Genomic DNA, 243,793 nt, shown 5'->3' with positions numbered 1-243,793 from the left:
CAGCTGGCATTAAAAGTTGAAACTTATTTCACAAAGCGAGAAAATACAGGGCAACGTAAGCAGCTAATTCTATGTACGCTGCTTGACCATCCAGTGCAAAGAAACGGGATATTTTCAGTTCTATTGGAATTAGGGCTGGGCAAATGATATTCTCGTTCGAACGGGCCTGAGATTTCCCGATACACCGCAGCGCTGTTTATACTCTCGAGGTTGTACGAACAGTCACTTGACACTTGAATCGCGCAGTGCGAGTGCAAGGGAAACTCAAGAATCTTCGAACTAGTCCGCAACAATAAGCTATGATTCTGCTTAAAATCTGAAAAGTTTGTACAACACTTATCAAATTCCTATTGTGTTTGAACAAATTTACAATACGAGTTCGCTTACAGTACCGCTATGTATGGATGTACTAACATTTACGGTATGCCGATTTTTCAGTAAAGATAACAAAGACGAAAATGTTGTTCTCCAAAAAATACTACTTGACTGAACCCAGCATTACATTTTATTTGTTTATAGGAACCCGTAATGATGTATCAATTAGGTTGTAACTGAGCAATTCACTCTGCATTCACATATTACAGTAACAGACAAAAACGTTGCCAGATTTTAATCAGTTTGAATACAAGACAGAAACATTCTGACGAAACAATCGAGGAGGTTAATCAAGAATTAGAAGCCGAACAAACAAAATACGTCGTAATTAGGTGACTGTACTTTATCGCGAGAATGAATCATAGCGGCAGGACCTGTCTCGCAGGTAGTACCCCAAATGTAACTATATCGCGGGGTGAGTGAGAAAGCTCGAGAATTGGAGACGATCATGATTGCAATCTTTTGTTTATTTATTTGTTATTCATGGCCTCTACGCTACAAGATATTTCAGTCTTTTTTTTTTCAAAGCTATTTTTACTATAAAAATGCACTACGCATTAAAAACGCTAAGGCAGACCGTTCTGATACTACCAATAAACGCCACTAGATCGTAGGTAGGCCAGGGGTTGCTGACGGGACCCAAGATTTTCCAAACTGGGACGTAAACTTTTCGTAAAGTAGTTGGAATGTCTTGTTGAATAATTATCTTTGCCCTTATTTGACACTGTGTCCACTGTCCAGTATTTATGTCTATATGAAAGGGACGTGTCGAAGGTCTTTGCGCTTGCGGGTTTCACACATGTATTTTTCGATGTGACACGTAATTTTGTGTGCGTTTGAATTTCGTCGTGAAATATATTTAATAACATCCCAGGCCACTAGGCTATAGCTGTTGGACAGTGAGTGAAATAGTATGGAAGTAAATACACGTAAATAGTTTTTCCAGATGGCTTCACACATGAAAACTAGTTGTCGTTGTTACAGGAGCCCAGCGCTAGTTGTCAACAATGCCGCTATCTTGCAGATTTTATAAGGAAAAGTATCCGGAAGTGGAAGATGTTGTTATGGTTAATGTACGCAGTATTGCGGAAATGGGGGCGTACGTCCATTTATTGGAGTACAACAACATTGAAGGAATGATATTACTTTCAGAACTTTCCCGTCGTCGTATACGATCAATCAACAAACTGATCAGAGTTGGAAAAACGGAACCTGTTGTTGTAATCAGGGTCGACAAAGAAAAAGGTAATTTGATGATAATCTCAATTTCTTACACAAAACTAGATTCATGTGCTTACTTTAGTGTAGTACCATTAATGCTAGGATTTCTCCGATAGAATGTTGTGGTCCAGGATGTCTAAGGCTTGCTAGTGTTTATTGTCCACTGTCTCTAGGGAATGTTGGTTTTTTTTATTTTTTAAATAAAAAAGATCATAGATGGCACTAGTTTTCGATTTATTTTTCCTGAACCCATGCCGAATATCAGTGAAAATTTTGTTTCCGCCTACAAATTTCATTAAGCTATTTTATATTATAGGTAGTTGGTATGTATTTTTAAATATTTCGTTCTTCTTCCTTCGTTCGAAGTTACCACTTTAGTAGAATCATTAGACAGTCGAGAAATGTGCCTTTCAGAAGAAAGGAATTGATTATAGAAGAGGCACTGAAATGTCTACAGCAGCCTGTGTAGCTTTTTGATTTAATGTGGAACACTATAAATTCCTTAAGTAATTTTTCTTAAGGGGTTATGCAACATGAATGATTTAATCCCGAGTTGTTTCACAGATATAGATAAAAGAACAAGTGTGAAATTCGTTTTTCTGTTTGTTTCTACTACCTCTTTTGTCAATGACTATTTAATTGTTTATGATATCTGCATATAACATTGTGTTTGCTCCTGTATTTTTTTCATTGTCGATAGATGCTCTGCGTAGGGTATGTATATGGGGTGCCTTCACTAGCGAGGTATTACCAGTATGTTGAAGTCTAAGTTGCTCACTTCATCAGCATTGGTTGTTTTATTTCAATCAAGATGTTATCAGTGCTGTATTTTTGTTCATGTAACATGACATCTGGAAACTGTTTACAAGATTTGATAAACTTGTGAATGAATTTATCAGGAGGACAGATTATTCTATTGAACATATGTGGTTTCATACAAGCTGAGTTGAGAATGAGAGTGCTATCTCATCTGTCGGTGCAGAAGAATGTTGAGCATAGTTTTGTTTATTTTTTGTTTCTGTTCAGTTTATTTTGTACATTGGTGTGGGCATTTCACATTTACTTCTGTATAATTGTATTTCTTACCTGTCTGACATCGTTCAGTACTGTGAGGTAATATTGTACACTTTCTTGGGCAGTGAATGCCGCTCATGATATGGTCTGAAAGTTCAAAACATGTACTTTGTGGGTAATATAATGGTGAAAGTTATGTAGTAAATTGCCCCTTGCATTTTTCATAGATTATGTATGATGTATTTACCTATTATGCATCAAAACACTTGTCAGAAACTTGTCCATTATCTGATATACATTTTCTGAATTAACCTTTCCATTTTAGTTTTTATGAGGCAAAGCATATTAAGTGCATTTAAATGTAGCATGGACATAGACATTAGGATACAGTAGGCTAAAGTTTAATCTTACGTTGCAACATTTATTTGGCATTCACATTTGTTGGCTTCACCGACCCTCAACCAAATCGACACATTTCAACTTAACCGAGATGTCATGCTACACTACCAGTCAGTCAGTCACCACAACCAAGGTTCCAGGGAGGTCAAATATCATAATAGCCCCACAAGTTTTATTTTACATTCACATTCATTGGCACCCAAACAAATAGGCTTTTAACCTAACTTAAATCTTGCGCCACACTTCAGATCACCACCTCAACCAAAGTTTCGACACTACCACACACTAACCAGATATTTCAAACTTACAGTGTTCATTCATAGCAGCCATCTTGAGGATGTGAAGTTGAGACAATGTTTTGAACATTTCACGTTGGTAAATATGTTTCAACCATTATTATGTTAAGCTGCCTTTTCTGAATGAAAATATTCAGTAGATCATCTCCTGTTTCATAATTGCGCACATCTCTCGACTTCTTTAACAGAATAAATTTCATCGGTGTATTTTAGGTATCTGCTGGCAACTTATATAATATTCCAGTCCAGCACAGTGGTTTTCCTGTGCACATCCCACAGCACATCCCTCGTCCGCATACAACGGGCAAGCAAGGCTTTTCCTTTGTAGTCACCATGAGAATCACATTTTCTATTGTGTGGTCTTGTCACAGACATTTCATATCCTGTGCATGAAACACCTACATTATCTATCATGTGTCCCGCAGTTAGTGTGTAGGATTCTATGTATATATAACTAACTTGCATGTATCCAAGTGAACATTCAGTTCTTGTACATGCTAAACACACACCACCATGGCTTCAATACATGTTCAAATCTTTTCTGGCCATCCCAGTTTGTTTTCCATGATGACTCCTGTGTAGGGTGCTTTGATTTGTAGATTGTTTCCATAGATGATAGCAAATAAAAGAATAGTGAAGTCATGCTTGTAAATGGAATAGCTATTTCCACTGTTGTGTGGGTACTGCAGAACCACATGTGTATCAACTGAAGCCCCAAATAATGTGGAACAAAAAGCGTTATTCTTTCAATGCTTGCTGCCCCTGAAGATCTACTGTATTGCAAGTTCAAAAAGAAATACCTGCTCAGATATTGTTGACTGCAAATGTATCGTGAAGAGAGTGTCACCTTTCTCATCTTTTGTCACCTTTTTTAAAGATTGTCACCATTTTAAATTTTTGTTCCTTTTGTAACTTGTCTTGCACTTTTAGGAAGAAAGTGAGTTACTTACTTTTGTTTCCAATTTGCTGTATTCATGATCATTCCTTTAGCTTTTTGAAATGATCCAATCACAAATGTAGATAAAATCTAGCCAGAGTGGCTTTTGAAATTTGAGATAGATTTTTAGAGTGTTTTTTATTTTATTTTTATTTTGTGCAACTGTTACAAGGGTCAAATATTCCTCTGTTACAAATGCTTCAAGATTCTGATTTTGCTGTAGAAGCAAAACTGGTCCTGTGGAACAGTTCAGTTTTGAAATTAAACTGTTCCAGATGGAAAAATGCAAACCCCTTAGTGACTGGCCTAAAAAAAAGTTTTGTTTGAAAAGTAAAGTACCTGCAAGAGGGGGGGGGGGGGTCATTGAAGTAGTGAAATTGAATTATTTTGCAATGTGTGTTGTTCCTCTACTAACTCTACTAATTTGGAGACAGAAAGTTTTCGGGCAGTTTTTAACCTCTCACTTTCAGTGACACATAAGTGTAACTTTCAAATCAAATGTAGACCACATCAGCTACATTCAGAACGTTTAGATCAGACACAACCTTCAAGTATGGTACGTTCATGGACAGTAATAATAGTTCCTTCACAGTTGGACTATGAAATCAGTGATTCCGAATTACTCCATGGATTCATCAACTGATTTTTATAATGTTTTAAAGATGTTATTCCCTGATAGTGTTGCTGAATGTTTTTACGTTCATCTAGGAAAGTGATGTGCATAACTGATGGACTGACACTATATTTACAGTAACACACGTTAGAAGCAGCACATTCATCGTACTGCACATTGAGTTTTGATTAAACTACCAATGTTAAGGCAATTATGAACAACTATTACATTTTGGTCAGAGCATAAGTGTTGCATAACAATGTGTTACCTAAGAAATTTATTGGCAAAGCAGATGGAGAAATGTTAAATCAGAAATTATGGGAAGGACTTTCTGAAGCCGTCTTGTCCCTAAATAAATGACTTACGCTGGAATCAGATGGATCTTGACAACCGGAATAAATTAATAATTAGTTCTCTTTACCTTCCCCGCCCCCCTCCCCACCCACCCACCTCGTCTCTCTCTCTCTCTCTCTCTCTCTCTCTCTCTCTCTCTCTCTCTCTCTCTCTCTCTCTCTCTCTCTCTGACTCGGATGATACAGTTGCTGAACGACTCAAAGAAAACCTGAATCTCATATCAAGTATATACCCTGCTCGTATAATTATTCTCAGTCGTGACTTCAATCTATCCTCGATATTTTGCCAGAAATACATGCTTGAAGTCTGTGGTAGGCATAAAAAGAAATCTTAAATTGTTCTGGATCCTTTGTCAGAAAATTATTTTGAACAATTACTTCAGGAGTCCACTCGAAGTGTAAATGGTTGCAAAACCATACTTTACCTCTTTGCAACAAATAATTCTGAGCTAATGGAATGGGTAGCATCATGATGGATCAGGGATTAGTGAACACACAGTAATTGTAGCGAGACTAAATACTGTAACACTGAATCTCACCAAAAATAAATGCCACATACATCAATTTTTAAGAAAACGGACAAAAAAATTTCTTGGCGCCTTGTGTCGAGACAGTCTTCATTCCTTCCAATCGGATTATGTAAGTCTTGACCAAATTTGGTTTAAAGTCAGAGAAATACGTAGTATTGATGGCAGTTGAGAGATATATACCAAATAAACTAGTAAGAGATGGTGCTGATCGCACATGGTGCAGAAAACAGGTCGGAACACTGTTGAAGAAGTGACAAAAAAAGCATGCCAAATTTAAAAGAACACAACATCCCCAAGATAGGCAAAGTTTTACGGAAGCTCGAAATTTGGCCTGATCTTCAATGAGAGGTGGTTTTAATAGGTTCCATAATGAAACACTGTTTCGAAATCTGGCAGAAAATCCGAATAGGTTCTGCTTGTATGTAAAGTACAGCAGGGTCAAGCCACAATCAATACCTTCACTGTACAATAGAATGGCAATGTTACTTATGACAGTGCCACTAAAGCAAAACATTCAATAAGTTCACATAAAGCTTTCGATGTCACACCTTTTCTTCACGAGTTGTATGCAGAGATAGATACTTCGACCCGTTTTGGCTTGTGTTTTGAAGGTTTTTGCTTTGAGAAAAATTGTGAGTATTTCTGAAGTTCATTATAATGAATTATTTACATCTGGTAATCTGCTTCTTCTTAAATAACTAGGTGTTAGCAGGCAAGTAACTGAAGAGCTTGTTAACCTGGAAGAATGTGACAATTTGTGGTTTCTAAATGATGCCCAGAAACATAACACAGCAGCTTGCAAAGATTTGAGGGGAAGGACGTTCTTATCATGTGCACCACTGAAAAATTTTACATATTTAGACTCCAAAGTAAGAGTTAAAGAGAAGAAGCTACAGTGACATGTTAATGGTGGCAAAAATGATGCTGCTCAATTTGTAGCAAGATTACTTATCAGATGAGTGGAATGTTGTACAGTTTGAAAAAGATGATCTAACATTAGATAACAAAGGTATTGACATTTACTGGCACCCGCACATCTCAAAAAGAGACTGGTGTTAAAGTATCCATATGTTTTCACACTTGTTAAGGCTTCTTTTACATTTGCCCATGGAAATACACAGAGAGAAGATATTCATTTCAGTGCACACGTTAGGAGAAGACAAGGCAGCAGTGACCGAAAAGTTTTTAAACAGTGTTTTGACTGAGGGTTGCTTTGGGACAATACCCCCATTTTGGCCATTGTCTCACAACTCATTTGGTATAGACAGCAAACATGTGCAAATTATACTGCTTATAAGGAAGAATTAAAAAAAAAAACCATGAATGAGAAGAAAGCAAAAGAACAGCAAAACGAAAGACATCTTGAACAAGAGATTAAAAGATGAATAACAGGAAAAAATCAATTCACTGTAAACTGAAGAAGGGAAAAAAAATTGAAAGATGTTGAAATTGTGGGTGTGCCAATCGTGAAAGCAGAAGAAAGGAGTGAAATTTCAGGAATACATTTGTCTGTGTAACATGTGTACGTGATTAACATAGCAAGATCACAGGTTAATGTAAGTGCAAGATAAGCCATTGCAAATGTGAAATATTGACACCTTAATAACCGGTGTAACCGCCATGAATGCAAGTGTGCTAATGTGCGTGCAGTGCATTGTACAGGTGCTGGATATCAGTTTGTAGGATGGAGTTTCATGCCCGTTACACTTTTAGTCGATACAGAGGATGTTAATGCAGGTGTTGACAACACGAGTTGTCATCCGATGATGTCCCGTATATGTTCATTTGCAGACAGGTCTGGTGATAGAGCAGGCTGAGGCAACATGTTGTGTAGAACATCTTGGGTTACAGCAGTGGTGTGTGGGCAAGTGTTATCCTGTTGGAAAACACCCTCTAGAAAGCTGTTCAAGAATGGCTGCACAACACGCCGTGTCACCAAACTGATGTACGAATTTGCAGTTAGAGTGTGTGGGGTAACTACAAGAGTGTTCCTGGTGTCATACGATGTTGCACCCCAGACCATAGTTCCAGGTGTAGGTCCAGTGTGTGTAGCACACACAAAGGATAGTTGCAGGCCCTCAATTGGCTTTCTCCTAACCAACACTAAGGCAGAACCAGCTTTCATCAGAAAACACAACAGACCTCCACCCTGCCCTCCAATGAGCTGTCACTTGACACCACTTAAGTCACAGATGGCGGTGGTTTGGGGTCAGTGGAATGCTTGCTATAGGAGATCTGGCTGGCAGCTGTCCTTGAATAACCAATCTGTAATAGTTTGTTGTATCCATGTGATGCCAACTACTGCCCAGATTGCTGCTGCAGGTACAGTGTGATGCACCACATCAGTACGCGGAAAACAATGGTCTTCCCCCTCGACAGTGCCACATAACCATCTGGAGCCCGGTTTTCTTGTGACCACCACTGCCAGCGGTCATGTACAGTGGCTACATTCCTGCTAAGTCTTTCTATAATATTGCAAGGTGTTGATAGCATCTTTGTCACCTGAAAGACATTTGTGACGAATATTAACTCATTATGTCCAATATGAAAGGTGCCATTGCAGCATTTATTTAAAGCAAACCCGATTTGCATCATCATAGTGCCACTTACTAGGGCCACTCTGACACGACTGGTGTGAAAGCTGAATTGACATCACTTACCAAACTTTCATTTATGTTGCACAACTCCTTCTTGGTATTGTAATTTTTTTCCATCAGTGTATTTTGTTTAATTTTTTCCAGGATTGAAGTGTGGAATGTCATCAGTTTTTAAAATGTGATGTTGACTTTGTTTGTGAATTACAATTACCAAATGTTCAGTTACCAGTACTGAATTATCAATTTACCTGCACATATTAATACATTTGTATGAGGCAAAAACATGACCATACCCCATTAAAGATCATAATACAGAAATTTATTATGGTCTGAATCAGTTCATTTATACCATATATGTTTATTGAAATAATTTGTCACCTTTTAAACACTTTTATATACCATTTTAGCTCCTTTTCAATGTCTTTCTCAAATATTTTGTGATCTTTCTCACCATTTTTTAAGTGCCACCATGGCTCCAACTCTGTAATTGTTAAACATGAAATAAGTGTTTCATTTTCCTCAGAGCTAACATTGTCACCACTGGTGTAGCATCACTGTATTTTAAGCAATGGAAAATCCAGTGTGGAATGTAAAAATATTATGAATAGGAAAGTTGCTACTTGCCACATAGTGGAGATACTGAGTTACAGGTAGGCACAACAAAAAGACTTCCACAGATAAAGCTTTCGACCATTAAGGTGTGTGTGTGTGTGTGTGTGTGTGTGTGTGTGTGTGTAAGGGGGGGGGGTCTATTTTTGACAAAGGCCTTACTGGTCGAAAGCTTTATTTGTGACAGTCTTTTTGTTGTGCCTATCTGCGACTCAGCCTCTCTGCTATATGGTGAGTAACAACTTTCTTTTCATAATATTATCACTGTATTTTACATTTTTCCTTCCCTGTCAGTGGCCCAACAGGTTGAAGTATTATCTTAAAATCACGAACACAGTTATTAAACACAACACTATTAATAATCTTTATCTCTTCCACCATGCTCATACATGCATTGCACATAATATATTTATTATCCCAGTAGTGAACTACTTTCTAGGATTTCATCTTTGTTTATAAACAAACCAGCTGTGGTGACAATTGCTGACAGCAGCATGGCTATTTTGTTACTGGAACAACATGTGTGGTTTTGTGTCTTAAGTATGAATGAAATCACACACTTAGGAAGAGGCATGCACCTGTACCCATGCTTGTACATATGTGAGATACACATGCATGTGGTGACTAGGTGCAAGGCCCACGGGTGTAGGGAGGCCAGACGTCAGTCCCCCGTAGGAGGCTCCCGACTATCTTCTTGTCATTCGTCTGTTAACAACTACCTCAGCGTGAGCAACTTTCGGATCTGGCGACACTAAGAAGACTGCTACACTTTATGAACATCCACAGTTTCAACTTTCCATTGTTTTCCAGCAGCTACCACCTGAATGTGTCAGGCAGTTGTCTTTTTTGGAGTCATCAGCCTTCTGATTGGTTTGACACGGCTTGCTATGAATTTCCCTCCTGTGCCAACCCCTTCATCTCAGAGTAGCACTTGTCCTCAATTATCTGCTGGATATATTCCAATCTCTGTCTTCCTCTACAGTTTTTGCCCTCTACAGCTCCCTCTAGTACTATGGAAGTCAGTCCCTCATTTCATAACAGATGTCCTATCATCCTATCCCTTCTCATTTTCAGTGTTTTCCACATATTGCATTCCTCTCCGATTCTGTGCAGAATCTCCTCATTTCTTTCCTCTTATCAGTCCACCTAATTTTTAGCATTCATCTGTGGCACCACACCTCAAATGCTTCTATCCTCTTCTGTTCCAGTTTTCCCACAGTCCGTGTTTCATTACCATAAAATGCCTTGCTCCAAACGTATATTCTCAAAAATTTATTCCTCAGATTAAGGCCTTTGTTTGATACTAGTAGACTTCTCTTGGCCAGGAGTGTGGCCTTTTGCCAGTGCTGGTCTACTTTTAATGTCCTCCTTGCTCCATCCGTCATTGGTTATTTTGCTGCCTAGGTAGCAGAATTCCTTAATATCATCTGATTTGTGACCATCAATTCTGATGTTAAGTTCCTTGTTGTTCTCATTTCTGCTACTTCTCATTACTTTCATCTTTTCTTCAATCTGTTTTTCTCAATCCATATTCTTTACTCATTAGACTGTCCATTCCATTCAGCAGATCATGTAATTGTTCTTCACTTTCAATTAGGATAGCAATGTCATCAGTGAATCATATCATTGCTATCATTTCACCTTGAATTCTAATTCCAATCCTAAACCTTTCTTTTATGCCCATCATTGCTTCTTCGACGTACATATTGAACAGTAAGGGCGAAAGACTACATCCATATCTTACAAACATTTTTAGTCCGAGCATTTCATTCTTGGTCATCAACTCTTATTATTCCTTCTTGGTTCTGGTACATACCGTATTGTATATTACCAATCCATTATAGCTAACTCCTATTTTTCTCAGAATTTTGAACATCTTGCACCATTTTACATTGTCGAAAGCCTTCTCTAGGTTGACAAATCCTAATAACGTGTCTTGGTTTTTCCTTAGTCTTGTCTCCATCATCAATCACAACATCACAATTGCCTCTCTGCTGCCTTATCTTTCCTAAAGCCAAACTGATCGTCATCTAACACATCCTCAATTTTCTTTTCCATTCTTCTGTGTATTATTCTTATCAGCAACTTGGATGCATGAGCTGTTAAGCTGATTGTGCGATAATATTCGCACTTGTCTGCTCTTGCAGTCTTCGGAATCGTATGGATGATATTTTTCTGGAAGTCAGACTATATTGCCAGCCTCATACATTCTACACACCAATGTGAATAGTTGTTTGGTTACCACTTCCTCCAATGGTATTAGAATTTCCAATGGAATGCTATCGATCCCCTCTGCCTTATTTGATCTTCCTCCAGACCTCTCTTAAATTCTGAGTCTAATACTAGATCTCCTATCTATTCTAAATCGACTCCTGTTTCTTCTTCTACCACATCAGACAAATCTTCCCCCTCATAGAGGCCTTCACTGTACTATTTTCACCTGTCCGCTCTCTTTGCTGCATTTAACAATAGAATTCAGATTGCACTCTTAATATTTCCACACTTGCTTTTAATTTCACTGAAAGTTGCTTGTACTTCCTGTATGATGAGTCAGTCCTTGAGACTATCATTTCTTTTTCGAATTTCTTCACATTTTTCCTGCAGCCATTGTGTCGTAGCTTCCCTGTACTTCCCATTTATTTCATTCCTCAGCATCTTGTATTTCTTTATTCCGGAGTTTCCCGGAACATTTTTGTGCTTCCTCCTTTCATTGATCAATTGAAGTATTTCTTCTGTTACCTGTGGTTTCTTTGCTGTTACCTTTTTTGTACCAATATTTTTCTTTCCCGCTTCTGTTATTGCCCTTTTCAGAGTTGTGCATTCCCCTTCAGCTGTACTGCCTACTGGACTTTTCTTTATTGCTGTATCTACAGCCTTAGAGAACTTCAAGCGTATCTCATCATTCATTTTTATTTCCGTATCCCACTTTTTTTTTTTTTTCTAACTAATCTCTTAAAACTTCAGCCTACTCTTCATCAGTACTATATTGTAATCTGAGTCGATATCTGCTCCTGGGCACACTTTACAATCCAGAATCTGATGATGTAATCTAACTGAAATCTTCCCGTATCACCTGGCCTTTTCCAAGTATACTTCCTCCTCTTGTGATTCTTGAACAGAGTATTTGTTATTACTAGGTAAAATTTATCACAGAATGCAATTAATCTTTCTGCTCTCTCATTCCTTATCCCAAGCCCATATTATCCTGTAACCTTTTCTTTTATTCCTTCCCCCTCAACTGCATTCCAGTCCCTCATGACTTTTAGATTTTCATCTCCTCTTGTGAACTGTATTACCCATTCAATATCCTCATATACTTTCTTTATCTCTTTAGCTTGCGACTTTGGAATGTATACCTGAACTGTTGTCGTTGGTGTTGGTTTGCTGTTGACTTTGATAATAATAACCTTATCACAAACTGTTCACAGTAACACACTCTCTGCCCTACCACCTTACTCGTAATGAATCCTACTCTCATATACCATTTTCTGCTGCTGTTGATATTACTCTATACTCATCTGACCAGAAATCTTTGTCTTCTTTCCATTTCACTTCACTGACCACTGTTATATCTAGATTGAGCCTTTGCATTTTCCTTTTCAGATTTTATAGCTTCCCTACCACATTCAAGCTTCTGACATTCCATACCCCGATTCATAGAATGTTATCCTTTTGTTGATTATTCAATCTTTTTCTCATTGTCACTTCCCCTTTGGCAGTCCCCTCCTGGAGATCCAAATGGGGGACTATACTGGAATCTTTCGCCAATGGAGAGATTATCGTGACACACTTTTTCCATTACAGGCCATATGCCCCGTGGATACACATTGTGTGTCTTCAATGCAGTGGTTTCCATTGCCTTCTGCATCCTCATGCCATTAATCATTGCTGAGTCTTCCACCTTTAGAGGCAGTTTCCCACCCCAAGGGCAAGAAAGTGCCCTGAACCTCTGTCCGCTCCTCAGCCCTCTTTGACAAGGCTGTTGGCAGAATGAGGGTGACATCTTATGCTGGAAGTCATCGGCCACCAATGCTGTCTTAATGACATGGAATGCTCTGACGGCACGTAAGAGCTGTGTGTCCAACAGATACCATTGGAAACCAGTAGTGTCACATTTATTTAATATATAGTTGAAACATGGCATACAAATGTACTTGATTCCCATGCAGAACTATACTTAAAGTGGATAGTTTGATAAAAGACAATTATACAGCCTTCATTTAATTATTAAACATGGTAATTACTGAACATAACTGTTTCTTTTACACCCATAAATGCTAATTATTATCTGGAACAATTCATTATCCTTATACTGGATTACATCTATTGAGAACTGTTACTTTATTGCTACATTATTTTGGAACTTTCAGTAAATTATGTAATACTGTTTTGGTTTGTTGTACTGTCCTCACCAAGATAAAATGTTTTATTAATTGTTATAGAAAGCATTTTGTCATTATTCGGATATATCACGGTAGTTTTGAGCTTCCATCCAAAAAATCTTGCTGACCCCCACAGCACAGGAGAGTGGTGATTGAAAGATATTGAAGATGAGTAGAGAGCAGAGCCTGTCCTACCCTGCCTAGATCGAATAATGTTGTTCTCTCTCTCTCTCTCTCTCTCTCTCTCTCTCTCTCTCTCTCTCTCTCTGTGTGTGTGTGTGTGTGTGTGTGTGTGTGTGTGTGTGTGTGTGTGTGTGTGTGTGTTGGTTTTGTAGTTTCCTTGAGAAAATTTTCTTTTGTATTTGTTATTTATGTATTGCCGTACATCACAAATTGCTGTAATTATCTCTTGGATATCACACATGAAATAATTTCAGGTTACATTGATCTGAGCAAGCGACGTGTATCTCCAGAAGATGTTGAGAAATGTACTGAACGTTTCTCTAAGGCAAAAGCTGTGAATTCAATTCTTCGGCATGTCGCAGAGCTGTTGCAGTACGAAACAGATGAACAACTTGAAGAGCTGTATCAAAAGACTGCATGGCACTTTGAGGATAAACTGAAGAAGAAAGCATCTGCTTACGACTTCTTCAAACAAGCAGTACTGTGAGTTGCTTTTTGCTTAGTTCTTGATTTAATGTAATACTGTATTGTATCTATATCGTACTCAAGAATCTAACAACAAAAACAATCAATTTTTGACAAAATAATGTAATTGTATGGCTGAAAAATCTACTCGCCCATACAGTGGCAGAACACACACATAAAAGAGAGTTGCATTTAGTCACGCTTTTGCAGCCAGTGGCTCCTCCTTCAGGCAGAAGGGTTGAAGGGGAAGGTAGAGGGGTGAAGGAAAAGGACTGGAGAGGTCTAGGAAAAAGGGGGGGGGGGGGGGGTTTTCGGGATCCCCTTCAACTCTCCTTCCTGAAGAAGGAGCCATTGTGTCCGAAAGCTTGCGTTATTGCATTCCTCGTTTATGTGTGTGTTCTGCTGCTGCTTGGTGAGTAGATTTAAATTGCTCATGAATCTACATCTTCCCCATACAAATTAGTGAAATGTGTTCTAGATATGACACAGTGTGGTATTGAGAATTAAATGATTGTAGAGAGAATGAAGACAATATTACACACCAAAAGCCACTGTTTAAGTGAAGTTTACCTAACAGCTTTTACACCATTGCTTTGTATTGAGTTTAAGACGCTACCGCTCAAGGTATGGAAATGACTTGTTGCTTAATTGTAGAGCTCAATCAGTATGCCCTTTCTGCATTGAGCAACATATAGATCCCCTTATAGGCTCTGAGCACTATGGGACTTAACATCTGAGGTCATTAGTCCCCAGATCCCCTTATACATAGTGTTTCTGTCCCACAATACACTTTATTTACATTTTCAGTTAACCAACTAATGTGGTACCAATGTGCAGTACTGACCACTGGTGTTTACATTTTCAGTTAACCAACTAATGTGGCACCAATGTGCAGTACTAACCACTGGTGTTGTAACATCTTTAATGTTGTTCTGTCGATCCACAGTTGCTATTACAGGATGTATATGACCCGGGAGATTCAGGAAAAACCCGGGAAGTTTTTCATCCAGGAGAAACCCAGGGATTTTTTAGAATTCCGGGAATTTTTCATTGTTTTAGTTTTCTGTTAAATTTTTGTAATTTTGACTGGTAAGAACCGATACTCTAACAATGGATATTACTGTATCCTGCTACTACAGAATAATAACTTCTACAATAAAACATAAACGAGAGAAAAAAACGAAAATAACTTAAATTGCAAAATAAATGTGCCGTATACAACAATGACACACAGTGCTCATGCAAGCATCTGCCAACAGCAAAAGGTGTCAAAGGCTTTAGGAAGACTATGCAATGCTTCATAACAACAAATTGCCTCCTATGACCGTAAAGTCACAACTGTTTACATTAGATTCGTTTTAGCAGTTACGAGCGGGATCATTGCAGTTGAGTCGCTTTTGAATAGTACTCATAGATTCTCCCACTTCTTGCTACAGGAATGTTGCTGTTGACTGTGCAAGCAGTCGCAGCAAGCAGCTAGATGCTACCGGGAAAAGGGGCGCCAAATTCATATTCTTGAGGAAAACAAACTTGTTTCACAAAGCGCCTAACATCCAGCGCATGTTGGTCTCGATTGCTCATATGATTTTGAAACGCATCACTGTTGGTTTTTGAACACATTTTAAGTTGATTTCTGAATGACTCATAAGTTGATTTTTGAATGCGTGCATAGTGTATGTGATGTCTCTGTCAGGAGAATCCTCGTCACATCTAGAAATAAACTTTCTGCAGACAAAAGGGGACAGTGCTACATGAGCTGAGCGGAGTTAAGCCAAACGGATGAATGCCAATCGCTGCCCGATTATGTGGTTGATAGGGTTTGCGAATTATTAGCGAAATCCATTGATTCAGACTACCAGAATGGAAATAAACGACTAACAGGAATAACAGGCGAGAAAGATTACGTATTATCTTCTCAGTGTATCCAAGAAAATGAAATTTTGACAGAAAATTTTGGGCCAGATTGCTACTCTAGATAGGCCCACTTGTACAGTCCCCAGCTAGCAGCCACTTAAAGTTCTATTTTGGAAGTAACGCGGAAAAAGTGTTGTACGAACATGTAACAACGCCTAACAGGAGAATAATCGCGGGATAACTAAACCTGTGATTCTGGCAGGGTTAGTGAAGTTAATTGGCAAACAAATTTTGACAATGGCAGGAATAGCTACAGAATTGGTGGTGATAAGATTGTTTGTTAGAACGAGGAAGGAGAAGAAACGGGGACATCACACAAATTATTGAAGAGTAAGACGATTCCAAATTTATCTAAAAATTATGTAATAATACTTTTCGATCTCGTGCTTGAGAAACTGGTGCGTTTGAATGAAATGTGAAATTGTTTCCTAACAAAGATTTTTGCTTGCAGTAGGCCTTATAGGCATTTGGTATTGGTACTTCGTGAATTATATTATGTGTTGTTATAAAAATGACCATTTGTGCCAAACAGTCTCGTTTATTTGATGTGTGTTACAAAATTGCTGCAATATTAGAAAAGCCTATTTTGTTTTATCTAGCAGATAGTGACAAAACAGACTAATCAGATCGAGAAACTACACCAGTCTTTGATATATTTGTATTAACAGCTAGTATTAGATAACGACATTTCGATTTTTCCTGTTGCAAAATGTTTGACGAACTTTGATGAGGTAATAGATTCTTTTGCAGAAAGGAAAGCGCACCATGTAAAGCTGTAGCAAGATCAGAGAGGGGGGAAAAAATGATAGGAGCTAAAGTTTGAAGAAATGTGCACTTTCTTGCTTGTCTCTTGTCTTTATTGGTTTTATGTATCCTATATTTAATTTTATGTCACACAAAACAGCAAGTTATTGGCTGATAGGCAATAAAGAGTACGAATTTTCTGAAGAGTTCTTGTTCTCCTGGTAACAAATAATCCATCCCATCCGCTATTAATTAAAAAAAGAAAGAGAGAGAGAGAGAGAGAGAGAGAGAGAGAGAGAGAGAGAGAGAGACTGTCCTGAATATAGTTTGTTGGCATCCGTTACAAAATATACACATTTCATTTCCAAAGAGCGAAATAGAGTGATGTGCGATAGAAGAATGCTGTATGAAGAGGCGTGGCACTGCACTTTGGCACACTTAGGTCTAAATAACATGTCTTACATTTCTTTGAACGCATATGTTTTATGTTTCAGACTTTTCAGAAAGATGTGCACTACAAGACGAACATATTTTTGAAAATTAGGTTTTTTTCAGTATTGACCCGGTTAGCAAATATTGTAGATCTGCGGCTGATGCGCAGAGCAGTCTGCGTTATAAGGGGTAGTCTCCATGTGATCCGTGTTTACATTTAGTGGTTTTGCTGTTTCCCCTTCGTTTACTCTCACATCAAATGAAAACAGAACAGAGCTATCAAGTGAATTATAATACATTCACATAATTATGGAAGGCTTAAATACATTCTTAGTTTCAGATTTTATTTTATTTCCACCTTTCTGACAGTCAAGCATTAATCGCCTTGCAGAGCAATGAAGTTATTTTTGTCTGTTTTGACTTTTATTAACCTTTTCCACAGAGGCAGTCAATATACTTGGAAATGAAATGTTTAATTCCACAGTACTGGCTAGTTTCAACTGTTCGCTGCATTTCAGGTGCACGTTTTCATCTTTTAGTATTTATGGCATTATGCCATAGTAAAGAACCAAACATGATATAATACAGTACTAGTGCTCCAAGAAAATTCACATCCCGTATACCACACTGAAAAGCGTAATATCAGGCTGAGGTCTACTTCATTGGGAATCTGGACATACGAATGTGCACTTTAAGTACACACTTTGAATGGTCACGTTTTAGTATGGTCCACGAAATTCCGATGCTCTTGGAGTATCCTCTAATGACATATTAATGTTTTACATGTACAAACATACGGGCTCCTTACGTCATGGTAGCTGCACAAGCTCGGTGTCGCCTGTTATCTGCACTCTCTAGCAACTGCTGAAACGAACCTGTTTCTAAAAAGTAGCAGGAAAATATTGCGACTGGTAGTTTGAAAAGCATTACTTTCAAAGTAAATATCCTTTTATGTGCGAGAATATACCATGAATTTCTTAAATTACAGAGCGTTTGACTCTCATTTAAAAATCAACTCTTTGATGACGAGCCATTTGGAAGAATTTCGAACCCAGAAGATCAGACATTTATGTCATTATTAAAAATTTTACTGGCACATTTGTGTGATATATCTTAAAGTGTAAGATGCACAGAAAAGATCAACATTGTATGCAGAAGCTTAGTTTCACTTGCAGCTTATTAACCTTTGAGACCAGTGTTATATGTGAAAGCTTTGCTTTTCTTGTAGCAACACTATTTATATTAATTTAAACCATTAACTTCCCCTGTTTGTGTGTTCGTGCTACTTAACAGTGGTGTTGTTGTTGTCTGACTACATCACGCGTCCTACACTCTGAATATCCGCTATCATCGGCTGGCGAAATCACGTGACATGAGCTATGACTGGCTTACAAAAGTGCATCGCAATCTCGATTTCAATGATTCGGAAAGTAACATGTGGTGTTTGGTGAAATTCCAATGTATACTTTCGTAATACGAGAATACACAGCGTACATGTTGCTGCACTTCAAAGATACTTCCAAAACGTGTCTTTTTCCCCGAGTTTCGTTTTCTAAAGTGCCGAGAGGTTCTATGCCCGTGTATAAAACTGTAACCATTCAAAGGATTGATAAGTTTTGCAGTTTCGAGGGAAAATATACTGTCATCTAACACGGAAAAAGTGTGTTTTCACCCAGGACAAAGCGCATTTTTAACCGGGAAAAATTCAGGAATTTTTTTTTCCTTGTCCACGTATACACCCTGTTTTAATGTTGTATTAATGGTTTTTAGGTTAATACTGTCTGTCTGAAATGGAATAAAGGCAATATTTGTTTGTCCAGAAACATTCTGCCTCAATTTATTAAGTCATCACAGTGGCCTGAAATACGTATGCATTTTCAACTTACATATTCTGCTATTGTGCCTGGCAGTTGCAGTTACCTACATTTACAATAACAGGAAATGTAAAGTGAAAGTGCTACATACAAATGAAAATTATACATGGCTCTTCTATCTAAAAATCTTTAATATAACGTTACAAGATGTTCACCATCTGTTAAAGAAGCGAGACCATGGATTGTGGTACAAACTCTTTTACAATAACTAAGGATCAAGAAACTGAACCTGAAATCGATTCAACTTCCTCTGAGAGTCCTTGTGACATGTGCAACTACAGATGTTTACATTTGTGAATGTCTTTGGAAGAAGTAATTAGTTGTTAGGCATTTTGTTCTATATGCTGAATGACAACCATTGCTTCCAATGTTTTGTGGTTTTTGAGATGATAATTGTTCAGAATGGTGTGGTGTAAATGTTATGTGTACCACTTCATTCACATGGAATTTAGATCACTTTGTTGCTTGTAAAGGGTGGTCCTGCCAGCTGTGAAGTGTGATAATGAGAGGCATCTAAGAGAGTAAAGATCATGCTTGCACTGTAATCAGTGAATCTTTGAAGATTTTAAGAGACCTATATTTCTTTCTAAATTTCGTTCACTGTTTCTACATACATAATGCGACTAGATATGGGCTGAGTGGTTACATTTTTGTAATTGTTTCATTAACTTGTTGCCCAGATTTATGGAAAATTGTCATAATTGAACATGCTGTCTCTTTTCAAACTGCAATGAGAATCCTGTCTATAATTATTTAATTATTCTGAATCTGCCTGGCCATGATACTACATGGTGGAGTGACGTGAACACACTACACTCTTACAGAATATTCCCCACCACCACCACCACCACCACCACATCCACCCGCACCCACATAACATACAGAGTCATAGTTCCACAACAGTTTCACAATTGCATCGGAGTCAGTTTTTACTAGCACCAGTTGGAAAGTGCAGTCGGTGATCTCAGAACAGGGAACAACACTTCATCAGATGGTGATAAATATGACACTTTATTTAATAATTAAGAGTAAAACCTTTGTTGAACTATCATGATATATAACTTGGGTAGAAAGCAAATCCCTGTCAGATATACATGGCAAGAGTGCAGACAGTCATATAAATTTGTACTTTCTTCTTACACTATCTTTTTTTCTCTTCTTTCAGCTTACATATTTGATTCGCTTTAGAGATTTCTTCCGCCCAGCTGAGGGATTTCCTGTTATTTGAGGCCTGTAAATAGAAAAAATAAAGCTAATTAGGTTAGGATGGCAAGGTAAAATTTGTTTCATATGCTTGCATATGGAGTGAATAGCATCATTAATGTAACAATGCAAGTTCAGGTTGATAGACTGCTTTCCTCTTGGTAGTCGCGTAACATAGTTTCAGTGAAAAGATTCAGCATAATTCGTGTGACAGCATTGCTAGATATAAAGTTTTACAAAGTTGCCTCAAGCCACTTGTTCTCCTCAAGGTCATGCTGCCCCACTGTGTGCTATATGTGCCATACACTGCTTGCACACGAGTAAACTGAGTTCACCTTTAGAAGATTCTACGCTTGGCTGCTTGTTTCATGTAAGAGAATACCTTGCCATTTAAGGCAGACAGTAATTTTAACTCTTGAAGATGATGATAGGATATGCTCTAACACATTATCAAATAACTAACATTCCAGGTGGTGTCTTAGGCAGTACAAATCATACAGTAAGACAGAGATTGAAATATATAGAACAAATAATTGAAGATACGTGCTATGAGATAATGGGATTGTGGAATTTGTGTTGCAGGATACAATAATTTAATCAGAAGATTGGTAAGGAGCTATAGGCTTATAATTTTTGTTACACATTTAAGAAATTCTATTAATATTAGACTGTTGATAAACGGCAAGCATTATTACTGCTTAGCTATGGGGAAACTAAAGGAAAATTGTTATATGAGGACCGCCAGCATCAGTATAGTTCCTTGTGTTCGCTTATAACTAGTGTGCCTTGGGTTTAGTAGTGTGTCAATAAAACTAGTCTCGAGCATTTCATAGTGTGTTGAAACTAGTTTGCCTTAATATTTTCTTTTTGGTCTGTGCATAGCAAAACTAGTGCCAACAATATCAGGAATGCTTCAATAGTTTTGAACCTGATGATATTAAATTGTGACCTAATACAGTATTACTACATGTTGATATGAACATCTCTCTCTTCCCCTACCCCTCTTTGGGAACATACAAATGTAGGCAAACAATCGATAGCAAGATTTTAATTATTGTGAAATAAAAGTTGTAATAGTCTACTGATCATAAGCCCAAGTCCATAAAAATGTCAGCTTATTATGATACTGACCTAATACATAAACACAGTACATAGCTAATAAATTAGTCAGTAGTTCTTGGATTCTCAGTGTCTGTCAATAGTATTCACATAAATGCTCCTGTAATTCCTTTAGCAGTTATGCACATTCAGACAGTACTTACTTAACATGAGCATCGACTATATAGTCACTTAAGTTTACTGCAAAAGTAAGTCCTCATAAATCCAGTAACCAACTGAGGTCTTCTACAAGTTCAAGAACTCTTGATGTCGCAAATAAATTTTGGCAAGTGCTCAGTTTGAGTGTCACATGATTGTGAACAGGGAAAAATCTTATTTTTTGTTCCACACTCCCCATGTTGATCGTAGGCATTGACAACTGTTTCCAATTTAAGTAAGCAGCATCATGTATTGTCACAGTGAGTTTTGGGTCCTAGGCAATTTTCGCTTGAGCCTAGTTACTGAAACCAGCTGTGATAAATACATTTTTATGCAACCAGAGCCACTATTTATTTAAAATATAATATGATTGTTAATTAGGCCCATTATCAGGAAGCACATGTTAGAAAGGAGTAAAATTTTCCATTTCATTGCAACAGTGAAATATGAAGATGGCTCTCAATCTTAGAAATTCTGTTAAATTGATGTGTAAATATTAAAGGGGTAAATGATGACAGTATTAGAAACTTAATGTCATTGTAAACAAACAAAATTGTAGGAAGTTTATAGTGAGTACTCTTAAGATTTAGAGTTCTTTTAAGGGGGGTAGGACGTCAAACAGGCCGACTTGGAGCAGGAGAGGCACCACAGGACATTTTAATTTCCACTGTCTATACTTTTACAAATAAACTCATAAAAACTTTGTCAGCATGACCAGAAAGGATTCAGAATTCACACTCATAGGAGTGGAAATCGAAAACATAACAAAATAATTTTTTTTACATGTGAAATCCCTTGTCATCCCTTGCATGTGCCCGATCCCTTAATCGGGCAGGTAGGTTAGAAAATTTAAAAATGGAAATGGATAGGTTAAAGTTAGATATAGTGGGAATTAGTGAAGTTCGGTGGCAGGAGGAACAAGACTTTTGGTCAGGTGATTACAGGGTTATAAATACAAAATCAAATAGGGGTAATGCAGGAGTAGGTTTAATAATGAATAAAAAAATAGGAGTGCGGGTTAGCTACTACAAACAACATAGTGAACGCATTATTGTGGCCAAGATAGACACAAAGCCCATGCCTACTACAGTAGTACAAGTTTATATGCCAACTAGCTCTGCAGATGATGAAGAAATTGATGAAATGTATGACGAGATAAAAGAAATTATTCAGGTAGTGAAGGGAGACGAAAATTTAATAGTCATGGGTGACTGGAATTCGTCAGTAGGAAAAGGGAGAGAAGGAAACATAGTAGGTGAATATGGATTGGGGGGAAGAAATGAAAGAGGAAGCCGCCTTGTAGAATTTTGCACAGAGCATAACTTAATCATAGCTAACACTTGGTTCAAGAATCATGAAAGAAGGTTGTATACCTGGAAGAATCCTGGAGATACTAAAAGGTATCAGATAGATTACATAATGGTAAGACAGAGATTTAGGAACCAGCTTTTAAATTGTAAGACATTTCCAGGGGCAGATGTGGATTCTGACCACAATCTATTGGTTATGAACTGCAGATTGAAACTGAAGAAACTGCAAAAAGGCGGGAATTTAAGGAGATGGGACCTGGATAAACTGAAAGAACCAGAGGTTGTAGAGAGTTTCAGGGAGAGCATAAGGGAACAATTGACAGGAATGGGGGAAAGAAATACAGTAGAAGAAGAATGGGTAGCTTTGAGGGATGAAGTAGTGAAGGCAGCAGAGGATCAAGTAGGTAAAAAGACGAGGGCTAATAGAAATCCTTGGGTAACAGAAGAAATATTGAATTTAATTGACGAAAGGAGAAAATATAAAAATGCAGTAAATGAAGCAGGCAAAAAGGAATACAAACGTCTCAAAAATAAGATTGACAGGAAGTGCAAAATGGCTAAGCAGGGATGGCTAGAGGACAAATGTAAGGATGTAGAGGCTTATCTCACTAGGGGTAAGATAGATACTGCCTACAGGAAAATTAAAGAGACCTTTGGAGAAAAGAGAACGACTTGTATGAATATCAAGAACTCAGATGGCAAACCAGTTCTAAGCAAAGAAGGGAAGGTGGAAGGAGTATATAGAGGGTTTATACAAGGGCGATGTACTTGAGGACAATATTATGGAAATGGAAGAGGATGTTGATGACGAAGAAATGGGAGATAAGATACTGCGTGAAGAGTTTGACAGAGCACTGAAAGACCTGAGTCGAAACAAGGCCCTGGGAGTAGACAACATTCCATTAGAACTACTGATGGCCTTGGGAGAGCCAGTCATGACAAAACTCTACCATCTGGTGAGCAAGATGTATGAGACAGGCGAAATACCCACAGACTTCAAGAAGAATATAATAATTCCAATCCCAAAGAAAGCAGGTGTTGACAGATGTGAAAATTACCGAACTATCAGTTTAATAAGTCACAGCTGCAATGTACTAACGCGAATTCTTTACAGACGAATGGAAAAACTGGTAGAAGCGGACCTCGGGGAAGATCAGTTTGGATTCCGTAGAAATGTTGGAACACGTGAGGCAATACTAACCTTACGACTTATCTTAGAAGAAAGATTAAGAAAAGGCAAACCTACATTTCTAGCATTTGTAGACTTAGAGAAAGCTTTTGACAACGTTAACTGGAATACTCTCTTTCAAATTCTGAAGGTGGCAGGGGTAAAATACAGGGAGCGAAAGGCTATTTACAATTTGTACAGAAACCAGATGGCAGTTATACGAGTCGAGGGGCATGAAAGGGAAGCAGTGGTTAGGAAAGGAGTGAGACAGGGTTGTAGCCTCTCCCCGATGTTATTCAATCTGTATATTGAGCAAGCAGTAAAGGAAACAAAAGAAAAATTCGGAGTAGGTATTAAAATTCATGGAGAAGAAGTAAAAACTTTGAGGTTCGCCGATGACATTGTAATTCTGTCAGAGACAGCAAAGGACTTGGAAGAGCAGTTGAACGGAATGGACAGTGTCTTGAAAGGAGGATATAAGATGAACATCAACAAAAGCAAAACGAGGATAATGGAATTTAGTCAAATTAAATCGGGTGATGCTGAGGGGATTAGATTAGGAAATGAGACACTTAAAGTAGTAAAGGAGTTTTGCTATTTAGGTAGTAAAATAACTGATGATGGTCGAAGTAGAGAGGATATAAAATGTAGACTGGCAATGACAAGGAAATCGTTTCTGAAGAAGAGAAATTTGTTAACATCGAGTATAGATTTAAGTGTCAGGAAGTCGTTTCTGAAAGTATTTGTATGGAGTGTAGCCATGTATGGAAGTGAAACATGGACGATAACCAGTTTGGACAAGAAGAGAATAGAAGCTTTCGAAACGTGGTGCTACAGAAGAATGCTGAAGATAAGGTGGGTAGATCACGTAACCAATGAGGAGGTATTGAATAGGATTGGGGAGAAGAGAAGTTTGTGGCACAACTTGACTAGAAGAAGGGATCGGTTGGTAGGACATGTTTTGAGGCATCAAGGGATCACAAATTTAGCATTGGAGGGCAGCGTGGAGGGTAAAAATCGTAGAGGGAGACCAAGAGATGTATACACTAAGCAGATTCAGAAGGATGTAGGTTGCAGTAGGTACTGGGAGATGAAGAAGCTTGCACAGGATAGAGTAGCATGGAGAGCTGCATCAAACCAGTCTCAGGACTGAAGACCACAACCACAACAACAACAACAACAACAACAACAACAACAACATGTGAAATTTCACCATTGTTTTCACTTACTAATGGCAGTATTTGTTGCTATAGGTACACTTTTCTTCATAAGTAGAGAGATTCTTCGATGAATTTTGCACAGCGTACAAACCATACTTAAAGGTGTATTAAACTCTAGAATTTTCCGAATCTATTAAAAACTGTGGTAAAAATTGAGGTAATTAACTACAAAATTTGTGTTTTTTCTAAAGATGAAGTTTAAAATACAAGAGCTCATTTGTTTTTTTCATAAATTAAATAAATTCTAGAGTTTCATACACCTGTAAGTATGGTATGTACCCTGTGCAAAATTCATCGAGGAATCTCTTTAACTTCTGAAGAAAAGTGTACCTATAGCAACAAATGCAGCCATTTGTAAGTGGAAAAAAATGATGAAATTTCGGACGTAAAAAAAATTTATTTTGTTATGTTTTCGAACTTCCACTGTAATGAGTGTGAATCCTTCCTGGTGATGCTGACAGTTTTATGAACTTATTTGTAAAAATATAGACACTGGAAATTAATGACGTCCTACCCCCCTTACACAATTTTTAATTTATCAGTGAATCTGATAGTCATAGTTTAAAAACAGATTGTGTAGGTAGCATTGTTTGTTGGGGAATGTGTGGCTCAGTGGATTAGAGTTCCTTTTACAGCATTTCCATTACAAACAAGAATTAATCATGTTATTTTTCATGTTTACATCAGGGATCCATCAATACTGTTAGAATGCGGTCTAGATGAAAAAACGAAAGAAGTACTTCTAAACAACATCAAGAGGAAATTAACATCACAGGCAGTGAAGATTCGAGCAGATATTGAGGTTGCCTGTTACGGCTATGAAGGGATAGATGCAGTGAAAGCAGCCCTCCGAGCTGGATTGGCTTGTTCGACGGAAGAACTGCCAATAAAAATCAATCTTATTGCACCTCCGCTTTACGGTCAGACAATTTCTAATGACTTATTGTTACAATAGTGATAAATGGCAGTAATAAGTGTCTTTACAAGCTTTTTTAGATCTGTCAGTTACATTGAATATTTCTGTTTTGATCTACAGTTATGACAACATCAACACCTGAAAAGCAGGATGGTTTAAAAGCATTAAATAATGCAATCAACAAAATTGAAGATACTATAACAAATATGGGAGGAGTATTTGCAATTCAGATGGCTGTAAGTATTGCGACGTGTAAAACAGTATGCATTTACAAAATCTCTTATTTTTAATTCTTGAAGTCAGTCCCATGTTTACTGAAAAAGCTAATTCAGATATATTTTTGACAGGCTAAAGTAGTTACTGCATGCATTTGCAAAATTTCTTATTTTTAATTCTTGAAGTCAGTCCCATGTTTACTGAAAGAGCTAATTCAGATATATTTTTGACAGCCTAAAGTAGTTACTGCAACAGATGAAGCAGAATTGGCAAGACAGATGGAGCGTGCTGAGGCAGAAAATGCAGAAGTGGCAGGAGATGATGATGACGATGAGGAAGAGGGTCAAGTGTTCAGTGGTGAGGATGAAGAAGGTGGTGGTGATCAAGAAGGATCAGTTGAAGAAAATGGGAAAGCTGAAGAAGAATAACATATTGAAGCAACAAAAAGAAACATTTCTGCTCAATCTGAAGATTAATTATTTAAGTGAAGGGCGTTTTCTCCCTCCACGTTTGAGGAAAAATCTTTGTTGAAGTATTTAAGTCATGTTGTGATGTCTTTTGTAATTTAAATTTGAATAAAAATATGATTATGGATATTTCTCTTTTATTATTGCATGGCGGTGGCACAGAAAGTAATGCCACACTTTTTTTCCTTTTTCTCAGTCGACGACAATGTTGCGAATGTGGAATGTTAGGTCTGAATTCTGTGAAGTTCTTGAGTGCATGTGCAAGATTTGTTTCTTCCTAGAGCCAGGGTAGCTGCTGCAATGTTTCAAAATACTATCTGTAAGTGATGTATGTTATAAGCAGTGCATCATCATTAACTTTCTCACAGAGGGGAAAGAAACTGTAGGGAATATTCACAAATGTTTGTGTGTAGTCTATGGAGCATCTGCAATTGATGGGAGGACAGTTGGTTGCTGGATACAGATGGTGAGGCCATCGGAAGGCACTTTGATGGAGCTTGCAGTGAGCAGGGAAACCATCCACAGCTGTCAACTTCACGTGTTGCAGTAAGCTGATGTTCTCATTCATGACGATCAATGCATTATGACTCTGCAGTTGGCACTGCTGCTGTCAATCAGCAAGTGAAGTGTGGATGCAATTATCCTTACTCTTGGATATTCAATAGTGTATGCAAGATGGATTCCATGCTATGTTACAGTGGGACATAAATCTCACAGAAAAAACAAAACAATTTTTTCTGAGTTGTAACATTTTGAAACTGAGGGGAGGCCATCGCGCATCCTGGATTGTGACATGATGATGAACCTGGGGTTCAGCATTTTGACTTAGAAACAATAAGATAACCAAAGTAATGAAGTCATCTTCACTCTCCACAGTAGAAAAAATTCAATGTAGCTGCTTCTGCCAGTAAGATCATGACAACTGTGAGGGTGTGATGCCAAGAGACGGTACTGTCAATTTGAAGGCGTATGTGGTCACATTAACCACACTTACAAAAGATTTCCAGCAACTTTGGCACTATAACAGCCCACAGGATGTCTCTATTCAACATAACACTCAGCCTCACACAAGTTTGAGGACTTGTTAACACATCATGAAACAGGGTTGGACAGTTTTACCCTTTCTCCCTACAGCTCTGACCCAACTCCCTTGGACTTCCAAGTGTTCCGGGCACTGAAGGGTAGCATTTGTGGAAGATATTTTGAGGAGATGAGGTGGTGATTCGCACAGTGCAGAAATGGCTTAGTGACCAGAAGAGGAACTGGTACTGATATGGCACACATATTTGTGTATCGATGAAGGAATGCCACAGAACTGGAGTGAGCTTATGGAGAGAAATAGGGCGTGTAATAAACAACTGTTGAAGGAAAAAAAATGGAGCATTACTTCCTTGGTCCCTTCGTATTCTGAATTATAAATATTTGAAAATGAAAAAGAAAGTTTATTAGCAACAGGAATCATTCCTTAAGTGCTAAAGTGAGTGTGTGTGTGTGTGTGGGGGGGGGGGGGGAGGAGTGTCTGTTTCACTTATATATTTTAGCAGTCTTTTCATTGTGCCTGTCAGTGACACAACACTTCCTCTGTGTGGTGAGTAGTAATCTATCCTTCCTAAACTATTTTAATTCTATCCTAGATTTTCCCTTGTTCGAAAGACACATTTGATATTTTTTAGCAAAGAAAGGAAAACAAATGAAGGATGACAGTTTTGTTGAGTAAACAAATATGTTAATCAATTACAAACCTGAAATGTCAGCTACATAAATGCAGGTGCAAGTATTGGTACATGAAAGTCATTTAATGAAATTATGAATAAAGTTAATTTGAATAGCACCTGTGTATATCGCTAGCTGGTGAAAAGTAATGTACACAATGCTGAATTATGTCAACTATGAGGAACTTAAATAATAATAATAATAATAATAATAATATAATAAAGTGCTTTCAGTTGCACAGTCATAACAGAAGACTAGTTGGTGTTACATTATAAGTTCAGTGGTTAGGTTACACTTTGTATTTGAAGGAACAAATCCTAGTCTGGTGCTGGTGATCTAGGTTTCCCATAATTTTTCCTAATTAATACAATTTCTTCAGTTAGCTCACATTGAATTATTTTACTATCATTGTCTGCCTGATTTAGTGTCTCCTTTGTCGAATGATAAATCTCAATGGTAATACACCAACAATAGAGATAGATACATTAGGAAAGAAAGCAATATTACAACCCAATGGAATGTGGCTCAACTGAATCATCTCTGTATCACAGTAAAGGTGGGTTTACACCTGTGTTATTCTATTTAGAATTTGTGCTGGGTCTGCATCTCAATTTTCTTATAATTCATTATGATGCTGTGCTCTGCTGATATTTACCAAATGCACATCCCATTTTCTGTGAAATGTTTCATTCTCTCATAGTAATTTTACCCTCTCCATCAGCCTCCTTCAACTTCGAAGGGCAGATGAACATACAATTCAGTCATGACAATAAAGACAAGGTGTGATCCACCTATGCCATCGATTAAATTGTTTACTTAGTTGTCCTGAAAAGATAATATCATCATTTAACTGTGCTAGAGGGATCACATTTTACCCATCTGAACTCGTTGTGTATTTGACTTACTGCATTTTCTTGAATAGCTTAGTCAGTCTGCCCTCCTATCCTGCACACAAAAAATTGCAGGTAAGCAAGTCACTTACAATTAGTTTAAGGAATGCAAAACTAGTTAGTCCTTTTCTTGACCTTTTGTGATAAGTTACTGGTTGTAAGGGCTGTGAATTTATACAAAGGAGGAGATGTGCAACTTACACGCAAAAATATGTATACAGCACTGATATTAATGAAAAAGTGTTTGTTTGGAAAGATGCTGTTTATTACACAAAGTGGATGGTGTCATACATGTATTGTATATTGTATTTGGTGATTAATGTGTGACAAATGAGACCAGAAATGTGATCAACCGGAGCAGAAACCAATACCTTAACAACAGCTGACAAGCTCTCACACATTTTGCGTAGGTGGAAAAAAGGTCAAATCTATGCAGTTTCTTGGGTTAAGTACATTAGCCTGAATTTGTGTATTTACTTCAAATGTTAGTAGTACACTGAGATGACAAAAGTCATGGGATACCTCATTATTGTGTCTGACCTCCTGTTGCGGCATAGTGTAAAAACTTGATGTGGTATGGACTCGACAAGATGTTGGAAGTTCCATGCAAAAATATTGGGCCATGCTGCCTCTTTAGTTGTGCATGTTTGCAGAAATGTTGCCAGTGCAGGATTTTGTGCTTGGACTGACTTCTCGTTTATGCCACATAAATGTTTGACGGGATAGATTTCCGGTGATGTAGGTGACGGAATCATTTGTTCGAATTGTCCAGAATGTTCTTCAAACCACTCGTGAACAATTGCAGCCTGGGGACATGGCGCATTGTTATGGATAACTAAGTTCATAAATGGCTGCAAATGGTCTCCACGTAGCTGAACGTCCTTTTATTTCCAGAAGGCTTTGGCTGAAAGCTCAATGTGTAACGGTGTTTTCATTGTGCTGGCCTGCAACTCAATATGTCATCTTTCATTATGATAAGTAGCACTCTATCCTTTTCATAATTCTTAATGCAGTCCAACATTGGCCCACTGTTGCATCCAGGGCGAGGTTCAGGGCATTTCAGCAGATAAAATTCAACCTGGCATTCCTAATGGGCCAAAATCATTCGATGTAAAAGTAATTCTGAGATGATCTAGCAGATAATGTTAAGGTTGTTCAGAGGTGATTCTGCGTTATGCAGGTTGTCTCTCCTAAGAGTTACCAGGTGCATTTTCTCTAATATCTCACAGCATATTAGCAACACAACCGGAATCAACCCAAAGAAATACCGTTCACCATGTCTTTCACGTGATGCCCAGTGTCAATGGAAAGCGTCGGTTTGTTTCCCCGTTACAAAGAAAATTATTTTTGAAAGCAGAATTTTATATCCCCATTCGACAGAGTGGTCCCACCGTGCAGTATGATATTCATTTTATCAGTATTTGATATGTATTAACAGGACAACAAAGCATGAAGAATAACCAGTACTCCAAAAATGACAGCACTGCTTGGCCAATGCTGACTGCTGCCACTATGCAGCAGCACTGCTCAGTTGCTGCTGGAGCACTGGTTATTCTTCGTGTTTCACTGTATCTTTTATTACATATCACTTAACCAAATCTCACACTAGGCTAATTTGGAGACTTTATCGAATAGCTATATCAACTTCGCTTTACAAATAATTACCTTCTGCAAAGGGAACCAAATTTATGCTTCCTATCAACACTGGGCATAACATGAAAGATGTGATGAGTGTTTGGGCTGACTCCAGCTACATATTCCAAAAACAAAATTGCAAAGATTGGCCAAAACATCAGAGAAAATTCGGATGATGAATCTTAGGAGGGACACCTGGTATAATACACTATGTGATCAAAAGTATCCAGACACTCCCAAAAACATACATTTTTCATATTAGCTGCATTGTGCTGCCACCTACTGCCGGGTACTCCATATCAGCGATCTCAGTAGTCATTAGACATTGTGAGAGAGCAGAATGGGGTGCTCCGTGGAACTCACGGACTTCGAACGTGGCCAAGTGATTGGGTGTCACTTGTGTCATACGTCTATACGCGAAATTTCCACACTCCTAAGGATCCCTAGATCCACTGTTTCCAACGTGCGAGTGAAGTGGAAATGTGAAGGGACACGTCTGTTGACTGACAAGAGACCCCCGACAGTTGAAGAGGGCTCATAATGTGTAATAGGCAGACATCTATCCAGACCATCCCACAGGAATTCCAAACTGCCTCAAGATCCACTGCAAGTACTATGACAGGGGGGGGGGGGGGGGGGTGCGAAAACAGATTTCATGGTCGCGTGGCTGTTCATAAGGCACACATCACGCTGGTAAATGCCAAATGATGCCTCGCTTGGTGTAAGGATCGTAAACATTGGATGACTGAACAGTGGAAAAAACGTTGTGTGGAGTGATGAATCACGGTCCACAATGTGGCGATCCGATGGCAGGGTGTGGGTATGGCAAATGCCTGGTGAACGTCATTTGCCGGCATGTGTAGTGCCAACAGTAAAATTCGGAGATGGTGGTGTTACAGTGTGGTAGTGTTTTTCAAGGAGGGGGCTTCCCCTTGTTGTTTTGCATGGCAGTATCACAGCACAGGCCTACATTGATGTTTTAAGCACCTTCTTGCTTCCCACTGTCGAAGAGCAATTCGGGGATGGCAATTTCATCTTTCAACACGATCGAGCATCTGTTCATAATGCACACCTGTGGCAGAGTGTTTACACGACAATAACATCCCTGTAATGGACTGACCTGCATAGAGTCCTGACCTGAATCCTATAGAAGACCTTTGGGATGTTTTGGAATGCTGTCTTCGTGCCAGACCTCACCGACCAACATCGATACCTCTCCTCAGAGCAGCACTCTGTGAAGAATGGGCTGCCATTCCCCAAGAAACCTTCCAGCACCTGATTGAACGTATGCCTGCAAGAGGGGAAGCTGTCATCAAGGCTAAGGATGGGCCAACACCATATTGAATTTCAGCACTACCAATGGAGGGCACCACGAACTTGTAAGTCATTTTCAGCTAGGTGTCTGGATACCTTTGATCACATAGTGTATGTCGAGTGCCTGAAAACTAAAAGAAAAAGCTGAAGACGAGCAGGGGACTGACACTAAGTTCAAGGTCTGGCTCTGACACTCAGCATATATAAATGTAATTTTTTACACACAAATAAGAAAAAAGACCCATTACTATCTGATTATACCACTGGGAACAATAAGAACCATAAAAATATATGAATAACTGTAAGAAGCAACCTAAAGTAGAATCACCACATAAAACTAGTAAGAAAAATAAACGTCAGACTAAGATACCCTGGAAGTACCCCACAAAATGTAATTCAACCATGAAAGAGGAAGCTTAAAAATCCCTTGTACGACAGATTCTTCAATAACAGCTGTCACTTGGGGATTCAATTAGTAAGCACAAAAGTGTCACTGAAGTACAGAGGAAGTTGGTACGAGAAAAGTGTTGTGTATTATATGGAGGTTCACTTTTAAGACCAAAAGAAAATATTTTCCAAGGACAGTTAAGCAATGTATTACTGCCACCATATGCATGTTACAAAATGAATGTGATGAGAAAACCAAAGAAATTTGATCTTAAATGGAGGTTTACCAACAGTCGGCTTACTCGTGCACCATTTGCAGTTTGAGCAGGAAAGAGGTGTAAATCAGACGCACCCTCCACATTGTAACTTGGGTTGTGAAGTATAGTTGTAGATGTGCTCTGCATTTCTTACTAGGTCAACTTACTATGGATCCCCTGTACTTAAGCAATAATGCAGTATAGGTCATTTTCATAGACAAACTGATTTCCTGCGGACCCACCGGTAAATAAAAGCCAGCTGTTTCCCTTTCCAACAAATGAATTTGTGTGATTGTTTCTCTCAGACATTTGTATGATATCAGTGACTCAAGTTGTTCCTCATTCTGTAATTAATGGACATGACATTTTACATTCCATAAGGTGCATTACTTTATTCCTCTACAATAAGAGCCAGTTTAAAGTCATTGCACTAGGCTGACATATTTTGTCAGGGTACTGCTACAATTTTCATCAGTTTTGAATTGTAATTTGATTTGTTTTATCAGTGACATAGTTTACACTTTGGAAATACATTGGGTCCTTTTATTTCTAGGGTATATATGGCCCTCTCGTAAGTTCGGTGGGTTCCTTGCATTGCTGCTGAAGAGCAGTATAATCTCTGAATGCAATCATCTCTGGGTGGTCGAGGGTATATCAGATAAATCTGGCTGGTATTCTTGCAATCGTGCTAATGCCATTTGGCATTTTCAAACCTTCGTTTCCTGATGGATCTCAGGAGAAATGTGCACAGTAACTTAATTCTTCATCTAGATAAAGCCTTTCTCAAAACTAGTTACATGACAAGTAGGTAGATGTTTGCACTATGTTCCAAATTTGTCACTGATAACTTCAGCATACTGATCAATATGTCCCAATAACCCATTCAGATAATTTGAAGTAACGCTTCAACCTAGATAAGGAGCACCCTGTCAGATTAAAACTGTGTGTGCTGGACTGAGACTTGAACTATGTAGGAGAGCTTCTGTGAAATTTGGAAGGTAGGAGATGTACTGGCAGAATTGAAGCTGTGGGGACAGGTTGTGAGACATGCTTGGGTAGCTCAGTCGGTAGAGCACTTGTCCATAGGCAAAGGTCCAGAGTTCGAACCACGGTCCAGCACACAGTTTTAATCTGGCAGGAACTTTTGTATCAGTGCACACACTGCTGCAGAGTAAAGAGCTGGGACTGCGCACATTACTAAAATGCTATTTGTTGTGGCATATTAGTGTTTGACCGTTTTCCAACCTTGAACTCTGCTCTTATGTGGATAACACGTGTAATCACAGTCAGTCGAGTGAATGACTGTAGGTAAGCAGTTTACAACAGACAGGTTTCGTATTCTGCCAGAAAATGTTGTGTACAAAGTTTGTCAAAAAAGGAGTGTGACTGACTGATGCTGTAAGTTTGTGTAATAAACAAATATTTTCAGTAGTTGTTAGCTTCAATATGCGATCTGTTACTTTTGATTTTCTGTCACTTAGTACTGAGTTGTGATAACTACTGTTGTTTAGTTTTGGATTATTTGCCACAGTTAAGCTCAAGTTCACTGCATGAAACAAAAGCAGCAGTGCAACACCTGTAGCCATACTTTGACAGTTACACAGTATTTAATACTAACAAACTTTTTATCCTTTTCTTTTCGTGCCAACGTCTGCAACCCTCTTGCCTGGAATATTTCACATGTTAACTGCCACAAGGCTTCTGGAGGACACAGCACAGCCTTACTGCTATGGCAGCCAATCGCCTTATGGCAGTCAGTGTGTCAAAGAGTCACACAAAGACTGACTTTGATCACTAGGTGTCAATATCAACATGAATTAATAGGGTTTTTGGCATATGATCGGAATGTGTGTTGGTTACATTGATTTCTGTATCTGGGATTTATAAGCACTCATGTCTGAGATGAGATTGCTGAAGATTGTTAAACTTATATGTAATGTGTGTGTGTGTGTGTGTGTGTGTGTGTGGGGGGGGGGGGGGGGGGGGGAGATCAATGTGTTACGGGTAACCTTCAGATGCCAACTGTCACAGGAAAGTTGTTGGGACATCAGTACTATGACCCAGGTGAAAGATGAAAGATTATTGTGATTCATGAACTGAACTAACTTTGGCAACCAATATATCAGTGTGTCTTCCAAGAACCCTAAGTGAAATAATTGTCATTGATGTGGAATGAATCAAAAAGTTTTAAACATATTTTAATTTAAAAAGTAATAAATACTAAACTGAAAAATCATTTTACAATGTTTACTTACAATGACTGCCTTACTGCACTGAATTTGTACAAGTCAGATGGTACTAATACTCGCATTATTTGATATTATTAGTAATATGGTTCAAATGACTCTGAGCACTATGGGACTTCACTTCTGAGGTCATCAGTGCCCTAGAACTTAGAACTACTTAAACCTAAACACATCCATGCCTGAGGCAGGATTCAAACCTGCCACCATAGCGGTCGCGCAGTTCCAGACTCTAGCGCTATTAGTAATATACACACACCAGTTGGTTCTACTAAGAAATTCATCAATGGAGGAGGAGGACTTGGCCACCAGTAAACCTTTTAGGCTGAAACTGAACTTTATTGGTTGTTAAACGTTTTATGGCTGCTGGCAAGTTATTGAAAATGTGTTTTCCTGAATAATGGAGACCTTTTTGGACCAAAATAAGTTACCTTAAATCTTTGTGAAGATTATTTTTATTTCTAGTATTGATTCCAAGAACTGTGCTGTTTTTACGAAGAAATATATTTTCAATGAAAAATTTCATTACACAATAAATGTATTGGGAAGCAGTAGTTAATATCCCTAGTTTCCTAAACAGACCTCTGCAGGAAGTCCTTGAGTTCACACCACAAATAATTCTTGTTACATGTTTTTGGACCTGAAAAACTTTCACTTAGCTTGATGAGTTACCCTATAAAATAATCCCATGTGATGTAATGGAATGAAAGTAATTATAGTATGTTAGAATCTTCATTTTCATATCCCCTATATTGGACAACATTTGCACTGCAAATAGAGATTTGTTTAGGTACTTCAACTGTTCTGTGGTGTGCTCCTCCCAGTTGAATTAATAATTAAACAGTAATCCCAAAAATTTAACACTGTCCATTTCTTCTATCTATTTGCAATAATATTTTAGGTATATGATGGTGCGAAATCTCTTTACAAGTTCTGAACTGCATGTAGTGTGTTTTTACGAAAGAAATGGCTAGGAACCATTTATTAATGTCAATGAAAGTTTTATTAACTGATCTTTCCGAGACTACACTCTATTTGCTATTTATTGTAATGTTTATATCATCTGCAAACAAAACGAACTTGGTATCTGGTTAAGATTAAAACATGTACTGCACATGCACATGCGACCCCCCCCCCCACCACACACACACACACACACACACACACACACACACACACACACACACACACACACACACCTGCTCGCACAGCTGCACTCTCAGGCTGCTCAGGCCAAACTGAAATTCAAACTTGTTGAATGTGAACAACAATTTGTAGTGGAAATCCCAAATCCCAGGTCTGGTTCTGTTTCACTGATTCATTGATGATATCTTCATGATCTGTCCTCCAGCCCAGGGCATCCTAACCACATTCCTGAACAACCTCAACATCTGCCCTCCTCCTCCTGTCCACTTCACCTGGTCCTTAACATAGTGTCCCACATAATAGGATGTTGACCTCCTCCTCTCTGAGGACTCAGTCCACACCTCTATCCACATTAAATATACCAACCACAAAAAATATCTGCTTTTTGACAGTTGCCATCCCTTTCCCACCAAAAACTCCCTCCCATACAACTTAGCCACCTTGGGATGACATATCTGCAGTGACAGCAGCTCCCCTGCCCAGTATGCTTAGTATATCGCAAAGGCCTTCACAAGCGGGCATTATCCCCCAGATCTAGTCCACATACACATTTCCCGTGCTATATCCCCACACAGTGTGGGAAAGCTACTACAAACAGCATAGTGAACGCATTATTGTGGCCAAGATAGACACGAAGCCCACGCCTACAACAGTAGTACAAGTTTATATGCCAACTAGCTCTGCAGATGATGAAGAAATTGATGAAATGTATGATGAGATAAAAGAAATTATTCAGGTAGAGAAGGGAGACAAAAATTTAATAGTCATGGGTGAATGGAATTAGAGAGTAGGAAGAGCGAGAGAAGGAAACATAGTAGGTGAACATGGATTGGGGGTAAGAAATGAAAGAGGAAGCCGTCTGGTAGAATTTTGCACAGAGCATAACTTAATCATAGCTAACACTTGGTTCAAGAATCATGAAAGAAGGTTGTATACCTGGAAGAATCCTGGAGATACTAAAAGGTATCAGATAGATTACATAACGGTAAGACAGAGATTTAGGAACCAGGTTTTAAACTGTAAGACGTTTCCAGGGGCAGATGTGGACTCTGATCACAATCTATTGGTTATGAACTGTAGATTAAAACTGAAGAAACTGCAAAAAGGTGGGAATTGAAGGAGATGGGACCTAGATAAACTGACTAAACCAGAGGTTGTACAGAGTTTTAGGGACAGCATAAGGGAACAACTGACAGGAATGGGGGAAAGAAATACAGTAGAAGAAGAATGGGTAGCTTTGAGGGATGAAGTAGTGAATGCAGCAGAGGATCAAGTAGGCAAAAAGACGAGGGCTAGTAGAAATCCTTGAGTAACAGAAGAAATATTGAATTTAATTGATGAAAGGAGAAAATATAAAAATGCAGTAAATGAAGCAGGCAAAAAGGAATACAAACGTCTCAAAAATGAGATCAACAGGAAGTGCAAAATGGCTACGCAGGGATGCCTAGAGGACAAATGTAAGGATGTAGAGGTTTATCTCACTAGGGATAAGATAGATAATGCCTACAGGAAAATTGAAGAGACATTTGGATAAAAGAGAACCACTTGTATGAATATCAAGAGCTCAGATGGAAACCCAGTTCTAAGCACAGAAGGGAAAGCAGAAAGGTGGAAGGAGTACATAGAGGGTCTATACAAGGGCGATGTCCTTGAGGACAATATTATGGAAATGGAAGAAGATGAAGATGAAATGGGAGCTATGATACTGTGTGAAGAGTTTGACAGAACACTGAAAGACCTAAGTCGAAACAAGGCCCTGGGAGTAGACAACATTCCGTAGAACTACTGACAGCCTTGGGAGAGCCAGTCCTGACAAAACTCTACTGTCTGGTGAGCAAGATGTATGAGACAGGTGAAATACCCTCAGACTTCAAGAAGAATATAATAATTCCAATCCCAAAGGAAGCAGGTGTTGACAAATGTGAAAATTACTGAACTATCAGTTTAATAAGTCACAGCTGCAAAATACTAACGTGAATTCTTCACAGACGAATGGAAAAACTGGTAGAAGCCGACCTCGGGGAAGATCAGTTTGGATTCCGTAGAAATTTTGGAACACGTAAGGCAATACTGACCCTATGACTTATGTTAGAAAATTGATTAAAGAAAGGCAAACCTACCTTTCTAGCATTTGTAGACTCAGAGAAAGCTTTTGACAATGTTGACTGGAATACTCTCTTTCAAATTCTGAAGGTGGCAGGAGTAAAATACAGAGAGCGAAAGGCTATTTACAATTTGTACAGAAACCAGATGGCAGTTATAAGAGTTGAAGGGAATGAAAGGGAAGCAATGGTTAGAAAGGGAGTCAGACAGGGATGTAGCCTATCCCCAGTATTATTCCATGTGTATACTGAGCAAGCAGTGAAGGAAACAAAAGAAAAATTCGGAGTAGGTATAAAAATCCACGGAGAAGAAATAAAAGTTTTGAGGTTCACCGATGACATTGTAATTCTGAGAGAGACAGCAAAGGAATTGGAAGAGCAGTTGAACGGAATGGACAGTGTCTTGAAAGCAGGATGTAAGATGAACATCAACAAAAGCAAAACGAGGATAATGGGATGTAGTCGAATTAAGTCGGGTGATGCTGAGGGAATTAGATTAGGAAATGAGACACTTAAAGTAGTAAAGGAGTTTTGCTATTTGGGGAGCAAAATAACTGATGATGGTTGAAGTAGAGAGGATATAAAATGTAGACTTGCAATGGCAAGGAAAGCGTTTCTGAAGAAGAGAAATTTGTTAACATCGAGTATAGATCTAAGTGTCAGGAAGTTGTTTCTGAAAGTATTTGTATGGAGTGTATGGAAGTGAAACATGGACGATAAATAGTTTAAACAAGAAGAGAATAGAAGCTTTCGAAATGTGGTGCTACAGAAGAATGCTGAAGATTAGATCGGTAGATCACATAACTAATGAGGAGTTATTGAATAGGATTGGGGAGAAGAGGAGTTTGTGACACAACTTGACTAGAAGAAGGGATCGGTTGGTAGGACATGTTCTGAGGCATCAAGGGACCACCAATTTAGTATTGGAGGCCAGCATGGAGGGTAAAAATTGTAGAGGGAGACCAAGAGATGAATACACTAAGCAGATTCAGAAGAATGTAGGTTGCAGTAGGTAATGGGATACGAAGAAGCTTGCACAGGATATAGTAGCATGGGGAGCTGAATCAAACCAGTATCAGGACTGTAGACCTCAATAACAACAACTACATCCCCACACACTCCAAATCCTTCCACCACCCCAAGAACTCACTAAAAATGAGTGGCTGGTCATCACTCAATACCACCATGGATGGGAACAACTGAACCACATGCTTCATCAGGGCTATGATTATCTATTTCATGCCCTGCTATGAGGGACATCATACCCAAGATCCTTCCCACCCCTACTAATGTGGTGATCTGTCATCCACCAAAAAACTTAGTTTGTCCTTATGCCACTCCCAATCCCAACTCCTTGTCACAGGGATCATATCACTGTGAAAGACCCAGATGCAAGAACTGCCAAATCCACCTACCCAGAACTTCCAAATCCAGTCCTGTCACAGGCCTATCTTACCCCATCAGAGGCTGGGCCTCCTGTGAAAGCAGCCATGTTGTGTACCACCTCTGTTGTAACCATGCTCAGCTTTTTATTTTGGTATGGCTACCAACCATCTACTCACCAGGATGAATGGCCACCACCAAACTGTAGCTAAGAGGACAGTGAACCATTCTGTTGCACAACATGTATCTGAGCATAAATTATGCTTCACAGCCTGGTCGTCTGGAACCACCCGTCCACCACCAGCTTTTCTGAACTACACGTATGGGAGTTATAACACATTTTCCGCTCCCAATATCATCCCGGCCTCAACCCACAGTTACCTACTGTCTGTACATCGTTCACCCAACAGTTTCTGCCCCCTCCCCCTCTGTCCAATCATCCCTCCCAACTCACATCCCCTCATCCTCATTGTGCACTGTTCTCTGCCAGTGCACCCACCAATGTTTCCCCCTTCCCTGCTCCTCTCCTTTCTGCTCTTTAATTCCACCCCACCCCCCCTCCTCTTTCCCTACCGTCACCCAACACTGCAGTAGTCTTGTCTGCCACCTCTAGTCCCTGCATGTTCTGCCAGGTAGAGCACTGCTTCCTCTTCCCCCACATGTATCCTGGTATCCCTCCTGCTTCGCTGCTGCGTGTGGTGTGTGTGTGTGTGTGTGTGTGTGTGTGTGTGTGTGTGTGTGTGTGTGTTTTAGTAAGGCTTTGGCTAAAAGCTTAATGTGTAACAGTCTTTTCGTAGTACCTGTCTGCAGCCCAAAGTGTCATCTCTTTGGCGAGACGAAATCTGTCCTTTCTGTAATTGTTGATATTCCAACATGGACTTTCCATTGTTTAACTTAAAAGGATGTGATTTACACAATAAAATGCCTTTTACAGACAGAATAGCAAGACTATATTAAAATATACAACAAATATTCTCTGGGATTTTTCTTAAGTCTATATGTTAAACATATTCACATCTTGATGAGAACCTAGAAAGCTTGTATAAAGGGCTATAGAAACTGATAAACAGCAGAAAATCCCATTATACCATGACAATGGTGAATTTTAATGCAAAAGTGGGACAAATATACGTAAGAAGAAGCTGCCAGGTACATAGTCACGTTTACCTTCAACACATTCCTCAAGAGTAACATAAATAAAAAAAATGAATTTGATAACGACGAAATTAAACTAAAAGTGAAATTGACTCTATCTTATTAAACAACAGAGATATTGTACAGGATCTGATGATCACAAACCACTTCCCAACCTCCAGTAATCATACACTAGTTGGAGCATAGCAAGTATACGTGCATAGCTGGAAAGAAAGAATCTCATCAATCTGGAAATTAGAAGTGTAAATTATGAGGATTAAATTAAAACATGGAAGTATACCTGAATACATTAAGCAAAAAGTTCAGCATCTTGGAAAATGATTACATGGACAGAGGAGTAATGGATAATTACTGACAAATATGGAAAAAAATGAACAACGTCAACAAGAAGAACATAACAGATTATGTCGAATTAAACAAAACTAATAGTGTTCACAAGTGGATCTAAGAAGATACATTGGAAAATTGGGTGAAAAAAAAAAAAACAGTAAAATAATAGTAAAATGAAGAATCTCAAAGAAAACTGTACATGTATTACTTTTAATGTTCATTAGATGCAGAAAAAGATGGACACTTAATAATGACATTCTGACTGAGATGTATAACACCGTTAGTTGTGAAGAAAGGGAAGTACTGGAACATGGTGCTTTTTGAATAGCTATGATTATAGCTAGAGGAAAACTTAATACAAAAAGGGAACTAACAAGGTAGTTTCACAAAGTCTATGGAGAGAGGCAATTCCTCGAAACTAGAACATTTCTGTAATTGTTTCGCTAGGTGAGAAATTTAACAATGGAAACTCCAGGTACGAATATCAGCAGTGTACGAAAAGACAGATTACTTCTTACCATAAAGAAGACGCGTTAAGTTGCAGACAGGCATAATTAAAAGACGCTTACATGAAGAATGAGATGCTGGAGTTGGCGGTCATGTGTGCATGAGATATGCTTGCTTGTGGGTATGATCGATGTGTGTCTCTCTTTTGCTTACGAAGGCAGTGGCCGAAAGCTTTATGTAATTGTCTTTTAATTGTGCCTGTCTGCAACTTAACATGTCTTCTTTATGGTAAGGAGCAATCTGGCTTTTCCTACATTCTTGACAAGAAAATAAAGAGACAAGGCTACAGACCTGTCACGACCCCCTGCATAATGAACAAAATATACACTAATATTATCACTGACCACATAAAAAACATTAGATTTTTAAATAAGTAAAGGAAAGAGCAGGCTTTAGAGGAAGATGTAGTACAATGGATCATTTGCAAGTCTTGAATGAAATTACAAGGGTTTAGACAAGGATATATTATAATGGACCATTTAAAAAGTTGTGAATGAAATCACGGAAAGGAGCAATGAGTATCAATTACCACTGTGCCTTGGATATTTGGATTTTTAGAAAGTTTTTGACTCAGTTTCAACAAAATCTATACTGATTGATTCAACCTATTCATCAAAGTAGTGGGAAGTTCAAAACTGAAACAACAGCCACACAAGGAGATTCCATATCACCTAAACTATTCACAGGAGCCTAGAGGAAGCACCCATATCCCTAAATAAAGGAGGAGCATTAGTTAGTGGAACATATACATGATCCATCTTTGTTTTTTGTGAAGGCATTCTACTGTTTCCCTCCTGTTGTTGTTGTTGTTGTTGTTGTTGTGGTCTTCAGTCCTGAGACTGGTTTGATGCAGCTCTCCATGCTACTCTATCCTGTGCAAGCTTTTTCATCTCCCAGTACCTACTGCAACCTACATCCTTCTGAATCTGCTTAGTGTATTCATCTCTTGGTCTCCCCCTACGATTTTTACCCTCCACGCTGCCCTCCAATACTAAATTGGTGATCCCTTGATGCCTCAGAACATGTCCTACCAACCGATCCCTTCTTCTGGTCAAGTTGTGCCACAAACTTCTCTTCTCCCCAATCCTATTCAATACTTCCTCATTAGTTATGTGATCTACCCATCTAATCTTCAGCATTCTTCTGTAGCACCACATTTCGAAAGCTTCTATTCTCTTCTTGTCCAAACTATTTATTGTCCATGTTTCACTTCCATACATGGCTACACTCCATACGAATACTTTCAGAAATGACTTCCTGACACTTAAATCAATACTGGATGTTAACAAATTTCTCTTCTTCAGAAACGCTTTCCTTGCCATTGCCAGCCTACATTTTATATCCTCTCTACTTCGACCATCATCAGTTATTTTGCTCCCCAAATAGCAAAACTCCTTTACTACTTTAAGTGCCTCATTTCCTAATCTAATTCCCTCAGCATCACCCGACTTAATTAGACTACATTCCATTATCCTTGTTTTGCTTTTGTTGATGTTCATCTTATATCCTCCTTTCAAGACACTGTCCATTCCATTCAACTGCTCTTCCAAGTCCTTTGCTGTCTCTGACAGAATTACAATGTCATCCGCGAACCTCAAAGTTTTTATTTCTTCTCCATGAATTTTAATACCTACTCCGAATTTTTCTTTTGTTTCGTTTACTGCTTGCTCAATATACAGATTGAACAACATCGGGGACAGGCTACAACCCTGTACAGGGAGCGAAAGGCTATTTCCAATTTGTACAGAAACCAGATGGCAGTGTTTCCCTCCAATGCAGGTAAATTTCAATAACAATTGCCAGAACTTATCTTCTGAAATAGACAACACACACACATTCACACAACTGCAGCTCACACACACATAACCACTGTCTCTGGCTGCCGAGGCCAGAGTTAGGTGTTTCATAGTCCTTTTGTTGTGCCTGTCTGGGACTCTCTATCTCTGTTATATGCTGAGTAGCAATCTATACCTTTCACAATATTGTCAAAAAGGATGTATCCAGTGGACCTGTATGTGAAGCACTGTGCCTTGCACAGAAACCTATGCATCTCCTTGCCCTCCTTGACATCTTGTGAAGCACCTGAGTAGTTACACTTCTTCAACACTTTTGTGCAATTCTTCACTAGTCTTGTACTGACATTGAGCCACATGAGACATAAGAATTCCTCATAATGAGTTGTCGGGCATGGTAAGAACTGGGCTTTGCAGTGGCCGTTTCAATGGGGCTGGAAATGTTTCTGAATCACACCCAATGAAGCAGCTTTGGAATTGTTCTCAAGGAACTCCAACACATGAATGGCAAAGTGGGTGGAGTGCTCTTCACACATGTTCCATGATTCCATTGGCTTTGAGATGAAATATTAACCATGTTTGCAATATGTGATTTACATCCACTTGAAAAAAATATGGCCCAAACAGATATTGTGGTAACATTTCAGCCCATATAGTAATAGGACGCAGGTTTTTTTTCCAACTTTTGGAATTAATGGGGATTTCTTTAGACCACATTTCTCCTGTGTGAACTGTGACATATTACATATTTATTAGAAGATAACACTCTTAATTGAGATATAGTATTTGGAAATTGTGCTAACATGGAAAGCTGCAATTTGCTTTTCCACGATGTTGCCAGATTAGTTCACAAATATTGTCTAAATCATTTTATTTTCAATTTTTTAAATGTTGTCATGTATTGTTGACTGTGGTACCTAATGTTCAGCTGAGCTTTTGTGAATGGATTGCGCTCATGAAAACTAAGTGTTACAGGACATACACTCATCAGACGTATTTGGTTCCTTATCCTCTGGCCAAGTACTGCATGGCAGCTTAAGAAGTATGTATATCGATGCATGGATTGTCTCCTACAGTTTGCCACAACTGCACAATGGTGAATTTTAAATAAATTCATTGCAAATCATGTTCTCCAGAGAAACAACCATCATTTCACAACACATAAGCTGCAATAAAATATGCTGCATTCAGTTTGGTATAGATAATTCTGTTAATGTTGACAGTCAGCTATCACACAATACAGTAGTTGCACATCTAGCAAAGTAACATACACTAGATTTCAGGGACTGATGACAAATGGAAAGCTCCTTAGGAAGACACAGTCATGAGACCCAGCAGAAGGTGAATGCAGCCACCATGATTCATACACTAACATCACAGTAAATCTACTTGCTTATTAGGTATGAGATTGACAACACTAAATTGTTTAAAAGAACTAGCAGTATGCATTCAGTGAATGCATGACACAAGAATACCCTTCATGTTGTGAGCACATCCTTAATTAAAGTGCATCATCATACATACATTTTCATTTTCATTTTTTTACATTACTTTCAAAATAGTTGAAGATTATTAGCTACAAACTGCAGGTTTACGAACCCAAAACAAAGACTTTTCTTCCTGCAAACTCTTTCTGTACCTGCATGGGTATGTAAGGTCTGTCCACTTAACTGTGCTAAAGGAATGTTATTCATGGAAATAATATTCACCTATGAACAGTTTAGGCACACTTGATTGTGGTATTATAGCTGCAAATCATTAAAATTAATTGAAAAGTGCAAAAAACTATTGTTGCAAATTGATTGCTTGCCAGGCAATCTGACTTAAGTTTTGCATGGATTTTCAAATCCACGTTAGTCCTGGGATAGTTCCTAACAGCTGGTATGGCTGATACCCTCGCCTTTCCTTGTCCATTATTTAGAATTGTAAAATGAAGTAAATTCTTATGGTATGTGTTATTAGTACTATGATTTTTATTTTTATTCTTTAATTCCATAGTTCAAAATTTTACTGTATTTTTTTAAAATAAATTCTGGGCACATTATGGTATATATTCTATGAGCTTGTACCATTAATACACAGGTTGAACTGAATAAAAATACACTAACACATAATGTCATTTATATAATCATAACTAAATTTCTGCATTATTAATTTTGTCGTGTTGTCCGTAGTCAGATAATTTTCCTAGGCTCATCATACAGGATTGATCAAGATTGTCGAAGCAGAGTTTTGTTATTCTTCAATATTGTTGGATTGCTTTCATTTCCATTCATGAGTAGGCAGTTCACAATGAATAATCACTTTGTATCTATTGCTACTGATTTGCATTAAAACCTTGAATTATCATAACATCTCATTGTGTTGGAGAATGGCACAATTAATTCATGGAGTAACAGTGACAAAACAAGTGAACTTAAACAATGAAGCTCAAGCATCTGACAAGCAACACAACAACAACAACAACAAAGGTGTGGGCACCTCTGCCCACCCCCAGTTCCATGCACCCATAGATGGGGAGAGGGGGTGAGGGGTTACACACCTCAGCATGCACATGCAGTAGAGCTAGTTAACAACTGATTACAGAATAAGTGCAACAACTACTATTTTCTCTTATATTACTGTCTTTCTACCCTTGTTTTCAGAAGTAAGTGTGCACCTATACTTAGCTCCTATTTTGCTTGTAGTTCTGAGCTTTAGGTCAAATATTTGTATTTTCTTTCCACTCTTGATAACAGTTTTCTTTGTGTTCCCGACAGCGTCCACAATTTCATTGCAAAAATGAACCAAAATTGTTATGATACGTGGATGTTAATGCAGGATATGTTGCATGTGAAGTTGTTCTTTTGAGAAATCACAAAGCTGACCATTATATATGGATCGTAATATAGCTTGGAGTAGGAAAACCCGTGTGCATGTGTGTGTATGCGTCCGTGCATGACGCAGTACATGCTCAGTTTGGGGAAGGAAATTGGTGGTGTGCTTTTCAAAGGGACCAACCTGGCATTTGCCTTAAATGGTTTAGCAAAAATGTGGTAAATGCCAATCTCAGTGGCTGGACGTGGATTTGAACCACCATCCTCCCTAATGCGTGTCTATTGTACACCTTGCTTGTTTATAGGGTTTGCTGAATTAAATTGCTCCCAAGGTCCTTGTGTCACAAGTGGTGAATATTATGAAAAAAAATTGATTATCTTCCATGCTGATGTAGTTATTTGCTTCCCACAAGAGCCACTACTTAAGTTCCACAATGAATTCTGTTGTGTAGCAAAATGACCATAGACATTTGGTTAGGCAAACAAAATGACAAGATTATAATGCCACATGTATTCTATTGGTAGCATGTCACAACACCCCCACCTCCCGCTCTAGTAGATTCTGCAGTTTTTACAGTGTACTTCATATACAATTTAGAAGGAACTACTTCCAATGCAAGTCATTTGAAAAATAATGATTTTAGTTCCACAATGTTGCTGATAAAGGTACTATTGATCTGAAAGATATTTAAGTTCTCTGTTTTGTTTGTGTGCCTATCAATAACTCAGCACCTCCATTATTTGGTGAGTTCTACCCTCACTCCTTAAATTATTTATATTCTACCAAGGCCTTTCCATTACCATGTATGTAAGAAGTGTGGTAGTCTTCAGCTTTAAGGATTAGCAATTCATTCTGAATGTGGAAGGTGATACTGACAGTAACTAATGTCACCTGATGACAGAATAAGACAGTATACGAAGTGGGACAAGAAAGTAATGAGACTGATGTGAAAAAAAATGTTGCTTACGTGAAAAAAAATGTTGCTTACCATTTTAGTCAAGTTTAGTGTAGTCTCCTTCAAAGGAGTTCCCTTCTGATTGCACACACTTTTTCCAGCACTTCTGCCATTGATGGTAACATTTCTGGAACTCATCTTCTGTAATATCCTCCAAGACCCTCATCACAGCTTTTTGGACATCTTGTGTTGTTTAAATATGGTGTCCCTTGACTGCCTTTTTGACTCTTGGAAATAGAAAAAAGTCACATGGAGTGATATCAAGTGAATAAGGTGGCTGTGGTAGTACTGAAATTTGTTTTGAGATTAAAAATTGTATGGGATGCAGAATCCAATTATCAGCAATGTTGGCATGGACACGAAGAACTCTTTTACGAAGTCTTTCTAAAATTTCTTTGTAGTAATATTGGTTAACTGTTTGTCCAGGGGGCACCCACTCCGACTGATGCTCAGTTCTTCCGCAATCATTTTCACGGATAATCTTCGACCAGATCATACGAGTTCACGCACCCTGGCCAAGTTGACATCCATCCGTGAGGTTGATGGTCTTCATCTTCAACATTCGTTCTGCCTTCACTAAACATTTTTGCCAACGAAAAACTTGACCTCTTGGCATAACCTCCTCTCCAAAAGCCTTCTGAAGCTTACCGCAAGTTGTCGTCATGTTTTCACCAAATTCAACGCAAAAAGAAATGGCATACCATTGTGCAATATTATGCGGTTCCATTTCCATGACGAGAGACACAAACACGTGTTAACTTATTAGCACAACTCACGACTGAGCAGTTGCATCGATGTGCCGCTTGGACTAGAAACAGCTTATAGACCAAGGTCAAAGATATTGTGCCTACGCAAGCCTGCAGGGTTGACACATCTTGCAAAGAAAATATCAGTCTCATTACTTTATTGTTGCACCTCGTATAGGAAAGACCATTGCAGAAGCCAGCAGCTTAGTCATCCAGAAGTTTAGTCAACCAGCATACATGTTTGAAACACCGATTTTATAGTTGTTTTAGTGTTTCATACTGCCATGGGCTAACACTTCAAAGGATTTTTTTCCAAATTGACCCTGGCAGTGAAATCCTGCATGCTCTTCTCTACTGGTTTATATGGCATGTAATTATGTGTCAAACTGTGACAAAAGTTTACAGAGGTTATATATGTTATATTAAAGCTCATAAACTCTAACAAAAATCTTCCTCAATTGAAGGTAAGACTGACTGACCCCACTTTCTTTTTAAAACTGTTTGAAAGCTTTGGTTTCTATTGAGAAAATGACTTATGACCCAATGATTTTTGTTAATTCTGTCAACAGAGGATAATTGTGTATTTGGCAACTTACCTAGTGGCCAGTTATTTTTCTATGAAATGCAGAATTATTTCAGAAAGTGTTCCACTAATCATTTTGAACAAAGGATTTTTCTTGGTACTCTATCCCTCTCTGTCGTTTAACACCATAAGCGACTATGTCAAGTAATAGAAGGCGTTTCTCGAAGCCATTTTTGCAGCCCAAAAGCACTGCATTCCTTCTGTGGCCAACTGTATTCTCTTCTCTGTTCGGCCGCTGTTTTGCTCTTGCTCATCGTGGGAGCCCTTAAAGTTGTTGGTCAGTGATCTGTACTTTGATATATTAAAGATGTCCTGATCCAGCCTATTGCTCTACAGGTCCTTCGAAACTTTCTTGGAAGGACCTCAAGAGCATTTGTTGGTATATATAAAGTTCTACTTATTTTTGGGAAAGAAATCTCCTGATACATGACAATAGAGACAGTAATTATCACCAAGGTGTTGTCAGATTTTTTAAGTAGAGAAAGAACTGTGGTAATCTTTAATCTATTGTAGAACACCAACCTGTATGCATCCATATGAACAGTATATAAAAGTGGTTGTAATATGTTTGCTATTTTTTAAACATAATTTAATAGGCCATACAAATATATCAACATTGAACATTTTAGCTATGTAATAGGTAATACAAACTCAACGACAGCAACTTACAGCACTTGAAATATATACATTTTATCTTGGGATTTCTTGTAGGCCAACTCAAAGCTGCAGCTAGCCACAAATTTAAGTCCATTTCTCTGGACTCCACTGACAATTTACAATGACACTCTGGAACACGGGTCCCTTGAAAAATGGATATAAGGAAGAGTCTGAGGAATAGAATTAGGTTTGAGTCCCCAATTTGCCACAGACATTTGACAAGCTGAATACTCTGCTTAACATAGACATTTGATTCCTTCAGCTGTTATTTTCACTAACACTCCCTTTTCTAAGCATGCATATTTTATCATTTTTCATGAGGACTGTAATAAATTTTCAGATTTCTGTGGCTGCCATCACTTTCCTGGACTGCACATTTCTCTCCAGACATGAGCCATATATACCTGGGCTAAGTTTGATTGCCGTCATGCTATTTACAGTCTTAAATGCTTTTTAGAATTACATACAAACAGTGAGGAACCTAAGGTTGGAGGTTACCCAGGAATATATCCTTGACATCTCCAATTTCATATCTTGTCATTTAGAGGACTGATTAAAACATGTGCGGGTTTCACACCTTATGGAATTCTCAGAGCCAGAGGTCATGCAAAAGTTCTGCAAATCCATCCACTGACTTACGTGTTGCAATGTATCTAGCTTAATGTAATCCAACAGATAAAAAACCTACTCACCAAGTGGTGGAAGAAGAACATACATACAAAAAATATGGTGTACGCAAGCATTTGGAGCCAGGGGCTCTTTCTCCTGACAGAAGGGTTGAAGGGAAAGGAAGAGGGGCGAAGGAAAAGGACTGGTGAGGTTCAGGAAAAGGTGTGGACTTGGGAAAAGTCACCCAGAACCCTGGGTCAGGGGAGACTTATCACATGGGATGAGGAGGAAGAGAGTTTTCTTCTCATTCTGTCTGGTAAGGCTCCCCTGACCTGGGGTTCTGTGTGACTTTTCTGAACTCCACCGCTTTTTCCTCACCCCCCTTCCTTCCCCCTCAACCCTTATGCCAGGAGGAGGAGCCACTGGCTCTGAAAGCTCGCATACACCATATCTTTTATATGTGTGGTTTCCTGCCGCATTGGTGAGTAGAATTTTTATCTATCCAATTAATTATAATTTCAAAAATTTATTATTTTCATTGACTTATCTGGTCTGTGTTATAAAGTTAATTTCAGTCACACTTTCAAATCTGTTGATGTATTTTTTATGTTCTATTATTCCAATTTTTTTATCTTTTAGAATGGCTATTTCTTCCCCTCTCTTATCATTACACACTGGTTCCCTTTTTATAAGCCAAAAGTAAGGATATTATAATACATAAATACCACGCTGGGAGGAAACAGAGGAAGGCTGAGGAAAGTTAGAAAGGAGGGCCGGTCTTTCAGAACTCAATTCTGTTCACATGAGTTGGGATCCCCTCAGCCTGTTGTCTGAGTGACCTGCTTCTCCTTTCTAATCTTTCTCAATGCAGCCAACTTTCCCTATGAGGAAGGAACTAACAGTCTGGAATGCAAAGATTTTTATCTACTTTTTATATGTTTCTATATAATTTAGGAGTAAACAGGTACATAAATAAGACTGATAACTACACACACACGCACACACACACACACACACACACACACACACACACACACACACACCTCTACAGCTACATTTTCCCAGCCGCAGCCGAGTACACCATCTTGACTGGGGTACGGGATTGTGTCAGATAGAATGGATGAGTGGCACAAGGAGGTGGGAAGAGGGAGGGAGGATTGGGGAACAGCGAGTGACTGCTAGGAGGGAGACAGAAGGTGTGAGGGATAGGAATGTGTGAGGTAGCAGGAGCACAGGATAAGAATATGACGGATACGAATGTTATGCTCGAGTTCATGCAGCAGAAGATGGTAATGATGTGAAGGAGTAGACTATGAGACAGTGACAGAAAGAGGATGGAGATCTTGTGGCTACAGGGTGTGGATGCAGGATGAGTAAAGTTTGTGTCCTGGGACAGTGTGCTGGCAGACGTGAGGCAGGAGGCTATCAGAGACTCAGGCCTGGAGGATTGTGGGAATGAAGGATGTGTTGCAGGGACAACTCCCATCTCTGTAGTTCATAGACTCTGGTGTTATAGTATTGAGGGAAAGAGTCCAGTTGGCACAGGTTGTAATGCAGCCATCGGAATAGATGATGATGATGATGATAATGATGATATTTGTTTTGTGGGACACTCAACAACGTGGTCATCAGCGCCCGTACAAGGTCCCAATTTTTACACAGTCCATTTTCTTTTCACAATCCAATCTAGTCACTCTCACAAATGATGATCATGATGATGATGACGAAATGATGAGGACAACACAAACACCCAGTCCCCACGCAGGGAAAATCCCTAACCCAGCTGGAAATTGAACCCGGGAACCTGTGATCCAGAGGCAGCAATGCTAGCCCCTAGACCATGAGCTACAGACATTGGAATAGAGCATGTTGTTCTAAGCAGTGTGCTCTGTCACTGGATGGTCTTGACCACAGTTTGGTGAAATACATTAATGTCTGTGGAAAGCTGGTTGGTGGGTGGTTTTTTATCAGTCTTTGACTGGTTTATGCAGCCAACTAGGAATTCCTTGCCAGTGCGAACTTTTTCATCTCAATAGTATAACTTGCAATCTACATCCTCAACTATTTGCTAGCTGTATTCAAATCTCTGTCATCCACTACAGTTTTTTCACTCTACAGCTTCCTGCAGTACATGGAAGTTATTCCTTGTCAATGATTTCCACATATTCCTTTCCTCTCTGATTTTGTGCAGGACCTCCTCACTCCTTACCTTATCAGTCCACGTAATTTTCAACATTCTTCTCTAGCACCATATCTCAAATGATTTGATTCTCTTCTGTTCCTGTATTCCCACTTTCCACATTTCACTACCATACAATGCTGTGCTCCAAAAGTAAATTCTCAGAAATTTCTTCCTCAAATTACGGCCTATACTGGATACTAGTAGACTTCTCTTGGCCAGGAATGCCCTTTTTGCCAGTGCTAGTCTGCTTTTCACGCCCTCCGTGCTCTATCCATCATTGATTATTCTGCTGCCTAGGTAGCAGAATTCCTTAACTTCGTCCACTTGGTGGTTCCCAATTACAATCTTACATTTCTTGCTGTTCTCATTTCCATTATTTCTTATTACTTTTATCTTTCTTTGATTTACTCTCAGTCCATATTCTGTACTCATTAGACTTTTCATTCCATTCAACAGATCCTGTAATTCTTCTTCACTTTCACTCAAGATAGCAATTCTCATCGGTGAATTTTATTACTCATATCCTTTCACACTGAATTTTAATCCCACTCTTGAGCCTTTCTTTTTATTTCCATCACTGCTTCTTCGACACATAGATTGAACAGTAGGGGCAAAAGACTACATCTCTATTGTACACAATTTTTAATCTGAGCACTTTGTTCTTGGTCTTCAACTCTTATTGTTCCCTCTTGGTTCTTGTATATTACCCCTGTGGGCACCCTCCGTCAATCTGCTGTCATCAACTTCTCTGACGTACGATATTTATGTTGTTATCTACTGTATACGCCTCACTATTTGTTATATCTGTACCTCAGATGGAGCAGCCACAAACATCTTCACTGTAACAGTGACTAAATTTTGGGTTTTCATGATAATTAATGTTAAGTTTTTGCTCTGTCGATCACCATTCATTTGTTGCTGCGTTAACAAAGACACGATAGTTAATATCTTTGGATGCTACTTATTAATTACTAATACACACATAACTATGGAAATCACTTTAGTTTTTTTATTAACAACATTCAATAATAATTAAATGATCGTGGATGATTGCATTTCGTATAGAGGGAAAAGGAGGGTTGATCCTACAATTGCTCTCAGCAATTATGGCAAGTAAAATGACTGGTATTTTTATTGTTCATCACTCAAAGATATTATAGCAAGGACTATGATCCTTTACTATACCTTTACTATACTACAGTAAATTTTCTTGCAATTCAGCAAAAGTGCCCTGATCCCTTCCATAGTATATCACACAGAAATGCCTGCTATATCACATGCCGCAGCTACGCAGACTTATTCAGCACAGACAAGAGAACTAACAATACCCGTGCATGGTTTATACAGCAGAATTTAGAAACAAAAGTAGCCACGTTAAACTGTCTTTGATTTCCCTGAACCACTACTTTGCTGCGCGCATTATTCTGATGAGAGATTACACATTGATAATTTTAATTAAAACTTTTTTGATGCTATTTATTATTATCAATATTATTGATCACCTCTCCCCTATATGAAAATAAGCCTGATAATACTATAATTAATTAAAAGAATGGTTATATCCCACTTTTCCAGCATCTAACTTAATTTTCTCAGAATTTTGAACACCTTACACCATTTTATATTGCCAAATGCTTGTGACAGCCAGAGCGAGAGCACCAGCAGCAGCGAGTACTGTTTGTATAAAGCGTTTATTTTGCATTTTGTTTACGACCATCCACTAAGGAAGGGATTCTATTTGTGTTTATCTGCTCTGCATAGTAACTAACAGTTCTTGATAAAACTTTACGTAGTTTTCGTGTTAGATTTCTTAGTGTTTTCTTGATCGTTTAGAACAGAAAGCGCCCTAAAACCGTCTTTTGTTTGTTTCGCAGCCGTTAGCCACTAGTCACTTGAATCAGCAGTTGTCTTGTGACAGCCAGAGCGAGAGCACCAGCAGCAGCGAGTACTGTTTGTATAAAGCGTTTTTGTACTTATTTGCTGCGCTTAGCTTTTAAATAGTTTTTCTGGGAAAACCTAGCGTAGTTTTCGCGTCTCGTGTTTCAGTGAGTGTTTCTTGATTATCAGAGTAGCTCATCAGAAGATTATCTTGGGAATTTGTCACCGTATAGAGTAGGGTAAACATAGTCATGTGTAGGGACTGTGGTTGTTGTGAGCGGACGCAAGGAGAATTGGCCACTCTTCGGGGGCAGGTGGAGGCTTTGTCTGTTAGGCTCATCGAGCTCGAGGCGCAGGCGTCGGCTCGTAGTGGCGTTGGGGCAACTGTGGTGAGACCTATGCCTACTTCGGTGGCCTTGGAATCACATGGAACCCCTGATGTCGCTGCGTCTTCCGGCAGTGAGTATCTTACCGGTCAGCCATCACTCCAGGGTGAATGGCGGACAGTGGTGGGCTCGCGCGTGCCTGGCCGAAAGGCAAAGGTGGGATCTGGCCGCGTGGCAGCTGCCTTACCCCTTTCCAACAGGTACGGGGTGCTTCCTAGTGGTGATGACATCGTTTCCGAGCCACCACAGGATGCCTCGCCTGTTGGGCCAGTGGCCGATTCTCCGGCAAGGTCCCGACAGTCACAGAGGGCGGGCCTATTAGTTATAGGGAGCTCCAACGTTAGGCGGGTTATGGAGCCCCTCAGGAAAATAGCGGGTAGGTCGGGGAAGAATGCCAGTGTGCACTCAGTGTGCTTGCCGGGGGGTCTTGTCCGTAATGTGGAGGAGGCCCTTCCGGCAGCTATTGAACGCACTGGGTGTGACCGGCTGCAGATAGTAGCACATGTCGGAACGAATGACGCCTGCCGCTTGGGTTCTGAGGCCATCCTTGGTTTCTTCCGGCGGCTGGCTGATTTGGTGAAGACAACCAGCATCGCACGCGGAGTGCAAGCTGAGCTTAATATCTGCAGCATAGTGCCCAGAGTCGATCGCGGTCCTCTGGTTTGGAGCCGTGTGGAGGGTCTAAACCAGAGGCTCAGACGACTCTGCGACTATAATGGTTGCAAATTCATCGACCTCCGTTATTGGGTGGAGAACTGTAGGGCCCCCCTAGACAGGTCAGGCGTGCACTACACACCGGAAGCAGCTACTAGGGTAGCAGAGTACGTGTGCACACGGGGGTTTTTTAGGTTAGAGGGACCCCCCCTTGGGCGAAACGATAAAATACCTGACGGCTTACCAGAGAGGACATTATCATCGTTGATAAAGAACGTCCGTCCTCAGAGACCAAAAACAGGAAAAGTTAACGTAATATTGGTGAACTGCAGGAGTATCCAGGGCAAGGTTCCTGAATTAGTATCTCTTATTGAAGGAAATAGTGCGCATATAGTATTAGGAACGGAAAGTTGGTTAAAACCGGAAGTGAACAGTAACAAAATCCTAGACTCAGAATGGAATATATACCGCAAGGATAGGATAAACGCCAATGGTGGAGGAGTATTTATAGCAGTAAAGAATTCAATAATATCCAGTGAAGTTATTAGCGAATGCGAATGTGAAATAATCTGGGTTAAGTTAAGTATCAAAGGTGGGTCAGATATGATAGTCGGATGCTTCTATAGACCACCTGCATCAGCAACCGTAGTAGTTGAGCGCCTCAGAGAGAACCTGCAGAACGTCGTGAAGAAGTTTCGTGATCATACTATTGTAATAGGGGGAGACTTCAATCTACCAGGTATAGAATGGGATAGTCACACAATCAGAACTGGAGCCAGGGACAGAGACTCTTGTGACATTATCCTGACTGCCTTGTCCGAGAATTACTTCGAGCAGATAGTTAGAGAACCAACTCGTGAAGCTAACGTTTTAGGCCTCATAGCAACAAATAGACCGGAACTTTTCGACTCCGTGAATGTAGAAGAGGGTATCAGTGATCATAAGTCAGTGGTTGCATCAATGACTACAAGTGTAATAAGAAATGCCAAGAAAGGAAGGAAAATATATTTGCTTAACAAGAGTGATAGGGCACAAATCGTAGAATATCTGAGTGACCACCATCAAACGTTCATTTCTGAGGAAGAGGATGTGGAACAAAAATGGAAAAAATTCAGAACCATCGTCCAGTACGCCTTAGATAAGTTCGTACCGACTAAGGTCCAAAGCGAGGGGAAAGATCCACCGTGGTATAACAATCATGTACGAAAGGTACTACGGAAACAAAGAAAGCTTCATCATAGGTTTAAGAGTAGTCGAATCATAGCTGATAAGGAAAAGCTGAACGAAGCGAAAAAGAGCTCAACGAATTCGAACATAAAACATTGGCAAACAATCTAAACAAGAACCCTAAAAAGTTTTGGTCATATGTAAAATCGGTAAGCGGATCTAAATCCCCTATTCAGTCACTCGTTGACCACGATGGCACGAAACAGAGGACGACCGAAGAAAGGCAGAAATACTGAATTCAGTGTTCCGAAACTGTTTCACTGCGGAAAATCGTAACACGGTCCCTGACTTCAGCCATCGCACGGACGTCAAAATGGAAAATATTGAAATAAACGATATCAGAATTGAAAAACAACTGCTATCACTTAGTAGCGGAAAAGCATCCGGACCAGACGAGATACCCTTAAGATTCTACAGTGATTATGCTAAAGAACTTGCCCCCTTTCTATCAGCAATTTATCGTAGATCGCTGGAAGAACGTAAAGTACCTAGCGACTGGAAGAAAGCGCAGTTCGTTCCCATTTTCAAGAAGGGTCATAAATCAGATGCGAATAATTATAGGCCTATTTCGCTTACGTCAATCTGTTGTAGAATAATGGAACATGTTTTGTGTTCTCGTATTATGACGTTCTTAGATAATACAAATCTCCTTCATCATAACCAACATGGATTCCGCAAACAGAGATCATGTGAAACTCAGCTCGCCCTATTTGCCCAAGAAATTCACAGTGCCGTAGACACTGGCGAGCAGATTGATGCCGTATTCCTGGACTTCAGGAAGGCATTTGATACGGTTCCGCACTTACGTTTAGTGAAAAAAATATGAGCTTACGGAATATCGGACCAGGTTTGTGATTGGATTCAGGATTTCCTAGAAGAAAGAACACAACATGTCATTCTTAACGGTTCAAAATCTGCAGATGTAGAGGTAATTTCGGGAGTACCGCAGGGAAGCGTGATAGGACCTTTATTGTTTACAATATACATAAATGACTTAGTTGACAACATCGGTAGCTCCGTGAGGCTATTTGCAGATGACACGGTTGTGTACAAGAAAGTAGCAACATCAGAAGACTCGTACGTACTCCAGGAGGACCTGCAGAGGATTAATGCATGGTGCGACAGCTGGCAGCTTTCCCTAAACGTAGATAAATGTAATATAATGCGCATACATAGGGGCAGAAATCCATTTCAGTACGATTATGCCATAGGTGGTAAATCATTGGAAGCGGTAACGACCGTAAAATACTTAGGAGTTACTATCCGGAGCGATCTGAAGTGGAATGATCACATAAAACAAATAGTGGGAAAAGCAGGCGCCAGGTTGAGATTCATAGGAAGAATTCTAAGAAAATGTGACTCATCGACGAAAGAAGTAGCTTACAAAACGCTTGTTCGTCTGATTCTTGAGTATTGCTCATCAGTATGGGACCCTTACCAGGTTGGATTAATAGAAGAGATAGACATGATCCAGCGAAAAGCAGCGCGATTCGTCATGGGGACATTTAGTCAGCGCGAGAGCGTTACGGAGATGCTGAACAAGCTCCAGTGGCGGACACTTCAAGAAAGGCGTTACGCAATACGGAGAGGTTTATTATCGAAATTACGAGAGAGCACATTCCGGGAAGAGATGGGCAACATATTACTACCGCCCACATATATCTCGCGTAATGATCACAACGAAAAGATCCGAGAAATTAGAGCAAATACGGAGACTTACAAGCAGTCGTTCTTCCCACGCACAATTCGTGAATGGAACAGGGAAGGGGGGATCAGATAGTGGTACAATAAGTACCCTCCGCCACACACCGTAAGGTGGCTCGCGGAGTATAGATGTAGATGTAGATGTAGATGCTTTCTCCATGTCGACAACTCCTATGAGCATGTCATGATTTTTCTTCACTCTCGACATTAAATGCTGCACAGAAATTGAACCAGAGATGGTGTTGTGACAGTGCCACGACATTCAAAAGTGCCGCTACGCTAGTACGCGAACACGGCGATAGAGGCGCTCCGCAGCTCGGCCGAGCGCGGGAGCGCCACCTGGCTATGAACGGCGCCGGCCGCATGTCACGGCAAGGCAGTCGAATGACAGATACGGAGTTAGTAACATGTAACCCGCTAGTGTTTCTACTTTTGTATATCCACGCAATTTATTAGTGATTAAAGGTTATAACACTTTTTGGCGACGAGGTCAGATATTTTTTTCCTGCATTGTGGAATTGTGTGTTCGTGTCGGGGCAGACATGGAACAGCTTATGCAAGCGCTCATTGAACAACGAACACAGCTGATGGCTGCTATTCAGGCACAACAAACACAGCTGACGGCTGCTATTCAGGCGTTGTCGACGTCGCTTACTCATCGTCTGTCTTCCTCTTCTCCGCCTCTGTTCCCTCCTTATGACGAGGCCGCTGAAGACTGGGAGGATTATGAGAAGCGTTTGCGGCAACACTTCTTGGCTTTCGGCGTTGTCAACGCTCCTATGTGTAAGTCGTTATTTCTCTCTTGGATTTCCCCACGGATCTATCAGCTGCTATCTCAGTTAGCCCCTCTGCGGGAACCTGCCTCTCTGTCCTTCCAAGAAATGTGTGACTTATTGTCTAACTATTACCGAAAAAACACCCATGTCGTTGCCGCCCACGTGACGTTCTACCGGTGTCATAAACAGCCCCATCAATCTTACCGGGCTTGGGCGGCGGAACTACACGGTCTGAGTCGGAAATGTCAGTTTGTCACGGACACTCATCATGAGTCTTACGCTGATTCAATGGTTAGGGACGCTATTTTACGGCTTGCTCCTGATAAAGAAGTTCGGCAACGTGCCTTACAATTGCCAAACCCGTCGTTGTCAGAAGTTCTCAGCATCGCTCAATCGTTTGAAGTGTCTCACGCTGCTGGTGCGCAAATAGACGCGTGGTGTGATGTAGGCGCTGTACAATCCACTTTCGACACGGACAATTTGCCTGTTTCACAGGGAAACGACGATGTGGCGGCGGTGCACTCGCGTCAACAACGTCGCGTTGGGCCGCCACGCTCGCAGCGAAAACAGCAACCACAGAAGCAGGTTTGTTCCGCCCTTCCTTCTTGTCCACGTTGTTTCGTACAGCATGACAGAGCCGCGTGTCCAAAACGTTGGGCCACGTGTAATTCATGTAGGAAAAAAGGCCACATTGCTTCTGTGTGTCAGTCCCCTAAAGTTCCTATCGACGAGGACGAGGCATCGGACATGGATGTTAACTGTGTGCTTTCTCAAACAAATAAGTTGTTTGTTACTGTTCGTGTTCTGGATAAAGACATTCGCATGCAAGTGGACACTGGCTCTGCAGTAACTCTCATTAATTCTCGCACGTATTTGGAGTTGGGCTCCCCTCCCTTGTCTCCAGTTACACGAAATCTACGAACTTATAATAAGCAGAAAATTCCTATCGTTGGCCAGTTTGATGCTTCCACTGCCTACAAGTCTGTTGTTAGGCCCCTCACGTTTTATGTGGTGGATCATGCGGCCACTGAAAACCTGTTCGGTTATGATGCTTTCCAGTTGTTCGGGTTCTCCATTGATGATGATGTGCACCTCATATCAGAGGACATTCCATATCAACAGCTGGATGGCTTGTGTTCTGAATTCTCGTCCGTGTTCTCTGCTGGTCTGGGTCGTGCCAAGGATTTTGAAGCCCACATTACTCTTAAACCTACAGCTCGCCCTAAGTTTTTCCGGGCACACCCTATTCCAATGGCGTTGCGTGCACCTGTCAAAGCTGAGATGGACAGGTTAACAGCTTCGGGGATTCTCCTTCCTGTTACCTCCAGCGAATGGGCATCGCCCATCGTGGTGGTTTCTAAACCAAACGGGAGTCTGCGATTGTGTGGTGATTTTAAAGCCACTGTCAATGCTCAAAGCCTCATTGACACTTATCCTCTTCCCCGTCCTGAGGAGTTATTTCCCAAGCTCGCTGGGGGCCAGTTCTTTTCCAAACTTGACTTATCGGAGGCGTACCATCAGTTGCTGTTGGATGCATCTTCCAAGGAATTTCTCGTCATCAACACTCCTTGTGGGTTGTATCAGTACCAGCGGTTACCATTTGGCGTCGCTAGCGCGCCAGCCATTTTTCAGCGGTTTTTGGAACAGCTCACGGCTTCCATTCCCGGCTGCATCAACTACCTGGATGACATTGTTGTCACGGGGGCCTCCACTGAGGAGCACCTTCGCAATTTGCGTTCACTGTTTCGGGTTCTGCATTCAGCTGGGTTGAAGTGCAATCTGGATAAGTCACAGTTCTTCCAACCCTCCGTTGTGTATCTTTGTTTCCACTTGTCCCGTGAGGGTATACGTCCTCTACGACAGCACGTTGCGGCCATTACCGCTCTACCCCGGCCGTCTACGGTCAAAGAACTTCAGGCGTTTCTAGGCAAGGGTGCTTATTATCACAAATTCATTCCCTCCGCGGCGGCGGTGGCTCATCCTCTGCATCAGCTGTTACGCAAAAACGTTCCTTTCTGTTGATCCGCCGAGTGTGAACAGGCTTTTATCCGCCTGAAGGCTCATTTGCAGTCGGCGCCTTGTCTTGCCACATTCCGTCCGGGTCAGCACTTGGTTCTGGCGACTGATGCGTCACAGTATGGCCTAGGGGCTGTTCTCGCCCATCGGTATGAGGATGGGTCGGAACGACCCATCGCCTACGCTTGCAACACCCTCAATGATGCCCAACGGCGTTACTCTCAAATAGAAAAGGAGGCACTCGCTATCATTTATGCTCTAAAAAAGTTCAGCGTTTTTTGTATGGTTCTAAGTTTCACCTCATCACCGACCACAAGCCGCTGGTCTCTCTGTTCAGCCCCTCGGCGTCGCTTCCGGATAAGGCAGCTCACCGCCTGCAACGTTGGGCCTTATACTTGTCTCGTTTTCACTATGAGATTCACTATCGCCCCACGGCCCAGGACGCCAATGCTGACGCATTGTCGCGTTTGCCGATGGGCCCCGACCCGGTTTTCGATCGAGATGAACTACTCTGTTTCCACATTGATGAGGAAGAACGTCGTGCGGTCGAGGGTTTTCCACTTACAGGTTCGCAGGTCGCGTCGGCTACTGCGCGGGACCCGGTCCTGCGTCAGGTGATCGGATTTCTCGGACTAAGTCCCTGGCCCGCAGGCACGTTTATTGGCCCGGTATTGATTCGGACATCGCCCACATGGTCGCTGCGTGTGATCAGTGTGTTCAACAACTGGCTGCGCCTTGTCCTCTGCCCTCTCCGTGGCCTGATCCGGCGCAGCCGTGGGAACGGGTGCACGCCGACTTTGCCGGCCCCTTCCTCGGCACTTATTGGCTACTGTTGGTTGAAGCCTTCTCGAAGTTTCCGTTTGTTGTTCGATGTCCGTCGCCCACCACTGCGGCGATGACGCTGGCTTTGTCCAAAATCTTTGCGCTAGAAGGTCTTCCATCCACGATTGTCACAGACAATGGCCCTCAGTTCTCTTCGCAGGCCTTCCGTGATTTTTGTACTGGACAAGGGATTCATCATGTTACAGCACCGCCTTTCCATCCGCAATCGAATGGGGAGGTCGAGCGCCTTGTCCGCACTTTCAAAAGCCAAATGAAAAAATTCCTTAGTGACGCTCTGTTGCAATTTCTGAGTTCTTATCGCTTCACGCTTCTGGGTGATCGCAGCCCTGCTGAACTCTTGCATGGCCGGCAACCGCACACTCTACTGCACTTGCTTCACCCTGTCAGGCCTTGTACTGTGTCCCCTAGTGCGGGAAAATACCCCGTGGGGGCCGACGTGTGGGCACGGGGGTATGGATCTCGCCCTAAATGGATTTCAGGGGTGGTCCAGGCTCTTCGCGGCCGCCGGCTTTGTGAAATATGTACGGACGACGGCATGGTTGTTCGCCATTACGACCAGATGCGCCCACGAGTGGTGGCCATGCCGGTACCACCGCCCCTTCTTTCGTCTCCACCAGCCCGAGAAGCCAGTCCTCTCGCTGCTGCCGATCTTCCGGGCGTGTTGCTGCTGCCGCCGTCGCTACCGCTTCCGAGTATGCCGGCACCGGCCCCAGTCGCGACGCCGCCTTCTCCGGGCCCCATCTCACTGGAGCACACCCCCAGGTCCACGACAGCTATGGATGCTGCTCCGGAGTTTCCACCCATCATCTCGTCCAGGAGGCGCGTTCCACACGCAAGCTTCCGTCCTGGACATTTTCGACCATACTCTCATGTTTCTCGGGGCCTCCCAAGAGGCCATGGATGTCTCCGCACTGTCCATGTCTCCAAGGAACCAAGTGTTTTTTTTTTTCAAGGGGGGAAAAGTGTTGTGACAGTGCCACGACATTCAAAAGTGCCGCTACGCTAGTACGCGAACACGGCGATAGAGGTGCTCCGCAGCTCGGCCGAGCGCGGGAGCGCCACCTGGCTATGAACGGCGCCGGCCGCATGTCACGGCAAGGCAGTCGAATGACAGATACGGAGTTAGTAACATGTAACCCGCTAGTGTTTCTACTTTTGTATATCCACGCAATTTATTAGTGATTAAAGGTTATAACAGATGGTATATGATGACTGCTTTCAAAGGAGACCCTGCCTCTGATGGGTTAGGATAGGTCTGTGACGGGAATGAAGTAGGATGTCCTGGGTCATTGTACTGAATAGGTATTGTGCCTTGGTCTTTCAGAAAATAAGGCACACTGGGCAACGGGATGGAAGTGGGTGTGGCATAAGAAGGGACCAGGATATTACATAGATCAAATGGGCAGTGGAATATTACTTTGGGAAGGACTGTGGTAGGATGTTCTTTATTTCCAGGAATGATGATAATTAATTGAAGCCCTGGTGGAGGATATGGTTCAGTTGTTCTAGTACGGTTCAGTTAGTCTAGTTCAGAATAATATTGGGTGATGCAGGAGGTGCTCCCTTGTATCTGGTTATTGGGTGTAGTGGGAAGATTAGGGACGCATTAGGATTTGGCGCAGGAAATCTATCTGTGGGTTGGGTTTGTGGGGTGGTGAGAGCTTACTGGGCCAGAGAATTCGTGTGGAGTAACAGTATGAGAGTAATTTTTCAGTATGGAAGCGGTAACAGTTGCCAAACTACAGATATTGTTGATGGTTAGTGAGCTCAATATATGGAAAGAAATTTGGATGAAATTGAGTGTGAGTCGGTGGGATTGAAGAGTACTAGGTGCAGCAAATGGGAAAGGTGTCAAGGTTATGGAGGAACAAGGATAAGGTGTATTGGTCCTGGTTCCAGATCATGAAGATATCATCAGTGGACCTGAGCAAGACAAGGTGTTTGGGGTGGCTAGAAAGGTTTCCTCTACATGGCCTAAAAACAGGTTGGCGATTTGGGGGGGGGGGGGGGAGGGGAGGAGGACATGAAGGTACCTGCGACCATGCTGCGGATTTCTTAGAATATCTTCCCCCTCACCCCCTCAGAGGAGAAGTAGTTATGAGTAAAGTTGTAATTAGTTAGGCATTAAGCAGATGAGGTGGTGGGTTTATGAGTGGGAAGGACTTTGAGAGAGGCAGTGTTCGATAACTGCAAGCCCATGAAAATGGAATATGTAGGGAGGTGGGGTCAACAGTGACGAGTAGGAATCCATGTAGTAATAGGGTGCTGATGGCTGAAAGCTGGTGAAGGAAATGGTTCATATCTTTAATGTGGGAAGCTAGGCTAGCAGCAAATGGTTGGAGATACTGGTCAACAAGATCAGAGATTCTTTCAGTCTGAGCACAGAAATCAGTGACAATGGGACATCCAGGACTGTTGGGTTTATGAATTCTGGGAAGCATGTAGAAGGTGGGTATTTGAGGGTGAGGAAGGAGATGGATTCAGGGTAAAGATTTTGATATGGGCCTAATGATGTAAGCACAGATTAGAGGTTATGGAGGACTTCTGGAATGGGATCACTGTAGCAGGGCTTGTAGGTGCAGGAGTCAGACAGTTGGCAGATGACTTGTGACCAAAATCTGGCCCTTATATATCATCACAATAATAATGATAAAGGTACACATTGTTCGAAGTTCAATTTACAGAAAGTACAATTAAACCTTAACTCATTAATTAACTGAATACATCAAAAAATTACGTCTATATAACAGTTTCTTCTACTGCAAGAGTTAGGCCAAATTATTTGTTTAAATCACGAAATTAACAAATATCATTATGCAAACAATGCTTTTGAGAAAACTGTTAATTACTTTGGAATTAATTCAGGGCTTATCATTATGCAAACAATGATTTGACAAAACTGTTAATTACTTTGGAATTAATTCAGGGCTGGTTTTGCTAACATGTTTTCAAATAGGGCCAAATAGATACTTTAAGAATACAATTAGTTGTTCCTCCAAACGTTTATAATTAGTACAGAATTTATATTTGTTTATACACCAACAATAGAATTTAAGTTACGAAACAATTACTGATTTCTCCCTATAATGAAAGTATTAACTAGGAACAGTCTAAATAAATTAGAAACTAAATTACATACATAAAACTAAGCACAAAATTAGATCTGGTGTTATATTCTTTAAAACTGAGGGTCAACTTTCCTCTTTCATGAAAATGCAGATTAAAACTTACGTATGTTTATGGTACTTAGTTCAAACTGAAAAAACGAATTTAAGGAGGCAGATAGCAAAACAAGAGGGGAATTAAAATTATCCCAGCTTGCTTCATCACAAGGTGAAACATTTCCATTGCTCCACAGTCCAATTTCAAAGATCTCATGCCCACTTTGGATGTAACTGGCAATGTCATTGGGTGAATACAGGAACAAGTAGGTATTGTTTGTGGCAGACTCCCATTTTTAACAATGCATACTGAATGATACGCTCCAAAACACTTGTGCATGGATCGGCATTGTACCAGATCGCCACCTATTCTGCTTTACAGAGCAAGAAAGCCTATGAACTGTATGTTCTGTGATGAGAGAAGTGGACATCTAACACTTTGTCATACCTACTCGTGATTTCTCCACCTGTCGACCACTTTTCTTAGATGGTTGTAACAGTGGTATATGAGCAATTGATCCATTTCTATGATAATTGTAACAAGATTTCAGGCCATAACAATCTGTACTTTGTCAAAGTCACTTCTATTGGTGGACTTTCCCATTTGCAGTCCATATCTTGCTAGAATGCTTTCCCATTCATTTTTACTCTGCTTATATACTTACCTTACCATACTATGTGGCTACAACACCACCAGGCAACATTCAGTCTTGTAGGGACCAGTGGTCCTAATGTTTTGGCTTATGAAATGATGTGGCACAGTGGTTAATATAACAAACCCACATTGGTGAGAAGCAGAATTAAAATTCCAATTATGTTTCCTGAAGTTTACACATATAATTCTGGGTGCATCATAGTTAATATAATGAACTCACATTAAAATTCCAATTATGTTTCCTGGAGTTTACACAAATAATTCTGGGTGAATGCTGGGATGTTTGCTAAATGTTTCCACACCTTGTTCCCTTCTTCATTGTTTTCCAATCTGAGCCAACATCCTCAATATGGCATTAAACTCTAATCTTACATCCTTCTTCCTAGTCAAACAGCTTGAAAACTACAATTTTAGTTCACATCTACATCCACCAGTGAGCAAAGATATGTTAGTGTTTTTGTTTTAGGCAGAGAGTATATTCCTGTTTTAAGTTTTCAAAATATATGCCTATACCATCCAAACCAAGAGAAATGGGAGAGAGCAGTGAAGGAAAAAAGTAAAGGTGTACAAAGGTGACAGGTGTATGAGAAGAAAAGTCATTCTGAGTGGGAATAAAGTGACATCCAAATGTTTAATTTACTAGTATGAGTGGCATACAATAAGTAATGCAATACTTTTTTTTCCTTTCAGTTTTGTTGAAAAAATGCACAATTTGTTGTGGGACATGGTGGAATATTCCTGCCTTTGCCCCTATAGTTTCAAGGAGTTCTGATATGTAGTGGCACTACATGTATTTTTCAAAATGGCATCTGTAACAGACACACATTACTAGCGGAGAGCTGTCATTGAGTTTATTTTCGCAGAAAACCAGAGCATGTACTTGCAGAATTCCAACAGAAGTGTTGTCTGTGGCAAAGTCTCATGTTTAACAATGTGCACTGAATGGTACGCTCCAAAACACCTGTGCAAGAGTCAGCTTTGTATAATACCTGCCACAGATCACCACCTGTTCTGCTTTACAAGGCATGCAAGCCTATCATTCTAACAGATTTATGGTTTCTTTGTGCTGGAGGATAACTTCAGTAAACCTCAACATTACATCTGAAAGAAAGTATGCATTTCTGTTCTAATCAAAGATGCCATACAATCATTATAATTGTCATACCTAAGGTGCACCTCAGAGCTGAGTGGTTAGTGTAGCTAACTGCCATTCAGAGGGATTGCCGGTGAACAAAAGCACAATGAGTCACTGGGTGAGGTGCCTGTCATCATTGCAGCAAAATTGCACAAATCTGTCTGACCTACCACATGCCAGCCAGCTGCACACAGTCGTTGCTGTGAATCCTGCAGTGTTGGAACATGCAGACACTCATTCGAGGTGATCGATGGATCACTTTCAAACACCTCGTTGCTCAACTTGATATCTCTGTTGGTAGTCTTGACACACTCATCCAGCAGCTGGAGTACTCAGAGGGATGTGCACACACTGGATTCCTTGCCATATAACAGGAAACTGTATAGAGCAATGAAGGACCATCTGTGCAGAATTTCTTGCACATTAAAAGGCTGACCATGACAATTTTTTTGACAAACATTGTCACAAGTGACGAAACATGGGTTTATCACTTCAAACTGGGAACAAAACAGCAATCAATGGAGTCGCACCACACCTCCTTTCATTTGAAGAAAAAGTTCAAAGCCACACACTCAGCCAGTAAAGTCATTGTGACATTCTTCCCTGAAGAAATTATTCTGTTTGATGTCTTCCCTCGTGATACAATATCAGTCCTGATGTGTCTTCTTCTAAATGACAAAGCAAGGCCTCACACAAGTCGGCGCAGCCCAGTGGAACTCAAGAAAGATGACTGGACTGTTCTTCCTTATCTACCACACAGCCTAGATCTCGCACCTTGTGGATTTTATCTGTTTGGCCCAATGAAGAATGCACTACGTGGGAAGCAGTATGTGGATGACAGGAAGATTACTGATGAAGCAAGACATTGGCTCTGACATCGATCAGTAAAGTGGTACCACAGGGGCAGACAGGCCATCACAGTAAGGTGGTATGAGGGTATTGCACTGAGCAGAGATTAAGTTGACAAATGTGGTTTTGTAGCCAAAAGAGTGGGGAATAATATGGTGTACCAGAATCCTGAATAAAACTAACCTGCTCTCAGAAAAAAAAATGGTTCGCATTACATATGGTATGCCCCTCATACAAAGATGATTGTACAATTTATTTGTGTGCGGCCATGTTCTCCAGGTAATTACTCCAACATTGTCCAGGTTGGAATGAATAAACTTTTTCTAATAGGAGTTATCATTGTAACAGATTTAATGTCTTCTTTGAGCTGGAGGGTAACTTCAGAAAACTTCAACATTAAATTTGAAAGAATTGTACGCATTTCTTTTCTAATCAAAGATGCCTTACACTCATAACTGTTATATATAGGGTCTACCTCGTAGATGAGTGGTTAGTGCGACTGACTGCCATTTGGAGTTCTTAGATTCAGTTCCGAGCACTGACAGGGATTTTTACTTGGTGGAGGGGTGGGGGGGGGGGGGGGGGGGGATGAGTACACTCGGCCTCGTGATGCCAACTGAGCTACTTGATTGAACAGTACTGACACCACAAGCCAGCGGAGTTAACTTTTTTACGTAAATGATACAGTGCAGGATTTGTAAAGCAATCAACAACTATATATACTGTTTGTCAAACTTTTCCTAACAACTGAGCCCCTAGTTACAGACGGGCAAAAAATATCGATACATGTAAAAAAATCAATATTTTTCCATAATAATATCAATATATGGAAAATTTCAAGGCCAGGGCAAAATCAGATAACAGCTGAATTATGGAAGTATGCTAGCAAAACTGCAATTTTCTTACTCCAGAAACTTTCTGAGGAGATATGGAAGAAAGGAATCATTCCACAGGAATGGAAAATGGCCCTGATACATCCTCTTCACAAAAAAGGTCCTAAATCTGATCCCAACAACTGCAGACGGATTTCCCTAGTGCATGTGACCTACAAGATATTGTCCAGAGCTTTACTAGAAAGAGCAGAATCTCAGTTGGATTGCCAAACTGGGAAGTATCAAGCAGGGTTTAGGAAAAGAAGATCCTGCCCTGGACAGACCTTAAACCTCAGAAACATTTTAGTATATAAGAAGCAGAGGGCGAAACCATATACAGTGACTTTTGTAGACTTCCAAAAAGCTTATGATTCCATAGATAGAATGTTGTTCAATATTTTGGAGGAGTTTAGCTTGGACAGGAAAACTCTAAACATCATCAAGGAGACGCTCACAAATACATCCTCTAAAGTCAGATTCGTGGGTGAACTATTGGAACCTTTAGAGATCAGAACAGGGGTCCGACAAGAGGATGGTCTCTCACCCCAGCTGTTTAACTGCGCACTCAAAAAAGTTGTGCAGGAATGGAATGCAAAAACGAGAGGGGCAATAAGACTTGGACCAAGAAACAAAGGAATCACAATTACGTGTTTCTCATTTGCTGACGACATGGTGCTGCTTGTGTAAACATGGGAAGAAGATAAAGAACAAATTGCCAATTTACAAGGGCATGCAGGGAAGATAGGACTTAAGATTTCTTATAAAAAAGTGAAGATTGTGAGGAATATACTAGATACTCCTATGAGAATTAAAGGAGGAGCTCAAAAAATAGAGGTGGTTAGGAGTTTCAAGTACCTAGGGGAATGGACTGAATGGAACAACCTCGAAGGGAAAGCAAGAAGGACCAAAATGGAACTAGCTTTCCAGCAAACCAAAAACACACACAATAAGAAAGCCCTCGCTTGAAACACCAAAATAAAGCATTATAACGCAGTAATTAAGATGGAAGCACTCTATGCAGCATAGACACTAGTCATGGCGAAGAAAGGGCAAATGGAGAAATTGGAAACCAAGGAGAGGAAAATTTTGAGGAAGATCATGGGTCCCAAATTCCAAAATAACAAAGAAGTTATCTATAGAAATGAAGCCATCTATACAAAGTTGGAGAGACTCTCGGAAACCATGAGGAAAAGGAGGATTGATTTCTATGGACACATACTCCGAATGAATCCCAGTAGACTAACTAAACAAATCTTTGACTTCTTTTACAAAAAAAGGACCAAACCCAATCAGTTTAAAGAAGAAGAAAAGGATTTGAGAGGACTCCAGATTGCCGAAGTCATGTTAAAGAATGATACAGCCACGACCGTAACCAAAGACAAAACTAAGAGGTTCCAAGCTAAGATCAACGCCAGGAAACTGATTCAGATATCAGAGGACGAAAGAAAGAAGAGACCAGATAGAATGAAGAACTATTAGGAGAAAAAGAGAACACAAGCAACTAACAAGTGATTGATCTGGCGTACCCCAAAGATGGGTGATTTCTTGGGGGGGGGGGGGGGGGGGGGAGGAGAGAAATTGATATATATCGCTAATGTCTAAATTATGGATATATCGATTAAATATTGTGTGTTGAAAGTGATATTTTTTACTGTCCATCTTTTCTCGACTCATAGGCACTATAGTTCTCATTGGCAGATTTCTTGCCCATTCCAACTACTACCAATCTTTGAAATCCAACAGTAAATGTCCTACAATGGGCTTAATTTAATTTCATATTCACTATTACAAATGTGCACCAGATCTGAACTTGAATGTATAAGTACTGGATATCCATGAAAGTGTTACTTCTATGTGTCATTTCTACCATCGCAAATGATACTTATGAGATGCAAAACAAACACGTTTGGTGACAGCACTGTATGAGAATACTAAAAATTACCACACCCTGTTCCTTACCCCCTGAGTGCCTGGATCAAGAAAAGAGGACACACTGTAAAAGTGACATAGACTTGAAACAGAAGTCACACACACTTACTGCACTGGTATTTACTGGAAAATTGAGTCTTGTTGTCTGAAATGTTCCATGCACAGAACACATATCAGAAGTGTTTCACTCCTAAGACTTCTCTCGTGTTGGCAAAGGCCAACACATCAATATTTAAAAATAACGATATTTTTGACTTGATAATATCACTGTCTTTTATATATGTATGTCGATACAATACATATATATCGATATTTTTAATAATTTGCCCGTCCCTACCTCTATTCCTGAATCAGCAGAAGTTGATACTTGCATGTTGCTGCAGTTTCACAGAATGATAAACATGCAGCTTCTAGCTATCTGCACACACTTCACACCTTTTGTTTTGGGTGTAATTGTTTACATAATACTACAGTCACACTGAAGGTCATGAATGACCCACAATTACGAATATTAGTTTTTAATTTTTAGACAAAGCATTACATACCAGACATTTTTGTCAGTTTTCAATTTCTTTGCACACATTTTCCCATCATTCTGTACATCTGAAAATTTTCTTGTGGTAGAAGTCCATTCTGCCTGCCTGGATACACTGATGCATCACCTTCTGGGTGTTTGACAGCACTTCACAGCTGACAGTAGTCGTATGGTGCCAAATTGAGACTTTAAGGAGGTTACACAGTCCCCCTGCCCCCAAATGTTTTAATTTTCTCCACAGTGAAATGAGTAGTGTACGGCTGCATGGTATAGGGTTGCAGGATAATCTTCTTCCCAAAGCATTTGTCATGCAGTGCTTCAAAAATATTTTGCTGGCAGCATTTATGATCTGTCCTGGTTAAAGAAAATCAACCAGAAGATGATTACCATAACTTTCACAACAGATCACACTGTCCTTGTTTTCTTTTTTGATGGTGAATTCAAATGGTGCCATTCCATACTCTCACATTCTGTTTGAGGCTCATAATGACTTTCATAACTTTCCACAACACTCATAAAAACACTGTCTCCTTCATTCTGAAATAACTGAATACAGCTTTGAATAGTGGTTCTTTTCTGAACCTTATGTCCTTTGGCTCATAAATGAAGGGTGCAATGAGCACAAACTTTCTGATAGCCCAAACTTTGAATTATTTCTTGCACTACGCTACATTCTACTCTGAGGGTTTTTTGAAATTTGATTCACAATGAGACGTACAGCACTTGAAGTGTACTCATCAACTTTTCACTTGTCGCATACCATGAAGACTGTTCAAGTGGTAACCTGAACATATCTCCATATGCACACTGAAGTTGGAGATAAATTTCAGCAGCAGATTTTTTCCTCTTGAACAAGGTATTCAATAACAGCATGCTGTTGAAAATTTTGTGGTCACTTGAGAGAGGTGGTCATTCATTTAATTGCTGGAATAGCAGTTATAACAAAGGACTGACCATGACTTTCAGTATCATGCTGTACAGTCTCATGATAACACCAAACATGTCAGTACTTTTATATACAGTGTTTTTAACTTCTTGTCATTCAAAGGTCAAGAAAACCAGAAGAAAGGTAATCCATTCTGATTTCAGTCAGAGAACACTGACTTTATAGTGAACTTTCTTAAAATTATGAACTGTAAAGTGAGTTGAACAACTGTATTTGAAGAATATGTTGGGTTGAATTACACTACATTATTTTCTTGGCAGTGTCTTTATCTGGAAGACATGGCAGAACTACTGAAAAGTTGATACATTCAGTATGTTTACAGATAACGGAGATAGGTCAGTATTTAGATTGGAATGATCTGCACTTTGAAGATAGGGATGTCAGTGTGTAGTATGATTAATAGGAACAATGGAAAATGCATCTTGACAATAAAATAAAATCTGAAAACATCTCTGATTTATTTGTAATTGCTACATATTTCAAAAAATATATGCATTAACAATGTATTTTAACACTTAACAAAATATTTGTACTGTAAGGCACTATATTCATTTTATTAGTGCTATATACCAGTATTAAAACTGTGTAAGATCATCCTTTCTTAATTACCCTCCTACGAACTGCTAGCTTTCATACAATAAAACAATTTTAAAGCTTTATTGTCACACACTGCAGGTCTCTGCTAGTTTATTAATCGGCGCCTTGAAATCATTTGATCTTATAAGTGGTAACACTATATCCTGCCACTTAATTGTTAGCACAATTAATCAATTAAGATTAGCCTCAGCTTAACAACAACTTTTAGTTCTCAGAGTTAATGCAGAACTGTCTCAAACCAAATATCTCAAAGATTTGTTGTTGTAACATTATGTAACTGCATAGTAGATCTTTTGCCTTATTGATTACATTTCTACAAGCACACAAACTGCTGAGTAATAACTGCAATGTAGTATCAAAAATTAAACAGACTTTGGTCCGAAAGACAGCTAACTGTGAAACATTGCGCCATATGAATAAAAATTTCCTGTTCTATCACAAAGCGCTCATGCAAGATGACCACTGAAAACCTTTTCTGTTGGTAGCAACAGCAGAAACATAAATAACAGCCTGGAATATCATTAAAAAATTCTCAAATAATTCTACAGTGAAGTCACACAGTAATTATTTATAGTGAAAGCTCTGTTTTCTTTTATTTCATTTTTTCTCACCTTCAAATCAAAGAAACAGATCAGTGTCTTGTTGCAGTAAGACGACAAGAAGCTATTGATGTGACAAAATAAATAAAAATAATAAAAGTTTATTTGATAAAGTCTTCTTAAAGTTTAACACACTCTTATTCCCATTTCATGCAAAATGCAATACAGTGATATACAAATAAGAAACCCAATTTCAAATAAAATAAATATCCTGTTTTTCTGAAATCCAGAGTAGTATATTTGAGTCAATTTGTTGACAGTCCTGGGGACTTAGATGAAAAAACATCTCCATAAAACAACTTTTTACTCTCTTAAAATTTTTAATGAATGAGTAGCCACCTGAGAGTAAGACACTCCAAAGAATGAAGAAAGTTCTCACTGAATGCACCAACATTTAGTTCAATGATTTTAGTTGAATATAAAGGAAGAAAACAGCAAAGCACCATAGTGTGGTTCAGTGTAACATTTAAAAGTAACAGATTACAATACACCATGCAAAATCAGCATACTGTCAATTACTACAAACCAATACAAACACCATCTAATATCAGCCCATTATACACATATTAACAAAATTAAATAGTAAATGGTGATACTGAAATAATAAATGCCCTGCAAATTAATGCAAATGCAGTTGCATTTATATGACTATTGAGAAATCAATACTGTAGTTCATCAAATGGTGACACATGGATTTCAAATGATAAATACAATCTTGCATCATCCAGGATCATCTGCTCACTAGGGTGCATAAGCTCCACATGTACAGCCATTTGGAGATCTAAGACATACAAATGAGTCAACATTGGAAAGAATTTCTTTCTAAAAATTATTAAATTAATACTGGAAGGTTAGCAAGTCATTCAACATTGTCCTGAAAATGGAAAATATTTCAGGTGTTTTCCAAGCTTGTCTCTTTACTTATGACATGTAAAAGCCATGCTCTAATAAATTAACAACAATAACAAAAGAGGAAAAGGTGTAGCTTTTAGTAATAATTATTTTATTCTTTCATGGACATCACACAGATTTTTCTAGCATTCATTTTGTTATGCACCAAACTCATTTCTTCCACATTCACAAGAATGAATACTGGTGACGCACATAAGCCTAGAGCAGGGTCGGCCACAGTGTGCAAACCTTCACAAGTGCACAATGTGCTGCACACATGCGGTCCAAAACTCAGGCTGTCATAGCACTGTTCGGTACATCTTGGCTTTGCGTGGTCCTTCTCAATATAGCACAACATTTTATTCAGCAGTGGATGTGATACTTTCTTAAAGCATTTGGTGTGGCTTATTGTGGTTGACACAGTTTTCTTCAGTTAGGCAGAATAGAGGTGTAAGTGCTGTTTATCCTTTGCAATTTGTTTACGGTATAGAGGAAGTTCATAGCTCTGGTGGCTGTTAGCACAAAAAAGAGGCAATCCAATGATCTAACATTGCAATCCTTTAAACATGAATAGGAATCACAGAGGAGAAGTAAAGAACTCTCAGTATCTATTATGTAGTTGCATAATCAATGGATACCACAAATTTGCACCACGCACAAAGAAATCGAAGATTTAGTTGAAGTTGAAAGAGCTAAAAATTGTAATGAGCAGCAGGTGATTTGTATGTGAATTGTTGTTCTGTACATCAAGAAGTATTTCGTGTTAAATGTGCAGGCATAAACCATGTGACGGAATTAGTGAATAGTTAATTTTCTGTAGTCCCATGCATTATTACATCATCAGTTGCAATAGTTTTTGATAGAACTTAACGAAAAGTATGAACATGTTATACAGGGTAGCACAGATAAAAGGAGCCTGTGTAAGTGTGAAGGAAGTGCAGTGAAATTACAGAAGCAAAGAGCAAAGTGACCCCTGCAACATCAATACACAGCTGTACATGTCTAAACATATTCAGATACACTCGGTGTAAAGTTCAGATATCGATAGCAGCAACTTCACAGTTGATGACGTCTTTCAGTTCATGTACTGTGTGTGGATTTGTTTCATATACCTTGCTCTTCAAGTGCCCCCACAGGAAAAAATCAATAGTGTTAGACATGGCGAACATGGTGGTAATAAATGTTTCCTGACAGTTCGTTCCTCAGTGAAACCATCATGGAGTCATTCCATGGATACCTTAGACATGTGGCAAGTTGCCCCATCTTCCTGGAAGAAGCTGTATTGTCTTTCATAGTCAGTGAGTTGGCCACAAAATGTACCAAAAATTTCTATATTTGCAACCATGTTGAGGGTAGTGTCAAAAATATTGGTCCAATGATGCATATTCCTCTTACGCCACACCATACACTGACTTTTTCATCATGGAGCAGTTGCTGACATACAGTCTTAGGGTCTTCCACTGCCCAGTACTTTGTGTTCTGTGAAAAGATGAAATCATGCTTTATCATTCATGATGCAATGGAAGAGGTCTCATTGATGCTATTCAAAAGCCACGTGCAATAATCTACAAGTTTCTGACTGTCATCCTCCCGTAACTGTTGCACAACTGTCACACAATATAGCTTCACATCAAAACTTTTCAAAATCTGTGGGCAACTCTTCCAACTTACATGTGTCTGTAGGGCCAATTTATGTGCAGACATCTTTGAGCTCTGAACAGTTCTTCATTATATGTCCGCAAAAACTGCTGGTGTGCGAACAGAAGGAATTCTTTGTCATTTTACATTTTGCACAGATCTGTAGGTGCACCAATTCTCTTCACTGGTAGTCCTCTGTCTAGATACATGAGCCCAAAAATTTTAAGAGTTTCCTTAACTGAATCTGTTTTCACATATGCTTCCACAATTTCAACTCTTTCTTTTAGTGAGAAAGTCATTTAGCAGACAGCAGAGAGAAGTGTGAACTAAACTGAAATGCTCACAGAAGAATACTAACAGTAAATTATTGCATAAAACTGTCCATTGTTGTAGATGTTTACTCTATTTCAAAGTCGAAATACTGCATTTGGATTCAAAAGGGAGGTGGGCTACTTTTAACTGCATAACCCAGTATATTACTACACAGTTCGTTGGTTAAGTCAAAGGACATGCCTGGAATGTGTTTTTGATTTTAAGACCTGCTATTGCTGAATTTTTGAAGGATAAAGGAAAGGAAGAATGAAAATTAAAAGAGCAGGAATGGATTGCAGACCTTGCATTTTAAATAGAGTTGACTGCTGAAACTTCCTGGCAGATTAAAACTGTGTGCCCGACCGAGACTCGAACTCGGGACCTTTGCCTTTCGCGGGCAAGTGTAGGAGAGCTTCTGTAAAGTTTGGAAGGTAGGAGACGAGGTACTGGCAGAAGTAAAGCTGTGAGTACCGGGCGTGAGTCGTGCTTCGGTAGCTCAGTTGGTAGAGCACTTGCCCGCGAAAGGCAAAGGTCCCGAGTTCGAGTCTCGGTCGGGCACACAGTTTTAATCTGCCAGGAAGTTTCATATCAGCGCACACTCCACTGCAGAGTGAAAATTTCATTCTGGAAACATCCCCCAGGCTGTGGCTAAGCCATGTCTCCACAATATCCTTTCTTTCAGGAGTGCTAGTTCTGCAAGGTTCGCAGGAGAGCTTCTGTAAAGTTTGGAAGGTAGGAGACGAGGTACTGGCAGAAGTAAAGCTGTGAGTACTGGGCGTGAGTCGTGCTTCGGTAGCTCAGTTGGTAGAGCACTTGCCTGCGAAAGGCAAAGGTCCCGAGTTCGAGTCTCGGTCGGGCACACAGTTTTAATCTGCCAGGAAGTTTCATATCAGCGCACACTCCGCTGCAGAGTGAAAATCTCATTCTAGAGTTGACTGCTGACTGTCTCCAGTAAGACAGTGCAAGGTGAGAAGCAACTTATTTCTGACTTTTTGGCGAAAATGGATGCATGTAAAAAGAAAACTGCACTGTGGAAGGAAAACCCCTGACAAAGAACACTATCAATTTCCCTAAGCTCACTGGCTTTAAAGAAAAAACAAATTTTCAACAATTGATTGTGGCAATGAAAGAATTACAGGAATAACTTTTGTAAATGTCAGAGGATACAGCCATACATCTGTTTTGAGATGTTTTTGAGATCATTTGCCATTTTAGCTGAAAATATACCTGCGCGTCTGTAGATGGAACTGGTCGTTCTGCAGTGTTATTCCTGAGTAAAAGACAAATTATTTTTCACTAAAACTGTCCAGGTGTTCTATGTCGTTTACTTCAGGAAGAGTTTTCATGTGTCCATAATGAGGTTATAAATGTAATATCAATGTTTTGACCAATATACATATTTGAAAGGCTTTTTTGAAGTATAAAACTAAATAAGTCAGGATTATGAGGAAACCTGGGCAATAAAAAATCTGTGAAACTGTCTGCATCTGCCCATATGCTGACAGTTTATGCCACAAATACACTCTAAGACAAGAAAACCAATGGACCATGATGGATGGAAATCAATAGATGTGATGTACTTGTGAACAAATGATTATAGTTTCACAAAAATTGTATGATTTATGCAAGAGAAAGAACTTCACAAATTGAGCAAGTGAATAATGTGTTGGTCTGCCTCTGGCCCTTATGAAAGTAGTTATTCAGCTTGGTGTTGACTGATAAAGAGTTGCTGGAAGTCCTCCTGAGGGATATCATCCCAAATTCTGTCCAACTGACATGTTAGATCATCAAAATCCTGAGATGGTTGGAGGGCCCTGCCCACAATGCTCAGTTGGCGACAGATTCAGTGAGCTTGCTGGCCCAGGAAGGGTTTGGTAAATAAGAAGACAACAAGTAGAAATTCTCGCCTTGTGAAGGTGGGCATTATCTTGCTGAAATGTAAGCCCAGGATGGTTTGCCATCAGGGCTACAAAACTGGGCATAGAACATCATTGGTGTACCGCTGTGCTGTAAGGGTGCCGCGGCAGAGGGCTAAAGGGGTCATGCTATGAAAAGAAATGGGGCCCCAGACCACCACTCATGGTTGTCAGGCCAAATGGTAGGTGACAGTCAGCTGGTATCCCTGTGCTACCCGGGGAGTCTCCAGACATGTCTTCAGCCTGGAATGCTTCAGTGATGAGTTCTGCTTCGAACTGAACCCCAATGACCAGCAAAGACATGTCTGGACATGCCCCAGACAGTGGTGGCACACCTGTCTGGCTGTCCACTGCAATATGGCCTGACATCCAGGAGTGATGGCCTGGGGTGCCATTTCTTTTCATAACAAAACCCCTTTGGTCATCATCTGCAACAGTCTTACAGCATAGTGGTATGCTGACAATATTCAATGCCCTGTTTTGTTGCAATTCATGGCAAGCTATCCTGGGCTTACATTTTAGCAAGATAATGTCCGCTTTGCACACGGCGAGAGTTTCTACTGCTTGTCTTCATGCTTGCCAAACCTTCTTGGCCAGCATAGTTGCTGGATTTCTCCCCAACTGAGAACACCTGAAACATTACTGTGAGTACCCTCTAGCCAGCTTGTGATTTTGATGATCTAAGTGCCAGCTGGACAGAATTTGGCACAATACCATTCACGAGGGCATCCAACAAAAAATGTCAAGCCGAATAACTGCTTGAGTAAGGGACAGAGATGCACCAACACATTATTGACTAACTCAATTTGTGAAGCTCTTTCTCTTGAATAAATCATCCAATTTGTTTGTCTGTACATTACATCTACCAGTTTCCATTCGGATAATTCCTTTGTGCTGCAAAATTTCTTTTGTTTCTGATCTATGTCATTGAGAAAAATTAAATATGAAACAAAGCCCCATGCAGCACTTTCACAGTTTCCCCTCCCCTCTCCCTTGCCCTGCTCAGACAGCGTAACATGGCAGAGGGGGAAGTGTGCACTCAGATGAGAGAGATTCGCACACATTCAGTGAAAAAACAATGATGGCCGAGCCATTTTCAAAGCAACAAAGCAAATGTTATAAAGAAGCCATGAATGCAAAATCGATCAAGCAACTGTAAAAATTCAATAAGCCAATGCTGCATGAAATGTTATAAAAGTTTGACTGAGAAGTCCCTCAAAATTATACCTTCCAGTACTTAAGTACACTATTCTGCAAAATAGTCTATGGTTCCTGAAAATGTATGTGTCCTGCCCTATCTGTGTATGTTATCAAAATAAAGCCTTATCTGCAGTGAAATTATAAAAATAAAACAAAAAGACACATACATGTTTGTGTAGAATCTCCTCTACCATCAATTTTACAGATCAGTAATGAAACAAATTTATTTGTGAAATATGTAAGGAATCTTCGCATACAGTCATGAAAATTGTCTGTGTATTTTATATCTTAAACAGGAATTGAGTTTGAAGAAAGATATCATTCTACCTGGCTGTATTTTAAAATTGTACTTTATTACGCACTACTGGTTTTGAGCATTGCTTATTTTCAAGCGTGCAAAGCCACTGTGGTTTGAGATAACACATAATGAGATAATGCTTTTTGACAGCCATACTGCACACAATCACATATGGCAAACAATTTTTATTTCTCGAGGATGATGTATTCACATATGTTATACATACACTTGAAAATGAGCAATGTTTTAAACTGGCAGTCCTAAATAAAGTACAGTTTTAAAATACAGCCTACAGGAACAATGTCTTTCTTCAAATTTATCAAGACTCCCCTCCAGAAGAAATAGAGAAATGGCAAATTGGCCAAAGGCATACACTAACAAGGTATCAAAATAGTGTTTACAAAAACACTTATGACAGATCTACGAAACAAAGGTTTATGGAGTAGAGTTTTGTATTTTTTCATTCCTGGCTGCCCTTTATGTGCTGGCATAAGCTGTCACCAGCACATCAGTCTATCAGAAGAGAGCCCAAAGACAGATTCGCAAGCAATGAGCCGCCAACACCCTCTCGACTGCTAGTATTTAGATCGCCGCCGTGGACCGGAGTGTTGTCAGTCACAGCCAGCCAGCCCAGTCGCAGACAGAGTCAGTCGCAGTCAGCTCAGTTACTAGCTCAGTCACTATTCTAGTTGGTGTCTGTCAGGTCATGTCACTGGCTATGAGAGTGTAAAGTTTATAGTGAGACTTGTACTTCATCAGCATTGAGGCTAATGAGGACTATTATGGAAGAGCTTGTACAACAACAACTTGCATAAAGAGAAGTTTTGTTAATAAAGAACCCTGTTAATACATGTGTGCAGTTTTGTTGTAGAAAGAGGATACTGGCCACCAAACAACATCCTCTCCTTGCTTCTCATGGCATATGATGCTACAGTGTCAACAAGACTACACAAAAGTGGTGACGACGATAATTCTATGCAGAATGCAAGTTAATTAACTTGGCCACATATTTTGCTTGCGTCTCTTGTGTTTTAGCTTGCAGGGGTAGTCATTTTGCTAATTTGCTGTTGTGTTCTTGCATGTATTCCAGGAGGGGAGCTGCAGAAGCAATCAAATTTCTCTTTTCAGAGGCTTTGCTTGCTTTCTTGCTATAATGTATTTGTGTAAACCATGGTTATCCTGTTCCCTCCACCCCCTACCCCTGTGCCTCAGCCGCAGATGACTAATGTGATAGATCTAACAAAAGATTTTCATTTTCAGAATCAACAAATTGCTGCCTTACTGATGACAGTACCACAACTACTGCCTACACAAGCTGTGTCGCCTGCACAACCGCAAATGACCAGCCCAACAAGTGCTGCCAACCAGCATACTGAAGTTCCGGAAATTTAACGGCACAGAAGAGAAATAGCTTGAATACGTAAAGCAGTTCCAAGCACACTGTCACGTTCATTGTGTTCAAGGCACTGTATAGCTACAATACTTTCTTTCGATTGGGGGTCCCTATTGTTCAGGTTAATACAAAAACTATTTCCAATGGCATCTCCTGACAAAATCAGTGAGAACAAAGTAATTGCTGCATTAACTCAGTACTCTGACCAGCAAGTCCAAGTAGTTGCAGCCAGATATCAGTTTCTTCGTTTGCAGAAAAAGCCAGAACAGATGTACCATCAGTGGTACACAGAATTAATGGCATGTCTAGAAAGTGTATATCTAACTGTAGTTGTGGCAACTTTTACAATGATTTAATGATTAGGGATGCAATAACATTCAATGACCCAGATAGCAGAATATGGGAACTGATCTTAAAGTATTCTGATCCATCACTTCCTCAAGTATTGCACATCTTAGAGCAATATGATTTGGGTGTCATAGCAGCCAATAAGTTTGACCAGGCCCCGATTTGTTGGTTTGAGTAGCCCCTCTTCCGACCATCCCAAGCAGCCACAACAACAAGTGCGTACACAGCTGTGTGGACAGCCAAGTAGACATGTGAATCTAGTGAAGTCTTGCCCTGGATGTTTTGCTCGCCATAAAAGACAGGATTGCCCATCACGTGCCACAACGTGTTACACTTGTGGAAAAACAGGCCATGTCCAAGCAGTTTGTTTGCAACAGCACAAAAACACCAATTTTGCCTGCTCCCAGAAAAAAACAGGTTCCTGCACATGCAGTGAACTTTTTGTTTGCCAAACCTACAACAGGTTCTGACAAAAGTAATATTAAGGTTGTGCCTCTTTCTCGCCCTAGTGCTGTGCAACAATGTTCTAACAAACTATTTGTATCATTACTGGGCGTTGTGTGAACTTTCAGTTAGACACAGGTGCCTCAGTTACTTTGCTTAATCATGCCACGTGCGAACAGTTAGGCTCACCATGCCTTTTTAAATCTAGCAAGCACCTCACTGTTTACAATGGAGAGGACATACCTAAAATCAAGACACAGAGAGAACATTTTCGGTTTAGATGCCTATGATTTGTTTGGGCTTAGCATCCGTGTGAACGTACTTTCCATATCGGCTTTCACACCAAATGACAGTGTCTAGCTTGCTTAAAGAATTTCCTGAACTATTTTCAGAAGGAAGGGAAAAGCCAATAATTTTGTAGCACACGTTACACTGAAAGACAATGCACAGCCTAAGTTTTTTCAGGCCCACACTGTTCCAATTGGTTTAAGAGACAAAGTAGCCAGTGAATTGAAAGAATTGCAAGATTTGTTTTATATATATATATATATATATATATATATATATCACACACACACTTAGGACTGTTCAAGTATTTGTGTTTGTCCTTCGGCAGAGCTTCTGTACCCACCATTTTTCAACATTACTTGGAACAGCTGACTGCAAAGATGCCATTTTGCTCAAACTACTTTGATGATATGGTCATCTCAGGCTGTACACCAGAGGAGCACATCGCCAATTTGCACACCCTTTTTCAAGTATTGTCAGAAGCAGGACTCAAGCATCGTCTCGAAAAGCGTGACTTTTTTCAAACTGAACTACAGTACTTAAGTCATGTTATAAAGAGTCAGCGTGTGCACCTCCTCCAATCTTATTTGCTAGTAATCCGTGACCTGCCTGTTCCTTGAAATGTGTGTGAACTGCAGTCTGTACTAGGCACGATGACATACTACATTCGGTTCATATCGAATGCCGCTCAGATCGTGGCTTCATTGCATCGCTTGCATCATAAAAATGTACCTTTTGTGTGGACTAAAGATTGTCAAAATGCAGTTCGGAAACTCAAAAATGCCTTATTTAGTGACAGAAGTTTAGTGCATTTTGACCCTGCCAAGCCAGTAGTTTTGCAAGTTGACTCTTCTTCCTAGGGAATCGGTGCTGTGCTTTCGAACAGAATTGGTACACGAGACAGACCTATTGCTTTTGCCTCAAAGTGGTTAACTCAAACTCAGAGCAGTTATTCACATCCTGAAAAAAGGCTCTCGCTGTTTTGTATAGTGTGACAAATTTCCATCACTATTTGTATGGTTGCAAGTTCTATTTAGTGACAGATCACAAGCCTTTGCAGCCCTTGTTTCATCTGTCAAAGCCGGTTCCTATACGCATTGCTCAAAAATTGCAATGCTGGGCTTTGTTGCTTTCGCAGTATCAGTATGAAATTGTGTACAGACCTATGGCAATGCACTCACCCTATTTCACCTTCTGATTGGCCCAGACTCTGATTTTTGTGCATCTGCCACATCTTGTTGCCAAATAGATGTGCAGGACTCTGAATTGCTGAAATCTTTTCCCTTGTACTACAGAAAAATAGCATAGGGCATGGAAAAAGACCCAGGTTTCAAGATTTTGTTTCATTATGTTCGCATGTCATGCCCTCATTCATTGAACAGTATCCAGAACTCAGTTGTGTGCCGATACTTTGCTCATTGGCATAACCTTACAATTGTACAGGGTGTGATTCTAGTTCAGAATGACAGTGGACAGTTACATGTGCTTATTTCCAAAGTATTGCAAAAGGATGTGTTGCAATTGCTCTACCAAGGATGTTGCTCATCGGCATAACCTTACAATTCTACAAGGTGTGATTCTAGTTCAGAATGACAGTGGACAATCACATGTGCTTATTCCCAAAGTATTGCAAAAGGATGTTTTGCAATTGCTCTACCAAGTATGTTGGGGAATTTTTTGCACTAAACAGTTAGCATGACAGCATTGTACTTGGCAAGGCATGGACACCCACATTGAACAGATGGTGTCACCATGTTACGCATGCATGGAGTACCAATCTGCTCTGCCACAGACATTCTCAGCTAAACCTAAGTCTCAATTGCCATGGTAACAAGTGCACATAGACTTTGCAGGACCATTTTGGAACACTCATTGGATCATAGTGGTAGACTCTTTTAGCAAGTTCCCATTTGCAGTGCCTATGAACTCTACCACATCACATAGCACCATTCAAGCATTGTCCTCAATTTTTGCATCAAAGGTTTGCCAGAAGTACTTGTGTTGAACAGCAGACAACAGTTCACTTCACATGATTTCGAACAGTCTTGTGAACGGAATGGCATCCGTCATCTCACAAGTGCTCTGTTTCAGCCGTGGTCCAACAGAAAAGCAGAACGTTTTGTACACACTTTCAAACAACACATGGCCAAGCTACTCACCACCCACATTTGGGGACAGTTGCTGCAACTCTTTCTCACCTCCTATCGCTCCCACCCACAAGACGGACCATCACCAATGGAACGTGTGCATGACCACCGCCATCGGACACTCCTACACTTGCTACACCCAACACAGTGTCCGGCACCACCAATGGTCACAAGTATTGTTTTGCGCCACATGGTCTTGTTCTTTTCAGGGTTTATGGCAACTGTGGGCACTGGGAGAGAAGCATGATCCAGGAATGCATTGGCTCTTCTACGTATTTGATTGCAGGTCTGCCATCATCGCCCCACGACATGCCCTCAGGTCTGGACATGTGCCGTGGCAGCAGTTTTCCAGAGGATGTTCTTATTGCCTTGCAAGCCAGATGACAGGGTATGATCAGGAGTATGCCATCCTCCACAGCTACAGCTCCCGGCTTATCTCTATGTCCTGTGTCGTGCCTCCCTCGCCAATGTTCTTCGCAGCCTCCCTACAGGATACTGCTGTGGCATTTTGGGGTGGGGGGGAGAGGAATGTGCTGGTGTAAGATGTCACCAGCACACTGGTCAGCAAAGAGGTTGTGAGAAGGTCGATAGTAGGGGCTGGAGCAAGTGCACCTAACAGCAGAGAGGCCAAAGACAGACTCGCAAGCAATGTGCTGCCAACACCGTCTCGACCGCAAGTATTTAGATTGCCGCCGCAGAATGGAGGGCCCGGCCAGTCACAGACAGTCAGGCCAGTCGCAGACAGAATCAGTTGCAGTCGCAGTCAGCTCAGTTACTAGCTCAGTCACTATTCAGTTGGCGTCTGTTGGTTCATGTCACTGGCTATGAGAGTGTGTAGTTTTTATAGCAGAACTTGTACTTCACCGGCAGTGGGGCTAATGTGGACTATTATGGAAGAGTTTGTACCACAACAATTTGCTTAAAGATAAGTAGCTCTCTGTTTATGTTAACAAAAATCCTTGTTAACACATGTGTGCAGTTTTGTTGTAGAAAGAGGATACCAACCACCAAACAACATGCTCTCCTTGTTCCCCAAGGTGCAACAAGAGTCTACAGTGGCAATGAGATGACACAGAACTTTTTAAGGTTCAATTTTTGTCAAGTTGTTATCAATGTCATGTAAGAAGTGCAACAATGATTTTGATAAAATGAAAATCACTGCTTACATTAAGACTGATTTACTGCTTCTGCCTCAAATATAAACAAACTGATGATTTTTCATGAAAACACTTGGAAATTTAAAAGAGAAATGTGATGCATTTCTGTTTTGCTGATGACTCTCAATTAGCACTGGGAGTGTTGTGGCAGACATGGGAGGCCAATTATGGTAGTGGCAGTGTGAGAGAGTCCTTGGTCATTATGAAGTTTCTACATTGTAAGAGGGTTGAGAAAAGAAGAAAACTACATATCAAAGGTCTGTGAGTAATCAATGACATTTTCCAGTCTAAAAAATCTTTTTATACTGCCCTTGCATTATTAAACAATAACCATAGTAGGATATGTGAATATCTGAAAAACTGCCCACCCAAGTTTTTAGTGAATAGGTAATCATTTTAAATTCCTTTCACTTTCTCCTTTTAACAATCCTCCTTAATGTATCATTTTTAGTGAAAAGAAAAGCCTGCAGAAGGATGAATGTCTACCTGTTTCATGTATGTTATCGTCTGCGTTAATTTTCCATAATGTCTTCCTCATTTAGCACTCATAGAGTACTTCTTAAGCATTTCAGTAATCATGGATAATTTTTTTCTTTTTCTCTTCTTGCAATGCAATCTGCTATTAAGTCACTCTGATTTAAAATTAAAGTAAAACTTTTATGTTAATAATATTTGAGACACAGCAGGAACCTCTAGGTACTAGTCACCAAACAGGAAGAACTGGAGTGGGTTGCAGAGATATATAAATTAAAAATATGGTTGAATTTCAAGCTTTTGCAGGGTCTCGCTAAAAGTTCATTCTGCTGATTAATCTGGAACATTTTACTCTTCTTTGTGTGTGTGTGTGTGTGTGTGTGTGTGTGTGTGTGTGTGTGTGTGTGTTTTCTACAGCACATATTGTTCTATTAATATCCAAAAATGAATACTGAGCATTAAGTACAGGTTTAGAAGCCTCTTTAATTTTATGGTCTAATAGAGGATCTGGAAACAGACAAGTATAGAGTACTCACGGATTAAATGTTAAATCTTATGGTCATATGGAATTAAAGGAGGATTCATTGTTTACAAATATTTAAATGTTGAATTTATGTGAGAGACTACACACTGAAGACATCTAATTTCCCACAACAAAATCCACAACCTACTCATGTGTGTACACTTTGAGTCACTGACAACTTGTATTTAGAATCAACTGTTTCATAAGTTAACAATGCTGGAAAAGACATATTACCACTGACTGTAAAGAAGACCTGTCAAGTTACAGACAGGCACAATTAAAAGACACTTACATATAGCTTTTGGCCACAGCCTTCATCAGTAAAACACACGCACACACACACACACACACACACACACACACACTAGCAAACACGCCTCATACCCACACGGCCATCAACTCCGGCATAGGCTGTGGCCAAAAGCTATATATAAGTGTCCTTTAATTGTGCCTGTTTTCTTTATGGTAAGTAGCAATCTGTCTTTTCCTGGACTGTAGATATTGCTATCCGGAGTTTCCACTGTTTGTTTCAGAAGTTACATTCAAATGTAATAATAAATCCTTTATTTGACTGTGATGATCAAAAAAACAGTTTCATCACTCAGGTTTAGGTAATAAAAGGGAAATATTTTACAAAGAGGCCATAAATAGAAACTCAGATTTTTTAGAGATTGAATTAACATTCAGCTGAAGTACCAAAACAAGATGGATAACACCTGGAATTAAAGTATCTTGTACCACAAAGAGAGCAAGCCATGTTTGATTCAGGATAGTGTCTGATCTAGAATAACATTACTAAAGGCATCGTCAAATGCTCCATGCAATATCCATTGATCAAAAAGCATGCACTGTGCACAAAATAATTAAAAAGGTGTCAACAACTGTGACACAATGATGATAGAGTCAAATCAATAGCTATCACATTCAGTGTACACAGAGTGACAGAAAGCATAGGAATTTATAATAAAAAATCAAATGCAGATGTATTAATACTTAGGCCTAAATGAGACAACTCACCGAAAAGCAGAAGACTAGGGGCCAACAATCAATGACTGGTATCCATAGATCTATGGATACCAGTCACTGAATGCTGGCTCCTATTCTGTATGGACTAGAGGTAGGAATCTTCCTACACATCAGTCATGGAGCCTGTAAATGATGTAATATATTGCCGAAACTGGTTGCTCAAAATAACTATTGGAAATTTAGATGGCTGAAAGATGTCTTGATTCGACATTGTGAAAAACAGAAGCATCAAGTCATCGATAGGCACTCACGAAAAGAAAGAAAATTTACTAGCTTTCAGAGTAAACCTTCTCTGAGCTAGAATACAAACACAGAGAAAACACATTCACATTTACGCATGCAGGCATTCAATCCTATGCCCTTACGTAGCTCCAGCTGGATGCACAATATTACATTTCGGCAGGTGGACTAGGTTGTGATGGTGGTTGTGTCAGGTAATGTGGGTAGAGGAAGAGAACAACAGAAGACAGGCAGATGATTTTTTTTTTTTTGGGGAGGGGGGGGGGGAGGTGGTAGGCGGGGGGGGGGGGAAGGTGGAAGGCGGGGGGGTTGGCTAGTGGCTTGGTGGAAGGCAGCTGGTTTTCCAGCTATAAATGAGGAAGGGAGGGGTGCCAGGTACTCAGGCTAAGCATGTGATACCTGGGTTTCAGAGCCAGTGGGGAGCGGTGCATGCTGAAGGTGACATGGAGACATGAATGGAGAAGAGCTTTCAGGACGGAGGAAGTGGAAACTGTTTTGGGTGGAGCATGTGGGGACAGTGGGTTACCAGAGATTGAGGCCAAGTTGATTACAGGAGTGAAGGACGTGTCGCAAGGATAACTCCCATCTGCATGGTTCAGAGAAGATGGTGGTGGAGGAGGGAAGGATCCAGATCTCGAGTTGTGAAGCAGCCTTTGGAATTGAGCATGTTATGCTCAGCTGAATGTTTTGCCACTAGGTGGTCAACTCTGTTCCTGACAACAGCTTGGTGGTGCCCCATTCATTCTGTTGGGCAGCTGGTTAGGAGCCATTCTGACATAAAAAGCTGTGCAGTGTTTGCAGTAGAGTTGGTATATGATATTGCTGCTTTCACAGGTGGCCTCTCTGATGGCATAGGATAAGCCTGTGATGGGGTTGGAGTACGAAGTTCTGGATGTATGAATTCAACAGGTCTTGCACCTTGGTCTTCCACAGTTGGCATGCCTGTGGCATGGGGTTGGGAGTGGGAGTGGCGTAGGGGTGGACCAGTCTACCTGGTGGCACAACATGCAGCTAAGCATAACATGCTCAATTTCAATGGCTGCTTCACAACCCAGGCCACGAGGAGCCTTCCATCCACCAGCAGCTTCTCTGAACTTCAAAGATGTGAGTTATCCTTGCATTACATCCTTCACTCCCATAATCATCCTGTCCTCAGTCTCCAGTGCCTGACTGTCCCCACACCTTTCATCCAACAGTTTCCCCTTCTTCCATGCTGTAACCCCCTCCCAGATTCATGTCCTGGTATAACCTTCAGCTTGAGCGGCTCCCCACTGGCTCTGATAACTGTGAATTACATGCCTGGCCCATGTTCCTGCCAACCCTCCCTCATCCCTAGCCAGCAAGCCGGCTGCCTTCTGCCGAGTCGCTAGCCACCCACCTGCAACTCCTCTCCCTGCCTCCTACCTCTCTTTCCCTTTACCCACCCCAACCTACTCCAACTGCCAAAATGCATACTGTACGTCCAGCCAGTGCCATGAAGGGGCATAGGAGTGCGCATGAGCACATGTGTATGCGTGTGAATGTGAATGTATTTTCTGTGTGTATTTGACTCTAGCTCGAAAAAGGATTACTCCGAAAGCTAGCGCAAGTTTTCTTTCTTTTAGTATGTGCCTACTGACGAGTCAACATCTCTGCTTTTCAGTGAGTGGTCTCCTTTAATACAAAAGTATTTACATTCTACCAGAACTGTCCTACAAAAAGAAAATACAGAAGTGCTGTATCTACACAGGCAGACACCACATGCATCGTCAACAGATTGCAGCTTCGAGCATACAGACACTACATAAATAAAGAAAAAAGTAACCAGAACACTGAAAAGCTGTAATATGTTTCACTAGACAACTGTTTCTAATGTACTATTAAAATTTTCTGCTGAATCGATGGAATATGTAATAGTAAAGCTGATATACGGAGTGGTCAGAAACAAAGCTTGTAAGGGTGTTGCAGAGCAGATAGTCCTGAGAAATAATTATTACGAAAAAATTCAATATTCCAAATTAATTAGCTTTGAAGCTGGCCAATCAGGCCATTTCACAAAGAAATTCATGTAGTCTGCCAGATTCAGTTAGCGTCAGTCGTCCTCACAGCATAAGTGGTAGCACGGCAGACTGCACAGCCTCTGGCTTGGGTTCGATCCTTACTACCATCCCATGTCCAGTACTGAATTGCTCTCTTGTTTGGTTTTAGGAAATCAAATGAACAACAAGTTTGGCAACACCGTCTCTGGTGGGCAACTTGAATTTGCGTGCACAATGGCCTGGTTGGCTAACTTCAATGCTAATTAACTCAGAAACAGTGCAGCATATCAAATCTTTTTCTTAACATTTATTTCTCAGCACAACCTATCCTGTAACAACCTTACAAACTTTTCATACTGTTTGTGACCACCCTGTATATAAACAGACGTAAAAAAACAATGATCACAGAACCAATTCCAAGTTTTTTCAGCAATTTCAGAAAAGTGACTAAAACATAATGGTAATCAATGAGTATGAGAGAAACTGCTATTACTTCCTCAATGTATGGCTTCTATACAAAGCTATCTCCAGAAAAAGCAGTATCTGAAAGTTAAGCAGACATGAACAAGTAAAATTACTGCATAATGATACTGTGTGTTCATATCAAAGCCTTTAGATGTACATACCATAAATTGTACTAGAAATTGCAGTATCTGTGCATTAATGACACCCTACCCCACTATAACCATAGGAATAAAACTAGACTCAGAATACAAGAATGTCACTTATGGCAACCTTGATCTGTTCCAACTCTTGGCATTCATGAATAATTCACCAAATACATAAACGGTTGTTAAAAATATCAACACTCACAATTGAGATGCACATAATGATTAACATGTGGGAAAGGGAGTTAAACATTAGTGGTCACATACTAAATGATCCCATACCTAAAATTTATTGACATCACTGTGAATAACAAACTGAAACGGAAACAACACAATAATAAACTGATCACTGCACTGTACTTACCAGTATCTGTCAAATTTCTTAAACTGCATAAAATATGGTAATTTATTTTGCATACTTCCAGTCTTTGTTGTCCTACTGGATAGACTTTTCAGTAAATGAAGTTAAAGCCCCTGAAGGATGTATCTACAATTGGTCAATAAGAAATTGTGAGACAGTAACCATACAGCTGACAAACAGCTCCTCTTCAAAAACTCTCCCTTGGTAGTACATTTACTCTTTCATGACATTTGCAGCCATTAATAAAATCATGTTACGACAATACAAGACATAATATAGATTCTATAGAGACTTTCTTAGCAACTCTCCCAACAAATTTTAAGATTAAATGGATCCCTTTTAACAATGCAATAAAAGTAACAATGCAGACTGTAAATATGACTTGTCAAAAAGTAAACAGAATCTTTGTATCATTGGTCAAGGAACCTACCTGACTGCTACACCACATGGGCCATTGAAGCCTCCAAAATGGAACTCATTTCCCTGAACTCCAGGGATGGAAACTTTCTCTCAAACGTATGCCTTTGAAGGCATCACCTAAAAAAGATCCATGATACAGCAATAAGCACCCATATGGCACCATCTTATGCCAACCTATTCATGGACCATCCAAATGAATACTTCCCAACCACTCAGAATCATTGATGACATCTTTGTGATCTGTACTGAGAGTGAGATCCACCTACCCACATTCCTCAAGATCCTCAACACCTTCTCCCCCCATTTGCTTCACCTCGTCCTCCTCTACCCAACAAGCTACCTTCCTCGATGTTGGCCTCCACCTTAAGGATGGCTACTTTAGAACCTCTGTCCACATCATACCTGTCCAACAATACCTCCATTTCGCCAACAGCCATCCATCTCACACCAAAAAGTCCCTTCCACATAGCCTAGCCACCGGTTGTGTCAAATCTGTAGTGACAAGGAGCCTGTTTCCGAACATGGCAAGAGTTGCATTCAGGCCTTTAGAGACCTAAATTATCCTCCCGACCTCATTCAGAATCAGATCTCCCAAGCCCTGTCTCTCCAGTCCCCTATCACCCACACACCATCTAACTTTCACTGTGCCCTTATTTGAGCAATGTCCAACTGACCTCCGCCTCCCGCAGTGGTATTCTGCCACCAACTAAACCTATGTAACATCATTATCCATCCCTACTCTCTCCCCCCCCCCCCCCCCCACCACCCCCCTGCCCCCAACTCCTTGCCTTATGGCTCACATCCCTGCGATAGACCTAGATCGAATATCTGTTCCCTACATCCTCCTACCACCAGTCCTGTCGCAGGCATCTCCTGTTACAGGGCTTAACAACTTGCTGACTTTGAGCATGGGCACTCGGATCTGTTTATGTTCTTGCTCATGAGTAAACCCATTTTTGTGGGTGAGAAGGTAAAATTCTTCACACTGCAGATTGCAATGCAAAGACATTGTTATGTTGCCATTGCTACTATTGGATGGTGCTGTTGTCAAAATTGATTCTCCCCTGTTTCAGAGTTGGCGCCTCTTCCATATTGTCACAACATCATGTGCGTATGCATTGCCCTCACTCCCCACAATGCTGCAACTACTCTACAGACAGAGCATCAGTCATGCTAGGATATAAATCAGGATTCGTAGTGCAACTAAATGGGAAAATTAAAAAGTTTCCCATACCCCAAGCTTCAAGTAACTAATCTGTGGTGCAACAGGGAATATTAAGTCATTATAGATTTATACAATAATTTTCCCCAGGATCAATTTCCTCATTTAAATAAGTCTCCATACATCCTGCACCCTGTTCCTCATGACAATGGACGGAGAGCAGTACTCACTGCTTGCAGGTCTGCACTCACCATCTGCTCGCAGAGCACATTTGCGGAAGCCTTGTCGTATCCATCAAAGACAGGGCTACCTGTGAAAGAACCAAGTCATCTACAAAGGCAGCTGCAACCACTGTGCTGCTTTCTATAAGGGCATGACAATTACAAGCTGTCTACCTGCATGAATGGAAACCGCCAAGCTGTGGCCAAGAGACAGCTAGACCACCCAGTTGTTGAGCAAGCTGTCCAACAGGACATGCTTCACTTCAGTGACTGCTTCACAGCCTGCAACATCTGGATCCATTCTTCCCAACACTAGCTTTTCTGAACCATGCACTGAGAACTCTCCCTACAACATATCCTTTGTTCCTGCAATCCCTCTGGACTCAACCTTCGTTAGTCCCATCATTCACCTGTCTATCCTCTTCCCTGCTCCCACTCCAGCAATACAGCCCCTTCTCTTCTGCTAATGCACCCAATAGTCTTTTCCCCTTCTTTTCTCTCCCCTCTTCCTCTTCTGCTCCCCACACACCCACACACCACACCACCCCTCCCCAGCACAGCATCCTGACCATGTGCTTCCTTCTTTAAATATCATTAGTCTTCCGACTGGTTTGATGCGGCCCACCATGATTTCCTCTCCTGTACTAACCTCTTCATCTCAGATTAACACTTGCAACATAACCTCAATAATTTGCTGTATGTGTTACCACCCCCCCCCCCCCCCCACACACACACACACACACACCTTCATACCGCTTCCCCATCTGCTTAAGTCGGATGCAGTTCCAGTCCGCAGTAACGCCATAGAGGTTGGAGACTGTGGTCATGTGTGTGTGTGTAAGTTGTATTTTGTGAATGTGTGTGTACTTTCTATATCCAAAGGATGCCTTTAGGCCAAAAGCTTAAATTGTTAGTAGTCTTTTAACTGTGCCTGTCTGCAACTCAGTGTCTTCTCTATGTGATGAGTAGCAATCTCTCATTTTCATAATACTGTTGTTATTCCATCCTGGACTTTCCATTGTTCAGAATGAGACTGACGGGATGTGCAAACTGGCAAAGCAGGACTGGCTAGAGGAGAAATGGGAGGTTGTGGAAACATGAATGACTAGGGGAAGATAGATACTGCTTATATGAAAGTTAAAGAGACCTTCGAAGAAATGAGAAGTAACTATGAATATCACGAGCTCACATGGCAAACCAGTACTAAGAAAGAAAGCTGAAAGATGGAAGTAATTTATAGAAGAGCTATACAAGGGAAATGAAGGAAAGAGGCAGTAAAGGAAAATAAGACAGGAGATAAGTACTGCAACAAGAATTTAACACAGCTCTGAAAGCCCTGAGTTGAAAAAAGTCTGCAAGAGTTGATGGCAGGCCCCCAGAATTGCTGGGATCCTTGAAACAGCCAGCCATGACAAAACTATTCCACTTGGTATGCAAGACAGTGAAACACATTCAAGACTTAAAGAAGGCAGGTGCCGAAAGCTGTGAATATTACCAGTCCATAGTTTAATGAGTCATGGTTGCAAAATACTGACATAAATTATATACAAAGAATGGAAAAATTGGGAAATGTTGTCCTTGGCAAAGATCAGCTTCAGTTCCTGACAAATGTAGAAGCACACAAAGCTATTCTAAAGGCAAACTTATGTTTGTAGCATTTGGAGATTTAGGTGCTTTCGACAAGGCTCTCTAAAATATGCGCTTTGAAATTCTGAAGGCATCAGAGGCAAATAAAAGAGCAAAAAGTTATCTACAACTTTTAAAGAAACTTGACTGCAGTTATGTAAGTCAAAGGACATGAAACTGAAGCAGCAGATGAGGAGGGAGTGATACAAGGTTGTAACCTCTTCCTGATGTTATTCAATATGGAAAGAAAAATTAACATTCAGGGAGAAAAAATAAAAAATTTCAGGTTTGCGGGTGACATTGTAATTTTGTCAGAGATAGCAAAGGAGTTGGAAGAGCTGTTGAACAGAGTGGATAGTGTCCTAAAAGAGGTTATAAGATGAATACCAATAAAAGTAAAATGAGGGTAACAGAATGTAGTCGAATTAAATCAGGTGATGATGAAATATTTATGTTAGGAAATGAGACAAAAAATAGTCGACGAGCTTCGCTATTTTGGCAGCAAAATAACTGATGATAGTGGAAGTAGAGAGAGATAAAATGCAGACTGGCAATAGCAAGAAAAGCATTTCTGAAGAAGAGAAATTTGTTAACATCCAATATAAATGTAAGATTATTTATAAATGTTATGCTACAGAAGAATGTGGAGAATTTGATAGATTGAATAAGAGGAGGTATGGAATTACAACAAATAAGACAGTCACCTTCTGTATATCAAAGCTGTAAATTAGCCCGCAGGCCCCACCAGAGGCACTCTTGATTCAGCATCAGCAGTTGTTTTGTTTAATGATGCATCATGTGATGAAAGAGTGAGAACTTCTTTGTCTTCCTGAAGACAGATGTCACATTGCATTCATTAATTTTTAAAGCAAAAATTCTAAAGAAGATTGTTTTCTATGCTGCGAGAAATTGTCCGTACCAACTGTGTAGTGTCCACAAATCTATTGTGGCATGCTGAAGAGAATTGCTTCCATGCTGTTCATTTCACCATTTGTGAAGTCTGTATCGACAGAACAGTGACTTTTAATACAATTTACAACACTCATTGTCTTGCTTCTTATCAAAACAAATCTCATATTATTTAGGGTTAGAATGCCAATAAAGCTGTGTGCTATAACGGCTGATTACTTGAACACTCGCATAAGTTGTTCCGGCAACTGGTGATCCCAATATGATAAAGCTTACAGATACTACAAGAAGAAATACAGTTGTGACTGACCACAGAGTTTTCAAACTACTAAACTGCAAGACTCCATGGTCACTGTAGGTCTGACAGTGTCATGATTTGCCATGTGATTACTGCCATTCTGGACTCACAATCCAGCTCTCTAGTTTTCACAGAAAGAATCACAGATTGCATGAAGTTTGCTCTAGTGGTCAGTCAGCTCAACCACCACTATGTGGCCAAAGTTTAAGATGTCATCACAGCACATTCTGCACTAGATTCATAGTAGAAGCTTAAGACAGAGTCAAGTGTTAATGCAAGAAGACATCACAGACAGGAAGACGTCGCAGTACCTGACGCTCTTATGTAGTAAAATTGACGTGGAAATGGTACTTGACATGTTACTATACACTCTCTGACGTAGCCATCTTCTGGCTCATGTTAAAGCCATAATGGCATCTCAGACGGAAATGGCCTTAGATGTTGCCACAGATCTGGCTGAAAGGATTCAAGATGCAATCATGCCACCATCAATCAGTACTTTAGCAACGCCATGCAACAGAGCCTCTTTATCGACAGTGATGTGGGCAGAATATGATTGCCTGTCCGACAAGGTGGACATTCTGGCTAGCCAAATGAGTAACTGGTGGCTTCAAGCAGTTTCAGCAAGGATCGAGGTTATTACTGTACAAAATTCTGCAGTTGTTCCAGAATGAACTTGTTGGTTCTAAGGCAGAGATCAGTCACCTACGACACCAGAAATTTGGGAATCAGGCACATAAGTGCACCTCACCTTGCACCTATCTAAACAGCAGCAGTAGTTGTACATAGGTGCATATGACTGATAAACAGTCTCACAGCATCTCTATAATGAGCTATTCAAAAATAAGGAACAGATTTCAGACATTTATTGCTTCCAAACTACAAAAGATAGAAATACAATTCCATTGTTCGGAAAGAGAAAAGTTCAAATTTTTAGCATTCAGTTTGAGCACCATCACAAATATCAAAATAGTGGCTCATTTCCTGCCACACACAAAGCAACTAGTCTCTTGTTATCGAATTCACAGCTTCAGCAACGCAATGTCACAGACTATCAAAAGCATCAGGCATATGGGGAGATAAAAATGCAGTCTTTTACACAACCCCACAGATAAGTCACAAGGAGTGAGGTCTGGAGATTTGGGAGGTCACTGTGATGAAGTTCATCTTCTGCTCTTCCTCTTCCAATCCAATGTCCTAGAATAGCGTCATTCAGGTAACGTCGGACATGCTTGGAGAATTTCTGCTCCTCCTCTTTCTTGGGGATGCTGACTTTTTACAGGCGACATCTGCCCCACTCACCGGGGTTGTGAGAACCTCTTTACTGCAGCTCTCACTAGATCCAAGCCTAAGGGGAATTCACCTATCCAGATGAGATGAGCTCTGCTTTTAATGAGCAAAGCAAAGCCTAGAAAATGCTGTACTCCAAGCATACCCTGCACTGGATGCACCACTCGCATTAGTAGTTGATGCCAGTCAGACAGCTACTGGTGCTGTGCTGCAGCAACAATTCGATGGTACTTGGCAAACACTTGCCTTTTTCTGGCAAAAGATCTCCACTTCTCAATGGAAATAGTGTGTGTATTATAGTGAGATTTTGTCTGTGTATGAAGCAATCATATACTTTTAACCACAGGTGGAGGCCAGACAATTTGCGGTCTTTAACAATCACAAGCTACTTATCTATACCTTCAGACAGAAAAATAACATATGTTCACCACAGCAGTACAACCACCTGCAATTTATTACTCAATTCAGCACTGATATCTGCCACATTTATGGCATAAACAATGTGGTTACTGACTGTCTGTCCTGGGTTTACAGTGTGACAAATTTTGTTGGTTTTACTTGGTTCATAAAGGAAAGGATTCTGATGAGCAACTTCAGAAGCTACTGCACGATGTATTGTCCAGCCTTCAATTACAACTTGTCATGTTTCTGGTTTTGATGTCAAACTACAGTCTGACATTTCCAGTGGAAGGTCTCCCCTGTTTCTGTCACATTGTTCTGCAGATGTGCTTTCAATAGCTTCCACAGCCTATATCACTCTGGAATCAGAGCATCGACTCACCTGGTGTCAACATGTTTTGTCTGGCCTGGTTTCCAGAAGAATTGTGATGAGTAGGCTTGTGCATGCATTCAGTTTCAGCGCAGTAAAATAGCTCATCACGTCTGTTTGCCCACTGGAGAATTTCCTGATAAGACAACGTATTTTGTGCCTGTGTATACTGATGTTGGTGTCCACTTCCTATTTCCAATGGTCACCATTATCTATTGACTATCACTGATTGTTTTATCCTTTGGCCAGAAGCTATATGAGCTAACAACATATTGGCAGAGATGCTGGCCCTCATTTTCATTTCAAATTGGGTTTCTCACACTGGTTACCTGCTGCACATTACTGCAGTCAGTGGCCAACAATTCAAGTCAGCAAATTCTGTAGTGCTCTCCATCACCAGACTACCAGTTATCTCCAGGGGAGAGTCTGTTGATGACTCAATGCCCATACTACTCAGCAAATTGTTACCTTTACTCTTAAATCAACTGCAAACAATATTCAGGCTCATCGTAAAATGCTGTTTAAACAGTTGGGGATTCTAACTGAACCATCTGTTTGCATCTGTCAATCCACTACGCATATTAAGGAAAGTAAATATTACACTAATAGCTCTATTCGTGAGTGTGGAACATGAACCAGACTCAACTTATACATACTGAGAAATCAAACTGCACAATAAATTGCACACAGAAATGAAAGAGATAGCAAAAATCAGTTTGTTTTAAGACAATTACAGCTTTCTTCTTGACTAATATGCATAATACAAGGAAGGATTACTCAAATAACACATCATATAGAATGATGATAAAGCTTTTGATAACAGTTTAACAATCAAACTTCTCTGTCATTCACAACATACTTTTAGACTGCAATGCACTTTACTGCAAATTTGTAAACCCAGCACCTGCGATGAAAGGTCCTTATCATCTTTCAGCTTCCCGATCTCATTATTTCCTAAATATGTAGAGATTATGACTCAGTTTTTCAAACTAACAAATGGGAACAAATAATGAATGTAATGGAGAAGTAGGAGTATCCTCATGGTCTTGATGTCAGCTGAAGGAATTGTGTGGGAGTGTACAATGTGAGCAGTGACTCATAATGAGCTATGAATTAATATAACATTAATTTTGGAATGTCAGCAATGAGTCATGATGTGCTGTCAATAAATAGTGAATAATTACTTTTGGGATTAACTAGACATATAAAGAATTATATTCCTGCAGATTTGTTAACTTCTATTGTTAGTTAACCTGACATGTCTAATATCATTGTAAAATGATCTGTGGCTGAAAAAAACAACTAATTTTTGTTAATGTTGTTGTGGTCTTCAGTCCAGAGACTGGTTTGATGCAGCTCTCCATTCTACCCAATACTGTGCAAGCTGCTTCATCTCGTGCCTATTGCAACCAACATCCTTCCAAATCTGCTTAGTGCATTCATCTCTTGGTCTCCCTCTACGATTTTTACCCTCCACACTGGCCTCCAATACTAAATTGGTGATCCCTTGATGCCTCAGAACATGTCCTACCAACCAATCCCTTTTTCTAGTCAAGTTGTGCCAAAAATTCCTCTTCTACCCAATTCTATTCAGTACCTCCTCATTAGTTACATGATCTATCCATATAATCTTCAGCATTCTTCTGTAGCACCACATTTTGAAAGCCTCTTTTCTCTTCTTGTTTAAACTACTTATCGTCAATGTTTCACTTCCATACATGGCTACACTCCATACAAATACTTTGAGAAAAGACTTCCTGAAACTTAAATCTATACTTGATGTTAACAAATTTCTCTTCTTCAGAAATGCTTTTCTTGCCATTGCCAGTCTACATTTTACATCCTCTCTACTTTGGCCATCATCAGATATTTTGCTTCCCAAATAGCAAAACTCATCTACTACTTTAAGTGTCTCATTTCCTATCCCCTCAGCATCACCTGATTTAATTCGACTACATTCCATTATCCTCATTTTGCTTTTGTTGATGTTCATCTTATATGCTCCTTCCAAGATACTGTCCACTCCGTTTAATTGCTCTTCCAGGTCCTTTGCTGTCTCTGACAGAATTACCATGTCATCGGTCAAACCTCAAAGTTTTAATTTCTTCTCCATGGATTTTAATTCCTACTCCAAATTTTTCTTTTGTTTCCTTTACTGCTTGCTCATTATACACACGGAATAACACTGGGGATAGGCTACATCCCTGTCTCACTCCCTTCTTAACCACTGCTTCCCTTTCATGCCCTTTGACTCTTATAACTGCCATCGTGTTTCTGTACAAATTGTAAATAGCCTTTGTAAGGTCTCTTGCAGGGGTCTCTCCACGATATTTTCAGAAATTTTTTATAAATTATAGAACTCAGTACATATCTCGAAATATCTCTTCTTATCTTACCGATTCCTAAACTTTAATATACAATGATTATCAATGCAAAGTAGTTTCAAGCCCTATTATTCCTTGGAGCATGCATTTACTCCATGGAAAAGCTTCTCTGCTATCTATGTTTTCTCTTATGAAAAGAAGGATTGAGATCTTGCGGATTAGCCAGGAAAGAAGGAAGATGTATATGTATGTATTGTTGAGCTAGTCGCCATCTTGATGAGATTCTGTATGAGAAGGAATTTAATACATGAACTAAATAAAAGTAAGTGTGTTCGCGTATTATTTAACTGATTATTATTGACAGTGTCTGCTTACTACACTGTGTTGCACGGCATCAGTGGGGAACGTCTGATTTACACTGGACGAACCTGCCGTTTTGTATGCTCAAGATATCCAGTTTATTACTTCCAATAAATAGGCTAACACGGTCTTACCAGCATATCTCCGGTCTTCCCCATGTGATCACCGAAAGTTAATAATTATTACAAATGTTTTTAGGAGATTGACTGACTATTTTCGTCGCACCGAGACTTCAAAATTGCTTCACTGCCTTATGGAATTTAAGTTAAGCTCAATTTAATCAGGATAGAACAGTATTGAACTGTGTGAATGTGATAAGCCTGCTTTGTGAATGACAATTCCCTTAATATATGCACGTTTTTTACTATCCTGGTCAGTGAAGCTAAATCAGGCCAGCGTGAGAGAGGTTTTTAAATATTAGATCCCACAAAAATATTAAACCTTTCATTCCCTGTATTTGACCCCTGCCACATTCAGAATTTGAAAGAGAATATTCCAGTCAACATTGTCAAAAACTTTCTCTACGACTACAAATGCTAGACACATAGGTTTGCCTTTCCTTAATCTATCTTCTAAGACAAGTCATAGGGTCAGTATTGCCTCAAGTGTTCCAACATTTCTATGGAATCAAACTGGTCTACTCCAAGGTTGGCTTCTAGCAGTTTTTCCATTTGTTTGTAAAGAATTCGCGTTAGTATTTTGCAGCTGTGGCTTATTAAACTGATTGTTCGGTAATTTTCACATCTGTCAACACCTGCTTTCTTTGGGATAGGAATTATTATATTCTACTTGAAGTCTGAGGGTATTTCGCCAGATTCATACATCTTGCTCACCAGATGGTAGAGTTTTGTCAGGACTGGCTCTCCCACGGCCGTCAGTAGTTCCAATGGAATATTGTCTACTCCTGGGGCCTTGTTTCAACTCAGGTCTTTCAGTGCTCTGTCAAACTCTTCACGCAGCATCATATCTCCCATTTCATCTTCATCTACATCCTCTTCCTTTGCCATAATACTGCCCTCAAGTAGATCACCCTTGTATAGTCCCTCTATCTATGTACTCCTTCCACCTTTCTGCTTTCCCTTCTTTACTTAGAACTGAGCTCTTGATATTCATACAAGTGGTTCTCTTTTCTCCAAATTTTCCTTTGGGCAGTATCTATTTTACTCCTAGTGATTCATGCCTCTACATCCTTACATTTGTTGTCTAGCCATCCCTGTTTAGCCACTTTACACTTCCTGTTGATCTCATTTTTGAGGCGTTTGTATTCCTTTTTGTATGCTTCATTTACTGCATTTTTATATTTTCTCCTTTCAGCAATTAAATTCAGTATCTCTTCTGTTACCCAAAGATTTCTACTAGCCCTCATATTTTTATCTACTTTATCCTTTGCTGCCTTCACTATTTCATCTCTCAAAGCTACCCATTCTTCTCCTACTGTATTTCTTTCCCCCATTCTTGTCAATCGTTCCCTAACGCTCTCTCTGAAACTCTCTACAACCTCTGCTTCTCTCAGTTTATCCAGGTCCCATTTCCTTAAATTCCTACCTTTTTTCCGTTTCTTCAGTTTTAGTCCACAGTTCATAACCAATAATTTGTGGCCAGAGTCCACATCTGCCCCTGGAAATGTCTTACAATTTAAAAACTGGTTCCTAAATCTCTGTCTTACCATTATATAATCTATCTGAAACCTTCCAGTGTCTCCAGGCCTCTTCCACAGATACAACCTTCTTTCAAGGTTCTTAAAACAAGTTTTAGCCATGATTAAGTTATGCCCTGTGCAAAATTCCACCAGACAGCTTCCTCCTTCATTCCTTACCCCCATTCCATATTCACCTACTAGTTTTCCTACTCTTCCTTTTCCTACTATCCAATTCCAGTGACTCATGACTATTGAATTTTCATCTCCCCTCACTATATGAATGATTTCTTTTATCTCTTCATACATTTCTTCAATCTCTTCATCACATGCGGAGCTATTTGGCATGTAAACTTGTACTACTGTGGTGGGTGTGGGCTTCGTGTCTATCTTGGCTACAATAATGCGGTCACTATGGTGTTTGTAGTAGCTCACCCACCCTCCTAGTTTTTATTCATTATTAAACTTACTCCTGTATTACCCCTATATGATTTTGAATTTATAACACTGTATTCACCTGACCAAAAGTCTTGTTCCTCCTGCCACTGAAATTCAGTAATTCCCACTATATTTAACTTTAACCTATCCATTCCCCTTTTTAAATTTTCTAACCTACCTGCCCGTTTAAGAGATCTGATATTCCACGTTCCAATCCGTAGAACGCAAGTTTTGTTTCTCCTGATAACGACGTCCTCCTGAGTAGTCCCAGCCTGGAGATCCGAATGGGGGACTACTTTACCTCCGGAATATTTTATCCAAGAGGACGTCATCATCATTTAACCACCCAGTAAACCTGCATGCCCTTGTGAAAAATTACAGCTGTAGTTTCACCTTGCTTTCAGCCGTTCACAGTACCAGCACAGCAAGGCCGTTTTTGTTAATGTCACAAGGCCAGATCAGTCAATCATCCATACTGTTGCCCCTGCAACTACTGAAAAGGCTGCTGCCCCTCTTCAGGAACCACAAGTTTGTCTGGCCTCTCAACAGATACCCCTTCGTTGTGGTTGCATCTACGGTACGGCTATTTGTATCGCTGAGACGCGCAAGCCTCCCCACAAGTGGCACGGTCCATGGTTCATGGGCGGGAAACAAATAATTACCGAACAATATCTCTCATCAAGGAATGTTACCAAAACAGACGTGTTTAAATGATTCATTGCCAGGTCAAATTAGTTTTCTGGTAATCCAGTAAAAGGATTCAGGTTTAATAAATAGAGCCAAGCCTTTTATTCTAGTGATAAGGTGATTGTCTGGAAACCAGAAGGTCACAGAATCGAGTACTGATTGGAGCACAGATTGTTCCAGTTTGCTTTTAACATAGCCGTCACCTCTCAACAATGTGAAGGTTCACTAGGAATGATGTGTGGTTCAGATTCCACATTAAACTGTATGTCCCATTTCCCAGAAGTATTATTGGGGTAGGTTAGGGGCACACAAGTAGCCACAGTGATGTTCAATTGAAATATTATTAATGGAGAGAATATTATTAATGGAGACTGGTTACAGCTACCACCACTGTGAGGCAGCAACATAATATCTCACATTATTCAAAGCATACAGTAGTTGAAATTCAGGTTTGCAAAGTCTTCTCACTTGAAAACATAAAATGTGTAAGTTTGATATAAATGAGCAACATCCACCAAGTGTTGATTATATGCTACTTTATTACTAATATGTTTGAGCCTCTTCAGATGAAAGTATGATATGACAAATCATAGTTTGTTTATGGCTGGAAGCTAGTATGATGTGTAAATTGACTGCTTCTGGCCACAGCCCATCCAGAGGGAGAGGTACCTCAACAGAGAGGAAAAAGAAATGCACTGAATTGTATTCAGTAGAGTCTTCTTGTAGACTGTATTGTGCTCAGAAGTGCACTGAAGATATTGTGTATTACTGCTTCACTAAAAGATCACCGAGTTAAATTAAGATGTGCATTACATTACATTATACACATCAAAAAAAGTTTTGCATCGCCCCGGTTCCCAGAACTCCTGAAGGTAGATGTTGACTGTGGATATTGTATCACAGACACAGTCCCTTTGACTGTTCAGAGATGTCACTAAACCCGTACAAAGATGTAAACAACCATGCATGAGCAGCGCCGATTAGACAGAGGGGGTCTGACAGCTGATCAGTTCCAGTCACTCCACCAGGAAGGACGTATACGGCTAGTGATGTTTGTAGTTCAACCATGCCTAGATGGTCAATAACGCAGTTCGATCGCATCTGCATTGTTACTTTTTGTCAGGAAGGGCTCTCAACAAGGGAAGTGTTCAGGCATCTCAGAGCATGTTGTTCAGACATGGAGGACATATAGAGAGACGGGAACTGTCGATGACATGCATCGCTCAGGCCGCCTAAGGGCTACTACTGCAGTGGATGACCACTACCTACGGATTATGGCTCGGAGGAACCCTGACAGGAACGCCACCATGTTGAATAATGCTTTTCATGCAGCCACAGGACATCATGAGGGCTACTACTGCAGTGGATGACCGCTACCTACAGATTATGGCTTGGAGGAACCCTGATAGCAACGCCACTATGTTGAATAATGCTTTCCATGCAGCCACAGGACATCATGTTATGATACAAACTGTGCGCAATAGGCTACATGATGTGCAACTTCACTCCCAACGTCCATGACAAGGTCCATCTTTGCAACCACGACACCATGCAGTGCAGTAAAGATGGGCCCACCAACATGCTGAATGGACTGCTCGGAGGCAACCCGGTCAGGCTGAATGCCTTAGACTCACCATCCAGCGAATGCAGCAAGGTGGAAGTTCCCTTATGTTTTAGGGTGGCATTACGTGAAGCCGATGTATGCCGTTGGTGGTCATAGAAGGCACCGTAATGGCTGTACGATACGTGAATGCCATCCTCTGACCGATAGTGTAACCATTTCAGCAGCATATTGGCGAGGCATTTGTCTTCATGGATGTAAATTTGCACCACCATCATGCAAATCTTGTGAATGACTTCATTCAGGATAATGACATCGCTCGACTAGAGTGGCCAGCATGTTCTCCAGACATAAACCCTATCAAACATGCCTGGGAAAGATTGAAAAGGGCTGTTCATGGACGACGTGACCCATCAACCACTCTGAGTGTCGAATCACCATTGAAGAGTGTGACAATCTGGACCAACAGTGCCTTGATGAACTTGTGGATAGTATGCCATGATAAATACAGGCGTGCATCAATGCAGGAGGACGTGCTATTGGATATTAGAGGTACTGGTGTGTACAGCAATCTGGACCACCAGCTCTGGCGGTCTCACTGTATGGTGATATGACATGCAATGTGCGGTTTTCATGAGCAATAAAAAGGGCGGAAACGATGTTTATGTTGATCTCTATTCCAATTTTCTTTACAGCTTCCAGAACTCTTGGAACCGAGGTGATGCAAAACTATTTTTGATGTGTGTGTAATACAAAGCTCACCTCCACAGCTGAGTGGTCAGCATCGCTGACTGTCGTGCAGAGGACACAGATTTGATTCCTGGTACAGCCAGGAATTTTTCCTTGGTGGGAGGAATGGGAAAGGGTCCACTCAGCCTCATGAAGCCAATTGAGGAGCTATTTCAATGAGAAATAGTAGCTCTAAGGTCTGCAAAACTGATAAAGCCTGAGAGAATGGTGTGCTGACACCACAGGCCTCCATACCCCATTCATATGATGCAACTGGCTGAGGGTAACATGATGGTCAGTCAGTCCTGACTAGTCCTTATGAAGCCACAATGGCAGAGGTTTATTTCTTTATTACATTTTGTACATAACACAAGTGAAAAAACTCTGCCATTGCCAGTCCCAAGCACAGGGCCTCATCTCACAAGTGATGAGGTAGGAGGAAAGAAAGGAGTAACAACCTCATTAAGAAATCCTGGGTCCATCTGGCTCTGGAGGACAGTAGCAGCCTGTGAGGGCTTCTGCCAAGGGTTACAGGTGAAACACCAACACCCAGACACGTCTGCGTGGTAGCAACCTGTACTCTGGTCAGCAACTGTTGGTTCTGTGAGCTCAGCTGTGATTGAATCTTCTGGAACTCAAAACTCCAGTACAGTTATGTGAGATCCTTTGGGATTTCATTACCAAAACCAAATTAGAGCGTCTAAAAACCGTCAAGACTAAAAGAATTTTATATGAAAACACTCAACACAAACACACTACTCAAACCAGGTAAACTGAAACAACTGACAAACACCATGGATCAATCTCGTATCAAAATTCTAGCAATTCAGGTAGCACAATTCTCAAATGAGAACCACTTTAACTCGAAAACCAATACAAAATATTAGAGAAAATCAGCCATAATCTTTCCACGAAGAAATCTTAAACTCTTTGAAAATGGATTTGTAGTGCACAAATTGATACTGGACTCTGACATAGATTTTCCTTCAAAATCAGAAAAAATATCAACACTCATGATACAATCCAGGAATAAAGCCTTATGCTCTAATCAATGCACAGGCTGCCACATATAACTACAACAAGAAAAGCCCAGAGATGATAGATGATTTCTGGGAAGACCTGGATGAAAACACCAACAAAATCCCCAAAAAGCACGTGAAAGTGGTATTGGGTGATTTTAATGCCCATTTATGCAGGGAAAGAGAATTCAAATACACAACTGGAAAACACACAGCCAAAAGAGGACAAACAAGACTGGAGAGAACATAATAGACTTCTGCAGGAATTTCAACCTCAAAATAAATGTCAATACAATTCCAGAAACCACACAAGAAACTATGAACTTGGAAATCCCCTAGGAATGCCCTAGGAACATTTCAGATAGACCACATAGTCATATTCGGGGGGGGGGGGGGGGGGGGGGGGGGTCAACAGAGAATTATGAATATAAGAACAAGTAAAGGATTTTTCTAATCTGATCACCACCCACTGAAAACCAAAGTGAAATTTATACCCACCAGACAAACCAACATAACTTTCTGAACAGAAACAGTCTCTACAATTAAACAAAAAAGAAATGTTGTTGTTGTGGTCTTCAGTCCAGAGACTGGTTAGATGCAGCTCTCCATGCTACTCTATCCTGCGCAAGCTTCTTCATCTCCCAGTACCTACTACAACCTACATCCTTCTCAATCTGCTTAGTGTATTCATCTCTTGGTCTCCCTCTACGATTTTTACCCTCCACGCTGCCCTCCAATACTAAATTGGTGATCCCTTGATGCCTCAGAACATGTCCTACCAACCAATCCCTTCTTCTAGTCAAGTTGTGCCACAAACTACTCTTCTCCCCAATTCTATTCAATACCTCCTCATTAGTTATGTGATCTACCCATCTAATCTGCAGCATTCTTCTGTAGCACCACATTTCGAAAGCTTCTATTTCCTTCTTGTCCAAACTATTTATCGTCCATGTTTCACTTCCAATAACAGAATAAATTAAGAAAAATGACTGTAATAGCTGGACTGAGCTGTCAGAAAAAAGGAAAGAACTGATAATGGGGCAACCGCCAAGAAAAAGGAAACACAGATGAGACACAGCTATAGAAGACAGAATACAAGCCAGGGAAAAATTGAACAGTCATAGAACATCCAAAAAAAGGAAGAATTCAAAATGATACAGAAGACCACTTGAAAATTGAAGGTTGAAAGAGATAGAAAATGACTTCAACAAGAATAACATACAAAATTTGTACAGAACATTCAGAGAAAATATGACAGGATATCAACAACTAAACTAGTGCTTCAAAAGATAAGATGGAACACTGGAGACAAATCCAAAAAAGAACTGCAACATATTAGCGCAATACTTTGACACACTACTAAACTGTTGTACAGCAACACAGAATCAACATTTCGAGAAGCCATACCATAACCTTGTGGCGAAACAAGTGCTGTATCATTGTGAGAGATACAGAAGCGAGAGAGTTGTGCCGGGACTTACCCCAGTCACTACTACCAGTTCTATGTCATCATAAGACACCTGCACTTAACAGACAAAGGATTCCACCATAATCTAAGAGTGAAATTAAAAATTAAAATAACTCTTCCAAACTTTGTCAGTGTATGCTTCAGTACATTAATGTTAACATTGTGAAGTCTCAGAATGATCTAATGAATAAATTTCTCAAATCTATTAAGAAAAAATAAGTGACACTAAATAATAAATGTATGTCACAATCAAAAGTTACAAGTCTCAACTTGATTGGAGCAATATTTTTATCAAAATCGTTATTTTTACAAAAATTTGAAGGCACTTAATATTAGACTCAGAAAGATGAAAATTTGTACATAGCCTCAGTTTCAAGTAAAAAAATAACTATGTGACTCTATTAAGCTACCTCTATTAGTTTTTAAGTTATTTACTAAAAACCAAATTTGCAATGAAAACATCTTTACTCATAATGGATTAAGTATCATTTGTATTTGTTATAGAAAGTTCGAATTACAGCACTTGATTACAATGATGAAATAATAGTGTTGTACCAATTTTCTAAACTTCAGTGTACATGACAATCAATCACTACAAGGAATTTTAAAGAGGCAGTTGTTCAAAGGTCATGTTGTACTGGTGTTTCCATTCTAAAAATTCTAGCTGGCAAAGTTTAAATGCAACTGAGCTAAAAGTTTTTCAGTAACTTATACAAAAATTAAGAAGATTGTAAATTATTAAACAACAGAAATGTTAATTAATACGTGTCTGAGAAAGCAGCCATTTAGATGCTGCCACCTGTGCTAGAAAGTTGATAGCAGATGTTCTGTTCTGCAGTCTGCTGCGCCCATATATAAAACTTTGCACTATGATATCAATCTGTCCACATCAGCCAAATGCCAGTGTGCGCTGTGTCTCAGATGACATCAGAGCCAGACAGCTACCAAATGTGTTTTCAGTAAAAGTAAGATGTGAACTTGCAAGGACTGTACACCATCCTGGATCGCTTAGTTTTCACAGAATAATTGTTTGTGTGACAGCCGTAATGATGATAAAACCATGTGACAAGTGTTGAGATTATTTTTCACTTTTGAGGTGAGCAATTAACTTTTGGTGATTAGAAGTCAGCACGATAGACCATTTTACACAGAACTTTCCATAGAGGTTGCCTCTGAATTGCTAATAGTGCTGTTTCTGATAGGGATATTATTATTATTATTATCTTTCCTTTCTCAGACCTTAGGTCTGGTTCGGAATGAAAGTGACGCGGACCTTGATCAAGCGTCACTTCCTTTTAACTGTACGGTATATGTTACATTGCGTTTAGGAACTTTCGGGTAATTGAACATGTATCAATAATTACGGATTTCTGAAGTTGTATATATAAGTTTGGATGTAGCTGTATTGCATTGATGAACTGGTGGATATTGCGTGGTATGACTCCTGTAGTTGAAAGTATAATTGGTATAATGTCAACTTTATCCTGATGCCACATGTCCTTGACTTCCTCAGCCAGTTGGATGTATTTTTCAATTTTTTCTCCTGTTTTCTTCTGTATATTTGCTGTATTGGGTATGGGTATTTCAATCAGTTGTGTTAATTTCTTCTTTTTATTGGTGAGTATGATGTCAGGTTTGTTATGTGGCGTTGGTTTATCTGTCATAATGGTTCTGTTCCAGTATAATTTGTATTCATCATTCTCCAGTACATTTTGTGGTGTATACTTGTATGTAGGAACGTGTTGTTTTAAAAGTTTATGTTGTAAGGCAAGCTGTTGATGTATTATTTTTGCGACGTTGTCATGTCTTCTGGGGTATTCTGTATTTGCTAGTATTGTACATCCGCTTGTGATGTGATCTACTGTTTCTATTTGTTGTTTGCAAAGTCTGCATTTATCTGTTGTGGTATTGGGATCTTTAATAATATGATTGCTGTAATATCTGGTGTTTATTGTTTGATCCTGTATTGCAATCATGAATCCTTCTGTCTCACTGTATATATTGCCTCTTCTTAGCCATGTGTTGGATGCGTCTTGATCGATGTGTGGCTGTGTTAGATGATACGGGTGCTTGCCATGTAGTGTTTTCTTTTTCCAATTTACTTTCTTTGTATCTGTTGATGTTATGTGATCTAAAGGGTTGTAGAGGTGGTTATGAAATTGTAGTGGTGTAGCCGATGTATTTATGTGGGTGATTGCTTTGTGTATTTTGCTAGTTTCTGCTCATTCTAGAAAGAATTTTCTTAAATTGTCTACCTGTCCATAATGTAGGTTTTTTATGTCGATAAATCCCCTTCCTCCTTCCTTTCTGCTTAATGTGAATCTTTCTGTTGCTGAATGTATGTGATGTATTCTATATTTGTGGCATTGTGATCGTGTAAGTGTATTGAGTGCTTCTAGGTCTGTGTTACTCCATTTCACTACTCCAAATGAGTAGGTCAATATTGGTATAGCATAGGTATTTATAGCTTTTGTCTTGTTTCTTGCTGTCAATTCTGTTTTCAGTATTTTTGTTAGTCTTTGTCTATATTTTTCTTTTAGCTCTTCCTTAATATTTCTATCATCTATTCCTATTTTTTGTCTGTATCCTAGATATTTATAGGCATCTGTTTTTTCCATCGCTTCTATGCAGTCGCTGTGGTTATCCAATATGTAATCTTCTTGTTTAGTGTGTTTTCCCTTGACTATGCTATTTTTCTTACATTTGTCTGTTCCAAAAGCCATATTTATATCATTGCTAAATACTTCTGTTATCTTTAGTAATTGGTTGAGTTGTTGATTTGTTGCTGCCAGTAGTTTTAGATCATCCATGTATAGCAAATGTGTGATTTTGTGTGGGTATGTTCCAGTAATATTGTAACCATAATTTGTATTATTTAGCATGTTGGATAGTGGGTTCAGAGCAAGGCAGAACCAGAAAGGACTTAATGAATCTCCTTGGTATATTCCACGCTTAATCTGTACTGGCTGTGATGTGATATTATTTGAATTTGTTTGGATATTAAGTGTGGTTTTCCAGTTTTTCATTACTATGTTTAGGAACTGTATCAATTTAGGATCTACTTTATATATTTCCAATATTTGTAGTAACCATGAGTGGGGTACACTATCAAAAGCTTTTTGGTAATCGATGTATGCGTAGTGTAGCGACCTTTGTTTAGTTTTAGCTTGATATGTCACCTCTGCATCTATTATCAGTTGCTCTTTACATCCTCGTGCTCCTTTGCAACAGCCTTTTTGTTCTTCATTTATAATTTTGTTCTGTGTTGTATGTGTCACTAGTTTCTGTTTAATGACTGAAGTTAATATTTTGTATATTGTTGGTAGGCATGTTATGGGGCGATATTTAGCTGGGTTCGCTGTGTCTGCTTTATCTTTAGGTTTCAGATAAGTTATTCCATGTGTAAGTGTATCAGGGAATGTGTATGGGTCTGCAATGTAACTGTTAAATAATTTAGTTAGATGTGAATGTGTTGAGGTGAACTTCTTTAACCAGAAATTTGCTATTTTATCATTTCCAGGGGCTTTCCAATTGTGAGTAGAATTAATTGCTTGGGTGACTTCATGTTGCAAAATTGTCACTTCAGGCATTTGTGGTATCATCTTGTATGTGTCTGTTTCTGCTTGTATCCACCGTGCATGCCTGTTATGTTGTACCGGGTTTGACCATATGTTGCTCCAGAAGTGTTCCATGTCTGTTATGTTTGGTGGATTGTTTATTTCAATGTGTGTGTTATCTATTGTCTGGTAAAATTTCTTTTGGTTTGTGTTGAATGTTTGGTTTTGTTTCCTTCTATTTTCACTTTTTTTGTATCTTCTGAGTCGTTTGGCGAATGCTTGTAATTTCTGCTTCTTTTCGTCTAATTGCTCTGTCGCTTCTTGTTGTGAGATTTTACCTAACCTTTTTCGTTTTTTTTCTGAGATTTCATTTCTTATAAATTGTGTTAGCTGTCCGATGTCTTTTCTCAGTTTTTCTATTTTGATCTGTAGCCTGTGTTGCCATGCTGGTTTTGTGGGTTTCTTCTGTGTGTTGGTTGGTTCTGATCTCTGCCTAGGGTGTATATTTAGTGTAGTGAGTGCTCCTATATATACCAGTAGTTGTAACTCTTCCATAGTTGTGTTTTCATTTATTTTGTTGTGTATGATTGTGTTGATAGTTTTTATTGTTGTTTCGACTTGTGGGTTATTTGGTGGTCTATGCAAGAATGATCTAATGTCTGTATTTGTGTCTTTGTATTCTATATATGTTAGCTGAAATTTTTCTTCTATATCTAATATCTGTGTCACTTTGTGTTCTATTTGTGCTTGTTCTGGTGGCTGCCTTAAGATTTCGTTTTCCTCTGATTGTTTAATTGGTGTGTGTTGTTCTTTGTTTGTTTGCTCTGGGATGTTTGAGTCCATTACTGTATTTTCTTCTTCTTCTGATTGCACATTATTTTGTTCCAGTATTTGTTGTACTTGTTGTTTGATGTTATCTAATTCTGACTGGGGTAAACTGTTATTTTTTATTATTCCACGGATCTGATCAGCTAGTCGTTGTTCTGTTAAAAATTTTAATTCTGGGTATCTGGTAATAAATGTTGTGTATACTTGTGATCTGTATCCAGTTGTGTTGGTTCCTAGGTTTGTTGCTTGGTAATAACAGAACATGAGGTGTCGATTAACTTCATCTGACCATCTCATCCTCTGTCTTTGTTTTCCTTCTAGGGTGGTTGCAGGAAGCATATCCTGCAAAACACCTCTATTTGGATTTAAATCATTTTCCAGTTGGCTAGCAGTGTCGTTACCATTGTGGGCGGGCATAGGGTTCAAGCGTCGTCCCCGACCATGACGGCGCTTGTCCGAGGCTTCATTAGTTCTGTCCTGAACCAACTAATCACACTAAAAGGGGGGTTAGCCCTATTAGTGGTTTGTTCTTTTCGTCGCCTTTTACGACTGGCAGAACATACCGGAGGGCTATTCTTTTCTTATTATTATTATTGCAAGGAATATTATTATGTTTATGCATGTGAACTTTTAGTGAATGTATTAATCAATTACAACTCAAAACTTTTATTTATAGCCATAGTTCCTGATCCGGCTGAGTAAATAGCACGTAGAAACATTTTCTTTCAGTGAATACAATGGGTGATGTGGACTTGCACACTGGAAATTATGGTCAGTATCTCCTCCATCGCTTTCTGGCTGACTACGCTCTTGTAAATGACAAAGTTAATTTATCCACTGCCCCACAACCTGGATTCCAAAGCCCCAACACACAAGGAGCATATAAAAACTATGAAATCACTGAAATATAACAAAGCACCTGGAGAAGATGGACTGATTTCAGAAATCTGAAAATTAGACCATGGGAACATTACATCCAAAATACATGCAATCATCTAAAACATCTGGGAAACAGAAAAGATGCCAGAAGAGTGGTAGCTAGTCCTAATACACCCCTTCCCCAAGAAAGGAGACAGAACAGACCCTAATAACTACAGAGGAATTTCACTACTGCCTGTGACATGAAATTATTCCAAAATCCAGTTAAATTAGCTAGAGCCTCTACAGGAACCATTGCAACTAAGGATGTATTTCTATTAATTCCAATTGAAGATACTGTAGTACAGTAGTCTTACCAGAGGCCTTATATGCCTCAGAAACAACTGTAACCAAGGGAAGAAAAAAACTCTAGGAGATGGGTAAACAAGAGAGGAAAATACTGTTAAAGTCCAACAGAGTGGTTGAGAAAGTGTGGATCTGAATAAAGAGACCTGCAAAAGAACTGCACGAACAGACAGAGATCATTACAAACAACATTAAGAAAAGAAGGGCAAAGTTCTACAGGCACATACATAGAACGAATGAAAACAGACTGGCCAAGAACATTTTTAACGCAGTCCGCTACCTCTATTCTAACAAATTATGTACTTGAAGATGTTTTCAAATTTTGCATGGATTTAGGAATGTCTAACCACTCCACATAATTCATTGAACTAGCAAATATTAAAAATGAAATTTCATGTACCAAATGCCACATGAAAAGGAACTTCAATGAAAAAAATTCAATTATATTTAGAAATAAGTTAAAGAGTGGTTGAATGGCCTTACAGCATCTGTATTTTGAGTAATAGTAACTTAAACAAATTTTTAAGTAGCTTTCTTGAAATATTTAATGAAACTTTTCTATTTAGAACCACATGCAACAAAACGACTAATAAACTTAAATGGATAACACATGGTATAAAAATTTCTAGTGCCATGAAGAGGAAACTACACAATGAACTGAAATATAATAAAAACAGATGTTTTACTGATTATGTTCATCATTATAAAGCTATATTTGAAGAAGTTGTGAAGATAGCCAAACAAATGGCAAACAAGTTCATTGTACAACATAAGAGTAAAACAAGAGCAGTGTGGTTTGTTGTCAAACCAGAGGTAGGTGTTAGAGTTAGTAGTTATGAAATATCTAGGATTGGTCTGTATGTGTGTGTGTGTGTGTGTGTGTGTGTGTGTGTGTGTGTGTGCGAGCATATACCCGTCCTTTTTTCCCCCTAAGGTAAGTCTTTCCGCTCTCGGGATTGGAATGACTCCTTACCCTCTCCCTTAAAACCCACATCCTTTCATCTTTCCCTCTCCTTCCCTCTTTCCTGATGAGGCAACAGTTTTTTGCGAAAGCTTGAATTTTGTGTGTATGTTTGTGTGTCTATCGACCTGCCAGCGCTTTCGTTTGGTAAGTCACATCATCTTTGTTTTAGATATATCTAGGATTAAAGTAGATAACAGATTTATTGTACACCTATCTCAAATATCAGTGTGTTTACATGAATTCTTCATAAATGTGGCAAAGTCAGATGTTGATGTAGCAGAGTATCAGAGTAAAGTAAATCCCTCTGGAATCCCCCTTGGAAGCTGAGTATCTACGGATTTTTAAAAAAAAAACCACAATAAAGGATATGGAAAATGTTATATTATCATTAAAACATAAAAACTCTGCTGAGTGGGATGGGATACCCACTTAAGTGGTCAAAACAGTGTGTGGCATAATAGCACCTTCCCTAACTAAAATTTTCAATCAGTCTTTTGAACAGGGATGCTATCCTGATGTTTTGGAGTATGCCGAAGTCAGACCTCTGTTCAAGAAAGGGACGAGGGAAGACATGGGAAACTTTCGGCCATTTTCTATTCTTCCTGTCCTGTAAAAAGTGTCAGAGAAAGCAGCTGCAAACCAGATCAAAAACTTTATTGTAAAAAATGATGTTATAAGTAACCAATCTGGATTTCAACCAGAAAAAGAACACTTTGGATGCAGTGAATAACTTTGCTGAAAACATAGGCAAATCATTGTATCACAGGAGTACAGTTGCAAGCACCTTCTGTGATCTCACACAAGCATTTGGCTCCGTGAACCATGACTTGCTTATCTACAAATTAGTCAAATATGGGATTAAAGACAATGCTCTAAACTGGCTGACATCATACTTACACAACAGAATGCAAATGGTATCTATCACCTCACCTCAGATGCAGTGAATTCTAAATTGAGTACAATATCACAAGGTGTACCTAAAGGCTCCATTTTGCTGCAAGTACTGTTCCTATTCTACGTAAGTAACTTGCCCATAAATACAAATTCCCCATCAGTTCTGTTTGCAAACGACACTTCTGTTTTAATTGAAGATGACACTGCAGAAAAAATCCTGAAATCCATTGTAAGCACACCAGGTACCTTAGTAAATTGGTCCAGTTAAATGGATTAAAACTCAACGTTACAAAATCCCATATGGTACATTTCGAAACCAAACATTCAAAATGTGTGGAACTTAAAATACAACATAGCAATCAACCTATGAAAGAAGTTGACAGAGTCAAATTACTGGTACTACATGTGGACAAGAAGTTAATCTGGAATACACTTCCTATCAAATAAACTAAGCAGTTTTGCATTTTCAGTGCAAATTTCACTGACTCAAGTAACTGAAAAATTGCTTATCATGGTTATTTTGAATTTGCCATTAGACATGGGATAATTTTCTGGGGAAGTTCACGTAGTGTATCTCGAATATTGAAACTGCAAAAGAAAATTTGCCAATACTGCGTAGCAAACAGAGTCTTGTCGCCTAAAACTACAAATCCTGGCTGTTCCCTCCTTATACATTTATGAAATTATAATCTTCCTACACTGCAGACAAAAATTATTTGAGGAGTATCATTTTAACCATACTAATAACACAAGAAATAAAAATAATTTTATGCTACCCACACACCAGTTGAAATTATATGAACAGACTCCACAGTTTATGAGGATGACAATATATAACAAGTTAATGGGCAAAAACATATTCAATTTGGAGTCAGAAATTTTAAGAACAAGGCTACAGCAGATTCTATGGGAGAAATACTACTATTCAATAAAGGAATTCATAGAGGATGAAATGATAATTTGAGCAAGAGGTAATTAAGTGTTATATTTTATTGTATGTATATATAACAAAATTGTATTATTATTATGATGCTGTCTGTTAACATCAGCTGTTCTTTGTTTATGGAAGGCCCCAAGAAAATAAACATCTCCACAGATGACATGACAGACAGGAAAAAAAAGATCGAAAATAGAAATTCTGGGGAAAGCCCAAAGAGAAGAAAACAGGAAAGAAGTGGACGGAAGAGAGGAAGAAGAAACACTCCCTTTGTCAAAAAAAAGTTCAGGACAGGTTTCTCCTTATTTCTGAATTTGCAATACTAAAAAGGAACAAACATAGTTTTTATATTACCTGGTACACATGTGTTCTTGAAATGACCTTGAACAAGTTTCCATGCAAACTCACCTCAGGGCTGTGCTTAGCAACATACAGTTTGGGTTCTCGACACATTAGATGGTGACACAATGGATGCTGCTTGTGAGCAAAGAGTGAGAGATTAAGTTCTGTGTTAAGCTCAGGAAAACCTGTAGTGAAATCGGTACAGTGATTAGGCAGGCATATACAGAAGAGGCAGTTTTAAGAAGTCATGTTTTCGAGTGGCACAAAAGGTTTCATGAAGGCAGAAAATCAGTGCAAGACAATCCTAGAATTGGTTGCCCATCTGCAGCACATACAGATGCAAAGAAGAAGTGTGTAAGACAGTTATTGCAAGAAGACGGCCGTGTAACTGTGCATGCGACATCAGAAGAACTTAATTTGAATTGTGATGTGTGTCATAAGATTTTACACGAATATTTAGGGAAATGGAAACTTAATGCAAAACTTGTCCCTCACACACTAACAGACAAACAGAAAGAGGAAAGATGAAGAATTTCTGAACAACTGGACACAGCCAAATGTGATACTAAATTAGAATTTCTGAACAACTGGACACAGCCAAATGTGATACTAAATTTATATTAAAGATTATTGCTGGAAATGGAAGTTGGCGCTACCAGTATGACTCTCACATGAAACATCAAAGTGCTGAGTGGAGGAGTCTTGGATCACCAGCCTCGAAAAAAGTCAAACAACAGCCTTCAAGAACACAGACAATGTTGACAGCATTCTTTGATACTATAGGATTAGTTCACCACGAGTATGTCTCTCCAGGTCAAACAGTGAACCAGACCCTTCACGTCAAAGTTTGTGACAGGTAGTTTGATATCGTCACCCTGATATGTGGCACTGTCAGGACTGGCTCTTATTGCATGACAATGCAAGACATACAGCACTTATCTGACACCGAGTATCCGGACAGATATTCTGATATTGACATCCCACATCTGCCATATTCGTGCGACCTCTCACCTTGTAATTTTGTCTTGTTTCTGCTAACGAAAAAGTTACTGAAAGGAAAGTTTCATCCAGGGCTGTGACAAATGAGCTTACATGCATCACAATTGAAAATTTTCCTGCTTGCTTCCAAGACCTCTAGAAACGTTGGCAATTGTTTATAGATAGCCAAGGGGACTACTTCGATAGGAACTAGGATCATTACTTGTTAAGTGCAATTTTCTATTTTTTTTAAAAACCTGTCCTGGAACTTTTCTGACAAAAGGAGTATGAGAGTTTTTTGGGAAGAAGAAAGGAAGGGACAGAAAAAATGCCATAAAACTGATTGCATTGAAATGCTCTCCTTAAGGGGGAATTAACAATGATATCTGAGCCATGCGGGCTTGGCCTTCTACTGATTTCGCCCCTCATTGATGATCTTTGCTGGGTAACTCTGGAGGCACTTTGGTGGCACCATCGGTGGGGACAGAAGCAGTAAAGCAGGAAGGTTTTGGGAAAGAGAGTGCGGTGTGTGAAGTGAGGTGGCTGGGGGTGCAAGAAGTTTGGAGTTCTAGATGGTACATGAGAACTTATAAGCTCCTGTGAAGATGCCAAGCCTGGTTTTGACTGTCAAGTATAGCAGTTTCCATAAATGGGAATGATATTTTGGAAGACACAACACCAACTTGGAGGTTATTTAGCCATTTCATGTGAGTGTAGGCGGTCTAGCCTCTTGCAGGTTTGAGGAGTGGAAGAATACAGGCCATCCCGTCCAAGTTAAGTAACTCCAGTGTATGTCCTTACCCCTCACTCTTCACCTTCCATGCCCCTCCCTTGGGTGGGGTTTATGCAACCACCATTCATAATTAATAGCAGCTATTTAAAAGTCATTTAGTAAAAATTGATCAGCAAATTTTGGCTAACTGTAACTGCCTATTCACTGATTGTCAATTTTTTAAAAAAAAATTCTGTATTTTGCTGTCTACTGAATGACAGTGGGCTCATAATTAACAGCAGCTGTTTGAAAGTAATCTATTTTTCAGAACATTTCTCACGGAGAACAACAGTTTTTCTTAGTACTTTAAAATTAACATAATGTATCTCGACCTTAAGAAACTATTATTTTTGTGGTTACTGGTTTCGGTCAGTTACTGACCATCTTCAGACCTCATACTGACATATGAATATAGAATGGATTACGAGGGATGTATTCACATAGTAGTAACACATAAAATATATCTTATATAACAAATAATAAAAGAAGAAATTATACCCATGTTGGTAGGAGGCGGTGGTGAACGGAGCAGGCATTATGAACTCCACAAACATCAATTGCTAAGGAGAACAATGCAGCCCTTGCTTAAATAAACAATGCTCTGCCCATTGCACACTGAACTACATCAGCGACAGCCAATCAAGCATACAGAATGTGAAACAGTTGTTACAATAAGGTTTATACAGAATGATTAAACGAAAGCTAATAACAAATGAAGAAATAGGTGCTTTATATTCTATAAAGTAACTGCTATAAACATCATTTTCTCAATCAGTGATAAAAATATATATAAAAAAAGAGACAACCAATCATAATCAGTTGTGACAACACCAACAGCCATCTGTGGGGATTTATCACAAACTCGTAGATGGTATGGCAGCAAAGATGGTGGTCAAGTGATGCTAATGGTTCCCATGGGGATGGCCTGGTCATATCGATATGCGCCACCCAGCAGAAGAGGACTTAAAGCATTGCGACAGTGGCCATCAAATATGTACTGGCATCCAAGTCAACATGTAGAAATGCATGTGTGGTATTGCATATTGCTCCTAGATCATAATGGCAGTGGAAATATTGTTTGACTGATGCCGCTATTTACCACTGAAGTGGCATGCAGGTGTCAATGTGTACATTTCACTGGTGAAGATTTGAAAGTTGCAACTACGATCAGTTGTTACAATATACTGGCATGCAGATAAGATGACTGTTGTATTATGTGTCAGATCCCCTAGATGACACTGACCACGTAACTAACAAGATAACAAGTAAAGTAGGGTACATGATACCTAAAGCATGAAAAAATATCAATTACATCAGAAGAACTAAAGCACAAAATCTCACTGATCCATCGACGTAGTCGAAAACATAACACAAAAAGCATAAGAAACTGAAGTTTAAAAGAACTATGAACATTGTTCTTTACAGTTATTCCAAAAAACAGGCGTACACAATGTCAGATATATAGAAATATAGGTTACATCACCATAATATGATACACCAAGGACCCATCTAAGTAGTAATAAATGTAAAACAAACACATAAGCAGTCAAAAGTTAAAAGACACTGTGACTGTAGTTGTCTACTGTCATAAAACTTTTATAAAATAGCAACGAGCATGACATTACAATTATTATATAGAGAAATAAAAGAGGAATAAATGTGAACAGAAGTAAAACAGCATTTTTTAGTTAGCCTACGGCAAAATCATCATATTGCATGAAGGGTAGCACTGCACACAAACTGAGCCTAATTAAGATAGTCATCAATAAAAATAGGAATGTAATCTGCCAAGAGTTTAAAATAAAGTGCACAAACTTTATTACAAACATGAAACCATGACATAAAAAATAAAATAAAAGTAAATGAGGCATGGGACAGCAGGAACATTCTACAGTAAGTCTTCAAAAATATCATAGAAATATTTTTCTCTTAAGTCTAATTGCTCATAGAGTATGGATAAGGATTTATTTTTGTAGTGAGCATAAATTTCTAGCTTTCCTAATTTTTTAAGTAAAAATCCTTTAGGTGCAGTATGAAGAACTTTTAAGCTGTAGATCCTTCTGAGTGATTGTGATGTGTTAGGTGTTGGCCAAGTACTGATTTGTTATGAGACCTACCTGAAGTATGGTCCTTATAATGAGTAGTGAAGTTCCTAGCTGTCTGACCAATGTACTGTTTATCATAATCTTCACACAATATTTTATAAACAACGAAATTGAGATAGGTATTACTGCAGTTTCTAATTGTATGTTTCAACCTATTCTGCAAAAGATTATTAGTACTAAAGGCTATTGTCAAATCTTTGTTCTTGAAAAAGTTATCAACTTTGTCAGAAATTAAGCACATGTATGTCATTTTGGTAAATTTGCTATCGCGAGTAGTAAGATTGTCATCAGATTATTGCAATTTACAGAGCAAATAATCAAATTCATTGGAGTGAAAACAGTTAGCTTTGACAATTTGCTTTAAAATGTATAATTCGGTTTGGATTGCTGAAAGTGCTCTTGCTTTCAACTATTTCCCATTCTGTGGCAATATCTATTACTTTCAAGCAACTCAATGAACTCTATTATTGCACTCATGATCTTATTTGAAGCAACTGTACTACAACAACTGTTTTACTTCCTGTATGTCTGACTGGCTACACTGATGTAATTCGGTGTGCAGTGCACAGAGCATCGCATATTTGAGCAACAGCTGCATTGCTCTCCTCGGCAGTTGACATTTGTGAAGGTCATAATGCCTGCTCCGTTCACCGTCACCACCTGCCAACGTGGATATAATTTCTTCTTTCTTTATTTGCTATATAAGATGTATTAGCACACATCCCTCTTAATTCATCCTATGTTCATATTTCAGTATGACATGTGAAAATGGTCAGTAACTGACTGAAACTGATAACCACAACTTTAGGTCAAGACTGTTTATGTTCATTTTAAAATGAAAGTCATTTGCTTAAATCTGATCAGTGAATTTTGGCTAACTGTAGCTGCTTATTCAGTGAGTGGTTTTTTTTCTTTTCTTCTTCTTCTTTTTCTTTTAATTCTGTATTTTGAAATCTACTGAATGACAGTTGGATCACTATTAATAACGAACGTTTGAAGACAATTTGCTTAAAACCTGATAAGGGAATATCGGTTAACTGTAGTTAACTATTCAGTGACTGTTAATTGTTTTTAAAATTCTGTACCTTTGCTGTCTACAGGGTGACAGTGTGTTCTTAATTAATGGTAGCTGTTTAAAGGTCGTTTAGTTAAAAAAAGACTGCTCAGTGAATTTTGTACACTGCAGTTAATTGATTTTTGAGTCTGTACTTTTGGTGTGTAGTTAACAGCTAGTTGCTTGTAATTAATGGCAGCTGTTTAAAAGTAATTTTTATAAAGTCTACTTTAATGTGATTGTTTTTAAAATGTGTTTGACTTAAATAAAAATAAGTTATGTATTAAAGATGATGAATGCTGAAGCATTATATGGGGACACCAGTCCCTCCATTATGCTGACTCGATCCCATAATATCTGTCATGAATTCCTAGTTATCAACTGGTATCCCAGAGCGTAGTTATTTTCCTTTTTCTGGAAAGACCCAGAGGGAGCAGGGGATGATGGCCATCTTTTCCCTTCTTGCAACAGTGTTCTCAGTTACTACCTTACTTGTGTCAGCAGTAAACTGTATTTGGTTACTACTATTTTCCAGGTAGCAATCATCAGCATGGAAGACAGGTCATGCCCAGGGGTAGGCTAGCTCAAGAAAGACCACCTTTTGTATTAGTTAAGAATTAGGCAGCAATCAGGTGAGGACACAGTATTTGAATTGGCTGCTCATTTGCACGGTGTAGTAGGGGAAGCCTTGGACCTCAGCCTGGTGAGATAGGTGCTATGCTCATTGATGGCTTTGTGGCTTTTGTAGGACTGCAGGAAAATGTGAAATATTTATGCAACAGTCAGCTTGTGCACACAAAAGTATAAAGGATTCAAGCACAGGTGACACATTGAGCGAATCGTCTTGGCGATTTAAAGCAGACATCCCTGATGCCCAATGAAAGTACTGCTGTTGATAGCTTAATTAGGGAGTTACAGGTAGATCTGGATCCTCTCATGTTAGATGACCTAATGAGTGTAAGCAAGAGGGACAGTGTAGGTGATAATCTGTGCCGTCAGGAGAGTAAGCAGGAAACCGAGGGACAAATAAATGCGATCACTTCGAACGTTTTAGCTAGGTTGTCAAACCCCGTTTTGTATCTACTACAAGGGATCAGTGACCTTCCTATTGAGCAAGTTGAACAGGTTGAATTGTGTTATGGTTAACAGTTTGGTTTGATTTTCATGCTGATGCATTGTGCATTTCACATGCCATTATTCTTCAGCTTCTTTATTGGTTAAACTGTGGAGTTTTCAGCAAATTTTCTTTTAGATTATGCAGAGTGAAGCATCCCTTTGTGATTTGACACAGTGTATTAGTCAACTGAAGTTGTCACACCAGATCAGGCATCAGTTGGAGCACAAGCATTTTTGGCATGTGCAATATCAGCATGAGACTTTGCTCCAACACATTGATGAAATCCATACTGCTGTGCTAGCTCTGGGGCTGCAAGTAGTTGAAGGTGATGTGGTTAATACCATATTAGTAGGCATGAAGCCTAAGGACTGATTACATGGGGTTTTTTCTAGAAAATCTACCACCTTTATGAAATTAGATACCACGGTTGCCAAGATGGAAGGATGCTCATGAGCAACAGTAGGCAGGCACTCATCTAATTACTCCATCTGAGTGGAACCAGCACAAGGCCATGGGCTTTGCACTTGGTAAGGTTAAACCTAAGTTTCAGGTGTGGAGATAGTCGACACTTTGTGCGGTAATGTCAAGTGAAGAGGGGCCTGTGTTCAAATATCTGGTACTATAGGACAATGGCAGGAAGAGGTATCCATCATCCTGTTAAGAATTGGTCCCATATTAGAGCAGCGCAAAATCTTATGCTTCCGTATGTGTGTGCCCACTTGAATGATGAGCCTGTATGCGCTATTTTGGATTCTGGGAGTTCTGCTTCATTACTTCATTATAACTGGTACCTTGAGTTAGGGAATTTATATAGAATGCTTCCCTGTTCCCCCCGTCTCAGAGATGTCATGTGGTTAATGGACAAGAGTACCTCTGGTAGTGGAGTTTTGAGGCAAGTTAGGCACACTGAATTTTACACAGCCTGTTAACATTGTTATTGCTAAGAATTTGTCAGTTAACTTGATACTGGGCTGTGATTTCATTGAGGGTACCAGTCTGGTTTTTGATATCAAGCTCATGCCTTTTATTTCAATCTTTGCCCTGAGGCTAGGATTGAGTTCATGTTGGCAATCTCAACTGATTAGTAATGTGCAGTCGGGAGTCGTCTGAGTTTGCCACTGATCATTTAGAACCTGGCAAGGCTAGGCAGCTGTTTAGTGTGTTATCCCGATTTCCCATTGTCCTCACAAACAAATGAGGCATAACTAGTAAGATACAATATAAGGTCCACTTGGTTGACGATATTCCTGTTCACCAACCACCTTATAGATTATCACTACTCACAATGAAGATTTTGCACAGGCTAACTAATAACATGCTCCAGGATGGCATCATTCGACCTTTGACTCCTCCCTACGCTTCATCCATATTTCTTGTTCCTAAAGGACAGAGTGACGATTATCCGCCAGTCATCAATTACAGTCCAGTCAACCAGAAGGTCATCTTGGAATCAGTTCCATTGACCTACCATCACAACTGCTTCATCTGGTTTGTGGGTGCCCGTTGGTTCTCTGTAGTGGACCTCAATCAAGCCAGCCGTCAGATAACCTTGACGAAAGATTCCAAACCAGTAACTACCTTTTATTCAAATTGGAACCTTTATGAGTTTAACTGCGTACCTTTCAGACGGTCTACAGGTGCAGCCACGTTGTGTCTCATCTTCTGGACCACTTTTTGGGAGATCTTAAGTTCAAACCCATTTATAACTATCTTGATGATGTGGTGGATTACAGTTCCAAGTTCATAGAGCATTTGAAGTGCCTCAAAGAAATTTTGTTACGTCTTATAGAAGCCAGGCTCACTGTCAAGCCTTCTAAGAATACACTGGCTCGCCCTTGTATATCCTTTTTGAGCCACCTGGTTTCGGATTAAGAGGTCAGCACTGATCAGGAGTGGACACGTTCCTTGTGTGACTTGCCACCCCCTTCCCTCCCCACCACCCCAAGGGTGAGAAGGATGTTGCCAGATTTATTGGAATGGCAAATTTCTTTCAGAAGTTTGTTCCTAATTTCATCCAACTGGTGGCAACCTTGAATAACTTGTCCAAGAAAGGCGGGTCCTTCCTTTGGTGGGGGAGAGTCATCAGGCTTCCTTTGAGGCAGTTAAAGCCACCCTTAGCAACCCTTCTGTGTTAGTTATTCTGGATTTTGGCAAGCCATTCACTGTCTAAAGTGATGTGTCCAATTCTGGGGTAGCGGTGGTACTCCTCCAAGAACATCAGGGAGAGCAGCATCATGTCAACTCTGCATCATGCTGCTTATCTCCCACTGAATTAAAATATTCAGTGTATGAGTGGGAAGCTTTAGCAGTTCTCTTTGCCTTGGAGAAGTATAAAGCATAAAGCCTGGTTTTGATTATCAGTTATCACCTGCCCTGAAAAAGCGTTTCTGTGAGTGGGTATAATATTTTGGAAAATACACCAGCAACTTGATTATTTGGTTGATTGACACTAGTAAAGACAGTTCAGCCTCTTGCAAGCTTAAGGAATGGAAGGACGGTGGCCATCTTATCCAAGTCAAGTAATTTCGATGGATTTCATCACTCATAATTAATAGTAGCTATTTAAAAGTCATTTGGTTAAAATCTGATCAGTGAATTTTGGTTATTCACTGACTATTGTCGTTTTTAAAATTCTGTACCTTGTGTGTATACTTAATGAAAGTGGGTTCATAATTAATGGCAGTTGTTTAAAGGTCATTCAGTTAAAAAAAAAACTACTCAGTGGATTTTGCTAACTGTAGTTAATTGTTTTTAAAATTCTGTACTTCTGGTGTATAATTAATGGCTGGTGGCTGATAATTAGTGACAGCTGTTTAGAAGTCATTTTTCTGAAGCCTGCTCAGTCAACTTTACTGTTGTTGATTTTTAAAACTCATTTGACTTTAATAAAGGCAAGTAATGTACTAAAGATGATGAACGTTGAACCAGTTATGTGATGACTCCAGTCATTCCATTAGGGTGACCCAATCCCAAATCTTCCCAATTGAATTCCTAGTTACAACAGATAAATTTAGTTCAGCAAGGAGTTTTTATGGTTTTGACTGTTTCTTACGTGTGAAAAATTTCATGTAAGATTTTCCTTCAGACATGAAATTTTTCACACTTAAGAAACTGAGGCAGAATTATTACAATTTTAATTATGCCAACAGCAGTTCTATGGGCAGATTGTTTCTTTTTGAAAGATGGAACAAAAATGAGGAAAAGGTATAATCCCAGGATGTGGAATTAGATAGCAGAAAAAAAGGAAATTTCCCTGATAACTACAAATCGAGAGAAACAGGTTTGTTACATACTGTAGTAGTGCACGGAAAGTATTTGAATTCTGGACGATCCTTTCTAAACTCTGTTGAACAGAAGGCAGCCTGTACCACAAGTGTTTTTATTTGATCCTCCCTCCAAAAAAGGTCTGGATATTAAAACAAATGTGAATATCAGAATAGTTTTCTATACAAGTACTTGAAATATATATTGACTATTTTTCAACATAAAACATCATGGCGACAGAGATATTTGCTATAACTGTGTATAAGCTTACACAATCTCTTTGCGTAAATACTTCAGCTTGTCCATTGAACCATGTCATCATGGTAACATATTCTATTTGTAATTATAGAAGCAATAAACAAACATTGTGAAACTATCATGAAAGCACATACTTTGTAAATATGCTGTTGCTTCCCCATTTAAAATGAATACCTTCTGCTTTTCTATTCGAAATTACTTGATACTTACATATGTACACTAGTAACTGTCAATAGATAAAACCTGTTTAGGTCTACTTGCTGTAAGGATGGAAGCCTATTCACAGTGAACATGTTTAGTCATCATGTTACTAATAGGCATTTTCACTGCTCAAAGAGAGATAACATGACATTTGTAGAAGAAGTAGCAAAGGCATTTGTTTAATTTCTATTGAATCTGCAATGATTCCAAATTACCTGCTTTACGTTAATTAGGTACTTACAAAAAGTTCTTTGTACCACAGTGCAGAAACCCTTTCTTCGTACACGAAGAAACCCTTAAGATTAACTTTAAAATGTAGTATGTTTATCTGTTTTAGGATAATGCCAGTTTTTTCATGGAATGAAGATGCTTGTAATTATTAAACTGAATGGAAGACTCATTCACAATTTTATCAACAAAACTCATTATCAATGAGATAAAAAGGTGGGATCTCATCACTGGGTAGTTATTTCCATCACTCAGGGATTGTAATTGTGATCTCTCACTATGTTGTGGAATGAATCAGTTTTAGAATTATAATACACTTTCTCAGCAAAAAATGTAGCATTTACATGATTTCTATTTTTTTCATATATACATGTAATGATTTATAGTTAATGGTTTTAAATCTCTCTCTTAAAATAGTACATCCTTTTGGGCTTGATTGAAAGTTTGAGTGTGTCACACAGTTCAGAAATGTATCACCAATGGAAAACGAAAACTGATAATTAAACAACAAAAATTCAGCAGCTTGAGATATGATAACCAGAAAAAGAAATAAATCACTGTATGAAATAGTGGCCCGTCCATCACCTTCATTAATAAATCAATCTTCTCAACAAGATTGTTTCCCAGATATATTAAAAGATCCAGAAATAAAACCACTCTTCAAGACAGGACCTTGAGAAGATATGGGAAATTATCATTCCATCTTTCTTCTTTGAGATTTGACAAAAATACCCAAAGAAGGTGGTTGCTAACTTAATATAAAACTGTCCCATCAAAAACAGAACACAGATCAAGCATAAAACCAGGAAGAAAGTGTACTGAACTGTGAAAAAAGAAGCAAAATAGAAACAGAGAATGGTCCATACTTAAGATACGCAATCTTGAGCAAACTGGCAGAACCACGTGTTGCGGTTGTGTGGTCACGTTGCTGGACTGCAAAGTGGGAGATCCTGTTTAAATCTTCCTTGTGACCCCCCTCCCTTTTTTCCCACAAAATTATGAACTGTCCATCCAGTCACTGATGTGTCTGTTCTTCTTCCATAGTCTGGGAAATTGTCATACTATACACAGATTTTAGAATATGAGTCATTTGGTAAGAACATAGTATTGTCACAAGTAAATGTGGTGAACAGTGAGAGCTGGCGAGATGCCGTACAGATCTCTCACCAAAATGAAAACAGCAAATAAATGGATGTAAACTATGTTAAAAAAAGGGATTTCAAGAGTCAAAACTTCCAAAATGAAACACAAGTGTCATAAAATGTGGCACTTGTGTAGAACAAATAGGAAGTACATACATCTGGAGGTCCCTTCCTTACACCTCACCGTTGCAAACAGACATTACATCATGACACAGACACAAATTTGAACACAGTAAACAGGCACATCCATGACCGGACGGACAGTTCATAATTTTGTGAGGGTGAGGGAAAAAAAGGAAAGAAAACGAAATGGTGTGGCACTTCAAGTTCACTTGATGTTGCCCATCTTAAGCTTGGAACTTTCACTAATTCTGTTTTGCTTCTTTTTTCACAGTTTCACCTTTTTCCCGTTTTCACGTTTGGTCTGTGTTCAGTTTTTGATAGGTTATCCACTGGGCTATCTTACCATTAAATCTGTGGGGAGGTGTAATGGGGAGTTTCCCTTGTCAGTCTTATCTGCTTTCTGTTCTATGTTAAAAATATGACCATTAATGAGAACTCTGTAGCAGTTCTGTATGCAGATGATACATCTGTTTTAATTGATGGCAATCAAGCAGAAAAATCTCTGACTACATCTTTAATACACTGGATAGATCAGAAACATGGTTCTAGTTAAACAAGATGAATCTAAGTACGTTGAAAAAGCATATGGCATAATGTAGGATCCAACAGTCAAAGTCCCAGGAAATTGAAATAAGCCATAATAATAATAGCATAGCAGCAATGGAATATGTTGTGTCTCTAGGACTCAATCTAAATAAGAATTTAAACTGGAATATGCTTATTGAATACTTCTTGAGTTAATTATATAGCTTTATGTTTGAACTGCAAGTATTATCCTATGGCACTGACATGAACATCCTGAAAAGGCATAGTACAGTTATTTCAAACAGTATTAAGGCATAGTAGGCTACTATTTTTTTGGAGAAACTCTGGTAATATGTTGAATACAAAGAATATTCAGAAAAAAAATCATCAGAAACATAAGTTCTGCACATACAAGGGAATCATGCTGTCCATTACTTAAAACCTGAATATTTTTTAATACAGAAAACAAGAGTTATTCATGAACAGTCAATTCATCTAACACCACATTATGAGGCAAAGTTCACATATGAATCACTTCCTGTACTGTAGCTGTGTAAACCATACTTTGTCTGAATCTTGCTTTTGTTATTGTTTACAAGTACCACACAGGAAGAAGTATGCTGAGAAGTCATCAAAAGAAATCCAAGATCTGTGAAGAGAGCTCTGCAGTATTTGTGGCTATCTGCTTTACACAATATCCTTATTGTTTGCTTTTGCTCAATAAAAGCTTTATTGACTTTGGCTGCATTACTGCATTAGATTATTTAGGACAACAACCTTAAATGAAATCGTAACATGTTTAAAAGAATGAGTGTAAGATATATTACAATTTCCACTTATGAATCCTCTACAAAAGTAAAGAAATCAACAACTCAAAAGTCAATTTTAACATTAAGTGCCTAATTATTCATGGTCCTTTTAGAGACAGTACATTCTCTCCTTTCTCTGACCTGTGTACTATCCTATTTAACTGGTTATTTGGCGACCCAAATGAATGGCAGCCTAGAAAATACACATAAACAACTACTGGGCAAAAATGAAAGTTATGTTATGTTCCAAAAACATACTGGAATCTACTGAAAGTTGAACCCCAAATCATTGAATTAGTCATCTGACATTAAATGAATTGTACACTAAAGCACAAATTACTTTTATATTTTCATTTAAGTAGTTTATCTGAATTTATTTCTCAGAATGTAAAACAAGAGAACTAAGCATGCTTTTAGGATTGACTGAAATACTAATTAAAATTTAATGCAAACTATTATCGGTATATTTGAAGCATATTTCAATCACAGGTATCATCTTCACTGGAGACTCACCTGAACCTTATTATTGTCTTTCCAACTGCATCACAAGAGTCAGCATGCTGGAAGGCAAGTTCTGCATCCTGAGGTGAAAATATTTTGTCCACAACTGGCTGCAGACTTCCATCTTCTACTAATTTTCCTAATTCATTCAGTGGTACAAGAGATTCATCCATTAAACTCCAAGCATTAGCCCCAACACAGACCTGTCACAAAAGAACTATCAGTTATCAAATACAAACCTAACCAATTAAACTGAGCATATACAGCCAAATCCTAAGTTTAAGAACCCTTGAAATATAGGGACATACCCTAAAAAAGCAATTTAAACGAACCCAGAGGCTGTACAACAATCGAAAAATGAGCCCATAGTTGTCAGCAGCTAATGGGCTTGCTACAGTCGTTATAACAAGGCCATCATCTTTGCAAAATTTTAGGCACAGATCATCAGCTGCATGTCCAACTGTATTGAAGACAAAATCAAACCTTCAAACAAAATGAGAAAACAAAAACATTTACAGTTCAAAAGTTTGGTATTATCAAATAACAAATATATTATGTTTACATACAATGACAGTTAAAAGTGATTTCTGTTAAAGATTAAAATAAAATGTTACCAGCTTTATTGTCACTCAAGATGGCCACAAGTGTAGAAGTGTGTGATTCTAACTTGAGAAATAGTTATGCGGTTAAAAAGGGAGTTTGTAAGAATTGTACCACTGATATAACAATGCTAAAAGAACAGATTGAAAGCTTACAATTCATAGTCAGTGCTTTAAGAAGCGATATTGATTCACTCGAGAAAGAAAATCGGGATCTACGATCGAATCCAACACCAAATGAAGTGATGCAAGTCAAAAGTAATAAATTGTCCAAGTGGATAAAATTGTCATATCATCAGGGAAAAGAGTAATGTACTATTACTAACATTCAGTCATGGCAGAAATCTATCCAGCATGCTCCGTGAGAAAAATCGCGACATAGCAGTGACTAGTGTAGTCAAACTAGGGGCGGGAAGTAGAAATGTTGTAGACATTAACTCTCCAACAAATTTAATTCAGAAAAATGCCTTAATCATCTGTATAATGGGTTCAAACTATGTGGCAAGCAAATGCTGCAAAATTTTTAACAAGCTAGCAAATGCTCAATACAGTAATTGCCACACTGCCTCATAGGCACGATCTAATTTATAGTTTGTGTGTAAACAAAGAAATTCGGAAAACAAACATTAAAATAAGGAAACTGCATTCTTAATACGCCAAGTGCAATGTACTGGGTGTAAGCAAGCTGCATCGAAATCTGCACACGAAGCATGGAATGCATTTGAACTATGGAGGGAAAAGGTTTGTTTGTGATCGTGTTAGTGGAGTAATTACAGAAGGACTTCTAAGGAATAAAACAATCTATCAGCTTCCTGGACATCCTTCCAACAACAGCGAGGAAAACAAAATGAACAAGAAAGAAGAACAAAAACACAACACAGCTGACATTCCTAATTTAAACTAAAGGTATGTGATGCTGTAAATATGATTCCCAATTACCAAATCATGAATACACCTGATCTAAAAATTTATCACCATAATGTGCAATCCTGCATAACTATATCGATGAGATGAACGTACTGTTAACAGTTAAACTTAACGATACGTCTGTGTTACGCATTTCTGAGCACTGGCTTAACCTAGAATTAATCCAGAATAAGAAAATAAACAAATTCATTTTGGTTGCTTACTACTGCAGAAAAAATAGCAAGCAGGGTGGGGTAGCAATCTACACAAAGGATAAGGTAGATTTTATTACCCTACCACACTTAATTAGATCAAATGTCGAAAATAATTATGAAATTGCAGCTGTAAAAACTACTCAGTTCAACCTGGTTATTGCTACAGTTTACCAATTACCATCTGGAAATTTTGAACTTTTCTTAAACAAAACGGAGTCATTGCTAAATAAAGTAAATAAACTGGATTGTGAGTTGATAATCTGTGGTGACTTCAATATCAGTTTTCTCACAAATAGTGAAAATAGGGAGACTCTTTTGAACTTTTCAACATCCTTTAATTGAAAGGCTCAAGTAAAAGCCGCTACCCGACTAACAGAAACTAGCCAAACAGCTCTAGATCAGTTTCAAGTCAAGAAGAGTTTACACAACACCTCACTAAAAATTTTCAAAGCAGGTTTTAGTAACCAACTTGTTCAAATATTAAGCATAAAAGTACACAATGCAGTATTATTAACAACATGTCTTTCAGAACCGCATGTAGAAGTTATAATCAGGATAATGTAAACTACTTCAACAACTTATTATACAAAGAAAAATGGTCAGAAGTGTACAACATGAATGATATAGATGAAAAATTCAACACTTTCATTGATACATTAACCTATTTCTTTGAATCTGCATTCCCACTGAAAACATTAACCCTATGAACCCTAGAACAAACACCTGGATCATAAGGGAAATAAGGCTTTCATGCCACAAGAAAAGACTGCTTCATGAAAAATGGAACTCAAAAAGTTCCTCACATGATGTACGTAATACTATAAAAAATACTCCAAAATATTAAGAAAAGTAATAAAAGCAGCAAAAATAATGCATAATGATGAATTCATTTATAATTCAGCTAATAAATCAAAGGCTATGTGGAGTGTTATAAAAAAAATCTGGAGAATACAGACAATGTTGCAAAAATATAACACTATCACATAAAAATAGAAAAGTAACAAACCTCTTAGAAGTAGCCAACACATTTAACAACTTTTTCACAGGTGTTGCTGATAATACATTACAGTCAAACATTAAGAGCACCGAGGCAAATGGATATAAAATAAGTGCATGTAGAGGATCAATGTACATCAGTTCTGTTTCACAAGATGAAGTAGCTAAAGCAATAAAAGGACTAAAAAATTTCAAGTCTGCAGGCACTGATGGTATTTCTGCAACAATATTAAAGAAGAGTGCACCAAACCTAATTGAAATACTCAAACACTTATGTGACTGCTCACTTCAGGCAGGCACTTTCCCTGATGTATTGAAAACATCAAAAGTTATTCCTGTAAATAAAAAAGGTGATAAAAACAATGTAAATAACTACACACCCATCACAATTCCCTCCTGCATCTCTAAAGTACTAGAAAAAGTTATGTATGAAAAACTTATGAAATTTATAAGTAAAAACAGCATCCTGTGTAATGGACAACATGGATTCAGAAATAAGAAATCAATGACAACAGCTATTTACGAGTGCATCAATTCTATCCTAAACCTGATGGACAAAAAACAAGAATCAATAGGAGTATTTATTGACTTGTCAGAAGCTTTTGACATGGTGGATCATAAAATTCTGCTATCAAAGCTTGAAAGATATGGTATTCGAGGTCTGTCCAACAAATGGATCAGTTTCTTCCTGGCTAATCGTAAGCGGACAGTGTGCATCAAGCACACAAATATTACACTAAAAACTGTGTCTGAACACTTATCTGACTATAAACAAATTAAATGTGGTGTTCCCCAAGGATCACTAATGGGACCCCTTCTGTACATAAATCATCTAAACTTAAATGATGAGGCACATAAAACAATCATATTTGCAGATTACACCACAATTCTACTAAAAGGAGACAATGAACAGTTACAGCAGACAATAAATGCAGTCACGAAACAACTTAGCAGCTGGGCACAGAGTAATCAGCTTGTAATAAACAGTAAAAAAACCATTTCACTAAAATTCTACAATGTCCCTAACAAGGACATGTTTATCCCATCAGTCTCTATCGATGACAAACTAGTTGATAACAATACTGAAACCAAATTCTTAGGACTTTGGCTGTAGAGCAACATCAGATGGAATAAGCATATTGAACATCTCAATGCAGAACTTAGCAAAACATGTTACCTTCTTTGCTCATTAAAATCATGCTGTAATCAGAAAACAGTAATGAATCACGCCTACTTTCATTCTCATCTTAGATATGGTGTCACGTCCTAGGGAAACTCTAAAACAGATAATAGCACTTTTAAACTACAAAAATGGGCCATTAGAATCTTGTTTTGGTGCAAGCCCAGAGACTCTTTTTTAAGAAATCTGGTATTCCTCCATTACCATGTGAATACATTATAGAAACCCTTTTCTTCTTTAAATTAAATGTAATAGATAAGGACTGAAAAAAAACCAGTGATATACATGATTACTTTACCAGTCAAAACAGAAACTTACATATAACTCAAATCAGCACAGCTTTGTGCCAAAAAGGTACTTTTCACATGGGAGTTAAGCTTTATAACAAACTTCCTGAAAACATAAAAGCTATTACTGAGGTTAATATCTTTGGAAAATCTCTAAAGTTATATTTACAGCATCACTGCTTTTACTCCATTGAAGAATATTTAAATTCATGAAGTGTGTTATATAAATACTTATGTATAAAGTATATTATTGCAACCTTAAATACATGTGTCTAGAAATGACTTTCTGCTGTATATTTATAACTTTACCTGTCCAATATCTTATGCATAAGCTGCTTTGTAGACAACAGGACCGGTTTGTAGACAACAGGACCAATAAAAATACAATACAATACAATCAAGTGAATGGTGTATTCACAAAATAAATATCATCACTATATTTGCAAAGTAATATTACTTCTCTACAGTTCTGGCTAAGATTTGTACTCTTGGAGTGTGCACATATTCACAAACCCAGAAACACAGCCATGTCAGGCCAGTGCTTCACCAATCCCCCCCCCCCCCTCCCCCTCTTCACAACCATCCCTCCCCGCTGCTCAGGGTATTTTTCTGTCAATGCAATAAATTTCACTCGTAACTGAAAATGTTTGTTAATAATGATAAAAATACAAGCAAAACAATTTTACTTATTAAATATATACTGATAAGTTTATACACACAGGGATATTACAGTATGTGAAACACAGAAAAATATAGTCACTGGCATGGAGTTACATAGGTCAAATTCTGTTAAACTTGAAAACTTGTCTACTTTAAAAATTACAAAACCAAAAAAAAAATGTGCACATAAATAAGTTGAGCCACATGTTGAAATAACAGTCAGATTTTATGTAAAGTCAAGAATATTGCTCACAAGACAGTACTTAACTAATAAAGGTCTCAGAAATGGTGTTGTTAAACAAATAGGTCCTTGAGGCAGGCTTTTCACTACAGGTCTATCAGGCCAACCTGGAAGCAGTGGCGTACATCAGCAGCGGAATGTAAGAAAAGTGTTGCAAATTAACTGAAAACTCTCAGGTCAAGCAGGGTCTTGGAACCTTTCTGAAAACTCTTCATAGAGTGTTCAAGCAATGGCCTGACAAAGCTGCACTTCTGAGTTTGTAAACATGTCCACACACCAGGAGCACAAATCTTAGCTAGGCCTGTAGAGAAGTAATATTGTTATCAGTCATGTTTGCTCCATGAATGAGAATGTTTCAGGTCATGAAAGGAGAAAGAGTTACCCAACAAGAAATTCTTTAATTCACTCTTAAAATCCAACACATTATTTACAAGAGATGTTACAGATGCTCTACCAGGTCCTCGAATACATGTGTATCCATGTACCTGACCCATTTCTGTACTAGTGTTAACTCATGAAATTTTTTAGAACTTAATTTTGGTCCTAGTGCCATACTCATGCTTTCACTATTTTTAATAAAAGAGAAATATTACTAATGGTAAAGAACACTAATGAATATTTATAATGTGAATCAGCTGTCAAAATTTCAAGCTTTCTTGAAGAGGTCCTTGTAAAATTTTCTAGAACTAACACCAGATACAATTCTTACAACACATTCCCGTATTCTGAAAAAACTATCCCTGTAAGTTGAGTTTCATGAAAAAATTATTCCATAACCCACAAGTGAATAGAACTTCTACAGATCAGGCCACAGAGTGATCAAAAAATTAGGAACCTAATGCAACTTTCTAATAAATGAAATAATATGGTTTCAATTTAATCAGCTACAGTCATTTCTGTAAAAGGAAATCAATTTTTTGGCACACACACAGGTATTAACCGTAAACATGAAATCTGCAATCACCTATCATGTTCTGAAAGCTGCTTCTCAACATCTGGCTGCTGGTCAGAAACAATACAGTCTGCACCTAAAGCTTGCGCAACTGGTATTGCCCTGTGTGGACAAGTCACAGTTACATGAACACCCCACAGACGTGCAAGCTGCAGTATTATCACTCCAACAGCTGTACATCCAGTATGGACCAATATTCTGAAACAAACCACACAAGTCTCAAACACACATCTGCAGAAATTGATGACCAATACCTTAACAAATGGGCTCAAAGTGAACAAAAACACTAACTCTGCTCAAAGAATGAGAATATAAAATGCAGCAGCAAATAATATGGGGTAAAAATAATTGTGATTCCACATTTAGGGAACAGGTGTTGCCAATAAAAGAGACAATGATAAACAAGTGAAAATTCTGTAGTGGAAGTTGCAAGCAATAGACTGAGATGACAGATGTCATGGGACAATGATATGTACATATACAGATGGCGGCAGTATTGCATACACAAGGTACAACAGGGAAGTGCATTGGCTGAGCTGTCAATTGTACTCAAATGATTCATGGGAACAGGTTTCCGACATTATTATGGCCACATGACAGTAATTAACAGACTCTGAACATGGGATATTCAGTTTCAGAAATAGTTAGGGAAATCAATATTCCGAGATCTACAGTGTCAAGAGTGTGCCGAAAATTCCAAATTACCTCTCACTGCAGACAACATAGTGGCTGATAGCCTTCATTTAGTGACTGAGAGCAGTGGGGTTTGCACAGGAATTGTCAGTGCTAACAGACAAATAACATTGCATCAAATAATTACACAAATAAATTCGAGATGTACAACAAACATATTTGTTAGGTCAGTGTGGCAAAATTTGGCTTTAATGGGCTATAACAGCAGACAACCGATGTCGCTTGCAGTTCATGACCATATCCGTTAGACCATAGACAAATGGGAGTGGTCCGATGAGTCCCAATTTCAGTTGGTAAGAGCTGATGGTAGGGTTTGAGTATGGCACACACCCCATGACACCATGGACCCATTGTAAACAACACAACAAGCTGGTGATGGCTCCATAATGGCTGTGTTTACATGGAATAGATTCAATCCTCTGGTCCAACTGAACCAATCATTCACTGGAAATGGTTAGGTTCAGATAACAGCTGATGATAACAATTCAAATGGTCTCCAATTAGCAGAACATAATCATTTCCAGTCAATTATCAGTTCAGTTGGACCAGAGAACCCAGCCCATTCTATGTAAATACAGTGCACACCATTATAGTCATCACCATCCTGCACAGTGCCATGTTGATAACTTCGGTCCACGGCTTCGTGGGGTCTGCGCCACACTCAAACCCTCCATCAGCTCTTACCAACTTAAATCTGTACTCTACAAATTATTACACTGCTCATGGTGTCCCAGTGTCTGAGTGAGTGGTGAAATTATAGCACAAAGAACCACATGGAAGGGATAATAACTAGATGTTCATGTTCATATATATATATATATATATATATATGCCCTTACAAATGTCTGCTTGTGTCTGTGTATGTGCGGATGGATATATGTGTGTGTGTGTGTGTGTGTGTGTGTGTGTGTGTGTGTGTGTGCGCGCGCACGCGCGCGAGTGTATACCTGTCCTTTTTTCCCCTTAAGGTAAGTCTTTCCGCTCCCGGGATTGGAATGACTCCTTACCCTCTCCCTTAAAACCCACATCCTTTCGTCTTTCCCTCTCCTTCCCTCTTTCCTGATGAAGCAACCGTTGGTTGTGAAAGCTAGAATTTTGTGTGTATGTTTGTGTTTGTTTGTGTGTTTATCGACCGGCCAGCGCTTTTGTTTGGTAAGTTTCATCATCTTTGTTTTTAGATACATTTTTCCCACGTGGAATGTTTCCCTCTATTATATATATATATATATATACAAAGATGATGTGACTTACCAAACGAAAGTGCTGGCAGGTTGATAGACACACAAACAAACACACACACAAAATTCAAGCTTTCGCAACCAACGGTTGCTTCATCAGCAAAGAGGGAAGGAGAGGGAAAGACGAAAGGATGGGGTTTTAAGGGAGAGGGTAAGGAGTCATTCCAATCCCGGGAGCGGAAAGACTTACCTTAGGGGGAAAAAGGACGGGTATACACTCGCACACACACACATATCCATCCACACATATACAGACACAAGCAGACATTTGTAAAGGCAAAGAGTTTGGGCAGAGATGTCAGTCGAGGCGGAAGTACAGAGGCAAAGATGTTGTTGAATGACAGGTGAGGTATGAGCGGCGGCAACTTGAAATTAGCGGAGGTTGAGGCCTGGTGGGTAACGGGAAGAGAGGATATACTGAAGGGCAAGTTCCCATCTCCGGAGTTCTGACAGGTTAGTGTTAGTGGGAAGTATCCAGATAACCCGGACAGTGTAACACTGTGCCAAGATGTGCTGGTCGTGCACCAAGGCATGTTTAGCCACAGGGTGATCCTCATTACCAACAAACACTGTTTGCCTGTGTCCATTCATATGAACGGACAGTTTGTTGCTGATCATTCCCACATAGAAAGCTTCACAGTGTAGGCAGGTCATTTCGTAAATCACGTGGGTGCTTTCACACGTGGCTCTGCCTTTGATCGTGTACACCTTCCGGGTTACAGGACTGGAGTAGGTGGTGGTGGGAGGGTGCATGGGACAGGTTTTACACTGGGGGCAGTTACAAGGGTAGGAGCCAGAGGGTAGGGAAGGTGGTTTGGGGATTTCATAGGGATGAACCAAGAGGTTACGAAGGTTAGGTGGATGGCGGAAAGACACTCTTGGTGGAGTGGGGAGGATTTCATGAAGGATGGATCTCATTTCAGGGCAGGATTTGAGGAAGTCGTATCCCTGCTGGAGAGCCACATTCAGAGTCTGATCCAATCCCGGAAAGTATCCTGTCACAAGTGAGGCACTTTTGGGGTTCTTCTGTGGGAGGTTCTGGGTTTGAGGGGATGAGGAAGTGGCTCTGGTAATTTGCTTCTGTACCAGGTTGGGAGGTTAGTTGCGGGATGCGAAAGCTGTTTTCAGCTTGTTGGTGTAATGGTTCAGGGATTCCGGACTGGAGCAAATTCGTTTGCCATAAAGACCTAGGCTGTAGGGAAGGGACCGTTTGATGTGGAATGGGTGGCAGCTGTCATAATGGAGGTACTGTTGCTTGTTGGTAGGTTTCATGTGGACGAACCTGTAAGCTGGCCATTGGACAGATGGAGGTCAACGTCAAGGAAAGTAGCATGGGATTTGGAGTAGGACCAGGTGAATCTGATGGAACCAAAGGAGTTGAGGTTTGAGAGGAAATTCTGGAGTTCTTCTTCACTGTGAGTCCAGATCATGAAGATGTCATCACTAAATCTGTACCAAACTTTGGGTTGGCAGGCCTGGATAACCAAGAAGGCCTCCTCTAAGCGACCCACAAATAGGTTGGCATACGAGGGGGCCATCCTGGTACCCATGGCTGTTCCTTTTAATTGTTGGTATGTCTGGCCTTCGAAAGTGAAGAAGTTGTGAGTCAGGATGAAGCTGGCTAAGGTAATGAGGAAGGAGGTTTTAGGTAGGGTGGCAGGTGATCGGCGTGAAAGGAAGTGCTCGATCGCAGCGAGGCCCTGGACGTGCGGAATATTTGTGTGTAAGGAAGTGGCATCAATGGTTACAAGGATGGTTTCCAGGGGTAACAGATTGGGTAAGGATTCCTGGCGTTCGAGAAAGTGGTTGGTGTCTTTGATGAAGGATGGGAGACTGCATGTAATGGGTTGAAGGTGTTGATCTACATAGGCAGAGATACGTTCTGTGGGGGCTTGGTAACCGCTACAATGGGGCGGCCGGGATGATTGGGTTTGTGAATTTTAGGAAGAAGGTAGAAGGTAGTGGTGCGGGGTTTCGGTGGGATCAGGAGGTTGATGGAGTCAGGTGAAAAGTTTTGTAGGGGGCCTAAGGTTCTGAGGATTCCTTGAAGCTCTGCCTGGACATCAGGAATGGGATTACCCTGGCAAACTTTGTATGTGGTGTTGTCTGAAAGCTGACGCAGTCCCTCAGCCACATACTCCTGACGATCAAGTACCACGGTCGTGGAACCCTCGTCTGCCAGAAGAATGACGATGGATCGGTCAGCCTTCAGATCACATATAGCCTGGGCTTCAGCAGTGGTGATGTTGGGAGTAGGATTAAGGTTTTTTTTAAGAAGGATTGAGAGGCAAGGCTGGAAGTGAGAAATTCCTGGAAGGTTTGGAGAGAGTGATTTTGAGGAAGAGGAGGTGGGTCCCACTGTGACGGAGGACGGAACTGTTCCAGGCAGGGTTCAATTTGGATAGTGTCTTGGGGAGTTGGATCATTAAGAGTAGGATTAGGATAATTTTTCTTCGTGGCAAAGTGATATTTCCAGCAGAGAGTACGAGTGTAGGACAGTAAATCTTTGACGAGGGCTGTTTGGTCGAATCTGGGAGTAGGGCTGAAGGTGAGGCCTTTGGATAGGACAGAGGTTTGGGATTGGGACAGAGGTTTGGAGGGAAGGTTAACTACTGAATTAGGGTGTTGTGGTTACAGACTTACCTTAGGGGGAAAAAAGGACGGGTATACACTCGCCACACACACATATCCATCCGCACATATACAGACACAAGCAGACATTTGTAAAGGCAAAGAGTTTGGGCAGATATGTGTCCGTGGTCTATCCATCTCTCTCTTCTTCCTGGTACCTCCACCTCCAAATACTGGCGAGGATTTCGAGGCAGGTGTATTCGCTTCACATGACCGAACCACTTCAATCTCATAGCACTCATCCTCTCCTCTGTAGTCAATGTCACCTGCAGGTCTCTCCTTACATAATTATTCCTGACTCTGTCTCTCCTAGTTTTTTGTAGAGCCGAGCTAAGGAACTTCATTTCAAATGCTTGTATTTGTCTTTCTTCTCTCTTATTTATGAAACAGGCCTTTAGACTATACACCATGATAGGCAGGAGATAAGTTTATATTACATTGTCTGTTTGGCGCTTTGAGGGACTTCCTTGTCCCAGATTAGATTTTGTACTTGGTGGAAGAAGCTATATCCTTTTGTTATTCTGTTTAAGACTTCTAGTTTGGAACTTCCATTGCGTGATATGATGCTACCCAGATAATTGAAGCTTTTCATACATTCAACCTTCTCCCCCTCCAGTATGATGTGACAAGATGTGGGTGTTCTGTTCACCTTCATTGCCACTGCCTTGCTCCTACTCACAGAATGTTTTAAATTTTGTGGTCCAGTAATCTAGTCTCCTCTGAACTTCCATTTCCGTCTCTTCCCAGATGGCGATGTCATCAGCAAAAACAAATGCATTGAGATCTTAATTTTCTTCTTCCTTGATTTCTTTTGTGATTGTGTCCATAAACATATAAAAATAAGAAATTAAACAGTAAGAATTCTATTATATCTTTTTCACAAATGTACTTAGATTAATGGTGGTCAACAGTCACTCTGTTCTGCAACATACCTGGTCCACCTGCCCACAAGAGCTTGTGAATGTCCTTTGTTGTTGTTGTGGTCTTCAGTCCTGAGACTGGTTTGATGCAGCTCTCCATGCTACTCTATCCTGTGCAAGCTTTTTCATCTCCCAGTACCTACTGCAACCTACATCCTTCTGAATCTGCTTAGTGTATTCATCTCTTGGTCTCCCTCTACGATTTTTACCCTCCACGCTGCCCTCCAATACTAAATTGGTGATCCCTTGATGCCTCAGAACATGTCCTACCAACCGATCCCTTCTTCTGGTCAAGTTGTGCCACAAACTTCTCTTCTCCCCAATCCTATTCAATACTTCCTCATTAGTTATGTGATCTACCCATCTAATCTTCAGCATTCTTCTGTAGCACCACATTTCGAAAGCTTCTATTCTCTTCTTGTCCAAACTATTTATCGTCCATGTTTCACTTCCATACATGGCTACACTCCATACGAATACTTTCAGAAACGACTTCCTGACACTTAAATCAATACTGGATGTTAACAAATTTCTCTTCTTCAGAAACGCTTTCCTTGCCATTGCCAGCCTACATTTTATATCCTCTCTACTTCGACCGTCATCAGTTATTTTGCTCCCCAAATAGCAAAACTCCTTTACTACTTTAAGTGCCTCATTTCCTAATCTAATTCCCTCAGCATCACCCGACTTAATTAGACTACATTCCATTATCCTTGTTGATGTTCATCTTATATCCTCCTTTCAAGACACTGTCCATTCCATTCAACTGCTCTTCCAAGTCCTTTGCTGTCTCTGACAGAATTACAATGTCATCGGCGAACCTCAAAGTTTTTATTTCTTCTCCATGAATTTTAATACCTACTCCGAATTTTTCTTTTGTTTCCTTTACTGCTCGCTCAATATACAGATTGAACAACATCGGGGAGAGGCTACAACCCTGTCTCACTCCTTTCCCAACCACTGCTTCCCTTTCATGTCCCTCGACTCTTATAACTGCCATCTGGTTTCTGTACAAATTGTAAATAGCCTTTCGCTCCCTGTATTTTACCCCTGCCACCTTTAGAATTTGAAAGAGAGTATTCCAGTCAACATTGTCAAAAGCTTTCTATAAGTCTACAAATGCTAGAAACGTAGGTTTGCCTTTCCTTAATCTTTCTTCTAAGATAAGTCGTAAGGTCAGTATTGCCTCACGTGTTCCAGTGTTTCTATGGAATCCAAACTGATCTCCCCCGAGGTTGGCTTCTACTAGTTTTTCCATTCGTCTGTAAAGAATTCGTGTTAGTATTTTGCAGCTGTGACTTATTAAGCTGATAGTTCGGTAATTTTCACATCTGTCAACACCTGCTTTCTTTGGGTCCTTAGGAGAGGTAGAGGGGGGAAGGGGGATCATTTCCAAATTGCCTCCATGACATGAAGATTATGTGAAAACTTTTGATGTGCATAATGGTAGTTCTTCACACCATATATCCCACACCTAGTATGCACAGCCATATGAGGGTAGTATTGTAATTGTGAAGCAGTACTTTCTGTGAAGGAAAAGCTCTTCAGCTCTCTTAAAAAAAACAAATCACTGTAATTAGTACTAATCATACTTGGTTCTTTTCTTGGAAGTGCACCAATAGAGGATCTTCAACGGTCCAAAAGATCATTGTGATAACTTTTCCTATGGATGCCTGTGTCTTTTTTCTAGGCTGTAGATCAATTTAAACAATTATCTCTTCCTCTCTATGTAAAATAATGGAAAGGCAACCAATCACTACAGTGGACTGATGTGTGGAGCATAGAAACATGCACAGATAATAGTATACACACTAGCTTTCAAGCTCTTGTTCTATTTCTAGTAAAGGTACACACATTTACACACACAAGGCCACTCTCTGTCTCTTATGGGGTGCAATCAAGACTATAATTCCATCGTAACTCAGTCTGAAAAGTAAGTGAATGTCCCACATGCACATAATGCTCTAACTGCTTCTGAGATATTGTCTGCCCTGCACACTTGTAATTATTGGATGACCACCTCAGTCAAAATCAGTTACACGCTTTCCTTAACTTAAGTACAGAATGGATAATACTGTATGCAGTACCATGACATGTGCTGAATTTCATCAACAACAGCTCAGTGTTGCTGCTTCGCTGTCTCTATTTTCACAAGCATCAGTACTCCAGTCCACTGTTCGTCGCTGAAGTCGCATTCTCTGTTTCTTTTTATTATTCCACTTATTCACTCTCCCTTTCTTTCCATAATGGTTGCCACACAGAATCTACATTCTATTGTTCATTTCAGATAGTTCACTAGCTATGACCACAAAAGATGAATAACATCATGTTGATCTTGTGTGATGTGCTTTGCCAGTGGTCTGATCATATTTCATACACAATCACACAGGTGCATATAATTTAATTACCATGATACCTTTATAGCATATTGCTAATCCCATAAAACAGTGCATACATCAACATTAGAGTTCTAATAAAATGTTGGTTATTTGATGATTTACCTTCATAGCCCACTTCTTGCACTGATGTTTACTGCATCTTTGAAACGAGCTTTCAGTTCAATCTGAACATGGTCAAATGGCATTTCTCATATATCAGTGCAAGAAGTAGACTAAATCTGATTCCATACCAAAAAATCTAATAATCACAAAATCAGTAATCAGTGTGTTACGAACTGCCATATTTGAAGGCCATGAAACACTGAAATTACACGATATGTTGAAAAAACAGGTCTAGATTCTGGAACTGTCCACATCTGGTATAAACTCTGAACATCTAGTTCAAGGTAATGTAATATCACACCATTCCCACCTACCACCTAATGCACTAAGTCCACTTCCAGCATTATAATTAGAACTTGGATTTTTAGGTAGTTACATATTCTTTACCTTCACTCACCCACAGGTGAAATTGTCACCATATGCTACCAACATACAACACAATGGAGCTAAGTCAGGGGACTCTGGACAAGAAAATGTTTGTATGTTTACCATTGAAATTTAGTTCCTGTGTTTACCTGAAAACAGATGTCTACGTTCATAACTGTGAGGTTTATAAATAGTTCATTAGTGAAAGTTTTGCCTGGGAGAACTATTGCCTGAAGTTCGTGTACTTTCCTGTGATGCACGCAGGGAACTGGATGTGATTGTCTGATGGTGTATGGCAAACTGTCTGGAAAAGCCCAACTTTTCCACAGTCACTGCAGTGGGCCCAGCGATCTGTACACTTTGCACATGGGTGCACTGTGAAGCAGTCTGGACATGACAGAAGTCCCCACTGCCACAGTCAATGTGCTACGATTGCGAGTTCAGAGCCCATTGATACATCTCACACTGATTATTCATGATACTACCATCTTGGAAATGATTTGCAGGTATTAAACATTCACAGAAAGTGATGTGGTATGCTGACTGTTGCTACCTGCTGTCAGCCATGAGATGCTCATTTTTTGCCTGTGCAATTCTGAGTGTTCACAATTCTCAAACTATCTTCCAACGACAGACTGTATAGTCTGAGGGCTGATATGTGTGCTTCCAGAGGGCTGATATGTGTGCTTCCAGATTGATGCCAACTGGGCAACTGTGTCCCTAATTAGAGTGTCTGCAGGTGAGATTTTGCATGCTGGGTTCACAAAAGTAAAATTGCATTGGTGACGACCCTTGTAAATCAGTCACCCAGGAGCGATACATCTGATCAGGTTGTTTGTGGTATTGATGAAATTTGAGTTACGAGGTGACTGCATGGAATTGTTGCACATAACAACTCAAAAGCACATTTATATTAATTTTAGGGTGACTTGATTTGAGAGAGGACCCAACTTCTTAAGTAAGAAAAACATATCTGGGGACTCCCAAGACAGAAAGACCAATTCTAGCAGACTGTCATCAGTTACCTGAAAGGCAGTGAAGTCCTGTTGCAGCTACTGTAAATGTGTGTCCCAATCCTCTTTGGCATCATTAAATGGTGGAAACACTGGTGGAAGACTCTCCACCTTGGAAGTGATCATTGCATGCATTGGTTGGGTACCCAGTATCTGCAGTTGAGCCTTCAGGAGCCAAACTTCTTGAAGCAGCAACTAAATGTGCTGCTGCTGCTGTTGTTGTTGCTATTACTGAAACTGCTGTTGCAATTTTCATATGCTCTGCTTCCATGGTACTCTGATAACCTTCTATCTCACTGCCAATTACTGTGAGCAAAATGCAGTTGGATGTAAGGTATGACTTGGAAGAAACCCGATGAGGTGGGATCGACTGCTCTGCAGCAATCAACAGCAGATTGCCAAGTGGGAATAGTAAAGACAACAACAAGAAAACAGACAAATGGAGATGGCACCACAAATAAACCAAGTCCAACAAATAACCTGGAAAGAGAGAACTTGAGACAAAACAAAAACGGAAACCAAGAACCAATGGTGCATTATGAAAAGATGATAGCAAAGCAAATACACCACTGAGTCCCATATCACAGCGTGGCAGAACTTACGGGGTGAGCATGGCCTCTAATTTGCTGGCAGAATGGTGTGTGGTGCTGTGGCAAGGCAATTCTAGTGTCCATGATTTCCACAGCTTTGTCTGATGGCTAAGATCCAATTCCATTATCTCCTCTAGTCTTTCAAAGTCGCCAGGCCAGGATACCAAACTACCTTCACAGGAATCATTAGAAACTGTTAAGAACATCAAATGCATCTGAAATCAAAAGTGATATTGCACAGAAGGCAGTTAATAAGTTTGACTCTGTTTTGGCAAAAAATTCACAATAATAAAATTTTGCTACTACTTGAAATACCCTCAGTGAGGGAGAAGAAGGCGCTCCATCAGACCTGTCTCCAGGAATATTTCAGCTCCTAAAACGCGCACCACAAACATCTTCTGATGTGGAGGACTCATTTTCTTCCTCCAAAAACAATCTTTCTGACCGGCTAGATTCTTTGACTGCAGAGTATTTGAGGAAGTACTTGGACATTCATTAACTGCACTCAAAATGAAAAGTAAGGTATGTGTGGTATCCACCACTATTAAATCTCTGCACTGAACAGCAACATACCCCATTACGCACGGCTGAGAAATGCATCGTTGGTAGCACTACTCTGTGTGTGGTCCGCTGCTAGCATCACAGGGCGCGTTTGCACGTGCACGCTTCAAATCACAGCGATTGGCCCACCATAAAACTTAACGATTGGCCATCCAGAATATACAGTTACCCCAGCCACCAGCTCCATTAACTACGGAGCCTCATTTAACGCCGCTACCAACATCTACAAGGCAGTTCTCATCGCATTATGTTCTACTCCCTGCATTGAACTGTTTCGTCTCTTGGACTGGTACCTCCTACTCAATGTTGAGATTTGGCTGTGCTCTGCACTTAGAATCTGGCTGCTACACTGGAACTTGGACTTCAACGTTCACTAGGCTTAGTAAGGCAACGGACTTGTGATTTCCACCCGAACTTCACTTGCACTTCCCGGACATTGGCATAACCACCATCAATTTATATAATTTTCAAAAAGTGTTCATCAACAACTTGGTGCTTGGTGACAGAATTATTTGTATCAGTGTTGTGATGATAATCTGTAGTACTGTGAGGTATATATTGTGTTATTCCTGGTTATAAGAGTGTGGTATCTTAATAATTTCAGTGAAGATGGGCATTTCAGTAAATAGATGTGACCAAAAATAGTTTTCATTTATTAGTGCACCATACACTTTCAAAATACAAAATTAAGTAAAGTAAATCTACCTTCTTGACATACTTTTTGTGTTTGGTATGTGTAAATGCATGCTAATTGTTGTGACAGTGCCATGACATTTAACAGTGCCACCACGACAGTACGCGCAAACGGCGATAGATGCGCTCCGCAACTCGGCTGAACGCGGGAGTGTCACCTAGCTACGAACGGCGCCGGCCGCATGTCACGGCACGGGAGTCGAATAAGAGATACTGAGTTGTTATCATGTAACGAGCTATTGTTTCTAAGTGAGTGTGTTTGAATATCCATGCAATTATTGGTGATTAAATGTTATAATACTTTTTGGTGACGAGGTCGGATATTTTCACTGCGTTGTGGATTTGTGTGTTCGTGATGGGGCAGACATGGAACAGCTTAGGCAAGCGCTCATTGAACAACAAACACAGCTGACGGCTGCTATTCAGGCGTTGTTGACGTCGCTTACTCATCGTCTGTCTTCCTCTTCTCCGCCTCCATTCCCTCCTTCGACGAGGCTGCTGAAGATTGGGAGGATTATGAGAAGCGTTTGCGGCAACACTTCTTGGCTTTCGGCGTTGTCGACGCTCCTACGTGTAAGTCCTTATTTCCATCTTGGATTTCCCCACGGATCTATCAGCTGCTATCTCAGTTAGCCCCTCTGCGGCAACCTGCCTCTCTGTCCTTCCAAGAAATGTGTGACTTATTGTCTAACTATTACCGAAAAAACACCCATGTCGTTACTGCCCGTGTGGCGTTCTACCGGTGTCGTAAACAGCCCCATCAATCTTACCGGGCTTGGGCGGCGGAACTACACGATCTGAGTAGGAAATGTCAGTTTGTCACGGACACTCATCATGAGTCTTATGTTGATTCAATGGTTAGGGATGCTATTCTACGGCTTGCTCCTGATAAAGAAGTTCGGCAACGTGCCCTACAACTGCCAAACCCATCGTTGTCGGAAGTTCTAAGCATCGCTCAATCCTTTGAAGTGTCTCACGCTGCTGGCGTGCAAATAGACGCGTGGTGTGATGTAGGCGCTGTACAGTCAACTTTCGACACGGACAATTTGCCTGTTTCACAGGAGAACGAAGATGTGGTGGCGGTTCACTCGCGTAAACAACGTCGTGTTGGGCCGCACCACTCGCAGCGAAAACAGCAACCACAGAAGCAGGTTCGTTCCGCACTTCCTTCTTGTCCACGTTGTTTCGTACAGCGTGACAGGGCCACGTGTCCAAAATGTTGGGCCACGTGTAATTCACGTAGGAAAAAAGGCCACATTGCTTCTGTGTGTCCGTCCCCTAAAGTTCCTGTCGACGAGGATGAGGCATTGGACATGGATGTTAACTGTGTGCTTCCTCAAACAAATAAGTTGTTTGTTACTGTTCGTGTTCTGGATAAAGACATTCGCATGCAAGTGGACACTGGCTCTGCAGTAACTCTCATTAATTCTCGCACGTATTTGGAGTTGGGCTCCCCTCCCTTGTCTCCAGTTACGCGAAATCTGAGAACTTATAATAAACAGAAAATTCCTATCATTGGCCAGTTTGAGGCTTCCACTGCCTACAAGTCTGTTGTTAGGCCCCTCACGTTTTATGTGGTGGATCATGCGGGCACTGAAAACCTGTTCGGTTATGATGCTTTCCAGTTGTTCGGGTTCTCCATTGATGATGATGTGCACCTCATATCTGAGGATATTCCGTATCAACAGCTGGATGGATTGTGTTCTGAATTTCCGTCCGTGTTCTCTGCTGGTATGGGTCGTGCCAAGGATTTTGAAGCCCACATTACTCTTAAACCTACAGCTCGCCCTAAGTTTTTACGGGCATGCCCTGTTCCGGTGGCATTGTGTGCACCTGTCAAGGCTGAGATAGACAGGTTAACAGCTTCAGGGATTCTCCTTCCTGTTACCTCCAGCGAATGGGCATCGCCAATCGTGGTGGTTTCTAAACCAAACGGGAGTCTGCGATTGTGTGGTGATTTTAAAGCCACTGTCAACGCTCAGACCCTCATTGACACTTATCCTCTTCCCCGTCCTGAGGAGTTATTTACCAAGCTCGCTGGGGGCCAGTTCTTTTCCAAACTTGACTTATCGGAGGCGTACCATCAGTTGCCGTTGGATGCTTCTTCCAAGGAATTTCTCGTCATCAGCACTCCTTGTGGGTTGTATCAGTACCAGCGGTTACTATTTGGCGTCGCTAGCGCGCCGGCCATTTTTCAGCGGTTTTTGGAACAGCTCACGGCTTCCGTTCCCGGCTGCAATAACTATCTGGATGACACTGTTGTCACAGGGGCCTCCACTGCGGAGCACCTTTGCAATTTGCACTGTTTCAGGTTTTGCATTTGGCTGGGTTGAGGTGCAATCTGGACAAGTCACAGTTCTTCCAACCCTCCATTGTGTATCTTGGTTTCCACTTGTCCCGTTGCAGTCATTAAAGCTCTACCCCGGCCGTCTACAGTCAAAGAACTTCAGGCGTTTCTAGGAAAGATTGCTTATTATCACAAATTCATTCCATCCGCGGTGGCGGTAGCTCATCCTCTGCATCAGCTGTTATGCAAAAACGTCCCTTTCTGTTGGTCCGACGAGTGTGAGCAGGCTTTTGTCCGCCTGAAGGCTCATTTGGAGTCAGCACCTTGTCTTGCCACATTCCGTCCGGGTCAGCACTTAGTTCTGGCGACTGATGCGTCACAGTATGGCCTAGGGGCTGTTCTCGCCCATCGGTATGAGGATGGGTCGGAACGACCCATCGCCTATGCTTCCAAGACCCTCAACGATGCGCAACGGTGTTACTCTCAAATCGAAAAGGAGGCACTCGCTATCATTTATGCTCTAAAAAAGTTCAGCGTTTTTTTGTATGGTTCTAAGTTTCACCTCATCACTGACCACAAGCCGCTGGTCTCTCTATTCAGCCCATCGGCGTCGCTTCCGGATAAGGCAGCTCACCGCCTGCAACGTTGGGCCTTACACTTGTCTCGTTTTCAATATGAGATTCACTATCGCCCCATGGCCCAGCACGCCAACACTGACGCATTGTCGTGATTGCCGATGGGCCCTGACCCGGTTTTCGATCGTGATGAACTACTCTGTTTCCACATTGATGAGGAAGAACGTCGTGAGGTCGAGGGTTTTTGACTTACAGGTTCGCAGGTCGCGTTGGCTACTGCACGGGACCCTGTCCTGTGTCAGGTGATCGGTTTTGTTCAATGGGGTTGGCCAGACAGGACCAAGGGCCAGGCATCGGATCCCCTTCGCAACCACCATGCCTTGCGCCTTCGTCTGTCTGTTCGTGATGGTGTTGTTCTTCTGGCCACGGATGGCGCATCTCCGCAGGTCGTGGTGCCAGCCTCTCTTCGCAAAGATGTTCTCAAACTGTTGCATGAAGGCCATTGGGGTCTTTCTCGGACTAAGTCCCTGGCCCGCAGGCACGTTTATTGGCCCGGTATTGATTTGGACATCGCCCACATGGTTGCTGCGTGTGGTCAGTGTGCTCAACAACTGGCTGCACCTCCGTGGTCTGATCCGGCGCAGCCATGGGAACGGGTGCACGCTGACTTTGCCGGCCACTTCCTCGGTACTTATTGGCTACTGTTGATTGATGCCTTCTCAAAGTTTCCATTTGTTGTTCGATGTCCGTCGCCCACCACTGGAGCTATGACGCTGGCTTTGTCCAAAATCTTTGCGCTAGAAGGTCTTCCATCCACGATCATTACAGACAATGGCCCTCAGTTCTCTTCGCAGGCCTTCCGTGATTTTTGTACTGGACAAGGCATTCATCATGTTACAGCACCGCCCTTCCATCCGCAATTGAATGGGGAGGTCGAGCGCCTTGTCCGCACTTTCAAAAGCCAGATGAAAAAATTCCTTAGTGATTTTTCCACAGATGACGCTCTGCTGCAATTTCTGAGTTCTTATCGCTTCACGCCTCTGGGTGATCGCAGCCCTGCTGAACTCTTGCATGGCCGCCAACCGCGCACTCTACTGCACTTGCTTCACCCTGTCAGGCCTTGTGCTGTGTCCCCTAGTGCGGGAAAATATTCGGTGGGTGCCGACGTGTGGGCACGAGGGTATGGATCTCACCCTAAATGGATTCCAGGGGTGGTCAAGGATCTTCGCGGCCGCCGGCTTTGTGAAATACATACGGACGATGGCATGGTTGTTCGCCATTACGACCAGATGTGCCCACGAGAGGTGGCCACACCGGTGCCACCACCCCTTCCTTCGCCTCCACCAGCTCGAGAAGCCAGTCCTGTCGCTGCTGCCGATCTACCGTACGTGTTGACGCAGCCGACATCGCTACCGCTTCCGAGTACGCCGGAACCGGCCCCAGTTGCGACGCCACCTTCTCCGGGACCCATCTCACTGGAGCACACCCCCAGGTCCACGACACCTATGGATGCTGCTCCGGAGTTTTCACCCATCATCTCGGAGGCACGTTCCACGCACGAGCTTCCGTCCTGGACATTTTCGACCATACTCTCGTGTCTCTCCGCGGGATCTTCTCGGGGCCTCACAAGAGGCCATGGATGTCTCCGCACTGTCCATGTCTCCAAGGAAGTGAGTGTTTTTTTTTTTTTTTTTTTTTTTTCCAAGGGCGGAAAAGTGTTGTGACAGTGCCATGACACTTAGCAGTGCCGCCACGACAGTACGTGCAAACGGCAACAGAGGCGCTCCGCAACTCGGCTGAGCGCGGGAGCGCCACCTAGCTACGAACGGCGCCGGCCTCATGTCACGGCACGGGAGTCGAATAAGAGATACTGAGTTGTTATCTCGTGTAACAAGCTATTGTTTCTAAGTGAGTGTGTTTGAATATCCACGCAATTATTGGTGATTAAAGGTTATAATACTAATATAATAGGCTATGTGGTTCAGAAGTTGATTTCAGATGAAACTATTGTTTTAGATTATATATTTAATAACATATTTTCATATAATCACATATTTTCATACATACTTTACTCATTTTCATTACATAAACATGGCATATTTTGCATGATGATATTACATAAAAATCTGGGCTCTAATTGTAATGTAGTGTTGTTACTTATTATTTTTCTTTACTTTCTCTTTTGCTATTCATCAGATGCCCACTTAAGAAGAAATGTACCTAGGCTGCCATCTCAGTTTCACTTGTCACGAAATGAGAGTTTTAGAGCTCACTTTTGTTCTAACAGCATTCATTTTGAGCAGATGTAAGTCAAAAATGTGCCTGCAATTGTATCTGAATTCACTCCAAATATATGATGAGTACTTAAAATATTTGTGTTGTCTACGTTATTTCAAGATCATCCTTTACTGCTATCTCTGTTGTGGGAGAGGGGATAATTACATTTGAACTTATGAGCCAAAGAAGTAATAAAAATAGTAGAACAACATTTTTAAAACACTGTAATGAGCATGTAAACTTTGTTAGTAAATCAGTTTGCTAGGTTACTGATTCCTTCACCACAACATACTGCCTGCTGTATGACCACAAAAGATTTTATTGGAAGTTGACTGCAGAGAAGATGAGTGTCTCAACATGCCTTGGCATCTTTATAATCCTCTCATTTTTTCCTCAAATTTGCTCCTCTTCCCAGTTCATGTTACTTGCCACTCCATGTTCTCATCTAACGGAACATTATATGCATTAGTGATTTTAAACCCAGAGTCATGATATGTACATCTTCTATTACATTTGAATAAACACAAGCCTTCACTGAAAACTGATGTTCTTGCGTCAAAATATGGCACTGAAGGATTTAACTGTATGTCCTCCTAAATCAATGGAAATATTCACTATCTATGGGCACCCAACCAACAGAGACAGCATGCCATTCTGTGCAGTGCGGAATCGACATGCTCAGCTGATACTCAGCGACTAGACTCTTCTTACTTCACCATTGAGGGCAGCACACACAAGTTGGCTGGCTCGCGCCTGTCCTCCAAACACATGCACCGTAAACCGCCAATATGATTCGCATGCACGGAATTTGCTATAAGTACCATGACTGCATCAGGTCTCTTCAGTACTTTGTCTACTCATCTGAGGATGGCCGGACATCTCTGGGCCGAAAAATCAGGGCAGAATGTTGACGATATCCAGTTGCAAACACATAAATTACTGGAAGAACAAATACGCCAGGAAAATTTCAGAAGTCACATCAAATACCTCTACAGGGAGAAAATGGTTCAGCATATCCATAGACTGTATAAATTACGTGAGGAAAGAGCCAGGTTACTGTGCTCATTTAATTTCTTATTGAAATGTGGAGACAAAAATTTGATTCCAATGTTTCCTAGAGCTGTTCACTTTATTAATAGTGTTGCTGCAAATAAGATTAAGTGCAGGGCAAGTATGGCCTTGGTTAGAGAACGAATCCATTTTACACGTCGAGAGTTAGGGGTGATTTCCAAGGATTTATTTTATTTATATCTGAAGATTGCAGCAAGATGCTCCTCCCCTAGTTGGGATTAGATTGATGGTGTAACTTGGGCCAAGGAGGACTGGGCCTACGGGTATAGTACAAATAGACAAAGTACTACGTCTAACCGTCGCACAACATGTAAACCGCAAGAAGCCCCTTCTGGATGATCTGTTGTGAATCTCACAGAGAAATCATTTGACGATGCAATGATGTCAGTGCTTGTGAAAGGTTGAAACTTTGCTCCTACACGTTCTTCACCTCCTTTAATGGATTTCATCAGTTCTATTGAGAAAGCTATTAGACCTCTTTCCGCGGATTCTGTAGATGAAATTTGACAGGAATCGTGTCGTACCTTGCTGAAATGGAAGACTTTGAGGAGAAAGCTCTTGAGTCTGCCCTCTTGAAGCCTACTGTTTTTTCGCGTTACGTAGATGATACTTTCGTTGTATGGCCTCATGACAGACAAGAACTGGAAAAATTCTTTAGTCATTTAAGGGGAGCCGGAACGATGAAAATGACAAAATTAACATTTTTTTGGTTTTTTTCATTATAAAATTATTTGGAGTTTTCTGAATAAAACAAATCAAGTTTCAGCCTTCTAAGTGAATTCTAAGTGTATTTTTTTATCGCTGCAAAGTTGACGCACTGCGTAACTGTTGTAGCGACTTGGTGTGTCACCTCTGACAGCACTGCTCGCTCGCTCGCTGCAAGCGGGGTATCTTTGCGGAATTAGACAGTGTTTTGTTTTCTAACATTGTATGGCTTTATCTCTGTGGCACCTGACTGTCCATATCGGTAAACATAAATGCTGTACCATGTGTGTTGACTTGTGGAGTTTTGCTTTGTGTTGTTTAGTTGTTCAATTTTGTGTATTTGACGAATTTTGCTTGTACTTGTTTTACGTATTTGGTTTGTGGATATCAATATGCCCCGTTTCAGCAATCGAGTGTTTAAGAAAAGGCACAACGTGCGGAAGAAGGAATCTTTTGTTGTTTTGAAGGGAGATGCTGCTCAGGTTGCTTCACCGACTACTCCAAATGAATTTCTTCCAGCAAGAAACTTTGTGACAGCAAAGAAAAATTTGAAAACTATGAAAGTGACAGTAATGATGTGAATGAAATAATTAACATTTCCTTGCTCTCTAATATCTAATATTTTGAAACATAACGTATTATGCCAAGTTTGCAAAGAAAGAGGACTGGAACTGAAAATAACTTCACACATTGGTGTGACATGTAAAATGTTATTGAAGTGTAACAAATGCGCTGCACAAGTTTCATTTTCTAATTCTAACAGTATTCCTCATAGTGGTAATAGTGGAAAAAAGATGTGTGATATAAATGTTAGGCTAGTGTATGGCTTGCGTTGCATTGGCAAGGGCAGTGCTGCAGGGACAATGTTATGTGGAATTATGAACTTGCCAAAACCACCAACCAAGTTTGGATTTTATAATGAATTGGTGGGATCTTCTGCTCAAGATATTGCTCAAGCAACAATGAAGAAAGCAGTTGAAGAAGCTATGACAGATAATGGGAATTGTAGAGATTTGACTGCTGCTTTAGATGGATCATGGCAACGTAGAGGTCATAAATTTCTAAGTGGAGTTGTGACAGCTACCAGTGAAGACAGTTGCAAAGTAATTGATGTTGCTATTCTCTCAAAACATTGTAGGAATAAGGGCAATACCAAGGACGAACATAGTGAAAGTTGCGAAGCAAATTTTCATGGCACGAGTGGAGCGATGGAAGTAGAGGGAGTGAAAGCAATTTTTTTCAGATCACGGGAGTGGTATAATGTACGGTACACTAACTATCTAGGAGATGGTGATTCTAAGGGATATAAAGTTGTAGAGGAACTCAAACCTTACGGCAATGAAATTCTCATTAAAAACCAGGAGTGCACTGGACATGTGCAGAAGCACATGGGGGCTTGCTTGCACAAACTAAAGCAGACACTTGGATCCCAGAAGCTTAGTGATGGTAAGACCCTTGGAGGAAGATTGACAGATGAAGCAATTGATAGATTGCAGAGGTATTATGGGTGTGCAATTAGGCAAAATACAAACAGCATTGAGCAAATGAGGAGAGCAGTATGGGCATTATTTTTTCATACTGCATCAACAAATGAGCACCCACAACATGCACTGTGCCTCACAGGTGATAACTCATGGTGTAAGTACCAATCAGGAAAGGAATATGACCATAAAAATAGTTTGCCAAATGCTGTAACTGAAGTAATTAAGCCCACATTCAGAGATTTATCACAGCCAAGTTTATTGGAAAAGTGTTTACATGGGAAAACACAAAATCCAAATGAAAGTTTAAATAATTTAATTTGGATTAGGATTCCCAAAAGAGTGTTTGTACAGATAAAAACATTGTATTTTGGAGTGTATGGTGCAGTAGCAACATACAATGAAGGAAACATTATCAAATGTGATGTGCTGAAACGTTTAGGTTTCCAACCAAGACACAACACCATTTCCACAATGTGCCTAATTGATGACGAAAGACTAAGAGGTGCAGGAAGAAGAGACAAAAGCCTACAACATGCAGCAAAAGGGAAGGAACGGCCAGTGAAAAGGAAACTAACACTGGAAAAAGAAGAGGATGCTGATAATCCATCATATGGGGCAGGAATGCATTAAAAAACTTTGGAAGCCATTTCCTGTAACTTTAAAATTTTCATCTTTTAGGGACATTTTCTCAAAAACTGTTAACAGTATATCAATGAAATTTACACACAATATTGTTTACTTCTTTTCCTTCATTTTTATAACAAATTGTAAAAAAAATATTGTATAATTCAAGAGTTATACAAGAAAAAGTGCAAAATTTTAGACAAAAAAATAAGCATGTTTAAAAATTGTGAAACAAAAACCAATAAATATTTTTTAACATTGCCATATGACTTTGTAGAGAAATATTCACTGAACATGTAGTCCAAATTTCAGAGCAATATGTTTAATGGTTTTAGAAAAAATGTTCCTTCTATTTGCTAAAATTAACATGGAGGAGATAGGTCGTTCCAGCTCCCCTTAAACTCTTTACATGAGAACATCAAGTTTACTATGGAGATTTGAAAGATGGGACTTTACCCTTTTTAGACATGTTGGTGCATTGTAAGACTGATGGGTCTTTGGGACATTAGGTGTACAGAAAACTCGCTCATTCACATCTATATATTCACGTGTCCAGCTGCCATCACCCCGCACAAATCGCCAGGGTTCTCAGTACTTTAATTCATCCGGCACATGTAATATTGGATGCTGATAGCCTTCATGAAGAATTAGTGCATCTGGAGAAGGTTTTTAAAGAGAATAGAGAATGGCTATACTTCGCGTAAAATACAGAAGGCCATGCACAATTATAACAACAAGAAGCAATGCTCTGAGGAGACTGATGACGACTATAAATCAACTGCATTCCTTCTATATGCGGAGAACATATCTTCTAAAATAGGCAGATTGCTTAGGAATAATAATAGTGTCATCTTCCATTCACCAGCAAAGAGCAGGGCCTTAGATGGATCCATTAAAGACAATTTACAATTCAGGAAGGTGGATGTTTGTAAAATTCCCTGTGAGTGTGGCTCGGCATATATAGGTCAGACGACACGAACGGTGCAGGAACGCTGTGTACAACACGAAAGACACAATCGTCTGTGGCAAACCTTAAAATCAGCAGTAGCAGAACATTGCATTTCCGTGGGACATTCAATGGAATACAACAACACCAAAATTTTAGCAGCAGTTTCCCGCTTCTGGGATTCCGTAATTAAAGAATCCATGGAAAAGCGTCTTGCTGACAACTTAATGAATCATCATAACAGCTTTCGGCTGGATAAAAATTGGAATCCAATTATTAAAATTATGCAGTCACAGCAGAATCAACATGCTCAGTCAATACTTAGTGACTAGACTGTTCTTACTTCACCACTGAGGGCAGCACAAACAACTTGGCTGGCTCGCGCATGTTCCTCCTAATGCATGCACCATAAACTGCCAGTATGATTCGCATGCACGGAGTTCGCTATAAGTACCATGACTGCATCAGGTCTCTTCAGTACTTCGTCTACTCACCTGAGGATGGCCACACATCTCTGGGCCAAAATATCGTGGCAGAATGTTGACAAAATATGGCTGCAAACCCGAAAATTACTGGAAGAAGAAGTATGCCGGGAAAATTTCAGAAGTCACATCAATGCCTGCCTGCACTCCCCACAATTTCCACATATTCAAGGTATTGGTCTTTGGGCGTTGTCTGATGTTCTCCCTGGTACCTATCCCAGTTAATACCTACTAGTCCCTGTCACCTGGTTCATGGACCCATGTCGACTGCTGTTCATCAGCGACAAAGGCTGCCATTGCATTTCAGTACCACAACTGGACATCCACTGAGTGGTGACATGTGGCCTTTTCAGATGGATCACATTTTATGCTCCACCGAACAGATTGCCGTTGGCCTGTACAGCATGAAATGTTTGAAAGCAAACATCCAGGCAAGTGGAGAGCACATTATGGTCTACAGAATGTTTTCACTCCACTCCCTGGGACTTCTCATCATTCTGAAAGGTACCACTTCCTCTCCTACATGCAGTTTGTTTTTCCACAACACAATGATGGCATCTTCCAGCAGGGCAATTCAATATGTCAAACTCTTCACAGTATGCATTTGTGGTTCTAAGAGCACAAGAATGAGTTTAACGTACTCCCCTGGCCAGAAAACAACCCGGATTTGAACACAATTGAGAATATGTGGAGCAATGTCGCTCAACCTGTTCTTGCCATGGATCCTCAACCAAGTGCAGCCGGCCACGACACTAGAGTCGGCTTGGCTCCATAGGCTTGTTGGCACCTTCCAGAACCTCACTGACACTCTTCCTGCATATCTCGCTTTGGTCCACACAGCAAAAGGTGGTTATTTAAACTTTTGACAGGTAGTCCCACCAATGTGAGTGGACAGTGTAGTACACTTCTGTTGGGCAGAAATTCCCTCTCTGCCTGTGTTAGTCAGCTTTTTATGTCTTCCTTGCTTCATGTGTCATGTGTTATTTTTCTTCCAAAGTAGCAAAATTTCTTCACTTGGCCTAATTCGTGGCACCCCCAATTTTTATGTTAAATACTGGTAACTTTTCCTAGTTCGTGGTCCACAATTTTTATATTAAGTTTACACTAATCTCATTTCTGCTACTACCCACTGCTTTCATCTTTCTTTGGTTTACACTCAATCCATAGTATGTGATCATTAGACTGTTCATTCCATTTAACAGATCCTGCAATTCTTCCCCTCATACACTGATGATAATGATATCTTCAGTGAATCTTATCATTGATATCCCTTCTCCTGAATCTCACTTTTATTTCCATAATTGCTTCTTCAATGAACAGACTGAACACTCAGATGTTTAGGACGGGTGGTAGGGACAGAGCATCGAGTGACATTATACTGAGTGCACTATCCGAAAATTACCTCGAGCAATTAAACAGAGAACCGACTCGTGGAGATAACATCTTGGACCTACTGATAACAAACAGACCCGAACTTTTTGACTCTGTATGTACAGAACAGGGAATCAGTGATCATAAGGCCGTTGCAGCATCCCTGAATATGGAAGTTAGTAGGAATATAAAAAAAGGAAGGAAGGTTTATCTGTTTAGCAAGAGTAATAGAAGGCAGATTTCAGACTACCTAACAGATCAAAACGAAAATTTCTGTTCCGACACTGACAATGTTGAGTGTTTATGGAAAAAGTTCAAGGCAATCGTAAAATGCGTTTTAGACAGGTACGTGCCGAGTAAAACTGTGAGGGAGGGAAAAACCCACCGTGGTACAACAACAAAGTTACGAAACTACTGCGAAAGCAAAGAGAGCTTCACTCCCAAGTTTAAACGCAGCCAAAACCTCTCAGACAAACAGAAGCTAAACGATGTCAAAGTTAGCGTAAGGAGGGCTATGCGTGAAGCGTTCAGTGAATTCGAAAGTAAAATTCTATGTATCGACTTGACAGAAAATCCTAGGAAGTTCTGGTCTTACGTTAAATCAGTAAGTGGCTCGAAACAGCATATCCAGACACTCCGGGATGATGATGGCATTGAAACAGAGGATGACACGCGTAAAGCTGAAATACTAAACACCTTTTTCCAAAGCTGTTTCACAGAGGAAGACCGCACTGCAGTTCCTTCTCTAAATCCTCGCACAAACAAAAAAATGGCTGACATCGAAATAAGTGTCCAAGGAATAGAAAAGCAACTGGAATCACTCAACAGAGGAAAGTCCACTGGACCTGACGAGATGCCAGTTCGATTCTACACAGAGTATGCGAAAGAACTTGCCCCCCTTCTAACAGCCGTGTACCGCAGGTCTCTAGAGGAACGGAAGGTTCCAAATGATTGGAAAAGAGCACAGGTAGTCCCAGTCTTCAAGAAGGGTCATCGAGCAGATGCGCAAAACTATAGACCTATATCTCTGACGTCGATCTGTTGTGGAATTTTAGAACATGTTTTTTGCTCGAGTATCATGTCGTTTTTGGAAACCCAGAATCTACTATGTAGGAATCAACATGGATTCTGGAAACAGCGATCGTCTGAGACCCAACTCGCTTTATTTGTTCATGAGACCCAGAAAATATTAGATACAGGCTACCAGGTAGATGCTATTTTTCTTGACTTCCGGAAGGCGTTCGATACAGTTCCGCACTGTCGCCTGATAAACAAAGTAAGAGCCTACGGAATATCAGACCAGCTGTGTGGCTGGATTGAAGAGTTTTTAGCAAACAGAACACAGCATGTTGTTATCAATGGAGAGACGTCTACAGACGTTAAAGTAACCTCTGGCATGCCACAGGGGAGTGTTATGGGACCACTGCTTTTCACAATATATATAAATGATCTAGTAGATAGTGTCGGAAGTCCCATGCAGCTTTTCGCGGATGATGCTGTAGTATACAGAGAAGTTGCAGCATTAGAAAATTGTAGCGAAATGCAGGAAGATCTGCAGCGGATAGGCACTTGGTGCAGGGAGTGGCAACTGACCCTTAACAAAGACAAATGTAATGTATTGCGAATACATAGAAAGAAGGATCCTTTATTGTATGATTATATGATAGCGGAACAAACACTGGTAGCAGTTACTTCTGTAAAATATCTGGGAGTATGCGTGCGGAACAATTTGAAGTGGAACGATCATATAAAATTAATTGTTGGTAAGGCGGGTACCAAGTTGAGATTCATTGGGAGAGTCCTTAGAAAATGTAGTCCATCAACAAAGGAGGTGGCTTACAAAACACTCGTTCGACCTATACTTGAGTATTGCTCATCAGTGTGGGATCCGTACCAGATCGGGTTGACGGAGGAGATAGAGAAGATCCAAAGAAGAGCGGCGCGTTTCGTCACAGGGTTATTTGGTAACCGTGATAGCGTTACGGAGATGTTTAACAAACTCAAGTGGCAGACTCTGCAAGAGAGGTGCTCTGCATCGCGGTGTAGCTTGCTCGCCAGGTTTCGAGAGGGTGCGTTTCTGCATGAGGTATCGAATATATTGCTTCCCCCTACTTATACCTCCCGAGAAGATCACGAATGTAAAATTAGGGAGATTAGAGTGTGCACGGAGGCTTTCAGACAGTCATTCTTCCCGCGAACCATACGTGACTGGAACAGGAAAGGGAGGTAATGACAGTGGCACGTAAAGTGCACTCCGCCACACACCGTTGGGTGGCTTGCGGAGTATAAATGTAGATGTAGATGAACAGTAGGGGGTGAAAGATCACATCCCTGTCTAATACAACTTCTAATCCATGGACTTTATTCTTGGTTTTCCATTCTTATTTTTCCCTCTTGGTTCTTGTACACATTGTATATTACCCATATTTCCCTGTAGCTTACACTTTTTTTGCTGAGAGTTTCAAACAACTTGCTCCAATTTACATCGTCAACTTACTTTTAGGTCGTCAAATCCTACGAAAAGAACTCTCTGTTGCCTTTATCTTTCATAAAGCCACACTGATCAGCATCTAACAGATCCTAAGTTTTTGTGGAAACAGGGTGTGCAAATTATTTTACAGCACAAGTCATAATTAAGTCAACAGAAGTAACTAGGTTCTTGAACATGCTCAGTTCCATTCCCATCAAAAGATGACACAAAAGTGGAGCTAGACAGTTTGCAAAGCCACAAAGTTTTTAAACTAATGGCTCTTCCCATTTGTGGGTAATGCCAATGCCAGCAACAAAAATGACAAATGGCACATTCTGCTGTGGTGCACCTGTAAGAATATGACAAATGTGCAAGTGATATATTGGCTAATTATAAACAAACTGTCAGAAATACCCATTTTTGCCTGATCAAAAATCAGGTGATTAACCCCTGGGCACAGTGACAACATTTAATGTATAGAGGAATATGTATAGAGTGATTTAAAGTGGAAAGACCATGTAAAACTTGTTGCAGAAAGGGCAGATGTGTGACAGATTTACTACATTAATGTAATTCACCAGTAAAGGAAATAGTTTGCAAAATTTTCATTTCACCGCTTCTTGGATGCTATTCAACATACAATAAACTTATTAGTTAGGATCAATAAAAGAGAAAAAAAAGTTTACTGTTAAAATTCCAAGAGTTAATTATATTACAAGAGCAGATGGGTAACAAATTACTTTCTGCTACAAAAGACCATGACAGGCAATTGGACAAATTTGAAGTCATACAGAAACTTAACGATGTTCTTGTGGCAAACCATTTGCAGTCAGAACATGAGAAGGGGGAAATGAAAGTGGACAGAAAAGTTCCTTCCACCACACATTGGTAAGGTGGCGTGAAGATTATGGATGCAGACATACATCAATTTTACTCACCTTTTCCCACTAGCAGCTACGGAATTCAGATGAGCCTGAGAAACAACTGCATTCCATGCAATCATTCCTGAATATGGGACACTTGCTGCAACTTCAAATCTGATTCCCTTAGGCTTTTTAGCTATTAAGTTTTCTGTTATAACAACATACTCAGCAAGAGTTCCAGAGAGCCAGTATGGAATAGAAAACCATACTTCATCACCAATATCAAAGTGATTGACCTTCTGACCAATTTCTATGACAATGCCGGCACAGTCTCTACCCAATACAATTGGAAATTCTTGTTTCACATTCTGAAAAATAAATAAATAAATTACTGTAAATACACTCTGGCAAAATGAATTCTTTAGTTTCTTGCTATATATTAAAGTTTACCATGCTATAACTGTTAAAATTTTCTGTAATTTTCTATAACATTTGAGAATGAATGCTTCACTCTGAAGTGGAGAGCATGCAGTAAAGAAAAATACCAGACAGATTAAAACTGTATGCCAAATGCTGCTCTGATTCAAACATGGATCCTAGACTTTTCATGGCCAAATTTGAGTCAGACAAGGATATTCTAAGCAGCAGCAGGCAGACTGTGCATGAGTTGTACTGATGCAGACTGATGTGACCAGGATAACACCATAAATATGACTGGTATGAATTTATGGAACTGTAAGTTTCGGTATACCAAAGGAGAATACATCCAGAGGGGGCCTTGAAGCCAGCCATGATAATTAAGCTTAAGTAGACTGAAAAAGAAACAGATGATTCAGGTGAGAAGCTCACTGGATTCAGAGGTTAAGCCTTGGCATGTGTTCATAACGTTAAGGCCATGTTCGGCAAGAAATCCAGGTATACAATAGTGGCAGTAAATTTTTTATCCGATCCTGCCAGTTAGTGGAGTCCACTACAACATACTCTTCATAATCCAGTACAATTGTTGTGGAATTCTTACTAGCTGGAAATATCATAGAACCATTGTGTTTCAGTGGGCGGATGGTGTATGGTTCACTCAAATTTAAGAAGATCACATTTACCACAGAACTGGAGAGGATGGAGAGGCATAGTTGGAAGTAAGTAACTACTTACGGGCCATTAGGAAGAAAATATGGGGAAATACAGTAACACCTTACAGAAATAATAGACTCAATTTTTCCAGACAGAGTTACATATCATCCTTAGATGTGTGCAATGTTCAATTACAAATGAATACTACATTATAAGTTCCCATGCAAAGAACCAAAGAAGTCATCGATAATAATGGCCTTTTAAGGCACTGCAGACTAGGCCCTTAGTAACAAACAGGATCTAGAGGAAAGACTGACAACTGCATTTACACGGCAGTTGGCTGGGTCTCAGGCTTGTTTGTATCTGGAAAGAAAGAGGTTGCTGTTGTGGGGGGCCAGGCTGGGTTTTTGTGCAAAACACAGAACTTGTTGTTTGAAGGCATCACCTGCAAACAAATCTCCGGTAAGGCAATGGATATCTTCATAGCACCATCCTATGTTAGCCTAGTCATTGACCATCTAGAAGAATCCTTTTTAACCACCCAGAACACGAAACCTCTCACATTATTCACTGATGGCACCTTCATTATCCAGATTGAGGATGAGGACATTCTATTCACATTCCTCTAGAACCTCAACACCTTGTCCTCCATTCATTTTATCTGGTCCTCCTCAACACAACTCCTATGTGGGAATGAGCACTTACAATTGTCTGTCTGCAAGAGTAGCCACCGCCAAACTGTGGCCAAGAGACAGCTGGCACACCCAGTTCAAATCGTGCTGCCCAACACGATATGCTTTACTTTATTGACTTCTTCACAGCCTGTACCATTTGGAGGTTTCCATCAGCACCTGCTTTTTGTGAATAGCTGTGGTGAGAATTCTTTCTGTAACATACCCTCCATTCCTCTAACCCTGGTCTCAACCTTCACTAATCCCTCTTTTCCACCTTCCTATCTTCTTCTCTGCTCCCATTTCAGTACAATACATGCATTCTATGCTGCCAGCGCACATACATAGTTCTTCCCTCTTCTCTACCTCTCTTCTTTCTCATTCTCGCCCCCCCCCCCCCCCTCCTGATCCTCCTGCAGGACAACCTCCCAATGCTGCTCCTAGTAGCCCTATCCTGTTCTCGCCATGACCCTACATGCACCCACAGGCAGCAGCAGCATCTTCCCCCACCCATATCCCGCTATCCCTCCCCATCCTCACCCCATGCCCCTTCCACACCCCACTACCTACCCCTGCTAGACTGCTGTTGGTCTCAGATGCAGCTAAAGTTGGGATGAGTCTGTTTATCTCAGATGAAATTGAAGCTGGGATGGGCTTTAAAGCCTAAATGACAGTGGCCGTGTGTGTGTGTGTGTGTGTGTGTGTGTGTGTGTGGTTTTACTTCTGATGAAGAACATAGTCCGAAGATGAACATTTCTACCATTATTTTTCATTGTGCCTGTCTGTAACTCAATGTCTCCTGCACGTGATGAATTAGTAGCAATCTATCCTTTCATTGTTGTTGTACCATTCTAAACTTTCCATTGTTTGAACTTGTTGGTAATTGTTGTTGTTATGGTCTTCAGTCCTGAGACTGCTTTGATGCAGCTCTCCATGCTACTCTATCCTGTGCAAGCTTCTTCATCTCCCAGTACTTACTGCAACCTACATCCTTCTGAATCTGCTTAGTGTACTCATCTCTTGGTCTCCCTCTACGATTTTTACCCTCCACACTGCCCTCCAATACCAAATTGGTGATCCCTTGATGTCTCAGAACATGTCCTACCAACCGGTCCCTTCTTCTAGTCAAGTTGTGCCATAAATTCCTCTTCTCCCCAATTCTATTCAATACCTCCTCATTGGTTATGTGATCTACCTATCTAATCTTCAGCATTCTTCTGTAGCACCACATTTCGAAAGCTTCTATTCTCTTCTTGTCCAAACTATTTATTGCCCATGTTTCACTTCCATATATGACTACACTCCATACAAATACCTTCAGAAACGACTTCCTAACACTTAAATCTATACTTGATGTTAACAAATTTCTCTTCTTCAGAAATGCTTTCCTTGTCATTGCCAGTCTACATCTTATATCCTCTCTACTTCGACCATCATCAATTATTTTGCTCCCCAAACAGCAAAACTCCTTTACTACCTTAAGTGTCTCATTTCCTAATCTAATTCCCTCAGCATCATCAAACTTAATTCCGCTACATTCCATTATCCTCATTTTGCTTTTGTTGATGTTCATCCTATATCCTCCTTTCAAGACACGATCCATTCTGTTCAACTGTTCTTCCAAGTCCTTTGCTGTCTCTGACAGAATTACAATGTCATCGGCGAACCTCAAAGTTTTTATTTCTTCTCCATGGATTTTAATGCCTACTCCGAACTTTTCTTTTGTTTCCTTTACTGCTTGCTCAATATACAGATTGAATAACATCGGGGAGAGGCTACAACCCTGTCTCACTCCCTTCAGTACAAAATACTCATAATTTAGAATATAAGTTCAATTAGTACCAAATGGGCATATAAAACAGTGTTTTGTGTGGCCACACAGGCATATACCTTACCGACACCAAATATCATCCTGTTGAAGATGACACAGCAGTCAGTCGGTTGATGGCCAGGAGGCAGAGTTTAGTTTTGTATTATGCATGCCATATCATTCTCCACCACTATTTCATATGCACATGACCTGTTTGTCACTAAATATTTCATTCCACAATAGCCCTTTGACTGCACGTGCACGGCATTGTCTTGCCACATTGATCAAATTCATTTTCAATAATGATTTTTGACTACAGAATATAAAAATGTTGGGACTACACACAAACAAAAGGAATACCTCTTATGTGAGTGTCTTTAATGGTTAACCTGTGGATTCCTTTGAATGCTAGGACTGGAAGTTCTTGATCCGATTCAGATTTATATATGAGATCTTTACAATCCGGATTTAGTGTGAGCAAAACCTACTTAATTTTCTGAAGCAGTTCAATTCTTCCTCTGTTGCGATAAAGTTCATAGTGTGTTTTCTATTTCCCATGTTTCTTACTGTACAACCATATTCACCGTATCCTTAAAGTTACAAACAGTTTGTTAAAAGAAATATTCTGAATTTTAATCTTGATATTTAGCCCTCAGTTACTTCTGAATCAATTGGCTCAACTTTGACTTGTGTGCTGACTCATCTAGAGTTTCGAGAACCTTTCCTGTTCCATCGACCCTGTATTTTTACCCTTTCTTCTTTCTTTTCCGACATTTGTCTTGATACAGAATTTAAAAATGAGACTAGAAATTAACCATCTTCTTTTTTTTCCACTTGCCTGGCCATTTCAAGTTGATCTGTTTAGGTGCCTTGTAAATATACACTTCTCTTGTGTTTCAAATATTGTTATTCTAAAGATCTCTAAGTGAGAAATATAATGGTGGAAGCAAAATTATTGCACAATCTATCTCAAATACTCATTTAAGATGCTTCATTTTATGTTGCACATGTACTTACTACTTATTTCAGCAAAAGATTTAGTCCAGTTTAGATTTGATTATGTACACTCTTTTTTGCTCAGAGTCATAGTGAAGAGATCCTCCAGGATGTACAACACACCATAAAAACAAGAACATATATTTACAAAACAAGGTATATTCTAATGTTCCTTCCACAGACCGTATGTGAAATGATCTTCATGGATATGAATAAAAAATATAAAAAAAATAAAATAAAAAAAATTCATTTAAGAGGTAAAAACAAACTTATCTTTGTTGTTGTAGTCTTCAGTCTGAAGACTGGTTTGATGTAGCTCTCCATGCTACTCTATCCTGTGCAAGCCTCTACATGTCCAAATAATTACTGTAACTTAAAAGTTTCTGAAGCTGCTAACTATATTCATCTCTTGGTCTATCTCTACAATTTTTAACCACCACACTTTCCTCCAATACTAAATTGGTGATATCTCTTCTTCTAGTCAGGTTGTGCCAGAAATTTCTTTTCTCTCCAGTTCTATTTGGTACCTCCTCATTAGTTATGTGATTTACCCACCTATTCTTCAGTAGTCTTCTGTTGCACCATATTTCAAAATCTTCTATTCACTTCTTGTCTAAACTGTTCATTATCCATGTTTCACTTCCATACATGGCTACCCACATAAACACTTTCAGAAGAGACTTCTTAACACTTATATTTGTGTCTGACGTTAATAAATTTCTTTTCTTCAGAAACACTTTTCTTGCCATTGGCAGTTTACATATTATATCATCTCTACTTTGGCCATCATCAGTTATTTTGCTAGCCAAACAACAAAACTCACCCACCACTTTATGTGTCTCATTTCCTAATCAAATTCCCTCAGCATCAGCAATCAATTACATTTAATTATCCTTGTTTTGCTTTTCTTGGTGTTCATCTCATATCCCTCTTTCAAGACACCATCCACTTGTTTTAACTGCTCTTCCAAGTCCTTTGTTGTCGTCAGCAAACCTCAAAGTTTTTATTTCTCCTTCCTCAACTTAAATTCCTGCTCAAATTTCTCTTTTGTTTCTTTACTGCTTGCTCAGTGAACAGACTGAATAACACTAGTGATAGGCTACAACCCTCACTCACTCCCTCTTCAATCACTGCTACCTTTCTCAATCACTGCTGCCCTCGACTAATAATCGCCATCTTTTTTGTTACTGTACAAGTTGTAAATAGCCTTTCACTCCTTGCATTTTACCCCCGCTACCTTCAGAACTTCAAAGAGACTATTCCAGTCAACACTGTCAAAAGCTTTTTCTAAGTCTGCAAACGCTTTAAATGTAGGTTTGCCTATTCCCAACCTATTTTCTAAAATAAATTGTAAAGTCAGTATTGCCTCACATGTTCCTACATATTTCAAGAACTCAAACTGATCTTCCCCCTAGCTCGGCTTCTACCAGTTTTTCCATTCTTCTATAAATCATCTGTGTTCATCTTCTGTGACCATGACTTATTAAAACAATAGTTCAGTAATATTCTCATCTGTCATCACCATCTTTCTTTGGTACTGAAATTATTAAATTCTTCTTGAAGTCTGGGGGTATTTCACCTGTCTCATATATCTTGCACACCAGATGGAAGAGTTTTGTCATTGCTGGCTCTCCCAAGGCTGTCAGCAGTTCTGATAAAATGGGGTCTACTACTGGAGCCTGGTTTCAACTTATTGCTCTGTCAAATTATTCTCCCATCTCATCTTCATCTATGTCCTCTTCCACTTCTATAATATTGCCTTCAGGTTCCTCTTTCTTGTATAAACACTTTATATACTCCTACCACCTTGCAGTTTTCCCTTCTTTGCTTAGGATTGGTTTTTCATCTGAGCTCTTGATATTCATACATCTACTTCTCTTTTCACCAAAGGCCTCTTTCATTTTCCTGTAGGTGGTATCTATCTTCCCCCAAGCAAAATATGCTTCTAAATCCTTACATTTGTCCTCTAGCCATTTCTGCTTTGCCATTTCCTGCCAATCTCATTTTTTTAGATGTTTGTCTGCTTTATTTTCTGCATTTTTATATTTTCTCCTTTCATCAGTTAAATTCAGTGTTATTCATGGATTTCTGTTAGGCCTTGTCTTTTTACTTCAAAGTTATTTGTGTGTCTTTTATTGTATCCCTTTCCCCTGTTCTAGTCAATTGTTACCTAATGCTCTGTCCAAAACTCTCAACAACCTATCCAGGTCCCACCTCCTTAATGTTCTACCTTTTAGCAATTTCATCTGTTTTAATGTACAGTTCATAACCAGTCAACTGTGGGTGACTGTGATCAGAGTCCACATCTGTCCCTAGAAATGTCTAACAATTTAAAATCTGGCTCCAAAATCTCTGTCTTAACATTATATAATCAATCTGAAACCTTCTGATGTTTCCAGGTCTCTTCCACATATAAAACTTTCTTTCGTGATTCTTAAACCAAGTGTTAGCTATGATTAAATAATGCTTTGTGCAAAATTCTACAAGACCGCTTCCTCTTTTATTCATTTCTCGTAATTCATATGCAACCATAATTTTTAATTCACTTCCTTTTCGCACTATCAAATTCCAGACCCTCATAACAATTAAATTTTTGTCTCCCTTAACTATCTGAATAATTTATTTTATCTCAACATACATTTCTTCAATATCTTCATCTGCTGGCATATTGACTTGTACTACTGTGGTGGCTATTGGCATGCTCAACAGCTCCTCTTCAAGTTATCCATTGTCCAGTCAGATTTTCATCCCAGTAGGATCTGACTCATCTCTGGGTTAGTGAGGCAGAGTGACAACTTGGTGTGGGTAAAATCTTTCGTCTGCTTCAGAGATTTTTGAGCTGACCTACTAAAATGTTGCAACACAGCAGGGCTGGAATCTGGACTACTTGATGTCTTTTGGTCAGCCAGACCTTCCCTCATGAAAATCCTGAACAGTACCATTGGCTTCAGTTTATCTCGAATATGATAGATTGTTGTACATGTTGGTGGTTGAGTTCCATACACATTATACCATTGCTGTTGTACCTTTATCATATTTTCGCACTTCCATTACCACTTTAATACGGCCTCGCATTGCTCAAATGACAATCTTACTTCATTCATTGCTGCACTGTCATCTATTGGAAAAAAACCATGACAAAATCTGTTGAGAAAACAATGGACTACACTACCATGCAAAACTGCAACAATATATCATTTTGTTCCAAAGATATCAACTATCAAAGAGAGTCTATACTTTCCTGCACCCCTCTGTACAGGCACTTTTGCAACAACAAATCTTGAGTGAATTGGAAACGTCTAAAAGTGTATAGTTTTTTTTTTGTTTTTTTTTGTTTTGCCGTGTATTTAAATATTTGGCAGTAAATCTATATGACAGAAGGGCAGAAGGTGTCAAGGAAATTTGAAATTTGGTCAGCAAATTAATTTCGAAAAGAAACTGGAACTCACATTCAGCAAGGAAGGACTGCAGCAAGATGGAGAGACGCCCACAAAATCCCCCTTCATCCAGATGACCGAAGATATTTCCTCTCCAGGTGGTATCATATGCTTTCTCCAGATCAAAAAATACGCCAAAGAACTGCTGTTTGTATAAGAATTAGTCTTGCATCACATACTCTAATTGGAGGAGATTGTCAAGTGTGGACTGGTATTTCCGAAACCCAGATTGCAAATGGCTCAGCAGTTCCTTGTTCTTAAACGTCCACTCTAGATGTCAGTTTATCATCTGCTCAAGGGTCTTTCCTATACAGTAAGTGAGCACCACACTCCTATCTGGAGATAACCTGTCCTTCCCTGGCTTTAGAAGTGGCATTAGAATCACCTCCCATCACAGATAGATAACAGCTTTTGGCCCATACATTATTGAAGAGGCATGGGAGAATTGCTTTTGCCTCCACTTTTAGGCATCGTAACGTGCCATATTGAATTCTATTGAGATCTGGAGCACTGTCACCTGCAGCGATTAATGCAGACTGTAGTTCTCACATGGAGGAAGGGATGATATATGGCTCCGAGCTGTGAGAATAAATGTCTCTGAGCTGTCAGACAAAAATCTCTGTTTCTCCACATGTTGGAATTGATGATGTATGTAACAGGTGGAGGTCAAAACAGAAAAGTGTTCTGTCAGCACTGCATTATTTCCCTAGGTGCTGTTTGGAGGACACCATTCTTTAATATGGCAGAAATTGGACCTGGACCTTTGTTCCCTGGGATCTTCGATACTGATTCCCACACATTCGTTAGTGGAGTGGAACATTTAATTGAGGTTACAAATTCTCTCCACACACTAAATTTTCTCCGCTTGATGGTTCAACTAGTTTTAGTCTTTGCTTGTTGAAAGGCTAGAGGATTGTCTCCACTTGGTCTGCTAGTAAGCCAACGTAATGCAGCACACCTGTCCATAATTGCTAAATGGAGTTTCTTGTTCCACAAAGGGATGGCTTTTCTTCTAGCCTGGTGAGAAGATGTAGGAATTGAAGAATCAGCAGTGTGATACATCACATTTGTGATATGGGCCACCCCATGCTGGGTACTGTCAGTGTTGGAATACAGCCAGTCGGCTGTATAGAGGCCAGTTTGAACTGCTGAGCATCCACTTAGGTGGTCTCTGTTCAGGCATGGTAGTCACAGCTAGGTGAAACCCGATGGGAAAGTGGTCACTGCAGAGTAAATCATTGGCTACTTCCCACGTAACAGTATCTGCGAGGGCTGGAGAGCATACGTCTAGATCTATGGCAGGGAACGAACCAGTAGCCATGCAGAAGTGCATCATTTCCCCAGTATTAAGTACATTAACAGCCTCTCAAATAGCCAACTCTTGGGACAGACAGTAGAAGAGCTCCAGAGCACATGTTTTGCATTGATGTCACCAAGTAGGAGGAATGAGCAGGGGAGATGTGGTTAAATCTTGGCAACATCGGAATATCTGTGGCCTTGAAGGCAGGTGCACACAGATTGTTCTTGTACAATTAGTTTTAATTTCTCTAAATGCATCCAGTAACCATTCACATCCCACTAAAGGACAGGAGCTATCTTAACCAAACGGTTTAACACTCTCTAAGTCCTGTAGCCTGCGAGGGGCATTCAAAAGGTTGGGGGGAATAGAAATAGATGGGCATGATGGATTGCCCAAATATATGTCTAGGTCCATCAGACAGTCTTTCCTGCCAGCTGCACTATGGTTAGAGGGCTTGAAACTGTGCTTTTTATACTTGACCTTCCCATACAGTGGTTTTACGTTCTGTGGGGAGAATGGTAAAGAAGTAGATATAGATGTCTTTTGACCAGACTTCTTTTTTGGAGCAGAAGGCACCTAACTTTTCCCTGGAAATGGTGGTGGTGGTGAGTGTTTAACGTCCCGTCGACAACGGGGTCATTAGAGACGGAGCACAAGCTCAGGTTAGAGAAGGATTGGGAAGGAAATCGGCCGTGCCCTTTCAAAGGAACCATCCCGGCATTTGCCTGAAACGATTTAGGGAAATCACGGAAAACCTAAATCAGGATGGCCGGAGACGGGATTGAACCGTCGTCCTCCCGAATGCGAGTCCAGTGTGCTAACCACTGCGCCACCTCGCTCGGTCCCTGGAAATCAACACTAGTGTGTCTAGCAAGCTAATAACTGCAGCAGTGCCTTGGTAAGTACAGCTATGAGCACATGTGGATGTGCTAGTATCTTGGCAACTGACTGACTGGTGATGGAATAGAATGAGGATGTGAATGTTGGAGGATGGATAGCTTCAAAAATTTTTTTTGTCTCCACATACAGTAACCACCAGTGACCCGAACCTCCTGGATCTTCTGTTACTGTACATAAAGAGCATATTCCTTTGACCACACTGGATCTGCACCGGAAAAATTACTAGAAAAAGGTAAGGTGCATGACAAGTCTGGACATGAACGTCTAAATCACATCTTGCACAAATCAGCTTCCCTTTGCACACTGTAGCTGTGTGCCCAAATCTCTGGCATTGAAAGCAACACATGGGATTGGGGACACATATAGATGGACTCTAAGAAGTAAGAAACCAGCCTTCACATATTCAGATAACATGGATGAATTAAAGGTGAGTATCAAGGTACGTGTTTTAGGTTCCACACCTCAATTAGTAAAAACAAAACCCTTACAGCATCACTTTGTTGTTCATCTGTCTGTCTGTCTGTCTCTGTGTCTGACTGTCCAAAACCCTTTTTCTCAGAAATGAGCAGACATATCAAGTTGAAATTTATGTCACATATTGAGATCTACAGTTCCTTGGTGATGAAACAAAGTAAAGTTTGCAATCAAAAGACATGGCCATTTATGTCATGTTTTGATACTTACAAATTCATGCATAAAAACCCACAGGATATTTCCTGTTGACCTAGAATCATGAAACCTGGAAAGAAGCAAGGTTTCACACTACAACCAAAGGAAAAAGTCTGAATACCACTTATTGTAATTATATCACATAAAAAAATTGTTGTCATTTTTATCAGACAGTTTGTCTGTCCATCCATCTATTATGATCCCCTTTTCTCAGCAACGGGTAGGTGTATCAAATCGAAATTTATAACCGATACAGGCATTTCTGTCACATATTTTGATACTTGAAAACTCACTCATTAAAACCTGGAAGGATACTTCCCTTTGACTTGCAATCATGAAATTTGACAAGAAAAAAGGTTTCACAGCACATGAAAAGAGGAAAAAAAAAATCATAAAAATGTTAATTTGTAATTTATTTCATACAAAACAAATATTTATTTTGTCATTTTTTATCCGACTTCAACCCTGAAATTAAAACATTCTCGACAGTCTTGCAATCCCCAGGACTGAAATCTTGCCACTACCAATGCTGGTAATAGGAAAAAATTATCGAGATACTCGATTCTTGAATGGATGAACTGTGCATATACATAATTATGTTTGTATGGAACCATCAATTTTTCCCCTAATTCATCATCCACCTGTTTCAACATATTTCTCACCTTGAGTATACATTCACTTTGCCATTCCACTAAAAGTTCATTAGGGACCAGATACATAAGTTTACTACTTGATATGACAGTTCAAATGGTTAAAATGGCTCTGAGCACTATGGGACTTAACTTCTCAGGCCATCAGTCCCCTAGACTCAGAACTACTTAAACCTAACTAACCTAAGGACATCACACACATCCATGCCCGAGGCAGGATTTGAACCTGCGACCGTAGTGGTCACGCAGTTCCACACTGAAGCGCCTAGAACCGCTCAGCCACAACGGCCAGCGATATGACAGTTCAGCTGTAATTGGGGGTGTTGTCATTTCAATAATTATAGGATAATCTCCAAGTGTTTTGCTTTACAGTAACTTGGGTGCTTCACTGAACATAATTGTCTCTATCAGCAGTATACCATTCTATAACCTTGTAATACAGGAGTTCCAACAATTGCCTCCACACTTTCTTTTACATAGAATGGGGATATTCTTTTGAATATGCCCTCGTCCCACTTGACAACAATGAATACATTGTTACATACTGATATTTTTCTATTAATGGTGTTAAACACTGACATAGATGTGTCACGTGAGCTGTCCACCCATGATCTCTTTATGGAGTGGATAGGTAAACTCTCCAGTGGATCACCCCTTCTGCTGAGAGTTTGAAGCTTATTGTTATTGTGAGCCATTTTGATATTGTGAGTTGCTAGGAAATCATTCATCCACCCTCCCTAGGTAAGGCTTTTATAACTGTGGTACGGTGAATCAGGTTCCCCAAAGGTCGCTTGCTAATGACTGTTCTACCTCAACAGCCATGCATCTCATTGGTACGCGGAACATAGACCCCTCAGGTTTCTATCAACTCTGTGATCCAAGTGGTGTGATCCAGGTGGTGAAGCCAAATCCCCGTTCTCTGTCACACACAACCTTCCACTACCACACCACACAGTGGTTGCAGAAGCATCTCCAGAGCTTATAGTTACAGAAGACTGGCCATGGTTAATCCCCAGCTCTTGGAACCTGGGGTTGCCAAGCCTGTATGCAGAAAATGAATGTTGAGCTCCGTGAGGTGTCACACCAGTTTTTTTTTTTTTTTTTTCACTTTTTTGGTTTCAGTTTCTCCATTAAAACAATTGCCTGCCAACTGGGTAGCAATGAACTTACTTCTTAGCTGTACTATAGAGCTGCTGTTTATCTGCTATTAGTAGCTTAAAATGATCTGTGCTCTTTTCCAGGCATGTAACGAGAGATTCTCGATCAAACCTGAGGTACAAAAGAGGCCAGTCTTGCAGTATATTCAATGTAAAAGCAAAAAGGAGTTCTATCACATTTTGGACCCGCATTCTAAAATAAATACACTGAAGCACTTCACTTACACTATTATACCTGTGGAGTAGTCTACGCAGCACTCTTCCATAGCCAGAACATATAAGAATATCAACAGGATCTAAAGAAGCTGCCTTCACTTGTATCAAAAGTTCATCAGGTTTCTTTACAGATGGGATAGGCACATCATCAAGCAGCTGAACAGCCTGGGAACAATACATAAAATGCAATAACACAAGAAATCAAACAAAATTGTTAGGCCTATGATTTTTCACTCACATTAACAAATTTTGTAACACTTACAGTAAAAGGAAGAACTTTCTTCTAAAAGTCAAACCTTGCTGGAGAAACCTCTATAGTTGTAGTAACAAACAACAGATGAAATGCACAATAAAAGAGTAAATCAACCATCAAAATAAACAACCAGAAATGGCTATGTAAAGATATGCATCCACCAATAAGTTTCTACCCAGAGAACTGCTAAGTAACTGATCGACACTCAGTACGGATTACAAAGCCTATTTCTCACTGAAGCATTATGCATTATCTGAGATAATAATATATTAGCACATTCATATCCACATATTAATGCATTTTTGAGATCCAGGAAATAATATGAGCTATGGGGATAATGTGTGCTCTAAAAGGCACCATAACACCACTGAAACCTGTGGCACAGTAATGTGAATATTGGGCATATTGGCAACCAACTGTGGGCAGTAGCTGGTGATATTCTACTGGCCAAAAACAAAGCACACAGTGCAAAGTGAGATGCTCTCACATACCAGCATAAGGTGCACAACACCTCTCCATGAAGTTGATCTAGCTATCCACAATGGCTTCTGCAAAACCTTACACAGTTCAACAAGCATCTATGGATATGAATATATGAAGATGGTATCTGTTCTTTCATACAGTCCGAAAGAACAGATACCATTGATGATCTTACAGCTCTTGAAGAATGAAATTACAGTGATATCCACCGCCTGTATGCAGCTAATGGTCTGGATTTCATTGTAAGTTCATTCTTCGAGAGCTGCAAGATCACCAACGGTATCTATTCTTTTGGGCATTGTTCAAACTCTTACAGGAATTAGTAGACTGACTGCCGCGAGTAATGAGTACAGTGGGCAGGGGCACTACAAATATAGCATGTGGACAGTAAGTTGGAAATGTGGGTCTCATGGGGAGCATGCCAGAGCCAAGTCCCTGCAGTCGCACCACCCTCTGTGTCCTCGATGGCTCAGTCAGATAGAGCGTCTACCATGTAAGCAGGTGATCCCACGTTCGAGTCCCAGTTGGGGCACACATTTTCAACTGTCCCTGTTGATATTTACCAACGCCAGTAAGCAGCTATTGGTCTGGATTTCATTGTAATTTCATTCAGCATCTATGGAGGTCAGCAAAGGTTCACAGTGGCAGTGTTCAGTCATTTGTACATGCACTCAAGGTGTTCCTTAGATCCCATCAAGGCGGAAAACCTTCATTAATGTGGAATGCGTCCAGGAATACATGAAGAAAAGACAAGAAAATCACAAAAACTTAATTTGTATGTTGCATTAACCCAAACTATCATTATACTCCTTAATGCTATTCATACTTATGAAAGTCAAATTTGATCAAGAAAATCTGAAGGGAAGCTGCCACTTTGAAAAAAGTTGCTGCCTCTTCAGTCATTTTACATAGCTGCTGTTTGCCTGACATTTGTACCTTAATATCACTTTTCTACAATATCATTTTTCAAAGATGATGAGTCCTATTTGCAGTAGTTAGCTAGTTACATGTTCATAGATCATTTGAAAGAGGCTTTTATTGAAATGATGTGGAATGAGTCTATTTACACGATATATATACAAATGATCAGTGTTAACATTAACGAATGCATTATTTTCAGTCTTACTCATGCATTTAGACTTAAAAACTAGGCCTTTTTTCCTTTTATATTACAGGATATCAGTTTTTAAATAGAAATTCGTCCATGGAATAGGAGTTCTCCATCCTAAAACATTTTTGTTGCAGCGTAAGTGAACTCCCTTCTGAGCTACTGACAGTTTTAACAGTGGGTAATAAAGGTAATTTTTCCCTCTAGTGTTGTATATATGGACATAACTGTCCTTCTCAAATTGTGATGGATTTTTATTACAAATTTCATTAGTGAATATATGCATTTTGATGGTGCAGTTAAAATGCCTAACCTTTTGAAGAGGTACCTACATGACAACTATGGGTGAACATCACATTTTGTTCTCATTGCTCGCTTTTATGCAGTCAATACTTTCTTTTTAACAAAAATATTCCATAAGACGTACTGACAAGGAGAGGACGCCTACTTGTCATCACCAAATTCATCCAAATTTATGGTACATGTAGGGCGTGGTGAGACAAGAAAGTGCACCAAGTGGAAACTCCATATGGCCAAGCATTTAGGAAATAAAAGGAATTTTGATTTAGTTCTATCACCATGAGCACCTTATCAATTGTCCCTGTGACAGTTTGTTTAGGAAGCAGTATTTGGCTCAGCAGTAAGAGATTGGATTTGCAATAAAAGGGTCGCAGGCTCAACTCCACCTGGTGGCAAATTTTTTTGTACTCCTTGGCAATGCATACACTACTGACATTACAATTAACTGCAACATCAAATAGGTAATTTTATTAATGTATGTAAGCACAAAAGGTATAGTCATAGGATGTAATGCAGGACTGCAGGCATTTAAAAGGGGATTGCAGTTAATGTGTACACAGGAACATTGTGTATGTAAATCAATACTTCCATTCTTTTGCAATTGATTAATTACTTGTACCGGGGCGATATTCATCAAAGAAACGGGAAGCAATAATTCTGACCGCATCTTGTGCACATTATAAATGCCGCATTTTTGCAGTGACATGGTTTTTTTAATGTCTCCACAGAAAAACAAACTTGATTGACATTATGAAAACAGCTTCTTTCATCGCATAGCCCAGCAGCGAACCACGCGTAATGCAGCATGTCGCTGAATACTTGCGAGGATAGCTAATGATGTATATTGGAATGTAGTTTGATGCAAGCTTCTTGGGAAGTGATTTCTTCTTCTTTCTCGATGAGGTAAGTGGTGTTTTGACATTTTTTTATTAGATTTTTTACCTGACGAAAAAATATACATTGCAGGGTTGCACTAGCGGCATACATTTGGGGGTAATTATTTTGGTACTGCACATTGGTAATCCATCTTCATCTTGGAACAGTTTGTCGCATATATGTGGATTTGTTTGTCCTCCCCCTTAGTCAATCAACAGAAGATATTTATTCTCTTGCACAAAGGGCTTCATCACATGAGTTAAATATTTTTTGTAGAAGTCTGTTATCAGCTTACCGGATTTTGAAGAAGGAGCACAAAAATATTTGCCGATGGGCGGAATCGAACCCGTGACACTTTCAATACGAAACCATTCTCTTACCCCTGAGCCAAACACTGCTTCATAACCACATTGTCACAGGGACAATTGATAAGGTGCACATGGTGATAGATCCATACAAAATTGCTTTTATTTCCTAAATGCTTGGCCACCTGAAGTTCCCACTTAGAACACTTTCAAGTCTCACCATGCCCTACATATATCATGAATTTGGATGAATTCGGAGATAATGAGTAGGCATCCTCTCCTTGTGAGTAAAATTATGAAAAATATGTTGGTAAGTTAATTCATTTATTTCCAAGACTAGCAACTACACAAAAGGCAAAACTAGCTGAACTTAGGTGCTTGAAAAGCTCTGTAATATGCTTTTTCCAGTTCAAGTTTTCATCAATATGTACACACAAAAAATTGGAGCACTCTACCCTATCCATTGGCTTCTGTTCATGTGCTACATCAGTTGTTGGTATGACTTGCACAGAACTGAATACAGTGTGTTTTCTCAAAATTTAAGGAGAGTCCATTTTCAGAGAACCATCATAAGGGCCACTTCTGTTGCTTTCTCTCTTATGGGATTTATTATAACTCAAATACCATCTGTAAAAAGTACCAATCCCACTTGCTGGATGTTGTGTGGAAGGATATTCACATACATAAGGGAGTGGAAGAAAAATTAAACCTTCTACGGCACCCTTTGTGATTTCTCCCCAGACCCTAACATTCCCTAGCCTTGCAATATTGTTTAAATTATTCAGCACAGCTTTTTGCAACTGTTTGTTCAAGCATGTTGTGTATAAAGCTTTGATTTTTTTCTATTAATTTCAGTTTAGGATGTTGGTGCTCCTTTTAGCTGCTGATAGTTTTTGTGGAATGACCTTTTTAATGCATTCTCTAGCTTCTTCAGCTGAACCATTTAATCTTGTTTCTGCTGCTACATTTAGAAAACAATTGTCAACGGCCTTGCCGCAGTGGTGACACCGGTTCCCATCAGATCACCGAAGTTAAGCGCTGTCAGGCTGGCTAGCACTTGGATGGGTGACCATCCGGTCTGCCGAGCACTGTTGGCAAGTGGGATGCACTCAGCTCTTGGGAGGCAAACTGAGGAGCTGCTCGATTGAAAAGTAGCAGCTCTGCTTACACGAGGATTAATTCCATTAGTTATACATAAATTACTTTTAACAGGTTTTCTGGAACTTTTTAGGAAAGCAACTTTCAAATATTGACACATTATGAAAATAATTGGATACGACATTAGCATCTCTTACTATGTGGGTTGCCCAGAAAGTAATGCACCACATTTTTTTTTCTTCAACAGTTCTTTATTGAACATAATGAGAAATACACACATGAAGGAATGGTGCTTTATCCACACACCCTATTTTTCCACGCAATCTCCATCCTGTTCTATCGCTTTCCTCCAGCACGAAACAAGGATGTGCATGCCCTGTCGGTACCAATCCTTGTCCTGGTGGCAGAGCCATTGCTTCACTTTGTGAATCACCTCATCATCATCCTCAAAATGTCTTCCATGAATGGCATCCTTTAATGGCCCAAACATGTGGAAGCTTGCTGCAGCATGCCAGATGTGACAGCCGTGGATGGTCTCCCCAACCGCTGCAAGTCATGGAGCTCCACCGAACTACCTTCTCATGACCTCAACCTCCATTCCAAGCCCAGCGACTAACTCTACTTTTGTTGACAGCAGGTGCTCCATAGACTTCGCACAAGTGTTTGTGAATATTTCCCACAGTTGTTTTTTTCCTCCCTGCAGTGAGAAATTCAATGACGGCACATTGCTTGTAACATACATCACCAACAGATGCCATTTTCAAATTGTCCTATCTGTCGGAAGATACAGATACTTGGCACCCTCATTCAATAGACTTCAAATAATACACATGTAACATTTCGCACTCATAGCATTGTTTTCAGCTAAGAAAAAAAATGCAGTGCATTATTCTCTTGGCAACCTTTGTATATAAATCATATTCCATACCACTTGCTCCTAAAATACTGAATCCTGTACACAATAACAAGACCCACTGATTTGCATGAACCTGCCTCAGGGCTGCAAGGTGCTATATTGTTTATTTCCATTAATTGTGCTTCATGATCAGATAATCCATTAACAATTTCGTACACAATAATTGCTTCAGCCTGAGCACTGCCTTCGAAAGTTTATCAATCAGGGTCCTACTATCTTGCTGCATACAAATTGGACAATTCACTGTTGAAGTTACTCTGAAACACCTAAATAATGTTTTCAGTTCACTTATCCTATTCGTATCTTTTAAGAAATCTATACGGGAATCTCCAAAACCTACTAACTGAATCTTCTTTCCTGACGTGTAACTCAATAATGCTTCTACATCTCTCATAAATAGCTGAAAGGTTCCTACAGAGGGTCTGTAGACTGTTACAATTACCAGAAAAGTGTTCTACAGTAACAACATTTGAGCACATGCTTTTAGGTTATGATCTACACAAAAAAATTCTTTGTTTCATTATTTTTGACTTGGTGCTCCTTTTTCCATGTTAACCCCACACAAAAATCTATAGTCCAATATTTAACTTCTCCAGCCCTGTAGTTACACAGTATCCAAAGAAGCACACACCATCTATCATTGCAAAATTTTTCACATCTTCAAGGCATATATGAGGACTGAATAAAAAGTAATGCCTTAATTGGGTTTGGATGGGAATATTTTAATAAATCAAACACAGAAATAATCCTTAGAATGTGATCTTCAATTACCAATATTCACTTTTCCATATAATCACCAGCCAATTGGATACATTTCTGCCAATGATTAACAAGTTTTCTGTAGTTGTCACGGAAGAAGTCGAAATTCTGTTCCCGCAACCACAATCTCACAGTTCTCTCAACATCTTCATCAGAAGCATAATGATGTCCTCATCTCCTGTCACAATTGAATGGAGAAAGGAGTCACCTTCATTCTCATAATGCAAAAGGAGTTCCTGGCAAATTTTAAGTCTGTGCGCTTTCATTTCAGGAGTCAGCATCCGGAGTACCCATCGTGCATAGATCTTCCAATAGCCCAAGCAAAGCAATAATGTGACCCACATGTTCTTGTGAAATGACAATTGTGCTTGCAATTTCTCTCTGAGTGATACAGCGATAATCCTGAATCAATTTATCAACATTTTGCTTGTGAAACTCAGTGGTTGCTGTCACAGGATGTCCAACTCTTTGTTTGTCATGCAGGTCAGATGTTCCCACCTCAGCATCTTTAAACTTACTCCCCCAATGATGCACAGTACTCACATCAACACAATCACCATAAACTGCTTTCATTCTCTGGTGAATCTCCTTTGGAGTGACATCATCTGCTGTCAAAAATTCAATGACGGCACATTGCTTAAATCGCATTGACCAACCGTCTATGCAGGGCTCCATACTTTACACTGTAACAACACAACCATTCAATGCTAAGGCTTCCCGCCAACTGAAGCTGTAGAGAAGAGGCTACAGAAAAAGTCAGTACCTGCCACATACTAATGCTGCCAATTTTTGAAGAGTTACGAAGGTAGAGGCATTACTTTTCAGTCAACCCTCAAACGAATCTCATCTTTCAATCAATCGCAATCCACTCAGCTCTCTGTTTAGATGGTTGACAGCCGTATTAACCTAGGACTGGTCAAGGCACTGTAAAATCTCCAAAAACACCACATACATTTCTGCTGCTGTTGCTATTTCGTCCAGGTCGCCTTTAACACTTCTCAGTAGCTAGGCAGGCTGTTTCCTGTTCCTCCTACTATGAGTGCCTGATCCTCTTCATCAAAATCTCTGCACAAGGCTCCTATATTCTCCGTCAATTGGCTAAGCTGGGTATTGGTTTTCACAATACTTGTGACCTGGTATTCTAGGCATAGCTTTTCCAGCAGCATTTGGCAAACACCACTCCCATGACCGATATCTAACAGCAGGACTCTTTTCTTCCTACTTGACTTGTTATCATTTCCTTATTACAGCAAAGAATTAGAGAGATAGGACAACCGTAAAATTTTCTTTATGGTATCAGCATATTTTTCACTAGAACATCTGTCTACTTATGTGAAACAAATAAAACTGTAGGCCTAAGGCATGACACTGTTGGACTTCCGAAGGGAACAATATGAAGCCCTATCCAGTTTCCTGTTTACACAACAGACATGGGAACTATGGTGCTAAAAGCTACAAATTGGTGATGATATACGCACATATATAGGTTGAGAATTATTCAACTATATGAAATAAAACTGTCATAACTTCTGAACAGTTTGTGTTAGGACATTAAAACTGCATGGTTGCCCATGGGGCACAATGGGAATTAGTATGCACTGTATGGTTTGGTTTAGCGATAAAGCTCACTTTCATTTGTCTGGGTTCATCAATAAGCAAAATTGGCACATTTAGGGGACTGTGAATCCGCATTTCGCAATTGGGAAGTCTCTTCACCCTCAACGGGTGTGGGGCGCAATGTCCAGTCATGGAATAATCAGTGCGTTAATCCTTGATGGCACGGAGACTATCAAACAGTACGTGAAGATTTTGGAAGATAACTTCACCCCCATTGTTCAACGTGACCCTGATTTCGACAAGATGTGGTTCATGAAAAATGGAGCTCAACCCCATCAAAGCAAGAGAGTGTTTGATGTCCTGGAGGAGCACTTTGGGGAGCGCATTCTGGCTCTGGGGTACCCAGAGGCCACTGTCATGGACCTCGATTGGCCGCCATATTCTCCGGATATGACCACATGCGAGTCCTTTTTGTGGGGCTATATGAAAGACAAATGTACAGCAATAACCTGAAAACCATTGCTGAGCAGAAAACAGCCATTCAGGAGATCATTGACAGCATCGATGTTTTGACACTTCATCAGGTCATGCAGAATTTTGCTATTCGTCTGTACCACGTCATCGCCAATGATCGCAGGCATATCGAACATGTCATAACCTAAATCCAAATACCTGTAATGACGTTTAACAGTTGAATAACGTGTGTGCAAGCCATAGCTTGTCACTAATTTACCTTTTTTCCCCATAGGATCATTCCATGTCAAATCAACCAATTGTACTACTCTGCAAATCTCCAAAACAATGAGAGATGGCTGAATGGCCTTCATGCCAAAATTCACAACAAATAAATGAAAATAAAAAAGTAGTTATTTTAAACTGAAATACTTAAATATATGTCTCACAGAGAATGTCAGTTGTTAGATTATGGTAGAGAATATTTAACATGCATATATAGATTATATATGTGCCTGTAAATGTGATCCTTTTATATCGCACATTTATTTTACATGTCTGGGTCGGTCTGCTTATAAAATTGAATGATGCACCTGATAGTCTCCAATTGAAATTGTCAGTTAGAGTCCACAGGTAAAAAATAAATTTAAAAAAAAACATATATTACATTTCTAGTCAATTCTGTGCAGAATCTTTTCATTTCTTATCTTATCGGTCCACATAATTTTCAGCATCCATCTGTAACAATATTTTTCTAAAAATTAATACTGTCATTTACACAACTGTTGCACTTTTTATTGTTATTGTCATTTACCTAATTATTTAGTGGATGGTACTGGTCCCATAAAAATGCCCAAAAGTGAATAAAGCTGTTTACATTAAGTTTTACACAGACATTGCACTCAAAAAAATTAAGTTAGTAAATACAGAATATTAAAAAAAAACTTACATCTATTCCCCCATAATAACTGCAGCCTATTGCCTTCATCCTCTGAGAAGATTGTGGTGTCCTCCTCCATGATAGTCCAATAGTAAAGCCAAGAGCTCCTCCAACCACAAAGAATAGGCAGCTATAATACACATTCAAGTCATATGCTGCAGAGAAAAAGGGATAATAAAGATAGACAACTGTGTATCCTTGGAAAACAGACTTGGTACAAGTGTACAACAACAGAAATATGGCAACAAAGCTTAAATGTTTTGGATCAGTGAATACTCTCATAGTACTAGAAAGAAAATGTAAGACAGCACATGGAGTAAAGGTTTGGAAAGGGTGATAACATGTAACTATGTAACAAAAGGTACAGTGGGAACAAAATCTCAGACACTACAGAACAGAAAAAAATGCAATTTTTTGGTAATACTGCCTAAGTTATTTGGAGTTTCTCAGATTACACATAACACAATAAAACTAACAGGAAAGCTCTACTTTGAAGAAAGGTGCTGCTTCCTCACTTATATTATATAGCTAATGATTGTCACATATTGATACCTTAATATCTTCATGGTGACATTAATATTTATCATATAAAAACAGTTATCTATGTTGCTTGCAATGAAAATTGATACTTGACTCAATACTAACAAAAATGCTCACTCCTTGGATGTATATAATATGACATTTTAAAGTCAGTCACTACAAATGTATATTTTTATTTCATTTTACATGGATTCATAGGTTCTTGTTTTATGTATGACAGGAACTAATTGAAGACTCTTTCTACTAGAATCAAGAACCTCAGTCTGGGAAAAAAAAACCTATATGGAAATTATTTTTCTATATTTTACTGTGGGTGATTTGTAGGTGAGGACACTAAACAGTATATTTTATTGTGGATCTGTACTGTTGTTCATAATTAGCAACAAATGCCATTATAGAGTAAATACACTGGGAAGCCAGTGTAAGAATTCCTATATTTTTAAAAAGGCAACTGCAAGATGTGCAGTTATCTACTTTACACTGAGTTCTTACTGCTTAGTTTTCATTTCTCAAAACAATAATTCATAAGAGAGACTTTTGAAAATGTACACAATTCCAAACTGAGCTTCTTGGTTAGTTTATCTGTTTATTGACTTCAGTTCAGCTTGTTGTCTTGCTGGACTCCCTCACCCTCCGTATAGTATTACACATAATAAAATTAAGATAAGTAAGATACAGAAAAGAAACTAGCAAATTTCTCAGACACATCTGTGATATTAAATAGAAGCCTGAAAAACAAAACATGGGAAGAGAAACAGTTGAAATTCTATAGGCCTTGGCTGCTTCTTCCGTTACTGTATGGAAGTGAGTCATGGGTCATCTATAAACAAGAGTTTATAACTCAGGTTGCAGAAATGAGATTTCTCAGAGATCACTAGTAAAAAACTGCAATCAGCAAAACTCTTTTAATGAATGACTTATGTCATCATAACTAGTTTCAGGCCTGAGTCCATTGTCAGATGGCAGCAACCATTTTTGTTCATATTTCACCCATCTGTCCTATGATATAACAGAATATTCAGGATTTTCCTGCAGTGTAAGTAAAATGTAAAATACCATGTATATAAAGTAAATTCTCTTACTTTATATACAAGGCCTTTTACATTTTACTTACGCTATACATTGCAGCAGATCCCTCCATTTTTATAAACGAGTGTAACTGCTTCAACAGCTTCCACATCTGGAGCCAAAGGGTGCACCCACCGCCTCCCCCAGCTCTCACGACAAGGAAAAATATAGTGTAGTCACGTGTTTGTCTTTCAAGAAAGTGATTTAAAAGTCAATTTTAACAGGGTTGGAACTGGAACATTTTCATGGTGTCTTTTAAAAAAAAAAAAAAAAATCACCACTCATCATCCAAATAGTTAAAAATACTCCCTACCAAAAGTTCAACCTCCCCCCCCCCCCCCCCATACAACCACTGAATGGGTGCCCTCGAACTACTCCATTTTTATATGTATAAGAAAATCATCAAATGTTTCAAAAGGCATCTTCTCAAATCAATGCAAGATTTCAATACAGTTGGAAACACTATTGTAATCAGAAGAATCCTCATTTCTTAAGGATATGACTTCTATAATATGATTCAAGAGGAACTAAGGTTAAGCCGAAAAACAGGTCAAAAAATGAAAAAGTTTGTAGTGACAAGAAGGAATAAATTGCGCTAAAATTTACACTCAAAAAGTATACAAAATGAAGACAAAAGAGTATAAAAAAAGGGAGAAGACAGAGGAAAAAAGTGCAAGAAGAGCGCACAAGAAAAGAATATGTGACATGATACCACAATGCTCTAAAATGGTTAGGTCTATGCATGGGATACAAAGGCTGGTGTAGAAGGGAATTATGAAGAGGACAACTACAGACTGCCAAAGTTACAACAAAGACTAGTGTACTGGCAAACAACACTGGTTGTAGCATTGGGTTTCATGATTTATCAATGTAGAAGATTAATACTTGTCAAACTTTTATTTTCAGTCCGTCCCTGAGAAACCAGGTGCCAGGTGCATGGCAAATATTAAAGAGATACAAGACATTGATTAACTAGAACTGGTCTAAAACAGGAACTGGTTTAGTCAACAACATCAAAACTTCACATTGAATAAATGCACGATAAAATGTTTTCCTCCCTGAAACCCCCCCCCCCCCCCCTCTCCAATATCACACTGAACTGAAACAACTGAACCATATCCTTTGTTGGCACTTTTGTTATCTACCATGCCTCCTAAGGTGGTTTTACATTGCCCACCCAACCCAAACAACATCCTAGTCCATCCCTACACTGCACCCGCAGGGATTGTATCCCTGTGGAAGACCCAGAGGGAAGACCTACCCAAACCACCCACCCAGTGCTTCCTACTCCAGTCCTGTCACAGGCTTATTCTACCCCATCAAAGACCGGACCACCTGTGAGAGCAGCCATGTCATACACCAACTCTGCTGCAAACACTGCACAACTTTCTATGTCATTATGACTACCAACTAGCTGTCCACTGGAGTGAATGGCTACTGCCATCCTATTGCCAAGAACAAAGTTGATCACAACAAGCAGATGAGCATAACATGCTCAATTTCAAAGGCTGCTTCACAACAGAGGTCACCTGGAAACTTCCCTGCCACACCAGATTCTCTGAACTACACAGATGGGAGCTATCCTTGCAAAACATCTTTCGGTCGAGTAATCATTGTGGCTTCAATCTCTCATACCTCCAACTTCACACTACCTCCAGCATGCACTGCTCCACAACGGCTCTGACAACTGTGCATCCCCCCTTCTAGCTGGCAAGCCAGCTGCCCCCTTCTGAGCTGTTAGCCACCCACTGCCAATCCCTCTTCCTCTACTGATCTCAACACAATTCCCACAATAATCTATTTAACCTGCTGAAAGGCAACACTGGCACCGTTTGTCCATATGACACTATGTAAGGAGATAGACATGCCTCTGTGAGCATTTTTTTTCCTCTCTAGTTCAAAAACGATTACTCTGAAAAACTAGCAAGTTTTTTCTTTCTTTTGTTTTTTCTTTTGATTTTCAGCGAGTCTTTCTTAACCCAAAAATATTTGTAGTTTCCTTCAGTCTGCATGTTAGGGCAAGAGCAAATGACTGGATTACAATTAAACCTTCCACATCCTTACAGAAGATAAATGTCAGCGCGCTTTGGCCGATGAGAACTGGATAGCTAGCAATTTTAAGCCAAATGCATTGCTCAGAGATGTCACCTGTAGTTTAGAATCCTTAGAAAAAATCTTAGTAAAATATAAAAAAAAGATTAAGGTTTAATGTCCTGTTGATAATGAGATCATCAGAAATGGAACACAGATTGGGGAAGAAAATCAACAATGTCATTTTCCAAAGGACAATCCTGACATTTTCTTGGGTGAGTTGGGTTGATTTGGTGGGAGAGACCAAACAGCAAGGTCATTGGTCCCATCGTATTAGGGAAGGATGGGGAAGGAAGTCAGCTGTGCCCTGTCGAAGGAACCTTCCAGGCATTTGCCTGAAGCGATTTAGGGAAATCATGGAAAACCTAAATCAGCATCGCCAGACGCAGGATTGAACCGCTGTTCTCCCGAACGCATTTCTTGGGTGATTTACGGATAGTACAGAAAACCTAAATCTGGGTGACTGGATAAGGAATTGCACCTTGTTCCTTCCAAATAAAAGACAACCTTGTTTAATAGAATAATGTAACACCAGTTGTGATGCAGGTGACAGTTTGGTTTGCAACCTATATCAAACATTTGATGATGGCATCGAGTATATCTCTGGGAATGGTTCTCATGGTTGTGTGATGAATGTATCACTCTTTGCGAAGTACACTAAGATCTGCATGAAGCATTCAGTGAAATGTGTTACAGTGGGGCTCATAAGAGTTACTCAGGAGAGGAAGGAACAGATATGGGTGTTACTGATGAAACATTCGGGATTATCTTTCTGCACCTGGTACAATAATACTTGCACAACTAATGGCTACAAGCATCCACAATTCCTGAAGTGTCTCTTATTTGTTGTAGTTTATTTATTGTCTCCGCCCCCCCCCCCCCCCATTTGAAACAAATTCCCCACTTCTCATTGTAGTTTATCTACAAACCATAGTTTCTCAACTGTCTATGTACTGTATACCCACTTAAAACAGGTTGTTCCACCATACATTGACTTTCTTTAAATGCACAAATGCCATGAAGATTATCTTTAATTCTATTCATTCTTCGGTAAAGGTGTTTATATGGTGTCAGCAACTTTTCTGTTGCAAGGTACTGTTGGTAACGGAATGTGTGATGAACCACAGGAAGTCAACGTGACAAAGCATACAGCAGCCAAGGACATTCTTGTTTGTAATTGTCTATAGTCTGAAATTAAAGTTTGTTGGAATGTTTTTCTGTTAGGTTAGATTTAAAAATATCATTGGAATTTTCAGTAAAATCAGAAATGAGACATCCAAGTATGTTATTGCAATGACGGACATATATGTCAGGCTATGCTACACATCAGTCTATTACGGCAATCATATTTTCTTGTTAGATTTATTAGTTTCATCAACTCACAAATAACTTATCCCATTCCAATCTAAACTAGGCCCTGGGCTATGCTTCAGATCAGTATGTCAGCACATATAACTTTTTCCCATTCACGTTTGTTAGCTTTGTCATCTCAGAACCAAAGTCTTACATTCCAACATAACTTAGGCCTCTGGTTTCACTACAGACTAGTCTATCAGCACATCTAGCTCTTTCCAGTCATCAAAGAAAGGTGACAATCAGTAAGCAACCTTAAAAGTTGTAGTTACCAGATTATTGAAAGTTATGGTGCTCTCCCTATCAAAAACAAATGTAATCAGTTCATATCTCCTGCCTAAATAAATCATTACATTCAAGATTCTCACTGCCTATGTGTACTATCAACTGATTTGCTATAATCAGCATCTATGAACTGCCAAAATCAGCATGCTACACAAGAGCTGCTGACACTATAAGAGCTAACCCCAATTTTTTCCTTCATTACTAAATGCTAGGTCACAGCTGATTTCCTAGTAATTTCTCATTTCTCAGACACAACTAATCTTCACCCAGTGAAACACCAATTTTCATTACAATCCTCTATCATTCTTGTTAGTTTTTAAGCATTTAGCATTAGGCTGACTGAACAACAGTTTCCACATTTATTCATTTGTTTCTTCCTCAGTAATGTGATGCCATTGGTTTTCTGGTTAATTTCATACACTCCCAGATGAAATAACCCACTTCATACACACTTCACTAAATTCAATGATTCTTAAGGCTTTCCATGCACTCTGTATGACACATTTCAAATCAAATCATTCAACGATAGATCATACTCTGACCATACTACTGGATCATCTCTATCTTGCACATTAACCTCCTCTACCTCCTTTATCTGTTGTGGCAGCTCTTCTACATTGTACACACTTTCAAGATATTCTTCTCATATACATCTTTTTGTATTTAGCAAAGACTTCTACCCCCACCACACACCAGCGTAGCCGAGAGCTCTAATGCGCTGCTTCCTGGACTAGGCGCACCGGCCCTGGATCGAATCTGCCCGGCGGTTTACCGAGGAGGACCAGTATGCCGCCCAACCTGGATGTGGTTTTTAGGCAGTTTTCCACATCCCACTAGGTCCATACCGGGCTGGTCCCCACGTTCCGCCTCAAGTTACACGACACGCACACATGTGAAGACGTTCGCACTATTCCATGACTTACACTAGACGCAGAGAGCTGGGGTACACTAACTCCATCCCGGGGGGTTTGGGGCGGCGGCAGGAAGGGCATCCAGCCAGCCAACAGGAGAGCTTTTCCCCCCTTGTGACATTACAAATGGAACATAAGGAAATATTAATCAAGCACAATGTAGTCTACAATGAATGGTGTCTTTTCAAGTGTAAATAAGATGATGACAAATGGAGTGCAGAGATGTATAACAACACTGACATCAAAAATGTTTTAAAAAATTACTTCTAGTATTATCTCAGCAATAACTGAGTCTGTGAGACAAACAAAGTGCCCTAAAATTTTCAGAACTGGTATAGTAGCAACAATACCATAAAAGAACACCACCATTAATTTTATTTTCTCACATGACAGCACATGCTTTGAGGGCTATTTTGGAAAAAAGATTTTTGGGAGTTAAACCTTTCCCTTTATGTGACGTACAGTGTAATGCTGAACAATGTTTTTCACATAGTAAAATACAACAACGTAAGTATATGTATATTATTTTTCCTGCCTTGGTCGGTTTATTTACAAGTATTAGGTAATTTTGTTTACAATCCTTATACTTTATAGAACACACAACCAAGAAATTTCACATAGACTGAAAAATCTTTAATTTATTCTCAAAACATTTACAAGAGTAATTTCGCATCATTACATGTAGAACTAAAAATGTCAAAATTTCCACACTTTAAAATGTCAGCAAATGAAAATGGAAAGAGAGGCAATACTACAATCTGGTATGGTTAGGCCTAGTTATCTCTGTATGGGAAAAATCTAAATCAATATTCTCCAAAGCACACAAAGTGCATGGCAGAGCCAAGTTTCATTGAAATTCAAGATGGAGGGTGACATGGACTGGTTGACTTGACTGGTGTCGCAATGGAAACCAGAAACACTCTTGTTAATAGATCCAGGCTCTAACAGCATCAAATGGTGAGCAAGGTCTCACGTGAAAAGATGGATTCCTTTTAAAAATAGCCAATTAAACTGCATGACATGTAGAAAGACTTTGCAGGACAATGGAAGAGACTGTAATGGTGAAGTCTGACCAGGATTGTGTGTGTAGAATAATGGCTGTACTGAGACGACAGTTCATGGCAGTACTAGACTCAATCAATGAACTAAGTCCACTGTATGCATTACTAATGTACTCTCTAAATCATAGTTCATGAACTCCACAGTGATTTGCAGAGTACGAATGGAAATGTAGTTTTCAGGTTAAGTTTTTTATCTTAACAGCTGTTACAGCCAGGTGTGTGTGCGATATGAACTATTTTGGGGGGCGGGGGGGGGGGGGGGTGCAGGGGAGGTTAACAATAACTTAAGTTAAAATGATCATATTACACATATGTTGTGGTTTTATAGGGTACATTGTATAATACGGTGAATTGGTTTTCGTTAAAGGTTTGGAAAACATCATTTATTTCGTTCAGTTTAATTTTGTTCCATTAGCATCTGTTTATTATACTACGCTTCTACACGACCACAGGAACTCTGTACATCACCAACGCGTTCAAAAACACCCCTTACGTTAGGACAAATGTTTGCCACGAGAATTAGCAAGCACTATTACACACAGAAATTTAATTTCAATTACATGACTCGAATTTGTGAAAATAACCGATAGTGGTAAACAGTGTGATTTTCTTTACCATCAGAAAGTACGATTCGAAGTACACGGGTATACACATCGTATATGTATTCTCGATTCGCTACACTTTTAACGTCGTTTCCAACTCTCAGAACAGCGGCCCAAGTGTTATGTAGCCCCTCCTGCACATAAAGTCCTCGCGGGCTATTTAATGCTTCCACTACTGCATTCTGAATTTGTTCAGAATACACCTGCACACTGTTTCGGAAGTTCTGGACGCTGCACAAGAGTCGAATCTGAAAAACAGATTTATGTTTTTTTAAGAGAACAGCTTGGTCATGCTCAATAGTGTGATGCACCAGCAGTCGTTTTTCCTTCTAATTACCTGAAGGGCTTCTAATCTCTGCGATGCATGGAATATTAGTTCATCCATCGCCGCGAAATCGGTTTACGAAGGTTATCTATTCCACATGTTTTAAGTGAAGGAACTCAAAATTCCATAACTGGTTAAAATGCTACTTCACTACATCCAACCCTACGACCTGTCGGCACTTTGTATTGTGTGCTATTTTTATGAAAAACGTCAAAGGTCAACACATTCATTTAAAACTGAATTCAGAGCACGGAACCAAACGAATTTCCTTTCCTATCAAAACTTTTATACAGTCTTGTGAATGAACCATATTACTGTTTACATTCGTTAGTTCTCCGATTAAGCGTTTAAATACCCTAATATTTTCAAAAGTTTTATTTCTGTAGACTCCTTCGACTTCCATCCCATATATAAAAGTCCCTCACTAATTAATCCTTTTTATATATATATCCATTAGATAAATACTTCCAATTCAATAGCAAATGGCTACAGATACCCCCCTTTCATGCAAATGAAGATAAAAAAAATTAGGAAACACAAAAACCGAAGACAACCCGATATGTAAACAGTAACATAATCGATAGTTCACGGACGAATACTACTTCGATACAGCATTCGAGTTCCATTCGATATACCCTGTAAATTGATTGATTGATTCATCCGTAGTACAATATACATTGCATGAATGTCGTCAAATGTTTGTGCAATATTTCTTATAAAATCAACAGGGCTCTTTACAGTATATGCAGCTCCTATACTTAGTTCTACTTTTCTAATCATGCCAAGTTAAATTTGTTACGCAGTGCAATGTTCATGAGCAGTAGTCTATAGTTATTTTAAATATTCATCTGCTGTGTAATAGCTATTATCTAGGAAATATTTTTTTAGCCTTTGACTAAAGGTGTCGGGATCATTATTTTTAGTGGTGATCTGTTGTACAAATTAATACCATAATATAGCACACTATTTTGAGTTTTTGACTTGTATCTTCTGTTTTGATGTAAACAGTGTCTGGATTTGGTTCCATGGTCGTGAATTGCGCTGCTTCTGGTATACAGATTAATGCTTTTCCTTATATATACTATCTTTTGATAAATATATTCACACGAAACTGTCAGAATTTCTAACTTTTTGAACAGCACTTTACAGTGTGTTACTGCTATTTGTTACTATTCGAACATCTCTTTTCTGTATCTTGAAAATAGTTAGTATGTTTTCAGTACTTACTCACCAAAATATTATCCCATAACTGAGGACTGAATGTATATATCCAAAGTGGGCTACTTTGAGGGATGAAATATCGCACACTCGTGCAAGGATTCGTAGGGCGTAACATGCTGAAGATAGCCTCTTTGCTAAAATTCACTGTCCTTTTTAGCTGGCAGTCTACATTCATCCCCAAGAATGTGCTGTCTGTTACACAATCAAGTACCTCATTGTCTACTTTCAGTGTAATGTCAATGGGTTGTTTATTTAGTCAGAAGTTTATACAGTTTGTCTTTTTGACAGTTAGTTAGTTAGTTACGTGTTCCATTGATCAATAGCACGGAAAACCGTTATGATATGGAACGTGTCAAATGCAAAAGAAATCCACACAGGAAACAAGCTTTTGCTTTTTTTTTTTTTTTTTTTTTTTTTTTTTTTTTTTTGTTTACATTATAGTGTTATACCTAAATATTTCTATTATCTATCACATTGCCTTAAATAGCACAAAATGCATATATTATATCTCCAGATTTATTTACTCATATTCAAGAATTCATCTATGTTATAGAAGGAGTTGTCAAGGAGGTATGATTTCAATTTTTTTTGAAACTATTACTGCTGTTTGTCAGACATTTTGTTTCATCTGGTAATGTATCAAAAGGTTTTATAGCAAAATATTTTACCCCTTTCTGTGCAAAAGATGGGTTAAATGAAGGAAAGTGTAGGTCTTTCTTTTTTCTGGTATTGTAACCACGAATGTCGCTGTTGGTTTTAAACTGGTCCATGTTGTTGAGAAAAAATTTCATTACTGAGTAAATATACTGTGGAGCAGTTGTAATTATTCCTAACCTTTTAAACAGGTGCATACAAGATGTGCATCTAAGAACGCCACACATTATTCTAACTACTTTCTTTTGAGCAGTGAATACCTTTTGCCTAAGTGTTTAGTTCCGTATGACATCAGAGAGTGGAAGTATGCAAAGTATGTTGGCTTACTAATTTCTACATCCTCAAAATTGGCAATTATTCTGATTGCAAAAGTTGCTGAACCTAGTCGCTTTAGGAGATCCAAGATATGAATTTTCCTATTAAGATTCTCATGTATATGTACACCCAGAAACTTAGTATGCTCTACCCTGGCTACTGACTTATTTGATGTGTTATGTTTATTGAAGGAATTATAAATTTGGAGCAGAAAACTGGATGCACTGTGTGTTTTCAAAGTTCTGAGCAAGCCCATTCGCAGAAAAACAATTTAATAACTTTTCCAAAGACCTTATTTGTATCATTTTCTTTCTGACTTTCTTTTACTGGATTAATAATCATGCTTGTATCATCAGCAAACAGAGTCAGTTCAGCGTCTTGTTTCACATGAGAGTTACTTTATTCTTTAGTGACAAGTTGTGCATCTCTCTGAGAGCTTCACTGGATGTTTCTATTAACAGTGTTGAGCTTTTGTCTGTAATAACTACAGTCCTGTCATCAGCAAATAGTATTTTTTCCCCATGTCTGACACTCTTAGGGTTTCAGAGGATTTTTTGATACCTCTGGTCACCCATTTATTTTTGTTTGTTGCTCCAATTGAATGCAGTGTTTTGGGGAATGCTTCATCAAATTTTAGTTTAAATATTGTCATGAACTTATTCAACATTTTGTTTACATTTCTTTCTGCATACACTTCCTCCCACCCTTCATGTTGTAACTGAGACGAGAAATGACATAGGTTTGATTCTGAGAAGACCCTCTTGCATGCATTCAATTTATCAGACTTTTCTACACAAACATTTGCTTTTAATATCTGAAAGGGATGGTCTGATAGGTCTAGATTTTGAAGAAGTAAGTGGCACACACAAAAATTGCACAGACAGCTATAGCACAGTTCACTAAAGTCATACTACAAGCATTAGACAAGGGCGAGAATGCAACAGGTATTTTGTTGGATTTATCAAAGGCTTTTGACACAGTTGACCATAGAATTTTAACACAAATTAGAACTATTAGGAATTAGGGGTACAGCAAAGCAATGGTTTAAATCATATCTGGAAAACAGGGTGCAAAGAGTTGAAATCTCACATATTTGCAAAAGATTGGTAGTAAAACACTTATCTGATCCAATATATATTATATAGGTGTCCCCCACGGACGTGTACTGTTCCCTATCCTCTTCCTTATATATATATATATATATATATATATATATATATATATATATATATATATATATATATATTGAAGAAGTAAGTGGCACACAAAAACTGCACAGACAGCTATAGCACAGTTCACTAAAGTCATACTACAAGCACACATATATATATATATATATATATATACACACATAAGGAAGAGGATAGGGAACAGTACACGTCCCTGGGGGACACCTATACATATATATATATATATATGACCTAGCTGTTGCTTTGGGCACTTCGTTATTAGCGGTCTGGATTGGTGTACCTTATCTGGTTGGCAAGTCTCAACAATTTTAGATTCGTTGACTAAAGCTAAATTCCGGTCTCTATCTCCTGAAGGATGCTTGAGTGCTTCTGGAGCAGGTTTCGATTTCATATGTTTTGGTTCACTGTATGTCTGGTTATGTCTTCGACCTTGAGGTATCGCTTTGCATAAGTATTTTACCATGTTTTTGAGCAACAGGATGCGTTCTTTTGATCCTTTCAAGTCTTCTTGTAGTTCTTCCATCACTTTAAGTTCACAGTTGGCATTGCACGTTTCTATCGCGGCTGAACGACCTTTGTACTTCGTTCCACATGCACACGAGATTTTATGTTCATCTATTTTTGCGATCAATGCGAATGATACCATTTATGCATGATTGAGCATATTCTGATGCCACTTGACACGATTTTATCATATAACATGCACTTTAGTGATGCTAAATAATCTTGATTTACAGAGTGATTAACTACAACTTCTAGACGTAACGCTATCGTGACGTATACCACGAAACGGTAAAATTACATTTTGTAAGCTCAAAGTTTCAGACACAGATTTTTCATATATGTGAACAATAGGATGCAATAGTTCATAGAATATCAGGCAATACTTAATAAACAACTAAGTACAGTACTTGATTTCCAATAACAGAATGAAGAATTCTTCATCAATATGTATGTTCAAAATTACTACCACTACAATAATTGACTTCAATAAGTGGGTGCAGTAAGAGAACATGTAAAACTGGAGGTGATTATGAGTTACACGAATCACAGTGGCTAGCACACTGGACTCGCATTCGGGAGGACGATGGTTCAATCCCGCGTCCGGCCATCCTGATTTAGGTTTTCCGTGATTTCCCTAAATCGCTCCAGGCAAATGCCAGGATGGTTCCTTTGAAAGGGCACGGCCGACTTCCTTCCCCTTCCTTCTCTAATCCGATGAGACCGATGACCTCGCTGTCTGGTCTCCTCCCCCAGAAACAACCCAACCCAGTTACACGAATCCCATAAATTACATTTTATATATATATATATATATATATATATATATATGACTGGAGGTGACTGTGATTTGCATTGATCCCTTAGATTATATTTCGTATAGTTAAGTACTTCCAAAACGTATTTTATGGGATTAGTGTAACTCATAGTCACCTCCAGTTTTACAGGTTCTCTTACTGCACTCACTTATTGAAGTCAATTATTGTAGTGGCAGTAATTTTGAACATTCATATTGATGAAGAATTCCTCATTCTGTTATTGGAAATCCAAGTACTGTACTTAGTTTTTTATTAAGTATTGGCCAATTTTCTATGAGCTATTGCATCCTGTTGTTCACAGATATGAAAAATCTGTGTCTGAAACTTTGATTGAGCTTACAAAATGCTATTTTACCATTTTGTGGTATACCTCCACAAGGTAATTTTTATGTGCTTATGGACCCTGTCAGATCACGCATTACATATATGATTCGCATTTCTAGTAGCCCACATAGCTTTCATTCTTTCGCTATGTGCTTTCCGATTTATTTCTCTCCGCAATTTTCAGCAGAACACCTGGTTATGGGTCCAGGCAATCGAATACCTATTTGTTTTGTAAATTCACTGTGTTTGAGTGGAGATTTATTCAAGTGAGCCATGACACTAAGGTTTTTACACTCAATTTCTGGAACAATCCACTTTTGTTGGTCTTTTGTGGACAATCTTCTTCATTGTTTTGAATGAAGCACTATAAGTTTGATTTACATGAAGATGGATAAATTGGAAACTTACAGTATTCAGAAATTTTATGGTAAGAATTTTCAACTGTGGAAATAGATGTAAATTATTTTCATACTGAAAAGTTCTTGATATCGTGTAGGGGATTTGTGGCCAAATGAAGTTAGTGGGAGTCAAATAGCTTCGGACAAATTAGACATGAACGGAATACTCATTCTATCTACTGTGATAGAATTTGACCCACTGAAATGTGTCATGATATGCATAGATGTAGCTCAAATGTGGGCCGAACTAAAGACTATTCTTGAGCAGTGGTTGGCAGTCAATGAAACGGCACCGAAGCGAAAATTTTTTCATTACAGAATGTCGCCAACAGACACAATCACACAATGCATAAGTCAGGTTGAGACTTTGGCACAAGCGTTAGCTGATATTGGGGAACCTGTTACAGAAGTTGACAAAATGACTGAAATTTTGGGAAGTCTGCCAGCAAAATCTGGAATGTTCTCGACTGAGTGGGACTCATGTGCTGAATATCAACAACTTTCGGTAATTTGGCTTCAAGGTATTGACAGATGAACAAAAGCTTTTAGAGTGTGAGGAAAGGTCGGCTACCTACACAGCAATTAATGAGGGAAAAACAAGTAAGTTAAATTCAAAGAAAACCAATTTGTCTAACGCAGTCTGTAGGAAAGATGTTGAATGTGTTACTGACACAAAACGAAACATTTCAAATCTGACTGCAGAAAACTTTTAGCAAAATTTGCCATGAAGACTGATGTGTCTGACAACCAGGATTTGAGTGCACAGCAAGGGAATGTCTATGCTCCAGGCTGCAAAAATATTTGGTTAGCTGAATGTGCTGCTCCAAAACATATGACATCACAAAAAGACTGTTTCACCATTTTTACACCAGTTCAATCTGATGATTGTTACAACAGAAAGTTTCGGCTCCACTGAAGCATTGAGGGATAATGGCAACCTTGCTCTTTGGAAAACACATGACATATTCCTGAGCTAAGGAAAAATTTATTTTTGGTGGTAGCAGTCACAAAAAGAGAAATGAAAATTATTTCTGGCGACAAAGAGAGCAGAAGTACGCAGGTCACGTCTAGTTGCAGCAGGTATTGAGGTGGACAATCAGTGTTTTCAAATATCATTCAAATGCCTAGTCATACTACAGATAAATACTGCTTCTCTCAATTCCACAATGATTTGCCATGAGAGACTTGGACACATTTGTTTCAAAGATCTGATGAATTTGACTGACATGAACTTCATTCCCAGTTTCAAAATGAATATAGATGAAGATCTACATTGTGATTCATGTCTGTATGGTAACATGAAGAGAAAACCATTTAATTCAAATTACAAGTCAAGATTAAAATTTTCTGGCAAATTTATTCACCCAGATTTGACGGGATGGATGAGAAAATCGTGTCTCAGAGGTGCCCACTTGTATGTAGTTTTCAAAACTGACTGCACTTCATATGGATTTGTGTATTTTTTTTAGAGACACAGACATGATATATTCTCTATGTTATTGGATTTTCAGAGTCTGATTGAAAGTCAGACTGGAACCAAAATCAGAGTTTTAAGAAGTGACAATGGAACCGAATTCATAAATAAACAATCTCAAGATTATTTCAAGTAAAATGAAATAATACATGAGAAAACAAGTCATGATACACAACAGCGGGTGGTCGAACTGAGAGAGAAAACAAGTAAATTGTTGAATGTGAACGCACTATATGATTCAGTACAGACTTGACTCATGAACTGTGGGGAGAAGCAGTATACTGTGCTGCATATATCCTAAATCGTCGACCATGTAAAGCAAACACTAATGTTACACTGTATGAAAAATGGTTTGGAAAATCTCCACCTTTAAAACACAAGTTCGTATCAGTAGCATATGTACATGTTCCTGACCAATTTAGATCACAATCGAATAGTAAATCGAAGAAACTGATAATGGTTGGCTATGATGGATATTGTAACAATTACTTCCTCTACAATACTGAGTCGAAGAAAATTACAGCTTCTTCAATGTCTCTTTTAGGGAAGAAGGAACCAGTGGCTTAAACATGGAAAGGGGGGTATGATGAATTTTACCAAGGAGACCATCCTGCAGAAGATGTTCAACAGGAACCTGAAGAAGACGATACTAGTGAAAGTCAATAAAAGTGAAAGGATGAATCTATCAGATCGATGTCATCTGGGAACAACTGCTCATTTTTGGGGCCAAGATAATGCCCATTCCGCCATTATCTTTGAACTTCAAACTTTTGATGAAGCAATGGCATCACAAGGATGCAAAGTGGAACCTTGCAACTGAAGAGGAAATGACATCTTTGAAGAGGAACAAAACTTGGGGTCTGGTATCTTGACCACACAATTGTAAGACAGTTGTATGCAAGTGGGTCTATTATATGAAGCAGAATCCTGAGAGAAAAACTGACCGCTGTAGAGGTAGATTAATCTGAAAAGGGCTTTTCGCAATCATAAGGCATGGATTACTAAGAGACGTTCTCTCCTGCAGCCCATATGACTAAATCACAGTTATATTACCCATAGTAGTTTCACATGATATGGAAATCAATTTGATGTTAAAATTGCTTTCCTCAATTCAGATTTGAAAGAAGTTTACAAAAAATGTGGAACTGTGTGGTAAGGTCTTATGGGACCAAACTGCTGAGGTCATTGGTCCCTAAGCCTACACACTACTTAAGCTAACTTAACTAACTTACGCTATGGACAACACATACGCCCATTCCCAATGGAGGATAAGAACATCCGATAGGGGGAGCCCTACATACTGTGACAAGGCACCCTAGACCATGTGGCTACCCCATGCAGCTATCCCGCATAGCCAGGAAGTTTACATGGAGCAACCAAATGCGTTGTTTTAGGAGACAAATATTGTTTGCAAATTGGAGATTAGATTAGATCAATACTTGTTCCATAGATCATGAATACCACACTTCGTAATGATGTGGAACGTGTCAGGTTAATAAAAGATGTATCTACAAGATATTACATTACACAAAATATTGCATGACACTAATGTTTAAGTTTTTTCCCCCTTAATTTAGATCTAAAAATTCAGGTATTCTTCAACATATGCATGGCAGTTTTATTGTCGATACACTGTTCTGTCTGTTCATTCAAACCTGAAATTCCAAGTTCTTGTCTAATGCGTAGTATCCAACATGTTTCGTCAATCCAACAGATGGCATCTCAGCACAGTTGAAGTTGCCACAAGATGTTACTCTGAGCATACCAGACAATGGGCCCTCTTCACATCATGAGAACTTCACTGGTGGAGCATTTAGCTGAAATATCACTTCCATAATCAGAATCAGGGAGTGCAACTGGTGTTGAGCCTCCTTAAAAAAATATACCAGACTTTATATTTCTTTTTAGATATTGAAAACTATGTCTCACCATTTTCCAGTGACTAACCATTGGTTCATTACTAAACATGCTTTAGTAATCAAAAGCAAAATTAATATCTGGCTGAGATATTGTTGGAAAGTACAGTATGCTCATAACATAGGCTTCAATCATCTCTAGTGGCATATCAAGGACAATATTTTTTTTCATTTGCCATCATTCCACACACGCTCCATAGTTGTAGCTGCTGGACTTAAGTCATCAAACTTAAACTGTTTTAAGATATTCTTTGCATACATAGACTGAGAACCTATTTCAATTTCTCAAGATATGACATTTAATTTCAAAATATTTGTGAAATGTTATTTCACACTTCTGATTCAGCAATTTAAAAAAATCAGCAATTATGTCTGTCCTTCTTGCTATTAGAAGTATCCCATCATCAACAAACAAGGCTATAATGATGCTTCTGTATTCATTATATAGATGCAAGGATCATCATCAGTGTTAACAAATCCTAATGCCATCAGATAATTTGAGAATTTCTCATTCCAGTTCTTTGACCTTATTTTAGGTCATATAAAACCCTCTTCAGCTAAAAACTCTATTTGTATCATCGCCGAATCCATCAGATTGGTTCATGTAGATTTCCTCTTGCAGATCAATTCATAGAAATTCTGTCTTTACATCAGAAGGTGTTAGTTTCCTTTTATTTGCAGCCACAAAACTGAGAAGCAGTCTAATTGATTTGTAACATGCAACACGACTAAAGTTTCTGAGTTGTCTGGTCTTTCCTCTTGCTCAAAATCTCAAAATCTCTTGCAACTAGTCTGGCTTTATAATGTACGTCCTGCTTTTTATGCAGTATCCAGCGGCAAGTTAAAGGTTTTACACTCCAGAAGTTCTACAAGTCTTCAAGTTTTCAGTTTTATTACAGATTTGTATTCATAAAGCACTGATTTGTGGCAGTTTTCGTCTTTCAAAATCTGTAACGGAGGCGCATTCCAAGCACAGAGCTGTCACTGACTTTCTTTTGGTGCAATACCAGAACATCGCAGAAATTTAGAAGCGTTCACAGAAAGTCTATGGAGCAAAAGCACGGTGAGTCGTTGGGCGAGGTTCTGTTATCACCGTAACAATGTGATGCAACGTGCCAACTGCACACAGCTGTAACTCCTGCAGGCTTGGAACCTGCACACTAACTGGAGGTGATCGACGGATCACAATCAAACGCTTCACTGCTGAAATGGACGTCCCTGTTAATAGTGCTGACATACTCATCCACCAGTTAGGTTCTTGAAAGGTGTGTGCCTGCTGGGTATTGTGCTACCCTCAAGAAATTGAAGAAACGGCTTCAGAGTGTTCGTAGACAAAAACATGCACAGAAATTCTACTTCTCTGTGACAATGCAAGACCTCACCAAAGTCTGCACACCCAAGAGGAACTCACGAAACTTTATTGAACTGTTTTTCCTCGTCCACCCTACAGCCTAGCTTCCATCTGTTTGGCCCAATGAAGGAAGCGCTCCACAGGAAGCGGTACGTGGATGATGGGGAGGTTACTTATGCACCAAGACATTGGCTCCGACGTCGGCCAGCAGAGTGCTATCATGCAGAGATACTGGCTCTGTTAGTAAGGTGATGGAAGGCCATCGCATTGAACGGACATTATGTTGAGTAATAAGGCTTTGTAGCGTGAAGAATGGGGAATTGTAAGTAGGCTGTTTATGTTTTCTCTATGTAAGTAGGCTGTTTATGTTTTCTCTATGTAAGTAGGCTGTTTAGGTTTTTTTATTGGTAACGCCACCTCTGTATGAAAATCACTGGCTGTGCTGTGTGCAGTCTGTGGCTGCTTTGCATTGTTGTAATACTCGCCATTGTAGTGTTAGGCAGCTGGGTGTGAACAGCGCGTAGCGTTGCGCAGTTGGAGGTGAGCCGCCAGCAGTGGTGGATGTGGAGAGAGAGATGGCGGAGTTTTGAAATTTGTCATGAACTGCTATATTTATATATGATGATATCAAGGTAAATACATTGTTTGTTCTCTATTAATATCTTTCATTTGCTAACTATCCCTATCAGTAGTTAGTGCCTTCAGTAGTTTGAATCTTTTATTTAGCTGGCAGTAGTGGCACTCGCTGTATTGCAGTAGCTTGAGCAGCGAAGATTTTTGTGAGGTAAGTGATTTGTGAAAGGTATAGTTTAATGTTAGTCAGGGCCATTCTTTTGTAGGGAATTTTGAAAGTCAGATTGCGTTGCGCTAACAAAATATTGTGTGTCAGTTTAAGCACAGTCATGTATAAATTGTTCAAAGGGGACGTTTCATATGTCGACCCTTAGCCTAGGATACCTCACTGGAATCTTCTGATTTTTTCTTGTAGTTTGTGTATTTAGTGTAGCTTTTGTTTATTGCTAGCGCGTAATTGTAGAGAGAATCTCCTTTGTAGTTGCAGTCTTTCATTGTTGTACTGTAAAACAGTTGTGGCATGCATGTAGATTTGCACCAAGTATTTCGCAGCTGCGCTGGTAATTAACTAGATATTATTTTCAGTGCTATGTTAATGTATTCCCCTATCTTTGCTCTTCAAATTGTGCTTTTCTGTGTTATCGTGTGAAATATTGTGACAATAATGGCGTGTGAAAAACGTAACACTCGGCTCCAAAGTAAACTGAGAAATGACAGTGAAGACGAAAGCAGTGTGTTGGCCCCACCATGTAATGAATTAACTAATATTCAAAGTAGTAATTTGGTAACTGTGCATAGGGAAATGGAGCGGGCGTCAAACAATGGCGTAGGCAGTGAAACAGGTAGTGAACAGGGAAGCATTATCGATCGATCGGTCGGCAACAGCTCGCCTCAGGAATCCGAAATGATAGGACACAATTTTGCAAACACTGTAGATTCAGGTTTTGCGTCCTCACCGTTTTCTCAAATGAGTCAAGACACGTTTTCCGCTTGTCAAAATGTGAATGTTGCCGGTGCAAATTCACTGCCGAAAAGCACTGAGGAACATGTTTCAGACACCAGTGCATTGTTATTACAGTTAATGCAACAAATGGGACAAAGGCTACAAAAGTTAGACACAACGCTTGAACAAAATCAGAAACAAACACAGCAACAGTTACACACAATGGAACAAAATCAGAGACAAACACAGCAAAAGCTTCAAAAGTTAGACTCATTGGAACAAACTCTCGAACAAACACGTGAGGATTTAACTGCTGAGTTACATAACATTGAATCGAAATGTCAGAAAGTGTGTAATGACGTAAAAACACAAATTTGTGAGCATTTTCAACCTATTTTTTCGCGGCATGAAAATGCATTACAGAATCACGAAGCAGCCATAAAAGAACTGCAAACCATTGTTCATGAAAATCATGAGACCTTGTGGGCTAAAATTGACTCAGTTGCAACTACCGATTCGGTTACGCAACTTGCAAAAACTCAGGAAAACTTAAAGGACACAGTAGATTCGATTTCAACACAAATGGACACTCTGAAGCTTGGTTCAGAAAAACACACTGATGAAATGTGTTCATTATCAGAGAAAGTAGTTGAACTTTCGGATCAGCTAAATAATTTATCTACGAAGGTAGATGATAATCTGAATGACGCAAAACCGGTAGTCTTTAATGACACAGAACAGAGCGAACAAATTAGGAAACTGAAACAAAATCTGAATCAAATTGATACGCAACACCAAAGAGAAATCCGGGAAGTACAAGATCAGCTGACACAGGTAATACAAGAATTACGTATTTCAGAAGACACTCGCGCTCCAACACGGGAAGAGGAACTTAGAAATACGCAAAAGCCACAAAATAATAACACAGGGCATTTCGGTAATTATGAAAGAAATTGGCAAGGTACACCGAATTTTGAGATGGAACCGCCGACACGACGTAACTATGACCGAGATGCTACTCGCCGACACGATGATTTTGACTATAAGCTGTTCATGACTACACGTAAATTCAAAACATTTAAAAATTCTGGCAACGACATTCATCCACAAGCATGGCTCCATCAATTCTCGCATTGTTTTCCTCCCAACTGGTCGTTAGAACACAGATTAGAATTTATGTGTGGCTACTTAGAGAATGAACCAGCTGTAAGAATGCGGTCAGTCATTCACGATTGCCACAGTGAAGGAGAGTTTTACCATGCCTTCCTCTCAGCATATTGGTCTCAGGCCACACAAGACCGAGTAAAACAAAGCATCATAATGATGAAACGTTTCGAACAATCTGAATTTTCCAGTCTTATGAAATATTTTGAAGACATGTTGCACAAGAATCAGTACCTGTCAAACCCATACAGCCCCTCGGAACTTATCCGCATTTGCTTAATCAAATTGCCTGAACATTTACGACACATTATTTTGGCAGGACGTTGCAAAGACGACATTGAAGCTTTTCAGGGACTGTTACAAGAATTGGAAATTGACACTGACAATCGCGGAATGCGGAAACAGGAACACAACAATTACAGGTCACATCCGTCACAATTCCTCGATAATAACTGGACGCGACAAGGCTATTCTCACAACACAACTCGTGACCAAAACAGACACCACCCGTATGACAACCGTTGGCAGAGTAGTAATAATTACAGGGAAAGATCACCTCTCCGCGGTAATGACTATCACAGAGACAATCAGAGAAACAGACAATATGGGAACCAAAACATGTATTATCAAGGGAGGCAGAATAACTTCAGACGCAACAGTTCGGCGCAGAGTTACGATTCAGGGAGAAATTCTCCACCACATGACCGACAAACAAGAAACTATGTAAACTACCGACAAAACGACAGACGTGAATTTCATCAGAACTGGCGGGATTCTAACAGAGCTGGGCCCTCTCGGAAAGGCGAATTTGTAGAAGTTAGGTCTCCTAATCCCAATAACAACGCGCGCCAACAAAGAGACAGACAATGACTCGCACAGCAGGCAGCCACGTGCGCCAGGTGGCTCAGAGAAAAATAACATAGACGCTAACCTTGAGAAAAATTCCAGTATTCTTTACCGACGTATACCGCCTGACAATTGCATTCAAGTTCAAACTCTGAGTACTATGAAGAGTAAAGGATTGCACCACACTTCACATGTAAAACCGTTTATTGAAAGATAATCTACTTTTTAACTTAGTCTTTGCCATACAATTTTTCGCTTCACATTACTAATATGCATTGTCAGACTTAGAATCTGTTAACATACAACAATGTTTGAAGTTAAATATCTAATCAAGAACCAAGAGAACTTACTTAAACAGAAATGACGAATGCATTGTTATAGTGAACAGACGTCACAGTGTTATTGTGTGTGTACATTCTTGCTTGTTAGTTGCACGATTATGGAACGACTATAAGGCTTACATACTTAGAACATTTACCAGTACTGCTAATGAGATTTTAATGCAACATTTTGGATTACTTGAAAATATATTCTGGATTTAAAGTACTTTCAGTGAGATACCAGATGGCACAGTGGTTAGTTTATGTGACAGCTACACGATTTTATCACGACGCTACTAATGAGTGACAATTTACAATGTTGCTTTTGTAGTGTTTCTGTTTTATATCTGCACAGTTTTTCTGAATTCTTCTGGAAAGTAAAACATGTTTTAGTAGTAACTTTTGTGGTACAGCAACAATGAGATTGTCTTTTCCGTAGCACAACAATACGTTACAGCACAGTACTTTCTTCATCACGGCAATAAGCGTAATAACTAAGATATCTATACATAAAGCATTTTACTTTTGTTTATCATGAGGTAAGTACATTGACTTCTGCAGAACTTAGCTTTCGGAGGACGATAACTACTACACTTCCACACAGATTATGTTGCAACAAGTCGCACATTTAGCGCTACAGTACACGTATTTGAGTGATTAATTTTGTACTTAAAACATTTATTTTTAAAGATTTTTGAATTACAAAGAAAGTTTTCCGTGATACATTTCATTCCATTGCTGTAATCTGTAACACCTGAGGGTATAATTACATTAATCCTCAGGGGGGTATACGCCTACTTTGTGTACCATGTGTTTGGCAACCACAAGGAACCCTAGCTAATATGGTATTTGCTTATACAACTTTACACATCGGTACCATATTTCTCTAACACACAAATTACACAGCTATCTGATCATGTAACTGAGAGATAAACTTTTTTTATTACATCAGTGACAGATGTTTACGCAATTACACAGTTGGATAACTTCACACTTATGAAATTGTATTTTGTCTGTACTTTGTGAAATGCTCATATTTTTTCGGAACCATTGTGATACTATGAGAGCTTTGAATGATGTATTTGGTATGAGATCATGATTTTTAAAGTACGTTTGAGGCAGCTGACACTTTTGACATGAGCAGAGAATTTTTTTAGGCTCAGAAATTATTGGAGGAAGTTACGACGATTTTGAGATTTGACTGAAGTGTTATGCTGTTATTATTACGACGACGATGTGTATTATGTTGTTGAGGAATGTTTATTATGCCACGTATTTCTCATGATGAAATATTGAAGAAGTGTCGACGAATATGTATATGTAATAAGGTAAGGAATAATGAGTAGTGGTGACTCTGATTTGTGGAAAAGGTTGTTGGAAACCAAGAATCGTACTTTAAGAGTTATGAAATGTGTGAATATGCGTGAATGTATCACAATGCTGGCGATAATTTTTTGAACGCTGTTATATTTACAGGATTTTGTTTCTACACATTTGTAACGCAAATTTTCGACCTGTGAAATTTTTATATGAGACTGTCACTGTAGCGAAAACTGCTGTCGTCGTAAATATTTCCGTAAGAAAGTTAAGTGACCACCTGCACGTAATGCGTCGTGGGCACGCAGCTGTGTCAGACGCCGGGAGAACAAGGCATTAGTGAGTGCCTCATCAGAAGCACAGGTAGAAAAAAAAAGAAAGGGAAGGCCATTGTCCGTGCTACTGACATTTCCTTGTTGAAAGCATACTGTGGAGCTCGTAATTTATGATATTTACTGAAATGCCTAATAAAATGACAAGAAATATTTTTACATCTGCACACCTGATTATGACAAGCGTCTTTCTATGAGAGTTGAGAGAATTTCTACTAACTTATGAAATGCCACATGACTATTGAATGATATTTTTATGCTTTGCTTTTCGTAGTTGCTTATTTCACTTGATATCTGGTTTCCAGCTGTGTTGCAGCATTGCTTTTATAAAATAAAATGCATTTGCTAATGTGAACACTTTCTGTCAACAGATCTATTAAATAATAATTTTGTAACCCACATTCTTTCAAAAAGGAGCACTTGGAAAGGAAAGAACAATAAGAAGGGACTAGTAACAGTAACTGGACACATAATATTCTTTTCAAGTACATGGCAATATTTCTTTTTACAATCAGTTGTTGTGGTGCACCACTTTAATTACATAGATATTAAGATGTGAATATACATTTCCCTTGTCTGCATTGTTGTTTTTATTGTAATATTTTTCCTGCTTTAGCTATGTCATGTATAGATATAAGTTAATACTTCTGCTGCTGCTGTTTGCCAGGCGTAGTGTTATTGAATTTGACTTTTGCTAATTTCTTAATGCTGCTTGCTTCGCAAATCTGCGTTTTTTTATTGCTGTTTATATTAACTGTTTTATGTGCTGCTGCATTGCCTCGTCCCTTAGTTTAGCATCTGAGCTCAGTAGATTTAAGTTAGCTTAAGAGGGGGTAGCCTCTAAGAGAATGAGTTGCGATGAATTGGAAGAAATGCATTGAGAAAACAGGTTTAGGTAGGATTTTCTTGGAAATAAATGTTGAGGTAAGAAATGTATGAACATATAAATACAGAAAGCATGCTTAGATAGAATTTTTTTGGTGGAAACGAAGGATGAAATAAGAGGAAAGATATATGAAGTTTTGGGTTGGACTGCAGTACCACATGTTACACTGAAAACGAACCCTGTCCTTTCCCATTGGTGTTATCCCACTATGTGTTTGTGTACCCTTGTGTATTTGTTTTCTTCCTGTCTCTGTGTAGTTTCATAGAATTTTTTCTTCTTTTAATATTAAGCTACATTCACTATGATGAGGAATACTGTTATCCTCGAATATAATTTGCATTAATAATATGTTATTTACCTTGTAAATATGCTTAGACATTATTTATTCTGGTTTGTTGCTCACATGTGAAGGTGATATTTCAAAAGTTATTGTGATCTTTTATGTATGTACTCATGTCATAATTCCACTGATGTATATGTCAGTTCGATTCTTTTGTAAAGCCTGTACTACAAATGTTATCTGTATTGTTATGTTTTTAATGATGTATTTTGTACCTTTGTTATTGTATTCTTATGTTATAAAATTGTAATTGTCACCAGTTCATGATGTTATTAACTTGTTAGTTCCATTTCACTGCACACGTTTCTGTTGGTCGTAGTATATGGACAATATGTAAGAAGTAGGGACTGTTAGTGTTTGCACGTGTGTTGATAATTCAGCAAGGGACTGGATAACAGCATTGCTCGTTCTAAGGACAATTTCAAAAAACTTTGTGAGTGCACAAGTGGTGGTTATGGACTTGCTATATTAACTGCAAGACTCTTCACTGGTGATTGTGCACCTGCACAATCACAACAGATGGCTGCTGGTCATCTCTACCAGGACTACAGTGGGCCTGTCCACACTTTCTACAAGGACTGCAGTGGGTCTGCACCTCTGGTGCCCCACCAATACCATACTCTCTACCAGGACTACGGTGGGTCTGCTCTGTGATGACCTACCTACCAATCTTCTTCAAACCGTCGAATGACTCTGCTGTGGGTTTGCTCTGTTGTGGCCCATTACCTGTCAGCATGTCAAGAGTCAAGACTGCATGGAAATCCACTACTACCATGTGCATTTTCTTCTACTGCTCAGACTTTGAGAAAAACACTACTATTTTACCGTGATGAATGATCAGGACTGTCTTTATGGACTGTGAGAAAATTTTAGCTTTTGACCAACATTGTATCAATAAGTGTGTGCATTTGATATGTTTGTTATTGTAATTATGAAAAATTTTATCAAATCATTATTGGCCACTGCCCAAAAATATTTTGTAAAATTTTTTTGTGGGGAGCATGGGGGCTATGTAAGTAGGCTGTTTATGTTTTCTCTATGTAAGTAGGCTGTTTATGTTTTCTCTATGTAAGTAGGCTGTTTAGGTTTTTTTATTGGTAACGCCACCTCTGTATGAAAATCACTGGCTGTGCTGTGTGCAGTCTGTGGCTGCTTTGCATTGTTGTAATACTCGCCATTGTAGTGTTAGGCAGCTGGGTGTGAACAGCGCGTAGCGTTGCGCAGTTGGAGGTGAGCCGCCAGCAGTGGTGGATGTGGAGAGAGAGATGGCGGAGTTTTGAAATTTGTCATGAACTGCTATATTTATATATGATGATATCAAGGTAAATACATTGTTTGTTCTCTATTAATATCTTTCATTTGCTAACTATCCCTATCAGTAGTTAGTGCCTTCAGTAGTTTGAATCTTTTATTTAGCTGGCAGTAGTGGCACTCGCTGTATTGCAGTAGCTTGAGCAGCGAAGATTTTTGTGAGGTAAGTGATTTGTGAAAGGTATAGTTTAATGTTAGTCAGGGCCATTCTTTTGTAGGGAATTTTGAAAGTCAGATTGCGTTGCGCTAACAAAATATTGTGTGTCAGTTTAAGCACAGTCATGTATAAATTGTTCAAAGGGGACGTTTCAGAATAATGTAGTGTATTAGAAATCTGAATGAAATCAACCTACTCTCAGAAAAAAATGTAGCATTACTTACTGAACGCCTCTCGTAAGTAAAGACTGTGACGCTGCGCAAGCGGTGTCGCTCTAGAAAAGACGAACACCGCGACCAGACGAAATATCGTTCGATGTCTTAACTAATTGCAAACGGAGTAGAAACAGAGGAAGTTTACGAAGATTCACAGGTATCTGAACTCATAGCGGCAGACGACGCGTGACAGTAAAGAAGACGCAATATAAATCATATTCTCAAAAATAGAAACTGTGCTGCCATTTCATAGACTGTAAATCTGATATGTTGTCTAAGATTTTGTCGGTAACGTAATTATGGGGACGAGACTCTATTTTGTGTGATGTAATCTGAAGACGCACAGCACTCTTTCAGACTTCGCCCTGTGAATTACTAGATAACTGTTTTCTTTTCTTTTCTTTTATCCAGGATATCGGTGCTCAATTTCATTCTTCATTTGTCTTGTGAAAGTCTTTACTACAATAGCTTCTTCTTTATTTTATATTCTTTCGTCAAATAGGACATTATCAAAGGCTACAACTTACTTTTCATAAAGTAAGTAGCTTCTGTAGCAGGGCGAGTCCAAATCCTATCCAATGAAGATTCCTTTCTTTGCCTGCTTTGCAGTCTCTCTTGGTTTTTGATGCTCAATCAACATATAGCAGTCACACCAGAACTTCTCAACGTTGTGTGATCTATTTTTCGCCCAAATTCAGTAGGACTTTTACGTTTTACTGAACTTCTTCTAGTTTAATTTAAAGTAAAAACTGCATAATTTATTGCTTTGTCCCACAGATTTTCATTCAGCTTTCGTGCATGTATTGCTGATCGCGCAGACTCGACAACAATATACATTTCTCCTTCAATTCCCCCGTTTTGTTTAGGTGTGTACGTATTGGTCCTGACGTGAAACATTTCATGTTCATCTACAAGCTTTTTAGTGAGAGCATTCTTAATTTCAGTCCCATTGTCAAACTTTGAATGTTTTACTTTCTTCTCAAACTGATTTTCTGCCATTTTCATGACAGTTTCTAATTTGGTAACAGCATGATCTTTCGTTTCAGAAAATAAACAGTTCAGACACGGGAAGAATCATCTTTAAACAACAGAAAATATGTTGCTCCTCCTAATGGCGAGAGATTCAGTTTACAAAAGTCAACATGAATTGCATCCAGGATATTTTCTGCGATCTTTGTATTTATTGGATGAGATTTGTGATGTTGTTTTAAATAGATACAATCAAAACATACTGTCATCAATGTAATAAATGCCATTTCTTTTTAGTACATCTCCAACATGTGTAACATTTTGATGTGCTAAAGTTTCAAGTTTTATTTTGATTGAGATTGCTCTCAAGCATTTGTCAGACTATTTTCTACGAAACAACGTTTTGTACAGCTTTCACTTGCATCTGCATGTTACTACAGCTTCCATATTTTCAATACTTTTGAAAACTGAGATGCCTGAATTTGCATTCTAATCATAGACCATGTCTACGAGTTGAGTATCAGAAAATAAATTAATGTTTCTATTCAGTATATATAAAATATACTCCAGAAGTATGTCATATCACTGTTCTCTATCACAAGCCTGCAAATCAATGTCTCGCAGTCCAATTCATTCTAATGCAGCAGCATTGCCAATCAGTACTTTCATAAGTTTATTTAATTTTACATACTTTGTTAAACTGTCCTTTCTAAATGACATGTGTTGTGTGGCGCCATAATCTCGGTAGCAAGTGTTTTCTCGATCAGATTGCAAATTTATGCCATTTATATTGGCAACAGATAATTCAAAAGTGAATAGTGCTTTTCATTTGAAACCTTTTGATTCTTTGCTGTCAGGTTTTTCACTTGTGTCATTTCTAGTGTAAGATTCGACCGTTTTGTTTGCAATTGTTGCATGAATAAATGTCTCTAATATATGCTAAATATTTGGCACACGGTTTATTTCTGCATTGTTTCTTTACATGCCTTTTTTTGCTACATTTGAAACACTCAATTGTGGACTTTTCCTGCTACTTACTTTGACAAATTGTTTTGAGATGGAAGCATTTTGGGACATGTTTGACTGTTCTCTCTCATTTAATCTGTCTTCGCCCAGACGCAAACGATCAAATAATGTGTCGAGATTTTTTTCAGATGTCGATACATTATCCCATGCAGAACAGAAGTGATGATATTTTGTCAGTAACATTCCGAGAATTCGCGACATTATCCAGCTCTCTTTCACAGCTTCAACTTCTGCCACCATATCTTCCACATATTCTTGAATCTGCAAACATCTCTCAATAGCTGCCTTACTAGTATCATATTTGTAACTAAAGAAATTTCTTTGCAAATCTTTAATTGCGGAATATGATTTCTTGCCATATATAATTTCTAATGCTGTTTAACCTTTTGACTAGCAGACTTGCAATTTGCTGTTTTCCTTGCTATATTGCTGCTGATATTAAGACCTACAAAAATTTATGTCTCATGATCTTTCTCAGTCCAAGACTTTACATTTCGTTCAAATCCTCCTCCTGCTTGTTCTTGTCTGGTTGCTTCTGAATACAATTTTTTTTAATTAAATGTTTTGTCTAGTTTAAATCACCAAGAGACATAATACACATGTCTTTAATGTTTCTCTGACAAAAGTTTCAATTGTGACTTAATAAAACCCATTGATAACACACGAATTTACTATCTGTGAATATAAAACAAGTGACTGACTTTTCTGACTGTCCTTTGACTAATAATCAACAAAATAATTTGACATCTTTCATTTACTTCAACTAACTTCCCAGATGAAGCTACTTTCGACTATCTGCTGACATGAAATATGTCACTAGTCTGTTTGTTGTGCGCTCCTTTACAATAGCTGATGAATAGTTATGTATTCAATTTTCTCCTGTCGTGTATATGGGCTCATAACATCTTGATAAATTCGTGTTTTTAAGATAAGTAACTATTTTCTTGTGTTTAAAGGAGATCACTTTAATGTAACTTATTCACTTGAATGAGGAACAACAGACAAAAAACTGATTGAGCAAAGAATAATTACCATGTACAACATGACAAAAATAAAAGGAACATATATAAAAGCACGTCACACAACATACTACAGGACATAAAAAAATAGTTAACCCTCAACATAAATTTTTGGTTTCCTTCTTTATCATTGTGGCTACCACATCACTTTTGCTTCAAATAAAAAGTCAAAATTGTTATTTAACTCCAATTATTTATCCATGTGGTTTTTAGCAAAACATCACCTTCTTCAAAATTGTTGGAAAGATTTATTACTACCATATCATCTCCATACAGTATCTTATTTTCATTTTCATATGATTGTTCATCCCATGACATAAGACATAAAAAAATAATTGAGGCGCCTCCCATCAGGCGAAAAAGTTGGAAAAACTCCAGCAATAAATTAATGTAAGTGTCACAAACGAGTACAGTGCCATGGAATTGCACAGTCAACCTGAACAGGATCCACCACACAAAATTACTGAAAAGCCAGGGAAACTTGTAAATCTTGCTGGACATCTTGGTAGTCCTAAATCATCATGTACAGTCCCACAAGAGAAATTCAGCATTAAAACCACACAATAGAATTTTTGTGGTCTTAAAAACAAGCACAATGAGCTTGATATCATTACGTGGACAGATAGACCTGATATATTAGTTGTAACTGCACATTGGTACACTGAAGACCTAATTAGCATTTAGTTAACTATTTTCCATTAAAGTTTGCTCAGCTTTTAGTAGAAATTACAAGCTTATGGGTGACGCAATAATCAGCACATATTATAAAAATGTGCATGTGTCTGTGTGTGTGTGTATGTGTGTGTGCATGTGTGTGTGTGTGTGTGTGTGTGTGTGTGCGTTTTCCACATCTCCTCCTAAATTACTGGACCTATTTCAACCAGACTTGGTGCACATACACCTTACCATCAGGCGACAGTCGCAGTGGGGGTAAGAACCACCTATCTATCAAAGGGGTGGTGGCGATAACAAGCATAGCCCACAGCACATGAATTCCCAGACTTTATTCAACCAGTATTTGAGAATGAAATCACTGAGCGACTTGCAACAAATCTTACACACAATTTCAAACTTTTATAAAAAAATTTCTCGCTGACAGACCCTACAAAATGATGAAAGGAAAAATGTTTATCACTTGCTACTTTTCTGATGTTCATGCAGTAAAAGTAGTGCACAAGGCATGACATTATGATTTATTTCTTCTTTACTATTAATTGTATTCACAACACAATTTACAGACAGTGTACACATTATCTTTGAATGCAAGCGCAAAATTATATCATTAATTCACATATAGTTCAGGACGTATGCCGTCATAAACATTAAGCACATGGTCATATGCTGACTATATGGGTGCTGCATACAGCTATAAATAAATACCTGGGCAATCCTGGGTTTCTCCAATAGTCTTCATTACAAAAGAAAATAATTTCAGTGTTACTGACACAAATGCCTTCTGCTTACAACAAGTCTCAGAATTTGCTACAATAAATAACAAGTGTGTTAGAGAAAAAATAGCAGTTAATGGTGTCTACAGGCCACCTGTGCCAAATGTGGATACCTTTTTGGAAAATTTATTTGACTTGCTATTACATATAAAAAGTACATTTTCTGCGTTAGATGGCAGTGCAACTATTATAATAACAGGGAATCTAAATATAGACTTATTAACTGTTCTGGCATAACGTCAAGCACTTACACACTGGTAGGGAACATTAGAGTTAGGAAACTGCTGCGGAAGCAAAGGGAACTTCACAGCAAACATAAACATAGCCAAAGCCTTGCAGACAAACAAAAATTACGCGAAGCGATATTTAGTGTGAGGAGGGCTACGCGAGAGGCGGTCAGTGAATTCGACAGTTAAGTTCTATGTACTGACTTGGCAGAAGATCCTAAGAAATTTTGGTCTTTTGTCAAAGCGGTAGGTGGATCAAAACAAAATGTCCAGACACTCTGTGACCAAAATGGTACTGAAACAGAGGATGACAGACTGAAGGCCGAAATACTAAATGTCTTTTTCCAAAGCTGTTTCACAGAGGAAGACTGCACTGTAGTTCCTTCTCTAGATTGTCGCACAGATGACAAAATGGTAGATATCGAAATAGACGACAGAGGGATAGAGAAAAAGTTAAGATCGCTCAAAAGAGGAAAGGCCGCTGGACCTGATGGGATACCAGTTCGATTTTACACGGAGTACGCCCCCCTTCTTGCAGCGGTGTACCGTAGGTCTCTAGAAGTGATTGTAAAAGGGCAAAGGGCATCCCCGTTTTCAAGAAGGGACGTCGAACAGATGTTCAGAACTATAGACCTATATCTCTAACGTCGATCAGTTGTAGAATTTTGGAACATGTATTATGTTCGAGTATAATGACTTTTCTGGAGACTGGAAATCTACTCTGTAGGAATCAGCATGGGTTTCGAAAAAGACGGTCGTGTGAAACATAGCTCGCGTTATTCGTCCACGAGACTGAGAGAGCCATAGACACGGGTTCACAGGTAGATGCCATGTTTCTTGACTTCCGAAAGGCGTTCGATACAGTTCCCCACATTCGTTTAATGAACAAAGTAAGTGCATATGGACTATCAGTCCAATTGTGTCATTGGATTGAAGAGTTCCTAGATAACAGAACGCAGCATGTCATTCTCAATGGAGAAAAGTCTTCCGAAGTAAGAGTGATTTCATGTGTGCCGCAGGGGAGTGTCATGGGACCGTTGCTATTCACAATATTCATAAATAACCCTGTGGATGACATCAGAAGTTCACTGAGGCTTTTTGCAGATGATGCTGTGGTGTATCGAGAGGCTGTAACAATGGAAAATTGTACTGAAATGCAGGAGGATCTGCAGCGAATTGACGCATGGTGCAGGGAATGGAAATTGAATCTCAATGTAGACAAGTGTAATGTGCTGTGAATACATAGAAAGATAGTTCCCTTATCATTTAGCTACAAAATAGCAGGTCAGCAACTGGAAGCAGTTAATTCCATAAATTATCTGGGTGTACGCATTAGGAGTGATTTAAAATGGAATGATCATATAAAGTTGATCGTCGGTGAAGCAGATGCCAGACTGAGATTCATTGGAAGAATCCTAAGGAAATGCAATCCGTAAACAAAGGAAGTAGTTTACAGTACGTTTGTTCGCCCACTGCTTGAATATTGCTCACCAATGTGGGATCCGTGCCAGATAGGGTTGATAGAAGAGATAGAAAAGATCCAATGGAGAGCAGCGCGCTTCGTTACAGGATCATTTAGTAATCGCGAAAGTGTTACGGAGATGATAGATAAACTCCAGTGGAAGACTCTGCAGGAGAGACGCTCAGTAGCTCAGTACGGGCTTTTGTTAAAGTTTCGAGAACATACCTTCACCAAAGAGTCAAGCAGTATATTGCTCCATCCTACGTATATCTCGCGAAGAGACCATGAGGATAAAATCAGAGAGATTAGAGCCCACACAGAAGCATACCGACAATCCTTCTTTCCACAAACAATACGAGACTGGAATAGAAGGGAGAACTGATAGAGGTACTCAAGGTACCCTCCGCCACATACCGTCAGGTGGCTTGCGGAGTATGGATGTAGATGTAGATGTAGTGCAGAGAGGGCTGTGAAGAAGACGTCAGCCAATAGCACGCTGACTGACCCCTCTGCAGGACAACAACACATGGCAGCTCCCTCTATTTTAAGAGAACATAAGTGCTGCACCTGACTGACCACGACCAGTTCTACGAGTCCTACAGTAGCGTCAAGACCATTGACCTGGATAGAAGCATTCACTGCATTACTTCACTTGCATTGTAGTTGTATATCCTGAAGATATTTTTTTATTTTGTCTGTAGTCCTTTGATTGCACCACATCTATGTATTTCTCAAAGTTAAGTATTGTCATTTATTTTCTGAAATAAAATTCATTAATACTATTTGCTTGAATTGTTGTCTAGCGACCCAAGAAAGCAAGTTTCCTAGGCACCCCATATTTGACAAGTAGGCAGGATACAGCATTAACCAACTCCAAAAGGCAATATCTACGACTGGATAATTTTAATCTGATCCCACTCATTCATGAGCCAGCTAGAGAAATTGGCAAAACCAAAAAAGTTAGGATAACATAATAGCAAACACGACTCATCTTTCCATCAGTACATCTGATCTACAACTAGCCATCTCTGATCATCATGCAGTACAGCTAAAATTGGAATCCAGATTCGCTTTACAATAAAAAAATATATACCAGTAAGCAAAAGAATTATGTATACTGATAAAACCAACAGACTGAACTTTAATTTGGCACATGTGTCATCGTTTGACAATGATGGATTTTCTTATGGTAGTTTTGCGCTAACTTGTACTACTGCTGCTCAGTTGCAACGACAAAAGTTAAATATACAAGAAATATATACAAAAGTATCTACACAAATAGTAATGTCATTGAAGCAAGACAAAAGTTAAAATCACCCAATGTGCAGTGTTGAATGATAGGGAAAATCTCAAGCTTACAGAAGGCTCCAAAAACTATCAAGAATACTATAAAGATTTATTTATACAGACCATGAGTAACTACATTGCAAACAAACTACAGACTTCACACAATGCTACTGCTGGTGTCTGGACAATTATAAGCACTTTCAGAAATACAGACACAAACCCTGTCAAGCCTTTATTATTAACCACAGTAGGATGCACATAAAAGAGTAACTGGAGATCTGATGTATATGCACTAAAGCAGCGATTGAAAATTTGTATTTAGGCCAGAAATCGAACCTGGGTCTCCTGCTTGCTAGGCAGGTGCATTAGCCACTAACCCACCTTGGCACAGTGGTTCACTCAGTTAAATGGATTAAACCAGGATGCCTCCCTGACCCAGTCTACTTTAAATTCCACCTTACACACGAAAAGAATTGCTGAGGCCTCCATGTTCTGGAACATCACCTCAGTATCGACCGTGTGAATCGCTGCGGCAAGAGGGCTTGGTAGCTAACACACACCCCTAGTAAGCAGGAGACCTGGATTCGATTCCTGGCCTTGGTACAAATCTTCACTCGCCGCTTCAGTCTGTATACATAAAATCATATCTGTGTGAGAGTAGTAAAGTCTCTGAAATCGTGTCATTTCATTTGTATAAATACCTACACCTGGGATTCAGGCTGGATCCCCCATTTACATTCGACACATAGGTGCTATTCAAGTATATGGAGAGCCTGGCAATTCTGTTTGTGTGTGGGGGGAATTTAAAGTAGATTGGGGGCGACACTGAGAATTTGGATCAAGGAGGGAAGCTTGCTGGTGTAATCTGTGAAGTTATGTGAACCACTGTGCCAAGGTGGCTTAGTGGCTAACGCACCTGCCTAGTAAGTGGGAAACCTGGATTTGATTCCCAGCCTTGGTACAAATTTCCATTCTCTGCTTCAGTCTGCATACATAAAATCATATCTGTATGGGATGAGTAAAGTCTCTGAAACTGTGTCATTTCATTTTTACAACATGACATTGTCAGCATATTCAATGAACACTTTTCTTCAGTAGGAAAAGCCATCAATGACAAACACAAAAACTTGTTGTATAATTTTAAAGGCAATGCATCTGAGCGCTGCATATAACTAACGCTCACAGATTTCAAAGATATTATGAACATCAGTAGCTCTTTAAAATCCTCATGTTCTGCATAGGATGGTGGCCTCAGTCTTTATGAATTAAAAGTGTGCAGACATATTTTTCTATACCCCCCTGTGTAGCAGTAAATAATATAATATAATCAGAATTCTTACCAGACAGATTAAAAACAGCCCAGGTAACAATGATATTCAAGACATGTGACAAGTACAAAACTGAAAATTACAGTCCAATCTCGATACTTTCTCTCTTTCCCAAATAATTGAAAACCTGAATAAATTTCCTCAACATACACAGTTTAATGGTGAAAGTCAAAATGGATTTCTAAAATGTAAATCAGTTAGCATACTAGCTGCTCATCTGACTGAAGATATATTAAGTAACACTGGCAACCAGGAACATGATTGAATGTTGAAATGTTTTTCTACGTGAATGTTACTGTCTTATTAGATAAGCTATGGACCATTGGGATAACAGGTACTGCTTGTGACCTAATAAATTTTTACTTAGGTAACCGAAAACAGATTTTTTTCTGCTTAAAACTGAAAGTGGTGTTCACAAATCTAAAACAAAATATACAAAATTTGGAGTACCACAGGATACAGTACTGGGAGCTCTTCTGGTTTTGTTTTATGACATTAAATATTGCTCTCTAAATTCTGAACTAGTTCTTTATGCTAATGATACATCTATTGTGTATAAAAAGGAATCATTTAATGAACTGGAGATCCATTGTAATAATGTGACAAATGAAGTTGTTCCATACTTTAATGAAAGCCACCTAAATGTAATCACCACTAAGACATGTCTCATGGAGATCAACAATAGTAAATTTAATGATGAAATTAATGTATACATAAGAAATGAATCAGTAAAAAGAGGTTTGTGTAAAAGTTCTTGGTTCAACCGTTCATAGAAACCTGAAATGGAAAAGTTCTGTAAAGCGACTGTTAGTCTTACATAACAGAAATCTGGGGAATAACGACCAAAGGAAATCTAAACAAACTACTGCTTCTCCGAAAAAAAGTGCTATAAGAATCATTTGTGGAACCAAGTATAAGGAGTTATACTAATGTCTGTTTCCGAAAACTGGAGTGCTGACCACAGCAAATATGTACATTCTGAAAGTCATATTGCTTGTTAAGAGATTGCACTCCAACATATGTACTAATATTCATCAGTACGATACCAGAAGAAACGAAACATTTTACATCAGAAGCCACAGAACAGCACTCTATGAAAGGGATCCACAATATGAGAGTCTAAAATTAGTCAATCCATGGCCCAGTACAGTATGACTCTTTCCACAGGAATCTTAAATTTCAGCTAAGGAAATTCCTTTTACAAAAACCTTTCTAGATGTTAGAAGAATATCTTACTTGCAGTCAGATTAAGAAGTGCTTTGGAAAAATTTGTAAATAGTGTTCAGCAAACCATTTACTTGTAGTCTTATCATATGCTAATCATTGATGTATTCACAAGAATAAATCATTGAGTTATGTAGTAAGAATTGTAACATTTGCTGCTCTGTACATGTGCAATGAATCATTCATATTATTGTTATTATCATTATCATTATTGTAACACCAAACCTCAGTCTTTCCTAGCAACACTGAGAAACAGCTAAATGAAAAATTATAGAATGTACCAAAATATGAAAAGATGGTGTTACTTATTCATCTCACATTCATTAATTTTGTGTATAATGTTAAGAAAACCTGAAATGGAATTAAATCTCACTTTTCTATTGTATTACACATATGTATCAACAATTAACAATAATAATACGTATCATTCCCCCGTATTTCCAATTTAATGCTAATATTGTTATCAAAAGCTTACATTAACTACTTGTATTATAGACTGTATACCAGTAAGTGTTGTTGTATGTATTTTTTCGACATGTTTCATTATGTGTCACACTTTATGGGTCTTCCTCTATCTATTGGTTGCAATGGTTACCAAGGGCAACAGCTGTCTTGCTTCCTTATGATCATGTTCAGCCAGTAAATACTAATCTGAATGTTAAAACATTTTATTTGAAAACGTTAATTGAAACTAAACGTTTGCAAATGTGTTGTTTATGAGAATTCATTTATCGCTGTCATTTGCTAATAGAAATTCACACACTGTAGAAAACATCCTTGTGCTTTATTCAGTGTACAAACATATTACATAAGTAATTTATATGGATCAATAAGTAAGCACGATGAACTTTCAACTGAGCAATATATAAATAAAAAACTAGAGCTTCGTTGTCATAAAAAAAAACGATTTACATCACAGAAAATCTCCAAGATATCAACAGAGTCTGCAGATGGTTTGTATATCAGTAGAACACTACATTTGCACACAAGGACTGACCTATGTTTAATTCTATGTACATAAATTAAAGTGTGCAAAAAACAACTCTTATATGTCCTCTGTATGTATTAAGTGAACATCGTTTACAGATGTGACTCTAACACAAACAAACAGACCTAAACCAGGGTTGTCACAAGCTTCCCCAAGCGAATTTCCGTGATAATTCCCTGATTTAGAGACAAGTTTTTGCATTTTTCCCTGACAACTTTTGAGGTCTCAGGGGTAAGACTTCAACTGACAATTCGTCTTTGCAACTATGGTACAAGAAACAATAGTGTGAACAAGGAAACCTGCAAGTAGATGGCGTTTCCTGCGGTGAGCAAAAATCTTAAGTACTAACATCAACATCTTGTGTAATGAACTGTCTTTAGATAGAGAAAGCAAACCAAATGTTTCATTAAGATCGCTGATGTTGTTTTATTTCAACAAAACGAAACACATTTGGTGGCAACAATATTCATTTCCTCGGAGTTGCAGGACAGGTTGAAATTACCTTCACTTATTTCAGAAATAACCAAAAAAAGGAGGCCTCTTGAAAGAAGTGTATAAGGCAGGGAAGAACTGTGTAAACCAGCACTGTAGGTGACCACCAATAAAATGATGGTTCTACTACGTTTGTTATTAGTGGTTATTACCCACTATGTTACACATACTATTTTATAGGTATTGTGTGATGTTTCTTTCGAGAAATATATGAGTACATAGTGTACAAACCGCCAGTGACTGACACAGTTTTCTTCTTCTTATCGTCCATACTTTCTTATATACAAACTACTTTTGAAGTGCCAAAATGTACTAAAACAAGTAAAATGTCCATAAAACCTCACACTGTACAATGTACTTGCAGTGAGACAGTTTAATTCCTAAAGTCTATCGCGCATGCCCTAGGGCCTGCTGAGGAGCACCACAGTCCTGAGTCCATGGATAAACCACGAGAATCTGCTGCATTATGCCACACACAAACAGACCTGATCTGTGGGCAGATTGGTGAGACTAGATCCGATGGGCAGAGCTTGCACTTTGGCCTCATGACCTGTCACGGAAATCAAATCATGTGGCCAGCTATTTATGGCTAGTAGACAACATTTTGATGAAATGAGACCACAGTGATCACTCCATGCATCAGATAACTTATTCAAATACTCTAAGAATCAATAATAAGTAGGATAGGTGACAACTCACTGTAAAGATGATTGCTGAGCCCTGACAGGCATGTAGAAAAAACAGCCACACTCTCACACCTAAATTTTATCAAAAAACGAGAGCACACACACATTACTCATGCACACATGACCGCTGTCTCTGGCTGCTGTGTCTACAGTCTCTGAGAATCAAATCCAAACGAACCACTCCTTACATCTCCCTGCCTCTCATCGGCAACTGCAAGGATAGAGACAAGAACTGGTGGCAGCATTGACTGCAAGCTGAAGGTATGGTAGGAAGGTGTAGTAGTAGTAGTAGTAGTAGTAGTAGTAGTAGTAATGAGGGAGTAGGGAAACTGCACAGGTACTCAGCTGCACCCAGCCAGCGATGATGCATGACACATCAGTAAACAAACCATTCCATCTACTGAGACAAAAAAACAATATTTTTCCAGGATTTTTTTTTCAAATTTCCCAAATATTTCCCTAATTTCCCCAACGTGTTTGAAATTCCCAGATATTCCCAGATTTCCAGAACATGTAACCAAGTAACAAAGTGTCAAGGTCATTGGAACCACTAACTAACTACTTTATCTAAGGAACAAGCTACAAAGCAGACTCAGGCCCTATGGAATTGAATGTTCATTGCATTCCACACATTAGCTTATGCAAGTGACGGAATATGTATTTGAACGAGCCCTGGGTGATTTTCTTATTAATCTATATCTAGTTCAAGCTAATGTGCCATTTTATAATGACATAGGGCGGTAAATTCTATGTTAGAAGTCCAAATTGCTTTCCTCCCATCGTGATTTCGATTTTGACTCAAAACGAATATCAAACGCATTACCATGCCTTACAGTGGGTATGGTTATTAGTATCACCTGGGTAAGGCTTTGGACTCTATCAGCCACAGAACTCTATTAAAAAGGCAAATTTCTGTCTCTTGTTACATCTTGTCAGAGTGAGAGAAAATAAATTGTACATTTTAACAAAACAAATCAGGAACTCTGGGTGTAACACCAGGCGCCCCTCAAGGTTCTGTTCTTGGGCCCTTGCTTTTCATAATCTATAAAATTGATAACATTTATGTCCATAATACTCATACATGCAGATGACTCCATACATGCAGATGACTCCACCTTTACTACAGTTGATGGGGTCTTGGACACACTCAATCAAAAAAGTGCAGAACAACTCAGAAAATCCAGTATATGGTACAGAGTAAATAAATTGCAAACTAACGACTCTAAAACTATAAATATTCTTTTCGCCTTATGTAATAGTGACAACTGTAATGCCTTGGTTAAGCTTTTTGGCATTCATCTTGATCCAAAATTAAGTTGGGAAACTCATGTATGCAAAAAGTTTGCCCGAGTCATCTATCCACTAACTACACTTAGGACTTGTCTGATAGACGAGCTACTACTGAACTCCTATCATTCCTATTTTACAGCCACCTCACACATGTGGTGTTGTTATGGGGCAATTCCTCGAGAGTAAAAATAATTTTTATTTCGTAGAAAAATGTCATTAGGTGAATTGTTGAAGTAAGAAACCATGTATAGTGTAAAGATTACTTCTAGTACAACCCATATACATTCCTTCAACATGTCAAAAATGTATGACTTATTATGTAGCTATACAGCGTATGCTCAATGACAACATCAACTGGATGGAAAACGCTTAAAGATGGGTCAATAAATCAAATCCTTCTAACAACAGATGTGGTCTCTGTTACTAATGGTAGAAGCGGGTTCTTGCTTTCATGTGAGCAGCGTCAACTCATGGTCATGAATTTCTCTGGAAAAAATATATATTAACGCTGCATATCATAAGTGGCAGAAATAAAGAATTTTTGTTTTATCTTAATTTTTGTAAATACTATGGCCCTTTGAAAAATGTATATTTTGTAAATAACTCTTAAAACAGTAAAGCTCCCTCTTGGTGTGATGAAATTTACTTGATACCTGCATGCTATTGGGCTACCTTTAACTTATGAATTTAAGACGAAAATACGATAGTTTATTTTTCCACCTGCGAAATTTTTTTTCTAATTTGGAAAGTCACAGAACGCTATCTTGTTTGTAATATTACCAGATACTACTGATCTAATTATTAACAGTATCTTCCACAATCCAGCCATCTGTATTATGTAACTATTTATTATCAAAAATGTAAAAAATTGCAAATTTGTGGGTACCAAAAATGTAAAAAATTGCAAATTTATGGGTTGTTACGAATTATTTACTCGAGAACACCCATTACACAAAATATTGTTTGGTTAATATGTTAGTAGTGAATGCAAACACAGTGGGCAATATGTTTCTGTGCAAGGTGTTAAAAAATTTTTCAACGTTCTGCATATTTCCAAATGAAATTTTAATTCTGCAGCAGTGTGTTCACTAAAATGAAAATTACTGCCGGACCGCGACTCGAACTCGGCACCTTTGCCTTTCAATAGCAAGTGCTCTACCGTTTGAGCTATCCAAACAAGTCTCACGACCGTCTTTACAGCTTCAATTCTGCCAGTATCTCGTCTCCCACCTTCCAGTCTTCACCGATGCTCCCCTGCGAACCTGTTCTGGAGAGCTTCTGTGAAGCTTGGAAGGTAGGAGACGACATAGTGACAGAATTAAAGCAATGAGGATGGGCGGTGAGTTGGTAGAGGAATTGCCTGTGAAAGGCAAGGTCCCGATTTCAAAGCTTGGTCTGGCACACAGTTTTAATCTGCCAGGAAGTTTCGTTCTGTGTATTTCACATCACTGAATTTCTAGTGTGAAATATGCATGTTGCCAATACTATTGGCATCGAGTTCGAACTTTTTGTTAGATGCAATGGTAGTGAGGTAATATAGTAGTGAAAGAGTGAGGTGTGTGGACTATGAAAAAAGACACAAGAAGGTGGTGTTTAAGAAAACATTTCACGGTCGTTGGAAATCTGTAAGAGGGATTGGAGAAATATCTTGGTCCACAAATAACGGTATTAGCGTCACAGCCATTCTGCAGTGATTGCTACACTCAGTACATGAAGAAATTTAGTGACAACTCACTGAACGATCACCATCACCCAAATGTGAAACTGCAGAAGACAGTGCAGGTGTTTATATTCCTGGGTGTGAAGCTGTTGTTGCACTGAATGTTAGCATTTCTCCTGTAGCCCCTACTATATCCTCCCAAACGCCCAGGAAAGGTAAGAAGCACCGGAAGAAAACAGTATGAAAAAGAAAAGTAGAAGAAATTGAAACAAGTCTTACACAAGCAACATCTCCAAAATTTTGTTAAGTGTGTAACGTAGATGCACTTGGTGCAGAACATTGAAGACAGTGACATGTGCACGAAATGTGATGTGTGGCTTCAAAACCTGATACTGCTATCTTACCACCCACCTATGTTGAGAAGGTACAGTTCCTGACACTGATATGAGGTAGTTACTCTAAGCAGCAGATACAGAAACACATATCCACTTCCTCACATTATTTGATTTAAAAAGCTCATAAAATAAAGAATGAGAAAAGTATTTGGGCATGCCCAGATTCCTACTGTGGGCATCCATTGCGAGATGATACACTTATCGTTGCTCTGGAATATTACCTAAACGATGACAAAGACTACGGCAGGCAAAGTCCTAACCTCGCCGATGTTATCTCTGTTAGTAAAAATGCTGAAAAAGTTAAAAAGGTAAATAGATATATGAAAAGATCAATAAGAGAAGCACATCTCCTAATGAAAGAGGAGAACCCGAATTTAAAAATTGGTCTCACAAAATTCCACTCCTTATGACCAAAATGGATAAAATGCCAGACAGTGAAGGAAGTATGCACACGTATTTACTGCACTAATTTGAAACTTGTTTCTTTCGCCTTAAGCAGTGTTACAGGGAAGAAGTACACAGAAATGGACCTGATGCTTTTGTGCATATTCAAGAGCCAGAAGATAAATGTTGGTTGCAAGAGTGTTCAATGTGTCTTGGTGCTGAAGTGATGACTGTTGAAGCGTTACACGTTCAGCATATTGAGATGATGTAACCTAATATTGTGGGAGGGAGGAGAGTTGGTGAAGAAGACAGTAGACACAGAGACATTCGTTACAGAGAGTAGGCATTGGGTTATGAAAGGAATAGCTCACCATCATATCTGGAGGAGTCAGAGACAGGCCACAGCAGAAGTAAAATCAGCCACATCCCAGAATACTGACACATTAGTTCTTCATTTCGACATTGCTGAGAACTGGTTTGTTGCTTAGCAGAACGAAATTCAAAGATACACACTTTACAGGTATAAATATTCTTATGTGTTGCTCACTTCCTTGGAACATGACCCTGTTTTGCTATTATAAGTGATGATCGCATTTGTGACAGTACACATGCCTGCTACAGTGTCAGCATGATAATCTATGACATAGCATCTAGAGGTCATGCATTTTCCAAACATGTGTACGTGACTGATGGTTCAGCACCTCATTTGAAAAACCGCTTTTAGCTTTACAAACTTCGTCAACACTGCAGTACATGATTTAGGACCAAAAAAATGGATATTTTCAGCAACAGGTCATGGAAAAGGTGCTTGTGATTGGGTAGGAGGTCTCTGTAAACATTTTGCAACAAGATTTAATCTTCAGCGTGAAGCTGGTGATGCTTTAAGAGATGCTACTGCCTTTGTGCTCACCGTACCAGAATCAGCAACAAACATGAAATTCTTAATTCTAAATGAAAGTACATGAAGGGTATTCTGTTTAAGAAAGAGGGAATGTGATCTGCTATGAAGCCTGTGGTAGGAATTCGTCCTGGAAAGGCACATACATTGCAAGAATGGTTCTCCACGAAATGCAGCCTGTTACTGTGAAAACGCAGAGACCACAGTAAAACATTTCTCACATTTTGTACGGACAAATACTGCCCACTCTGATCGTACATTTCCCTAAGTACAATGACAAACTAACATACCATGTAATTTTTAGAATATTTAGATACGTAGTTTTGGAGAAAATAATTTCAATATAACAAAGAAATTGAGATTCTTTCATCTTTATGTACAAATTGTAATACTGTGTGAGTCTCACTGCCCTTTTTTTAACGAATTTGTACCTGGTTTTATTCTGAGAAGCTCAGTAATGTATCTAAATACTGTAAATGTAAATGTGATTCAAAAAGTACTTGAAGTGAAGTGAAGCACAGCTGGACAGCAAGAAACTCTTTAGCGCGAAAAGACAATTGACTTGCGCCATAGGGTCGTGGGGTTTCGGGTTCCGCTCAATAGGTCAGGAGTTCACTACACTCAGCTGGCGGCTACACGGGTAGCGGAGGCTGTGTGGCGTGGACTGGGCGGTTTTTTAGGTTAGAAGGCCTCGGGAAAGTACGGGGTGGGATGCAATCTCAAAGGGTGCATGGCCAATACAGGACGTGCTTGGATCAAGGAACAGTCGGAATTGTAGTTGTAAATTGTTGTAGTTGTGCTGGGAAAGTCCCTGAGCTTCAAGCGCTAATAGAAAGCACAGAAGCTGAAATCGTTATAGGTACAGAAAGCTCGCTAAAGCCTGAAATAAGTTCTGCAGAAATTTTTATGAAGTCTCAGACGGTGTTCAGAAAAGATAGATTAGGCAGAATTGGTGGTGGAGTGTTTGTGTCTGCCAGTAGTGGTTTATCTTGTAGTGAAGTCGAAGTAGATACTCCGTGCGAATTGGTATGGGTGGAGGTTATACTTAACAGCCCAACTAAGTTAATAATTGGCTCCTTCTACCAACCCCCAGACTCTGATGGTATAGTTGCTGAACAGTACAGAGAAAATTTGAGTCTCGTAACAAATAAATATCCCACTCATACGGTTATAGTTGGTGGGGACTTCAACCTTCCCTCGATATGTTGGCAAAAACACTTGTTCAAAACCGGTGGTAGGTAGAAAAAATCTTCCGATATTGTCCTAAATGCTTTCTCCGAAAATTATTTCGAGCAGTTAGTCCACGAACCGACGCGAATTGTAAATGGTTGCGAAAACACATTTGACCTCTTAGCCACAAACAATCCAGAGCTAATAGAGAGCATCATGACTGATACAGGGATTAGTGATCACAAGGTCGTTGTAGCTAGGCTCAATACCGTTTCTTCCAAATCCACCAGAAACAAACGCAAAATAATTTTATTTAAAAATGCGTATAAAGTGTCACTAGAAGCCTTCCTAAGAGACAATCTCCATTCATTCCGAACTGACTATGCAAATGTAGACGAGATGTGGCTCAAATTCAAAGATATAGTAGCAACAGCAATTGAGAGATTCATACCTCATAAATTGGTAAGAGATGGAACTGATCCCCCATGGTACACAAAACAGGTCCGAACGCTGTTGCAGAGGCAACGGAAAAAGCATGCGAAGTTCAGAAGAACGCGAAATCCCGAAGATTGGCTAAAATTTACAGACGCGCGAAATTTGTCACGGACTTCAATGCGAAATGCCTTTAATAGGTTCCACAACGAAACATTGTCTCGAAATTTGGTAGAAAATCCGAAAAAATTCTGGTCGTATGTAAAGTACACAAGCGGCAAGACGCAGTCAATACCTTCGCTGCGCAGTGCCGATGGTACTGTTACCGACGACTGTGCCGCTAAAGCGGAGTTATTGAACGCAGTTTTCCGAAATTCCTTCACCAGGGAAGACGAATGGAATATTCCAGAATTTGAAACACGAACAGCTGCTAACATGAGTTTCTTAGAAGTAGATACCTTAGGGGTTGCGAAGCAACTCAAATCGCTTGATAGGGGCAAGTCTTCAGGACCAGATTGTATACCGATTAGGTTCCTTTCAGATTACGCTGATACAATAGCTCCCTACTTAGCAATCATATACAACCGCTCGCTCACCGATAGATCTGTACCTACAGATTGGAAAATTGCGCAGGTCGCACCAGTGTTTAAGAAGGGTAATAGGAGTAATCTATCGAACTACTGACCTATATCATTGACGTCGGTTTGCAGTAGGGTTTTGGAGCATATACTGTATTCAAACATTATGAATCACCTCGAAGGGAACGATCTATTGATACGTAATCAGCATGGTTTCAGAAAACATCGTTCTTGTGCAACGCAGCTAGCTCTTTATTCGCACGAATTAATGGCCGCTATCGACAGGGGATCTCAAGTTGATTCCGTATTTCTAGATTTCCGGAAAGCTTTTGACACCGTTCCTCACAAGCGACTTCTAATCATGCTGGGGGCCTATGGGGTATCGTCTCAGTTGTGCGACTGTATTCGAGATTTCCTGTCAGGAAGGCCCCAGTTCGCAGTAATAGACAGCAAATCATCGAGTAAAACTGAAGTGATATCAGGTGTTCCCCAGGGAAGCGTCCTGGGACCGCTGCTGTTCCTGATCTATATAAAAGACCTGGGTGACAATCTGAGCAGTTCTCTTAAAGGTTGTTCGCAGATGATGCTGTAATTTAGCGTCTAGTAAGGTCATCCGAAGACCAGTATCAATTGCAAAGCGATTTAGAAAATATTGTTGTATGGTGTGGCAGGTGGCAGTTGACGCTAAATAACGAAAAGTGTGATGTGATCCACATGAGTTCCAAAAGAAATCTGTTGGAATTCGATTACTCGATAAATAGTACAATTCTCAAGGCTGTCAATTCAACTAAGCACCTGGGTGTTAAAATTACGAACAACTTCAGTTGGAAAGACCACATAGATAATATTGTGGGGAAGGCGAGCCAAAGGTTGTGTTTCATTGGCAGGACACTTAGAAGATGCAACAAGTCCACTAAAGAGACAGCTTACACTACACTCGTTCGTCCACTGTTAGAATATTGCTGCGCAGTGTGGGATCCTTACCAGGTGGGATTGGCGGAGGACATCGAAAGGGTGCAAAAGAGGGCAGCTCGTTTTGTGTTATCACGTAATAGGGTAGAGAGTGTGGCAGATATGATACGCGAGTTGGGATGGAAGTCATTAAAGCAAAGACGTTTTTCGTCGTGGCGAGATCTATTTACGAAATTTCAGTCACCAACTTTCTCTTCCGAATGCGAAAATATTATGTTGAGTCCAACCTACATAGGTAGGAACGATCATCAAAATAAAATAAGAGAAATCAGAGCTCGAACAGAAAGTTTTAGGTGTCCGTTTTTCCCGCGTGATGTCCGGGAGTGGAATGGTAGAGAGATAGTATGATTGTGGTTCGATGAACACTCTGCCAAGCACTTAAATGTGAATTGCAGAGTAATCATGTAGATGTAGATGTAGATGTAGATTTATTAACAAAAAAGAGGACTGTTAATCTGTATCTTGTGGTAAGAGGACGTGTTGCTAGGCCGTCGCTCGGAATGTATTGTTACATTTAATGAAAATTGATATTTTAGTGATAAAACCGAGTAAAATATGTGTAAGAGTTGTCAAACATTTATGTACACAAATTTTCTTACAACAGTGGTCCCTTAGGTATGAAAAGCTACGAAGGCTTTGGCTCAAAGCTATCTGCAACACAGCCAAGTAACCAACAGAGTCGTACTTTAAATCTTAAAGAACAATAACTTCCTCCAAATTATAAAACGTCACCAACTGGTGCAGAAGCTGATCATTTAAGGAGGCAGCAACCAAAATTCAGGTACCAGTTACGACTTAAAGTAAAATCTCAATCAAAATCAATCTCTCTCTCTCTCTCTCTAAACAAATATATAAATATTCTTATTATTAAGATAAAAGTCATTTTATAAAATATTTTGATAGTTTAAAAATCTGATGCAGCAATGTCATAGCTGACAGTTAGCAGTTCTTCCACTTTATCATTTCTCAAGACTGTTAACATCCCATGATTATTCATATTTTCAAAACATAATTTTGAAATTCTCAAAAAGTTACAACTTTTCGTAATTTATCTTTCCAAAAAAAAAAGAAGGAAAAAGATAGAAGTGTGTATGTATTAATTATGTTTCACAGTATTGGTAACAAAGTACACTACTAGCCATTAAAATTGCTACACCATGAAGATGACGTGCTACAGACGCGAAATTTAACCGACAGGAAGAAGATGCTGTGATATGTAAATGATTAGCTTTGCAGAGATTTCACAGAAGGTTGGCGCCTGTGGCGACACCTACAACGTGCTGACACGAGGAAAGTTTCCAACCGATATCTCATACACAAACAGCAGTTGACCGGCGATGCCTGGTGAAACGTTGTTGTGATGCCTCGTGTAAGGAGGATACCATCACGTTTCCGACTTTGATAAAGGTCGGATTTTAGCCTATCGCGATTGCGGTTTATCGTATCGCGAAATTGCTGCTCGCGTTGGTCGAGATCCAATGACTGTTACCAGAATATGGAATCGGGGGGTTCAGGAGGGTAATACGTAACGCCGTGCTGGATCCCAACGGCCTCGTATCATTAGCAGTCGACATGACAGCCATCTTATCCGCATGGCTGTAACGGATCGTGTAGCCACGTCTCGATCCCTGAGTCAACAGATGGGGACGTTTGCAAGACAACAACCATCTGCACGAACAGTTCGACGACGTTTGCAACAGCATGGACTATCAGCTCGGAGACCATGGCAGCAGTTACCCTTGACGCTGCGTCACAGACAGGAGCGCCTGCGATGGTGTACTCAACGGCGAACCTGGTTGCACGAATGGGAAAACGTCATTTTTTCGGATGAATCCAGGTGCTGTTTATACTATAGCATCAAGATGGTTGCATCCGTGTTTGGCGACATCGCGGAGAACGCACATTGGAAGCGTGTATTCGTCATCACCATACTGACGTATCACCTGGCGTGATCATAGGGTGTGCCATTGGTTACACGTCTCGGTCACCTCTTGTTCGCGTAGACGGCACTTTGAACAGTGGACGTTACATTTCAGATGTGTTATGACCCGTGGCTCTACCCTTCATTCGATCCCTGCGAAACCTTACATTTCAGCAGGATAACGCACGATCGCATGTTGCAGGTCCTGTACGGGCCTTTCTGGATACAGAAAATGTTCGGCTGTTGCCCTGGCCAGCACATTCTCCAGATCTCTCACCAATTGAAAACGTCTGGTCAATGATGGCCGAGCAACTGGCTCATCACAATACGCCAGTCACTACTCTTGATGAACTGTGGTATCGTGTTGAAGCTGCATGGGCAGCTGTACCTGTACACGCCATCCAAGCTCTGTTTGACTCGATGCCCAGGCGTATCAAGGTCGTTATTACGGCCAGAGGTAGTTGTTCTGCGTACTGATTTCTCAGGATCTATGCACCCAAATTGCGTGAAAATGTAATCACATGTGAGTTCTAGTATAATATATTTGTCCAATGAGTACCCGTTTATCATCTGCATTTCTTCTTGGTGTAGCAAGTGTATTAGCCAGTAGTGTATTTATTGAAAACAAATTCCAGTCTCTATAACTTTTTGTTTCTTTATTTCAACTTTTGAAGTTTCGCTATTGGTATGTCATTTTCTTAAATATTCTCATTTACAGAAACCTGTATCGTTTTAACAAACCATCAGAAAATCAAAATATTTTAGTTCTGGAGAGTTATCATGTGGATCTACAACATATATTTTTTCAGCAACTTTGAAATAGTAATGTGACACATTCACTCTTAACCTGTATGATTTGAGATGATATCGCCCTACATCCACACCTGTTATTACCAAGCTACCTTAGAGTATGTGGCAGAGGATAGTTCTCACATCACTATCATTTCCTCTCTGTGATGTTCCTTTCTCATCATAGGCATTTCATCAGATGCATTTAAGAGAAATAATTCATTGCCCAAACGGAATGAAATTTCACATATTGTTACGATGTTACTTCAGTGACTGGAAAATGAAGTCAAATTTACAAAGAACTTGTCAGTATGAGCCCACTGATCCGAAAATGCACCTGTTCTCGCTGGATGCATGCACTAATTCAGTTAGGAAGGGTGTCATAAAGCCATTGTATTCTCTCTTGAGGCAAATTGGTCCACAACTGTTATAACTGCCCAATATAAACTGGATACTGTCGCCAAGACAGAATTGACATCTGAGTTGGCTCCAGACATGTTATATGAGTGACAGATCTGGAGATCATGCTGACCACGAGAGTACCTCAACATCACACAAGAAGTTCGTAGACACACATGCCATGTGTGGACAACTGCCGTCTGCGTCACGTCTGCTGTGCAGCGAGCTACGTTAATTTAAGTAGTAACTGTATTTTTTTTATTTGTCACTTCTTCCGTGTGTTTTTGCTTTTAGGAAGCTTTAATTGTCGAGTGTTAGTAATAGTGTTCCATAGATTTCGTGTTTGTTTTGAATACAGTCAGAGAGAGTCCCTTTAGTCAGCCATAGTGCCAGTAGTGCTAGTGTTTGTTTTGAATACAGTCCAGAGACAGGTAGTGCTATTTTCATTGTTTTCTACAAGAAGTGTCTAGTAACCACATTTTAGTCAACTATCAGCTGCCTTTAGTGAATTAGCAGTCTAGTTAAACGTTGATTAACTCTCTACAGTAAATTGATTTCTTAGGATGGATAGGATGTGAGACTGCTGCGTACGGACGCAGGAGGAGCTGGGCACTGTTCGCGAACAGTTGAACGTGTTGATGGGCGCAGTTAGCCGTCTTCAGGCTGCTGCCTCGGAATGTAGCGGCAGTGGGGAGTCTGGTGCGTTGCATGGTACACCCCAGGTGTAAAATGCTTCACCCACTGTCACTGCTGTCGAGACATCTTCGCGGGTACCGGGCGCGGTTGGGCCACCCTCTCCCCAAGGGGAGTGGTGGGTTCAGCGGCGTTCGCGGCGCACGAGGCGGAGGGGTCAATGTGGAGGCTGGCCTTGTGGCATCGCCCGCTCTTCCTGTGAGTGGACATGTGGCCGCTCCTTCAGCAAGGTCCGAGCAGGCGCACGGGGTGAGGGGTTTATTAGTGATTGGGAGCTCCAACGTTAGGCGGGTAATGGAGCCCCTTAGGGAAATAGCGGAAAGGTCGGGGAAGAAGGCCAGTGTTCACTCTGTCTGCTTGCCGAGGGGTCTCATCCGAGATGTGGAGGAGGCCCTGCCGGCGGCGATAGAGAGCACTGGGTGCACACGACTGCAAATTCTTGCTCATGTCGGCACCAATGACTCCTGCCGTCTGAGTTCAGAGGTCATCCTCAGTTCATACAGGCGGTTGGCGGAGTTGGTGAAGGCGGAGAGCCTCGCTCGCGGGGTGGAATCTGAGCTAACTATTTGTAGTATCGTTCCCAGAACCAGTCGCGGTCCTCTGGTTTGGAGCTGAGTGGAAGGCTTAAACCAGAGACTCAGACGATTCAGCGGAGATCTGAGGTGCAAATTTCTCGACCTCCGATATCGGGTGGAGAAATGTAGGGTCCCCCTGAATAGGTCAGGTGTGCACTACACGCAGGAAGCGGCTACAATGGTAGCGGAGTTCGTGTAGAGTGCACATGGGAGTTTTTTAGGTTAGAGAATTCCCTCCCTAGGCACGACAGGACGCCTCCTGAGACGCGGCAAGGTAGGAGTAGGCAAAATGCAACAGGGAATAACAATATTAGTAAACTGCAGGAGCGTCTATAGAAAGGTCCCAGAACTGCTCTCATTAATAAACGGTCACAATTCCCACATAGTACTAGGGACAGAAAGTTGGCTGAAACCAGATGTAAACAGTAATGAAGTTCTAAACTCAGTTTGGAATGTATACCGCAGAGATAGGTTGGACAGTGAAGGGGGAGGCGTGTTTATAGCGATAAGAAGTGCAATAGTATTGAAGGAAATTGACGGAGATCCGAAATGTGAAATAATTTGGGCGAAGGTCACAGTTAAAGCAGGCTCAGACATGGTAATTGGATGTCTCTATAGGCCCCCTGGCTCAGCAGCTGTTGTGGCTGAGCACCTGAAGGGTAATTTGGAAAATATTTCGAGTAGATTTCCCCACCATGTTATAGTTGTGGGTGGAGATTTTAATTTGCCGGTTATAGACTGGGAGACTCAAACGTGCATAATGGGTGGCAGGGACAAAGAATCCAGTATATATTTTTAAGTGCTTTATCTGAAAACAACCTTGAGCAGTTAAACAGAGAAGCGACTCGTGGCGATAACATATTAGATCTTCTGGTGACAAACCGACCCGAACTATTTGAGAAAGTTAACGCAGAACAGGGAATCAGCGACCATAAAGCGGTTATTGCATCGATGATTTCAGCCATAAATAGAAATACTAAAAAAAGGTAGGAAGATCAAAAGTGACAAAAAGCAGATTTCAGAGTACTTGACGGCTCAACACAAAAGTTTTGTCTCAAGTACAGATAGTGTTGAGGATCAGTGGACAAAGTTCAAAACCATCATACAATATGCGTTAGATGAGTATGTGCCAAGCAAGATCGTAAGAGATGGAAAAGAGCCACCATGGTACAACAACCGAGTTAGAAAACTGCTGCGGAAGCAAAGGGAACTTCACAGCAAACATAAACATAGCCAAAGCCTTGCAGACAAACAAAAATTACGCGAAGCGAAATGTAGTGTGAGGAGGGCTATGCGAGAGGCGTTCAATGAATTCGACAGTAAAGTTCTATGTACTGACTTGGCAGAAGATCCTAAGAAATTTTGGTCTTATGTCAAAGCGGTAGGTGGATCAAAACAAAATGTCCAGGCACTCTGTGACCAAAATGGTACTGAAACAGAGGATGACAGACTGAAGGCCGAAATACTAAATGTCTTTTTCCAAAGCTGTTTCACAGAGGAAGACTGCACTGTAGTTCCTTCTCTAGATTGTCGCACAGATGATAAAATGGTAGATATCGAAATAGACGACAGAGGGATAGAGAAACAATTAAAATCGCTCAAAAGAGGTAAGGCCACTGGACCTGATGGGATACCAGTTCGATTTTACACAGAGTACGCGAAGGAACTTGCCCCCCTTGTTGCAGCGGTGTACCGTAGGTCTCTAGAAGAGATTGGAAAAGGGCACAGGGCATCCCCGTTTTCAAGAAGGGACGTCGAACTGATATTCAGAACTATAGACCTATATCTCTAACGTCGATCAGTTGTAGAATTTTGGAACACGTATTATGTTCGAGTATAATGACTTTTCTGGAGACTAGAAATCTACTCTGTAGGAATCAGCATGAATTTCGAAAAAGACGACCGTGTGAAACATAGCTCGCGCTATTCGTCCACGAGACTCAGAGGGCCATAGACACGGATTCCCAGGTAGATGCCATGTTTCTTGACTTCCGCAAGGCGTTCGATACAGTTCCCCACAGTCGTTTAATGAACAAAGTAAGAGCATATGGACTATCAGACCAATTGTGTCATTGGATTGAAGAGTTCCTAGATAACAGAACGCGGCATGTCATTCTCAATGAGGAGAAGTCCTCCGAAGTAAGAGTGATTTCAGGTGTGCCGCAGGGGAGTGTCGTAGGACCGTTGCTATTCACAATATACATAAATGACATTGTAGATGACATCGGAAGTTCACTGAGGCTTTTTGCGGATGATGCTGTGGTATATCGAGAGGTTGTAACAATAGAAAATTGTACTGAAATGAAGGAGGATCTGCAGCGAATTGATGCATGGTGCAGGGAATGCAAATTGAATCTCAATGTAGACAAGTGTAATGTGCTGCGAATACATAGAAAGAAAGATCCCATATCATTTAGTTACAATATAGCAGGTCAGCAACTGGAAGCAGTTAATTCCATAAATTATCTGGGAGTATGCATTAGGAGTGATTTAAAATGGAATGATCATATAAAGTTGATCGTCGGTAAAGCAGATGCCAGACTGAGATTCATTAGAAGAATCCTAAGGAAATGCATTCCGAAAACATAGGAAGTAGGTTACAGTACGCTTGTTCGCCCACTGCTTGAATACTGTTCAGCAGTGTGGGATCCGTACCATCTAGGGTTGATAGAAGAGATAGAGATGATCCAACGGAGAGCAGCGCGCTTCGTTACAGGATCATTTAGTAATAGCGAAAGCGTTATGGAGGTAATAGATAAACTCCAGTGGAAGACCCTGCAGGAGAGACGCTCAGTAGCTCGGGAAAGGCTTTTGTTGAAGTTTCGAGAACACGCCTTCACCGAGGAGTCAAGCAGTATATTGCTCCCTCCTACATATATCTCGCGAAGAGACCATGAGGATAAAATCAGAGAGATTAGAGTTCACACAGAGGCATACCGACAATCCTTCTTTCCACGAACGAAACGAAACTGGAATAGAAGGGAGAACCGATAGAGGTACACAAGGTACCCTCCGCCACACACCGTCAGGTGGCTTGCGGAGTATCGATGTAGATTTAGATGTAGATGTAGACAAGCACCTCTTGAGAAGTGGCGCCCTAGTGCTGTTTATGATAGATAACATAAGAGGATGCATGTGTCTGTTACATACCATTGTGCCATCTGAATTCCCTCAGGAACTACCAGCTATGACCTGATGTCATCCCTGATGTATAACTACACCATGACTATTGGGAGTAATACCACTGTGGCTCTCCGAAATGCTGATGAAATGGGATCCCCAGGTCATGACCATAAGCACTGACGATGGTCATTCAGAATACTGCAGAACCACGCTTCATCATGCACAACATGTGTGCCATTCATCAACAGTCTATGCTTTCCAGTAATGGCACACTCCAAACACACCCATTCGTGTCGTAGTGTTAACAGCATTGAACATACGGAATGGTAATTCTCTAATCCAGATTTTGCTGATTTCCAGTCAATGGCGCAGGACAACACAGAGTGTTTCAAGGGCACATTGCTTGTCATTGGATGGCAGGTGCAGATGTAAAGTGATTAACATGCTTGATGCACAATATAGCCATCCTTCCTTGTGATGCTCGGATGCTGTAGACTGGAACTTTGACTACAAGTATGCTTGAGCTCACGTCTGCATGCTGTCCTACCTGCACTATCTCAATTTAATGCTCCGCAAATTTGGATATTGCAGCATTCTATCAGCTGTGCTTTCACAAATATGTTTTGTAACAGTCTGGACGTTTGGGTGCCAGTGACCTATCCCACGGAAATTCACAGAAAGTTCGCAGTCGTCTCATCGACTTCCTGCCTAACAAGGGCCCATCCTCTGCTTTAATGCTGGTCTTCATCGTGCTGCCCTTTGCATTGGCGACTTCTAGTCTACCTGGATGCAGCCCCCGCCTGACCAGCGCCATCCAACGTGTCTGCACAATGCGGCCGCAGAACTCGGCAGTTTGCAAATGATTTCACCCAATTTCGGCTGAGAAGAACGCTCCCCCTCGGCCCTCAGTCGCCGTATGCTTTTATTGCAGTTGTTTAAAACGTCACCCTATGCCTTTGAATGCAGGTAAAGCTTATCGATATTCCTTCACTAGAGCACACAAGCAAGAGCATTAACTACTGCCAACCATTTCATCATGATGTACGAATCAGATCGTAAGGAAGATCATCTTCCCTAAGAACAGTAAGCACCATGACACTGAATCAGAAGTGAGAGTTCCCTGTAATCTCTGTCAAACTCCCTGTTCCTCTCAAATTTATTCTTGGGGAGTGTCAGACTTTAAAAGGTTAGCGTGACATGGAACAGAATGAATTGTGACGCTTTAGTTGGATCATTATCAAAGAAATAAACATGAATGAATCGTTGTTCATCATAAACACCAGCACAGTGTTATAGACAGTCTTAACCACATTCAACCAGGGGTCATACACACACTCTCTGCTGCATACCTACAAAATTAAAGTGAGAAATAAAAATGTGATAGGCATACCATCGGGTCATATTCTTGAAGACCGAGACCTAATTGACAATTACTAAATGGTTACAGGGCGAAGCAGACATTTATCTACTTATTCATCCTGAAATTGGGGCCAGAGAAGGTTATTCCCTAACCAGAATATAATCTTGTTGTCTTGAGGATTCTCTGCCCTATGGGAAATTACTACCCCTGCTTAATTATACAAACGGCAGTATTCATTCCTTCATAGAACATCGATCACAAATGCTCTCTTACACACCCAATATAAAGGATTCCTAGTTTTCATTCTGCATGTGTAATATGTTCAGGCTATTTCTCTAAAATGTGTCAGTCTGTTCCTTCAGTACAAAGATATAAGTGTCAACACAACAGAACAACATATGATTGACATAAAACAAGTGAATCTTTACACAAACGAAAAAATAATACATGAGTGCATTAAGAGAAAACATAGAAAATACATGTAATCTTGTAAATATGAAAACAGCCAAGCACAAATAAAACATATATAAAACACATGTGAAACAAACATACACAAAGTAAATTAATGACAGAAACAAATCTCCTACATCTCCCTTCTTGAAGGTCTTCAGGGAGTCCGATTTTTAAATTTACGATTGTCACACCAATAAACCCTGCACTATATATGTCACGTAACAGGTTAGCTGTGGCAGCTATGTGGGATGAGTTTGCCAAGATGGGTTACCCCTTTTTCTCGGTTTGTACAGTACAAGCAGCACTCTCAGTGTGGCAGGACCTTGTCTGTCGGCAGCAATCACTGCATCTCGATTGCTGACCTTTTTGGATGACATGGTAGTTGGCAATGGATTGCCACTGTTGAAGACAATCATGGGATGACCCAGGCAGCATATGGACACAGGTTTGAGGTGAATCACCTCCTGCTGTCTGCACTGATACGTGTCTCTAGACATGTAAGTACCTCATTTCAGCACTCCACAGGCAGCCAAGTCCTGGTGTTCCTCGTTTGTCCTTCCATTCAGCGGTAGGTCGCTTGGGACCTTGGAGTGGGAAGCAGCAGTGAAAGCGCTCGTGTGGGACAGGGGACCAGCCCTTTTTTGATTGCTTGTAGTGCGAAGGGGCTTGTCCGCACCTGCCTCCATTCACACAACCTGATGACGACATGTCGACCAGCTGGCCTGCAGTTGCTATGTGGGCCACCACCCCCTGCAGAGAGCTCCTTCCCTCTGTCTCACAGGGTTGGCGGACTACCTTGACTATCCTGTTTGCTTGGCGGTCCGTCTGCCCAGGTGCTGCAGCCACTCTGGTCTCAGCAACCTCTCCAACTGCCTGACGTGTCACCATCAACTCAGGCACCCACAGTCTGCTCAATGCTTAAATGAAGACTTAGTGCCATGTTTTTACAAATATGTTTGGAGCATAAACACAGAGAATCATAATGAAATTGTAAAGGATCACTTTACATGATTACTCCAAGAAATAAAAAAAGTAAAATAAAATGGTTTACAGAGCTCTTGACAAAAATATACTCTTATTCTAGTTCACAAATATTTGGATATTATTACAGCAATAATTTTAAATGACTGTATCTAAATCTTTATAATCTTAAATAGTGATGAGGTGTTGTACTGTATGATAGTGTAGCATTAATTTCCCACAACCTTTCGTGCACTCAAAGTACTAACCCAGCTTAGACTACACATTCACTTCAGTCATTCTCATTCCATATAAGTCTACTTCTTATTCATGCAACACAACTACTGTAAAAGATATACGAGCTACTAGGCTTCCCATAACATATATACATATTTTTTTATGGTGGCACTAACACTGGTGTATGGCGTAAATCTCGATGAGTGCCGACGTCACCAGTCTGCTTGCTGTCCTATGTGGGAAAACAACCGCTGCGAAATTCTCTTTTTGCTGAAACTGACACAAAATTTTCTCAGGTTGGTGTACAAAGTTTTCACTCCAGCTCCTCTCACACAAAAAAAGGACAAGGTATTATCGACATTTGACTGCAAAGCTACATTTCTTCCGTTCTTCTCTACAAACTATCGCCCAAGATCTACCACTCAGGCGCTTGCGGACTACTCGCAATAGCCCACACGAATATCATCGCATAATAGTGAAGAAAGCCACATGCGGAAACCACAAGCGAATAACCACAGTGAACAACAATCGCATTAGACGCGATAGCTCATCTGCGTAACCACACTCGAATAAAATATCTCATTCGCGAGAAACATCGCACCAAAGGTGACACCCATAGAGAAAAACACGCCACAAATACATCCCGCCACTTGCGATGACAATAATCAGCCCACAGCGAAGACACAATGCTCTGGGCAATGGTCACCAACCACGGCGAAACACACAAGGAAGTCAACACGCCTCCCACGTGGACAATACACGACCATCCTGCAAAATACCTCCATGGGTCTCACAAATTAATCTCAACGACGCCCCTCTCACACACTATACTACGAATTGTATGCCGGATCGTACAAGGGCGTTTACTGCAATGCACACGCAATAAACAGAAGAAATCTGATTGTAGCTGACCTCCAAGATGTTGCAAGAAGAATTCAGTCCCCAATACTCGTGCATTTATTTCGGATTCGAAGACATAAAATTCTATCGTTGTTGTGACACCTGGTACTGTCGTTCCGTGCAAACTGCAAAACTGCTATGAGAACATATTACCTCGTGCAAAATAGGACTCAAATAAACAACGAAGTTTCCGTCGTGAAATCGGCAAATTTCTACTCTCAACAATTGTAATTTGTCAGATCTGGGATGACCAACTGTACATCTATAGACTTGACACGTGTCACGAAGAAATAATTGTACAGTGAAATTCTAACAATGCCAATTCTTACGACTAGCAGTAATGGGAGAGGTTCCTATGCTAATTACCATGGTGGAATTGCAAAGAAAATCTATAAAAAAAATGATTGTTATCTTTAACACTATCATGACTAAACAAAACTTATACTACTATGCTTATGTTCGGCTGTCACCTACCATTAAACTATCTGTGGCTTGGTCAGAAGGTCAGTGGCGTTGGTTGTCATTTCTTCGCTCCCCTCTTCCTGGGTTCGGTCCCCGAATCTCCCTTTCCTCGACCTGAGCTCCATTTCCGTTCCTCTGTTGTTCATTCCAGCACCTCTTCCATTATCGTTGAAACCGGATCCATGGTTTCGCCATCCGGTGTTTTGCGATCCATAGCCTTTATTCCTCATTCCATACCAGCCTTTGTTGCGTAGTACATCACTATTGCGGTTCCCATTCCAGTCTCTTCGATGTTCAGATTCATTGCTCCTGAAATTTCCCGACCGTGAATGGTTTCCGTAAGGCGTTCCATTCCGTACATTTCCGTTCCTATCACAGTAATGGTTATACTGTGGACGCGACATTGGGCCTGCGACTTATCTGTCAGACTTTCCTCTGTGTTCTCTGATACTTTCTGCTCGGAATGCGTACTCTAATTCGTAAAGAGTGTTGAAAGTACTGAGCTCCACATTACACCTGCCAGCTAATACTTGTTGATATGCTGACGGAAGTTTGCTGTAACAATGACGAATGATTTCACCGGTAGAGCATGGTACGTCAAGATGCTGGTTCTTCTCAATCATTGCATCAAGGAACCTGACTGGGCTTTTGTAGTCTGAACTCCCAAATCTTTGCCAGCAATCATCTCGTATTTTAAGCGCTCTTGTGTCTCCTTGGACCAGTAGATAGTTAGGAAGCTGTCCTTGAACTCCTGGTAACTTCTACACGACGCTGATATTCCGCACATTTTCTCGGCAACTGACTCTTGCAAGTGTCCGCAAATAAAGACTAATTTCTATTTTAAAGGCCAATTTGGAGGTAAAGAGAGGTCAAATTGTGATATCCAAATGCGTGGTGAATAAAATTACCCTTATATCAGAAAATTTCGAATTTTTGGACTTGTAAGAAGTGTTGAAAAATAAATTGCATTTCATCGACAACTTCCGTCCTACTGAACATATCAGTCCCTTGGATGTCCTCGTTCGACGTCCCCTCATTTGTGCTCCCTCCACGGCTTCCAGAAAATGTGACGTTCATCTCACTGTGTCAAATCCTCGCTGCCAACGGTATACTGTTATCCGTCCCATCCGAAATTGTTTCTGGTTCTGTTGCGTTCGCGCTTGGCGCATTTGAAATTGTTTCCTTAGCGCCTCCTCCAGTTACTTCTCCATAAGCGTGCTTCCTGTTGAGATATGAACGAAAGGAGAAGTCCATATTTCATTCTCGCTCGCTGGAGTTGCAGTCTTTACCTCGGAACCAGTCCCTAATTTGCGCAGCTCAGACTCTAGTTTGGCCATGGCCGCTGCCGCATGAAGATCCGTGGCTTGCGGGCTTTGGAAAATAAATGAGGTGGTGTTGTTGCCCTCAGCTATGTACCCTCTGGCTAATATGGATAGCACTTCATCATTCATATCATATCTTAATTTGATCTTGCATGAAGGTGTCTGTAACGTCTGAGAATTAATAGCACTCATTAGGTATGCCTCATATAAATATTCAAATGTATAAAAAAACACAAAACAATAAAAATATAAAATGACAGATTAGCAGCTTTTATGGGTCCAAAGGATCGAAAGGAGAAAATGTTACAGTAGAAGTAAAGAAAATTCTTAGGATATTTTTGCTTCAAATTCATTTCAAAATAAAAATGAACTTACCTCCTTTATATAGCCTACAGACAAAATGAAGATACAATGTGCTCTTCACAAGAAAGTTCCAGTATTGATGATAAAAAACCCTAAGAAGGTGTGGGTGATTCTTTATATCTGGTGTCCCAATGTTTTTCAGAATTTTTAAACAAGAATACGTTTGTGAATTGTCCAAATGCACTGCCTTTTTTTAGATCAATATCATGCATATATCTTCAAATTACATAACACCATTTGACAGAATACCGAAGTGTTTCTGTGTAGAGAGCTACAATCTTGTTAGAAAGATCAACA

General features: G+C 39.7%; 2 protein-coding genes across 5 annotated transcripts; one reads left to right on the top strand and one right to left on the bottom strand.

The window, feature by feature from the left end:
• Positions 1-1,116: 1,116 nt before the first annotated feature.
• Positions 1,117-26,824, top strand: LOC126416785 (eukaryotic translation initiation factor 2 subunit 1). 2 transcript variants are annotated; one of them, XM_050084648.1, is made up of 6 exons: positions 1,117-1,274; positions 1,360-1,620; positions 13,764-13,992; positions 25,784-26,016; positions 26,133-26,248; positions 26,462-26,824. In XM_050084648.1, exons 2-6 carry the CDS (start codon positions 1,383-1,385, stop codon positions 26,654-26,656), a joined length of 1,011 nt encoding a protein of 336 aa, XP_049940605.1. In that variant the 5' UTR covers positions 1,117-1,274; positions 1,360-1,382; the 3' UTR covers positions 26,657-26,824. The 2 variants fall into 2 exon arrangements, with proteins under 2 accessions (XP_049940605.1, XP_049940606.1); XM_050084649.1 differs by having other exon boundaries at positions 1,118-1,274; positions 1,345-1,620.
• LOC126416784 (reticulon-4-interacting protein 1 homolog, mitochondrial-like) lies at positions 19,931-191,991 on the bottom strand. 3 transcript variants are annotated; one of them, XR_007575528.1, is made up of 10 exons: positions 191,451-191,991; positions 191,127-191,361; positions 183,212-183,357; positions 174,167-174,322; positions 161,356-161,648; positions 134,932-135,117; positions 129,192-129,366; positions 128,896-129,086; positions 90,147-90,269; positions 72,122-73,642 (listed from the first exon to the last, which is right to left on the bottom strand). XR_007575528.1 is itself a non-coding variant. In XM_050084646.1 (9 exons), exons 1-9 carry the CDS (start codon positions 191,496-191,498, stop codon positions 20,100-20,102), a joined length of 1,500 nt encoding a protein of 499 aa, XP_049940603.1. In that variant the 5' UTR covers positions 191,499-191,990; the 3' UTR covers positions 19,931-20,099. The 3 variants fall into 3 exon arrangements, 2 of the variants coding, with proteins under 2 accessions (XP_049940603.1, XP_049940604.1); XM_050084646.1 differs by lacking the exons at positions 72,122-73,642; positions 90,147-90,269 and adding an exon at positions 19,931-20,169 and having other exon boundaries at positions 191,451-191,990; XM_050084647.1 differs by lacking the exon at positions 90,147-90,269 and having other exon boundaries at positions 72,124-73,642.
• Between the last annotated feature and the right edge of the window lie 51,802 nt (positions 191,992-243,793).

Source organism: Schistocerca serialis, chromosome 8 (assembly GCF_023864345.2).
Source record: "Schistocerca serialis cubense isolate TAMUIC-IGC-003099 chromosome 8, iqSchSeri2.2, whole genome shotgun sequence".
Lineage (NCBI taxonomy): Eukaryota > Metazoa > Arthropoda > Insecta > Orthoptera > Acrididae > Schistocerca > Schistocerca serialis.
Note: the sequence above shows the minus strand (reverse complement) of the source record. Positions and strands in the feature narration are given on the sequence as shown.

Coding starts and splice junctions, on each gene's coding strand:
- LOC126416785 (XM_050084648.1), top strand. CDS start 1,383: ATGCCGCTATCTTGCAGATTTTATAAGGAAAAGTATCCGGAAGTGGAA. Junction 26,017..26,132: donor TATTGCACCTCCGCTTTACG/GTCAGACAATTT, acceptor TTTGATCTACAG/TTATGACAACATCAACACCT. Junction 26,249..26,461: donor TATTTGCAATTCAGATGGCT/GTAAGTATTGCG, acceptor TATTTTTGACAG/CCTAAAGTAGTTACTGCAAC.
- LOC126416784 (XM_050084646.1), bottom strand. CDS start 191,498: ATGGATGAACTAATATTCCATGCATCGCAGAGATTAGAAGCCCTTCAG. Junction 129,367..134,931: donor CAGCTTTCAGAACATGATAG/GTGATTGCAGAT, acceptor TTTTGTTTGAAG/GTTTGATTTTGTCTTCAATA. Junction 129,087..129,191: donor GTTTAAATTGCTTTTTTAGG/GTATGTCCCTAT, acceptor CTTTTGTGACAG/GTCTGTGTTGGGGCTAATGC.